A 288,358-nucleotide genomic window follows, 5' to 3' on the forward strand; every position below is an offset into this window, starting at 1 on the left:
ACCAAAGTTATTATAGTGTATCTTGTTGTAACCATGAATGTCCTAAATTAATTTCATGATAATGCAACAAAACATTTTTCTCAAAACTACAAATTAGCCTCATGGTGGGATTACCAACGTCCTTAAGATTCATCCTCAGGGCACCATGAATAGATGTTCAAACTATCATGACAATTCAATCAAAAATTCTTTAAATATTTCATTGTGAACTGACCAAACTGACTGACAAGTTTCAATAAAAACTTGCATGTACCTTCATGATTGTTTGTCTGTTTTTGGTCCTTCCTGTCTCTGCTCAGATCCCTTAAGGTTTTATCAGAAAAACTTGCAGATTGTAAGAGCAGACATTCATTCATCCATCTATTCATTATGTCCTGCTTGTTCCAGATAGTTTGGGGTGGCTATTGCTTATCCCTGCTGACATGGACAAGAGTTGGGGAACACTCTGAACAGATTGGCGGTCTATAGATAGGTCCATCTTCACCTGCCCACTCTAATGATGTTAACCACAAGAAACAGAAGATACATGGAATTCACTCTCAGCCTTTACAAAAAGTTTGTTTTCCAGGAGGCAGTGTAGTACCTGGCAGATGTGGGCTCGGTCTTCCTATTGGTCTCTAGAAAAGATGAGGATGTTCTTTAAATAAACAAACAAGAAGGCAAAATCCCAATTTAGAAAACCTGTCCTTGTGTTAAATGTTGGGAAGTACAAGAGAATAATTAGTAGGTCTTATGTGAAGAGGCAGTTCTGTATTTTTTTACGAAGCACCGGCAAGAACTCACTGTCTAACCTGGTTGAAAAAACTCCAGTGAAAGAAAAGAGTAATGGAAGAATTCATCTGTAGAGCGTCTACATAAAGCTGCTTGCAAACTGTTCATTGCTTATGATGTGAATCAGTCTGTGGTTATTGCTCTACTGAAAATTGTGGCTCATAATTTGCATAATAATCATCATGTGCTAAAATATGCAATCAGTGTCTGTAGCACAGACGTCAATGTAATGATCAATAATCATTGTCATCATAGAGGTATTAAGCATGACAATTGATCAATATTGTAATCATCACATAAACTTTGATGGCTCTTCATCACACCTATATTAGGATCAAGGGGAAATTCTTAATTGTACGGTTTTTAAGATGTGGTGTTTTGTAAAGAGGGTAACCCCACACCAACCGAATCCACACTTGAACATTCACATCTTATAAACCCCAGTAATTCCTCAGACCTTTCAGTAGAGCTGGTCATGAAATTAAAGGTCGATAAAAGGGCTCAATTGTGCTTAAATGTCATTCACATCTCTGTGCACTGCACCAGTGGCATTATCATTAGCTTTGGGGCAAAGCAATAAGTCTGCACACTGTGTGGTCAGGTTTTACTGTAAACCTTTAACATTTAAGTCCTACAGGGATTCAATAAGAGAGCTTAATACTTTATGCAACATTTTTATGTTCACATTTGAGCTAATCTAATCTGAAATTTTTAAACCATACTGCAAAACAGCCAATGTGAACAATGACTTGTTATACTTATGTACATTAAACACATAGTTTTGATTAAAGACCATCACAACATTCAGTTTACTTATACGGAGACAGGCAGCAGTATTTTGGACGAGCTGGAGACGGGAAAGAAAAAATTTAATTAAGACTGAAGTAGACTGCGTTGAAATCATCAAGTTTGGAGCTGATCCAAGTGTGTATTGCCTTTTCAAGGTTGTGGTGTGTAAGAAATTGTTTTATTTTAGCTAAGCGCCGTAGCTGGAAAAAAATAGTTTTGACCACAGAGTCAATCTGCTTTTTAAAATTCTAACTGTTGTCAAACTATTTATCTCTTCTTAAACTAAGTTCATGAATCAGTCAGTTTCAGCTTTTGCAATATTTGGTTTTTTTTATGATGACACCTTACTTATCAGATACAGACATTTGGCAATCTGATTCTGTTTGAAACAGTGTCACCACGAATACACAAAACTATGGTCTTTCTGATGTAAGTTGTTTTGATTATTCATGCAGTCATGCAGGTGTAGGTAGTAGGACTTTTTCCTTTTGTTCTTCCCAGTCTGTATTTTTATCTGATGTTGAAGTAAAAAAAAAAATCAAATAATGTGTTTTGATTCTTTTCGTTGTGAACTCTTAAAACATCTGTTTGTCGGGTCACACTTCCTGTTTTATTCTGTAATCTTTTTTGTAATCTCTGTGTAAGTTAAAGCTTTTTTAAGTATTTACAATGAACCAACTGCTTTAGTTGAATGTGATGCTTTGTATTTACTACTGGAAAAACTGGTTTATTTTTAAACTAGTTCTTCCTTAATGCAACATTCAACACTGTTGACTGTAGATACTGATAGTGATGGACACACCCATGGGTTTCTTTAAAAAGAGGGCAGGTTGGTGGTCATTACTCAAAGGAGCATTTCATCAGAGGAGCTTCATCTTGGTAACAGAGGTATGAGAGATGCTGTTGAAAGTTATTTTACATAGTAATAAATGCACTAAAGTTAATAAATAGAATGAGACATTTTAATGTTTTTTCTTTTGCTGTTTGTTCTTTTCTTTTTCTTTTCATTGTAATCGTATTCAGTCAGATTTCTCCAATGATAGTTTACCTGATCTGAGAAGGATTATTTTTCTGTCTTCCAGAATGAAAATGGTGAATTACCACGTGACAGTGTTCACTGCTGATCTTCTCAATGCAACAACTTTAAACAATGTCCACATTAAGCTGGTGGGCACAGACAGTGAGAGTGAACACACCTGGCTGATGGGCTTGAGAGGGGCTTCATCCTTTATCAGAGGAGCAGTAAGTTGAAACTGTCCAACTCTATTTCAATGTAAATAGTTTAGAAAGGCTCTGATAAAGGTAAACCCTCACCATGTCAGATTCATATGTGAAGCAACAGTGTAGCTCCATAACCTACAGCCAACCAAACCAACCAAAAGAAATGCAGTCAGTATATTTCATGAGTTTGATTTGGCCTGCTCTTCTACAGTCAGTAATTGGATGCCAACTATTTGGATGTTACAGCTCAGTGCTTATGTAGCACATTATCTCATTTACTTGTATAAATGATATTCTTTCAGGAGTCAAGTTTTACTGTATCCTGCAGTACCTCCCTTGGAAACCTGGTCCTCATAGAGCTAAACAAACAGTGCTTTCGACTGTTTCCAGAAGACTCTTGGTTCCCTGCCAAGGTGGATGTGAAATCTCCTGAAGGAGACACCTACACCTTTCCCATCTACCGCTGGATCACTGGCAGTGAGGTGCATCGCTTCAAAGAAGGAACAGGTTTGTGAGAATTACTTGTTTGTCATCCTGTGAAGTGACAACAGAAGACATACAGTAAAAGCCAAACAGGTCCTGGAAGCTGGACTAAAATAAGGCATATTCATGCCCATATCTTGGGATCAATGTACCAACAAACCTTCTTTTTCTTCTCTTTTTCAGCTCAGAGAGTCTTTGAAGACAATCATCATCTTGGCCGATACACACGTCAGGAGGAACTAAAGCAGCGAGCAAAGGATTATCGGTAAGAGCTCAAAGTTGTATCCATATTTGTCATTTATGTTATGCTTATATACCTTTATGTACTTAAAACTGAATGTTTCTCAGCACTATGTTTGTCTCTGTTTTTTTTTTTCTTTTTTCTAGCTGGCATGTGTATGCAGAGGGAATACCTCACTGCATTGATGCAGAAGACCCACTTTCTCTGCCTTATGAGGTCCAGTTCTCCTTCACTAAGAAAACAGAATTTGCCTACACTGCAGCCACAGGGTGAAGTCCTCAAATTGATATCAATCTATCTATCTATCTATCTATCTATCTATCTATCTATCTATCTATCTATCTATCTATCTATCTATCTATCTATCTATCTATCTATCTATCTATCTATCTAACTATCTATCTATCCATGCAATCATCCATCTAGTCATCCATCCATTTAAGCCTCTATCTATTAAGGCATCATAGTAAACTTACTCTTTGCTCTCATTTTCTAGGTTGGCAGAACTGAAACTGAAGGGACTGGCTGATCGCAAAGAGAAGTGGACTGATATGGATGAGCTCCATCAAGTGTTCTGGTGCAAACGGACTTGCATATCAGGTAATGTACTATCAACTATCATAGAATACATAATAGTATACAGTACATTCATCTGTATTCATTCAACCATTCAGCTGTATTCTGTTTTTCTATCTATTTGATTATTCTGTTCTATCATAAATCTTTTTATTCCTGAGAAAAGCACTTAGATGTTATTAAATACAGACTAGATTGAATAATTCGGCTCATTAAACGTAAAAAAATATAAGAAGAAAATTTGATTATTAAAACTTGAAGTCAAATTTAGTCTTTGCTGGTGAGAAAACTAGTATAACTGATAAATTTCATAGTTTCAAGAAAGACTTGTGAAAATTGTGTCATGTCTGTGACTTTTTATAAACAGTGTACAGTTAAACAGCGACACACCAAGATTATTTAGTCTGAAACTCAATGTTCAACTTTGTTATTTTTCCAGACTATGTCCAGGAACACTGGAAGGAAGACGCTTTTTTCAGCTACCAGTTTCTAAACGGTATCAACCCCATGATGATCCAACGTTGTACCACTCTGCCCAAAAACTTTCCTGTCACTGATGACATGGTCTTCCTCAGTGGTCAGGGTAGTTTGGCAGATGAAATGAAGGTAACTGTCTCATAACTGTGAACTAAATTAGATGTGAACTTTGTATCTAGTAGGATTAGAGATGTGTTTTGGCCCATGACTGTAATTACATGTTACATTGTAAATGTAATATCCACACTGTATACATGTGAATCAAGTCATTTCTCATCCTCCCTGCAATTTGAAACAGAAAGGCAACATATTCCTGTGTGACTACAAGCGTTTGGATGGACTGAATGCAAACACCATCAATGGGAAGAAGCAGTACTTGATGGCTCCACTCGTCCTGCTTCACAAAAGACCTGATAATACACTGATGCCGATTGCTATTCAGGTGACATTAGTTCTCTAATATAGCTGATACCTAGGCTGTAACTGACTCTGTGTATTGATTATTGATTGATTGACACTCAGAGTTCTTAGTATAGTCATATTCTATCCAATTGAATTTTATTAATAAAGGTCAAAATCACAAATTAGACTAAAGGTGCTTTACAGTCAGTAAAACAAACGACCCACAACCCACTCCTGGCTCCTGATTCAGATAAAAAGTGATCCCTCAAGTAAATATTGACATGTACTATATATCATACAGTATATAGAGTAGTACACTGCTAGAGTGCAGAATGTGGAATAGAACATAAAGCAGCATATACAGTTGTTTTAATTGTGACTGTCAGCCTGCTCCCTTCTTTCCTCTTTTTTTCTTTCTCCTGTAGTTGAAGCAGACCCCAGCAGATGACAACCCCATCTTTCTTCCCACTGATTCTGAGTACGACTGGTTGATCGCCAAGATCTTTGTCAGAAGTGCAGAGTTCAATGAGCATCAACTCAATGTTCATCTGCTGCGCACTCACCTGCTGGCTGAGGTTTTTGCAGTGTCTCTGCTGCGCAATATACCCATGGTGCATCCACTGTACAAGGTAAATGAGAAAATACTGAATTTTTTTTCAATTTGTTGATTTTTAATACTCTTCTAATCTAATAACCAAGAATGTCTCAGAAATGTTTTACACTAATCATAGTGTGTTTTCCTCTTTTCCTCAGCTCCTCATTCCTCACACTCGCTACACTCTACAGATCAACTTCTTAGCCCGTCTTACTCTGATATCCCCGACTGGAGTTTTCACACAGGTTCATACCAAAGACCAAAACACTCATTTGCCCTAAAAAATATAACTAGTATTATTAAAAATTTTTTCAATATTAAGAACACTGTTTGTCTAGGTATATTTCTTACATGTTTGACTGTCTCCTAGTTTACATCTTCTGGTGGAGAGGCTATGACCACAATCCTGAAGAGATCAATGTCCTCACTGACCTACAGATCCCTCTGTATACCAGAAGACATAGCCGACCGTGGACTGGAAGATGTGCCAAACTTCTACTACAGGGATGATGGACTCAAGCTCTGGGATATCATCCACAGGTATTATAGGATGTTTTCATTCAGCTTTATGTAATGATCATGATATTGGTGTCAAATCATAGCTATTATAGTGACATGTATTTGCCATGCTACATGTACAGACTTACACCTTGTTAATTAGAATGAATTTAAAGGCCAAGAAATACATTAAAATGAAAGTATACAAATGAGTCTCCTACTGCTAAAATCACCAAAAAAATAGAAGAAAGTGTGATGTTAACACTTACCCACATTTCTCACAGGTTTGTGCAGGGAGTACTCAGCTACTACTACAAGAAAGACACTGAGGTCCAGGATGACCCTGAGCTGCAGAAGTGGATTTCAGACATTTTTGAACATGGATTCCTTTCTCAGGCAGCCACAGGTGAGCTTTAAAGAGAATCTCAAACTTTCCAATCTGAAATTGTGCTTATTTCACATCATTCATTATTACATTATAATGCAGTCATGAATCAAACTTTGATTTAGTCACTCAGATTAGATGATGTCTTTAAGCAGTTTAATGAAATTTATCCTCTAAAATTCTCAGGAATCCCAGAGAGATTTACCACTGTGGCTGAGTTGGTCAAGTTTGTGACCATGGTGATCTTCACTGGCTCAGCGCAGCACTCAGCTGTGAATTCTGGACAGGTGAACCCTAAATTTACCTGCATCAACTGTTATACTGTTGCTGTTTTTGTGGAATGGGTTGATGAGTTGTTTCAGTCTGTTTGAAACTAGAAGAGGTTGATGAATTTGACCCTAATAAATGACTTTAAGGAATGTTAGTGAGCCTTTAGCATGAACAAGGCTAATAGTCTACAGCCAGGCTAATGACTCTGAGGCTGCACTCTGGCACAGTTGGTCCTAAATGCAACACACTCACACTGATAATATAAAAACATGCTGATCTTTAGCTTCTATAATGTTTACTGAGTCTACCGTGTTAGTATGATTACATGTGCTTATTAGCACATAATGCAAAAGGATTAAAGGTAATGTTATTGGTTTTGCATGAATTTGTTCATTAACCAAAGTACAAATAAAAATTCTAATCTAATGATGGGGCTATATATAAAATCAGAAGATCACCAAAGTTATTATAGTGTATCTTGTTGTAACCATGAATGTCCTAAATTAATTTCATGACAATGCTGCAAAACATTCTCAAAACTACAAATTAGCCTCATGGTGGGATTACCAACGTCCTTAAGATTCATCCTCAGGGCACCATGAATAGATGTTCAAACTATTATGACAATTCAATCAAAAATTCTCTAAATATTTCATTGTGAACTGACCAAACTGACCAACAGACTGACATTGTCAAGCTGCTTTGAAAAGTAAATTTTACTCTTTGGCTTGAACATTATAATTTTACCAGAAATGAAACATCAGCAGTGTATGCATCAGAACATATTAATCAGTTATTCTCACATTATTCATTTATTGCAGTATGACTTTGGTGGCTGGATGCCCAACACTCCCTCCTCTTTACAACTTCCTCCACCAACCACAAAGGGGAAATCAAGTGAAGAGACAATGCTGCAGACATTCCCTGATGTCAATGTCACAGTGCAGGGAATGGCCACTGTGTGGCTACTCAGCAAGCAGTCATCTGACTTTGTAAGTAATCAATGACTTCATAAAATAATATGTAAATCACATTTATTTAGATTATTCACCATTGTCCTTATTCAGAATAGAGGGCTAACCTGTCGTTGAAGAATCTGCTTATTCCCCAAAAGATTAGCCCTTTTTTCTGAATGAAGTCCATGGTGTATTTTATTGAAATTGTCCTGTAACTTTCTGGAAGTTTTTTATTTTTGATTTGTCATACGTGTCTTGTTCAGTAGAGCAAACTATGCTTTTGTTAGAGCATGATAGTTTCTTTTTACTTAAATGTATCATTGCTCTTATCAGGTCCCTCTTGGTCAGTATCCAGAGGACCATTTCAAAGAGGAGACTCCCTGCAAGCTGATAAAGGCTTTTCAAGGACAGCTTAAAGTCTTAAGTGCAGCCATCAAAGCCAGAAACGAGAGTCTGGAACTCCCGTACACATACATGGATCCAGCGGAGTTAGAAAACAGTGTGGCCATTTGAATATCCAGAGATGTGACCTCCTCAGCTGTTGGCCAAATTCAGTTTCATATTAACAAAAGGGATAAAATAAACACCTGCATGTTTTTTCAACTGGCATTACAGTAGAAATTAACTATTGTATATGACTGTATTGTATGTGGACTTTACTTTATTCTTTCCCATCTCAACACAAAAATGAATGAATCCATTCTATACCATCAAGTACAGTATATTGTATGTGCACTTCATGTTGTCATATTGTCTCGCTGATCCTGCCACCAGGTCAGATAGCTCTCAGATTACCCACCTGTTACCTCCCTATGTACATTATAAATTTGACTTCAACATTCTTTTAATAAAAACTTGCATGTACCTTCATGATTGTTTGTCTGTTTTTGGTCCTTCCTGTCTCTGCTCAGATCCCTTAAGGTTTTATCAGAAAAACTTGCAGATTGTAAGAGCAGACATTCATTCATCCATCTATTCATTATGTCCTGCTTGTTCCAGATAGTTTGGGGTGGCTATTGCTTATCCCTGCTGACATGGACAAGAGTTGGGGAACACTCTGGACAGATTGGCGGTCTATAGATAGGTCCATCTTCACCTGCCCACTCTAATGATGTTAACCACAAGAAACAGAAGATACATGGAATTCACTCTCAGCCTTTACAAAAAGCTTGTTTTCCAGTAGGCAGTGTAGTACCTGGCAGATGTGGGCTTGGTGTTCCTCTAGGTCTTGTGAAAAGACAAGGATGTTCTTTAAGTAGACAAACACGAAGTGATTCAAAAAGTCCAAGAGGGCATCACTCACTAAACCCTGGAAAGACATGGTACTCAGAATGTCCTGAGGTGTGTTAGGATGGTGTTTTTATGCTATCTGACTTAGCCAAGCTTAAATTTAAAAACCCAGCTAGAATAATGTTTCAGGCAAATCCCAGTTTAGAAAACCTTTCCTTGTTTCAAATGTTGGGAAGTACAAGAGAAGAATAAGTACTCCGCACCTAGCCTGAAAGATTTCCATTAAAAACAGCAATTTGAGAGGTGTACTTGATGTGGAACTGAAGAACTGAAAGTTTTTCTGACTCCTTGAAATCTAAAATTTTTTTACTCCTAAAACACCATTAAGTTCTTTTTACTCTATATATGTATTTTCAGATTTTATACTTATGTACCATTTTTAAACCATTAAGCATTTGTGATCAAGTTCTGTATTCTAAGTATGCATTTAGTTTCTTAAACATATTCACATATTAATGTAGATACAGTATATATTTTGAGATAGGCATTCACAACGTTATTAATACATTTGAAAACTAATATTACTACATTAGCTCCATAGATTTAATGTTTTATCATTACATTTAACTGGTATATGTAGTTTTATTGAAAAACCATCACATCATTCAGATTACTGACTCAAAATTTTAATGCATAAACAGATACTTTATTGTCATTGTCATTTACACAGCAGCAAATCTCAAATCTAAAATGTTTTTGCCCAAAGGAAAGACTCTGCATAACCTGACTAAACTCACACGGGTTGCCTAGTTAGAGCTCTTCTCAGGACTGTGTGAATGTTTTCCGACAGCATTTGATTAGCTTCTCCATGGTTGTTGTGTTTATTTTGTAATATTTCACCAATCAGAAATAATACACCTTTATGAGGCTGTTTTTGCTTTTCAGCATAGCTCCAGCCATCCTTAACCTTACACATTGTCGATTGTTATTTTGTTGTGATTTGTGATTTTGCGAGAAATGTTCCTTAAAGATTTTGTTGAGAGAATGGTCAGTATTATTCTTCCTAGTACAGGAATTGTTAATATTCCTTGTCTTCTATAAACACACAAAAAGTAAGACAGACATTACTTTGGGAGAATTCTGTTTCACTCTGTTAATGATTCTTCCAATAGAAATATTCAATTCTACAATTTTGCAAAATCACATGAGATCTCCAAGTCTATGTTCAATTCAGAGTGTTCCTCTGTTGTAGCCAATATACAGTTGTGTGCAAAAGTTAAAGACCACCCACAAAAATAAGCCAATGATATCATAAATGGTTATACATAGCGGTGTGCATGTTATAGTAAATCTATTTATAAGATATATTCAAAACAACTGAAAATTGTTCAAAAAAGCAATGACTGTAATGGTCAAAATTCTGGGTTTTTGGGGCGGTCTTTAACTTTTGCACAGGACTTTTATCACTCAAAGCTCTTCACGTTATGAAGTAGAAGCTTCAGTAACAGCATAATGGATGCCAAGGTATGATTTCACTAGTATTGAATTATTGTTCAGACATAGCTGTAAACCAGGGTGAATTAGGTTAGGACTCAAATGTGGAATCCAGTTCATGTGTGAAAATGATTTGTCCTGCTTTCAGAACCACTCTTTCACAATTTGAGCTCTATTAGTCCTGGCACTTTGTGTTGTATTTATTCTTATTTATTGTAGTGGACTTTTAAAATTGCTTTGTTGTGTCTGTGTGAATGTAAGCTGCTCTGCATGTGTTTTAATTGCCCCCTGGGGACTAATAAAGCCCCATGTCATAACACTGCAAATTATCGCTATACACCAACCTTTTTGGAGCCAGGCAGTGTACAAAATATGATGTTGCAAAATGAATGAATCCCTATTTGACAAAACTAACTTTTGAGTTTTATTTTATTTAAAAGTATATATCACACTGATTAAATTGTTTTTAGTTTTTGTAGTATTTGTATCCTTATGATAAAAACTTTCAATAAGATACAGATATTTCATAATCTGATTCTCTTTGAAACCACACTTAGTGTCATTATGAACACACAGTGAGTTACATTATGGGCGAAATGAGAAGTCACAGCAAAAGAAACATGAGTGTATCAGTTTTTATCCATGCAACAAACAGGACTTTTATTGCGAGGTGTCAACCAGGTGTTGCATTCAGTGACTGAGTGGTTGAAAATGACAGTATATTTTCCTAATGTTTCCTAATTGCTGAGGGGCTGGTGTTGTCTGAAGCTTTATTTTCTTTTGAGTAGTAACACAAGGAAACCACATAACAATGTTGGAGTCAAATGTGTGTGCAGGTAATCTGACTTTTTCTTTTTGCTCTTCCCAGTTTACAAGTTTCTTAATGTGTGTCTGTCTGTTCTAAGCAAGTTGATGTATGTTCCTGAATTAAGATTCTGCTCTATGCATTTGCCATGGTATAGAAATGGGTTCCTATCATGTTACAATTTATAATATAACTATCATAATATGATGAGAAATGATAATGATAAATTTGGATAAACCTTGTAGTTGAAATCTGTGTTCATCTTAGACAATGAAATAATAGTTTATGAGCCTTTGCCACCAATGACAGCAAAGGCTGCTGACCCAGGCACTCCTGGATTTCAACAATGATGCCATCATCAGCCACATCAGCAACCTGCTGTCCAGCCTTCAATCTCCTGTCCTGCCAGTCCAGTTGCAGTCTTTGCATTCTTCCGTCCAGTCTCTGCAGCTTGCCGTCCAGTCCTTACAGCCTCCTCTCCAACCAGTCCAGTTCCCATTACCAACCAGTTCAGTTGCAATCTCAGCCACTAACAATTACAATACAAAATCCAATCCAGCATCAAACCCAGTTCCTACCCTGGTAGGAAGGGTTGGTTGGCTGATACTGATGACGCTGCTCATCTTCCCCCTAGTTCTGAGCTGGTTTTCACTGGTGGGTTGACATTCAACCCCACCCTCTCTCCCAGTCTTGGTCCTGGTACTGGATGCATCGATATGCCACCACTCTAGTTCCTGGTCTCCCTGATGCATTGATGGTCAGAGTTGCCAGCACCCCCATAGTTCCTGGTCTCCAAGAGGGGTCAGCGGTCACAGCCACCGGCTGGTCTTCCTGGTCTTCCTTGTTGGTTGCTGGGCACTGCAGATGTGATTCCTATCAAAGGACTCCAAGAGGTGTAGATGGTTGGTTCCACTGAATACGCTCCTGTCACTCTTCCTGTTTCTCAGCTGCTACTGCTAATGCCACTGCACTTCCAGTTCCAGTACTGTCAGGGTCTGCTCTGGACTACCTGTTTGAGACTCTTATTTTGATACCTTTTCCTGTGTTTCCTGAGGTTATGTCTACCTGCTTTACTTTTCTCATTTTCCCTGATTGTTTCCACCTGTGGTTAATTGTCCCCTGTGTGTTTAAATACCAGCACTGTTCTTTTGTTCTCTGTCAGATCATTGTTTTGGTGATGTTTGTGCATTTGTCTTTGGTAATGTTATGTGTTTTTCCTAGTAGTTGGTTGTGTTTCCTTATTTATATGCTCCTAGTAGTTGGATGTTCACTCTACACTATCTTACAGTTTCTAGTTGTTCTTCTTCATGTCTCCTTGTAGCTGTATGTCCCTGTAGCTGCCTGGTGTGTTTCTCCTTTGTATGCTCTATTGTATGGTTAAAGTTGCTCTGACTTTAGTTTAGTGCTGGCTCCTCCTCCCAGGGTATGTATGTTTTTGGAAACATGACAGTTTCAGTTGAAAATGGTGGTTTTGTATTTAATAGTCGAATAACTGCTTTATCTTATTTTAGGGCATCATTCCAATATATATACCATTACCATGGTTGACTATTGATACTGACTGGACACACCCGTTTAAAAGGAGGATAGGTTGGTGGTCATTACTTATAAGAGCATTTCATCAAAGGAGCTTCAACTTATCAACACAGGTAATGAGATGCTTTTGAAAGTTATTTTAGGCAGGAATAAATGGATTGTAATTGACCAATAGGGTAAGACTATTTTAATGTTACTTTATTTGCCAGATACCTTTGTATAGTGGTAGTATTTAAATATTTTAGTCAGATGTATCCATTGATAGCTTAAACAATCAGTGCTGGAAGGATTATTTTTCTGTTTTCCAGAATGAAAATGGTGAATTACCACGTGACAGTGTTCACTGCTGATCTTCTCAATGCAACAACTTTAAACAATGTCCACATTAAGCTGGTGGGCACAGACAGTGAGAGTGAACACACCTGGCTGATGGGCTTGAGAGGGGCTTCATCCTTTATCAGAGGAGCAGTAAGTTTTAATTGTAAATTTCTGTTTCAATATGAAAAGTTTAGAAAGGCTCTGATAAAGGTAAACCCTCACCACCTCCGATTCATAACAGATTGTAGTGTAGCTCTATAACCTGCAGCCACAGCCAACCAAACCAATCAAACCAACCAAAAGAAATTCCCATATTGTGCATAACAAAGTTTGTACTTTATGCAGAGTCAGTATATTTCATGAGTTTGATTTGGCCTGCCCTTCTACAGTCAATAATTGCATGCAAATTATTTAGATGTTACAGCTCAGTGCTTATGTAGCACATTATCTCATTTACTTGTATAAATATTTTCATTCCTTCAGGAGTCAAGTTTTACTGTATCCTGCAGTTCCTCCCTTGGAAACTTGGTCCTCATCGAGCTAGATAAAAAGCACCTTCCACTGTTTCCAGAGGACTCTTGGTTCCCTGCCAAGGTGGAGGTGAAATCTCCTGAAGGAGACACCTACACCTTTCCCATCTACCGTTGGATCAATGACAGTGAGGTGCATCGCTTCAAAGAAGGAACAGGTTTGTGGGAATTATGTTTGCAGGTACCCTGGTTAAGGAATAAGCGGGCATAGAAAATGGATGGATGTTTGCAGGTATGTTAAATGACAGAGGACATACAGTCAGACAGGTCCTGGAAGCTGGACTAAAATAAGGCAAATTCATGCCCATATCCTGGGATCAATGTACCAACAAACCTTTTTTCTTTTTAAGCTCAGAGATTCTTTGATGACAGCCATCATCTTTGCAGATATGCACGTCAGGAGGAACTAAACCAGCGAGCAAAGGATTATCGGTAAGTGCTTGTATCCATATTTCAACTATTATGCTTATACTTTTACACTCAATTAAAACTGAATGTTGATAATTAAATATTCAGTGTTTCTCAATACTGTTTGTAGCTGGCATGTGTATGCAGAGGGAATACCTCACTGCATTGATGCAGAAGACCCACTTTCTCTGCCTTGTGAGGTCCAGTTCTCCTTCACTAAGAAAACAGAATTTTCCTATACTGGAACTACAGGGTGAAGTCCTCAAATTGATTTGTCATTTCATCCAGTCAAGCTAAGGCATCATAGTAAACTTACTCTTTGCTCTAATTTTCTAGGTTGGCAGAACTGAAACTGAAGGGACTGGCTGATCGCAAAGAGAAGTGGACTGATACGGATGATCTCAATCGAGTGTTCTGGTGCAGACAGACTTGCATATCAGGTAATGTACTATCAACTATCATAGAATACATAATAGTATACAGTACATTCATCTGTATTCATTCAACTACTCCCCCCCCCAGACTATGTCCAGGATCACTGGAAGGAAGATGCTTTTTTCGGCTACCAGTTTCTAAATGGTATCAACCCCATGATGATCCAACGTTGTACCACTCTGCCCGAAAACTTTCCTGTCACTGATGACATGGTCTTCCTCAGTGGTCAGGGTAGTTTGGCAGATGAAATGAAGGTAACTGTCTCATAACTGTGAACTAAATTAGATGTGAACTTTATCTAGTAGGATTAGAGATGTGTTTTGGCCCATGACTGTAATTACATGTTACATTGTAAATGTAATATCCACACTGTATACATGTGAATCAAGTCATTTCTCATCCTCCCTGCAATTTGAAACAGAAAGGCAACATATTCCTGTGTGACTACAAGCTTCTGGATGGACTGAATGCAAACACCATCAATGGGAAGAAGCAGTACTTGATGGCTCCGCTTGTCCTGCTTCACAAAAGACCTGATGATACACTGATGCCGATTGCTATTCAGGTGACATTAGTTCTCTAATATAACTGATACCTAGGCTGACTTTGCATATTGCTTAAGCTATTTGCCTGAGCCATTTGAAGTTCCTAGTGTAGTCATATCCTATACATTGAATTTTATTTATAAGACAAAATAGGTTGAAGGTGCTTACAGTCAGTAAAACATAAGACACCCACTGTTCATAGGCTCCTGATTCACATAAGTCAGCGGTGTCCAATCCTGGTCCTCGAGGGCCACTGTCCTGCTTGTTTTCCAACTATCCCTGCCCTATCCACTGCTGATTACATGGATCAGGTGTGTTCAGTCCATTAAAATCTGGAACATACCATCCCAGATGAGGGTGGAAGTGAGGAAGACAGTGAAATGGTATCCCCCAGCTTCTGATTGGCTGAACACACCTGATCAGCAGTGGATAGGACAGGGATAGTTGGAAAATAAACAGGACAGTGGCCCTCGAGGACTAGGATTGGACACCCCTGACATAAGAGGAACAAAGTGAATATAAAGTAAATATAGACATACTATGTAGTGCACAATGTGGAATAGAACATAAAGCAATATATAGTTTAATTGTCAGCCTGCTCCCTTCTTTTCTTTAAACATTTAAATTTAGGCGAACAAAATGATATAAGACTGAACCTGTTTTGAAATTAACCCTGAGCTCTGGTAGGAGTGACTGAGCATGAATTTAAAAGAAATTCCCATTGAGGGATCAAAGTGAAAACAAACCTGTCTTTCTCCTGTAGTTGAAGCAGACCCCAGCAGATGACAACCCCATCTTTCTTCCCACTGATTCTGAGTACGACTGGTTGATCGCCAAGATCTTTGTCAGAAGTGCAGATTTCAATGAGCATCAACTCAATGTTCATCTGCTGCGCACTCACCTGCTGGCTGAGGTTTTTGCAGTGTCTCTGCTGCGCAACATACCCATGGTGCATCCACTGTACAAGGTAAATGAGAAAATACTGAACTTACTGTATTTTATTTCAATTTGTTGATTTTTAATACTCTTCTAATCTAATAACCATGAATGTCTCAGCAATGAAATATGTGACACTGACAATAGTGTGTTTTCCTCTTTTCCTCAGCTCCTCATTCCTCACACTCGCTACACTCTACAGATCAACGTCTTAGCCCGTGTTACTCTGATATCCCCGACTGGAGTTTTCACACAGGTATGAAAAGACCAACACTCAGCTGACCTAAACAATATTATTTTCAATATTATGAACAGTGTTTGTCTCCTAATGTATTTCTTTCATATTTGACTGTCTCCTAGTTTACAGCTTCTGGTGGGGAGGCTATGACCACAATCCTGAAGAGATCAATGTCCTCACTGACCTACAGATCCCTCTGTATACCAGAAGACATAGCCGACCGTGGACTGGAAGATGTGCCAAACTTCTACTACAGGGATGATGGACTCAAGCTCTGGGATATCATCCACAGGTATTATAGGATGTTTTCATTCAGCTTTATGTGATGATGATATTGGTGCCAAATCATAGCTGTTATAGTGACATGTATTTGCCATGCTACATGTACAGACTTACACCTTGTTAATTAGAATGTTTTTAAAGGCCAAGAAATACATTAAAATGAAAGTATACAAATGAGTCTCCTACTGCTAAAATCACCAAAAAAATAGAAGAAAGTGTGATGTTAACACTTATCCACATTTCTCACAGGCTTGTGCAGGGAGTACTCAGCTACTACTACAAGAAAGACACTGAGGTCCAGGATGACCCTGAGCTGCAGAAGTGGATTTCAGACATTTTTGAACATGGATTCCTTTCTCAGGCAGCCACAGGTGGGCTTTAAAGAGAATCTCAATCTTTTCAATGATGAGTTGTGCATCATTATAGTAATGCAGTCATGAATCAAATCAAACCCAAATTACATGTCTTTAAGCAGTCTAATGAAATTTATTCTCAGGTATCCCAGAGAGATTTACCACTGTGGCTGAGTTGGTCAAGTTTGTGACCATGGTGATCTTCACTGGCTCAGCGCAGCACTCAGCTGTGAATTCTGGACAGGTGAACCCTACATTTACCTGCATCAACTGTTATACTGTTGGAAGAGGATGATGCATTCTACCTTAATAAATGACTAAGGAATGTTAGTGAGCCCTTAGCATAAACAAGGCTAATAGTCTACAGCCAGGCTAATGACTGAGACTGCACTCACTGTCCCCAAGTGCATCAGACTAATGAAAGCATGCTGATTTTCAGCCTGTATGTTTTACTGAGTCTGCCATGTTAGCATGCTTACTGGGTCATTTGCTTGTCGCCTAACATGAAGGGGCTGTTGGTAATGAAAGTTCTGGAGGCATTTGCTCATTAACCAAAGTACAAATAATTTGAGTATTAATAGAAATATATTTTTTGATCTGACAGAACTGTATATGAAGTCAGATCAAAATTATTGCATTTTTCAGTAACCATGAATGTCTGAAACAAATTTCATGACAATGCAGCACAATGTTGACATTTTTCTCAAAACTACAAAAGTTAACCTCATGGTGGTGCTCAAAGGATCACATGTGTCACTAAGATTCATTCTCAGGCCACTATGGATAATGTTCAAACTGACAATCCAATCAATTTTTAAAGTAATCTTTATCAATATTATTTTTTTTCATTTGAGAGAACTGACTTAAAAGCAGCTACATTTTACTGTTTGGCCTGAACATAATTTTATCAAATTCAATAGCAGTAATGTCTTCCCAAAAACATCTGAGTTATTCATGCATTATTTATTGCAGTATGACTATGGTGGCTGGATGCCCAACACTCCCACATCCTTACAACTTCCTCCACCAACCACAAAGGGTAAAACAAGTGAGGAGACAATGCTGCAGACATTCCCTGATGTCAATGTCACAGTGCAGGGCATGTCCACTGTGTGGCTACTCAGCAAGCAGTCATCTGACTTTGTAAGTAATAAATTACTTCATCTAAAAAAAAAACTTCTTTTATATTTAACTTGTGTAAAGTAGACTGATCATTGCAGCAAAATAAACCTTATTCAAGATAGGTATTTCTTACATGTATATTAAATTGTTATGCTTTAACATTTTAAAAAACAAAGTGAAATATGTCATTACTCTTATCAGGTCCCCCTTGGTCAGTATCCAGAGGACCATTTCAATGAGGACACTCCCTGCAAGCTGATAAAGGCTTTTCAAGGAGAGCTTAAAGCCTTAAGTGCAGCCATCAAAGCCAGAAATGAGAGTCTGGAAATCCCGTACACATACATGGATCCAGTGGAGGTAGAAAACAGTGTGGCCATTTGAATATCAAGAGATGTGACCTCCTCAGCTGTTGGCCAAATTCAGATCAAAAAGTCCACTAGATTTGCACTGATGAACTGAGATGCCTGTAACCAATACAAGTTTCATGTCTGTTCTGTGCAAGTTGTTACTAAATAAAATATTGTTGGGATTAGTTTTTTTTTTTGGTGATTTCACAAGCACTCTTTTGCATTACTAGTTGTGAACTATGTTTGCTTTTACAGATACACTGAGCCTCAGTTTAATCTGAATGTGAACCTGCTTGTTCTCAGCCACCTATTTACTGTACCTACTACCTACCAGACTGTCAGTTTCTCATTTCATGTACTTCATGTTGCAGGTAAGGATTTTTTTTTTTTTTTTTTTTTTTTTTTTTTTTTTTTAAATCCTTCGTTTCTGCTCTGAACTCTCAACCATGACAGCATTGTATTCATGGTTGTATTAGGAAAAACTTGATTGTAATAGCAGGCATTCATCAATCTATATATTATCTAATCTCTCTTCCTGCTATTTTGAGTCAGAGGTGACCTGGAGCCCTTCCCTATTTGGATGACAAGCAGGGTACATCCTTGACAGATTGGCGTCTATAGACAGGTCCACCTTCTCCTTCCGATTCTAATATAACCACCAAAACACTGGTTACATGGAAATCATGCTTTTGAGCCTTTACAAAAGTTTGTTTTCCAGGATGCAATATGTAGTACCTGGCAGTTGTGGGCTTGCTGTTCCTCTAGGTTGCCTGAAAAGATGTTTTTAAGTAGACAAACATGAAGTGATTCAAAAAAGTCCCAGAGGGCATCATTCACCAAAGCCTGGAATGACAACATACTTGGCATGCCCTAAAGGCGTGTTGAAGGGTGTTTTTGTGCTATCTTTGGAATAACTTAGTCAAGCTTAAATTTAAAAACCCAGCAGGGATAATGTCCTCTTTCCATATTTTGGAAGTAAAAAAGACAGTCCAGCATTTTTTTTTTTTTTTTTTTTTTTTTTTTCGGGAAGTAACGAACTCATTAAAATAGTTGCAGAAACTCTATTGAAAGTAATGGAAGAATTCATCTGTTGGACGTCTACATAAAGCTGCTTGTAAACTGTTGCTTATGATGTGGATCAGTCTGGTCATTGCTCTGCTACAAATTGTGGCTCACATTTTTCACAGTAATCACCATGTGCTTTAACATGAAATCAGTGTCTGATGATCAATAATCAGTCATAGATATAGAGTATGACAATTGATCAATATTGTAATCACATTTGATGGCTCTTCATTACACATATATTAGGATCAGTGGAAATTCATAATTGTATGGTTTTTAGGATGTGTTTTGTAAGGTGTTTAACCCCACACCAACCAAATCCACACTTGAAATTTCACATCTGAGCTTTATTATAAACCCCAGTAATTCCTCAGACCTTTCAGTAGAGCTGGTCATGAAATTAAAGGTCGATAAAAGGGCTCAATTGTGCTTAAATGCCATTCACATCTCTGTGCACTGCACCAGTGGCATTATCATTAGCTTTGGGGCAAAGCAATAAGTCTGCACACTGTGTGGTCAGGTTTTACTGTAAGCCTACTTGTTCCATGCAAGCAGAGAGACTGGGTTTTGTTTTGGTACTTCGAGACACATGAATGAAGAATCTGAATGGTTTTGCACATAACTTGTTGCACATCTCGGAGATGTTTCTAGCTTCTACACACTATTTTATAGATTGTAATAGAGGGATTGTAATTAGTCACATATTAGTGTAGATTATAATTTGAGATAGGCATTCACAACAATTTGAAACTAATATTACTACATTAGATCCCCATAGATCTTTTATCCTTAGTCCTTGTTGTATGTAGCCCTTTGTTTTATCATTACTTTACATTTAACTGGTATATGTAGTTTTATTAAAAAACCATCACAACATTCAGTTTACTGACTCAAAATTTTAATACGTAGACAGATACTTTGTCATTGTCATTTACAGAGCAACAAATCTCAAATCTAAAATGTTTTTGCCCAAAGGGACTCTGCATAAAGAGTAAACCAAGACGGGTTGTTTAGTTAGAGCTCTTCTCAGGACTGTGTGAATGTGTGAATGTGTGAATGTGTACCGACTGAATTTGATTAGCTTCTCCATGGTTGTTGTGTTTATTTTGTAATATTTCACCAATCAGAATACAATACACTTTTATGAGACTGTTTATACTTTTCAGCATAGCTCCAGCCACCTTCAGCCTTACACATTGGTCGGTTTTTATTTATTTTGTTGGGATTTGCAGTTTTTGGAGAGGAGTTCTTTAAAGATTTTGTTTAAAGAATCGTCTGTACTGGACCATTACTGAAAAGTTCCTAGTACAGGAACTCTTAATATTCCTTCCTAGCTACCATAAAAAGACAAGTAAGATAGACATTATTTTGGGAGAATTCAGTTTCACTATATTAGTCATTCTTCCAATAGGAATAGCCTATGTTACAATTTTGCAAACAGTTGCCAAACCACAATAAATCTCCAAGTCTATGTTCAGTTCAGTGTGTTCCTCTGTTATAGGCATCACATTAAAAGTAGAAGCTTCAGTGACAGCAGATACACAAAGCACATGTCAGGATGTGATTTCACTAGTGGAATCATGTAAGTGCTAGTACTGAATTATTGTTCTGACGTAGCTGTAAACCAGGGCGAATTAAGATAAATTACGCTATTTGGCCAAAGTCATATACACTAATATTTTAATGCAGAGAAGGTTAAGACACCAAGTAATCCAATTAATGTGTGAAAATGACTTCTCCTGCCTTCAGAATCACTCTTTACAATTTGAGCTCTATTAGTCTTGGCATTGTCATTGGAATACGCCTAAGGAATACACCTTTATTTAATATAAGGAAATAAGAATTCCATTGGTGGAAAAACCTGTTCAGGTAGTCAGCTGACTTCATTATATTGCCACATAATGTTGCTGATCCTAGACCAAACCAAATAAAGCAGCCTCAGGTCATAACACTGCAAGTGATCTCTGATCACTGACTAATCCTTTCTGAAACATAGTAACATTTTGGATTATGTCTTCTGACATGACTGTTTGAGAAATGAGAAGTTACTCATTCTTATTTAAAAGTATATATCTCACTGATTAAATTATGAATCTGTCATTTTTAGTTTTTGTAGTATCTGTATCATTATGATAAAAACTTTCAATCAGATACAGATATTTCATAATCTGATTCTCTTGGAAACCACACTTAGTGTCATTATGAACACACAGTGAGTTACATTACAGGTCAAATGACAAGGCACAACAAAAGAAACATGAGTCTATATCCCTGCAATGAATGTATTGAGTAATGAGTGTAATGTAATGCGTGTATTCTATTGGAGGTTTTTCAGGCTACAGAGAGACAAAAACATTATCAGCAGTCTTGTTAATGAATGTTAGGCTCTTAGATGAGAGAAAGCAAGTCTCTTTATTACCTGGTGCCATGTTCAGTCCAACCATGTTTTCGTTTTCTTTCGTACAACATCATTTGTCCTCTCATTAATTTTTACTTTAACTTTTCAAAGTGAAACTGACATATGTTAACATATGTTTACATCTTGCAATACACATATTATACCAGGTTGTTTCCTAATTGCTGAGGGGCTGGTGTTGTCTGAAGTTTTTCTTTGTCATGTAAAGCAGTTGTAGGAGTTTTGAGTATTAACACAAGGAAACAAAATAACAATTTTGGAATCATGTCCATGTAGGAAATTTGACTTTTTCTTTTTTTTTCTTCCCAGCTTGCAGAAACTTTTTCACAGGTTTCTATACTGGCTGGAGGGATCAGCAAGTTGTACAAAATGACAAACTGTATTGAATGAGTCTCCTTATATTTCATTGTAATACATATGTAAAGGGTGGTTGTGTTTCAAAACATGAATTATGGAGTCATCCTACTTAATGTATTGTAGTTTTGCACTGGTAAACTGAGCTGCCTTAACGTGTGTATATGTCTGTTCTGAGCCAGTTGATGTATGTAACTGCATTAAACATTTATGTGATAAAACAAAAATATTAAATACTAGTGTCTTCATTTACATTGTTTACAAAGCACTGGATTATCTCTAGATTCTCCTCCATGTATTAGTATGTAGGTGGATCTAGCTGTAGCTGTGTTTGCTTTAGTATTTACAATGAACTGTTGAAGTTGAATGTGATTGTTTTGTATTTAGTACTGAACAAACTTCAAATTAGTTCCACCTTTAGGCATCATTCCAACAACATACATCACCTCTGTTGACTGTTGATACTGATACTGATGGGACACACCCATGTGTTTGTTTAAAAAGAGGGCAGGGCAGTAATGCCCACCAGGGCATTACTCAAAGGACCTTTACATCAAAGGAGCTTCATCTTATTAACAGAGGTATGAGAGTTGCCTTTGAAAATTATTTTATGCCGTTATCAATGGACTGTAATTGATTAATAGGATAAGACAATTTTGATGTTTTTTTTTTCATTTGCCAGATACCTTTTCATTGTGATAGTATTTTAAAATTGCATTCAGTCAGATTTATCCATTGATAGCTTAAACAATCAGTGCTGGAAGGATTATTTTTCTGTTTTCCAGAATGAAAATGGTGAATTACCACGTGACAGTGTTCACTGCTGATCTTCTCAATGCAACAACTTTAAATAATGTCCACATTAAGCTGGTGGGCACAGACAGTGAGAGTGAACACACCTGGCTGATGGGCTTGAGAGGGGCTTCATCCTTTATCAGAGGAGCAGTAAGTTGAAACTGTTCATCTCTATTTCAATGTACATAGTTTAGAAAGGCTCTGATAAAGGTAAACCCTCACCACCTCCGATTCATAACAGATTGTAGTGTAGCTCTATAACCTGCAGCCAACCAAACCAATCAAACCAACCAAAAGAAATTCCCATATTGTGCATAACAAAGTTTGTACTTTATGCAGAGTCAGTATATTTCATTGTTTGATTTGGCCTGCCCTTCTACAGTCAATAATTGCATGCAAATTATTTAGATGTTACAGCTCAGTGCTTATGATACACATTTTATCATTTACTTGTATAAATGTTTTCATTCCTTCAGGAGTCAAGTTTTACTGTATCCTGCAGTTCCTCCCTTGGAAACTTGGTCCTCATAGAGCTAGATAAAAAGCCCCTTCGACTGTTTCCAGAAGACTCTTGGTTCCCTGCCAAGGTGGAGGTGAAATCTCCTGAAGGAGACACCTACACCTTTCCCATCTACCGCTGGATCAATGACAGTGAGGTGCATCGCTTCAAAGAAGGAACAGGTTTGTGAGAATTACGCTACTTGTTTGTCAAATGACAACAGAAGACATACAGTCAAAGAAAAACAGCACCTGGAAGATGGACAATAATGAGGTCAATTCATGCCCATATCTTGGGATCAATGTACCAACAAACCTTCTTTTTCTTCTCTTTTTCAGCTCAGAGAGTCTTTGAAGACAATCATCATCTTGGCAGATACACACGTCAGGAGGAACTAAAGCAGCGAGCAAAGGATTATCGGTGAGTACTCAGAGCTTCTACCATTATCTGTCAAATATATCATACTCATATAGTTTAAATTAAAACTGAAGACATGCTGATAGTTAATCAATTAACATTTCTCATTGTGAGGAGTGATATGCTTTTTTTTTCGAGGTGCAGATTTGTATTAAAATGTATTATTCTATAACATATTTGCTCTTGCAAATTCATTGTTTATTTTATCTTATATATTTGGCATATTTGTTATTGTTATTTTTTCTTTCTTATGCTTATTCTTGTGCTCTTATTTCTTTATGTGTATGTTAACTGAGGTCACGGGCAAATTGAAAATATTTGCCAAGTATATTATGCTTGGGTTCTCTACGTTATACTGTTAAAAATGTTCCGTGTTCCTCACTGCTATGTTCTTTTCCTTTTTGTAGCTGGCATGTATATGCAGAGGGAATACCCCACTGCATTGATGCAGAAGACCCACTTTCTCTGCCTCGTGAGGTCCAGTTCTCCTTCACTAAGAAAACAGAATTTTCCTATACTAGAACTACAGGGTGAAGTCCTCAAATTCTGTCAGATATATAAGTATCTATCTATCTATTTATCTATCTAACCACCCATCCATCCTTTAAATCTCTTTAAGGCAAGGCAAGGCAAGTTTATTTATATAGCACAATTCATACACAGAGTAATTCAAAGTGCTTTACAGAAATAAAAGACAGGTTAAAAATACATAAGCAAGAATAAAAAATAAAAAGGCATGCCACCACTTTGTCACCATATTTGCCCCTTATGATATCGACTATCGGACCACGCTGACCCATATTTGTGGGTCCCCTACTTTCAGTTTGTCCCATCCCTGATGGACTAAAAGTACGTCAACACAAACTATCTGCAGAGACGATCCTGAGTCCCGGACTCTTACGTCTAGGATCAAGTAGACTACAGCTGTTTAGACCCGTATTCTAAGGATAACACTAAAGCGCCAGGGTTCCTAACCCCTGAGTCCCTGACCCAACTGGCTTTAGATCGAAGGTTCCCAACCTAATCAACTTAGAGTACTGACCGTGAGTCCGATTGTCTCCCCCAACTGGACAAAAGTAGTGACAAGACAGTTTTAGAAAAGAAAAAAATAAATAATAATAAAAAGTTAAAAATTAATATTAAAGGAAACTGAGTGCAGATAGATCGGTTTGGACAAAGCACTGTCAGGGCTAGTCTGGTCATATGTTTAAGCCTCTATCTATTAAGGCATCATAGTAAACTTACTCTTTGCTCTAATTTTCTAGGTTGGCAGAACTGAAACTGAAGGGACTGGCTGATCGCAAAGAGAAGTGGACTGATATGAATGAGCTCCATCAAGTGTTCTGGTGCAGACAGACTTGCATATCAGGTAATGTACAATCCAATATCATGAAATACATAATAATATACAGTACATTCATCTGTATTCATTCAACCACTCAGCTGTATTCTGTTTTTCTACATTAAACATTAGAAATATTTTTATTGCTAAGAAAAGCACTTAGATTTAACTGAATGCAGAATAGATTGAATAGTCGTCTTACCTCGGTTCTGAAAAAAATATAAGAAGGAAATGGAAATGTATTAAAACCTGGAAGTTTTGCTGGTGAGAAAACAAGCGCAACTATAGTCAATTTCAAGAAAGACTTGTGAAAAGTGTTTCATATTTGACTCTTTTTATATGCAGTGTACAGTTAAAAACAGTGACACACCAACATTATCTAGTCTTAAACTCAATAAAGTTCAACCTTGTTTTTTGTTTCAGACTATGTCCAGGATCACTGGAAGGAAGATGCTTTTTTCGGATACCAGTTTCTAAACGGTGTCAACCCCATGATGATCCAACGTTGTACCACTCTGCCCAGAAACTTTCCTGTCACTGATGACATGGTCTTCCTCAGTGGTCAGGGTAGTCTGACAGATGAAATGAAGGTAACTGTCTCATAACTGTGAACTAAATTAGATGTGAACTTTGTATCTAGTAGGATTAGAGATGTGTTTTGGCCCATGACTGTAATTACATGTTACATTGTAAATGTAATATCCACACTGTATACATGTGAATCAAGTCATTTCTCATCCTCACTGCAATTTGAAACAGAAACGCAACATATTCCTGTGTGACTACAAGCTTTTGGATGGACTGAAGGCAAACACCATCAATGGGAAGAAGCAGTACTTGATGGCTCCGCTTGTCCTGCTTCACAAAAGACCTGATAATACACTGATGCCGATTGCTATTCAGGTGAGATTAGTACTCTAATATAGCTACCTCTGGCAGAACTGATTCAGTAGAAGTGTAAAATTTCCATTGTGAAAAGATAAACCTCCCAAGCAGAACAAACCTTTGTCTTTCTCCTGTAGTTGAAGCAGACCCCAGCAGATGACAACCCCATCTTTCTTCCCACTGATTCTGAGTACGACTGGTTGATCGCCAAGATCTTTGTCAGAAGTGCAGATTTCAATGAGCATCAAATGAATGTTCATCTGCTGCTCACTCACCTGCTGGCTGAGGTTTTTGCAGTGTCTCTGCTGCGCAACATACCCATGGTGCATCCACTGTACAAGGTAAAACATATTCTTTGAATTTGTTGATATGTGTATTCTCTGAATTTGATGAAGCAGAATTTAGCATTTATATACAGTATTTCATGCTGACAATATCTTTTCCTCAGCTCCTCATACCTCACATGCGCTACACACTACAGATTAACGTTTTAGCTCGACGTAATCTAATATCCAAGACTGGATCTTTCACAAAGGTATGAAAAGACTAACACTCATTCTTCTTCTTCTTCTTGTTATTATTATTATGAATGCACCCACAAGCAGGCACAATCGAGTGTCTTCATGTGCCGGTCCCAAGTCTAGGTAAATGCAAAGAGTTGTGTCAGGAAGGGCATCTGACGTAAAATGTAAGCCAAATCAAACGAATCACAAATATGACTTCCATACCAGATCGGTCGTGGCCCGGGTTAACAATGACCACCACCGGTGCTGTTGACCTACAGGGTGCCAGTGGAAATTGGACTACTGTTGCTCAAAAGAGAGGAGGAAGGCGTGTTCATAGGCAAAGAGAGAAGAGGAAGGGCAGGAATGTAGGACTTAGAGTAGGGACTTTAAATGTAGGGACTTTGTCAGGGAAAACTTGAAAGTTTGGTATGCAGGACAGGAATGCAGAAGGACAGATGGTGGTAGACCTTGCAAAAAGGATGGAAATGGCTGTAGTGAACACATTTTTCCAGAAAGGGGAGGAGCATAGGGTAACATATAAGAGTGGAGGCAGGAGCACACAAGTTGATTACATGTTGTGCAGATGTTTCAACCTGAAAGAGATCAGTGACTGCAAAGTAGTGGCTGGGGAGAGTGTAGCCAGACAGCATAGGATGATGGTGTGTAGAATGACTCTGGTGGTGAGGAAGATGAAGAGGGCAAGGGCAGAGCAGAGGACCAAGTGGTGGAAGTTGGAAAAGGAAGAGTGTTGTGTGGCTTTCAGGGAGGAGCTGAAACAGGCTCTGGGAGGTCAGGAGGTTCTTCCAGATGACTGGACAGCTACAGCTAAAGTGATCAGGGAGAAAGCTAGGAGGGTACTTTGTGTGTCATCTGGAAGAAGAAAGCAGATAAGGAGACTTGGTGGTGGTGATCATGGAGTCATCCTACTTAACGTATTATAGTTTTGCACTCGTAAACTGAGCTGCCTTAACGTGTGTATGTCTGTTCTGAGCCAGTTGATGTGTGCAACTGCATTAAATGTTTATGTGATAAAACAAAAATATTAAATACTAGTGTCTTCATTTACATTGTTTACAAAGCACTGGATTATCTCTGTTCTCCTCCATGTATTAGTATGTAGGTGGAGCTAGCTGTAGCTGTGTTTGCTTTAGTATTTACAATGAACTGTTTAAGTTGAATGTGATTGTTTTTTATTTAGTACTGAACAAACTGGTTTATTTTCAAATTGTCCAGGAATGAATGAGGAATGAGGAAGTTCAGGAGTGTGTTAAGAAGAAAAGGTTAGCTAAGAAGAAGTGGGACATTGAGAGGGCAGAAGAGAACAGACAGGAGTACAGGGAGATGCAGCGTAAGGTGAAGGTAGAGGTGGCAAAAGCCAAACAAAGGGCGTATGGGGATTTGTATGATAGGTTGGACTCTAAGGAGGGAGCGGTGGATTTGTACAGGTTGGCGAGGCAGAGAGACAGAGATGGGAAGGATGTACAGCAGGTTAGGGTGATCAAGGACAGGGATGGAAACGTTTTGACAGGTGCCGCAAGTGTGATGGAAAGATGGAAGGAATACTTTGAAGAGTTGATGAATGAGGAAAATGTTAGAGAGCACAGAGTAGAAGAGGTGACTGTTGTGGAGCAAGAAATAGCAGATCAGTAAGGATGAAGTGAGGAAGGCATTGAAGAGGATGAAGAGTGGAAAGTCAGTTGGTCCTGACGACAAACCAGTGGAGGTATGGAAGTGTTTAGGAGAGGTGGCAGTAGAGTTTTTGACTGGGCTTCTTAACAAGATCTTGGAGAGTGAGAAGATGCCTGAGGAATGGAGAAGAAGTGTACTAGTGCCCATCTTTAAGAACAAGGGAGACGTGCGGAGTTGTGGAAACTACAGAGGAATAAAGCTGATGAGTCATACAATAAAGTTATGGGAAAGAGTAGTGGAGGCTAGGCTGAGGTCAGAAGTGAGTATTTGTGAGCAGCAGTATGGTTTTATGCCAAGACAGAGCACCACAGATGCAATATTTGCTTTGAGAATGCTGATGGAAAAGTACAGAGAAGGCCAGAAGGAGCTGCATTGTGTCTTTGTAGATTTGGAAAAAGCGTATGACAGGGTGCTGAGAGAGGAGCTGTGGTTTTGTATGAGGAAGTCTGGAGTGGAAGAGAAGTATGTTCGAGTGGTGCAGTACATGTATGAGAGCTGTAAGACAGTGGTGAGGTTTGCTGTAGGGGTGACAGACGAGTTCAAGGTGGAGGTGGGACTGCACCAAGGATTGGCTTTGAGCCCCTTTGTGTTTGCTGTGGTGATGGACAGGCTGACAGATGAGGTTAGACAAGAATCTCTGTGGACCATGATGTTTGCAGATGACACTGTCATCTGTAGTGAAAGCAGGGAGCAGGTGGAGGAAAATTTAGAGAGGTGGAGACTTGCTTTGGAGAGGAGAGGAATGAAGGTTAGCCGCAGTAAAACACAGTACATGTGTAAATATTAGGTTACAGGGAGTAGAGGTGAAGAAGTTGGAGGATTCTAAGCACCTAGGGTCAACAGTCCAGAGCAACGGAGAGGGTGTAAAAGAAGTGAAGAGATGTGTGGAAGCAGGTTGGAACAAGTGGAGGAAAGTGTCAGTTGGGATGTGTGACAAAAGATTGTCAGCAAGAATGAAAGGAAAAGTGGACAAGACAGTGGTGAGAGCAGCAATGTTGTCTGGTTTAGAGACAGTGGCACTGAGAAAAAGACAGGAGGCAGAGCTGGAGGTAGCAGAGCTGAAGATGTTGAGGTTCTCTCTGGGAGTGACGAGGATGGATAGGATCAGGAATGAGTACATCAGAGGGACAGCTCATGTTAGACGTTTTGGAGAAAAAGCCAGGGAAGCCAAATTGAGGTGGTTTGGACATGTCCAGAGGAGGGACAGTGAATACATTGGTAAAAGGGTGCTGAGGTTAGAGCTGCCAGGAAGGAGGGGAGGAGAGGAAGACCAAAGAGGAGGTTCTTGGATGTAGTGAAGGAGGACATGAGGATAGTTGGTGTGGGTGAGGAGGATGCAGAGGATAGGGTTAAATGGAGGCAGATGATTCGCTGTGGCGACCTCTGAAGGGAGCAGCTAAAAGGAAAAGAAGAAGATTATTATTATTATTATCATCATCATTGTTGTTGTTTTTGTTATTGTTATTTTCAACATTTTGAACAGTGTTTGTCTCCGAATATATTTCTAACATGTTTGACTGTCTCCTAGTTTACAGCTTCTGGTGGAGAGGCTATGACCACAATCCTGAAGAGATCAATGTCCTCACTGACCTACAGATCCCTCTGTATACCAGAAGACATAGCCGACCGTGGACTGGAAGATGTGCCAAACTTCTACTACAGGGATGATGGACTCAAGCTCTGGGATATCATCCACAGGTATTATAGGATGTTTTCATTCAGCTTTATGTGATGATCATGATATTGGTGTCAAATCATAGCTGTTGTAGTGACATGTATTTGCCATGCTACATGTACAGACTTACACCTTGTTAATTAGAATTTATTTAAAGGCCAAGAAATACATTATAATGAAAGTATACAAATGAGTCTCCTACTGCTAAAATCACCAAAAAAAAGTGTTAACACTTACCCACATTTCTCACAGGTTTGTGCAGGGAGTACTCAGCTACTACTACAAGAAAGACACTGAGGTCCAGGATGACCCTGAGCTGCAGAAGTGGATTTCAGACATTTTTGAACATGGATTCCTTTCTCAGGCAGCCACAGGTGGGCTTTAAAGAGAATCTCAATCTTTTCAATGATGAATTGTGCATCATTATTGTAATGCAGTCATGAATCAAATCAAACCCAAATTAAATGTCTTTAAGCAGTCTAATGAAATTTATTCTCAGGAATCCCAGAGAGATTTACCACTGTGGCTGAGTTGGTCAAGTTTGTGACCATGGTGATCTTCACTGGCTCAGCGCAGCACACAGCTGTGAATTCTGGACAGGTGAACCCTAAATTTACCTGCATCAACTGTTATACTGTTGCTGTTTTTGTGGAATGGGTTGATGAGTTGTTTCAGTCTGTTTGAAACTAGAAGAGGTTGATGAATTTGACCCTAATAAATGACTTTAAGGAATGTTAGTGAGCCTTTAGCATGAACAAGGCTAATAGTCTACAGCCAGGCTAATGACTCTGAGGCTGCACTCTGGCACAGCTGTGCTTGGTCCTAAATGCAACACACTCACACTGATAATATAAAAAGAATTTTGTCATAAACCAAATTCCACAAATATTTATATTAATATTTTATTGTGAACTGACCAAACTGACATTGTCAAGCTGCTTTGAAAAGTATATTTTACTCTTTGGCCTGAACATTATAATTTTACCAGAAATGAAACATCAGCAGTGTATGCATCAGAACATATTAATCAGTCATTTACACATTATTAATTTATTGCAGTATGACTATGGTGGCTGGATGCCCAACACTCCTACATCCTTACAACTTCCTCCACCAACCACAAAGGGGAAAACAAGTAAGGAGACAATGCTGCAGACATTCCCTGATGTCAATGTCACAGTGCAGGGCATGTCCGTCCTGTGGCTACTCAGCAAGCAGTCATCTGACTTTGTAAGTAATCAATGACTTGATGAAAAATGACATAGGAGTAAATCAGATTTGTATTAACATTCTGTGAAATAGGCTGATCATTACAACAAAATTACATTATTTGAGTTACTCATTTCTCACACCTGTACACTAAATTGCTATATTTGATAAACGCTTTAAAAAGCATAAAATCTTAAAAGACACTTAAATGTATCATTGCTCTTATAAGGTGCCTCTTGGTCAGTATCCAGAGGACCATTTCAGTGAGGACACTCCCTGCAAGCTGATAAAGGCTTTTCAAGAAGAGCTTAAAGTCTTAAGTGCAGCCATCAAAGCCAGAAACGAGAGTCTGGAACTCCCGTACACATACATGGATCCAGCGGAGGTAGAAAACAGCGTGGCCATTTGAATATCCAGAGATGTGATAACAGTGTGTGTAGAAAGTATTGCATGTGACTGTATTGTATGTAGGTTATTATTTTATGTTTTTCTCTCTCAAAACATTAATGAATGAATCCACACTACACCATAAAGTAGGCTATACTGTATGTGCACTATACATGTTTTGTTTGCTGTTAACAGATACGCTGAGCCTCATTTTAATCTGAACGTAAACCTGCTGGTTCTGGGCCATTGATTTACTATACCTGCCACTTACCAGTCTGTCATGTTGTTTGTGTCTCACTTCATATGCTTCATGCTGCAGATGTATAATCTTGACACCATGTCTGATTGTCTACCTGTTACCTACCTACTTGCAGTATAAACCTGGTCATCATTCTTTTAATAAAAGCCTCTGCTCTGAACCCTCAGCAACAACAGCATTATAATCATAGTTGTATTAGATAAACATCCAGATTGTACAGGTTGTAATAGCAGACGTGTATCTATCCATCGATCCCTAATCTACTGGTTGCTCCTGCTATCTGGGGTCGGGGGGCAGGTAATTGTAGGAGGCCTGGAGCTTATCCCTGTTGGCAGTGGGCAAAAGATGGGGTACACCCTGAACGGATCACCTGTCTATAGATATTCATTATAATGGAATTTATTGTAAAAGCTTGAACAGCTGAGTCAGCCAGCTAAGTGTGGTTCAGACAGACTGTGTGAGATATTGCCTTTTGAATTTTTAAAGCCGTCATGCTAAATTTTTTAGGCAACTTTAAGACTATTCCTAGATTTATACTGAAAAGTTCAAAAGAGTTTCTAATAGCAATTCAACTCCACGTCTAATGGCTGGTTATCTTTCTAGTTTCACTTTTTGGTTTTGACTAAAGCATCATTTGATCATAGTTTTAATGACGCTTATTATATCAATCATTAGTATTTAACAGACTCCACCATATGTAGTACTACACATATTTTGATGTCAGAAAACCCAGCTACTTACACAAAACACAGTATCAACAAAATTAATTGCAAAATATTGATGGTTTTTCATCTAGTTGAATTTCTTTAGTCTTTCGTCTGTTCAGCCTTTTGGCACCATATACTTGTTTACTTTACTGCTGTGCAAATGCAAGGATGTATTTGTGTGGTAAATATGTGTATAGTTCCGGTTAGCACAAAGACTGTAAACAATGGGAAATGTCACAGCAAGAAAACAAATAGTTGTGTTTTTCAAAATACTGAATTATTCCTTTGAATGACGTTTTTTTTTTTCAGATTACTAGCTTCTTCTTATAGCAAACAATGTAATTTACACAACATATTAAATATTTTCCAAGAGATGAGGTAAGAGTCTAATTGTTTATCAGCCATCTAAAACTGTGTTTCTTTTGATTGCTTGAATGTTCCCTAGTTTGCAGCTTATGGTAGAGAAGGTGTGATAGTGTGCCGACAATGACTCACAGCTCCACCTAAATATCAAATAGCATTGCTTAGCATGAACCAGAGTCGGTGCCAAATTTCTGTAAAGGACGACTGGCTTTGAGATATGATCCTATGGTGCTATGGGGCGCGTTAGAAAGTCTTCCCAGTAACTCTCAGCAGTGAACAGACAAGTTCTGTGGGCTGCAGCTGGCACACAGTGTAGCAGGGACTGGCTGTACTCACTTCACCTTCCCAGAAGAAAATGTTTAGAAAGTCTTTAAGAGAGAAAAAAGAATCTACTGTAAGCAGTAGGCTACAATAAACAAACAGCCGTTAAAAACAGGAAGGAACTCAGAAATTGTTTTTAAATAAAAAGCCAAGAGTCTGTGCTGGACTTGTGATTGTTTACAAAGGCTTCTTGCACATTATCCCTCGTGTTTCTATGTTTTCCATGCTGCTGTGCAGGGAACAGCAAGGAGAAGCTCCAAGAGTAGTCTAGTCTAGTCAAACTGTATTGGTATTTTTAATTGCTATGTGACATGAATGGTACTGATGGATGTCAAAGTAATAGAGCAACACAGAAGAGCCGAGTCTAAAATTTGATGTGCACTCTCCTGATGTTATTGTTGTAAATACATGAATTTCAGTTTGTAAAGGGAATGTTTGGCCTCAATTAAACCACTGAAGCTTAGATTTGCCAAGGCTTTGAATTGATAAAGTGAACATACTGTAGTTGAGTTAAGTTGAACAGTATGCTCGTATAGATTTCTTTGTCCCTATGCCAGCTCTTCCGTGGTGCACATGTACTACCATGCAATGATAATGTGACTTTGTCTGAGGTTCTGTGCAAGTTTGACTTTCACATTGTAATGAAAAGAAAATAATCCAAAGGCTGTCAGGGAGGTAGAAAACATTAAATATTCCAAAGCTTCTCTGTCGAAAGATGCTTTTCTTAGCCCAACACTGAGTGAATCTGCGTGACAACACAGTACATCCAATTGGCAGGCTATTTTGGTAGCACCATTAGGGGGCAAACAGACAGCAGAATATGCACATCCAAAAACCTATACAAGTGGTGCATTTTTCCAAGCAGAATAAAGCAGAAATCAGTCAGAATGGCTGCATGCTGTGCTGATAGCTCCCAGTAATTTTAAATAGTAAATGTATTTCACAGTATCTGATGAGGATCTTTGTTGGACCCAAACATCACACGTATGTGTTAACTGACAGACTGGGTGCTATCAGTACAGCATGATAATATTTTGTCTGACTTCACCCGTAGTGATGGCAGAAAAAGACAGACAATTTTCAGATAACATTGACTTTGTAGACAGATTATTGTTGATCATTCACCTGATTCATGCCTAGTCCTTGTGCATGAGGAAGGACATCACTGTTATTTAGCTCTGTGAACACACACACTGTAATTTAACTCTCCTCTTATTACATTTATTGATGACCTACTAGAAGTGATCAGAGGCCTGATTTTCCTCTGGGGAAGGTCTTGTGCTTTGCCTCAGCCGGAGGTTTCATACTTTGTTCTACATGATCTATCTATTTCATTGTGTCATTGTGTGCTTCATCACTACATGTGTGTTATTTGTGTGCGATTATGAGAAAAGAGTGAAGAAATGTCTGCATTTTCTATTCTTCTATAAGTGACTGGGAAACCACAGAGAGGACAACACATATACAGGGAAATAAACTCATTTAGTTCGCTGGTGCCGCTGCCCTCTGGATTTCTTTCTGTGGTGGTTTATCTTAATAAACGGACTGTTTGCTTGCCCTTTTTGTCCCAAATAAGCTGCCCTCAGGCAAAATAAAGATTTTTTTTATTTTTAAAAAATTTTTTTTTAGGTATTTCATCACAGATCATCTGTCTGGAGACTGATCTAATATTGAAACTGCAGACCTTATTTGAGCAAACAAAAATTTGATTCATTTTTTTTTTGTGTTTGCTGTGTGTGTATATAAGATTGAAAGAATGGGAGAGAGAGGTTAACTTCAGAGGTCAGCAAACTCTTTTCCATTGGCCAACAGTATGAAATCACACTCCACATTTCACCACAGCTGCATCTGGAGAAATTTCTTAATTAAATTCAGTACTGCAAGCCCATCAAATATTTCTAATGCTTTTGTGATATAGATTGAGGTATCCTGAAAACTGACAGGATGATTGTAAAGAACCACTCCCGACTGCTTTATTGCACTTACAGTTTAAGGGCTGTGTTTACATCTAAGTAGTTAGTTTGACCCAGTTACATTAAAAGCAAGTATCATTTATCAATATATGTGAAGAATAAATATTGGGTTTCTTGTGTTTCTCATTTATAATTAGTGACTGAAAAGTAAGTTTGAGGCTTCCTATTCGATGTAATTGGAAATGTGATAGCCTTCAAACAAATGAGCGCTCCATGGCTGTGGTATAAATGAAGAACAATGTGTCTATGAACCTCTGTGAGGAATATGAAATGTAAAATCAAAACATGTTCTTCTGCCTTTTACCAGTATCTAGATTGGTGGTGGCCTGTGCTTCCTCATCACCTATTTGGCCTACGTGTCATTTGAAAAAGCACTTTTTTCTTTTACACGGAAGGATTTTGTTATTACATTTATCAAATACTCTGTTCTCCGTAGCATCATTTTCACCTTTAATTTCTCACAAAATTATTCAACATTTTCAAATTAATTCAGATGACCTAATCCTTTAATCTTTTAATTTGCATCAAATGTAGCAGGGTCTTCTGTTGCATATGTATACAACGTTTTGAATAGAGATGTTCAGGATTTGGCATTTTCTGATACTGACTGAATGAATTATTCTGGTTTCAAAAAAGAAATAATGAATTTCAAAGCTGATTAATATTCTAATTATAATTATGCCAAATAAAGCATACTAGCCTGTAAAGAGTAAACAAACTGATTAGAGAAAGAAAGTTTGTGAACTACAGCAGTAATTGGATTTTGTTATCAAACTGCTTCTGTATAAATCGAGCCCTACCACAATAAATTAAGAAAAACATTTTGTTTTGATCATTTACCTCCCCTTTTTTTAACTATGGCCAGAATTTGTTACTGTAGCATCAATTGGCCGTCCTCCTCCTCTTCTTCTTCTCTTTCACTGAAGATTTGCCATGTTTGCTGTTGATTACCCTATGCTTGTATGCCTGCATACAAACAGTAGCCTACAATGCAAAAGATAATAAGGCAACTCATCAAAACATGTTCACCAGCACCACTAGTAGTTAAAAAGAGTTCTCTTCTCTTCTTTGAAGAGAAGGTTGATTTCAGCCTTTCTACTAAGCAATCTGTTGCTGTCAGCTGCTTGAAAAAAAAAGTCATAATTTCATAAAATATCAGCCAAATGTATTTTATTTACATATTGGTCTAGATAAATATGAATTTGGTGAATGCACCCATGCATACAGAAAACCATTAAGTTCCAGCCGATGCCCTTCATTATCACAGCATACAATATGCAACTATGAGCTTTGCAAGTTACAGAGAGCAATATAGCATAACACATGAAAATACGCATTTTGTGCAATTTAAAGACAACCTTGCACGGCACAAGGTTTCCATCTGTATACATGTTCTTTAATTAAAAGTTGAAATACCAACCATTTTGAAATCCAATTAATATTCACGTACGAAATTACATAACATATAAACCACGCAACAAATGGGATGGTTGATTTTGAATATGTACACACAACTACATTTACAATAATACAATTTGTGAAAGCCTAAAAAGTTGTTGGTATCGTTGTCTTTATAAACTGCACTTAATATAACAAAACACACACTGATCAATAGAAAGTAACTGTTGTTTTGCAAGTGTCAAAAATCATACACTGATTCTGTTTGACACATTTCAAGTACCTGAAAGACGTGATCGCAGTATGTTTAACTTTAGGAGGCTTCAATGAAAGACCAAGGTAGAAAAGCTGCTAAATATTGAAACTCTCTTCTACCAAACAGATCTTTGAAATACTGTAACGACAAAAGCTGCACTGTTTCAGTCAAAACTGCTATAGAACTTTAACAAAGTCAGCTGAGACCAAGAAAAGCAAGGCTAAACAGACTCTTAGGGTCCTTGTGTCTACATCAGATTTGAAAAAATTTTGATTAGACAGAAATGATGACAAATACAATTTGTCTTTTATACTCTTTTATCCCTGACCCTCAAATAAATGTTCATCACCTCTGACATTTTGCCTTTCAAAACAAAAAGCACCTTTGTCCATGTTTTAACATTGAACAAAGAAAAACCACTGGCTTAAAAATATAAGCAAGGAAATAAAAATAAAAGCATGGAAAAATCAGATTCCTATGTAAAGCAACAAACCTCTCTCCAGGAAAATTCAAAGTGAATGTGGGACTCTCAGTGGTGTGGCTGGAAGGCTGCCAGGGCTATGTTAGGTGGATGACATTTCCATGTTAAGTAGAGACATGCCGGTTTCAGAGTAACAAGCTGATGGAGTGAGTGGGAGGCTGAGAAGACAAGGGTGTGTGGCTGGGATACGCCCATGAGACTCGGTTCAGTTGTTTTATTCATGGACAGTTGAGAAGAGAAACCTGCTGTTCTGCAGATGCACTATTTTTTGGATTATTGTTCTCAGAATGATTGGGAGGGTTGGATGAAGGACCAGAGAGAGAGCCCAGGCAGATTGAGGGGTGTCACAACAGAGTCAGTTCTCTTTGAGATGATTTTCCCTCATATTTTATTTCTGCCTTTCACTGTTCTGTCACTCAGAGTCTCCTCAGGTTGTGCTCCTCTGTGCAGGAGCCTTTCCTCAGGGTGATGTCATCCACAGCCATCTCTCCGCTCCTGCCTCGCCCACGCTCCCCCTTCAGGATCACCTGGTGAAGAACAGCACAGAGTGCACAGTAAGGCACAGCCACAGCCACAATTGTCACATACCACTGCAAACATTTCTCTTCACTACTCTCAAAAATGTGTGTAGAAATGGTCATTTAAAAATCCGGTCCTTGATGCATGAGTGAATTTGTTGTTTACTGTTATACTTACACTTTCCAGGCCTGTGCCCCATAAAGTGATTTGGGTATGTCTCCAGCCATTTCCACCTGTCCGACCCCAGACTGCTGGGCTGTACTGCTTTTCCTTCTTCACAAACACTTGCAGCATCCCCACATGGTGGCCTGCCAGCTTGTGCCGGAATGACAGGCATAGATTCCCATCATTCCAGGGAGGGGTGAGTGGAAGGACCAGCCGTGCCCCTCTCCCAGTTCTCTTGTTTCCTACGTCAGGAATGGTGAGGTACCGTCCTCCTGGAGATGGAAGAGATAGAACATAATGTCACTTAATGAAAAGAAAGAAAACAATAAAAGCTATAAGAACCATGAAAATGCTACACCTTTGCTAGATGCACTGCAGTTGTTGACACCACCTACAGTATATTACTGTATCCTTGAAAATCACTTCATAATCCACTAATAAAACTAATATTTACATAAAGTAACATACATAAAGTAATGTTTTCTGTGATATTGTACTTCTAAATTCAGTACATATAATTGTTTTTTTTTTTTTTTTTTTTTTTTTTTTTTGCAGTAGCAGCACAGCAAAACATATGACATTTTAACATTTGCATTTTGTAAATGACCTGACTATGAACAGTTTTTCTTTGGAAATACTTTATCTAGTACTTTGATTCTACTTCAGAAACGCTCCACATGCAAAGCGCTGATGTCAACATCTATAGATTGTCCTGAGTAAATAGAAGAATATTTTAGAAAAGTCATGCTGTAATTGAGTTTTCCAAAATGCACTTTTTAAACAGGATCGCAGGTCTTTTGACAACACTGTATATTTATTCTTGACATCCAACTGTTGAAGTGATGCAATGAGAGATGAAAAAATACTGCAACTGACCCATTTAAGTTTCCTCACATTAATATATAGCCAGTTGCCAGTGGCAATCTTTTTTTTTTCATTAATTTATGCATTAGTGATAGTAGATTGTAGCTAAAGAACTTTAAAAATTTAAAGGTGAAATTGCTTCTGGGTAAAAGCTGATTAATTTTGATGTATTTTGCTTATTTAGCAGATCTGTGTCTGGCTGGTGTTAACCGCAGGGGTGCAATAAGTATGAGTAGGACACAGAGGCTTTCTGCATGAGTTATGAGCTTTCTCTTCAAATCTGTGCCAATCGTTTAAGAGCCATGACTGTTTGCCAGTGGCTGTCTGTCAGAAGAGCATAAAGTGAACAGTAAATACTTACATGTTTCACAGCACAATAGACACACTGGAAGCAATGTATAGATGGACACATACATATTAAGTGGAATTAGTCTTTGTCAGGACTTAACTTATGCTTTACTGTACATCATTTTATGAGGTCAGGGTAAAAAAAAAATCTTTATTTTTATTCACACTAATGAGCGTACACAAACTTGCCCTTAGTATGAATGTCTGGAAACACACTAACTGCAGGACTAAGCCATTTGGCAGTGGAAGCCAAATGTAGTTAGTGTGGTTTAAACAGTGCCTGTACACTGCAGTGTTTATTCTTCTAGACTGTGTCTACTGAGTCCACTTAACATAATTCACCACAATGTCTCTTCATCTGAATCCCTAGAAAAACAATATTGTGTTCCCATTTAATGTGAGCCACAGGTATCACTGGCAGGTCGGATAATCCACTTCTCATTTGCATTGCTTTGTAGAGCAAAGTGCTAATCTGCAGAAAAGACAAACTACTTCCCTCAAGTTATTTTCATCTTGACCTGTAATTGAGCAGAACAAAACTGAGCCGCTTCGATTGTCTGAAAGTGTGTTTGGGTGTGTGAGTCAGTAGAGCCATGAACCTATTCTCATTTCCATTTACTGACTATAAAGTAAACACTTTTTGATTTGAGTGTGTGAGTGAGAACAGTTGACCCCCCGCTCTTCAATTACCTGATGGATCAGGTGTCGTCTCCCAGTGCAGGTCTCCGTCTTTGTCCCTGATCCAACCACAAAGACCATCATCAAAGGAGCAGCTCAGATACCCTGACTCTGAAGATAATAAAACACATTTTTCAGACACACATGTGCAAAAAAGGTTTCAGTCTACACCCTGAATGCTTCACAGGAGCCCTGCTGTGTGCCTCTAGCTTCACCAGGAGCAAAAGGACTGTCGAAGCTCCTTCTGATGAACACAATCATAAGTGTAAAACATCAGTTGTAATGTTGTAATCTGAGAAGTGAGTTGCTGTACTGAGGAAAAAAAATAAGTGGAAATGGGCCTGCATAAATCATAAGAGGAAACGCATCCATTTAAGAAATCACAAATATTGTATCAGTTACATTAACTGCTGATATCGTATGTTACTGAATGTACTTCTACACATTTAGCTTATTGTATGCCCTACACCATAATAAAATGCATTATGATTACAGCAGAAAGTAAGAATATTCAATGATGAGTGATGATTTGTTTTCCTATGTTTTGCCTAAACAATAACATTTGGGGAACACAGGCAAAACAGTAATATCCGTGAACTGCTCCACAAATTGGTTCAAAGATAAGAAAAACATTCATCAGTTTTTCCTTGAAATACGGTTTCCAAAAAAACACTTCCAAGTTCATTTTCTGAACCAATAAAACTCCTTTTCTCTTGTCATTGAATAGCAAATGATGCTCAGTGTAACAAAATAAACAAGAAGTGAAGTGAAGAAGTGATTGGGCAATTTAATCTGCATACCACTGACATCAATAAATCCCATCAAGCAAATATGACAGATACAATTCTGTCTATTCACAAAAAAAAATCGTCTTTTATGTTGTTGTGGGAACTTTGTATTGAGTACTATAAAGCTTATGGGCAGAGCACTGATGTACTTCCAAATGATCAATTAATCACTGCAGCAGTCAAGCAATCAAGCAGGCATAATGTGAAAAGTGGAAAAGTCTGGCAGTACACTCTGGACTGTGAGCCATTATTTAAATGGATATGGCCAGATGTCATGTGTCACGTCCTGGTGAAAGGCCTATCAAAACACATCTGGTCACTCTAATATCTTTTCCTCTGCGGCAGCACCGCAGGAGTTGATTTTTGGTTTCTCATTTTGGCCCATAGAAAATGTGGCTCATTTGTCATCATTTGAGCTCTGTGGTATATGAGCAGGGATGTTGCTGATTGTCTTTGTCAAACATGTCGTGCTTACCTGGGTCATCCTTGGCTTCATCTGCCGTGTTGCCGAGCTCAATGTCAAAGTCGATGCCAAGGATGTTGTTTTGGCCGTGGTTCCTAGGGACTGAGGAAAGAGGGGAGACACACAGGTTTAGATAAAGGATTAACAAAGGTATTATACTTTCTCACTGGCATCGCTGCTCGTGGCTATTGTGTGGCTTTGTTTCATTATTCTACAAGGACTTGACAAGGATGGATAAATGTCACGGTTTGGTGCCAGCACATCCAGAGTTTAGCACAATATATTTAGCACACTATATCGATTACCGCAGAGACCAGAATACCTGAGAAAATATGTGCTGAAACACCAGAAGACAAATGTGAGTCATAACAGGCAAAAGGGCGATGGTTTATCCGAAACAACATCAGGGCACATGTTGCAGCTACACAAACCTTGAGTTACACACACACTTACTGTACACACACACGCACACACACACACACACACACACACACACACACATACATACAGTACACAGTCCTGAAATAGCCTTTCTTTCTGTAGTGCAGTCTCATTTCCAAAAAGGTCAACTGACAAATGAAGTTGGCAGTTTTTTTGTAGTGAAAGATGCTCTGACCCTTTGATATAATTAGACCAAATACCCTTACTGGTTTCAAAATGCCTTAATCAGGAACTTGTTCTTGTGTCACATATATATAAAATAAAGGCAAACATCTTCATTTTAATATTTATTGCATGTTCACATGAGACAGGTCAGTGGAAGTTTATAAAACAAATAACTGATAAAACTAATCTCACATTCCTACACTATGACTGTGCTGTAACCTGCACTTGACCACCAGTCCCCCAGAGTTCCTGACAACTGGCCCCTCCAGTCAGCCTGAGCACTGAAAGGGCTAATCCCCATGCTGGGTCACACACCCTGACAGGCTGTGATGTAGTCTGCCAGTCGTAGGAATCTGAGAGCAGGAAGGTCACACTTACGCCAGGCTTCTCAACAATTTTGAGCATCCAGGTCTCTCTGTGTATGACTGTGCGTTTAAGGGACATGAGCCAGTCGTCCCGCCCAAGAAATTCTGCATCATAGAGTGCATATAAAAAGTGAATATGGTGAAATGCCAGTTAAAGGAGCAGTAATTTGAACAGTGACAATGTGACTACAAGTGAAATATAGCTGTGTTTGGCTCTCTAGTCTATAGGGCATTAACACTGCATAACTACTAAATTTCTGAAAAACAAACTATGTAGTTTAATATGTTATATAAAACTAGTATACTCATATTTTGTAATTTAAAAGGCTATTTAAAAAATATTAATTAGAGTTTGGTGATGAATTACTTTATGTGTGTCACATTGATTGTACTGTATATAAAAATACTGGGGACCAGCAGTATTATGAAATAGATTTCTAGACATGTAAACATGACATGTAAATGGAGTTTTGATCCTGTTGATTTTATATGATCCACGGGTGTCAAATCCATATGTCACTTAGATATAGTCAGTGGTTTATCCAGGGTTGTTGTTGTTTTAGGTATCAGCAGAAATGTCCAATAGCTCAAAACCTTAGAAAATGAAATATAAACTCTCTGCATGGTAGTACCACTTGGGGGAGGTTTGTAATTTGAGGAAAGTGACCTTTTAAAACACTTCATACTATTTGTTGCTTCACGGACCACCTTTGTTATTTCACCTTTTGACTTTGTCTGGCTTATTCCAACAAAATATTCTGGTGGTCAATAAAAGCTGCTCAAGGGGGACTTCCTACATTCTGCCAAAAATATTTCACAAACACAGTCATAACCAATCAATAAAACACTTGCTTTCTTTGTCTTTTATAGGCTTAGAAACAAATTCACTATATTTAATCATTTCCTTTTTTTTTCATTTGCAATTTGACTAATTTTTCCTTTGGTCACATCCATATCACAGTCACTGGACAGAAGTCTAAAATGCCAGCTTTTATGGATTTCAGAAAAACAGTCTACTTTTTATTTTAATGTATATAATTTTTGGCAAAATGCCAAGATTGGTGAAAGGGTTTAACTCTTCAACCTTCACATCATATAGAGGAGTATTTGCTTCTTTAAAGATTTCATGCTTATTTACTTTTGTAGCTCACACTTAGATGAGAAATGTGATTTTATTTTCATGATGCTAATCAGTGGGTGAGTGAAATATTTAGAGGGATCTATTGGTTATTGGAATATAGTATTTATAAATATGTTATAATTAGTATGTAATATCCAGGAAATACCAAGCCTTACATTTTATTAATCTTGGAATGAGCCTTTTAAATCTACATAAGGAGCAGGTCTTCTTTCACAGAGGCAGCCATGTTGCGCTGCCATGTTTCTACATTAGCCCACAATAGACAAACAAAACACTGGCTCTAGACAAGGAATCACATTTTGTTTTAAAAGTGACAGCCACTGTACCCTCTCATGCCTGGAAATGTGGGGACAGTTCAGAAAGTTGCATTTTGTAATCCCACCACTAGATGCTGCTAAATCTTTCGCATTTTACACTTTGCACCTTTAAATTTGTCAATTATTGAACAAATTTGCCATTTCCTTCCTTCTTTAAAAATAGTTATTCCTTTAACCTTTCCTGCACTAAAACTAAGAAACGGTTGGAGGTACAATGTTTTTACTAGTGATGATGGTGTTGTTGGTACAGATCCAGACTGAGAGAAAACTATAAAGCTTTGAAATGACTCCAATTACAGTACACACATGCACTTGATGCACAGCTGAGGTGTTCTGCATGCCGTAAGCCTGCTATTCAAATGATTCCTATTTCCGTCTAATTATTTGAATAATCACTCAGCAGTGTCTTTCCTCCCTCGCTCTCTCATCTTATTCAAACCATCATCTGGAAGCTCTGATTTCTGGAAGTGCTCTGCTGTGGTGCTACCTATTAGATTGATGTCTCCCTCAAGCAGTGCAGACAGGTGTTAAAGTAATCTTCTCTCCTCTTTCCTTTTTCTAATTATATGATGCCATCTGGCTAGGTGAGTAGGAACCACAGTATCTCACCTCTTATCCCATACTTCGCAGTGGCATCTCACCACATATTTCTATGTCAAAGGAACTTAATATTAGGTTTTCGTAAACAGAGAGTTTTGCTGTGCCTACAAGTGAGTATGAAACCACAAATGAGCAGGAAGACTCCTCTGTGTATGTTCAGTTACAGTTTTTGGTGCAGTTTTTGCTGTTAGTGCATCTGCACTAGCCATTTGAGTACATGTATCACACAGCTTTAATACGCTCAAAACCACAGGAAGGTGAGCTCTACAACTTTAAACCAAGTCTCCTGGTTCTGTATCCATATGGCTGTATATCATGAAATGCAAATTCATTAAAGCAGAACATATATCTGAGGAGGTCCTGGCTAATCTGTTTAGAACTGAAGGTAAATGAAGGCAATGTATTTTTTAGCCAACTTTTCTCAAAATGGCATAAATCATGCATTTGTTGGAGAATATTTTGAGAAGAACGTACTGTAGCAGATGATTGCTATGATTACCTTCTTTGTTGAAGCACAAAGAAACAATCTCAACCACCTCTCATTGTGAATCCATTTCTGCACCTCAGCACTCAAGCTAAAATTAAGATAGATTATGCCTTTTGACTGTAACTTGGGTCAAATATTCATGCTTGGCTTGCAGAGTGTTATTTGTGGACAAGCAACAGTTTGGCCGACCAGCGGATTGTGTTTTTTATCTGAAGGATAATTACATTGAGAGGAAAGTATTCTTCCTTTAAAAGCATTCCACAGTAACTAGTGGGACTAAATTGCCATCTTATAAAAGCAGGCATTACAGTATTTTCTCATAGTCTACATATGACACTGTGTTATATATTATTCTTGAGTTACACATTTATCATCTTAAACTCTGATTGATGTATTGATCTGCTGTGGACACGCTGAATGGGAGCAAAAAAAAATAACCTCTGATTGATTGATTGATTGTCTATGTATTGTATTGAAAAAAACAACAGTAATAATATACAATGATCCTATAGCTTAATGTTGACTCTAATATCAGTAATGACTGATTTCAATCCTTTTCACGTGTTTATAGTATAAATCATCTTTCATTGGCCAAATGTTGCTACTTAAATCTGTCATGTCGGTAGTCGTCAGATAAAATGTGTACACATGGGAGCCAATTGCTTGGATCAGTTGCATCCACATATTCATGTGTTTAGATACAAAATCTATATCTATAATATACATCATCTATCAGGTAAACATCCCCTTCTGATTCCCCAGAATGTGTCAAGTTTCAGAATAAATGCAGTGTTTCATGATTCAGATGATGAAATATGTAAATTCGCACCAGTTTGGATTGCAGAGACTTGTCAGTGAGTTGATGAAGATGAATGGTGGGACAAATTAGGGCCTTTTAAAGTTAAAGTCTGTGACCCAAAAATAAACAAACGTTTCACCACACATCATCAAACATCAAAACACAGACTGACACAAACACAGAAAGTGCTAATGTGTTACTGTGGCAAGTTATATTTTCTGGGCTGTTAAATCTGCTTTAATTAGCATCAATATGAATGATATATACTGTATTTGCATGTGTGTAATGTAAAAGGTGTCACTTGTAGTGATGAACCCATTTAGAATCATTACTTGACTCTGGAGTGACAAAGCATTTAGTAGCTAAAGAGTGACCTATTTCCCTCTGGGATAGGTTTACACCAAATACGGCCTAAAAATGAAGTGAGTATTCAATTTATATTCACCAGGTGGCCAGAAACAGGACTCCAAACTAATGATAATACTGCTCTGTGCCTTCTGGTTTTGTGAAAAGGCACCTGTTTGTGATATTATATCACTGTTTGCAGCTTGTTGCACTGGGTCCAAGTGGCCAAAAAGATTTATTCAACCCACAAAACGCTGATATACCAACTCAAACTAATTTTGGGTGAATAAACCTCCAGTATTTGTGTGTGCTAAAGCTGTGTAAATGATATCTTTTTTGCAAACAGGTAAGAATGGTACCCAATGTATAACAATAAAACTAAAAACAATAAAATACATATCTAGTACTTACTATGTACATCCCCTCTTTGTTTGGTGACCTCGTTCTGTATGGTATTGTCTACAGGAGTGGCTGGTGGTGGTGTTGGGGGCCGTCCGGTGGGAGCAACTGGCCTTGGCGGGATGTATGGCTTGCGTGTGGGTACTGGTGGCTTCCTGGTGGGGACGAAGGGCTTCCGGGTTGGAAGTGATGGTTTTCGTGGTGGTGGGGTGACCCTCTTTGGAGGCAGAGGTGTTTTGGTCATGGTTGTCATAGTCGTCGTGGCAGCAGTTGATTTTGGGATAATGGGGAAGATTTTCTTTGGAGTCACTGGTGGGCGGATGGTGGTGGTCCTCTTCTGATCCAAGTCAGGGATGTGGTTGTGATGATTTGGTGGCAGTTTTCCTGGTCTTGGGGGGTCAATAATCACCTTAGGAATAGCTGAAATGATAAGAGAATGCAGATGGAGCAATGAAATATGAGCAATTAAGAGTTAATGAGGCATAGAATTGCAGACTAACTGCAATGATTATCCTGACTTTTGCAGAGGAGGGCTTTCTTCCATCTACTGAGGCTACTTCTGATATCCATTAACTAAATGTTAGCATCCTGTAATAAATCGATTGTCTCAAATTTTAGTGAAGCAAATACTCACACTTGCAAAACAAACAAACAAAAAAACAGCAATTCTGGACATATTTTCCACAGTGGGACTTATATGACATTTGACGTGTCTTCACACACTGAGCCACAAAGGCAGCGTGCTCTAAAATGAATTTCTGCTATTGTGAAATCAATATCGCTTTCTGGTAGTTGCTTTTTATCCATTCCTGTGCTTATTCTGATTAGTAATTCTTTGTGTGCTCATAGCCAGAGGCCTCGGAGCATCAGGCTAAAACTGCTCTGTGTGTGTGGAATAATCTCTTCAAACAGGCTGCTGTGCCCTGGAGATCACCTTTGCTGTGCTGATGTCATCAAAGTTACACCTCCTTTTCTTTTGTTCCTTCTCACATTCTTCACATCAGGAGCAGAGACAGAGAATGTGTGTGTGTGTGTGGGGGGGGGGGGGGGGGGGGGGGGGGGTGTATTGCAGTACTGGGGGCCTTCATAAGGGTTTCATGAGTGAGGAATGAGAGTGGACAAAGGCAAGTAGCTTGAACTCAGTTATTGCATTCTCAGGTTGCAGGCAACTTTGATATGTGATACATAAATAGGATATTGCAACTTGACTCCCAGAGCACTTGCGGTTCACGCCCCTTGGGCAGGCAACAGGGTGAAATATTCACAATGCACTACACCAAGAGGCATCCTCTCTCTTCTATGGACTGTTACACCAGTTGTGTTCTTTTAGATGATTAAATCACCATGAAGAATAAATGACTTCTTGTCATCTGAGCTGATGTAAAAACTGCAGACGCAGAGAGTAACGAACTGTGTGTCAGCAGCAGGATGAGACAAACTACCATAAATAGAAATATTTCACATTGGATGATGACTCTTTTTTAGGTTGATTAAAATAGCCAGATGTCAAAAAAGGCATCAAGACTGTGTCTGTGCACATGTGATAAGAGAGCAGGGTGATTTAAGTAATAAGTGAGTGGGAGTAAAAGAGTAAGTGGGCATTACAAAGAATAGAATATCAGTCCCAGCTCTGTGGTTGCAAGGCTATTCCTCCCTCTTTCTTGCTTTTCTTACTTTTTTTTTTTTTTTTTTAAAAACACAGGCAAAGAAAACAAAAATGTGAGGCCCCTTTCCTTTTTGCAAAAGTAACACAGGGGCCAGGGTTTTGTTCTCAATTCTTACGTTTGCAGTCGTGGCCCATCCCCCTGTAGCCGTCTTTGCATTTGCACTTGTATGAGCCTGGCGTGTTGTAGCAGGTGGCAAAGCTGCTGCATTGGCTCTGACCTAAAGAGCACTCATCCACATCTGAAAGATAAAGGCAACATAACAACATGCAGCTACTGGGTGGAAGAGCAAAATACTTCAGACAAAACACCAGAAGGCTAATTGCTTCACATCCACTTCAAGGAGGCCTCAAAGTTTATGTCCTAGGAACCATTAAAGCTTTTAAGAGATATTGCTATGAATACTAGAGCAAACTTTTTATTATTATGGGAGAAAAAAAAAAACTTCCCTGTGATACAGAGCTGCAAGGACTTTAGGAGCTCCTGGCACCAAATCATTCAACTATCACCTTTTTGTTGAATGTTTGTTATAAAAAAAAATAAATATATGGATTGCTTGAACAAGAGTCAAGGTAATGTGAATTTGTGTAAATTACTAATTCCAAACACAAAAAGACAGTTCACACACCTACTTCAATGGGATTTTTTTCCTTTATTTTCTTCAATTTGACACACATTAACACAGGGGTGAAATATGTACAGTTATATGATGTGCAGTAATCCTTCAGTTTCAGTCCTTTCAACTTTTCAACAACAATAATTAGCAATCAACATATTAACAAAAGGTGTGCCAAGTGCTCACAGTAATCAAAGGCATCCGCAGGTTTGCCTCACAAGGGTCCTTAAAACATTACACCCCACACCTGTGCTATTGTGTATCAGTTTCAAATAAAGGAAACAACTCATTAATTCGGGTGTAGGGATTGAAATGTTTTTTGTGCTTTTTATGTTGATTTTAGTTAAGTGCCCCTGATTTGTCTTTTGTTGAATGTGATGGTTTTTGTTTTTTTGTTGTTTTTTAACAGTATTTTTACCTGTAAAACAACATGTTACTTGAAAATGTTATTTGAGGTTACTAGATTACTATTATTATTGCATTAATCTATCATATTCTATAAGCTATTTATATGTGGAACTATAAAGTTTTATAAAATTCAAAATCTTAAATCTTGTACTTGATTAAACAATCACTTTCCACCATTGGTTCTAATGGTGCCAACTATCCAAAAGCAAAGACATTAAATAAAAATATATTATTTTGATCTTATTGTTAAATAACAATAATAAAAAAGTGAAAACAATACCTACAAGACAAAACATCTCAGTACCTTTATCTGCAAAAATCTCATTGCAAAGACTTTGTGACAGTACCTATGCATTGGTATTTCCCATTGACGTATTGCAGGTCAAACCCATCATGGCATTTGCAGATGTAGCTACCAAAGGTGTTGATGCATTTCCTGAACCTGGGACACACTGCTAACCCTGTTGCACACTCATCGACATCTGCAAAAAAAAAAAAAAAAAAAAAAAGATGAATTAACATATAATATAGCCAAAAGGCATTCAAAATAACAGAATGCAATGAAAAACTTCAAGATTAGTTGAATTTGAGCCAAGACTAAACAAACATTTCTGTTCATACCAAAGAACTACTTTTACCTCCCCTGGTTAGTATTCATTTATGAACAAAGCACATTATGAATTCTGTTCTGTGAGCAGATTACAATGCACACTACCTTGTTTCATTATTTAAAGACCTAGTCTAATGTCTCTGTTGATCACCTTTGCAGACATGTGGACATTAATATTTAGACACCAAGAGGCTCAAAGCATTTGCTTTAAAATCATTAATTTATTTGCTGCATAATGCAGCTGAGGCACTGTAGTGCTCCAGGGACTGTTGTTTAAAAGGACCTTACAAACACAGACACCTGGAGCAAGTGGGAAAACAAGCAAGTGCACTAAATGTGCAGAACTCCCTCGTCCCCTTAATAACTACTACTGAGGTTCTCATCAGCAAGGCACTTAATCCCTAACCGCTCCAGTCAAGCTGCTTAATGGACAAGCGCTGGAGACTGCAGCTGCATTATTCAAAGACAGACAGGAGATGGGTGAAATATTATGTTTTACAAAGCACACACAAGTGTACATAAATATAGTTACCATACCACTTCAGCAACAATGTAAAAACATCAATACACTTAGTCATTAATCAGACGGATTTGTTGCAATTCTGTCACAGTGAAAAACAAGTCAATGACTTCTTCTTGTAATTCATAAGACATCCCTCTTAAGGGTTTCCTGGCCTAATCAAAGTTCAGTAAAAAAATACAGTAGCAGATTCACGGTTTCTCAAAATAGCTATCATAAATGAAATGATGAACAGCATACCTTAAGTCATATATGTGAGGTATTATAACACTTCTTTCTCTTTTTTTTGTGGCATTTGAAATATATTTCTTTTTATATGTTCATGCATCTTCACTGCCTGTACTTGTGAGTATGGTACTAAATTATTCTTATTACAATAATCTATTTATAAATTATAAAATATATTAGATTAATATTAATTTCACAATGATTACTACTGATTTGAGTACATTTAGATACATACAATAAAGTGCAGGGCTTTAAAAAAAAAGAATGAAGTCCACTTGGCTGTTCCTTCTCTGAGCATACAGGCCATTAGTCATTTGATCACTTGAGTACTGCTCTTAAAGGTTACTCTAAGGAACGTTCACATTAAATTCCCATTCAACAAAACTGCCCTGTACTTTGTTCTAAAAGAGGACATGATGTCATAACTCTAAAGTGGGAAATGAAAATATATCAATCAGAGCAATTACAAGCTCTAAACAATGTGTGAGAACTATACCACGATTCGTAGTCACAGTGTGATTATGTACGAAATACACTGATTTAAAGATGGAATTTCCTCACCCATCTTCCTGGTCAAATCTGAATAACGGTGAAAATGAATGCTTAAATTGATCCTTTGTGGAGGCTTCCATAGTAGTGACTAGGATGGGGAACGATTTTTCATAGGCCCGAAATGTAATTTGAAATATGTTGCTTGACATAAACATATTCAGAGAAAAATTTATTTCTTTTCTCCTACTATGAGTTTGGCCTTAGTGTAATTCTGTTAATTTTGATATAAACTGGGTCCAGGTCACCTTCAGCTTTAAATTTCACAAGTTAAAACAGCTCAGCATTTTTGCAAATGTCCCCATGAAAGTTTCTGGTTACTAGAAGGAACACGCTTCCATAAATATGATTAGAAACTCTAAATAAAACTTCCCATAAAACCTGCCCTTCATTTGGAAACATTCCATTAAACTGTCGTCAAACCTGTAGCAGACAACCTTTCTTTCCCCTCCACCATCATTCTTCGTGATTGATGTCCTCTTTTAGAAATCCGCCCCCCCATTAGCCAGCCCACAGTTAAGTGAAACTGTATGGCAGTCTACCAGCAACAGCCTGTATTTAAACCTGACACAGGTTAACTACCTCAACTGGATCCCTTCATCTGTTAGTTACCCATCTGAGGAGCTGAGTCAGTTTAAAGTGGTAATGAAAGAAGGAGGAGGGTATATGAGGACGTTCCCTCCCTTTCTGCTGAGAAAACTGGGGGAGGTACAGGAATAATGTCAGCAGTTGGTTGACAAGGAATATTAAATTGCTGGGCTTCTTGATTAAAACAAAAAAAGACATTTTGGTAAATATTTTGGATTCATTACAGCTTTGCCTGCTAAGAGGCTTTGTTTCCCAAATTGCAATATTGCTGCCAAGTTTTCTTTCTTGCTCTGCCAAAACAGCTGCATTCGATTATCACTCAGGCACATTAAAAGCTGAAAAGAGCACATAAAAGATCGTTCTCATTGGTGATGCTTTACATGAATTGCTTATGGAAAGGAGTGGTTAACACGAAGGCTCGGTTTTCAGGCCTGTGGGGATATATAAAGAATGGGACATACCCACACAGGTTCTTCCATCTGGGGCCAGCTGTAGTCCTGGTGACGGACACTGACATCTGACCTCTCCTTTCAGCACCTCACACCCGTACTGGCAGTTGGCCATGCCACAAGTGCGAGCATCTGATGGACACAAAGGAAACACAACACATATCAACACATGTGGGTGCCACAAGGCATTGCAAAGGGTATACTGCTCTCACACTCACCCACGCTTTGTCTCTTTCTCACACAGACACTCACGCTTTGTCATTATCCTCCAGCCAATGTGTAAGAGCCAGACCACTCGCCTTCCCTTTCTGATATTAGCCAGTTTGACCCTGGGGTGCGGACAACAGAACAGCACACAATCTGCCATTATGAGATTCTTGTGCTGCACAGTGTCTCTGTGCTCCCGATCTGCACTGGCCCACTCAATCCTCCCTCACTAACTTTTATCCTTCCCTACACTTGGAGACTGATAATCCATCTCCACCCTATAGCAGCACCAGTGTGCGGTGCCTCTGTTGTGGAGCCACACTAGGCAGATCAAGACCCTCCAAAATAATAAAATAATGAAGCAGACTTTGTCCAGCTTACTGTGATAACTTCAGACTCTTAAAAAGGAAATTAAAAAGCGAGTCCCATGCTGCTGCAGCTGCTACTTGAGCTGCTGTGGGCACCCTTGTGTACAGTTTGATGACTGAGGCAGGCCAGGCTGATTAAATGCTACAATGATTTATTGATCAAAGCAGTAGCAGGGGAGAGAAGAAGATTGGCAAGGTGTTTAACACTATCATGCTATCATCACACAACAACATTTGGAATTATTTGAAGTGCCCCAAGTTGTGGGCAGTTCAGACTTTGAGGGAGGGGGGAATTTTCTTCTGATATAAAGGAACTAATTAAAATGAGGTGCTGGGAGTCACGCCATCCTTGAGTGGAAGTCTGAGGAGAAATTAGTTATCAGGTGGGAAACAGAATTTACAGGGAGGCATGTACAGGCAATCAACACCTAGTCTGTGAATACCTCAGGGCAGCCATTAAAAACTGTACATTTACCAGAAGGGTCTACAGTTTGTGTTTCTTTCATATTTTTCAGTTTTTTAGCCCTCTTAGGGCTCTTCACAGGGTTATCTCAGACTGTAAAGCTGCTATAATGATGCAGATCGACATGGAGCTTTAATCAAAACAACCTATCAGAGGATTGTGAGCCAGCTGTCAAAGGTACTCACACAAGTGGGAAAATGTATTATATAATAGTGAGCATATGCCATAAGCATTTCCTTGTGAAGGTTACACAGATGAATACATTTGTAGTGGGGTAAAGAAAGGCTTCACAGTTGCATATCCAGCCCATAAAGCAGAAGACAAATTATAAAGGAGAAGCAGATGAGGGAGAAAATAGAGCTGGAATGGAAAAATCCATATTTCAGGCAGGTGGGTACAATCACAGATGTGTGTGTACATGTGTGTGTGTGTGTGTTTATCAGAGACAGACTCACTTCCACAGGTTCCATCAGGCATCAGCATGTAGCCATTTAGACAGTAGCATTTGTAACTCCCATAGGTGTTCATGCACCTGTGTTTACAGGGCCGCGGCTTCAGACCGCACTCATTCAGGTCTGCAGACAGACAGAGGAGGAATAAGTGGACTGAAGGACAGAGAGACACGCCCTCCTACACAGAGGGGAAATTAGTCCGAGGGCAAAGATGAAAAGGTCAGTCATGTCAACCTCACTCATCCAAATATGTGTTGCTCCTGAGGTTTCTGTTTCTCTGCCTGTGTGTTAATGTGTGTGTTATGAAGGGGTAGGGATCTCTTCAAGGAAGTGAAGTGTTGTCATGCTGTAACAGGCCTGCGTCACCCCCCCTTTGGTGATTTAAGAGGAAGCCAGTGTCAGTCAACCCAACCATTACCTGCACATGATAAAAGATGCTATTATTACCCTCTGACTCACGATGACTTCATGAGGTCGTAACTGTACCATTCAGCACTCTTTAATAAATGTATAGAAATTTAGCATTTGTATGCATGCAGAAAGCAGATAAATCTCACCCATGAAAATCTTATTAAAAAATAATACTGCCTTACTTTGGAGCAGGAAAAGCTCCTGGGAGGAAGGAATATGCCCTGAGCTCAACACCTGTCAAATGCTTATGCAAATTGAGATCATTATAACTTTCTCATAGCAGACATTTTGACTAGCCAAACACAGGTGTGACTAACAACATTTTTTAAGATCTGTATTACCTTTATGCATTTCAGTCCTAGACCTCTGTTGCTGTGCATGATAAATGGCACAGAGCCACCATTAAAGTTATTTGTTAAACCTATGTAATTGTACCATAAGAAGTCAAAGTGTCCTCTGTGCAAAGGGTTTGTGTTATCTTACTGTGGATTATACCAAACACTTGAAAACTTAAGAAATGGAAATGAAATAAAGTGACGTTCACGAAACCGAAACTGTGGCAAACAAACAAGCAAGGGATTTATAGATCTACAGACTCGACAGGTCACATGAAAGGCAAAGGTGTAATTAATGACATTCACTTTAGGTTTTAGAGTCGGGGCCTGACGCATTTAGCATATTCTCTCACTGTGACACTTAAATGTGAGAAAGATCTCCTGGGCTTGATTTGTAGAAATGTGGAAACATGTCGGTGGCAAAACTGAAGCCAAATCAGCTTATGGAGTCAGGACTGTGTTGCATTACTGTCAGAGTGCTCCAGCCTCTTTACTTTTCCTTGCTTAATGGTGATGTCTGCTACAGCCTCCTATAGAAATGTGCATTCATTTCACTTTAAGAAAATATTTTTAGCAGTCTTAACAAACTACTAACATTAATAAATGAAGCTTTATCAAGAAAAAATGGTCTGCTTTCCAGATGCACATCGTTCTTACCAGAATATGCTAATCATGCTACCATTAGCTGTGCCGGAACGAAATTAATTATTCTTATTAATGCAGTTGAAAATCTTTGTTGACCATTTGTACAAACTCAGTGTACACAGCTCAATACTTCATTTAAGTGGATTGTTGTTTCTTTGCATGTACTTTTAGAAAGAGAAGGATTATAAAGTAGCCAGGAGTTCTGCTGTCTCTACTGACACAGGAGGGACGATTTTTTCATTTGAGGTTGAGGTCTTTTTCCTCCTAAAGCAATTTTTAAGATTGAGCTTTCCCATAAAGAAAATAGCACCACTTCTCTTGCAGAGCAGGATTAGGACTATATGGTAAGCCATGTTCATATTGAATCACTTATTTACAGCTCTTGTTAACAGCTCTTTTCAAACAGATGTCTCAAAACACTATTTCTAAATGCTTTTAGCAATATTTCTTAAAATAACAGTATCTCTACTTTAGTAGAATATATTCAGTGATTTTAATGGAAGCACAGTAATGGGTTCTGAGAGAAAACATCATTTTTACAATCTTTTTTTAAAGACAAAATACCTAAATTGTATTGAAAAGACTGACTGTAAAAAAGTTTCATGTTCTGCTATCAGGAAGCTTTTATCTACTGAAATTTCCTTGACTTGAAACTTGTCCAGCTCATTTTACTAGACTGTTGTAATTAAATGTCGAAAATTGAATAAAGGTTCACTTTCATCTTTGTTTCAGTATATTCACTATAGGAAGGTCCAATTATTCTTCACATCCTATTATGCATCATTTCGAATGAACTGAGTAGGTAGGGCTTAATGACCTATGGATTTTGCGAGTCTGAATTGAGTCGCGTATTTGTAGGGCCTATATATGTATCACCAAATATATTTCTCCTGCCTGCACACAAATGTGGGGTCCGCTGGGAGTTCCAGGCCCAAAAGAGGAAAAGCCAACAAGAAACTACACTGGAATGATGACACAGACTCCAAGAAATATAAATAACTTCAACTATGAATACCCCCTTCATCAGAAATAGACTGTATCTCACTGTACAGCACATGAAGGGTTGTTTTCATCTTGGCCGGCTGCTTTGTAAATGGTGCCGTGTTTAGCTCTGTGGATTCTCTGAATGCCACATACCTCCTACATTTAATAAATACCAATGATCAAAATGGATGAATGACAGAGCAGATGCCCAGTTTGTATATCCACAGTCCCAACTTTCTATTAATGACATCTTCTGGTCTGCTAAAGCCATAAGCGATGAATTAATGTGGTTGGAATTTAGGTTGATCGTCTGCCTGTTGAACTTAAAATGCCATCAGGTATCAGTCATGTTCCATAAAGATAGATTCTTCTGGATATCTAGCAGTTGGTTTATGAAGGCAGTTGTTACATGAGTATGGTGTATAGGGCAAGATTTTCCTGAAACTTGGTGTAAGTACAATTGTCAGTTTTTGGGTTCTCTAAGCAGGCAGAAGCAGGTGCAGTGTCATGCCAAAATCCAGTGCGCACACACATACACACGCGCACACACACACACACACACACACACACACACACACACACACACACCCACACACACCCCCACACAATGGCTCTTGTTGTCTAATGGAAATTGTAGTTCCTGGGCCTGCATTGGATGTACACCCCATGAACATGGTCCTTGAGGCAGTTAACCTTTTAAAAAATCCCTTTGAAAACAACGTTTTTCAAAAAAAAAAAAAAAAAAAAAAAAAGATATCTACTTAACTCTATTCATTTTGAAAACCCTAACCCTACCTCAGTTTCCTGCAGCCTGCTTACTGGGCCTTCGTCGTCTCAGTTTTTGCTTGAGGCACAAGCACTACTTGGTTACATACAGTGGGTACGGAAAGTATTCAGACCCCTTTAAATTTTTCACTCTTTGTGTCATTGCAGCCATTTGCCAAAATCAAAAAAGTTCATTTTATTTCTCATTAATGTACACTCAGCACCCCATCTTGACAGAAAAAAACAGAAATGTAGAAATTTTTGCAAATTTATTAAAAAAGAAAAACTGAAATATCACATGGTCATAAGTATTCAGACCCTTTGCAGTGACACTCATATTTAACTCACATGCTGTCCATTTCTTCTGATCCTCCTTTTGATGGTTCTGCTCCTTCATTGGAGTCCAGCTGTGTTTAATTAAACTGATTGGACTTGATTAGGAAAGGCACGCACCTGTCTATATAAGACCTTACAGCTCACAATGCATGTCAGAGCAAATGAGAATCATGAGGTCGAAGGAACTGCCCAAGGAGCTCAGAGACAGAACTGTGGCAAGGCACAGATCTGGCCAAGGTTACAAAAGAATTTCTGCAGCACTCAAGGTTCCTTAGAGCACAATGGCCTCCATAATCCTCAAATGGAAAAAGTTTGGGACGACCAGAACTCGTCCTAGACCTGGCCATCCAGCCAAACTGAGCAATCGTGGGAGAAGAGCCTTGATGAGAGAGGTAAAGAAGAACCCAAAGATCACTGTGGCTGAGCTCCAGAGATGCAGTAGGGAGATGGGAGAAAGTTCCACAAAGTCAACTATCACTGCAGCCCTCCACCAGTCGGGGCTTTATAGCAGAGTGGCCCGATGGAAGCTTCTCCTCAGTGCAAGACACATGAAAACCCTCATAGAGTTTGCCAAAAAACACATGAAGGACTCCCAGACCATGAGAAATTAGATTCTCTGGTCTGATGAGACCAAGATTGAACTTTTTGGCATTAATTCTAAGCTGTATGTGTGGAGAAAACCAGGCACTGCTCATCACCTGCCCAATACAATCCCTACAGTGAAACATGGTGGTGGGAGCATCATGTTGTGGGGGTGTTTTTCAGCTGCAGGGACAGGACGACTGGTTGCAATTGAAGGAAAGATGAATGTGGCCAAGTACAGAGGTATCCTGGAAGAAAACCTCTTCCAGAGTGCTCAGGACCTCAGACTGGGCCGAAGGTTCACCTTTCAACAGGACAATGACCCTAAGCACACAGCTAAAATAACAAAGGAGTGGCTTCGGAACAACTCTGTGACCGTTCTTGACTGGCCCAGCCAGAGCCCTGACCGAAACCCAATTGAGCATCTCTGGAGAGACCTGAAAATGGCTGTCCACCAACGTTCACCATCCAACCTGACAGAACTGGAGAGGATCTGCAAGGAAGAATGGCAGAGGATCCCCAAATCCAGGAGTGAAAAACTTGTTGCATCATTCCCAAGAAGACTCATGGCTGTACTAGCTCAAAAGGGTGCTTCTACTCAATACTGAGCACAGGGTCTGAATACTTATGACCATGTGATATTTCAGTTTTTCTTTTTTAATAAATTTGCAAAAATTTCTACATTTCTGTTTTTTTCTGTCAAGATGGGGTGCTGAGTGTACATTAATGAGAAATAAAATGAACTTTTTTGATTTTGGCAAATGGCTGCAATGACACAAAGAGTGAAAAATTTAAAGGGGTCTGAATACTTTCCGTACCCACTGTATATCAAAAGATCATAGTTTGGGTTCCTTCGTGTTACAGGACCTTCACTGTCATAGTTCCAATTATAAATCTGGTCATGGATAAAAGAACACTTTAGCTAACACTCACGAGGGGAATGATCATGAAAAACAACATTTCACAGGAACTAAACAGCAGTCACCAGTGTTTACTGACCCATCCACCCCACCCTTCTCCTAACGTTTAACTACATCAATTTATTTCCTTCATCACCAATTTCCCTTCATTGCTCATTTCATAATTACTGCCTCTTCAGGTCGACTAACAATAACACAAAACTGTTGGTTTTTGTAAGCTGATAACACAAATGATCTATGTACTTGTTTTTTTACAGGAGGGCCGTCTCTAATATCTGCAACACTCACACCTGCACCTAGACACACATACACACACACACACACTCCCACTCTTCATTTTTTAAATTAGTAATGTCAACCCTGTTTTCTGCCTTGGCTTTCACAGTAAACAACTTGTCATTCTCATTACTGCGATTACACAAAACCATAGCAACACTGTCCATTGTCAGCATAGCAGAAAAACAGGTCTCTACTTGCCTGTTGCCCTGAAAAAAACAGCTTGAAAATGTAAATGAGGGATTATTGAAACGGTCACATTCTCAGACAGAGGCAGCTCTGTGAGCATCAGCACATGCCAGACACAAGACACAGCCAGAGCCTCCTCTATGTGGAAAAAAACAAAACAAAACACAGACAACATGACAGGACACAAAACACAAGACAGAGAACACAGAGACATTTAAAAACTGAGAGGTAACAGACAGATATGACCACCAATTGACAGTTCGACACGGCCTCAGGACTACAGAAACCTGTGTAATAGGAGAGAGAGAGAGAAGCCCTCTGGGGTTTGCACTGTATGGTAAATGAACTGCAAAGATACATCTAAAGTGATGTAAAGTGCAGTGATTTATTGGGTCAGCTCCACTGAGGTATGTTATGCTGCATTCCCGACACACCTCTATACTGACAGACAGATTAGCAGGGGCTCTTTCTTGGGGATCTGCTTGTTTCTAAAGAAGATAACACTGGTTAGAACTCAAGCCGTGAGTGCTGTGTCCATGTCGGGACAAGGGATGGAGGACCTCTTTGTTCCAGGTGCTCAAAAAAAAAAAAAAGTAAAAAATGAGAAAACAAGAAGGGGGCAGAGTGATAAAGACAGAATCACGATGGATCATTGGCACTGATAAGTTGTTTTTAGGGTAGAGAGTGAAAGAAAGGCAAAGTGGTAAAAACTGTGACATGCTTGGCATTCATGCTGGCATTTCTACTGAAAAGCTGCTCTTTGGTGGTGTCTCTTCTGCCAGAGGGGACAGAAAGCAGCAACAGAGTAGTTGAGAGTGACATTCACTCCTCCTCAGTCTGCACCAGTGCAGCACCATGCATGTTGCTGAGATGGGGAAGAAGAGAAGCTGCTGGGGGGAGGTCGATCGACAAATCTCACCCTCCATCACTACTCTCGCTGGCGGATGGTCCACGGGAAGAAAGAGAGGGATGTGACTGGCCCACATTGGTGGGGTTAAATAGTCCAGTTCTTCTTCTTTTGACAAAAGAAAATGTGTTAGAAGGAATGGAGGGAGTGGAAGGGAGGGGGTATTGAGGGTTTGATTGAGATAACGTAGTAAAGGTTGGAAAATAAAGAACAAATAGAGACAGAGACAGAGAGAGAGAGAGAGAGAGGTGAGAATGAAAAGCACCAACCAGTGGATTAGAACACCTCTGACCACACCACATTCCTGGAAAGTAAAGAAGAACATTATGCAGCAAAGAGGATTACACTTATGGGAATTGGACATGAGCTGAATATCAGAAAAAAAAAATTAGGGCACAGAAACACTAAAAATGTTTTTGCTTTGCTTCTCATCCTGTCCTCTCTTCGCTTTGCATTTCTTTATTGTAATGAGGGTGAAACAGGATCTCAGAGAATTACAGTATCTCACAGATTCAAGGCATCCCTTCTCAGTGTGTATCTGGAGGTTCAAAAGTAGTCAGAGAAAAAATCACTGCTTGACTATAAACCATCCTCTCTGTCTATGCATCTATCCATCCAGCAACCTTTCCTTCAGCAGTGAGCTAACAACATCTATTGTTAGGTGACAAGAAGATGATACAGCTACCTCTGACAGCTTTGCACGCTTCACATCATTCAAGTGTTTCCCTATTGAGGGATAGCTCTAATTTAAAGTCAGAAGGTATGCAAGCCTTCTGCATTCTTGCCAACTCTGTCTAGGAGTATAAAACTTGTTGTGGGGATGCAGCAATAAAAAAAACATCAAAATGCAGATGGTTTCTATTTGAATTATAATGAATGATTGACAACTGAGCCTGAGTTGAACTTAGAATGTAGGCAGGCAGGTTAACAGTCCATACAAAGAGCAGATAAAGAACAGATAAATTAAGTGCTTAAATATCTTTTAGAACTAAAACAGATTCAAAAACAATGAAAGTCCATCAGATTAAATTGTAAAATCTAAAGAAAACAATACATTACTTCTGTAATAGCTTTTAGAAACTTATAATTATTTTTGACATTATATAAGATACTGAAGGTTATGATTTAACTCTTTGGTAATTTTTAAAACTATACATCATGGGTAGCTAACCCCAGTCCTTAAGGGTCACTGCCCTGCTTGTTTTCCAACTATTCCCAACTGTGTTCTGCTGATTGCTTGTATCAGGTGTGTTCAGCCAATCAGAACCTGGGAGGTTATCGATAGTTGGAGCACAAGGGACGATAGTGATGATGATAGTGGAAACAGTTTCACTTCAACATAACCCCAGAGATAAATTCTGCACAACTATGGGACAGGATCTGAGACTCATGCCCATGCGATTCAATAAATGTTGGCACTATGACACAATGCGCATCATGTTGTATAATAAAACTGCTAAAACAGCCTGTGTGCAGCTATTCATAGCTTTATTTTACAACAGCCATAGTTAGAACATAACGTCCTTCTTGTATATTTGTGTTGACTTGTTAATAGAGCACATTTCTCCGAGCCTTTTCATTGACTTAGTGATGGAAGCCTGACTTGCAAGCAAACACATTGTAGGAGGAGGTATCAAAACAGAGCAGTAATTCTATAATGTTTTATATTATACCATTTTGCCTCTTCATAGACATTTGTTCGACCTTGGCATTGACTAATTGATGTACTCATCTTTTCAGCGAAAATGTGACCTAATAGTTTGTAAGTGAAAGTAAGCAGGATCAGCTCTGTCAGTTTGATTATATATCCTACTTGCATATACTGCTGTGGTAAAGGTCAAATATCACTTCATGGCCCTTTAATGACATCGTTATGAAACAGAACATACATTAAACAAATACAATTGGAGTAATTTCACGATAATTAAAAAGGAAAAAACACCGTGTGATGACATTGCATGTGGGACATTAAATGCTTGCAGCAATTTCACTGTCAAAAACGATGGAGACAGATCAACAACTATAAAGCATCTGTCTGCATCCTGATGGAATTAATTTTAGGAGAAGTACATTTTTTTTGAGTCTGTAATGTGGCTTTGCCAAGAGAAAACAGTGAACGCTCCAGACATTAGCTAATATCCTAAAGATATAGAAATAAACTTTATACTTACTTACTGGTATTAGTTTTATAGTTGGCTGACAGACAAGGGGAGAAAAGCTGCATCTGGATGTACTGCAGATGTATTACTTCTGATGTCTGAGATGTCATTCCTCTAGCAAAATCTTTTAATAGTGTCTTAACAGCAGGTCAACTACACCTAATTAAATCCACCTGCATGGAATAATCATCTTATTAAAATGATTGGATCAGCGGGGGGAGTCAAATTGTTAAACAGATTATCCCTATAATGAGTTTATTTGTGCAGCGAGAGCATGTTCATTTGTCCTCACCATGCTGTATGACAGATATAATCCTCATCAGCACCAAAGGTGAGGAACTTTTTTTAAAATGATAGGGATTATTAGTAGGGCTTATTATTCTTGACAGCTGATGTAACAATAGAAATCAGATCCATTCAACTCATACAACATTCAGGTCTTTTCTGTAGAGTAAAAAAAAAAAAAAAAAACAATGAAAGTGAAATAAACACAGAGGTGAAAATATTAGGCACAGGAAAAGTGCTGGCACAAAAACAGACATGTAGCACTTGAAATATAAATCTCTCCTAACAATACCAGTTCATAAAAGTTTGACAGCAGGAAATATGGCTTTGATTCTGTGTGTGATGAAATCAATATTGCCGTGCTTATGTTTCCTCTGTGGTTTGTTTGTGTGCCACACAATTGGTGTTACTAAGGTGTTTAACACTTAACACTTTAATCAGAAAACCTCTGGGTTCATGCATCTCTCCACACCTCCTACTTAGAACAAAGGGATGTGTATCCATTAATGAATAAAATCTCTCTTTGCACATGAAAAACACAAGGCTCACTGTTACCTTAAATATAAGATGACCAAAATTTGAGTTGTTGATTGAGACCGGAGAGGGGACTGAACAAGATACTGACCTTTGACCTAGTTTGTATTGTTCTCATTTGCATTGTTCTCAGACAAGCAGCCATTTTCCCCCATTTTCTTCAACCACTAAAGAGAATGGTCTCTGAAGAAATTGAAGTCTTAAATAATGAAAGCTGATAAGTTTTTAAAAAAATATAGTAATGATTTTCCTTCAGAAAATTCATTGAATGTGTTAAGTGAACATGCAGCAATATTTGTTACTAATGAACGTCAGATGTGTCATAATAACTCATGTTTGTAAGCTGTAAAGTGGTTGAAAAATGAAAAGTTGGAATTAAAAAAAAATTAAAATAAATAATTGTATTCAGTGTGTCATCATAATCACTTCACTTTTATCAGCATCAAGGTCAGGGAGGCAGCTCTGGGCAATGTACTTCACTCCTCAAGATAAATGTGGAGCTTCAGAGGAACAGGATATTAGAATGCTTCAAAACACTGGCCACCTAACACATCAATAGTAAACCTCAAATCAATGTTTTAACGGAGGCTGCATTTAAATGAGAAAATCTAATCTATGGCTCCTGAATAATTAAATTGGTTTCCATAGCATGCACCGGCTCCAAAACAGAATCCAAGGTCCAGCTAAATGGGCTGAAAGGGCACGTCTGCCATTCAAAGCTGAGCAAAACGGTATGCTCTGTAAAATGTCCAGTGCTGATTGGCCAAATGGGGGTACAACTGACACTTGAAAGTACAGTTTCTTCTTGAAAGGTCTTGGAATCTCATTTGTCAGATAAGTCAGTTTGAATATTTGGCAGCAATGGCTATTGTAATTGGGTATTGGACGTGGCTCCTTTTTCCTTTCTCCTTTGTTGAAGATTAAGACAAAGTAGAGCTGTCTGGCTGGGCAGACAGGAGCCAACTATAGCCTCGAAAAGCAGGATGAGTCATTTGGAGCATTCCGGAAAGGATTTCAACACTCGCCCCCACCTCATCCCCCACCTCATCCTCCCTTGTTATTAATTACACACTATCCTATTCCTGTCTTAGGGCATGAATTCCGCAAGTATTTTCAAGCTGCATGGATGCACAACAACTTATGGCTAACTAGGAAGCTTTAACGCTTTTCAACATGTCCAATCTGTCAGCGAGGAAAATGCACAAAAAAACTCAAAGATCCACACACACACACACACGCACACACACACACACACACGTACACACAAACAAACAGACTTTCAGCAGGATTGGTTGCACTAAGCTGGGCCAAGTTATCTCAGGTCAGTAATTGAGATGTTATCTTCACAGAGGATGCACTCCTGGGATCATTCAACATGGCCTCACCACTCATTTCCATTTGAGCTGAATCAGCTCTGTTTCCCCAGCTCCTCCCCCTTGCGATTAAAGCATCTCACTACTGTTGCACTGCTGGCTGGTGGCGAACCAGCTTCCATGTGATCATTAAGTTAAACTTGAACATGCTGGTGTTGTGCAGTGAAGATCTGACCACAATAAACAATGATTATCTTCCTAATGCTCTGGGCAGGGGATCTCCTTCACTTAGTTGTGAAAAATGTGCGTGTCAGCAGGCTTGTGTTTTGCTTGAGGAGCGTCTTTTGAGTCATGACATGTTCAGAGTGAACAGTTACTCTGACTCTCCCTCTCTCTTTGTGGTGTATGTTTCAGTTAAGTGTACTGAAATTATGGTATTATGGCAGGTAAAAAAAAAAAAAAAACTCACATGCAACTACAAGGTGACAGCTATGTTTTCATATTGTCTACAGCTTCCAGGTGAGACCTCACCTTGATTGCAGGTCTTGCCAGTGAAGCCGGGGTGGCACTTGCACTTACTGGGTCCCACGCAGTCTCCGTGTTTGCAGCCAGGCTGGCACACAGCTGTTCAAGGAGAATTTAGAGAGGAAGAGACAGATCATTGCAGCAATTTTCTGGCAGATTTCTTGTAGTGTACCAGATCAGGATGACAAAGCACTTAATCCTACAGCTTCTTGACTTCCACAACCCCTTGGCTGTAAATTATCCATCTACTCCACATAACAGAAATAATGTGTTTTGGTTGTTTGTTTGTCCTTGTGGGACAATGTTTTTGCACAGTCTGAATATTGAGAAAATTCTAAATATGCTAACTGATAATAAATAATTTCACACTGCATAAGATGAAATGCAAAGTTTGACCTTTCAACATCAAGAAAAATTTAGATTTTAGATTTTCTGGTTTTAAAATGCAGCTCTGATATTTACACTGGCATACAGCCACCGGTGATTACCTAGGCAAATAATAATTTCCTCTTAAGCTGAAGCTGAAAAAATCAAAGTAGCAAGAGAGCTGACCTGTTGATATTATGTAATGGACGGTTTATATTTTGTGTACAGAGACGTGGAAGTACCGTGTCTCTGTGTTTTGGTCTCAGAAAGTGGGAGTCCTGCCCTGCTTATCTGAGTATGTCTACTCAAGCTTGGTGCTAAAAATGTCTGATACATGGAGCCTCAGCCAAGTGTCACTAATTTTCATTAAAAGCTTCATTAATTCAGTCATAATACAGAGCAATCAAAGGTCTTAATTATCACTCTGGTGGGAGAGGCACTACAGTACATGTGCGTGTTTGTGTGTGTGAGCTTGGGAGAGGAAGAGAGCGAGCTTTTAGTGGCCAGAACTTCTAACCCCGGTCACTTTGCTGTGTATCTGGAAACAACCAGCCTGACTTCTTGGTAATTATAACCTCAGCTAGAAAGATTTTCTGTTATTCTTCAGGTTTGTTTGGATGACTAATAGAAGACTAATTAAAATATCAACAGATTTTAGTCACATTTGCTGAAAAGTTGGCCCAAAGGACAGAAAAAAAACCCCAAAAAGAACAAACTAATTGGTGTGAAAACAACAAAAAAAAAGAGGGACTGGGTTGGTGTGGTTTCAAATAGCAGTCAGAAGATGAAAAATGATCCAGGAGTCAGTGCTGTATGCTCATATCAACTCAAATACTACAAAACGTGTTTCTTTGGTGGTATTTTGTTGGCACTGGATGTATTTACTTTGAACTGTACAGCCTTGGTGGAAATATTCACTCAGTGAATGCTTTCTGCTTTCAATGATTTCATTGATGTTAGAAATAAGGTGAAATCTACTTTATTTTGCACATGACCCAACAATGCATACCCAAATTAAACTAGCTGTTGTCTTTACATTTTAAAGGGTTATATTGACCTTGGTGTCATTTAAAGGAAAAGCTTGAGAGTTCAATATGAAATATTATGAAATATGACTCCCTTCCCTCCATGGCTACGCCCGCTGTGTGCCCAGCGTTGTCAGGGAAATGGTACAGTAAGGCTGTGGGCCATTTAAATCCCCCCTCCCCTTCACCCGCAATACAGTGTGACATATCATTGGAAAGGGCTTGTCATTGGCTACAACATATGTCAGTCATCATTGACAAACAATGCAACTGGCTGATTTTACTGTCATTAGAAATTGTTCTCTCCCTCTGGGTGGGTTTTGTTCTGAGTCGTGACTCCCATTGGTTTTCGTACTGACTTACGCTGTAAAACGTAACAAACAAGTTTGATTGAGGGCTCATGTGAGTCACAGAAGCCTGATATATGTAGCTGCACCGTTTGTAGTGAATAAACGGTGAAATCTATCGTAAAATTAATGGGATTAAAACTTTTCATGAGGAGGACGATGATTTTATGGATTTACGTTTTTTGGACTAAAAACGTGGATGCACCATGTCCTCAGGAACACCTAATAGAACCGAATATAAAAAAAAAATAATAATACTCCTCATATTTGAAATGTATTTGTTCAGAATTAGATTACCATCTTAAAAAAATCACATTTGCACATATTCAGCTTACAGAGCAGTAGAGCTACTCCAGGAAGAACAACTTCAGCTCCTCAGGTTTCAGTCTGTAACCTTGTTCACACGGAATTAAAAGGCACAAAGGTATGATTTGAATCCTTTAGCTGGAGTAGATAACATCTCCCAACTCATTCCACTTTATTAGACTATGTAATCAAATAGAAAGAAAGTACTGAACCCTCCTGGAGACGACTGTGCTATGAGCCAGGCGTTAACACACCAAATGGTCAGAGTTCACAATTACAAATAAAAATGGCCCAGTTTGTTGAAAGAAAGGAAAAAAAGATGTACTTTTCTGGAAGCACAAGTTTATTAGACCTTGTTCTGGTCAGCAGGTAAAAGGATGCTGTTACTTAGAGGGTTGCTAAGTGGTCGGCTATGTGTTTTCTCCTACGGGGGGGGGGGGATCTGATTAGGAAGATCAGAGGCAGCCATCAACAGGCTTTACCTCTGAGGGGATTTTTGAGCCTCTGGCCTGGCAGATAGCTCAGGAAAATGACCAGTGCTGATTAACCCCAGCAAAGGACTAAAAATGGCCATGCCAGCTGGAAGGCCAAACATAGCAATGACCCTCGTTCTATGAACACCATCAAAACATGCCGCGTGATGACACACTTTCACTCTGGTTTACATCAGCCATTCCTCTGGACACCAGAAGCCTGCTACTGATATATAGTCTTTTCATTTATTGTCTATTTATGGATGTCTGATGGTAAACAGAACGGAAAGTATTATGTCTTTAATTAATATTGGAATCATTAATGTATTCTTATGCTGGTTTAATACATTACTTCAAAGCAAGATGGGAAAATCATTACATTTTTAAATAATTAGTTGCATCATCTTGCAGTCAACTAAGTAGTCATCCAAGGCTCCTTTCAATCATTATGTCATTATTGGCTAATTTTCTAGATTAATCCATTTGTGGTTTGGTGTGGGTGGCACGTGGCAGTGTGGTGGTTAGCACAGCAAGAAGGTTCAGGGTTTGAAACCCATTCAAACTGGGGTCTTCCTGTGTGGAGTTTGCATGTTCTCTCCTTTGTCGACACAGGTTTTCTCTGTGTACTCTGGCTTTCTCCCACATGCAGGTTTGGGGTTGGCTAATTGCTGTCTCTAAGTTGCCTGTATGTGTCTATGTATCAGACCTATCAGATCTATCTAGGGTGTACCCCACTTCTCTCCCAGTGTCAGAGATTGGCTCTTGCCTGGATGTGCCAGGAAAAACATTAGATGATGGGTGGACGGATAGTTTGGTATATAAAATGGCCAAAAACAGGTTGAGAATGATAAACAGGTTCCCAGAGAAAAATGATACATCTTTAAATTGCTTGATCAACAGCCACAAAAAGGATAACAGCATAAAAATCTATTATTTCTGATTGTGGAACCAAAGAATATTTTTGCCTGATAAATTACAATCGATTATCAAAACTGTTTAGTGATTAACTACCTAGTTAATCATCGATAATTGATTCAGAACTAATATGTGCATGCATACTATCCAGATGACAGAATATGTTTAATATGTTTTTCTCATTGATCCACTGGGTAATGTGACTATTTTATTGACTTCAGTTAAGTATGATATCATTGGCATTCTGAACCTGACTAATCAAGAGTTCTTATGTATGCAGATCATTTCCAACTACAGTAAATCTCAGTTTTTACTCTCTACCATCGAAATATATATTACTGATATATTAATTAAAAGACAATATGGATTTCAGCTTTGAGGGTTTCATTAGTATTCCAAGGAGCCGACCAGAGGGGCAGCTGAATATCAATAAGAACCTCAGCATAATTCATGTTAGACATGGCTTCAGGTGAAATTAGTCCTGCAGAGTGTGAGCTTTTTGCATAGATCTAAAGCCAGAGGGAAGAAGAGGGTCACTGCCAAGGGGTGTGAGGTGTTAGCGGCGTTTGGGCGGGGGGTTCGGAGTGGTCTTGGTCTATGAATACATGAGTGAGCCTAGGATTCAAATGATGCGCCCCCAGCAATACATGTCTAGCAAGATTATATCAAAGAAACACGTGGAGCTAACCTTGGGACTGGCACCTTATCCCGACTACTCTGTGAGTTAAGGCGTGGAAAGCTGCAAAACAAATAGCCAAACAAAGGTTGCAGGAACTGTTTAGTCTTTGAGAGAAAAAAAAATAAACATGATGTTAGAGGGCAGAGTCTGGTCACTTTGACAAGCAAACATTCCTGGAAAAAGAAAAGAAACACACAAACACACACACCACCTTCAGACAATCTGGAGTTCTGGAGTCACACATATTCCCAGTTGCCTCTAGGTAAGGGGCACATTTTGAGTATATTTACAATGATGTTTTAATAATTAAAATGATGTCAGACTTAAACCACAGTCTCCAGGGATGTTCTCTTATTTCTAAAGACTACACTAACTACATTTTCCTTATTACTCAGGCCTAAACTGGAGTGAATAAAGCTGTTCTCCCTCACACACTGTGAAAGTAAAATTATAATTCCCTCTTTTTCTCTCATCACTGCACTCAAAGATGAAAATACAACCACTGCTCTATCACTCAATGAGATCACAGTCCTGGTTTCTTTAATAGAAACATAAACACCGCCACTACCTGAATGTGAACAGATTGCTTTTCAGTAGGCATATGATTTTTAAATCTGCACTGTTTGAAAATGCCTTTAAAACCTGTGTCAAGTAGCTCTACACATGTATCTTTTATTTGTGTTTACTTTTACAACTCTTCTATTTATTTTTTCCCTTATTATCTCAAACATGAGGAGCAGACGTTTGCATGGGCCTTTATGGCTGAGTGATCACAAAAGAAAGCCAAGCAGACAAGGAAACTGCACAGATAATCATGATAAAGTGAATTATTTCAACTGCGGTATCACATTTCTTCTTTCATTGCTTGTTAGCTCACATTACCAATTCAAAAGTCCTGCCTTAATCCTGCCCACACCATTTGTAGAAACAAAGACGGCACTCAAGCTAAATTCTGTTCTCAATGGATTTGTAAAATCCACCAGGACCTCTTTAGAAATAACCTTCTAATGTGTGATCCATTACATTTGGATGTGAGATTCCACCCTATTCCTTTACAATGCAGAGAAAATCGATGCACATCTTTCTACCAGAGCTCTTTTAAAGTCTAAACTCTAAAAGTCTTTAAAATCAATCGAAACAAGTCTCAAGTCCTTTGGGGTACAGTAACAGACACAAAAACAAACATTAATTGCAGGCCTGTGACCAGACTCAGACTTCTGTCTCCTGCTGAAAAAGCAGAGGCACCAGATCTGAATCCACCAGCCCAGCCCTCACACCCTAAGTCTGAGCCTTGTTACATCCAGTGGGCAGAATCACTTAATGAATATGGTGTGCAAACATGATCCTTTGCTTTAACTCTTAAAGAGACTACCTGTCTTCTTGAGTTTTGAAACAAATGCAAACAATTTAGCTTATCAAAACATTCAAAAATTTGCTTCAAACAAAAATTTGGGATCAAGTTGTTGATTAGACAATTTTTTGACTTCATCAAGAGTGGAAGCGATGAAGGATATTTTATTATGATTACAGAGAACTGTATAACACTAAAAACGCACTTAGAACTGCAAATGCTGAACAAATGTCCAAATGCTTAAAGTGACAGTAAAATGTTCATGATGACATCTGGTTAGAATAAGTAGCTTGAAGTGAGGCTCTGCCTGCTGGATGGCCTGTCAGAACATTATAAGTGGCGCTTCAGTCTATTATAAATCTAAAGCTTCTCTCTCTCTTTCTCCATCTGCCTGATTTTCTCACTTGCTTCCGTCTCCTGATGTCTCTCCCCGACTCCGGCTGCAATCATCTCTAACTCCTTACTTCTAAGCCATTTCCTTTACACCTTAGATTTTCTACTTTCTTGCTACCTTATTCCTCTCTCTGTTCTTTCCCTCGCTCTTTTGGGCCTGGGAACTTTGAAAAAAAGAAATCAAGGTTGATCCATTTCTCATTCTTTTAGAGAAGTCCCATAAACCGATCGCTGAGCACCATGGCTGAGAAAACCACAATCTGGTATCAGTTTAATCTTTTCTATGGCCACAAAAACTTCCCAAGCCCTGAAATCTGTGATGGCTGCATCCTCACACATATGCAGACAAAGTTCGATGCACAAACGCATGCGCACACACACACACACATCCATGATTAGACTCTCTTTCTTCCCCAAACCTTCCACCTCCCTCCTCTAAGCTTTCAATCAGCACCTTACTCACTTGATGGAATACTGATTGTAGTCTCAAGTGAATGGACTTGCACTGGGCAGCCAGTCAGGAGTATTTAGAAGCATTAAGGCAAGCACTCACTCCTGCACTTTTGTTAGTGATTTCATTAACAGAACAGATTTTTAGAAAAAAAAAAATAAGGAAGTGGCTGCTTGATATGGTGGTTAATCTCAAAATTAACTGACACTTTTGGCTCAACCCGGAACATGTGGAACTCCAGAACAACAATGAAAACATGTACACACACTGCTGTTTGGTTGGTTGAGTAATTGATGCAACCATTACCTCCTTAATGTGGCTGTGGCTTAATTTATTTTTATAAATGCCATCTATGATGCATTATCACTGTTGATTTGTAGAGGCAAAACAATAATCACTTTGTCATGTGGAACTGTAAGTAGGCTACGGCATGTCCTGTGGCAATTTTCACCAGTGTTTGGGTTTTACTCTAAGTGAGTGAAATATGAGCACATGAATCATGTCTCGCTCCCTAGTACAAACTTCTGTGATAATAAACTCATCATCATTTATCCATCTTCATCCTTTTCCAAAACCCACATCTATTTCACCTTGAATTTTCTGAACATGGGAAGCTGTCAAGGCTGAGAGCCCAGTGCAGATGCACTGGGAGGTGGTGGGCACCGAGACAACTGGCTCCTGCCAGGATTAGTGCAGAGTCTGGCCCCATGTTCAAACAAATGGTATCAAATGATACATCTGAGCTGACTGTGTAAAACAGTCGTTCTTTTGCTGAAATGATTGCATTGCAAATTGTGTAGCTCATGTGTTAAGGCCCTGTGAAAAGGTAGGAGGTTTTTGAATAAGGCCCAGTATTTCGAAAAAGAAAGGTCTCTAATTTCTAACTGTGAAATCAACCCCCCTCAAGCTATGAGTCTAGGTCTCATAAACCAGCAGCATAACTTATTTTTCTGACTCCAAGTGTTTATGTAAAAATAAAATAATCATATTTTATTTCTAATAGACATAAAATGAGAGATGTATAAAAAGCAGATTTGTCCCACAAAGACCTTAGGTTAATCTGGCTGTGCTAAAAGGAATACAAAACGGTAGGGCCATGAACTCAACAAATATTGTTTGTATTCCTCAAAACAAAATAAAGAATGTGCAGTGCTCTCCAACATCAAGTGAAAAGATGGCACACTGCCACTTTTAGAACTGGAGTGAAAAATAGCTGCTAAACCCAGCAAATTCAGCAATCTTTTAGTTGCAGCAGCACAGACCTTTGGACCCAACAAGCAGTGTGTGACATATTTTCCCACAAAAATAGACAAGATACAATAAGCTAAACACAAGGTCAGCTATAGCATGGCATGATGAGCTTCAACACATGAAAACATCAATCAAAAAATGGTCAATTCAGCAATGGAAAAACACATTCATGGATTAATAACCATTAACAAGATGCTGTATAAAGTGGCCAGAACCAACATGCAGAGTTATGAACCTCTTCAGACCTTTTCCACTGCAGTAACTTAACAACCTGTAACCTAAAGCTTTGAATAACACAACCAAGCCTTTTGTCTCCACTGTGTTTTACAAACGGAGAGGTTTTGGATCTGGAACAACAAGAAATATCATCATATATATCATTCAGAATGGGACAGGTGCTTGGATGCAGTGTTTGGTAGATGAATGCAGTTCATCAACAAAAATGAAAAATAATTCCAAAGAGGGACTGGGAGCTTCAGAAAGAGTAAAGCTAAACTAATAAATCAAATTAGTCTCATGGAGGAAATAAAACAAGATGGTCTACACTGTGAAGAAAAGATGAGGAAGACAAGCCATGAAAAGTATAATCTTGGTCACAGTACTGAAATGGTGTTACTGTGTTGTGTTTTTTCTTACAATCCTTTATTGTAATGCGAGGATTAGCCTGACCAGTCATGATCAATAACATTCCTGTGAGAACATCCATCCATCCATTATCTATACCTGCTTATTCCTATTTTAGGATCACAGGGATCTGCTGGAGTCTTACCTTTAACATGAATTTAACATTATCTCATTATTAGTATCAAGATTTTGCTTCAGAAACAGGGGAAACAAAAGCACAACCAGCAGTTTGACTTTTAAATTTTAGGAAATATGCTTACTGGCTTTCTTGCTAAGAGATAAGAAGATTGGCTCCAATAAGGCCATAAACATATTACTGTACAAATCATATATTTACACTGTGTTTAACTAGTGCATGAATTATTGGAAGATGCATCACAAATTGCTGTTACACACCATTAGATCACTATGGCTTTCTGTTATTAGTTTATACTTAATAGATCAGCTTAAACCAAGCCCCAGGAATGGCATTAAGCTGCAAGTAGAGTGAGCTTTAGATTTTTATGCTAATTGACTGAGAGACATGAGTGGTACTGATTTTCTTAGGTAACTCTTGAAACAAATATGTATGCTTGCTAAAACATCTATTCCTTTAAGTTGCAGGTTGCTACGTTCCACGAGGGCTGTGTGTGCTAGCCCCGTCTTGATTAAACCTCAACACCAAAGCAGCAGCTACACCATCACAGGCACCAAGCCATGCAGAGGACAGGACACTTGTGGTCAGATTTGAAACCCGTGTTAGTATATTCACACCACCATTACAGGGAAGCAGCACCATTACAGTCAAAATATGTTGAAAATGTGATGTATTAATGTTTTGTATAGTTCTTGTGATGTGTGCTGTGAGACAGGGCACAATCTCTGAATCCTTTAAGTGGCATGTACACCTGACAACACCATGGATTGTGTTCACACCACACTGTTCCTGTTTTTCTTCTTCTGGCAATATTAGCCAGCTCATTTTTTCCCCATCAGTAATCTATAATCAGTCTCATATCTATTCTTGAATGTGTCCACCTGCAGCTACCGTCTCTCCCTCATTATGGCCACCTACAGTGAGAATGTAAGTCTCAGCCAGTCCAACCAGCCATTACCATCAATCTTTTCTCAAAGATTGTCCCAGGTGCGATGCTCCATTAGCTGTATGTGTTTCTGTTGTGACAACTTGCATGACTGTGTAATTGTGTGTGTGTGTGTGTGTGTGTGTGCGTGTGTGTGTGTGTGTGTGTGTGTGTGTGCGTGTGTGTGTTTCACTAAGACTTTTGTTACTGTGGTAGTTTTACAGTGTGTCTTCCATCTAATAGCATCTTTCACCCCAGCTTGAAACCTTGCAACCTTGTTAGCCCCGTTTGCCCCCAGCAGCAGCAGCAGGCGTGGTGACACTCACGCTGACAGTGACCCCAAGAGCGGCGTGTCCATCCCCAGCAGCAGTCCACCCTGCCTCCGTATCGACACAGCCCGTTGGATGAGGCCATCTGCCGTGGCCACCTGTGAAGGCATGACATAATTAGTTCACAGCCAATTAAAATGTCTTAATGAAAAGCAGGGGTCTCTTCGCTGCTGTTTGGAAGGAAGCTTCAAAACTTACACACGATTCCTTCTCCTGCTGCATAAGAACAAGACAAGATTAATGTGCACATAGGAAATTTTTGTATTATTCAAATAATTTTCATTCTTTTCATATTAAAATGTCTTTTTTTGGGGGTGGTAGGGGAGTTTTTATGTGCAAACTATAAAGCCCTTTGAAGCGACTTTGTGATTTGGGGCTAGATACAACAAAATCAGCTTGACTAATCTGTGCCAGTGTTTTTAAGTTCAGACAATAAAAGCTCTTCAATAGCTCTAAATGATCCAAATTCTGTCAACTGCACTGTATTTAAACATGCTAGACAGAAACTAGAATTGCACCACTCTAGTAAGAGCAGGGGTACAGCAATGGTATTTATCTATTAAAGGTCAGAAAACAGTGAAAAATAGCAATTAAGGTGACAGCTCACAGCTTCATCAGACTAACAGTCCAAAACACAAATTCACTTTTCAAACAAAAGCAGCAAATACTCTTATTTTGAGAAGCTGGAGCCAGGAAATGTTGTGCTTGGAAATTAAATAAAATGATAAAGTGAATTTCAAAATAGTTTGACTAATTGTTTCATCTTCATAGAAATATAAATGCTTTAAAATGCTGTAAAATATAAAGCACAATACATTTTCTCAGGGCTTTAAAAAGGCTGACTTTTCACAGCTTCTCCATAGCAGATTATCATGGAAATAAAACTGATAACACATCAAATCGCATTGCCCTGTATAATGTCAAATTGGAGACCTGTGTTGAAAGCCTGCCAGACCCAATTTGAATTTCGCCTTAGTGTGCATGAGTGCACCACTGACATTCAAATACAAGAAGACCACATCACTGTTATGTTCATTATAAATCTTGTGAAACTGATTAGCACATAGTCCTGAAAATACAATATGTTTTCTAGCTCATTTATTACTTCAACACATGTCAAAGTGTGTGGTGCTGAACTGTGTGATGAAGGAACCTATCAGACAATAACAATAATAATATCACCCCTGCTGCAGACAGAACAGGCAGGCATTAGTTTTTGTATATTTCCCAAGCACTGCAATTCCTCCAATAGAAATTACAGCCGGATGTTTTTGTTACACCATGTTCTACTCTAAACACAGCAAGAAATAGCTTCTTGGCACACAGTGCATGTGGATTACCTTTTTATCTGTACCCAGGCTCACAACATATTTATGGAGAGAATAGGGCAAAGGAATGAGTCCATTTAAGGATACTGATGAAAATCCAAGCCACATACTTTGAGAGCCTGGCTCTCAGATGTTACCTAAACTCTAGCAAATAAAAAAAACACATCTGAAGCACGGAAAGGCTAAGATTGGTGAATTTTCCTACAATAAAAAAAGAACAAACTATTTTTCTCCTTAAGGACTGAAACTGCTCTCTCATTATAATTATATGAGCTCTTGCACACATAACAGTTTTGCATAGCTCATTGAAAAAATCTAATATATCAAACCTGATTGACCTAAACTGACTATGTAGGTTAGTTTCAAAGAGGAGCTGGAAACACTTTAATTCAGTTACAAAAAAAAGAAGTTCTCCTGATGTACTTCCTTTAAACAAAAGATGCTGTCCTTTGTTTCCCGGTGATGGTTGTGGCTCAGTATTCAAGGCACATCCTTTGCCGCCATCCCTCCCTGTTAGTGTTTCTATGCCAAGATGAGGAAATGCTAATGCTTGCCCCGGCTGCCAATCACCTCAATGGAAAAAAACTCGACGGATGCTAAGTGAGAGTGGCAGATTCAGGGAAAATGTTTGTCTGCTGCCTGACAAGCATGAAGGCAGTCAGGCAGGGAAAAACTGCAAGCACCCAGTATAGGAGGAAAGGAAAGGAAAGGAAAGGAAAGGAAAGGAGAAAAAAGAGGGGAGAAAAGGAAAAGAAATCTGCGCAACTGCCCTGTTTAAATGCAAAAATTTGTTGCACATAAATCTCTTGCACAAAACACAACCGGAACCTTTGTGCCTGTGGCAAAATTTACCTAATTTGGAGGATGGTGGCATCTTTAAATACAGACCTGACACTGACATTTAAACTGGGTGACTAAAAAGTGGTTTTTATGCTAATGCTGCACACACGCTCTTGAATTTACTCATCAGTGTGCAAAATATAATTACCACCTTTGAATACATAAGCATCATTTGGGAAGCTTTTATGTTGGCCCGGGTGCACCTGCTCTTATGCAATCAAGCAGTGATGTATTCCTTTACCGATATGACATTACAATATAATCATCACACCCAATGAATTCCAGTGGAAAGCTTCACCTGTACCTGCAGATACACCATCAGGCTATACAGTTTTATGTCCACATGTTGTCTTATTTACTCACTGAGCAGTAATGTTCTTGAATAAAAGCTCAGCTCAATTGGTGGCATAGTAATTAATACCACAAACTAAGTGATCATTTTTAATGAACAAAAATAAAGGCTTGCATATTTTGACTTTTCTCATCATGTTCAGAGGGGCATGACATTTTCACCTGAGCAATTTAAAAAAAAAAAAAAATACCATAGCATAGGACCAGAGTCTGAAATCCTACAGGTTCCCAGTGGATGGTGGGTAAGAGCAATAAGTTGACAGGAACCTTGTGAGATGCAATAGGTCATGGATTCTTGAATCAAATCTTTCTCTCTAATGCTTTTCCCTGTACAGTCCTTTATATATACACACACTTACACACATAGTGCATATGGAATCACGTTTCATTTTCTCACTGCTTCTCTCGGTTGTCTTGAGACAGTTGTCTTGAGACAGTTGTCTTGCCTGTGGCAGCTGTGCACCACAAAACATTGCTCAGAAGTTGAAACTGAGGGTTTAATACAGTTCATCAGCTCAGAGTTTCACCACATCAACACTCCAGGAATGTCAAATATGTGGTCTATTTATTTTCCCATAGGCCTTGAAAATTGCAACTAATTCAATTAACAATGCTAGTTATGGTGACAGTGCACAAAGAGGAAGAGCATCTTTTCAGATATAACATGTCCCCCGTGATATTCAGCCCAATGAAAAGCTGACATATCTAGTCAACGTTGGCAGAATAACTGCATTTATTACCCTTAGGCTCTAAATAAGGGTCCTAAACTGCTCTAAACTTTGAAGGAACTCAAGCAGATAATTATTACTCTTCACACATGCCATTTAACACCTTTTCTCAAGCACAGACAACGAGACAAGATTCTTCCAGGAGAACCTGAGAAGTTGATATCCTCAATGAGAATATCTCTTTCTTTCATTCTTTCACTAACGAGCTGGCCCGTCTTCCCTGACTATAAAGAGTAGTCAGTCCATCATGCAGAAGGAGCGTGTGGTGTTGCATGAAAATTATGAACCATGAAGGTATGGTCCTCATTCAGAGCAATGCGAATTTAATCTATCTATCTATCATCAGTCCATGAACCTGTACTGAAGCATGCAAAGCATGACTCCTGAACGGATTTTCTCCCAAACCACATATGCTGATTGCTGCATCTGTAACAGCTCGGGTGAGAGAGACTTGCTCGAACCTGCAGAGCTCAGCTGAAGGCATGAGCTCGTGGAGTCATAAGGTGTCTGCTATCTTAATGAACCACCTCAGCTGCACGCATTGCCGAATCTGCACGCAGACTGCCAAGACTATCGCATTAACACACAGCACCATGCGGGATATTGACAAATATCTGAGGTAATAACTTAAGGGAGAAATCAGCTGGACTGTTAATCTATTTGTTTTAATACCAAGAAGACATATTGGAGGGTATTCGCTGAACAGCCAGAAAAATAAAAACATCTATATAATCTAATGCAATGCAGCACAATAACACTACAATTAACAGTAGTAAAGTGCAGGAATTTGTCTGTTGATTCAGTTCTGTGGCATTTTTCAGGCTATGCACTCAAATGGTGCTGGATTCAGATATATGATGGAGCAAAATCTTAGAACTAACTTACAGTATAATGAACTGCAGTGTATACAAGTTTGCACTTCATGTTTGATTAATTTGGCAAATGCTTTTGTCTACAGTTATTTCCACCTACATAAGTAGGAACAAGTCATCAACAGTTCTTAGTACATCCATTTCAAACAAATAAGAACATTTTGATTGCTGCATTGCAAGTGCTCATAGGATGAATTTTAAAAAGGAAAGTAAATACTAGGATTGCAGCTGCAATGATAGGTCACCTAACTGATTGCTGTGCTGTTTTATGCAAAAGTGCATCTGCATGTTAAAATGTGAGGATTTGCTCCTTTTTCTTGTCATATATCAGAGTAAATTCAACATTTTTTAAGCTTCTGGATGATGATTGGCTGGACGAAATAAGCAGATACAAGATATTGCCTTAGGCTCACAGAAATCATAAATGATATTTCTCAGAATATTTTAAAGTTATAACAATAAATTGATTAATTGATAGTGAAAATACTTAGTTATAGTTACAGTCAGGTGATTCTAGGTGTAGCTTGAAAAGCTGGGGTTTCTGTGACAGAAACGGACAGTGACTGGAAACATTGGTTCACGCCACCACCTACAGCCTTACAGCCTTACAAATTGCCAATTTGTAAGGCTGTAAGGCTGTAATTTGTTTAGCAATCAACTTAGACACAGTGCTAACAACAGCTAATATTAAAGGAGTTTTGCAGCTATGTTGAAGTGCATTACAGTATACACGTATCTACACTGTGCAGCAGTATCTGGCAGTAGGCAACAGTAAGACCCGATCTCACTGCAGTTCTTATTGATCTCTTTTTTTGTATGTTCACATGAATGACACATGTCAATCTCTATGGCTCAATATTATAATTACACACATATATATAAAACAAGGCAGGTTGGTATATGGCCAGTTACCTGCTACAGTTTTATTGTTCATGTAGCACTTATTTTACCACTGTTTTTAACTGATTTCCACTTAACCCTGGTGACAGTTACATTACTTATAAATGGAAAAGGTGTGTGCTGCACTTTCTAGACTTGTCACTCTATTAAAGGTCAGCTTCTTGTTAAGTAAGGTGCAATCCTTACAAATATGTGGTTCTCAATAGGCAAGACAAGCCTGTGTTAGTGGAGTCTGACTTACTGCTCGCTTGCAGAAAACACAGGCCAGGGTTAGACTGTAAATGTTCTATGACTTGTGATAAAGATGTTGACGCACTCTTTAATACTCCATTGAGATATAGTTCACTGGGATACTGAATACAGAAAAGTATAACTGTGGTGTTTAGAAATGAATACTCTTTGATGCCCATTAAAATTAATACTATGACAGTTCGTGCACTTGATCTCAACTCCTGAAAGCCCAGATGTGGGTATGACATTGCAACACTAACACAACCTGGCTCCAGTCCATAGTTTTGGATTATTACTGAGGAGGTCTGGTATGTGCTACTTGGCTGCTATTGGACTTAGCAATTTAGTGACATCACTAGGTAAGAATATCCACCACCGTGTATGTTTTGGCAAAGTCTTCTGTGATACAAGGCAGGAAACTGGCTGTTCTTGGCTCCCTGGAATAAAAAGTGGCAACAACAACTACAGCACAATGATTTTAGCCTACAGATTTACAGGTAAGCATTTGTGCATCTATGGGAAAACATAATGACCTTCCCAATGATCCCCATGAAGGACCTTTCAGGTATAGATGGATAGGCCTGTTAGGAAGGCTTTCTAAAAGGTAATAAGTAAGGGAGACTACATAACAAATTGTTTTTCTGCTTGTGCTTACTCTCAGGGGTTATTCCCTCAATGAATTAATATCGAAGCAGAGACTCACACCGAGGCAAGCTTATACCCATAAAAATTGGCAAATTATGGCCATAGTGACAAGCCACTCTATCAGTGAGGATGTTAATAATGTACAATATGCTGCTGCTAGGGTAAAGTAAATGATCATTACACAAAGGCAATGTGTGAAATAAAAGTTAAAGCCTCATACATCTCTTCAGACCACAGACTGTCACACACACATTAGGCATAGGGATTAAAAAATGGTCTAAATAAGAATAGAAAACGCTAAACTCTAATTGTTTTTGTATTACTCCCTGCCCTCTCCTGCATTCTCTCTCAAACACAGACACACCTTTACTCCTTGCTGACACCTTTGATATCCAAAACCCTCCTTCTGAAATGCTTTTGAAGAGCAGAAAACTGAAGTGAATGAGGCGAGGAGGGAATAATACTTTATACCTACACCTTCAGATGCTAACATCTTTCAACAAGCAGGTGGAATGGCAGCCAGACTGGAAGGGCTATTTTTTTTTTTTTTTTTTTTTTGAAATGCATCCACGCTATTTCAATAACAATTACCTGCATAACCTTCAAAGTTCTTCATTCATTTGAAAAACGCTGAACATAACAGAGGATTCTGCTCTGGGGCTCAGCCTGTCTGACAGAGATACATGAGGGAAAGTAAAGTACAATACTTGGCTGTATCGTCTGTTGGAGATGTAAGAAATCTGGCAGTGGGACTGTTTGTGTAACTCCTTCAGTGTTTGGATGGACTTCAGTCCAATTTTGCTCTGAGCTCTGGAAAGCCATCTCAACATGACGCACAATAAGATGGAATTTCGTTGCTTCTCCAGAGGTTTAATAGTCAAAACAAGCAAATACTTTATCAACAACAATTTGGATTTTAAATACTCGTTCCAAAGTAATAAACCATGGTTAGATCTAAATTACAACTTGTTTTTATTACGCATAGTTGTAAAAAAGTAATAATAATAAAAAAAGAAAATCACTCTTCATCCATCATGATCAACTCAGACGCACCTACAGGCAGATCGAAATCTCGGATACTTGCATTCTTTGGTGTCTAGCACGTCTCCACACCTCTGTCTTCTCTGATTCGTGTTTGAACATGAAGCACCGGGCAATGTGCTGTCACATCACTTTATAATCAGCTTGATAACTGCACACGGCGAGATTTTGAACATAAACGTGGACTCTACTAAAAAAAAAAAAAAGAAAGAAATGTGCGCACTGAGGGGCAGAGCCAAAATCGGTTAACTGCACTTGGATTATTCCAGTTTAGTTCAAAATAAAAGTTAAGATCATAGAAAACACAAAGCGAAGACTCCCACTTGAGCGCAAATAAATCCCCCACGAGCAACATGTTTTCAGATCGATCCAAACTGAGCTTCACAGTTGGAGATCTTAAAATAACGCTTTAGTTTGCGACCACTCCAACAAAGTGGTAGTTTTTACAGAAAGAGTCTATAAACGGATTGAACTGGATTCACATTGTAGGAGATTGTGAATCAAAATCAATGTTATTTCAAAAGAAATGCGTCGGTTTTCACAGACAGTGTGAACCACATGTGTTCCTTACCTGCCATCAAAGTCTGCACTTGCTCCAAAGCAGCAGCTACACACCAACAACAACTTTATCCATAATTCCATGATATAGAGAGTTGCGCGGTCACGCTGCTTGTCTTCTAATCCAAAAAAAAAAAAAAAAAAAAAAAAAAAAAAAGCACCGGCACCGGAACCGCCGAGGAAACAATTAAATGAAGAGTTTCTTTGACACAGCCTTAAGGTGCACAGAAAGAAAAGGTCTGCTGGCGTCCCTCAGACTGCTCATGTGCGATATTCAGGAGGTACGGGAGAGAAACCAGCGCGCTGCCTGGAGGTACTGACCCCGATATGTGTGTGTGTGTTTGTGTCTTTGTAAGTGTGCATGGAGAGCGGGACGCACTCTGCCGGGAAGAGAGCGCACAGCCCCTTGTCTTTCCTCTCCTCACAAGTTCAGTCAGCGGGGTCTCCAACCAACAGCACCCACTGCAGTCAAACCTTATCTCGCCTCTTTGGTATAAGGAGCGATCTAAGCAGCGCGGGTACGGAGTCAGCGGCACTTCCAGCGTAACGTCATGACCTGTACAGCCGTGAGGAAGAGGCTCCAGCTGCAGCTCCGTGCCGCGCATGCCTTGGATGTGCCTTTAATTAATTGCGTAGCCTGCTCTGCCGAGGCACGCAGGTGCATCGCCCACCCAGGTAGATTTTACGCACAAGGTAAAAACAACGCAGTGAAAATTACTGGGGCTGCTTTTGGAGAGGACAATAAGATAAGCGTCACAGAGAACAAAATGAACGGTTTGACAAAGTTTGAGAAGTGAATAAACATGCTTTTGTTAAAGCTGCGTAATTGCTGTGAATTAAAACATCAAAATACATACCAAAGATTCCAGCCTCAGATTCGGTTAATGCTTTAGTGAAAAGGGAGGCATGTCTGACTCATGATCATCACTTCATATTCATATTCACGGTGAGTTGAACTTCCTGTGTCGGACACAGTCATGAGGCCTATACCTCATTTTCAGATGTGACAGCCTTGTGCCTCCAGAATTCAAGTCAGTCGATAAAATAATTCCCCGGTAAGGACCCAGAGGAAAAGAAAAACATGTCTGTGTACCCGAACGCCATCAATTTCAGTAATGGAGAAGGAGATGAATGAGATGAAGGGTTTGATATGATTAGGCTACTGCCGCTCGTTCATACATGGCACCGTTCACTTTGTTATGCTCTGTCACCGATTTGATAATAGATCTATGCGGTGGCACAGAAGTTTCACATCTCAAGAAGCAAGTGATCGGCGGGATGCCGGTTTTGTATAATTACACTATTAATCACATTATTTCCATGAGCGAACTCCAAGACTGCGACTCCACCATGATTTATTGCATTTTAAAACAACCTATGCATTATGCAGATCAGCCAAACATATACCTCATTACCATCATTATTAGTATGCACTGATAAACTAAGACTGATATCAGGTGAAACTTTAAAGGGTCAGTTCACCCTGCCACTCTGACCTGCTGTGAATATGTCCCACTGCACTATCAGCTGTCAAGTGGTTACTGAAAAGCATAAAAATATATTTTTGTAATTTAGGTGGGGGTATTTTCAGCTAAACAGTGTCTGCGACAGCACACAAAGGTAGAAAATAAAACAGAATATAAGCGGGGATATCATAAAATGAGGTTATATAAAGGTGACAACAGATGTGACAAGCAGAATGAAAAGCATCAGGGAATAGATTACAATATTATTAGGCAAAATAACAGCAGCTGGGACCTGCTGTAGGCAACCAAGGTGGAGATGTATGAATAATAATTTGCTGTTATTCTGGATTCCTATAATTATTGCTTAAAAAAAAAAGTCAATAAAACCAGTTTTAGTGGTAATAGTGCATCTTAAATGGTAATTAGAAAAGAGCAAGCATGATATTTAACATAATGGAAAGGGCAGCACCGAAGCCCCCTGAATCCATTTCATCTCAGCTTGTACTTTAAACCAGCGTCTGTTGTAGTAACACACAAACAAGGCCAGTGTTTGTCAGAAGGGAAAATTCATACCATCAGGAGAGACCCCAAACATGGAGCATCGAACTGTTGCAGAGAAATGGCCATCAACACTGCCAGTGTAATGAAATGGAAAGCTGTTGGCCAAAAACTCCAAGCTGAGCTGAATTTTAATTACAAGCATTAACTGAAGTTAATAAAACAATGAAAGTGCCATTATTTTCCTGGTAGAGGTTTTCTGCTGAAACAAATTGTTCATTTCAGAGCTGCTTTTGAAAACCTCCACAAATGATAAAGAGTGAAAGGGTTAAAAAAAAGAAAAGAAAAGATTACAACATGATTATTTTGGTGCCAATTTAATAGATACACATAAAAACAAGCGATTAAATGACTCATGAAAACTTTTTAAAAAATGCTTTGTTTCAGATTCATGCTGTTTGGTATTCTGTGGGTCCATTAATTCAATAATAAAAATGTATTCAGCTCAGTGTGTCACTGACTCTATGCTGTCCTCAGAGAAAGGTGTCATAAAGCTGATTTTCAGGAAAGAAAACACTGTGGATGGACATAGAAATAATCTCAAAAGGCTCACTAATTTTGCCTAGACAAAGAATTTTTTTAAGTCACTTTCCAGCCCTGGGTGTTTGGATTGATTCAACGTACTTCACACCTCAATATTCTCCTGTCTCACATGCGAGCTTTAAGAAGTGCCACCTACTTAATCTCTCCTCATTTGTGTGTATATGCATTTCTGTAATGTGCACTTGTGCAAAGCCACGAGTATGAACAAGGAGTCAGACGTCTCCTTTTGAAAAAAAATTCCAGTCCTTGGACGGAGCTGTGTCTGTGGCCATTCACCTCGGGATAGATTGAGTCTGCTGACTGAATTCAGATGAGCACGATGCTGGAAAAGCCTGCATCTTGCTTGTCAATCCCTTCACTGTGAACAGGAGAACTAGCTCACCAGCTACCTCCCCAGATTTCTCAAGCAGCCTCAATACACTGTCAAAGGTGACAGCACAGAATTTTTCAGTGAAACAGATGACCAACTTCACCTGTGAGAATGAAAGCTTAAGGGTCTATAGTGTGTCTACAGTGTACAGGATTGGAAATGCAGAGCGTATCGTGTGGATTTCATCTACCAGGCTCTGAACACTGAGCCTCTAATCAAGCACACTGACCTTTCCACCAGTATTATAAAATATTCATTGGATATTACAGGTTGCATACCACATTCACATCCATTCTTTATAAGGAATAATCATGTTCCCTGTAGAACATTGACAAATGCTAAAGTTTACCTGATGTGAGTTTATATCTAATTTCTCTTACTGTAATCCTGTCTCTCTTCCTCTCTTGCAGTCCCTCACAAACACACACTGAGAAGTAGATAATAACAATTCCCTCTGATATCTTTAAGTGCAGATGAGGTTTTAGTGTTGAATTTCTCTTCTTCATAGTACCTGGTAACAGAAGGAGCTGACTGTGGAGTTCGATTAGGGAAAGCTATATGCAGGCAGGTTGCAAAATCAGCACGTGGATGTATATTATACTTAGTTCACAGTGTAGATGTGTGATTCCTGCTGCTTCTGTTTACTCTGACAGCTTGAGCACACAGTTTAGGCAAAGTCACAAATGTAACGTAGCAGTTGGTGAGAAGCTTGAGCTCTTTTACAACAACTAAGCTCCAAACAATTGAGCATAATTAACTAAGAAGGAGATTTACAAAAGGGCTTGTAGAAAATAAATAAACAGCAAATGTTGAGGGTGGATAAAAAACTTGTATGAAAAGTACCATCATGACACAGCCAAGAGACACAGAAGCTGGGTACTTTATCAAAGCCCAACTAATGCTTAAGATGCTCGGCTATAGACCGGCGCTTGCAGTCCGAATTATGGACTGGATCCTTCCAGTTGGCTAGAGTTGACTTCCAGTCCACTCTCCTGTGGTGGTCTTCCCACCAGCATGTTGTTCTTAGGTGAACAGCTTTCAGGCTCCATAGTCATCACCTGTACTGAGTACCCATGAGTCTCTGCTGCCCATGATCGGTCTAAGTCCACCAGGCCCATACACTGTTTACCTACAGTGGTACAAATAAAAAAGCAGAAAACTTGGAATCATAAAGTGAACAACCCCAGTAAAAATTATTTAACAATACACTCAAACAGGAACACCTAATTTTTTAACAATGTTAAACAATCATCACCAAACAAACCCTCAATACCCCTCAGGGTTTAATAAAGTTTATCTTATCTTAAAGATTATAACTGACTGATGGATGTTTTAGGCTGATGTAATGTTAAACATGAGTCAAACAAGCTTATTTTCCAAATGTTCAAAATCTAAAGTTGATACTGAAAAAGAAGAGACTAGAATAATAAAATGTTTGCTATCTATCTTCAAAATCACGAGTGTCCATTAACAAACCACTTTCCTGATTCGAGATGTCTTTTTAAGGAAGACAGTGTCCCCATCCATAGGGCACAATGGGTTCACTGAATGAACTGATGATTGTGAAAATGATATGAAATCATATGCTATAGCAAATGAAAACCTCTGTGAGATTTCAGATCATTATGTAGGGCAGAACTATCCACTGTCACCATCACTCATCTGTGTCTGCTGATTATGTTGATATTAGTCAGGTTTAAATTAAGCAGCATTTACCTTATTGGTTGTTATATTATGAGGTATTCCTGTTATTTTGCCCACTTCCTGTATATCTTTGCATTACCCCTCACCTTCCTCTCTTCACATTGATTATCACACTTGTCTCTTAAACGTCAAATCTGTTGTGCAGTTTATCAGTTAGACAGCAGGTGGTCCACACAGTAAATGCAAGATTAGGTCTACCTAAACGTCACAGTCACAGTGGCAGGCTCCGGAGAGGTGTGATCAAACATGGTTAGAAAATGTAAGTTAGAGAGGTTGAGCCCTGTTAACTGATAGAGAGCAGAAACCACTGTGACAGGTGGTGTCAGGTACATATGAAAGGGCTTCAGACTGACGAGGCATTGGGGAGCCTCCTCGGATATAGTGGGAAGCTTTGATAAGCCCGAGAGCTATCAGGGTGAAAAAAGTCTTCATCATAATGAAGCACCGTACAGCGAAGCTTCAGCATAGCCCCGGAGGCTTCAATCTGACAAAACACTTCCTCCTCAGTCAGACAACACTGATCTGGCAGCTGTTCACTGCAGATGTAATGTCACAATGAAGATATCTCTACATTAACATTTTCACACACAAAAGTCTAGACCTTTTGAAAAAAATACAAAGAAATCTCAGCTGGCAAGTAAAAAGTAATTGTATAGTCACATGTAAATACAGTGTGAGATGCTGGTGTCCATCACACTAGACTACATGACAAACTGAAGTCACTAAGAAAAAAAAAATGTGCATGAGAAACTTCTTTATGATGTGAATCTAAAGAGTGATGGCCAACAACAAATACTAATACAGTATCCAAAGTTATGGTCAGACATACAGAAAGCGGGTGAATGTTGTGGTGTAGGGAGGAGACTGTGGGCCGTACCTATGAGTCGCCTGTCGGGAGGGAGCTGGACAGCAGTTTGGTCTGCAAAGCGGCAGAGGATCATGTGCTCCTGAAACAAGACGGTGAGTACAGGTGTGAACAATCGTAACGCTAACAACTGGATGAGAACTGTACTGTCTCAAAACCAATCAAGCATATCAGAGATTTAAAGAATTCCACAGTGTTTTTTAAAAAATGAGCCATTAAGTGAAATAAACATGTACATACAGACAAGCATTTATCCATCTTTTTTGGATTTTCTTATCGTAACAGCCTTGGATTGGGGGGCTGAGCCATCATGCACAGCCTGAGAGGCAGTGTTTGAGTGTTTGAAGTGTTGCAATGAAATTTTATTCAGACATTCATGGTCCCCATAGGAAGAAGTGCAATGACTGTGGAGATCTCTAAACTGGCATGATGACGTGTTTGTTTTCGAAATAAAATTTATCCTCACAATTAATCAACCAACTGTCGATAAATTTGCTTCATACTGGTTCATGTTATAACTGTAATAACTTTGGAGATGCCCTGACTTTTCATCTAGTGACATTCTGAGATGAGATTTTCAATCTGCCCAGTACTTTGGTTTATGACCACATACTTGGCGAACAGGACATTCCCATTTTTCTCAGCTGTTAGCATGCTGTAGTGTGTTCAAAGTGTCAGTGGACTGAGTAACAGTGATCGACCGAATGAATTTCTCGGCTTGTGTACATCATTTGATGACCAGTTTACAGTGTGTCAGACTGACATACGACATACCATATATAAAAAAGTTAAAAAACAAAAAACCCAGACACACTTCATTTATGTAGTAAGCTTTATGTCAACAACATCATATGTTTCTTCTTTATATTAAACAATACCTGTAAACACTGCAGAAAGGTCTGATGAACCCTGGATCTGTATTTCCAACTAAAGGTCAGATGTTTCTGTCCAGTTATTAGCTCTCTATGGTTCATGGAACATGAGAGTCAGGGGAGTGGTTAGCCATCTCTAACCTGTTTCTAATTTAATCGATTCCATTCGTCACTCCACAGGGTCGACACTGAACACGAAGCCATGGACCAAGTGCTTAAAGTTAACACTGAGCACCAATATCGCACACCATTAGCCCTTTATGTCAGTGATTCACCATTTGCCAATGTGTTGTCAATTCTGTTAGGAAGGACAACTGTGGTTCTGCAGTGAAAGAATGCAATGCAGCTTTTATATCTGCAAGTGCTGAATGGGTGATTGGAAGCAGAGACCCGAGAAACACTGAGGTTCTGCTTGCTGAGCCCAAATGAATGGCAGATCCCATACGTGGTTGTTGAAAGCAAAACCACAGGGGGAGACGGGGGAGATTTAGAGCTCAGGCCTAAAGTGGCAGATAATGTGTCTGCTGATTTAAACAGGATAAAGATTTCTCCTACTCTGTGGCTACATATTTACCTTCTTATATTCCATGCAGAAAATATGACAATTTGCTCACTGGGCTTTTGGACAAAGAAACAAAAATAAAAAGTCAGAATTCACTATCACTGAGCTGTGCTTTCTCAGAGTCATGTAAATAGCACACAATCTTTTGTGCCTCTCAAGCCCCATTTGTAAAAATGTGTCTCCTCTAGTACACAAAAGAAAAGAAGTTAAAGGTGGTCTAATGTTGTGGCATGTCAACTCTTGAGGTTGCTATGACTAGGACCTGCAGCCAACTTTTGCACAGATTCTCCCCAGGGGCACTGACAGGCCTCATACATCATCATGGGATCTGCCCTCACCAGAGTACAGTGCTGTGTCTGTGCTGAGCGATAAGGGATTGAGAGCATGAAGGGTGTGAACCTCCTTCTTGTAACTGCCTGGAGAAATTTTGCTCCCAAGACAGTGATGAGCCCAGAGATCTCATTAATTTTGGTTTACTGCATTATAAAAGAAAGAAAACAAACAAAGAACAAAGAAACAAGAAAGCAATATCATAGACACAAGCTCAAAAAAAAATCTTACTGATGCCAAGTAAAATAAATTTGTGTCAATTTGGATCCATCTAAATAAGAAAAGGAGCCATCTTAGCTTTGTTATAACCTAAGTGGAGATTAAGTACTAATACACACATTGCTACATTAGAATGGGATGAACTATACAAACTAGTTTTAAAATAAATATTAGTTCTTACTTTACATTTACTCTTATGTATGTTTTACAACTAACTGACTGTTAGCATGACAACTGTGTGACTAGTTTAGGGTGAACAGTAAAAAGAGATAATATGGAATATGGTCGTTCAGACCTATGACATGATAAATACTGTTCAATGACATAATAGTAATCCTTGTATCAACTGTGATGCTACAGTACTGTGACTTTGTTGTGGTTCAGATGTTTCCAAGTTATCAATTTACATATTAGCAGATCGCTAGATAGTTGATATTTTTCCTCAGTGCAAATGAATAATGAATGAGGGATTTAATGACATTTAAAATCATACCTTGTAGGTTAGAGTCTCTTGGAACCTTTTGCTGTAAAACAGAAAAGAAGGAGGATAACCTGATGTTAGAAGTGTAATGAACAGACAAATGGCACTTATCATATGTTTACTTGGCCAGATCAGGCCAAGTATAAAGGTTTTTTTTTTTTTTTGAAAGATCACTTTGCAGACAAAACAGGTATTCATAACCAAATCTGAGGATGAACAAAACCTAATCAACTTGCATTGTCTCTAAAATAAACCTCTTTCCTGTTGGAATGAAGACCTTTTATAAAATCAAGGGTTTTGCTACTATGTGGGAACAAAGTCACTTTGTTTGGAACGGTTAAATCACTGCTGAAACTAATTAAAAATAAACATGAAAAGGTTCAGGGGTTAGGGGCCAATCAGGTTACACAGAGAAAAGTTTTAAGTTTAACTGAAACAGGACTTAATGAAATGAACTGTTGAGTTTCACAGCTCATAAAAACTGGTGAACTGCATGGAATGCCTACACCTGCAAAATACCCACATGAGTACCTGGAACACCACCTGAGGGTAAAACACTAAAATTAGCAGGACGAGGACTGACACATTCAGGTGTGTGGGGCTCTTGCACATACTGCCCTGCAGAGACACAGCTTCTTCTTGTCTTTTTTTTGTTGATCTTTTGTACTTCATGAGGAGTCAGGAGGGGTGAAGTGTCATGTTAGCAAAACTGTGTAAAAGAAAAAACTGAGTTTGTGAAAACTCCTAAATATTTATACTGTATACTGAGACTCCTCCCCAAGGCACAATTTTAGGGTCAGTAATGTCATGGACACAGTACATTGTATATTCAGGCTGTGTAAAAGTCACACATCAGATCACATGAAGCATAGTAGCATAGCCACAATACCCGCTCTTCATTCAGTATCCAGTATCATTTTGGTGAAATTAACCCAAACATTTGTTGAGTGCAGCACCAGGATCGTAAATTGCCTAGTGGTTTGCCAAACTTGTTCTTGTGGCATATGCTGCCTGAGCAGTAACTAGTTCACTCTTGGTTTTTGGTATTCTACAGCCGTGCCACGATCATTTTATATTGATGCTGTGTGCAAGTTATAAATTGCTTATCATTTCTATTTCACTTGCAGATATTGCTGTCCACAGGCACACCACCAATGATGTGCCACCCTAGTCTGAATACTTATCTGAATCATGTCTGGCAGTATTTGCTGGGTGTCAATGAGCGTGGTAGCAGAAGGCACTTTCACCTTCATCTGGGTCATTGCACCCTGGTCCAGGAATACATTTTAAACTTAATGACTCTGATTCTATTATACTCTGTTAATGCAGCAGACATGCTAATTAAGATGCAATTAGTAGAATGAAAAAGATTTGTCTTACTGTGTTGTAACAGATTGTTTAAGTAATTGCAATGAACATGATGATGGTGTTTTGATGTGCATATAACTGCATGTCACTAGCACTTGTCAGATGTTGACTGTAAGCAGCTTGCCGCTTCGATTAGTGGTATGTAACTGCTGTTTGTGCATATACATAATTGTACATGTGTAATAACAGTATGCCACTTGTCTTCTACTACCACATACCACTGGCTTATGACAATTCCTTACTGGCATACCGCTGCTGACTGTGATATGCTGTTACTCCTGGTACTAGTCCAAGAGCGTGCATTTAGGTTTACTGAAACCTACAAAGACTAGAAATCCTTCATCTGACAACTATTTCCACAACACATTCTTTCAGTTATGACAGAAGGAAGCAGGCATTGAATTACTGAGTAAATACAGAGATACCACTTAACACACAGTCACACTGGAAGTCTGTGACTTCCAGTTGCAACCCCTGAAACTACAAACAAGAACAATAAATTCTTGCATATTTATGTTCCAGAAGTGAGAAGTGATGAGAACATGAAAGAATATGCAAGAGGCCTAAGACCTAAGATGAGCTGTGACTCTGCACTGAAACCTGATTGTGACCTAAAAATTTCTAAAAATAATTTCACTGGTACTATGTGATGTCGCTAGTCATGGTTAAAATCACCCTAAAGAGAACTGTGGGCAGTGACTACATAAGAAAGAAAACTAATCGGATTTTGTAGCACCACATTCTGCATGATTTTATCAACCAAAACTGGAAGAGACCAACTTCAACCAATCAGTTCTAATGCCAAAATCAAAGCTGCAATTATGTGTCTCCAGCTTAACTTGCTAGCGATCAGTCTCTCAGTTGCTACAACAGCAACCTTACACAACAGCTTCGTTTTGTATCCTGGAACTTCCAAAAGTAGATTTAGTTACATACTACACTGTTCTTAAGCCATTACAGTACCATTCGTCAACAGAGTGCTGCTATAGCAACAGAATCAACATCATTATAGTAGAGCCTCTCTATTTTTCCTTCTCTGCCTTTGTTTGGTTCTCCCATCTCTATTCAAACAGCACAGCTTAGCTTACAGCATCACCAGGACAGAAAATTAAGTGGTTAATTCTCCATAAGGCTACATGTGATAACATAATACCAATAAGACTAGCATTACTTGTCCGTTTACAAATGGATTTTCCTGTCACTCTGTTATATTCATGACGGCCTCTGCACAGAGGGCCCTTTTGTGTTGCTCTTAGGGCATGGCTGAGATTGTAAAGGTGAGGGGCGCACCCTATTGTGCAGGCGATGTGACACTGCTGCATCATACTGTTTGATGTGATGATAAGAGATGACAGATAATCAAAAAGCAGCCACAAGAGACGTATATCATGTTTATGTGTTAGAGTGAGTAAGAATTCATGTGAAAATGAAGAGCGGGGGAGAAATCATGGAACGGAAGTACTGATCCAAGCAGGGCTTTAACGAGAAAACAACAAGGTCAGAAACAACATTTAAAAAAGCAAATATCTAGAGATGGCAAGTCAGCAATAACCTCTTGGGAAATGTGAATTTGACTGCATTCTGGATGAAGCCGTAACAACAGGGACTGATGACAAATGCAGCTCTTGCTTGGATGCAATGCTCCATCACCATGTCTGTTGCAACGCCACATCCATGGAGAGCAACCTGAAAGACATAAAGAAAGCAAATACAAAACTTAGATTCACCAATAAAATTCCTTCTTTAAAACCTTCCCTGTCCAACACCATCAACAAAGTGAGAGCACTTGAGAACATGCGCCCAATCTCATTGATTATTCTGTAATGGCTGCTGCTATTAAATATATTTATGCTTCCAAACGACTTGGGGAGTTAAAGAAAACAAAATGTATTAGCACTTTATAAGCTGAGGCACGGATGCATCAGGATTCCCACTGAGTGGGTAAACTGTGCGTGGTGATGAACACCTAGTTATACATTAGTCATGGTATGGTTATACATTGCAGTGGAAAGGAACTAAAATACCCAATATTATAGCGTGCCTGCTTTCCAGCCATTTCTCTTGCTCAGTCCATCCACAAAAATACATTATGATGCCTCAAAGGCAATGAGCTTTATATCCCAAGTACAGTGGTAAAATAGATGATTTCCTCTGATGCATACATTAGCTAAATAGATTCTCTGTTAATGGTCCAAATAAAACACGTTATCAAAAGTTTGATGAGACAATAGCACCTCAGGCTCACTCGCATTAACCCCATCGAACTCAAGCAACCACCTCAACCCTTGATTTGTGTCTTTGTTGTCACTTGGCGTCCATGAGTCTGAATCCGCTACACTGAAATGTTTTGGTAGGGGTACATTTCTCTCCCTGGAAATTGCATTTTTGCAGCAACCCTTTTGTTCACAACTGTAAAAGAAACCAAACATATATAACATGTACTTAACATGTCATTTCACAGTCTGTACTTGGAAATAAGCTTTCCCATCTACATGAAGAGCTCTTAACACAATTATTGTGCCGTTTATCAACACATAATAATTTATTCCTGTTTGAAAAGATCTGCATTGATTTAAACATAAGATCATGGAAGAAGAGTCTACACATGAAAGAATAAGCAGAAAGTGAACATTTAGAAATTGGCGTCAATTATCTGCATGGCCTTGCATGTATTTGACATCTAATTTTCTATCCTTTTATTCAGAGCATTAGGAAAAAGCCCCAAATCCTTCCAACAGTATGTTTCACACTGCTGATTAGGAGGAGTTACGATCAAAGATTGCTTGATGTTACATCCTCCACATCATGAGCAAAAATAATTAACAAAATGAACACAAACCCTCGTATCCAACTATTTAATCTTGCAAATTAGTCAAGCTTGGAATGTGTGTATTTACATATATATCCTACAATAACCCTTGCTTTATCAATTGTGAAGAATATTTTGTGTATTTAGTCACCAGTACTGATAAAGCATTGCATGTTTTGTTACTTAATTAGTGCTGTGCACAGTAATTTGTTACTTTTCTTACTTAATAAAAATGCTTAATAGGTAGAAATGTATCCACGGCTGAGTTAAGATCATCTCATAGACATACCATATGTCACACATGCCTTTACTAAGTTTTACCTCTGCAAAAATAGCTTACTAGACCAGAACATAAATTAATATGCAAACTACCAAAGACTGTGTTCTTTATTCATTTGTCTTTTAAGGAGCAGAGAGGCTGTTTAGATCTGTATCTTTCTCTCAAAATAACCACATCACAGGAGTAATGAAGCTTCCTTATTCACTCTTACTCAAATAATTACATGTCTCACTATCTGTGCTGGAGAAAGATCAAGTTCCTGTGATACAGCTAATCAATACTCTACTTAATCAACATTACACTTCACAAGTTCCATACTCTTACAGAACATATTTCAAAAACTTCAGTGGAGTTTTCAAGGTTCAGTTTCTGTTACAGCTGGGCTGTAACAAAACAAAAGATCAGCATTGGCGGTACACCTGATAAAACCATATTGGAATTAATCAATACCCATTTTACATACAGCTTAAAGCAATGCTGGCAAATTTAATTTTCTTTAAACAAACATAAAGAATCAACTGAAGGAATCAATTGGAAGCAATCAGACCCTTAAGCAGAACCAATAATGGAACTGGATCCAATAAAATCTAAATCAACTTTAAGCTCTATAGCTTTTCCAGCCTCTGAGGTCTATAGTCTCAATGTTAACTAACTAAAAATGAAGTGCGCTGTATGTAGGGTCTGTTTCTGATACTAGTCTAACACCTGGACTATGCAACTGCAGCCAGGAAGAGCAGACACTGACTAAGAATAGGGGCAGCTCTACTTAATTAGCCTGATTAAATGAACATGACTAAAAATGGGACCATGTATAATATATAACAGGATTAAAATCAGTGCGATGGTGGCTCATTCAGGTAGAAATATCTGTGTCATGCTGGAAGGAGCTTAGCCAAAGCAACAGCTGAGGCCGCATAACTGACGTATAAATCTTAAGCAGTACAGAAAAGGACAAACCTGTTTTGTGCATAAATCTCGACACTCGTGGAAAACTGTGTACATAAACCTTTTGCCTAGGTTACAAAAAATATCCACACCCACATACTGTACACAAGATTAATGTCTGTTGTTTGTTCCTTGCCAAGTGGAACAGGTCTCAGTGGAGTGACAATGCTAAACAATAGCTCTTTCTAATCATTCTAATTACAGTAGGTATATATATATATCTTTCCAGATTGGTGCCAGACTCAAAGTAAGGCTATAGCACAGGCTTTTCTCAAACTGGCCTGTGGCACATGGCAGAAAGATGAAAATCCAACATGTCAGGTGGAAGGCATTGATCTGAGACACATTAATAAAGACGATGATTTAAGAGTGATGAGGATAAAGACTCTATGGGAAAGCAAAATATTGCTTGTGGGAACAGTATTTCACAGAATCTAGAGATTTACTCTAAATTGACAGTAATTAACTGAGAAGTCAAGAGCTCTGTAGAGGTAGGTGGGAGTTTTAAATAGGACTTGTGAGGGTTTCAACTTGCATCTGGAAAGCTACTCTATGCTGTTTGAGCCGTATTAAGTACAGGGTTTGAAAGCTAGTAAAATATTTATGCCGCTGTTGCAGGTAGCTTTGCAGAATTAGACGCTTATACTAACCTTGATCTTTTAGTTTTGCAAACACAAATAGGCAGAAGTTCACTGTTGGCAGAGACGGAGGTGTTGGCCAAAACGTCTGCATAAAACTTGAAATGGCTGGCAACCATTTTTACTTCTATAATGAGCAGTGCCCAAAGATTAGGCTTTTCGTTCCAAATATGACTTACATGATGTTGGCAAATACTTTTGAAAGCAAATCAAAAGCTCTTTGGGGAACAGATTTTAGAGTAAACAAGCAAAAACAAAGACCATTCAAAAGATCCTTTAACCTTGACCTTAACTTTGTCCTTCATTTTCTGGCTATAACCACCTTCTGGTTTTCCAGTAATCAGAGCAGGGACAGTGACATACACTGCTTGACTGAAGTGCACAGCACTAAAATGGTTCTGATTAAAATCTGCACTTCAGGGAATGAAAAGCCATCTGAACTGCTCTGACAAAAATAATTGCACGTTGGCATTTTGAGTTTCTGGAAAAAGATGGGGGAATGACATGTCTCGACATGTGTGTGTGGTTGTGCTTTCCTGAAATATATAAATATTTTAAGACTAAAAATACATGGTTCAGACACCTTGCAGTAAAGTTGTCATTGTGGCAGAGCAGGAAGTCACACAATGATTATGCAGTGTTTCTCATTTTCAGTCAGCCATCAGAAATGATAAGCACTGGGTTATACTGGCTTAATAATTATTATTAATATTTTAATTTCTAAGCCAAATTGTCAAGTCATGCCTCAGTGTCAGAAAAGGTCAATGTATATATACACACGTATAAGCTTCACAAAACTAATGCCGACTGTTTTCACATAAATTATTTCCACTCAAGTTCGGATAATTACTCAGGTGTTAGGTCTGTTACAGATTTGCAGTAAAATAAATCAATAACATGCTCATATACAAACGAGATGTTGTATCCTGAGTTTAGTTTTTCATGGCATTGCTAATTCCACTGTCTCATTGCTATAATTGATTTGTTAGTAGTGTAAGTGAGAAAAGTAATTGATTTGTGAAACACGGTAATTGATTTAAACAATGATTTAAAACACAATAATCACAGTTTTCATCAAAATGCAAATCAAATCAAGACCACGGAAATTAAAGCAGTGTTACAAATTGTGATAACCTGACATTAAAATATATTTCAGCAAAGATAATATTATTATTACGGTTAATTTAAACATCTAATTTGTAAAACATGTTTTAATTTTGCATTTACTTGCAATACTTGATTTTCAATTATTCACAAATTAGGAAAATCCTCATTAGTCAAGTCAATGGATGTGTTCATACCTAGATAAAAATCTAACAATAGATGAAAAGAAAATTGTGATGAAATCACATTTTTGTAGAGCATAATGTTACTGTAGGTTCCACATGCTCACCCCAATGTGAAAGGGTCCAGTGAAGTAATCCAAATTGGCCTGAATGAAGCCAATGTTTTTCAGTCCCAGCTCAGTACAGCGACTCTGTGCCCTGACCAAGGACTCTTCTTTGTTCTCTATGAGAATGACCTTGAGAAATAAGACAGAATAAACTCACAAATCTGTAAATAACTTCTACATTTCAGTTAAGCTGAAATTGCCAAAAATGATGCTTAAATGTATATATGTAATCCACCAAGAGGGAAAACAGCCAATGAAAGCTCACAAATGAAACAATAAACACAGATTTTAATTACCAAGATGGCAGGGGGTCATCTTATATAATAATAACAGAAGAACACATTAGGAGTTCATGTTTTGTTTCGCAGGACTGAGTATGTATTTAATTATTAATGATCACTTTATTAGTAATAAATGTATTGTTTTACCTTTGTAAAAAAGGGCATATTCCTGTTTAAAGGTTAAGTCTGACCAAAATGGCATCCACACACTTCTGCACAAATACACATTTATAGACATACATTACCTGGCAATCTGGAAGAGAGTGAGCCAGCACGATTCCGACGTGGCCCTGAGAAACAGCACAAAGAAGAGGAAGAAAAAAAAAGTGAAAATGCACAGCAGGACTATGGTACACAACAAAGAGCGCATCAATAGAGTTATGATTATTGCAGCCCTTTCCAACCAAGTATTGACCCTTTAGCCACAGTGCATGTGTACACCAGTCAACAACAAAATACATCTAAAGAGGAAAAGGAACATGAAAACTAGGCTCCTAGATTTTTAATGTAGCTGTCGTCAGGTGCAATGAAAAATACACATGGAAACCTGGACTGATGGATTAGTGCATGTACCGTTCCACTGCAGAAATCCACAATGATGTATCCCGGCTTGGCTAGCTGCATAACCATGGCAACCAAGTTATTCAGCTGTTGCCGCTTCCTGACTGCACGGATATTAGACATCTTCCCTGGAAAATGGGAAAGCACAGGGTCTCATTACATCTCAACATAAAGTAGAGGAGCAACAGATTTTTACAGCCAATTAATCTGAAAACTCAAAGGAAAAACTAAACTGTCAGAGAAGAAAACTATGAAACATAAATGAGATTTCTTTATAAGTTTAAAAGGCTGGCTCCAGTGGATATTAATTTACTACAACAAACCCAACTTTAACAATGAAAAGGCGTCAAAATACTTGTTACAGTTTTCATTAATATTTTCCCTTCTTTTGCTGTCAGTGAGCAACAGCTCTCACCCCCCAAACCGCACAAATTTTGATTTACAACCAGCCATTTCAGGTAATGGTTATGGCACACAGATGAAAAGACCTCCACACACTCATCACCATGTTTCCGACCAACTGCCAACTGGGGAGTGCAAACAATCTTTCAGCATCATCAAAAGCAAGCTTTCGAGCCAAAATCGTGTGTCCTCCTTGTTTGCGGCAGAACTCTCTGCTGCTGTGCGAGCAGTATGTACTCCATTAACTCAAAGCATATTTTAGTCTCCTGCATCCTCCTCTCCCGTCTTCTAGGACGCCACATCAGCAGTGAGCCGTTGACGCTCTGTGCCAGAGACATCTCTGGTCCATAAATCTAGAGTGATGAGCGTTTCATTTACCGCTGAGTCACACCGGCCTATCGATGCAACTAGAATATCAGAAAAATATTATTCCTACACTTTCCTGCTGCTCACATGGATTTATATATGACAACGGGGAGAGGACAGAAGAGACTTTTCATTTTGGTGACAACAGGAAATGTCATTCAGCCTTCACAGTGGCTGTTATTGAGCTGAGCCCAGTTGTAGGGAGAGTACAATAAAGAAAGTGAGGGATGACTTTAAATACAGTAAAACAGCTGAAGCGTACTGACAGCACACTGGTTGTCATTTGGATTCATTTGTATGATTCAGTTTTCTAATACAGCTGAACATGTGTAGATTTTAACTGCACATTGCGATGAACAGTGTGGTAAAAAAAACTCAATACAACAGATTGGCTTTTTGTGGAAAAACATAATACACTGTAACCACAAAAAGAAACAGCACAGATCATCAGTGTAAAACACAAACTCTGATATGATACACAACACCACAGCAAACATGCAGTTATGGATTTGTTTGAGGGAAGCAGCCTCAAAAGGTTGACTGCGTACATATTAAGCAGGTGCAGAGCAACATTAGCTTACACTTGGAATTGGGCTTTAGGCAACCTGGGTAAGTTTGAGCTTTATCACTGTCACCACAACCTCCTGAGGGAAATACTGTAGATGGCTCTTCAGCTGCTAAATGCACCACAATGTTCCTATGTGATGTGTTTAGTAGGTTTGCACAGCCTTCTTTTCAAAATCAGCTGCCTGCTACATCTGGAAATAATGAGAGTGATGAGGGTAAACCAGTAATGCTGCGGTCCTGAAAATCAAAACAATGAGCTTAAAGGCACTAAAATTCTGAACAGAGCTGAGGGGAATGGCAGATATTTGTTATTTGCTATTACTTTGCTATTTTTAAATTTAATAGCAAATAGGTTCACACTATTCACACTAATAATATAAATGAGCACAGCTGAAGTGTTAATTTAAATATACTGGCATCTATAATGTGCACATGTGAACTGTGATAGTGTGTTAACTGCTTCTGAAATTTAATATTTAAAGAAACCAAAAAACTTATTTCTGAACTGCAACTGTAAACTTCTGCCACCCAAAATCTCTCATTATCCTCAGTAACTGAAGAATAGTTAGACCCGAAAACCAGTAAAAGTCCCCCCCCCCCCCAAAAAAAGAGAGGCCATGTAGAAACACCCTCGACTCTCTTTAATCAGATCTGTTCTTAACACTAACGGTTTCTCAGCACTGGAAAATCTGTGGTTGAGGCTATTTGTATGAATTTCCATTTTCTCCTCCCATATTTTGTGGCACTGAACAGGAACACCTCAAAATATATGATTCATGAGGCAAAACACACAATTAGCAGTGTCGTTTTTCTTCATTTCTTCAAGTGCAAACCCCCAATTCCTTAGTAAATAAGTATACACACAATTTCAGTGTTCAGTGCCACAAAGTGAACCACCAAACCTCAGTAAATATCCCCGTAGTGTTTTATCAAATACACAGATTCCCAAGCTTTCACTGTAAACTGATTTATTTGTTGATTTAGTTGTGGGTCAGGATGTGCAAATCTTGTCTTTTTTTGCTTCTGAGGTAAGTATTGATGTAAGGCCACATAAAAGGCTCTAGGGTATTTGTAATGCAGACTCATTCTCAAAGCTGTTAATACATAGATAGTTTAGAGATATAAGGGACTGAGGTCAATCACATGAGTTGTAACTAAACAAAAGTGCAAAAGGTGTGGATTTCTTGTATTAAAAAAGTGTATAAATTAATTTTACAGTCTGTGTATGGGAGTTTTTAGTTTAATTAAAGTGCACCGCACAGCTTAAGGTCAACCCGACAAACTACATAGGACTGAGTCACAGTGTTTTCAGATTTATTTATTTTTTTTATAATATGGATTCAAGGAAATGCATAAACATGAGAGGTCATCAAAGTTCACTCCCCTGGGTCAATGTAATTGCACCAAATTCAACTTCAGATGAACCTCATGAAGTACTGCATGTGTCAAACAGAGCTGAGGTCAAAAAGTCAAAACATTAGAGAAACAAACAGGCGGTGAAAGACCGAACATTTCCATATTGGTTTAATGGGACAAACAACATGAAATTTGTTTTATAATGTAAGGCTTTTTACTATTTCAAATGGTTAATAGACTTTAGAATCTTAAAAACACACATTTCTATAATTTTATTATCAAAATAACTGACATCAGTTTAGTAAAATAAATTCCTGCTGAACCTGCAAACCCCATTTAAGGTTTTATTTAGTCCTTTTCTTCTGCCTCCACAGAGTTCAAAGTGCAAGTTAAATATTAAATATTTAAAACTTTGGTATTTCACTGGCTGTCACTTTCGGCATAACTGAAAATTAGGTTTGTGTTAGTACCAGTGAACATTAATATTTTACTGTATTAAACTTTAAGGTGGAGACAGATACTGAATTTAAAAAAAAAAAAAAAAACTATGCTATGTCACTTTCTTTCAATAAGTAAAACATGGATCATATTCATGCTGGTACATGTGAATGTCACAGGACCATCCACCTCTCAAATTGATTTGTTATATGGTGTATTTTGTTGTAGATTAGATATAACCTTTGACTCAACCTCCTACCTCACAGACAGTTAATGAGCCCACTAGGTCATACGCATACATTGCTCTTTAGCTAAGAGGGTGACCCAGATGCGATTTGCAGGTGAGCACCTGCCACTGGGCCTTCATGAGACCTCATCTGTCTTTCAGGAGGATCTCAGCACTGAATTGAAATCTGCTTGCCAAGCAGAATGCTGATACTGGAATCTGTGAAAACCTCTTTTTTTTTTTCATCAGTTATTCCAACAATATCCACACATGCCAAATATACCATGGTTATAAGATTGTATATCAAAATCACAGCGTAACATATATACTTGGTCACCATCAAAAAGGACTGTAGAGATTCTCTATTATCCAGGTCATGGTATATCATCATCCAGCCATGTCACTAGTGTCGCTAGAAAGTTAACATTAAGTAGAGGTGTCAGACAGGACACAAATCCCAGTCTGTTAAGAATGCCTTGTGACCTGTTAGGGGTGTTTGAGGCACAAACACCTGGGAGGCGCACCAAGGATACACTGGAGGGTAACATCTTTCTGTTGTATGGGGTTCTCAGGATACCCAGAAGGAGAAAGTAAATCTTCCACAAAATGAGATGTTTCTTTTTTTCCCCAATAATTCAGCTTAGGATAGCTACTCATTTACTATCATAACCTTGACCAGGACAAATAATGCGTAAATGGAACTATCCCTGGCCTGTGGTGCATCGCGTGCATGGGATCCTTCTTTGTGACCATCTTCAGCTGCCCAACTACTGCCCTTGAAGCATAAGATACATTTAATGTACCTACAATGTCTCTACATCACACTTATAACTTTCCTATCATGAAACATCAGGAAACAGTTGTCAGTGCAGAGCTTTAAGGCAGGTCTTCTGACTAAAGGATACCTCCATACTCAATAACCAAAAGCACTGCGACATGATGCCAAACGCTAGAAGCTTAAGAATAAGCTATGACATGACTTTTACAATTAGCCTGAATGACAATAAATACAACTATGTCCTCAAAATGAGGCTCAGAAGAATAAAACCTAACACAATTCTGGCACTAAAACTTCAAAAGTTTTATCCTAAGCTCAACTCACAAGACAAAACAATCAGAGACCATGTAATTCACCGAGAACAGAGGGAGACAGGCCTATCTGCACGGTGATTTTTTTCTCATGCATTCCAACTAGATCCACTGTCTTTCAGCCACTTTATAAACAGCCACAACAATCACATATGACAGAAACTGACTGCTACTGTCATCTGGCCGGCACAAATGATCCACTAGCAAGAAGAGATGCTGACAGGTGGACATTAACTCTTCTTCTCCATCATTACTCACATTACACTGTATGTACAAGACTCAGGATGAGCTCCAATATTTAGTCTGGCATTGTTTTTTTGTTAGGAATTATGCTAAGTATATATAAAATGCAAATAAAAGTGCATAAATTATGAGTGAAGGGGTAAAAACTGAGACAACAATAAGCAATGTTATACATCTGGGCCCATGGACCATGCTATAGTAAATGAAAGACCATAAAAAAAGTTGGATTCAAAAACTCATCTCAAACAGAAGCTTTGCATCACTGAATATAATCTTCTGTTTGTGAAAGGCAAACAATGAGAACACACTGGCAAAGGAAATTACAATCACCTTACCAAGTCTTATTGAATAATAAATTTATCTTGCAACAAGGAAAAAAAAAAAAAACACGTTCACAATTTTTTTTTTAACTATTTGTTTCCAATTTCCAAGTTCAATGCAAATTTCACTTTATGAAATCTTTTATTTGTTTGATAGTAGTGCAGCAATAAATTTTAATACTAATTTCTGAAAAAACTGAAGGTAACATGTATTTTATTTTATTTACATATTCATTTTGCAATGCCAATAAGTAAAATGGCCTTTTTAGTAAATTTTCCTATAAAGTAATTACAACAATTTTTGGATTTTTAGATTTGCTCAGCACAATGGAGATGTTCCTATTATGCACTGGTGAGCTATGATTCAGTCTAAAGTGTGCATATGAAAATGTAATAATTTCCTTGTTGAGCCTTCCTTAACCTCACATTTTTGCTGTTTGGACACCTGATGGGGCTCAGGTGTTTTCTTCTGGAAACCTTTTTCTGTTTGACCTCCTTGTGAAAGCTGATAGGAGCTAAAAGCAGAACACAGACCTTTGGTGTTTATGAACAGACATAAACGTATAGCCCACTATAGACACCATCCCACTCTCAGATAACTTCTGGAATGAACCCCGAGATGACAGAACCAATAAGAGTCTTGGTATAAGAGAAATTAGTTTTCTGTTTTTCCAGCAGGTTGACTCTGCCGTGACACATCCCAGTGCTCAATGAGGAGAAAACCTGCTGTGGGTGCGTCATTGGGTGAGACTGAGGATCCATTAACCCATGTGTCCTCTACTGTTAAAAAGGCCCTACCACTGCTGCTGCTGCTGGCAGTGAGCCCTGATCTATTCCTTTTTTCCCCTGATGCTGCAAAATTGCCCACAGCCTTATCAAACAGCTCCATCACACAGATTAGAATGTAAACACACCACTGTGGCACTGGGGGACTATGTTTGGGCTTTGCAAGATCCAACAGCTACTATCTGTCAGAGGACACTCTGGTTTAAAGAGCAAACAGAAGGATGGGCTGAGATTAAGGTTCTGATTAGGTTTTAAGATCTGAGTTTTATGTTTGTTCTGACAAATTATTGCTAAATTTAATTATTACCATGCTGTGCTAAATAGAGAAAAGGTTCCATTCTCAAAATTACATCTGAAATAGAAGGGGTTGAATTTTTTTTTTTTTTTTGAGGGCAATTTTCATTTTCTCTTTTTAAAAAAGTATTACTAGAGAGTGTAACAGGGTAAATGTGTACTCTAGAAGGTTTGTTCAACTAAAGAGGATCCACAGAATTACTCAGCCTAAAAGTGTCCGGAAATCTACAGGAGGCATCTGCTGGCTCATGTTGCTGTACGTGTTTTGCTGCCGCAGCAGAAATAAATTCCTCTTGGGTGAAAAGCATCTCCAGACGTGTTTACCACAGAAATGTCCCAGACCAGAGTCATGTGTTAATGACCAAGAAATAAGGCGTCACAGGCTGTCATGTTAGTCGACAGCAAGACCGACAGGACAGCCTTAAAAACACTTATGTCACAGAGAAACACTATACAGGGTTCTAACACTACTTCAAAGATTGCGAGTAACTGACTAAAAAGTACAATATACTGAATAATGCAATCATTTTAAAATAATCAGTTCATATAATTAAATACATTAGTTTCACAAAACACTCAGAACCCTTCACTTTTTTGCATTTACTGCATTGTAGAATTAATTATGGCCCATCAATCCACACTCAATAAACCCTAATGACATTTTTTTTTAAATCAAAAACTGAAATTTCACATTTGCATATTAAGTATTCAGTCCATTAATTCAGTGCTTTGTAGAAGTTCCTTTAGCAACTACAGTTTTGAGTCTTCTGTGGTAAGACTCTAGAACCATTTAACACCTGCAATTAGACATTTTATCCCTTTTTCATGACACATCCTCTCAAGCTCTGTCAGACTGGATAGGAGGCATCTGTGATCTGTTATCTTCAGGTCTGTCCCCAGATGCTCTATGGAGTTTAAGTCTGGGCTTTGGCTGGGCTATTGAGGGACAGCCAGACTTGTTCTCAAGTCACGCCAGTGTTGTCTTGGAGTATGTGGCAGGTCATTGTCATCCCAGTCTCAGTTCGCTTAGTGCATATCAGACAGTGCTTGAAGTTCTGAGGCCACAGTTCTCTTGGGAACACTCAAAAGTTTTAGAAATGGTTTTATACCCTCTTCCTGATTTACAGCCCACCAGTTTTACTGAGGATGTCAGAGAGCAACTGGTATATAGTGTGAGTATTGGGACTTTTTTATGTATGCAAACTATGTCCAATCAATTCAAATTGCTACAGGTGCTACAGTAAATTCTGATCACATGTCAAGGACATCTAAAGCAAACAGGCTCACTAGGATAATAGATTTTATTTAATATTTACTATCAGTAGGAATCTAAAAGAATTAACACACAACAACAACATGTTTATACTCTGAGGAGGGCACAATTAATAATTTTTATGAGCTTATATCTTTTTTTACACCTCACAGCCAATTTAATAAAAACAAGCAGCACAGGTCAATAAATCAAGGAAAGACTCTGAAGGGGTCATTAATAGGAGGGACAACATGTACGCATCGCATCTGAAGGAGACAAGATTTGGCAGCTCTTCAAAGACTAAACCTTTGTTTCCAATTTCATATGTCTGTGTATGTGTCAGTATAAATGGAATATTGCAGCATGTGTACAGGCTTAGCTGTACACAGTCAGGCTCTATCTAAGCACTCCGGATATGACTGATCATATTAGCACACGGGCACACAGTACTGTATGTGTTGGTGTGTGGGAAGTGAAATATAAACAGGAAGGTGCGGTGGATCATTATCTTCTCTGTCTGACATCTTCGGTTCCTTTATTGTATCGCGTCTGAATGCCTGGACCCTGCTCAAGTAGTTATGAATGTACCCGTGTGTCGTTTCAGGCAGGATCGAGTTGACTGCCATAGCTATTCTGATGAACAATGACAGTGTTTATTATCTGGTCAGCAGCTCAGAACAATGCAGTGTGTGACATGACAACAACGGACAGGCAGATGTTGGAGTTCTCTCAAAGGTTAAAAGCCAGCACATTGGAAAACTCGAAAACTAACACTGAGGTCTATTAACACCCAAGTCCTTCAACAAGTGCCGTTACAACTGCTGAATACATTCATACACTGTTTAAGCCACAACCACTCCAGGTATGTGAATGTGCTATGCACCAACAAAAAAGCTGGAAAATGCAGCCATGACCCATGTTGCAGCTAATAACTTGAATAATGCAAATCTCTGTAGCCCCAAGTACTGTGATTTTTTTTCCATTTTCCTTTAACTAATTAAAACAAATTACACTGCCTGTCAGAACATATGCAAGACTCTGCTTTTTAAGTCAAGTATTTTTGAACATCTTCAAAATAACACATAATTAGTCAAGTTGTCTTCCCTTAGAACACAGTCTTCAATAACAAGTATTTAAGTTTTCTTTCATCAGAGGGAGACCAGAAGAGAAAACTGCCAATTGTTACATAATGGGAGTCCTTTTTTGAAATATAAAAAAATTAATAACTGTGTTTGATTAAATGATGTTATCTTTTCAGTCCTGGATTTTCTTTGTATTTATTTAATTTCTCTAGATTTATCAGAGCCCCACAGTATTAAATGCAATGTCGTTTAACATTAATAGTAGGATTCAATACATAAGTGACAAGATTCTGGCAGTAATCCATGTTTTAGTAAATGCCGAGGCTATAGTTTAACCTTGGCATGAACTACTTAAACTTATGTCTTCCCCAGAATTTAAAATGGCTTGTGGCACTAAAATGCATTGTTCTTTGTATTTGACTGTATGTGGTTCATTACAGAAATCTATGAACTAAAAGATTAAGAAATCTATGTGAAGTTTTAACCATTATTAATAAAGGAAAAGCAAAATCTCACTTCAGATTGCTTCACTGTAAATTTCCTAATAGTCTGGAGAACAATCCCAAAAGCTGCGCCACCAACTGCAACAGTGCCATGAGGTATTTAAAAAGATGTGAAGCTACAGAGCCAAACTGAGCAGTAACTAAAAATAATCTTGTTTGGTTGGCTCAAAGCAGAAAAAGAACACATTCACAATGGTGAATGCTTCAATTGTTGACATGTTGTCAGGAGAAAAATGTGTGCTTTTGCACCCGCAGTCACTGAAATTTTTCTGGGTATTTGCGTAATACTGTGATGACAAGACAATTGAAAGATAATGAAGACAAACATAAGAGGTAAAAACTTCTCACTGTGCATCCTTCAACAGCTTTGGAATGTCTGTCAAAACATGACCAGGCGTAGCTGCAGGCGAGAGGTCTGAATAATTATGGAACTCCCATGGTCTCTCTTACAGGTCACAGCACATTCCTCATTTGCCTGCATTGCTTTGTTTCAAAACGGCCACAAAGCAAAGTGAAACATCAGTTTTGCTCTTCCAAATTACATTCCTATTTCACTTAGACGTTTCATCTTATCATATCATCACATGCTTAAAATGTTTACATGAACTCTCACACTTAAAATCTTATTATGGTAAGGTTGCAATAATTTGTCCATAAACTGATTAGTTGAATGAAATACATTTTCATGGTTGATTCATCATGGCTGAGGACAGTTTCTTGGACAGGACTTGCTTGTTTGTTTCTGAATTTTGTTGTAATCTAATCCATTCAGACAAAAAACAAAAAACAAACAAAAAAAACCCCACAGAATTTAAGAGTCAATTTGTCCTTAAGAAATAAATATGTAAATTCTGGTTAATGAATAATAATAATAAATAATAATAAAAATAAATGATTTTCTTCTAATTAAAGGAAATAGTACATTTAGTACTGAACTCAACATGCAGAAATATGAAATTCAGAGACAGGAATGCAACTGAGTACAAAGTTTACAATAACAAAGTAAAAGTCAAGTTAGTGGTGCCAAAAGCAAAACCAAGGCTGGTTCAACAACACCCACTCCAATATATCCATTTTATTTCAGCATTTATCATGATAATATTGTGTATTTTGGAAAAGATGACCACACCATGACATTTTAATATTGGCCCATGGTTAGAAGACAAAGCAGTCTCTCTCCTTTGGGCTAAAATTCACTGTGCAGACAGAATGTTAACTTGGACTCTGTCTCCTGAGTGCTGTTAATTACACTGTCTGTAGTGGACATGGCAAAACAGCATCTACACTCCTCTGCTTTAAAACTTGGGGTGTTTGGAATCGATCTGTCCTGACAGTGAAGTCATGGGCAGAGAAAAACAAAATATTGTGGTTGCTCAAAGAGGTTCCACATAACCGAACTGCAGTGATCCTGAACAGCACATTCACAGCTCACAACTCAGGTAAGAAACAAATGACCCGAGGCTGCCCACAAGCTGACACATGGGTAAGCTACAGTACATCCATGGGCAAAAGACATGTTTTGCTCAGTCTGTGGACTTAGGAGGGATTTTACACTTAACATACTGTATCAGCCTGTAGTGTAAGAAAAAGTGAGTTGTTCTACCTTGCAACAAACAAAACACAACTGGCTGTGAATTGTGAAACAGTATTTTGCTTCACATGTTTTAAGATGCGACCATGAACCCAAAAAAGTCACATATAATAAGTTTCCCAAATGATCAACTGGAAAGAAGATGGAAATATGAATTACCATCCTGACCTGGGGACCATGGACAGAGCAATATGAATAGTGCATTGTGTTACTGAGGCTACTATAAGTACCCTATGGCCACATTTTAGTTTCTTGTACTAAAAACTTACCATGATATACTGATATCTCCTCCAAAACAAGTACTTGGACTTCAGTGCAAAAACAGAAATAGTAAATGAAATGGCAGAATATTTGGTTGAATAACTGTGCTGTATGCATAAGATTTTAATAAACAGAATAGACATGCTAACATTTAGTTTCTTACATGCATAATGGAGCAAAACGATTAACTCTTGCAGTCTATAATTTTTTTTTTTCTTTGGCACTGTGGTAGGTTTGGTCTAAAAAATATTTTTAATAAGGGAATAATTATTGTCTGAAAATAGTTAATAAAATATTTAAATCCAGCTGTTCCTTCTGTTATTTTTCCTGAAAACCTTCCTCCACAACTGCTCTCTCCAACTAAGTAGTGTGTTTTTATTCCATGCACACTTATACCCTTCATCTCTTGCTCTCTGTTCCCTGCTGGAGCTGTCAAAGTCAGAGAGTAAATGGCACAACGTTGGCATGTGTGGAGGGCCACGTCAATGTCTTTTGGCTTAGCACCTTTGTAAAATCTTCCAGCCAGTATGGCTTTTAGTCCTAGCCATACAATGCTAACACAAGGATAAATAAACGCTGCCTGGAATCCAGCCAGCTGGCATACCATTTGTTTTTTTTTCATAAAATGTGGGTTGTCAAAAACAGGGCCCCTCTACCGAGAGAAACAAAGGGATTCTCCCTACCAGTCTGTGCTCTAACCTTATACTGAAACAGTAGAAGTAGCAGGTGTTTGAAAGTGCAGTTTGCATAACAAATACTCTTTCTTCACAGACTGTCATCATTACTGTCTTAATGTTACTTGGATCTGACATATTACCAAGGAGTAGGAAGCATATACTTACTTCACATATGTATCTATTTCCTTATTATATCTGCACATGTCTTGCCACTGCACAAATATTCTTTTTCAGGAAACTGGGACAAGAATCAAGGGATTGCACAATGGCCACAAACTGCATGTGCCTTTAGGATAATTAGAGCAGGATTTAGATAAATCATTATTGTGTCCTACTGAGCTACCTGCATATTAGAAAAACACACAAGCTATTGTTGCTCTGCAATTCTTGAAATGTCTTCAAAACCTGGCCAGTTCTCTCTGTTACCACTTCTCACAACATATAAGGTAATAATAACAAACAGGTGCTACAGTTATTGGAATGTGAAAAGGTAGAGCTGTGGAAGCCCCTGCCTTCTGGGTGATTTATATTTATTGATAAATGTTCTGCAAAGCAGAAACAGACAAAACACACGCTGGCTCACACATACACACAACAGTTCACCCCTATGCCAATGTAAGCCAACACCAAAAGGGTGTAAAAACCATGACCGAAAGCTCCACTAACAAGATGCAGACCATAGACAACAGACACACACATGCCAAAGTCCATACACAAGCTTGTTTTCAGCCAAATTAGATGTGGGCACTGGGGGTGGTCTCTCATATAATAAAAGCACATTTCACAGTACATACTGAAACTAAATATGACACATCATCTATTACCACCTATTCACCAGCTACAGAACAAAATAAGGAGCTTCAGTAAAATCACTGTGCACAGATAGGAAGAACAAATACAAAAGTGATGCATGTAGTTATGAAAATCACAAAAATTGGAAAAAATACACCCCTTGTGTCAGAGCAATAGTTGCAGCCAAATGTTGCAGAATAAACTAAAAAGTTTAAGAGGTTAGGCATGTCATGAAACTGCAAGGAAGGCAGGAAAAGCAGGGGGCGAGACCAAAAAGTTAAACAAAAATACTGAAATAAACCAAAACAGATAAACAAAAAACAGAAGAAAATCAGACCAAAAGAGAGATAAAAAACAGCAAACAGAATGGAAAAATATAAGAATAAACATAAAAGAAACACAACTGGTTTTTGCTCAGATCCATCTCCATTGGGAGTATCCATCTCCTGTAATTAACAGTTCATGAACATGGATTTCATAGCGAGCCAAGCCACAAAGTGTGCAAATGAAATTGACAGATGTACTGAGCATCTTTCCAAATGAAATATCATGTTACTGTTTTCAACCTTGACTTGCCAATTTTGGTTAATGAATTGGTTTAAGACACTGTGGCACATAATCATTAAATCCTGAAGTATCCGATTTATTTTTCACCTCATTTTACTCAGGCAATTCAGCATAATCTTTCCACTGACCTTCTATGGATCATTGCTACCTCTTTATGTAACTTCACATTGTTTATTGCAACTGAATACCTTTATTACATTTTTTGTAGTAAAAATGGTAAGATTTGGAGATTACTAAATTTTTCCACTAAATTTTTGAGGAAATCCAACCAAGTAAAACCGTGTTTACATATTTGCCACTTTTATTGATTAGAATTTTCTCGTCCAAATATTTTATTTTCAGGTTGAACATTATATCTGCTCATCTGGATCAAAACAGTAAAACAATGTGATTTATTTTTACATAAAATATATTCTATTTGACTATATTTTCTTTAGAGAAACTATTTATCCATGAGAAACTACAGTAAAACTTTCAAAAATGTATTTTTGCACAGTTACCATATAAAGAGAATCAATGAACAGTACCAATAAATAATTGTTTTCAGTCACACCTTGTCAAAAGCATTTGTTGAGCACTTGCATGCATAAAACTGGCTGATTATTCAGTCTGACAATCCCCAAAACATTTTCATATCTCTATGATGGCAAAACAAAAAATAAATAAATAAATAGAATAAGTCAAAAAGTGTTAATAACTCAAAAGATAACAGAAAAGTTATTCCATTTAATCCGTTCCATCCCACACATACAAGATTTAAATAGACAAAGCATGTTAAATTGTGCCCCAAAGAAAAGGCCTGCAGAGAAAAGATTCAGTTTTACATTCTGCTCAGGGCTAAAAACACTAATCAGTAATTAATTATAAGTCTAGTGAAATGACGTTGGAAACACTGTAATCCAAACCCTGCTGAATGCTGGCTGAGGGTTAGGCAAATTGTTTCCCTGCTTCCCTCCCTCACTGCACTACCTCACCAGAGATTATTGTACAAAACAAAACTAAAGAGACAAATGAATATTCATGATATGACATTTGCAAGGAGCTCATCATGGAGGCAGCCAGTGGCTCAGCATTTAAATGGGCACAACTCAAACATCACTGCAAATAGTGAAACTCAGCGGTAAGCCTCCAGGGAGTCTAGATGTGTTTGAACTTGAATTGTAGAAATAAAGTGCCAATTATCCCTCTAATTGGGAGTAACAGAGCCGGTTGCCTGTTGTGCTTGGTCCCATGTTTACAGCGTATCTTTAAATCTTCAATTTAAAGGCTTTAATGAGTCCAATTAATTGAGAATGAGAGGAGTGATTTGGAAGTCACATCCTGCTGTTTGGAGCTGCAAGCCCAAGGGAATGAGGAGTTTACCAAATGCCAGAGCAGAGTACAAACAGACAGCCCATCTTACACTCAATAAAAAAATTTTTTAAGTCACATTTGTTTTATTTAAATTAACATATGCTCTCAGAGCCTTTAATGAAAAGCAGTTTACCTTTAATTACACATGTACTGCCAGCAATGAAGGTAAACAGAATATATGAAAATCCCTTTACACACCTGTAGCCATTCTACCATTGTGCTGGTTGGCCTACTGATCTCTGCGTTTCTCTGACTTTTCACTAACAGGTCAAAGTCTTCTCTTATGTCTTTGATTTTCCGTCTAGCAGTACTATGAGGTTGACAGATTTGGAGAGAAATGTCTTGATAACTATGAGACAGCGATAACATTCCTTACAGACATTCATGTCCCTCTGAAGATAAGTGTCATTACTTTGGTCCTATTCCTTGACTTTTTATTGAGGATCACCATGAGGTCAATTTTTTTTTTTAATCTGTGCACTATTTCTCCTCACAAAGTCACTAGGATTGTTATAAACTCAGTCTCACTCTAGAAGTCTAGGAATCTGCTGTCCTGCTTCAAGGATATGTCTAAAGCAGTTCAAGGTTTGTCTGACACATTTGCATCTTGAACAATTCCTACTAATCTCCCTTTGCAAGAGTCTCATACTCTATGAGACACTCTGATGTGGAACGATTCATTCATCCATCCATCGATCTTCTATACCTGCTTATTCATTAACCAGGGTCACAGGAATCTGCTGGAGCCTATCCCAGCTCTCTTTGGAGTGGAAGGCAGGGGTACACCCTGGACAGGTCACCAGTCCATCACAGGGCCACATAGAGATACACAAAGACAAACAACCACACACACTCACTCCTATGGGCAATTTAGAGTCACCAATCAACCTGACATACATGTTTTTGGACTGTGGGAGGAAACAGGAGTACCTGGAGAAAACCCACGCAAGCACAGGGAGAACATGCCAACTCCACACAGAAAGGTCGGGTTGCGAACCCTGGACCTTCTTGCTGTGAGGCAACAGTGCTAACCACTCAGCCACCATGCTGCCACAATTCATTCAGTGATTTTTTTTTTTTTTTTTAAAAATCAGTGAGTTTTTCGAGTGTTGGAAAATGGACACAAATTGCAGCTAGTGTGGCACTGCACATGAAAGAGAATTTATGTAAGTAGAACGTGTGGGGACATATGCCTCAGTGGGAAAAATCAACACACTGATCTTTTATCTAGATTGCCCTTGACGTTTGTCTTACAGAAGCCTAAGGATGGCGAGCACATTTTGACAAACGTCTATCAGACAGACTGATTATTTTTGAAAAACTGCTTTACCCTATTCCTCGACGTTGCCCTCATTTTGAACTCTCAGTGAACTCAAAAAGCACTAGTGCTTTTTGGGGGGGGGGGATCAGACAACATTATCTCTACACTAAGCTGATGTAGTAGCATGCAGGCCAACAGTTAAACAGATCTGTGACTAAAGCCTGTTGTGCATTTCTCAGCAGAGTTCCTCTGAGCCTGACAGCTGGACAGGAAAAAACAACCAGATTCCAATTCAGTTGCATGACCGAAGTGTTTTCCACAAGCTCAACTGGGAAGATAGAAGACTGAGATAAACCAAATTCAATCAAACACATTTCTAGTTGTTTCTGGAACTGAATATCCAATGGTTTTATCATTAACTTAGATTGACAAGTTAATACAAAAACAAGACATTGTAGCTGTTAAAGGATACTATCATACTTCTATATCCGTAAGATGATTAATTTATTTTAATTGATGACTACAGTCTACTGTATCTTAAAAAGAGGTTAAGCTTGCATTCAACTAAATCTTTCATTTACCACTGAACATTTATGGCCATATTGTGGATGAGGGCTGGAACACAATGAATGAAAAGGGAAATCTGCAGAAATCAGCGTCACACATCATTACACCCATCAGGCAAGGGGCTACATGCAGCATGTGAGCCACAGGTTGGAAACCTCCACTCTACACACACGATGTGGGAAATGATGCAAAAGGATAGATCTGAACTTTACACAGCCCCTAAACATGCCTACACTACGCAGAACAGCACAATGTATTAATTACTTTCAATATCCAGTGATAACAAAAAAAGATTCATTTACATTACAGAATTACAAGTACAAAATTTTAATTTTTTTTCTACTTGGGGGCAGAAGAACAAGCTGATATATTATCACCTTATAAAGTTGTTGAAATGTGTTGGCAAACAGCTGCCTAGTCAGACACCCAGCAGACATGCAACAACATTAAAATTCATATTAAGTTGTGTTTTGTCCACATGGCAAATCTGATTGGGTTTTCATGACTTCCTGGGGGAAATGTCTGGCTCTTAAGCTTGTAAATGCAGCTCCATGTTCATATGCTAAAATACGCCACAGAGCTGCTGGAGCTCCAGATCACATTGTTATTTTTAATAGAAAAATACTGATAAGAACAGCTTTAAATCTGACTACACTGTCGCATGATGTGAAGTTTGGGACAACAAAAAAAAAAATACACTTCATGTCTTTCAAACTTATTGCATGTTGAAACAGCCTTAAACTAGACTGAATGTCATTTGTAATTAGCAACATTTCTACAACTACTTTTCTCCAATAATAAGACAAAATACTCTGTGAACTACTTGAATCGCGATGTATGCTGCATAATGATACTCTTAAATAAAATATTCTCAATAAGAGAGGTAATCACCACCATACTCCCTTATGCAAAGATGGTTATTATGCACTGGTATAAAGTGCAGCTGAAAGAAACTGTATTATGTCCTTGGAGCACCCAGTTAATATCTAGTCAAAGAAAATGTAAAGGGAAATTCATAATTCTGAGCTTGAATAAAACCCAGATAATTATTAGCACCTACACTCAGTAACAGTAAGATGGCATGCCTGAGGGCAAAGCACACCTATACATACAGCTGAACTGATTTAACAGCACTGTAACATGTATAGCATCCAACTCATAGAAAGAATTAAACATAGGAGAAAAAAGGAAAAAAAAAAAAATAGAAACAGTACATATCCACCTACGTAATGAAATATTTGAAAGTTCTTATTGGATTTATAGTTTATCTTTGATGTATCTTACAGACTCCTTCCGTTCCCAAGCTAATCTGATAAATATCTGAGAGGTATCTGGAAGATAAATATGACAGATGTTTAGCTACTCATTAGACCCATGCTTAGTGTTGGAAAAAAAAACAAAAAAAAAAAACAACCAAAGCACTAAAAAGTGTGGGCCAAGACTTATGGTGTAGCTAACATTTCTATAGAGATTTAAATTAAAAAGAAGCTGATGCAGGCAAATGTTCTGTGAAGCCGCATAAGGCTGCAGTTTAGCTGAAAAGACTGTTTAAAAAAAAACAAACTGTGTTTAATGCCACATCACAACAGTCTTTTTTGCTCAAAAGATATTACTTCACAGGTCAAACCCTACACAAGCTACAGTACCATGAGCTACCAACTGACCACGTGCACCACAAACATATGGACAGCTTGATGTTATATAACATGAGAACCAGATGTTTGTTATACATATGTAACTGCAAAGATGCATCATTTAAAAACTCACTTTTAATGGATCAACCATAATTCATTTCTTGTACTGTAAGTGTACATAAGAATAGATCATAAAAAAAATGTAAAAAAAAAAAAAAATCAACAGAGTTCAATGTAGCTCTGCTCTACTCGTTTTTAGTCTCTTTCAGTTCATTGAACTGGTTTTAGTGTCCTAACTGTTCAGGTGCAGCAACAGTTAATTTTTAGCTGATCAGACATGAGCTAGTGAAGACCAAAACTGACTTAAGGGAAGTATATATATATTGGGCTTGCATTACATCCACCAAATGGCCAGACATGCAACTCCGAATGAATGTTATTGCTGTTCAGAATCTGCTGTCTGACAGAATGGGCAACTGTTCGCTAACAAGGTGAATAAATTGTTTTTGTTTTTCCAACATGTTCAGCTTGACACAAATAGCAACTTTGTTGTTGGTGGTGTATGGAAAAATCCAGCTCAGTGGAATGTGTTTTTGATCATGTACAAAGTATAACATACACAAATGAAACATACAAATACTGGATGTTTCCAAATGTTTCTTTCTAAGAGATGTTCAGAGATTTAATGAGCATTGGAACCTAAGTAAAAATATACCTGGACTCTGCAAGTTCCCAAGTCCAGTTTCCAAAAAGAGACTGCATCGTGTTCATGTTGGATAATGCATTACAGCTAGACTGACAACACAGATAACATTTCTACAAATATCCACAAGCACCTGCACCTTGTTCAGCTTTTTTATTGGCTTCATACTTTCTATAAAACCACAAGAAAAAAAAAAAAAAAAAAAAAAGAATCACACCAAACAAGTGTGGAGTGAAATCTCAATCACATCTTCGCTGCAGTTGAAGTAAGAGACAGAGACAAATGGAGCCAGTTTTCACTCCAGCAGTTCAACTTCTGTCATCCGCTTGTAACCCAAGACAAAGACATGGGAACTCCTCTCATCTCCTTGTACCAAAATAACCCTGGAGGACCTAATAGCAGCATGTCTCAAACATGACAGCTATGCAGTTTCCTCACCAGCCCTCTCTTTTTTTTTTTTATGCCTCATTGTTGTTCACCTCTTTTCCCCTGCCTTGTTTTCTCCTGATAACCCCCATGCTCTCTCACTTCTATCTCAATCTCCCACTGTCACACACCCCCTCGTTCTAGCCTGTTTTATTCACTATCTACCCTCCTCCCTCTATTAAGAGAAGCGCTGGAGACAAGATGCTGGCTGCTCCAAACAATGGCCCCTGTATTCATCCTGCTGTTTACCTGTGTGCAGACAGCCCACATCACATCTAGCAAAGCACCCTGCTACATGAGGAAGACAAAGACCTCCCATTCATAGAGACCCCTTTGTTCCTCTATACACTGTGCGTATCTGTGTATATGAGTGAATGGAAATTAGTTGGGTCAACAGGCATGAGGAATGTATAAAATAATGCACAGAGATGTTTAGTGGTCTGTTCATCTTGCATCTGTTTTGCAGAAGAAGATACAGGTCTGAAAGAAATATACAGCACGATAAGCATCATGATACGTTCTTTATTATTTTGGCCTGACACAATATTAACATATTACAAATAAAAATAACTACAACTTTAAAGTGCTTACTTCCAGCTTTTACACACTTTGGTGGTAAGGATTGAAAAAGGGTAAACGCAGACAGCTCACTGAATGTGTCTGTAAACACTCAAATTAAAGGTGAAAGCACTTTACCATCCTCGTCACTGCTCTGGACAGAACTGTATATGCACTTTTATGAATAAGATACGCCAATACATACAGTATAAATAAGACAGCTTTCAATGACTTGTGTGTGGCATATTACTTTTGCAGTTATGGAAAGATTTTTGCATACATAAGGGGAAAATGCTACAGTTTTCCCAGTAGTACTATACACGTAGGCGTGTGAGCAGCCATTTGTGTATGCTGTAAGCGCAGACAGATGGGAAAGCCCACGCACTGGGGTTCACGACAAATTGGCTGCCTTTCATCTCTGCTCCTCTTTAATTACACTATACTGAAATGCAGGGGCTACCAACCTGCCATCCTAATACTGCAGAAGGCGACATAAAAAGTGCCGTTTAACATGCAGAGTGCCGACAGAGTGGGACAGCTAAAGTTTAGTCTCTCGTCATGATTCTCACTCATAGCAGAGACGCGCAGCCCACATCATCACGAGTACTTCTGTTTAGATATCAGTAAGGGATTTTGGGAAAGACAATTATGTTGTACTGTAGAAACAGCAACTGTCTGTCCAGTGCAAGTACAGTACAGTACAGTGCAGTAAGAAAGTAGTGACAGTGCTCATTGCTTTGAGGGGAAACAACTGGGTATTTGCTATTTAAAAAGCAGATACACTGTTGTGACAGTAATGAATGCCCAAAGGCCAAAAAGATTTTTCCATTCATAAATAAAGTAATTTGTTGTCACTGACTGCGATCCTCCTCTGTGATCAATAGTTACACAAATTCTTCTGTGCGCAGTGAAAACTCTACATATAATGAGCTTCAGTTTGTCACAATTTTCCACATGAATGAAAATGAAAGGATGCAATAAGTGGATGTACAATTTTCATATTAAATATATATGTTGACCTTTACAAACCTTCTCCATTTTCTTAATAACACTGATAAACTTCAGGTGCTTTGACACATGCATGCTCACCATTTGGCATCACTACATACTCAGATGTCACCAATAAAGAGAAAAACAATGCTGGCAAAAGAAAGGGAAACAAAGAAACAGATTTCTTTTGTCTGCCTCACCAGTGCCACCTGAGGCAGCAATCAACAACCCCTTCCACTGAGCAAGTTCCACTGTGTGTGTGCCTTCTGTGTCGGCATGAATTTGAGTGTTTCTGTAGTGTTGTTTTTGCTTCTGTCATAAAACCATTGCACTTTTACCCTATAACATAAAGAGGATAACACATCGAGATACCTACTTGAAAATTCATTAGGGAGGCTCATGGGGAAACACATCCGGATAAGGCTGAATGGAAAACTCTGTGATGTGTCAGTGATATATACAATATTTTTCTTTTGGAGAAAAGCCAAGTGCCATTGAAACTCTCCAGGTCACAGTTGCACAGGAAGGTTTTATGCAAACATTTCCACATGTTTCTGGCTCTCTTGCCATATATAGTATCAATATTTGTTTTGTCTTTGACCAAGTAATAATGTGCACAAAAGAGGCAGCAGGGAGTGATGTTGAGGCATACAAAGAGCTGCAGGAGCTAAAAATGATGAGGGGAGGAGGTGTTGATACAGATAACAAGAGGTGAATATAGAGGTAGTAAAGAACAAGAAAACAGAAAAAAAAAATAAAAATTAGCTGCAAGAGCACAAAAAGGTCTGAAAGGGTAGAAGAGGAATCATGGAGGAGGCAAAAAGAAGAGCCATAAGGCAGAGATTTGACATTACCTTCAGTGGGGTTGATAGCTCCTGGTAAGCTGTCCCATGGGAGGGTCCAAGCAGGGCAAGGATGAGGAGCAAACGCTGCCTCAATGCCCTTTTCCTAGGGGAGGAACACACACGCAAATGCACGTTACCATAGTAACCCTACTGCAGCCTTGAGGTTCTGTGGTCCAAACGTTTGTAATGAAGTGATTTAAAGAGAACTGTTCTTGAACAAGACCTTTGTTCCCTCGTTCACATTGATCTGAAGTTATACCTGAGGAAACACTAAAGCTAGTGCACTTATTACTCTCTCTGGAGAGAACAAATGTTTCACCAGTACAGTAAATGCTCAAGCTGCTCAGCCAATACACTACAGAAAAATGCTGGAGAAAAGCTGTAAACTCAGGCAATCAAGGAGATCCAGCCCCTATGTAGATTTAAAAGGCTCATACAAAGATGAATAAAATGCAACATATGACAACATATTTATGAATACTTTATTCCCTTTCTGATAATCAATTGCTTTACATATTACACATTATAGCTTTAAATTCTTGTCTGATATTAGCAGCTGTTCTACGAGAGTAATGACAGGCAGGATTCGATTTTGCATTTTGGCGTCGGGGTCCCTGTTTGTTTACGTTTGGATCACAGGTTGGGTTTGTACAGCTCATTACACAGGCAGTTTGACTGACATGCTTCAGTGTGTGTTAACCGAAATGAGATAGAGGTACAGTTTATGAGCCATTTATATTGTGGCTAGTGTAGTGAGATGAACCCACTGCCTTTGATTAGCAGCAGTGAAGGATTGCGTGTCACCATGTCAAACCGCAGACCTCTCATTCTCTACATACTTGCTGTGCGACACACACAGTCATATATGAGGATGTATGCACACACACACATACAGCCACATTGGAAGAGGCATCTAAACAGCTGCACTGCAGACCTGATGGTGTCGACACGCAGCCATCCTGGTAATCCCTCTAGGCAGAGAAAGAATGGTTGCCATTGTGTGTGTGGGTGTGTGTATGTGCCTGTGTGCTCACATTCGTCTGAGTTTTAATGTCTGATTTCAACCTGCCATGAAAACTGTCATTTGCGCACATCTGTGCCCGACTAAATTTCATCCGGCAACATGGTGCATTTAAGATGCATCCCATCCTGACCACCCAGCTCACTCAGCCTCATCCGAACTCTTTAAACTGTTTTACTACTTTCTCCTTTTGCTCATTTCCCATCACTTAATATTGTTATAGACACTTAGCCAGCAGGAAATCACTGAAATATTTTTGCTGAGAGAATAGAGCAAAAAGGCCAAGAGAACACTCTGAAGAGTTTAGTCAGGGCTGAGGAGGCAGTCTCCTTTTAAACAGCTGGGCCTTCTTATCTCCTGCTGTAAAAGCTGGTTTGTGTTGAAGTGTTGCAGGGACAGAATTTGGTGTGCTATGGAGCTAAAAAAGCCATAAATGTGTGCAACTGTGTGCTTATGCCTGGCCAATGCATCCTGAGGGAACTGCATCTTAGGAGTGTGGACACATTATGCTAGTATTGTGTGCTGTCTTGTCTCTTTACACTAAGATTTTCAACCATTACTATAAACTACATGGTGTGGCTATAAAACTTTGTTTTGTTTTGGACTGCGTTCATTGTTTTTATTGCACCTGAAATGAGGAGAGGCTAAATGTGCATTGTCTGCACTATTACAAGTGGCAACAGACTAGTGAAGTGAGCATTTTATAATCCACTGGGGGCATGAAAATACACAAAAAATTCTGTTACTTCTTTAGGAAAGGTCACTTTTGTTTTAGTTTGTCTAGAATAACAAATGTACCCTCATAAAAACACCTTTGAGAAGAAAACCATGTACACAGACAAGCATCTACAACAGCCCACATAAATGTTAATCCTGTGACTGAAAGCACTTAAAATTTAAGCACTGCCAAAACGATGAAAAATTTAAAACAATTAAGAAAGTCTCCCAGAAGCCAAAACATTAACTTCGAGCTACACTCTTAAAGGCATAATCAGCAGAAAATGGGTGCATGAAATTACAGGGATAATGGTTAACAACCAGCTGTAGCCTCCAAACCCTCAATCTGTGATATGAAGGAACACTAGGAGAAAGTTTCTTGAATTTACATTGTGTATATGTGTGTGTGTGCTAAAGCAAGTATGTTTTGAGAGTATGGGGATTCAAAGCACAAGGAAAAATGGGTAAAGATAAGTAATAATTTAAGAAATGATTTACTTGAAGTTTAGTCATTGTAGGCCTGGGGCCGCCGACAAAGGGAAGCTGTGTGGTCATCTCCTGGTTTTCTTCTTGCTCCAGCAGACAAGTTGGGTTGTGTTCTGGTGATGCCCCCAGGGGGCTGGATGTGGGAACATGGGGAATGGAAAGAGTCATCCCACAGGCATTAGCTGCCTGCTGGACCCCAGGTACCTCCTGGACATGGCTGTACCAGCGCAGCAGGTGGGGGAGCTGATGCAAGGTCCTCGCAGAGTGAGTTTGGAGGGAACACTATCAAAGACAATAAAAGGAATAAAAGAGAGAAGAAAACAACAGGGAGATATTGATTAAGTCACTCATCTAACATGTAATCTTCAGTGGAGCAAGATGTTGGCTTTCATCAGAATTTGCTCATCACACTGGTGGACAGACACACATGAGTGACCTATAGGAAAAACATCAAAACAGTGGTGGCAGGTGAGGAGGGTAAGGACAGAGAGATGTGAATGAGAGAAGCAGTTTCACTATGTGTGGAAGACAGACGAAAGAGAGGAGGACAAAGAAGGGGCACTCTGCAGCATGACAAGTGGGTGGAGTGGAAAGGATCCGCCGTGGCTGCATGTGTCGTGGACAGTGATGGCCGTTAAGAGGAGACACGCTAAGCTGAGTGTGAAACTGGAAACCACTGGAGCACAGCTGACTACTAAAAGCCTCATTGTGAGAACTTCAGTTCATTCCCACAGTTGAGGAATAACTGTGAGACGGCTGAAGGGTGAAATGGAGGTTGAGACCCACTTCAGTGCCTGACAGTGCAGTATTCCTGATCAATAACAATATACTATTGAACTAAACAGCCATGATACTCTCTAGGTCTGCATTGCATTTACTTTAATTGCTCCTGCCAACTTAACTGTGCAACACACTATGTGTAATGAACATTAAGAAAATGTTTGTGAGCTTTTTACGTCATGCAGAGATTTAAGGTTAGCTTGGCAGCCCACCAGTTCTTGATCTGTTGCAGACAGAAAAGTGTTCTCAAAGTAAGGTCATTGAAATTCATTTCAACCTGCTGCATTTGAATAGAATCCCTCCCCTACTCTGTTATCACTCTTTGCCAGGTGGCTCTAGACCACCTTTGAGAGGAAAACCTATGCCAAGTCTGATTCAGTCAGTCTCCTTAACTCAAGTTTCTGTCTGGGTGGATCTGAAAGGAGCTGGGTGTACTGTCTGCTCACCCTGACCAGAGTCAAAACTGTAAGTCATGCATAATTTGACAAGTCATCATAACAAATGCTTTTTAAAGCCATTAAATACACATAAAGTGCGATTCTGTAGCCTGAATGGCACCATCTATTTGGTGACATCAGTCCTAAATCATGTACACTGCTTTTTATGTTACAAGACAAAATATAAAGCTTATACAGGGCACAAAGGTGCTAAGGTTAAAATTAAATGAGAAATTGACATTAATTCATGGATCCAAACTAGGCAATAATTTAAGGCAGTAACAAGAGCTGGTCCCAAGACACTCAAACTTAATTCCAAAAATACAAGGTTTTTACCAGGTACTGATGGACGCACGGCAGTAGCACCACATCAGTCAGAGTGAAGTATAGCCCCTCAGCAAACACATGCTCCAGCGGAGGAAGATCTGAGGTCTTCACTTTCCTGATCTCAGAGTTCTCTCTAGTGGTCAAAGGTGGAACTGAACTCACAGAGAGCTTGGCCAAAGCAGTCCTGAGCTCTAGTCCATCACAGAGCTGAGGTAACTGCTCAGGTTTAGAGTCAACGTCCACTTGTTCTTCACCTTCGGGGGACTCATTCTTTTCATTCTGCTTCTGCTCATGGAGCTTCTGCCTCCGTATTTTGTCATCATTGTGGACTCTGACAGGCTCCGCCAGCTTTCGCTCTAGAGTGAGGATGGATAGAGGCAGCTGCTGATATTGATTTGTGGGATTTTGGAGGTGTTCTTCAACAGCAGAGGGGATGCCAATTTCACACAGTCTGGTCCACTTGCTCACCTAAAAGTGAGGAAAGAAAATGACAAAAAGTTTTGAAAAGAAGAAGTCAGCTACAACGGAACATTGAAAGACACTTGTTAATCATTTGTTGTATATGTTACACTGACAGGTAGGTGAAGTTAAAGTACAGTTAAGGTAAAGATGAAATAAAACCTTGCAAAATCTTGTGAAAAAGAACACATGGCTTGAAATTTCAACAGCCAAAGAATTACTGATAATTACTGATGATTTTAAAAGGTTCTTATTTTCAAAATACTTGCTAGGACATTTCTGGTAAAGAACTTTGTAATTTTGAATCAAATTTTAAGATAAAGACAAAAGTATTCAAGTATTAAGACTGTTTGAAGTATTAATCTCCATCTTCCCTATGATTAAATAATCCTTTTTAGATTTCTCTGATGAATTTACATTTGCATATTAGTTTCCTGTCACATCAAGCATTGTATTCAATGAAAGTGAGATGTGGACACACATGAAAACACATTTCCATATATATCATCTTCATATTTATTGTATATCAGTGTGCACCTTTATGTAGTCAGAAAAGCGATGTCAACATGACAGTGCACCCAGCCACAATGAGTGACTGATGCAGTTTATTTTTTCATGTGCATCAGATGAGATTAGATAAACTTTATTCATCCCCAAAAGGAAATTCAGGATTAATTAATTTTAATGAATGAATTTGTTTCTCTGCTTCCCACTAACCTCAGCACAGGCCTTCAGACAGGTCTTCTTGAAGCCCAACAGTGCCAGCACATTATTTCTTGTAGGGTCAGCCTCTAAGGTTTTGTTGATGATATGTCTGAGGACCACTGCGAGTCCTGCCCTACACAGCCGCCCACTCTCATCCAAAACTGCAGGGAGACGGCAACCCTTCACCAGCTGAGGCAGAAACTCCATATGAGCCTCAGACACATCCAGAGACTCTGGGAGTTGACTCTCCAGTGACTGGGAGCTGCCAGGTTTGGTGGAGACCAGAAAAACTTTGAAAGACTTGCACTCGCAGTAGGACAGGAGAAACAGGACGATGGAGGTGTGCAGCGGGAGACGCGGCTCCTCATTTTGGAAACAAACTTCTAAATAAAGAGAAGGATGCTGTCGCTTTTCGTCCGTGTGCTTCATTGTAAACAGCTATGAAATAAAAACAGGAGGTTTAGGTGAACGAGTTAGTATATACTTGAAACGTATTCGTTTTGCCTTAGATAAAAAATGTATATCTAGTGCACAAATTGACATTAGAATACACTTACAATCTAAATAAAACCACGTTGTTATGCTGCACGCTTCCTAAAAACACTACCACTTCTTCTACTAGCTACGCTAATGCAACGATAGCTCCACAGCGCCATCACTTGTCTGCTATTAAAACTTATATATAAATCCTAGTAGAAATACACAGTTTTAAAATTAAAATGTCGATACAAGTATACAAAAACATACACCATAAATGTATTAAACGCAGAAGGCTAGAAGACTTAAATAAAATCGATTTCTACATAAGGTTCCTTACGTGTAGATTCCGGACATATTTAGCGGTTGCACGGGGCACGAAAGCGTCTTCTCCGCTCTTCTTTTATAGGAAATGGTTCTCAACCGTCAGTTCCTGATCCAAACGAAAACACCGGTTTAAGATACGCACTTTTTCCAGAAGGAGGGTGTGAGGTAAAACGTACTTAATCATCTGTGGACTTGGTTTAATATCTTGGTTTAATATGGCAGCTTAAGAGGAAAGGCAGATTTTGCCACAGTGCTCTGCGTATCTGGTCCGGACTGACGTTACGGGTAAAAAGGTTATACAGCAACAAATGTAACTTAACGCTAGTGTTAACGTGTGTCGTTGTTTTTGTGCATAAAATAGTCGGAGTCAATGTATTAAGGACATGAGAAACTCAACCCAGCGCTGTGGGTTATTCCTGAACGACTACCTACGAAAATAATGTAAAATTACTACGAAAATAATATCATTCCAGTGCAGTAGAATACAATACAATATAACACAATACAGTACAGGTCGATCTGCAGTGTCTTTTCTTCAGAGGTTTTTATTGTCCTGTTTTTTCTCCACCCTTTTCATGTCCCATGATGTCATCTCATGTAATTATTATTTATGACTATGGTCGTCAATGCAAATGTCGAGACTATAAAAACATTTAAGTGGCAAACTGGGGCCAGGCTTCATTGAAGAGGCACAGACAGACAGTACCTACTGAATATTTAAATCCTCTTCAATGATTCATGTGGATGGGGCAATGTGTTTCTTTATATTAATGTTAACAATCCAAAGTAAATACAGCCGAATGTGAGGTTAAACAAGAATCGTCTTTATTGTTTGTGCACACAAACAAGGAATTTGATTCAGGTTCACTAAGCTATCTCTATGTACAAGAATTAAATAAAGTTAAACTTTTAAGAAATGAAGATGGTAGGGATAAAATAAAGAATAAAAACCTGAACACTACACATTAACTGTAAGAAACCTTTCATTTATAGTGTTGTAGTGACTAAATAATAAAAATATGTAGAGATTAAAAATTTAAAACACGTTTTTGGAATCAATGAAAAGTTTTTTTACGTGTCATGTGGGCACTTAATATGTAGGTATAAGTCTATTGTCAATCAAAGTTTTCTTGCCTGTGTTGTAACTACAGTTTCTGTTTAGTTTTCTATGTTGTTTCCAACTCATTCACTTGTAAACACATTTTTGTTTGATGCCACTATAACCAAAGTTTAATAAATTGGCATTATGTTATGATTCCCAGTATACACCATGGCTGGACCTGTCAGTCTGGAATTGGATCCTATCTTCCTAAAGGGTTTGAGTTATCTTCACTCCAAGAGTAAAGACTCAGCTGACAAACTTAAAGCTTTACTAGATGAGTCCCTTGCAAGAGGAAGTGACTCATCTTACCGTTCACTGCAAAAAGTAAGACGTTCTTCACATATTTATGTTGATACTGCCTGATTGTTTATTTATGCTGTGCTCATTTATGTTTATTTTCTTTCAGTTTCACTGACTTGTAATTGATGCAACTAAATGCTAAACATTTTGTATTATCATTGTGTATCTTCAGGATATAGATGTGCCCAAGGGGTCTGTGTCAAAACTGACCTTAAGTAAACAGGACTCCAAGTCCTCCTCAAGTTCCTCATCCTCCAGTAGCAGCAGTGGCAGTAGCAAATCCAGCTCAGAAAAGAGCAAGAAAGAGGGAGAGAAGAGACCGTCTGAGAAGGTACATGAGAAATGTTTCAAATAATCAGAATAAAATTAGTCTAATTCTCAGAAAGCTCTTAAATTTGATGCAATTATACATGCAAAGGTGTACCACATATCGAAGACCAATCTAAAATGGGAAAAGGGACACTCCATAATGTAATCAATAGTTTCAACATTATTTTATATCTGCAGCATGATATTGCGTTGCTGAACTCTGAAGCAAGACTGACTCGATCGATACAGTTCAGGTCAGATCTGAGTATGTGATGAGGAGATCAGTGTCCAAAGTTTTGCTTAAAGTGCAAAAAAAAACAAATGCATGCCTCCATATAAGATAGCATAAGTGTGAATAAGGTGGCTAAAATTTGATTCACGCATTGTCCAAACTAATCTTGTTCTGTCATACTGACAAACAGGTCAGGGTTGAAGTGGCTGAGGTGGACCCTCCAAAAAAGCCTCGTTTGGAGAAACAAGAGAATCGCTCTTCTCCAATTACCGTTCAAACAAGCAAAGACCTCGTGCCAAACATAGATGACTATGATGAGACCAATGCTGATGATTTTGCCATGGAAATGGGTCTGGCTTGTGTGGTTTGCAGGTACATTCAGATTATCATCGCATACTCCAGTTTCAGTTCAGTTTTTATTAAAACTGCCCAGTCTTCAATCCTAGAAAGTTCATGTTCACTTCTTTTGTTGTGTTTTAATTACAACATTTAAAGACAAATGACAGTGACCATGGGAAATCAGCTGGTTGAGTGCCAGGAGTGCCATAATCTGTACCACCAGGACTGCCACAAGCCCCAGGTGACAGACAAAGAAGTTAATGACCCACGGCTTGTGTGGTACTGTGCCCGCTGCACCAGGCAAATGAAACGCATGGTGAGGAAAATAAATTCAGTATCAACTTTGTAATTATTTGTAGCATACCACCACTGAGTACGTGACTGATGAGTGCACAGTTGTTAACATGCATGTTAACAGGACATGGTGTTTATGTTTGTTTACTAGGCCCAAAAACCTCCACAAAAGCCGTCCCCTGCATCCGCATCATCAGCGCCTGTTGTAAAAGACACACTGGTGAAAAAGACAGAGCTGAAATCCAAACCCGACACAACCAGCACCTTCCAAGCCTTCAAAAGAACAGAAGTGAAGGTATGTGTTAAATTATTGTGGCGATCACAGTGGATGAGCAGGCAAGATGGTACGTACAGTATGCCAGTCACAGGAAGGAGGGGGAATATGAGTGTCGGTCTTTTTGATGAGCAGTCATTTGTATTGTCTCAGACGTGTACCAGTGTCAGTCTCAGTTCAAGTGAAAACTAAAGTACTGTATCTAAGTTATTAGTAGCAGCAAGTAAGAGAAGTGCAATGATTGCCAATGTGCAAAAACCGCTCTGATCGGCAGAGTGCATGAGTCCCTGAAGAGTAAAATGAGCAGAGTACACATTTATTTTTAAGGATGAGACCAGTGACTGCTGACATAGTGTTCTAGTACAATACTGTATAATTTTTCCAGTGGGAAAGGATTTAAAACTTTTCAGAGTTGTTTACTTATTGGAGTTCACCATAAAGTCATTTTGACAGCAAACATATCTTCTAGTCAGTGATTTGATTATGTTAATACCAGCCACAATGGGAGTGAGAGTTTTGTAACTTCTCAGTGCAAGTATTGCTCAAGTAAGCAGGTTGAGGCATTGTCTAGCTTGCAAGTAACTCTGCTTGTGTATGAATATTGACAAATTGTATGTGCTCTACACAGTGACCTGAAGATAAATGATATGTGAGGTAAAGCCTAATCACTTTTGTATGTAGGAAACTACAGCTATTGGTGATTCCTGCTACTTGGTAAAGAATCAGACCCTGTTGACCTTACAGTCAGTTCTTTACTTTTAAGATTAAGATTAAGTTACCCTTACTAGTCCCACAAATTGGGGAAATTCCATTACCACCCAAAGTGCACACACACAGCAGTGAACACACACACCGTGAACACACACCCAGAGCAGTGATAGCTTAATAGCAAAAGGTGGTTAATGAACTTAAGTTAAAAACAAAATATGTATGTATGTTTATTACCTTGTTTTTGAAAAGTCCATTATAAATAAGACAGTAGAAATTGTAGATTGTTTTTGTGACTTTAACATATAACATTAACTGTTTATCAACCAAATTGCTTTAAAGAACTTATGTTAAGATCACACTTTCCAAACTCTAAAAGTTAGTATTAGAGTATCTGTTCAATTCGTGATGCATTGTGACAGTTGTGCTAACTGTTTTTCATTCCATGCAGGCATCCACAACATCAGCCAACCCCACCACCAGCAGCTCTTCCTCCTCAGGCAGTGGTCTTACCGGCTGGGCTGCATTTGGCGCCAAGACAAACCCTTCTCTTCCTGCCAGTTCCAAGCTGGGTTCATCGGGTCCAAGTGGCAGCAACAAGACCTTGACAACTTCCTCTGGCCAGAAACCTGTCGGGCTGTCTGGGCTTGCTGGAACCAAGTCAGCACTTGGAGTTGCAAAGGTACCCGGGGGTGGCAATGGAAACGGCTCCAGCCAAGTACCTCTGAAACCTCCTCCACCCCTAACTCTTGGTAAGCAGCCACTTAACCGTTCATCGAGTGGGGAAAACCAAGGGAAAGGGTCTGCTTCATCAGGGGCCGGCTCCCCAAGTGGCTCCCAGCCTAGTGCCGGGGGCAACGGAGGCAATAATGGAGGAGGCAACGGGAACAATGGTAATGGCTCAAAGGGTGCACCAGGAGATAAAGCACCAACATCACAAGAGTCTCAGCTTAATGCCATGAAAAGGTTACAACTGGTGAAGAAGAAGGCAGCACAAAAGAAACTTAAGAAATAAGTAGAAGTACAAACCAAGAGAAGATCTGAGGGAATAGAAAATAAAAGCTTAAACAGTGTGAAATTATTGCCAGAACATTATGTTTGTATTCCACAGGCATCTGTACATGGAGTAACACCATCTGGTCTAATACTTGAATCTTACTTGGTATAAATGCTGCTGGTCTGTTTGTGCCTCATTCTGTCCTAACACATTTAACCATTGAAAAGTGACCCATCACATTTTATCAACCAATGTCATTAAATATCCTCTTCTTAAAAACTAGTAGCAGTGACTTTGTAGCATTTGGTGTCCTTGAATACAAATCATTATATTTGGCAGGACAAATGGATCACAGAAATTATCATAGATGACATGTTTATTCATAGAGTATTTTTTAAAATACAAATGATATAGATTTCACATAAAATATACTCTGCACATATAAATCATTTCTCTTGTAACATTTGCTTCATCTGTAAATCAATTCACATATAAAATTTACTTCATTTGTAAATCAATTCACATATAAAATTTACTTCATTTGTAAATCAATTCACATATAAAATTTACTTCATTTGTAAATCAATTCACATATAAAATTTACTTCATTTGTAAATCAATTCACATATAAAATTTACTTCATTTGTAAATCAATTCACATATAAAATTTACTTCATTTGTAAATCAATTCACATATAAATTTATCCATAACTCACTTCATTATTAGTACAAACTCATCAACACTGAAGTACAAAAAGTGCTCAGCACAGTGCCCTGTTCTTTCCTATTATCTTTCTTCCTCACAGATTATTGGTCAAGTCCCATTGGGGAGCTCTTTTGTTATGATCTGAAGGCAAAGCAGATTCGGTATCAACACTTTTGGTATGAGACATAATAAGATCTAGTGTTACCTAGTGACATTCCCAAACAGAAATGTTACATGTTTTACAGTCAGGACAGTAATTTACTTTTACTTTCCCAGTTACTTTTTGATTATGTTTCAAAAATGGGAAATGCCACAGTTTGGATATGGGTCTGGTGTTCCCAATAGGTAGAGGCTTTGTATTTAGGCATAGGACATTCTGCCAAGGTAGTTGGCTGGGACATATCCCCTCTGTCCATTAGCCTCTGCTAACCACCACTCTTTATTCCCTCCCAGGTCACAAAACTGGAGGATGCGTACATGCTGGTACTCCTGTAAGGTCAGCTCCTGTTCACAGCGGGCTTGAAATGCATACACGGCATAGAACTGTGGAACAGACAAAACAGATTTAATGAGAAGCAGAAAAACGTATTGTTTTAACCCTTAAGGATGTTTGACAATTACAAATGCTAAATTCAACTGACATCAAATTCACATCGTCAGTGGTGTGTTTTATCCTGTCAATCCAGAAGAGGGCACTGTTTATAAGGTTTTTTCCCCCCCAGAGTCAGAATGTTATAAACCATCCTATTTTTTACTAGTTACAATTACTGACTTTGATCGCCATTTTATCTTTTAAAACCAGTGATTGTCTCACGTTGTGTAGAAGATCAGAGGCATATTGGGTAGTCATAGCAAGTGAAAACATGGCCACAGAGACAGCAAAGTGCCAGGATATTGAGGCTTGAGGGACAGCACATTCCTCAGTCCATTTAATTTTAATGCAAGCTAGACAGAGACACACTTTGGTTTTATTGCTACTCTATAGTAAGTTATGTGTTATAGGTGGACCCTCTTATTTTTAGGATACTCTGATGGCCCTGAAAACCTAGTTAAAATTACATGGTCTGCTGAGCTTTTGTTTAATTGTAATTATGAGGTTATTGTAATGTATGGTTCATTGTGTCCCTTGTTTGTTCATGAGTTTCTGATACTATTTGCTTTATTTCAGATTGAAAGGATGGGAGTGTTCATACACAACCACACACAGACACACACACACACACACACACACACACACAGGAACAGTCCTTAGCAAAAAAAAAAGAGCATTAATCTTTTTGACTTTAACTGTTCTCAAGATGGAAGTTCAACTGATCTGAATCAATATTTTTTAAAGCAAAGCAATATCTTAAAATGACAACCATATGGTGCCAGAACAGAAAACCACACACAAGCCACCACACACACACACACACACACACACACACACACACACACACACACCTGCTGAAACTCTGTGTCCACTGTGTCCTCTGGGTCTTCAGGGCTCTCCAGCTCCCCCTGTAGACCAGAGAGGGTTGAGCTGCTGTCAGCGGTGTTGAGGTTGAAGCTGCGCAGGCTGCTGCTGCCACTGCCTGACACAAACAGGCTGAGGTCGTCGAAGTCCTCATCCACTATGGCAGGAGGCTGCTGCTGTTGCTGCTCTTTGACCATCTGTCCTGCTCGCTGTGAGTCCCTCAGAGGGTTGTACTGTTTTAGGAAGGTGGAATAGACGTAGCCTTGTGTACCTAACAGTGACACACAGGGACAGTTTGTCAGGGAACCTGGCTTCTAGGTCACATTTAAAGGGTTGGTTCACTCAATTTACAAAATAGTGAAGCCATGCATGCGCCACTTGCAAAAAAATAAAGTATTCAGTATAATAATAATGTGTGTCAGGAAAACAGGAAAAAGAACAGAAAAAAACCACACAGCATGTCTTTTCTGAAAGAGTGCTCTCTAAATAATCGGGTAAACACTGTAAATCATTTTTCAATAACACTTACTTCCAGTTAGCACAAAAAATAAACCAGGATATTGTTTCAAAAACAGCAAGATGTTTCAGATTTTTTCTAGTTTTTTTTTTTTTTATTAAGCACCACAAGCAAAATTCCGTTCACATTATCGAATAATAAATCTCAGAAATGCACCTCAGACTATTTCCATGACTTTTCTTTTTGTTAATCACAAAGCTGCTTCCAAAAAATGGATGGGCATCACTTTGGCCAGATAAATTTGGTTTTGATAAGCAACCGGGAGTGTGTGTAGATATGAGCAAGCACAGTGTTGATATCAGCCGAAGGATAAACAACTACTTCCTGGGAATGCTTGTAATCTCAGAGGAACAGACAAGTCTGTGAAGAAAGTACTTCACACCAAGTAACATACATGCACTTTTTTCTAGAGCTCATAAAAAAGAACTTGTTATTGCAGAGTACAGAGAGACGTGCAAGAAGCATCTCCCTGTCTGTGTTTTTGAATACCCAGAGGTATTCAGAAGGGCTTTGTACTCTAAGTAACACTGCTTACAACGCACAGCAGTTTGTTCCAAGCAAGATGTTGGGATCTCAGGCGCGTCTGTGAGAGATATGGATCTGGCACGGTTGTGAGGCAACCATCTCTAGAGGCAGGCAAAGACGTACCAGCAACCATGACATCAGAGGGGCTCCCGGGACTAATTCTTGTGCGCTGAACTGTCAGTGTCAGAAAGTAAAGTTTGGTGTGCCTACAGAACCCGAGTCATCTAATGCACAGCATGTATGCATGTATTTACAAAAATATTAAAATTGAAGGAGACATGTGCTGCCATACCTGCAGATGATGTTGTGATAACTTAATTTACCTTGTAGGCTATGTCTTACTAATAGTATGCACCAGGAGTTACCACTGCCCCGAGGGCTTTGTCCTTATGCATACACACAGTCATATGCACACTTGCCTCCAGTGTGAACCAGCCAGCGGCTGCTGCTGCCTAATGGGTCTGTGTCCTCTAGCAGGGCCACCAGCTCCCCCTCCAGTAGACTGAGGTCCTGCTCCTGGCAGCCATTACACTTCCTCTTTAGCTGATACAGGCGGTTCATGGGGTATTCTGCCAGCAGCAAGGCACGCTGTTCCTCGGTTTGATGTTGCACCTCTGGCATCTAAAGGACAACACGGTGCAAAGGAGTGTTTGTTTAAATATTTGAAGTGGGTGTGGTGTGTGGGCACATGTTTTGTTGGTTATCAGTATACACAAGTATTCAAGGTAGGGTTAAAGGTAATAAGCTACTGGGGGCAGGAGTTTCAAATAGCTTGCACACACTCATATGTTCAGATGCATATTTGTATGTTTACACGTATAGATCTCCAAGCCTCATGGGACTGATATCTATGGAGATTTGGGTTGCCAAGCGGTCCAGTTAATAGCAGCCTAGAGCTGTTCTGAGTCTGCCTTTGATAAGACCTACAGCTGTCCATTTAAGGCTGGGAATTGGTTTGATACTCAGAGGAATATGTAGGACCTGGAGTCAATAAGCATTTTAAAGAATAACTCCATAGCGGCACATTTTAGTCTCTAGTTGTGAATAATCAATTCTAGATTATTTAAACTTTCTTACAGTTAATTTCTTGTCTCGCTGTCTCTCAAAGCTGACTTTGCGCTCCATTAGCTTTTGTGCGTTGTCCTTAACAAAAGTCAGATTATTCAGCTCATCCATGATGCTGTTCTGCACTTCAGCAATGTTTGACAACGGAGCCTGGAAAAGCAAATATTTCATATTCACGTTACAATAGTCCAAAATCTAAATATGATATAATAATCAATATATCAATCAAGATACTCACTGGTAACTGCTGCATTGATGGAGCACAAAATAATATTTGATCCATCAGCCCTCTGAGTAGGGTTACCAGATACACCACGCAGTTGGTCAGGATAGTATAGGCAGCCATGTTGAACCTCTGCAACTCCTCCACTAGCAAGGCATTGAGAGCTTCATAGTCCCTCCTTGCGGGACCAGGTGGGTCTTCTGACACCAGTGAAGGAGATGAAGAGGTGGTAGATGACGAGGATGAATTCGAAACAGAGGAAGAACGCTCCAGGTGGCTGCAGTAATCCAGCAATTTGTCATAACGCTTCTGAATGAGCTTCTGTGGGGCAGTGAACATGCCCTGCAGGGAAAGTAGTGGGGCCAGGACTAAATGCTCCATCTTGTCTTTCTGGAGGAAGAAGTCAGTGTGGTGGCAGAAGATAAATAGAAAGGTACCTTATTAGTCTCCTGTAGTCTCTAGTATGTATTCTGTTTTATGTGCAGTATTTTAATGTACTTCAGTGTTTTTAAATGATTTTTAAAAATTTATAAATAAACTACAGTTTGGCATTATAGTATACAACAAGGTCTAAATCACTTCCATTTTCTCAGAACAGAGTAAATGTGCAGGCAAAAAGGAGACAGTGATGTCCAGCCTACAATACAAGATTAGCAGACATAAAAGACTTCACCTATTATAGCAAAAAGCATGTAATGTGTAGTACCATTCCTAAAGTAGGAATAATTGGTGAAAATATTCTTCTTCCTGAAAGCGTCTATCACTTACAGCTGCCTTGTGTTGAGTGTAGCAGAAAGATGAACCAATTTCATTTAAAGTAAGCAGGTTATTTTTTTGCTTAAAGTATACATGCCTTTGGTGGCTACACTTATGTCTCAAAGGTCATTACTGTTTGGGGCAGCACTGTGCTGCCATAGTGAGAAGCTGCTACACAAAGAATTTTATTCAAAGGTACAGTTACATCAAAACTGGCAACAGTGCAGGCCAGAAAGGTAACTACAGGGCCTACCAGAAATGTTAGAGGCTCAGAAGAAGAGGATTAATAAAATGGACTGAAGACAGGCAGCTATGGGCAAATGAACAGATGACTCACAGTTGCGGGGTGAATTGAAGGTCATGTAGGAAGAAGACAGCAAAGCGAGGACAGGCTCAAATACATAAGATTCAGAGCAAAGGCAAGAGGGAAAGGTAGATAAGTAGAAAATAAGTTATGGCCTGAATAAAAGCATTTTTGTTGTAAAGTACAAAAAAGCTATACTTACAAAGTGCTTATACGGGTCATTTCCGTTATTGTGCAAGGAGCCATTTGTGCCATTTTTGTTTGGATCTTTGACAATATTCTCCAAGTCCTGCACATTCTGGACCGCTACAGACACCATATCCTACCAGAAACACATTACCAAAACACAGAGATGACAGAATATTAGTCTTAGTATATAGCATTTAATAGCACGGTGGAAATAATTTGATAAATATATACCTACTTGAGTGTGCTGCAGGTAACATTGCACATTTTTGACCAGCAGCCTCACAGCCTTCTCCAAACTCCTAAACAGCTTCTCCTCTCTATCAAAAACTTCGTCTCTCACCTGCAAAAGAACAGTTGAAAAATGTACCTTAAATACTGGCTAAATGCCAACTATACTTGCAAATCCCAACATCTGCACAAAAGCAGTAATATAATACAATATGCACACAGGCCAGAAAACTTCATTTCAACTGACAAGTCCACAATCTTCACAATTTTTACTCCATCATGTGGCGTGCACTCTGAAAATGTTTTTTGCCATAGTATTTTACCTGCGGTTCAACTCCAGTGAGGATCTTGATATAGCCAGCAAACCTGTCACCTTTCTTACGGATAGAATGCATGTTGAGCTTGTGTAGTTTGCCCCTTAATGTGCCTTCATCTTCCAACCTCTTATACTTCATAACTGAGAATAGATTGGAAAATCAGCTAAAATTAACAGAATTTAGGCGTAAAGAAAGGGATTGATCAGAATGGCTTAAAATTTAACTGGATAAATGAATAACAAACTTCACAGCAAATTCATGCAGTAAATTAAAAAAAGACAATAATAAAAAAAAAATCTTACCTATATCCTTGCGTCTCTTGAACTCATTGATGTTAACATTTATGATCTTGGTGGTGGTGAATGCCTCCTGTAGTGGCCTATAGTCAGGGTGGTCTTCAGGTGTGGCTTGCCACAGCTCCCCAAGCAACAATGGGTACTTCATGATCCGCTGAACGGGTTTGATGATTAGTGAACCCATGTCCAACAAGTTAGGCTTCCCTCTGTGCAAAAAAGGAACAAAAGATGTTGCTATGTATTAAACAATGATCAACATAAACTGTGATGACTGTGGTATATAAAGATATATATATATATAGAGAGAGTATATTTAATGCTATTTTTTATGACATTGTACTTACTCTTGGTCATAGATTTTCCTGCAATTATAAAGATAAAAGAAAAACAGTCACCATGGTTAAAAATTACAAGCAGTATAATTTAACTGATATGACTGATATTTGACCATGACTTGACTTACTTTAGTGCTAATACGCATGTGGTGAAATGTTGCTTTATGTCTTCTTCTTTCTCATAGGATTTGAGTGACATGTTGGCATCATCATGATGATAACAGTAAATCTTATATACATCTTCTAAAGCTGCCTTCGCCTGGATGAATACTTCGCCTTCAAATAAAAATAGGACATGAGATCTTGTCTAAAATGAGCCAGGATAGTTAATATTAGAAATAATTAATATTACCTATGACGATTCCTTCTGGATCAGGGTCGGCCATGGCCTCATGCAGTCTGTGAAGGAGCGCTGCAGATACCTCACACACAGTCTCCATGTTGGTGAACAGCCGATCAACATCAACAACCTAACAGAATATAAGGGAACTATGAGTTTTAAAATAGTTTGTTTTTAGTAACTTAGTTTGACTAAGCAAAGTGATGAAATAGGACCTAACTAATACTTCATTATTAGGTTAGAGTTTGGTTAAGGTCAGGGTTAGATTTATATTGTAAAGTTCGTCAAACTGTACTAAATAGGTAAGTGACACACAGCAGAGCGCTAGTTAAGCTTTGTCTAAGAAAAGCAGTTAAAAAACATACCTGCATGTTTCGCAGAGGCTGGACCACCTCTCTGATGCACAGCTCCAGGTCCGTGAGGTAGTCCTTCTCGGTCTGAACAAGCTCCTGAATGACCTTTGCTCTGCGATTCATCTTTCTCAAGCGGACCTCCTCTGGGTCCAGTACAGGAGAGTGGATTGTGGACAGGTCATGTGGTGTCATTTTCTCTGAGGGGAAAAAAAAATAATAATAAAAATTTTCATTAGTTTTGAGGTGGCCAGTTGTGTTCTTGAAGAGCAATCACTGCACCTGGCAGGTTGAATAAGTTTAGCAGAAGTTATACAAGGTCACATAAAGCTGAACTCATTTTTGTGGCACATGCAATGCACATTTGCTGGTAAACACCCAGGTCCTGAAGGCTGTGCATGCTGAGAATCATACATCTCTTCTAACACATCTGCTCAATGCCTAAGCAGCCATCAGTAGTTTGCGGAGATCTAATTATTTTGACTCAAATGCCAAAAGGCCTCACTTAACATGCCAGTCAGGCTCACTTCTCCTTTTTTATGGCTTTGCTACCTAATCACTCTGTGGCTGCTCTGTGCTTTGCATGGCAGGCAGGAATGTCTACTCAGGGAAGAGGGATGCTTCCTTGCTGATCGACACCATGCACCACTTCCTCCTCTGGGGGGAGAGAATGATAACCAGAGAGAACTGAAGGGAGAGACACCAAGGGCTGCATGGTCTGTGTCAGATTACGGAAATAATCGTGCGGCTGTAATGCTATGGCCTGCTCAGACATTCCATCTTTTCCTGCTAGGAATGCAGTTTTGCTCGTCTGTGTGCATGTGTGCATGTGTGTGTAGGTGTGTGTAAACTCATACCTATATAAGCAAGGACACACACTGACTTGTACTGATTCACATTCATGCATACAGGAAGTTTATCAAGATATTCAGCTTAGTGTACAAAATAACAGGACTAAAGCACTAAAAGAATACAATACATATTTATGACATTGGGTTATGATTAGTCCAGTTATGAGATCTTCTTAATTGCAGAATTGAATTTTTGCGTGGGTCTAATGAAGCACTGGAGTAAATCCATTTAAAATATATTTCTACTTTTGACTGTGGATTAACATTATCAGCAATTCTAGCCTGAACACGAGAGACACAATTTTACTGATGGAAATGCTATGAAAACTATGCATGTACAAGTATCTACAATGATTTACAATGTGCAAAGAGATCTCAGAATATCTGAAAACCTCCATCTTTGTGAAAAGTCTCCTTACTAAGAGATCAGGTGAAGAATCTTAATGGCTCACTGACCATGAGTACATTCTTTTCATGTAGCTTGACAAGGTATCATTAAGATAAATAAACAGATTTCCTTAAAAATAGATAGGACTTTTTTTTATATATAAAATATGTCACTTGACACATTTTTTACAAAATTTTTTCCCTGCATTGGCCTTGGCAGCATCTTTCTGCACTAATATATTTACAATGTTGCAGAAATAAAATGTTAAAACCTCAGCAGCAGATTGCAAACTGTGCTGACTTGTCTTTTTGCCTGCATTATGTTTGATGAGGTATGGTTTCTGACACAGGGGTTCCCATGAAAGTGGATACAGGTCTTTTCACTGCTCAGACCACTGAAAGGGATCCAACAGACAGCCCAAAGAGGAGAATACAAGGCATGGTGTATCATGTATCACCACCAAGAACAATGATACGATAGACTTTGCTACACAGCAATGTGCACGATGGCATGAGAATACTGATATACTAAATATATTTTGGATAAAGTATGCTTAATTCGAATAAAATCAAAGTAATCTATGAAATATCACTAAATTCACAAAAAAATGTTTCCACTAAAATAAAAGTTTTACATTCATATTTAGGTATGTTTTATGTTTTATATCAAATTTTAAAAATGGCACAAAATATTTAATGTCAAAAAGTCTATTGTACTTCTATCTTTGTGAGAGCACTCATTGACAATGTATTTTCTAGACCGGTAGCGTAACCTTAATCACCACAACTAAATGCCTTACCCTAGCACTAACCTAAACCTGACTCACTCAAACATGCACGCACGAACACGCACACACACGCACACACACACACACACACACACACACACACACACACACACATGCGTTATCAGCAGTCGCTCTGTTTAGCTGACACTCTCTGTCTTTCTGTTTTCTCGACCAACCTACATCATGGCTGGCAAGGTCATTCAAAAAAAACCCAAAAAAACGCAGCTGTGTTTTCAGTAAACCAATCACCCATCCCTGTTTGACTTTAGCCTCACACGTGACAAGCAGTATTACATATTTACAGTGGTATTACCATTGCAAATATTGACATTGACTTGACTTGAGTGATGACTTCACTGAAAGGGGAAGCATGTGAGCTGATGCTAGACAGTCAGTTCTCATCTGCTTGTCAGACAGGTTGGTTGAGCCACAGATCCATGGCAACGTGACATCAATATGTCTAATTATTTACAGTAACTAAATGTAATAGTTCTGACAATGATTTACCAGCACACAACTCACATGAAAGGGCAGTAATATACCACGTGCTGATCTATATATTAGCAGCTAATCTTTGTATTTATCCATTGATCACGTTCGAAGCAATTTGAACAGAACTTTTTCCACACTTTGTGTGTGGGTGTGTTTGTGAAAACTGTTTAATCAGTACAACACCTGGTGAGAAGTAGTTTTTACTTTGCCATTTTAAACAAGGTGCCATTGGTCAATTTGTGATGAGTATTATTCTTTTGAATGGAAACAGGGGAACAAGTGGCACAGGAAAGCCTGCATACTTTGGCTAATCTTTAATAGTAACCCCCTGCTGACACAGTGATGTCAGTCATTTTGCCTGAAGTGCAGCATTCCCAGTCACTGACTGCACTCAAAGGACAGGTGAAGCCAGTTTTGCTGTAACGTGGACATGTATTATGGTGAAACAATTGTGTCAGCAAATCATGAGGCAACATACAGCTTCATTAATGATTTGACTTCCCAATTCATGTTCCCTTTGAAACTGCTGTTTACTATTCAGGTCGAACAGAGCCAAAATGTTTGATTAAAGGTCAAAACAATTTGAAACAAGACACTGTATTGTCAAGTGTCTGTAATATCTTTGAAACGTGGAAATGAAAAATAAGAATAAATAGATACATATTTAATAAGTCCTTCACTGTGTGACACTGGTGTCTAGGTCTTGTTTACGAGCTGCTCTGGAACACTTCTAAAGCCACTCCTCTGTGCATGAGTTTGGAGAACAGTTTGCATATGTGGCTTCGTCCCTCTGGGAGTATCTCCTGCTCAACACATAGTAACACAACAGGTGCCCAGTATCCAGAGCCATAAAGCAGTGCATACCTGATGTGTGTGTGTGTTTTTGTGAGTGTGTTGATTCTTTTGCCTTCAAGTATTATGTATATAGATCTATATATGAGCTCTGACAGTCCATTTGTAGTGGACATATTCCACTAAAAGTTCTCTTAGTCAATGTGCTATGAACAAGGTAGTAAAGAGTTGACAGACTTTCAGAGTTTCAGTCATGTGCTAAAGTGTTGCCATAGTTTTAATTCCTGGGGAGGTCATTAATGGCTGTACCTTTAAGTTTAGCGCTGTACTCCGTCTTGTCAGACTGACTCCTCCTCACCAGTGTCCCGAGGTTGATGTCACCTTTGGCCATGTCATCAGCCACAATAGTGTCCGTCTTCCTCCTTTCCAGGTAACGCAGGAACACGGGCCGGTTCCTCCTCTTTATTACTTTCTCCTTCTCTTTCTCCTTATCTTTCTCACTCCCACTGGCCTCCTTGGGATCCATGGTGAGGCCGTCAGCTCTCCTGTGCTTCTAGACTGGTCAAGGAGAAAAGAAGGGGAAGAGAGAGGGACAGGAAGAGGGAGAGAGAAACAGAGAGAGCCTGGGAAGTGCAACAGGTGCACTATACACTGTGCACTGACTGCCTGCTCTGCACAGGTAATGTAGCTCCTCCTTGTGTCTACCTGTAATGAGAGCTATGTGGCCACACCTCTTACTGCTGTGCAATGCTTCTTTACTTTAGAGCATTATATCTATACGAGGAGAGATCAGGACATCCCGTTGCTCTCTTACTAAAACCAAATGTCCTCAAAATAATAAGAATGTGACATTTAAATGTGTCAAATGTTGACAAGGAAGCATTTACATGAATGACTAGAGTGCTATGGAGTGTGTTCTATTCACAAAATAGTGAATAAATGAATTTCCAAATAAAAATCATGTCTACAGCATACCCTGCAAATCCTGCAACACTGCAAGCTTTAAGTGGCTGAGCTAATAATGGATTCTGGAGTGTATGAACATATGAGTGTATGTTGACAAACAGAATGGACATTGTCAGTGAGTAAAAATCACATTTTATTTGTACATTTTGGATAATCTTTATATTGTTATACACAAGTTTTTGTTTCCTTATAAAAATAGTGCTTTTGGCTATAGTAGTAAGTTATAAATTAGCACTCATAAATCAGGTTAGACAGGTGCCACTATGAATTCTGGTCATAGCAACCAGATACTGTGAGTACTCATCAGAACAATGGATGTGTGTATTTCTTCCCCAATGAATCACATGAAGGCTCCCATTGTGTTTTCAGATCACCATGCAGTGTGCTCACTGCACACTTGTATTAGACTAGAGGGACATGCGTAGCTCACAGTTGTATGTCAGTGGGTCATTAGCACATCATCATTTATGTGTGTATTTGGGAAAAACTTCAATATAAAACGATTCAAGATTAATGTATTGCCTCTGTTACACAAATTAAATCACCTTCAGGTATACCAGACTTCAGTGTTAGCAATCATGTTATGAAGTGCACTTGTTAAACAATATACTGAACAATTCTCTTTATAAACTTGCAAGTGAGTAAATGATGTTATCTCTTGTGTGCTTTCAGCATGTCACTATTAATTGTTTTTCTCTGAAGGAGCTTATATAAGATCACATCACTCAGGGTGTGTTTTTCTTACCTGTTCACAGAGAGAAGTACAGAAGTTAGAAGTGATTAAATACTTGAAATTTCATGAGTGGCCCTTCAATAATCTTACTTCTTGCTACAACAGCACAGCACTACTGTTGCAGGTTTATGGCATAAAATCTAAACAATTCAATGAAATTGGTCAAAAAACTCCTAAAGCACAAAGTAATTTGGTCTGACAGATTTTGTTACAGAAAAATCAAAGCTTTTTGCAACAGAATCAAAGGCAAACATGTAGTTTAAGGTTTTAATAACTCAGCGTTTTATGGCTGCCAATCATTTGTTTGAACAAAGACAAACTTATACAGCAGTATAAAAGGCAGATCAAGGTGCCTGGAGTGGGTGTTTGTCTATGGCACAATGCATATGGACTTTGATCTTATGATGTATTGTGGTGATTACCACCATCAAACCCACTGACTTCAAGTGGGAATAACAAAATCAGGGGAACATTAAAGCAAAAGTAACAGACACCTTTCTTGGAGGTCTTGATATCATCCAAGCCTTAATGTGCATTAGCATAACTGGACACAAAATGTCACAGTATATCTCATCCTCTTTGTTTTAGTAGTATCCTAATAGCCTATAGAATAATCTGATCTCATTTATTAGCAGTACTACATTCAATGCAGTTATTTAAAAAAACTTTTTCTTGTTTATAGTTGTGTCAGAAATATCCACACAATTTTAAGAGAAAAAAGTCAATAATTGTAAAGTCAGTCAAAGTTTTTCATGCAGGTTATATCCTACTGAGACCCAGCTATTTATTTATGTCCTCTGCAGTCTCTATTTTGTCTCAGTATGAAAAAGTAGTTCCCCATATCCCACCCAAACACATGAGATATCATTGGGAAGACCAGGATGTCCTCTATTGAACACACCAGGACTTAGTAGTGTATCCCATATGAGTCAAAAGATATAGACCAAAAACAAATGTCCACTCTATAGGACATAAATGAATAGGCTGGGTCTCAGAAGGATATTACAGTACACCTGTGCTACCTAAGGATGATTTAGAAATGGCAGAAGATGAGCTAGGTGGCAGCACTAGAATCACAAGCATGCAGTAGAAGAATCGTCAAGTTAATATGAAAAATTAACTTCCACTTGCAATGATTTTATGAGCAAAATGAAAGTGCAACATGAGAGTACCTGGTGAGCACTTTTGTATACTGCAGAGGTGTGGTGACACTATATGCATTAAACATAAACCTATAAAACAGGCTGTCTATGTTTTGGTGACTACTCTGTACATTTATCTAGCTAGGTCGATACTGCTAATTGTCTGGCCAGATGTTCTAAAATTGAATGTAGGCTACACTTTGCAGATTTATGAGGATTCATGCTAATATTAATATAATAATAAACTTAAGCAAGTCTATCTGGGAGTTGGATTTTTATAAAATGACTTATAGAAAAACCGCGTTGTCTGAGTCTGAACCTTGTCGTTTCCACCGTGACGTTTATTTTGAAAACCTGTGACCGGAAGTGCCTGGTCGTCTCTGGCGGGATGTGGCGGAGGTGGAGGACGGGAAGCAGGAACCGATGAGAGGACACGAGTGTCTGTAATGAGACCGATGAAGCTCCGCTACTCGCTCGGCTGCTGGGTGACACTTTTCGGCTCATTTTCCGCTTCTCGAAACAAAGTCGTGACACAAGCAGCAGCTGTACCCCACCTGTGTTGTTTCAGAAAAACGATGCACTATCAAACGGAGGAGAGAGGACACCCAAATTCTCCTGACTACCGGATTTATTTTAGTAAGTTCGTTCTCGCCATTATTAAAGACACTATGCAGTTCATGGTCCAGCGGTCTCATATTAAGGCGCAGTGAACGAAAGGTAACGTCAGTTCTTCCACTGTGACCTTCAGGTCAAGGGAAACGTCGGAGGTTTGAGCTGAAAGCCCCGAGGTTTGGTTAAAAAGAAAAGACGTGGTTTTACTTCGTGTTGGGCAGTGAGGTGGACATATAAGTTAGACATATTTACACAGAAACCCCCAGGAAAGAGAGAAATAAGTATTTCCCCCTTCAAGAGTGCTAACGTTAAAATACACATATCAAAATGATGTCAGCCAACAAACAGATTGCCCAGCGGCCCCAAAAGCCCCATGTTTACTCCATATGTCCACTCCGCATATGGGTCTGTGTAATTTGATTAATCACATTAACGTTAGATGTTTGCAATACATGGTGGACAAGATCAACTATAGGGCAGCACATTGGCTTGGTGGTTAGCACTGTTGCCTCACAGCAACAAGGTTCCTGGTTATAAACCCATCAGGGGCCTTTCTGTGTGGAGTTTGCATGTTCTCCCTGTGCTTGCCTGGGTTTCCTCCAGGTACTCTGGTTTCCTCCCACAGTCCAAAAACATGTATGTTAGGTTGATTGGTGACTCTAAATTGCCCATAGGAGTGAGTGTGAGTGTGAGAGGTTGTTTGTCTCTATGTGGCCCTGTGATGGACTGGTGACCTGTCCAGGGTGTACCCCTGCCTTTCACCCAAAGAAAGCTGGGATAGGCTCCAGCAGATCCCTGTGACCCCGGTTAGGAATAAGAGAGTATAGATAATGGATGGAATATCAGCTATAACTATTTGTGGGATCCAATTTAAGACTATATATTTTTTGCTTATATTGTGGTTTGCTGTGAAGTGTTTCACCACATTGCTTTGTGCCAAATAATAACCACAGTAAACAGTGGCTGCACTAAACAATATTTTCATTATCAATATAACTGAGATTTATTTTCTTTAATAATCGACAGACAGACCTTAGTCTATAAAGTGTAGTGAGAAGACTAGTGAGAAAAGGCCTGTCTTTGTGCTTGTGGTCCAAATTCAATTTTTTTCCTCTTAAGACATTAATCTTGTCATGATAGCTATGTAGCTGAACATTAGTATATAAAATATCACAATATTGAATGTTGCAATGGTATTTCGCTTGCTTTAATTTCCAGGTGATTTTTATAGCAGTTGAATATTCTTCTGGGATTTCATTGGCCCAAGTGATTTTATGGGCAGGTTTTGTTTTGTGTTTTTACTCTACTCTTTCTTTTCTTAGAAACCTCTGAAGGGAAATACATTTCACCTTTCCATGACATTCCACTTAGAGCGGAAATAGAACAGGTAATGCTTTTGATAGAGGAGGTTTTAGTTTCTGTTTGATAAATGCAACAGAATGACTTGCTCTTATGACTTTTTTAGCTAATAGATAAACTGCATACACCTAATAACCAAACCAGCCAATTCACATTGTTTTTTTTTTTGTTTTTTTTGCCAACAGGACAATGATGTGCCAGCTAAAAAGCCCAAGAAGAATGAGAGTGAGGTATTGTCAGACTTACATATTTTATTTCAACCCTACAAGCATTTACTATATATACAGTACTAGTCAAAAGTTTGGACACACTTTAGTGTATCTTTCGTCTTTACTTTCAGGTACTCTTTAACATGGTTGTGGAGGTACCTCGATGGTCAAATGCTAAAATGGAGGTAAGTTTAGATACAGTATAGCCATGTTCATAACCATATGTAGGTATAAATAAATTTTAATGTATAAATACACCAATAAATAATGTGATTATTACTTCTACTACTTTCAGAATCTCTACTACTAATAATCTACTAATATAGATGGATAAAGTATAGATAGATGGATAGAGGAGCAAATTGTGGTGTTACAATAGCAAAGCAAATTTATATGTACATGCAAAGACTATAAGTAATAAGAATAAGAAAAAAGTCCTATTACTTATGTATAATGTAGTAAAGGCTGTCTGACATTGAAATTAACACTGCGGGTATACATGAACTGGTTTGTCAACTTTCATTCAATTATGTTCCATTACACAGTTCCATGAATGTATTTCTAGTTGTTGTTTGTTTTGTAAATTAGACAGCATGGAGGTGATCTGAGGTTGTTTAAGTTATTGTTCGATAAGCCCATAAGTTGACAATATCAGTTGTAAGCGACTTTGCACAACTACGTGTAACTTCAAGAAATTAAATGTCTCACATACTGGTTACCATGCCTGTACCCTAAAGCTACTGTTATTCAGCATGAACATGAAGATGTAATTGCTTACGTATGTACACATTAATAAATGCTTCAATTTCTAGATTGCAACAAAGGAGCCTCTGAATCCAATCAAACAAGATGTAAAGAAAGGCAAGCTTCGATATGTCGCCAACATATTTCCCCATAAAGGCTACATTTGGAACTATGGGGCAATCCCACAGGTGAGAGAAAGCCACAGTTTAAAGGCTCTGGGTTAAATCACAGCTTAGGCATTATGGCCTGAATGGCTGAAAAGTAATATTTAAATAGTGTTTTTGTCATAAAATTGATTTCTTTTGAACTGTGTCTTCAAAACAGACATGGGAGGACCCAAATCACACAGACAAAGAGACAAGATGTTGTGGTGATAATGATCCCATTGACGTTTGTGACATTGGGACCCAGGTAAGATTGCTTAAAAAACTACATTATTATAGAATGTTTTCTATTCGCTTTGTGTACACTTTTCAATGATAACCTTTGGTATTGTTTGTTTGATTAACTGTTTATTTAGAATTTCCTGGTCTTTTCTTCAGGTGTGTTTTCCAGGTCAGGTGATCCAGGTTAAAGTACTCGGCATCTTGGCCATGATTGATGAGGGAGAAATGGACTGGAAGGTCATTGCTATCAATGCTAAGGACCCAGATGCCAAAAACCTAAATAGTGCGTGTTCCTTGACCCACATCACAAAAACTGCTTTACACTGATCTATCCTCTACCTAGAAGTAATTAGTGCAGGAAGTGTGGCATGATTATAAGTTATGAAAATTAGGATTTTATCTGGAATATGCAACTCAGTCGAGTACATATATAATACCTTATAATAAGATAAGAGCTGTTGAAAGAAGTAATGTAAATCTTTTTATGATTAGCTGCCCAACCAGTCTCCATAACTGTCTTGACGTATCAGCATTTAGCCACTTACTATGAATAATGTGATAATGCACCTTATTCTGTCCAGGTAATGTTTAAGTGATGTAATGTGGAAAGAAATACTGTATTTATAGATACAACACAGAAATCCCTCGAGTTGCTTGGCAGCTAAAACAGTAACTTCAGACTAGCTCTCTGTAGTTAAAGCACTACAACATGTCCTGTGGAGTTTTATCAACATTGTTTTGTTTACATTCAATATTTCGCTCCAAAACACATTGTGTGTGTCCTGAAAGCCTAACACACATGCTGAATGCATTTGAAGGACTAATTTCATGTGTTTTCTTCAGGTATAGATGATGTTTTTAAAAGCCGGCCTGGTCATTTAGAGGCTACTGTCGACTGGTTTAGGAAATACAAGGTGCCTGATGGAAAGCCTGAGAACCAATTTGGATTCAATGGACAATTCAAAGACAAGGTATTGAAAGCTTTGTAATACTACATGCATTGCATAGATAACACAGTACATGATAGTTTATGTACTAAGGCCTGCAGTTCATTGCGGTTTTAGCGGCTCAAATGGACTGTATTGTATACTTCAGTGATGTTCTTAGTCCTTTTTTTAGGACTTTGCAGTTGAGGTCATTAAGTCCACCCATGAGCACTGGAGGGCACTAATGCAAAAGCAGATAAATAGTGGAGGGATTGAATGGTAAGTTGTTAGAGATAAGGCCTCTGCAGTGTGTAGAGGTACAAATGTAAGTGGCTATTTAAGTGCCATCATTTTTATTTTGTCTTTGTTCAGCAAAAATGTCTCTTGCTGTGAGAGCCCTTTCAAGTTCAGTGCTGATGAGGCCAGAGATGTCGTCCAGTTGGTGAGAACTTTCATATGCTGTTGATTTTGGCTAACACAAATAGGTTTATGGTACATACAATACTTATAAAACTGTATTAGACTTAGGCCTGGTAATTCTCCTGTATGTCTTGTGCCTCCTCAGGCCCCTGCATTTGGTGGTGCATATCCATTATCTCCAGAAGGTAAGTAAATAATCATTGACTAAATATGGGTTAACACTAAATATGGGTTGTTTGTTGTCTCAAACAACCCATATTTAATATATATATATATATTTTTTATTTCTTTCAAAATCTTTTTTTGCATAGTGGACAAGTGGCATTTTGTCTGAGGCCCCAAAGACCCCAAATATGGGACCTGATGAAACTTACCGTATGAAGCACCACTAAAATGTTTGTATGCAGCTGGATTTATTTTTTATAAGGACGTATTTTCAGCTGTATGAAGTGGAATCCGTGTTTCCCATCGAAAAATTGTTGGAAAAAAAAAAAAACAATGTTAGCCAGTGAAGATCTGTGCTTCCCTAATGTTGAGTAAAGAAAACAAGTGAGATGTGTTTTTTCGGAGTCATGTTGTACAACAGATTGATTTATTGTTGATAACACCAATTATAATTTAGAGGTTTACCACAAAAATAATATCTACTCAGTTGGCATTATGCTGTATATGTATTCATTGTTTTATGGCTGATGTAATGCTAATATGCTGTTGAAGCTGTAATTGGTTTGTACTTGCAACCACAAACACGATACAATTTGTTTGTAAGAAATAAACATTTTCCTCTTGTTTGGGTGAATAATAAAAAGAAATCCTGAACATGGGAAGATTGTTTTCCAGTTTGGTTCATAATTTAACTATTAAAAACACAACATGGACATTAACACAAGTTATTTAGTAATAATTTGGAGAAACAAATCAGAGTGCTTTAAATAAATATAAATTTTATTAAAAAAAAAAAAACCCACATCTCAACATCAGGAATGATATAATAAACAGCTTTCAAATAAACTGCAATTAGTACATTACAATACTTACAGTATTAATACCCATCCTTAATTCATTTTTTTTGTAGCATAGCAAACTTCAGGAGAACTAGGGAAGCCTTAAAAAATAAAATGACAGGCGAAATGTTGCACATTTTTTTGTAGCTTTAGTGTCTAACTGAAAAACAAATGTGTGCATCAACTGCTAGCTTAGCCTTTGAGCTGAGCACATACAGTTAAGCGCAGAAACTCATTCAAGTAATGTTGACTCACTCAGAAACACTCACTACATTTTCAAGTATGGCTATGCTTTTTAACTCACTAAATCCCAGACACCTCGGCTTTCTTAACCACAACCTGCTACTGAAGCTGGGTTCTGTACAGTGAAGTTCAACATTTTTTATGTAGATTTACAACACAGTTAAAAAGCTAGGACTTTTAATGTCTGAACTGACAGAATGCTATATCTGTAAACATTGCTGTGACAGTGAGTGTGATATTTACAAAGACTTCCTGGATAATCTGACCATGATCACAATCATGATCATAACCTGAAAGAGCCGAAAGGATGTTTTAAGATACGATGAGGATTCCTGATAGAGTTGTGGGTAAATTTGATAGAACAAGAAAGAAGCACCAATATTGTCATGAAAGAAAGAGTTGTATTCCTGCAATACAAATTCTCGGTATGTACAATGTGACATAATTTATTTTTTAAACACATTTACAATCTGTTTAAATAAAACATTTTGCAATTCTTATCACATTTTTCTCCTGAAAAAGAAATGAAGTGCTTTCAGAAAATGTTGAAGAATGGGATGAATTGTTACCATACATTATACATCACATGAATTAAATCAAATAGATGGGGGGGGACATAGTTGCTTAGTGGTTATAAATACATTTAATTGTACTCAGCTATGTTAATCACTGGCTTGGTCTTGCTTTATAGCAAAAGCAAATTCATTGCTTTTAGCATATTTTCCCTTTACTTAACTCAGTGCATATATTTTCAAATTGCTTTTAGAAAATTAACACCATTCTGCTACTGAAAATATTTGTAAAGAATGGTAGGAAAGTGTTTTTTCTGTGTTAAGTATAGTAGACAAGAATTGTATTGGGATTCAGGATGCAATGGCAAGTCCCTGAATGAGCAACAGACAAGTTTAATACAGGTGATTAAGATGTCGACAAAATTAGGTGAAAATGTCCCTGATTTTACAGTAATATCAAACATTCAAGTTCAAGTAATACTTTCTAGCAGATCTGTAAGAAAGTAGGAAATGAACTTTTATGCCTTTTGGTGGCCTGAAGCTTAACTGTTATTAACATTTTGAAAGTAATATACAAAGGAAGAGAGAAAATATGTTTGAATCCTATTGCCAAACTAGTTTTGAGGTATATGACAGGTTTGCACTGTACATTATTTAAAAGCCTTCTCACTGCCCAAAGAGTCTCACATTTTATGTTTCTAGTAGGTTAAGTAGCACCTTATGAAATAAAATCAGTTGAAGCCCAAAGAAATACAATGAAATAGGCTTTTACACTCAAAATCTATAACAGTGATTCCAAAAAGGGAAATTAATTTACTGTACAAATCTCGCCTGTTTATCTTACAGTTAGATTACAATAATTAAAGACCCCACAGCAAGCCAGCTGCCCTCTGAAACTGACACTGAGTTTACCCTGTTTTATGTTCCTCAGTGTACCAAAAGCACATTTACTAAGCACCACAGACATAAAACTACATGTAATATTCACAATCCAGGCTTGTTCAATACACCTACGATAATGAACGCTAAAAACAGTCTCTAAGACTTGGAAAAAACAAACTTAACACAAACCTGTAGTTTTTCTTCCTCAAAATGTTAAAAATGCACCAATAGAATGGCTCAATTTACAGTATAAAGAACATAGGAAAGTGAAAAAAGCACCAATGAAATGATAGTTTCATAATTCTTCTTTTTCATGAAGTCAAAAACAGTTTCATAGATTGTTTAAACAATTATAAATTGATTCAATTCATTTCAGTGATGCATAGAAATGAATTACAGCCAATGTAGAGATACTGTATAACCACAATTTATGATTTAAATGTATTACCAAAACATTTAACTCTCATTATCAAAAAGTGCTCAAAAAACACTGACTTCCTAAAGCTATAATGATGCTGAAAATTTGACAGTGCGTTAATATTTTCAAAGTCCTGTTGACAGCAGTCATTGAGTTTCACTCGTGGAGGGTGTTACGGTTATAGTGTGAAGGCATTTGAATTAAAGTAAATGGTAATAAGCACACACTTTAGCACCATGAATGTTTTATCATTTAAAGAGTCAGTGTTTTATGCCAAGATTATATCTCCAAAATTGTGTAAGAAAAATAAAGCCACCAAAAATGAAAATTTGTTTGTTAAAAATAGGTCCTTATGAATCAGACTAAGAGCACCAGAGATTTTGACAGCGTGAATCTTTCAAAGGTTGGCAGATAAAAATAAATATGTCCATAGAAGGGTCAACTACTAAAGCTTGATTTTTAAATAAGTGAAGCACCTGATGCAAAACGTGATGTATATCTCATCTGATCTGAGGTTCCACTGCTGCTAATCTTACATATAGGAAGGAGTGTTTAGAGATGAGGCCAGCGGTGCATGTGGTCTTTGTCGTCAGTAAAGTACCTTCACTTTTTTTCTTCGAGTGTTTTCTACACAAATCGACTATAAGGCCCTGTGACCTTGGTGAAGGCGTATGGAGATGTACTCACATAGGTGTTTGTTGTGCATGACACAGACCCCTCCATTAGTGCGTGGATGAAACGCTTGTAAGGAGGCTCCCCAGTGGTTTCTGATGACTCTGGATGCTCACGCTTCACCCCCCTCTTGGTGCCCTTGCTAGGTGTTGTCTCACCACCATTCCTTTCTGCATCCTCCTCCTTCTCTCGAGCCTTCTCTGCCATCTTGGCCTCCCACAGTGCCAAACCATGCTTGGCCTCATTCAGATTTTTATGCTGGTAGAAAACCAAGGAGATGCGTGTTGGGTGGGTGCGGTCTGGATTTTTAATGGCTGTTGTGGCATGGAGCTCCCGTTTTGCACACTCAATGAGGACAGAGCCATGGCTAGGTGCTACAGCCACACCACCAATGTCAGGGTCCAGGAAATTGTGCTCATTGTCCGACCATATTTCGGGCTTTTGTGGGGTTGTGGGTGTCTGTGGGGTTCCAGGTTCTTGCTTAATGCCAGAGCCCATGAGACTCCCATTAGGTAGACTTAACCCCAGCTGTGTTTCAGGGTTTAAACACCCAACACTTAACTGAGAAGGAAGCATCTGTGGACCAGGCATTCCCATCTCTGTCTTGATTTGCATATGGAAAGGATCTTGGCCTGGAGTTAAGATTTGAGAATTCCCAGAGAGGTATGGATTTGGGTATCCTCCCAAATGATTACCTTTGCTCACAGGAGATGTATAGTCTAGACCTCCAAGGGATGAGGGTGCTCTTGAGAGGGCGTCCACAAACTGTGATTCTGAGGCTCCATTAGGACCATAAGGGGCATAAGGTCTCATGGGGTGGACCGGCCTCATGCTGCAGGCACTGTAACCATTGACCTGTAAACCTGGCTGACCATATCTTGAGGGATAATTCACCTCGTAACGCTGATGTACACCAAACTGTGTCTCTGAATGAAGAACTGGTGCCTGTTGCCGATATATATCCAAATGCTTTGGACTTGATTCATAAAAGCGATGGTTGTCAAGGGGCATTCCTCCATTACACTGATAACCTGGATGTGGTGGATTTGATCCATTAATGTAAGAGTTTGTTGCACGCAGTGGGGAGGGATAAGAGCTGGTTGGTGTTGGTGGTTGAGGGGCATACATGCTGCCTGGCTTGGAATTGTCTGAAAAAGACCCAGGGTGGTTGGGGAACCTGGGGTAGTTGGTGGAATTTGTTGATCCTGAATAATGTGGAAGAATACTCTGGTGCTGTTTTTGCTGTAGTTGCTGAGGATGGACCCCAGGGGGTGGTGTTGGCAGACCTGTCTGGAGGTTTGCTCCTATAGCACCTGGATGCAGGCCTAGAAAGCAAAGATCCCAAATGATAAATCCTCAAATAGCAGCAAAAAAAAAAAAAAAAAAGTTTTAAATCATATCATATTTTGTCAGCTCTCTTCAGTATTAACATTTTGGTAAAGTATCCTGACAAACAGACAAACTTTTTAAGCTGCAGTTTTTAAATAGCAGACTAAATGTTACCTGCCAAAGAAGTATTATTCTCATAAGTGCCAGCTTTTGACTTCGCCAGGAGAGCCTTCTCTGCTTTATCATTAGAGCTGTCCAGCATGGCATTCTTGTTGGCAGCTGCCTTCTTAGCATCCAGCTTCTTCTGCCGGCAAGACTTGGCTGGCTCTGCAAGCATGCGTACCTGGTGACGGAAGGCATTTAGAACTTGTATGGCGCCTGACTTCATTTTCTCTTGCTGACCATCCTCACTTCCAAATTCGTCAGTTTTGGAAGGCTTATAAAGAGGCAGAACATGGAGCTGCTCATCTTCAGGTATCTTTCCAATTTCTCGGTTATCTTCTCTTGTTAATGTACACACCTGAAAAACAACAAGCGTTAATGTTTTTTTTTTGTTAGGCATGTCACTGACATTAGATAAAAAGTCTACTTTTTTATATTTGCAATTATTTCTTCTAAAGCTTTGCTTCAATTCAGTGTGTAGCTGAATGTGCAGTTTGACTTTATGTATCTATTCTATCCTGAAAAAAAAACCTTTCCCTGGCTCTGCTTACCACAGTGCTGCCTCCCTGCATGTTGTGAAGGTCTCTGTGAGCATGGGCACAGAAATCCAAGCAAGCAGTAACCCCAGAGAAGGGACGCCCGTCCTTGAGCCCCAAACGACAATCTGTTGCCCTGTGTTCATGTTCCACCTACGTCCAGGATCAAGAGGTAAATCATTAAATATTTTGAGCTTCTGGAAGTCACTCAACAATATAGATGGGAAATTTTTACAAAACTACTTTATCATTTAGATTTCCAAAATACCTGTTCACATTATAAAGTTCACCCTATTATTAATAATGAGTTCTTGCAAGCAAGCAACATTAATCATGTTATTAACTGATATTTTAGTCTGTATATTTTAATTAGAATAAATTAGATGTAAATTCAGAAAGACAAGCAGTCTATACAATGTATAATGTATATATATTCACCTGATTTCCATAGGCTTCAGGTGCCATAGTTTTATACAAAGGAGCCAGTGTGGTTGCTAGATTTTGAAAGTTGTTCTCCAGTTTCTCTTCCTGAAAGACAGAAAATTCCAATAGTAAATTGCTTTAAATAGTTTTATATCTTAATGTAACCACAAAGCCACAATTAGTACAGTGGTATGATAACGTGTTGGCCCCCTTCCTGATTTCTTATTTTTTTGCATGTTTGTCACACTTTAATATTTCAGATCATCAAACAAATTTAAATATTAGTCAAAGATAACACAAGTAAACACATCATGCAGTTTTTAAATGAAGGTTTTTATTATTAAGGGAAAACAAAATCCAAAACTACATGGCCCTGTGTGAAAAAGTGTTTGCCCCCTAAACCTAATAACTGGTTGGGCCACCCTTAGCAGCAACAACTGCAATCAAGCGTTTGCCATAACCTGCAATGAGTCTGTTACGGCACTGTGGAGGAATTTTGGCCCACTCATCTTTCCAACACTTTTTCACACCACTGTATATATATATTTTAAATTTACATGAAATACCTCTTTCGCATCATCTACTAATAGCTTGAATTTTCTTGGTATTTTGCTCCTGGCAAACTTGCAGCCATTGTAGTACATGCTCCAGGAACAGCCAAAAGAAAAAGATGCTCCACAGGCATCAGGATCTAAACCCTGGCATGCACAGGTTCTCCTGAAGGAGGATAAAAATGAAAATGTCTCATTGTTGCCCACAATTATTCAGTAATAGCCACAACAGATGAGTGAGAATTAAACACTTAATCTAAATGCATACAAAATACAAGCCAGGAACCAAACATTGTTAGTTTTATTTCCACTGTGCTTGTAGATACATCTATTTGATGGTAGTACATGATATGCTTAAATGAGCCAACTCTGCTCCATAAGGCAATGTTTTTTATAATAAAGACATTCACTGTGATTATCTTTAACTTACGTGTTTAGTTAAAAAGTACTACAGCTCACTAGGATTTAAATTTTATGGTGTTGTGACTTACTCTTCATTGAGAGCACAGCGTCTCTGGGTGAGGGCTCCATGCTTCGTTAGAGTTTCACTTAGCTCGAGGTAGAGGCGGTCAGCCAGGCTGGGCAGGATGCCCTCCCAGACCAGGATTACTACAATAATGCAGGCTGTCTCACATGTGTGACCAGTACGTTCCCGCACCAACACCAGTAGCTTTTCTTCTATGCTGGATCGACGAATTACCTGAAACATAACAGGTGTAGGTATTTGTCCACATGCAAATATTTAAATCATATATATTGACAGCTGATATATCCACTTCTCAAATGGATGACAAAAATGGTTCTCACCCATTTGGCAATTGGACACCCTTGTGTACTTTTTCCTTCTTTGCCGGTGTATATTACTTTCTCGATCCTTAGGGCACGACCAGTGAAACCAGACCTTCAAAGTAGCACAGAGTCGATTATAATAGTGCACAGTGCTTATGTTTATAGTAATTTTCAAAGAGGTTAAATTTGTGGTTAACCTTTTCTCCATTTTTTCACGGATACCAGCAACAGTAGGCGCTGACCCCAAATGAGTGTAGTATGGGCCTTCATCCTTCTCACAGATTTGTTCTAAATATTATGAAGGAACATACATTAATATTTATACACCAACTGATCAGTAATGTTTCACAATCAAGATGGCAAGACTCACCAACACAATGGCAGGATGCAATATCATATTGTGTTTTCATGGGGGTATCCAGTAGATTCTTTATAGGAGTATCCAACAGCTTCATAGGCGAGTCCATAAAGCTTTGTAGGAGATGTTCTTTCTTAGGGGTGGAATCAGGTGGTCTTTTTAGTGCTACAGTAGCTCCACTGACTCCACTCAGATCAGTGTTGGTTGACAGGACTGTGACGGGCCCAGAAGATTCCACTTTGACTTTATTTGATGAATTGATGACAATGGATTTCTTTTCAAATATGGGTGAAAGCTGGTACTGTGTCAGACTTTGTTCCATTGAGGCCAAGATGCTTCCCTGCCTCTTGCTTTGCTCACACAGGGACTGTTGATTCTCCTGCTTGACTTGCATCTGTAACTGCTGTTCCTGCTGCTGTGAACCAGGAAATGCAAATCTAGGACCATTTTCTGTTTTCACAGCTCTCAGGCAATGTTTGGGGTCACTAGTGCTCTGAGGGGACTGTGGAGGGCCGTGACGCTCCTGCTTTTGTAACAGGTGCATACGCAGGGCTGCATGCCTTTGAAAATCTCCAGGTCCTTGAGGTAGTCGAGGTCCCCTTTGGAACTGAGTGCATGATGTCTTCAGCTGCTGTTCAGCTTTAGGATACATCTGTATTGATACCTGTTGGTTTAACGCACCTTGTGGTAAGTGAGGTTGTGGCTGTGTAGAGGTCTGGGGAAAGTCCGTGTGGTTGGGCTGGTGGCAGTGGTTGTTAGGCTGCTGTGGTTGAACTTGCTTATGGTTGCTTCCACCTGAGTTTGATGGATACTGCCTTTGATGTTGTTGTAGTTGCTGCATTTCTGTTGTATTACTGTAACTGAACTGTTCACTGTGCTGGATATGTTGGGCGTTGGATTGAGCAGAATTGTTTCTGAGAGGCTGGTTGGGTTGAAGCTGCTGCTGGCCTGGCTGAGGCTGACTGTGGGGTCTGTAATTTGGAGACTTAAGTTGCTGCCTTTCAAATTGTGCTGGGTGTGACAGTGGACGTGAAAGATGGCAGTGCTGTTGCTGCTGTTCTTGTCTTGCTAAAAACCCAGGTGACAGTATTTCCTGCAGATCAGGATCTTCACATAAGTGCTCTGACTGCATCTGTGTGGGGTAGTGACTGTCTGCCTGCTGATTTTGTGTCAAGTTACACTGCTCAGGCATTTTCTGCTGCATTTGAGGTACATTAGAATTTGATTGCTGCCACTCAGGGGCACTGTTGTGCTGGGCTGGAGCACAGTGCATTTGAGCTGGGAGACAGTCCTGCTGCTGTTGCTGGAAGCTGTTAGATCCCTGGCTGCTATCTGTGAAACCTCCCTGTTTCATGAATCTTTGCTGTGGGTTTGGCTCCAACATCTTGCCGTGAGGGTTACCTGTCTGTTGTTCTAACTGAGACTTAGCAGGGAAGCCTCTCCATATGTCCTGCTCTTGTGCTTGAGATGATGGGCCACTTGCTGTTTTCTGCTGGGAATGCGAAGTGCTCAGCTCTATCCAGCCTCTCTGGTGTGGAGTTATGGTGGCTCTCTGCTGAGTTGTGTTCTCTGGCCCATTTTGTAACTTAGCACAATGTGGCTGTTGGACAGTGGGCCTCATGTGTCCCTTCTTGTCAGCTTCACATAGGTTCCCAACATTTTGTTTAAACTTCTGGGGTTGAATCCCATACTGATGGCCTCTGTTAGTGCCAGTTTGCTTTTGTGGACCAGTCCCAGGTTCCTCATTTTGCCCCAGCTTCTGAAAGGGTCCATATCCACCTGCCTCTGCTGCCTGTAGAGGAGCATTGCACTCCAAAAGAGAGTTTTGATTAAACTCCTGGTTTGTTTTTGCATATATATCTTGGGCATTTGTGTCCTTTGAATAACACTGTGAGCCATTTTGATGCTGTGCACTAGTCGTAGTATTTGTAGTTTGGATCATGCCAGGCAGATGACCTAGAGACAGGTCCTGACCAGAGTAAGATGGTGGCTGCTGATGATGCTGGTGTTCTGCTCCAAAATTGCTGGAGAGTCCATTTACTACATAGTTGTAATTGTTACCTCCTTCAGCACTGCCAGATGCCCCAGGCTGCGAGTCTGGCATCTGAGCTGAACTGGGCAATCCTGAGGTTAAAGAGGGGGGTTGAGCACCTTCACTGGACATCTTATTTGCCAGTGAACCATTGACAGCATCTAATTGTGACCCAGATGTTTGTGGTGCGATTGATACTTGCTCAGGGTAATACTGAGACAATGTTTTCTCTAACAAATCACCTGGAGTGCTTTCAATAGTTGAGGGGGGTGATACAGCACCATTTGGAATTGAAACATGTTTATTTCTTGTCAGATAAAAAATATCTCCATTAGGAAAATGACTGTTCTTCTTGTCTAACCTAATCTCTGCCTGTGGGGTATTGCATTCAAAACCTGTTGCTGTTGCCAGCTCAGAGAAGTTGTCCAACAAAGCAGACCTCATGTCTTCATTTCCTTTAATCTCAGAATCAGCTTTAAGTTTCTTAGGCTGGTGGACAAGTAAGGACTGTTCAGTGAGTGCATTCTTCAGCTCCCCATTCACCAGTTCTCCATTCATCATGTAGGTTCCTTGATCGAATAGCCCTTGCACTGAGGCAGGGCTGTTGCAGTTCTCTGTGTGCCTCTTCATGGTGCTGGAATCTTTGCTGGACTTGAAATGGTTCCAGTTCGTGTCCCCAGTGATCTGTAGCGCATCTCCCTCTGAAGACGGGCCTCCATTCTGTAGTTTATGGGAGATGCTGCGAGATGTGCCGAATTGCGCTAATATCAGACTTTCTTCCGTGTCATGTCTGGCCTGTTCTGTTTCCATCTGGCCTGTTTAGAGTCCATCCACAGGGCTGCCCTCTGTGCGTCCTGCAAGAGGGAGATAAATCATTCTTTAAGCAGAGTTATGGTTTCACCATAATAGTAATACAGTAGTATTATGTAAATCAAACTGGTATGCCAAAGAAATTATACTTTGTTCACATCCAGGCCAGTTTACACTGAGGATCCAGACACAATTGAATACAGTTAAATTTTCTATGCCAAAGAAATAGGATATACTTTTGATTTGCATCTAGGGCCTCAACTGAGTGAGTGAGTTATTTTTAGGAAGCCCTCGCTTTTTACTGTTGTTACAGTAACTTTACAGATTTCTCTGCTATAAAACACACTCTGCTCTCACAACATGTTTAAACTAGTGGTCATGCACTATATGTTTCAGCTGGTGCCTTGTTTGTTTTTCCGTTATGTATTTGGATAATAAATCTAAAAATACCAGAATAGGTCAAATGCTTGCTGTCAACTAAGCACCTGCTCTTCAGGTTAAAAAAAGTAGAAAGTAATTGAAACTGCTAATAATGCCTTAGTGCTGTTTCGAAACAACCCTTGTGGTTGCAAAAATGCCCGTCAACCAGTTTGTTCCATAAAATCAGGTGAAACTTTGTGTATCCACCCGCATCACACCATAAGTATTAGTAAACACTAACAACTGTTTTAAATAGAAACACCATGAAAGTGCCATAAGACGAAAATGAAAAAAATTAAATTTCAGGGGAGGGGCCCAATTTAAATTACACATAAACCATTTGGGGTGGGTGTACTTGCAACATTTCTTTGCACGGGTTTCATCTCTGTAATGCTGTACCACATGTAGGAGGTAAACCACTGTCAACATGGAAACCAGCAACTTCTGGTTTCTGCTCAGACATTTGATCAACCAGTGGCATATGTGTATTATATAGTATAGTATTTATAAACTTTGTGTCTTAAAGTTAATGTAAAGTTTTGAGTAAATATAGCTTTTTCTGCCTGAGCATTAAATATAACAATTTACAGCAAATGGCACATGAACACTATTTCTGCATGAAAACAATAGACAACTAAAGTTCAAAGAGCATTCCAGTAGATGCCTAATAAATAAACGTGAAACTAGCTCTACATTTGTATAATTTGGGGCCTGTATATATAGTAAAAAGGAATGTAAAGTATTAAGGACGTAAGAAAAAATATTTCTAAACAGCCTTAAGCAGCAAGCTAAGCTTATGATTTCCTTTTGCTTTCTCTGCACTCTCTTCTTAGCCAAAAGCAATTAGATTCTAGTGATTCCAGTAGAAAATTGATTTCTCTCTGCTGCCCTCCGTTATTAATGCACATCACATCCACAACATCTGCAAAACAATTGCAGCACGCAGGCACAAAGAGCTGCAGTCTAATCCATCATAATTATGAGCAACTCTCTTGCAGATGGTAAAGGAATGGCAGCTGATGAGCACCAAGAGGAACCCAGCTTCAGTGTTAAAATAGAGGACAGTTTCAGTTACCCTTCTGTAGAAATGTTCAGCACACCAGTGTTAGAAAAAATATTCATCAGTCCAATTGAGGTTCTACTAAGTCATAAACCTTTTTATGGATTTTAAGGAATAATATCTTATGTAAGGAAATTAATATAAATGTGACTGATTTTTGTTTTTAGAATTTTAAGTCAGCTGAACACCATGTGCATAAAAAGTAAATAATATCTTTGGAGTTCAGAGTGAAGCCTCAGTCACAACTGCCAGCTGCTGAGGTCGAGTTCAGAAAAATATGCTATACAACCTTTGAAAACATAATTGGATCCAGCTTTAGATTTCACAAAAGCCCTCCTGTTAATGTAAACCTACCATAGGCTTACCATAGGCACTGACTGATGTTTGTGGGGAGAAAGGGAAGGGGAAAAAAAAAACTAAATATATGAGGGACTATGGCATGTTTCATTTGGCATAAGCATACTCCAACATTGGTCTGATTATCACATCTGGAACCAGTTATAGCATGCTTGTGATTCTGGCATGAGAGCTGTTGTCTTCAAAAGAATATCATATATTAATCATGATACACCATTTCATTCAAATGTGCATGACTAAGATTCAGTTGCTTTTACAGTTCATGGAAACTATTTTATGGGTGTGTAATATAAAGAGATTTAATATATTCAATTAGATATATTAAAATAATTTTATGTCTGAGGTCACTGTTAAATGGGCTGATTTGCACAAGCTTATTTGAAGGTCTTAAAACGCACACCTGCAAACCCATCTGACATGAAGTTTCGGTGATAATTTATTTTTCATTCGAAAACGTATTTAAACTGCTTTTCAAATGGTTTTCACTTCATAAGGTAATTCAAAACTTCAGTATAACATGCACTTTCAGAACTGCTTATCAGGTTCTTTTTTTTTTTTTTAAATCACACTCTTCAACCTGATCATATAATTCATGAATGAGGCAAAAAAAGGCACTTTGCTGCAATTGTGGCCTGGTCGAACGTCTGGACCAAGACAATCTACACAGGAAAATTACCAGTCAATATCTACCCAAACACGCTAGCTAGTGTAGAACATAATGATCTCCTTCTCTGTGTCAATCACCCCACCAGGACATTAGCAGCCCTCCAGACCCCCAAAGTTAGAGTGCTAAATCTCTCACTAATGAGCCAGGCTGTTATAATGGTGTCTGGAAGCTCCCACTGTTGTCTTAACAGCTGTCTGTTAGCAGGTGGCTAGCAGGTCTCTGGTCAGTGGCTGGGGAAAACAGCCTCTGTGTTGGATGAAGAGTAGGCATTTTGCCCTCAACATTTATATTGTTTTTTTTTTTAAGTACTTTATTAGCTTGAGGAGAGTTAATATTTGCTCTTACATAAGGCTTTTTTTTGCAAGGATTTTATAAAAAATAAAAAAATAATTTGTAAACCTTAAGAAAATTGCCATCATAAAGATTCCACATATAGTTTCTGTGGAAGCTGCCCTGTATTTTATTTTGTAATGGAATATGAATCTGTGGTCAAGGACTGTGCAGCTCAAAAAAAAAAAAAAAAAAAAAAGACTAATAAAAGACAACTATAAGCTCTACAAATAACACTATTAGCTATTAGCTCAGGCTCCAAGTTGCACAGCTAATCTCCCTTTTGCTGTTGTCAGACACAGGCGGATGTAAAGTGCCACAGCGGGATACCACCACCGCCACTGTAATCAGAAGTGACACTGAGCCTCTTTATGATTATGTCAAAGTTATTCAATTTAAAATGTGTTATTTTGACAAATGAGTACACAGAACGAAAGAGGGAGTTGTTAAATGAGCAGAGATCCGTTTGATGAATAGCAAATGGTTTTTGCATCCAGAAGGCATCTTTATTTATACGGCATGATGCTTAGATGTCTTCATCTATGGCAAATGTATTAAATTTATAATGTGCTGTTTGGAATCGCATCAGGTTCTGTGTACTGTAGCTTGTTGGACAAAATATGAAAAGAAATGAGGTGGTCATGGTCGGGCCATGCACTAACTTTAGTGCAGAGAGCAGTTTGTACAGTTCTGGCTTAATTTAACAATCTCAGTGGATATGGATGTTGTGAATTGTCCAAAAAAAATGGCAATAATTAGCAATGTCTCCCTGTTTTTGTCACTTCAACTTATATATCCATATAAAATCCCTGATCAAGAAACAACTGCACTAAATTATGTATCATATATATTTAACAATGAAATCATGCGTAAATGAACACAATTAACAAAATAAGAAATGAAAGCACTTGTTCTTTTGCAGCCCACTGTCTGCTGAGTGTGGGAACATCACCTCAACTCCCTGGTATGAGAACAAGGAGTGAATCTTACAGTTCCCACCTTTGTTGAACTCTTTCGCACATAAAGCATCTGATCCTTGAAACTGTAACAATGAGCGTGTGAATACCACTTTCCAAAGCCATGTGACTACTCCTTTGTTTTGTCTGGCTCTGAGTGCAGTCTGGTAATCAGTAACTAAGTCAAGAGGTGATCACTGGTGCTAAGCTGCTGTGAGTGCAGCTCCATTCCTACGGGACACTCCAGGCTTTACAAAGGACAGCACAGAGCTGAGCAGCTTGCCACAGTTGGATACACCCACACTGACAAGAAAAAAAAAAAAAAAAAAAAAATCTTTGCAAACCTAGAACAAAGCCGGAGATCCCAGCTGAGTGTGTATGCGTCTATACGTGTACAAACATACAAACACTCAAACACACCAATTACACCTTATTCTAAGTCCAACTTTGACTGTGCATCTTTTATGAAATTTGGAGCATTGGCTGGATTTTCATCATTATTTTGTTCTATTTTTGTTCTGGAAGCAGAGCTATAAACTGAACCAGAGGCACCATGTTAGCATGGCTTTAGTGTGGATGCCTGCTGGAAGTTATAATGCTTTGATCTATTTTGGTTTTCCTTCTAGTAGCTAATGTCCACCAGGGAAATAAGAACTGTGTTTCAGTTTATGATATGACTCAGCTTGGTTGGCTTGAACTGGATTCCCAACAAAGCTTCAGTTAGTTTTCTTTGTCTTTATACACTGTTGTTTGGTTTCCCTCCCTCTCTGACAGCCTCACCTCCAGCACTCTGCCCTGTAATTACACTTAAGGTTCCTATGTACTTCTCTCTCCCGCTCAGTCTATCATCTAGCCTCTGCAGTTATGAACCTGCACTAAGTGCTGTTGTGGAACTCTAGACCATCATTGCACATCATTGTTGTCTCTGTAGCTATGAATTTGCTGGCATTTATGGATGATCACTTGCTGTAATGGTTTGAAGCCTCAGGGCAAGGATGGACTCTTGGACACAGTGTGACAGTTGTAAAGCAATGGACAGTTTACACAAGACTAAAAAACAACAGTTAATGCTTATAACAGTTGAGCCTTTTTAACAATTAAGTGTCTTATATTTTAATATAGCTTTGCGTTCACGTGCAATGTTTATTCCTGAAATTACAAAAATACCATCTTTTGTCCATACTACAAAATATAAAATGAGCTATTATGAGGTATTGTGGATATTTGTCCCATGCTTTTGCAGTAGCATAGTTTGTTTTTTTTTTGTTTGTTTGTTTGTTTGTATTTGTTTTTTTTGTTTTTTTTCTCTTTACAAAACTAGTGTAACAGAGTTTAATGCTCTGGACTTTGCACTACCCTGGTGCTTTTGTTATTCCCAGAGAGAGCTAGGGAAATATGAGAGCTGCCATAGTAGATGCGGACTATTTTGCGTGACTTGGCAGCCATATGTGACATTCACCTCCAACGACAGCTGCTGGGAGAAGATTCAGGTCTGTGCACTCTCAGGTTGAGATGTAGACAGCTATGCTAAAGAGTGTTGCTGTTGAAAAGTAAGAGGAGGGGAGATGTAAATCAAGCACACACTTGTCAAGCCACAGCCGCTGTTTTTCAGAATAGTCCTAGGAGTAAGCCATAATCTCAAGTGTATATTTCCTTTTCTTTCCTGAAATGGGGCCATTTGCATTTTCCTGTTTAAGAGATAAAAACATTGAGCAAGCATCCAGTCCAGACACTATAAATTTTCAGGCTGTTTTGTAAAGCTAAAAGCCACATGCCATATGCAGTGGGCCATAACAGTTGACTATCAACTTTCCCAGGATGAGTGAATGGGCAATGTGTAACTAGTAACTAGTTATTTAGCTACTATGATCACAGCATTTCTACTGCTTTTATTAATTATTTTAAACACAACACATGATATTGATGCCATTGTGTTGATTTTTTCAGACTTATGTGTTTATGAAAAAACATAATGAAAAAACATTGTCTAACATTAAACATAACAAAAAGTTATATCTGTACCTTGTTGTGTTGTGCAATTAATGATCTGTAGATGTTAACTAAAGACGTCTGTTCTGGTATATTTCAACACTGAAGCAGCTGTGTTTAAATCTATTAGCTTCATTGGAGGAAACATAAAATACTGTACGATTCCTGATGCTTAAAATTTTAGAGATAAACTCTAACCCCTCACCTCCTACTCAAGCAAATATAAAGATAAATCATGTTATGGAAAAGTCCTTGTTTTGCTAATGGCTGTTTATGCTTCAGACTACATGCAGGAGCGCTATGAGTGAAACTTCATCCTTAGCAACCCATACCACTGAAATTAGGTCAGATGACTTGCATTCTGCCGTGTTTTAAATGCCCCCTATATGTGCAGAACCGGACTAGCTGCTCTGTAAACCTCATGACCTCTGACAGTATTTTCACAACTCTGCATTCCAGCAGGCTACGCAAACAACAAATTCTAATCACCTCTACACATAAGGCTGAATTGTTATGGTTGTCTTTGTGTACTATATCATACATGCTACACTTTCAAACTATATCATAGCTACCAGTTTTTTTTTATACCATATCAGAAATAACTTTCTACAAAGACAACAGTCCTCAGGCTGATATATGAACTAATGGAGGGGAGTCCACTGGAGACATTTTGGGGAAAAATTAGGGAGCGGGATGGGAAGTCTGGAAAGTCATAACACACCAAGTAATGAAGCCCAATGTGGAGTAAAGCTCTAATAGCATGTGTTGTTACTGACCATCAAATGATTGTCAGGCATAGTCAGACAGATGTTCATTCATGTTCTGTAACTTTCTGTCTTTTAGCCAAGCATCTCACACTTCTGTTTTATGTCACATGGCACATGCGTGCAGTGTGCACAGTGCACCCTCACATGGTTATTCATTCACTCTGTCTTGCTTTCTTTCTAGCATTCTGAACATATGACAGTCTCCAGCCTGGCTAAGAAACAAAAGCCCCCCTGTGTCTGCAGTCATTTCTATAATCCTTCAAATTTACATGCTAGGTGGATCACTGTTACATTTTCTTTTAAGTGCATGGATTTTTCGGCAGTGCACATGAAGAACCTTAGCCACATGTGCATGTACACACTCATAGCATTCCAGCCTGCACAGAGCAAGAAAATATCCAAACAAATTACGCATGAAAGTGAAATCCTAAACAGAACCTAGATAAAAGTAGCCCACACACCATGGCCAGTGCTCTTTGCCATTTTGCCATTTCCTCTTTTAATTTGGTACTAAAGAAAGCAGAGTTTGAACATTGGAACTGTTTAATGTTAGTATAGCTTTTATTTGTATGGATGAACTCTTCTTTTCTCGTGTTTTGTGAATCGTCCAAAGTTCATTTGGTAGAGCAATGCCAAAAATAAAAAAAACAACACAAAAACTGCATAATGTTGAAAAAACTAAAAAGTGTAAAAATGACAAGTTGTGGATTTTATGGGGTTATTTGCCAAATTTTTCTGACAGATGTGATCTTTTCATCTAACTCTAAGCAAGAAGCAAATAATTGTCAAATTATTCCTTTTCTATTTTCATGTTTGCAAATAAACTTATTTTCTTTCTTGTTTCAGATTATACGAGAAGTCACAGGTACTTGACTAAGAAATAATCTGGCTCACAACTACAATTTGTCGTTTTTGTTTTTAGTTTAGATTAAACAACTAAGATACTACATGTTGCTGAGACTCAGAAGTTCTTTTGTTACCTTTGGACAGAGCCACACTAGTTGTTTACACCTTGTTCCTGTCTAAGCTGCTGACTGTAGCCTCATATTTACCTTATAAATATTACAATGGTATCTCATCTCACGCTTGGAAACTGAGCAAACAGGCATATTTATTGGATGTTGAACTGCATAATGATTGCAAAATGATCTGAAAAGTTATAGCATTACTTTAAAGTATTGCTGTGCAATCAATCATTCCATTTTATTAATATACATATAGCTTTAGCTGTCCCTAAGTAATGGTTGATCCATCTGTCTTGTGTTCGGGATGTAAAAAGCTTCTGTTTTACATTAAGACTTGGTGATATTTTGTGGTGGTTGCGAAATAGATGCAGATAGTTGTGTAGGTTATTATCAGAAATGCAGAAGCTTTGGTTTCTGAGTTACTGACATGACTCTTAAATAACAGTAAAGGCACAAAGAGGGAACCTGTTTGTGCTCTGTACAACCTCAGGTCTAGTTTTTCTGTCAGGTAGAGCAGCGCAGTTTCCTGTGGATGCACACTGTGGCTTAATCACTAGATTCTGACGTAATAATGGCTGCATCACATGACAGCCTGAAGTAACAGATCTCTGCTTTTCTTCCTCTCCCCCAATGGCTGACCAGAAACAGTGCAGAATCAGCTTTCTGAGAAGTTGAATCCTGATGAACAAATTGCTCACTTCCTTAATTAAAAATTTAATAGGATGCAATGCATCACATCTGTTTACATCATCTAGCTATCTTTTCCAATTTTTAAAAAATCATTATTCGAAGTGCTGGGCGAGTTTTAGTCAATGTATGCATGCAAATACATATAAGTGCTATGTGCTATCTTGATTTTCTTCTTTGAATCTAAGGAAAAGATTAATAGACTACCACAAAAACATGGGACTTACAATTCTGTTTTCAATTCTAGACCACCCCCTCCATAAGAAGAAGGGATCTGTACAGTCTACATTATGTCTAATGCAAAACAGATGTGGCCGACGTGGAGATTCCCGCTACAGTCTTTGTGCTCCTGCTGCGTTCTGTCTCTTTGCCTTCTTGTTTGTCTTTTGACATCCATCCACCGATTTTCTATACCCGCTTTTTTTAATTCCAAAATATATTGTCATTGAGAAAAACAATTACTTTATTGATTTTTTCTGTTTAATTTAAAGTTTGATGATCAAAGAAAGCTGAAATACATATTAAGGGGCTGCACAAGATACAATAATGATAGAACTGGTAGATCTCCCTCAAGTTTAAAATGATAAACTAATGGAGAGAGAAAACATAAAAGATGAACTGGCAGGATAATAAAAATAAGGCATATCTAAGTGCTCACTGCCATAATTAAGATCTAATCAAAAAATGATTTATGATTGTTGTACTGGGTTTGGTAAGCTTTGTCTTTATGGAGCTCATTGGGACACATACACAAGACACATAATCAGAAGGTTTGTCTTCTGAGGACTCAAGGAGGCAGTGATTTATGACAACCTGAGGACACAGCTGGTTTTGGCATGTCTACTTTGCATGGGCGATGTTAAACTGGCTATGCTGCTCACAGTCATGTGGCACAATCCACAATGTGGCTCCTAGGCCATTAAAGAGATCCTGCCATGATCTTTGATCATATTGGATGTATATATTATATAACTAAGTTTGAGGACATCATTTGATTTTACTTTTTGATTCGCGGTCTTGAGTAACTGATGAGTCAGTGAATGAAGGTGGTTAAAGGCGAGAGGTGACATAGATGTAAATATCTCAGCAGCTTTTCCTGTAGAGAAAAAAAAAACTGCCTCTTGTACAACTTGTTTAGCGGGTATTCTGGAAAAACACACATAAAACATTGCTGCAATGTGTTACTTTTACTCATTTTCTATTCAAATCGGTCTGATCTGATGTGTTTTTCTTAATGATAAGCTCATTAAGCTCATTTTAAGTTTAATGAAAGACTACATACATAGTCAAATATTGATTTTAATTCTTTTTAAATTATAGGATTAATACTGAAACTACCCAAATGACTGCTGATAACAGGCAACTGTCATAGATGGTATCTGTTAACCATTAGCCTTCCTTCTAAATTCAAAAGTGCCTCTCCTCAGAGGCACTTATATTCGCTCAGTGTAGGATGTTTCCTAGAAGAGGTCAATCAGGCTAGTAGATGGCAGTTGAACATTACCCCACATCTGACTTCATAAACCTGTTGGTCTAGATTTTTTTTTTCCTGTTTAATCAGCACGCCTTGAGAAATAACCCCGCCCAGCTAGGAAGCACCCTGTGCAAAGCTTGCACGCACCACCTAAACCTTCTGTACCTTCAAGCTGCATTACATGGAGACTCTAATTAAGTAATAAGCTTCTCAGCGTACAAACCCGCTAATGTGCCCCACAACCCTTTACTTTTCCTTCCAAGCCGCGTGTCTCTTCTCACCAACCTTTTGTCTATGCGTCAATATATTAGACTAACTTGACAAACTGTGCGCAGAGCAAAGTTAATTTCTTTCAGAGTGCATGGTAGCCATGGTGACCATCTTAGAAGCGCTCCAAAGCCCATCTGGTCTAAACATTACCCTGCGTGCAGAATAGGTCGCTTTGCTGTGGTGTGCACATGTGCTTTATGCATTGATCCTGCCAGTAAATCAATTGTGCCACACATCCAGAAACCTACATTTGCACTTGTGCAGTTCAGCACATTTAAAAGTGCATTTCAGAAATGTTTTGAGCCATAAAACCTAAATTAGAATATAATGTTGCAAATGTAGTTTGACCAGGAAAGACATTGTAGTTGCTCTCAGCTGGAATAGTAAAGGAAGCCATTATATTTTCTTCTTTATTCATTTCCCAGCCTGTTGTAACGTTGCGTGTGGTGGGAGAACTCATACACAATTCCAACTGAAGTGCCAGTGCTGCTTCCCATGTTTCTTCAATTTATCCTCCAGCCTGTAAGCCCACAAGCACTTTTATTTAGCAAATATTTCCTTTCTGTTTGCATGATCCAAATTCAAACCAACTTCCAATTAAACAGGAAGCAGAGGTGAACAGTAAACAGAGCAAAAGGGAAACATTAATATAGGAGGGAAATTAAAACATGGCACACAACATAACAGTGGGTGAACTCTAAATGGACTCTATAGACTTCATGGTTCATTTCAGTTGCTTGAAACTATATTTATAGGTTTAACGTGAACAGAGAAAGACATTTGTTCATCTAGTTTCTTTTTTTTCTTCTGTTCATCAGACATGCCAAGCAAATATTGTAGAAGTGCCCAGATTCACTTTAAATAGAAACTATTTTCTATTTGCTCTTTGTCATCTGTAGAATGCAAATGTAAGTGATATTCTTTCCCTCATTGGTTTCCAAGCAGCCTGTCCTACGCCACTGTTGCTACGCTCCCTTTTTCTGACTGAGTGGGAGGCACATAACTCTTATTGAATAGAAATCACAAATCCTTCTGAGTGAAGGATATATTCTGTGATTCACGGCTTCAGTAAAGATGTATAAAGCCTACAATTCTTACACCTTAGTAATCTAGGTTCAGGAGAAAGCAGTGGTCAGACTCTAAGATAAAAATTAAATACTAAAACTTTCCCAATAAATAAATTAATAATTATATTGACACAGAAACAGTCTGATTGTCACCGAGCAGTCAGGCTCAGAAAGACACCAGCTGCTGCATTCTTACAGAGCGTGCACTTAGGAAACTTAATATTAAGCCTGAGCAACTCAAATCCTTCAGAAGTAGTTCATGATGTCATTCAAGTCTTTGGTAGGGTTACAATTCTAAATTACATTCAAGACCAGCTGTCTGTCTTTGTGCTCCTCCTGTAGACGACAGGGGGTCATTGGGCCTAACCTTTTCAATGGCAGCAAAACTGTTTATATCTGACAGCCATTTTAGAGGTGGGCAGACAGCCATCAGAAGCAGTTGTCTGGATCACCAGAGACCCATTTGAGATTGTATTGTCATGATAGAGCTTTACAGATTATGTGGCGGGTGTTAGCTATGGAAATTGTTTACCTAATATTGAAAGAGATTAGCCATTTTTTGCATTAGCCATTTTTTGGTGCAATTATTCCAATTTAAAAAATCCTTATTATCAGAGACTTATTTGGAACTGACATCTGTACATTTTAACATTAGAGCCTTACTAAGAATCAGACCCTAGGACAAGATTAGGTCCAGATTGTCTGTGGAATTGAACTGAATATCAGTCTTTTCAAGAGTTCCAGCATTGGTTCATTATATATAAAGTACATATAAATCATATGTATATATATATATATATATATATATATATATATATATCAAACTGCATTTGTGGAATAAACTGTCCATGCCAATTTTTTGCACATCTAGGCGGTTTTATTTACTTCATGCACTAAGGTCTGTAATGACACTCTCCAGGAAATGCAATTTTTTGCAATTTTGCTTGAATGCCCCAAAGCTCAAACTGTAAAGGGAGTTTATGAAATTTTCTTACTTGACAGAAAGGTTTAGAGCCTATTTAGTTTGATCTGTCATTGTAAAGGCCTTTACCTATGCAGGAGCTACGTGCTATCAATAGCAACAACATAAGAAAAAGCCTGCTCTCAGCCTCGCCACATTCTCGAGCACATACGCTGATGTGGCTTCAGCTTTTGATTTCTTTTCTTATTCTGAACCTCTAGTAGCGGAACTGGCAAAAACGGCTTTGAAGAAGACTGTCCAAGCGTAGGAGGAGCGGCCTGGCGAGAGGCGGGAAGAGATGCTATTCGCTTTGGGGTGGTTACGTAACATCTCGCCTCTCTCTCTCGCTGTGGAATGCCAGGATAGTGTTTGTAAACAGAGTGGCCATGTGCGTGTGCTCACGTGGAGGAAGCTTTTGAGTCACTGCCCTTGCTATCTCACCCCTGAGGTAAACCCTGACATCGATACATGCTCACAGGGCCAGCAACACTCCCTCCGGCCCTCTGCCACTCAAACAGAGCCTTATCACTTTCAATCCATAATTACGTGTCGGCCTGGCGAACATTCACGGCCTTCTGAAAAAGAAAGTCTGGAGACATATTTTGGATTCACCGTGTATCTGGTGTAGCAATTAACGATAATTTTTGTATTCAGAACTGATTAGCACATATAGCATAGATACCCATATAATCAAACTAAAATGACCAATGGCATTCTTTCAACCCTTGTCAATCAAAATGCCTCAGGGATGACTTCTTCAGCATCATCCAACAAAATTACATTTTTTGCACGTTGTTTTTAATTTGCAGCTTTTCATTTATTAGCGTGAAAATTTAGACAAGTTTGCTGTATTTGATGTTAAATTGTATGTAAATGTATGAACATGTGTGTAAATGAGTGACAGTATAGCACTCGTTCATTTGCAGAAACACCTGATTGCAATTTACTGCCTCTCCCTTGCTCTCTATAAAAAAAAGAGGGAGACAAGAGGGAAATCAATATTGCAGAAATCAATACAACACTTTGTGTTTCGCCATTTTGTCTCAAGAAAGCAGTTGAGCTATGAGGAGGCAACCAGCAGGTAGTGCATTCTAAAATGTCTAATCTACCAAAGGCCTGTTCCTCTGTCATTTGGGCAACAGCCCCTGGGTGGAAATATGAACCCTGGAGTGGACTGACTGGGGTCAGAGGTGAGGGCTTGGGTAAAGGCTTGGGGATTGTAAGTGGGCAGCATTGTTGTAGAACGCTATGGCAACTGGACATTCTTCCCCAAGGTGATATTGTCTTTGCCTTAGGAGTAACATAAAGGGGACTTAGGGCCATGACGAAAGAGCAATCCAACCATGCAGCTTTGTCTGTTTATCTGCAGGTGTGGATAGATGAGAGAAGCCGTGTTCATGAGATTGATCTATCTGGTCCTTCCCCCACTCAGCCCCCTACAAGCCCATTAATACTCTGGTGTCTTTTTAGCTGCTGGTGTGCAGCCAAGCAGACTCATGACAACACCACCAGTAAGATCATGTGTGTATGTGTGTTTTTTTTTTTTTTTTATTTTATAATGTGGAGTTATTATGCAGTTTGCATACATTTCAACTGAACAGATTGTTCCCACCATGGCAACTATTAATAATGTTCTTTCTTTGACATGCACTGAACTGGGTTAGATGCATTCTTTAAAAACTATGCAGTAGATATAGAGTGGAATGTAATGTTGGGTGTACTCAGCTAAAAATAAGTCAAGAATTGAAAAACAGACTGTTCAGTACACTAAATACAGAACTTGTTGGCTACTTTAAGCAGTTCAAGAAAGACATTTACAGGTTATGACTTGGTCTGGTCGTTGCACAAGAGAAAACACACCCATGCACCTACCTACAGACATACAAAAGTGTGGATCACCAGATCTCACGCAGTCACTACAACTTTAAAAATACTATATGCTAAATATGCTAAAGCAGACATGTTGACATGACGCAGTCAATGACCAGACTTGCCATATCAAAACATACTCATGGCATTTCATCACAGGAGGGACCTCATCATTGTTGGTTCAAAAGTTTCCTGACATTTCACTAACAGTAAAAAATTGGATTTTCTTCCACAATAACCAAGAAGTGTCAGTAGTAGTGTTTGTAGTATAATAGCTACATGCTCTGCAGGAAACCATGCAAATGAAACATTTAATGAAATGAAAGATTTGAAACAAATGCTTTTTTCTAAGGTAGAATGGAGATTTTTTTGGTTAGTGAATATTCACCTGACTGTAGTTTGACTTAACTTCCCCTTAAGCCTTTTCTTCTTTTTCCATGCCTTTCATTGTCATTATTTCTTCTATAATGGTATTCACCCACGAACATATAACTTGTAACTTTAATATTGATTAAAGATGAAACTGAAGGTCTGCATTGCTCCTGTGGACAGTTAACAACACCTAATTAAAGGTGCAAGGCAATGTCTTTACTTTGCATTTTTCCTGAGGCCATGCTGTGACTACATTACGACTGCTGTTAGGAGAATACACAAGCCAGAATACACAAAGCTCAGGGAGATCACCTATTTTCTAATGGGCTATTTAAATGTTAATTTTGAAGTGGCATTTAGTGAATTCAGGAAAAAAAACTAACAAATTAGCTGTTTGCTAATTAAAATGAGACATGTCCTATAAAAAAATCTGTATTTCCATGTTTGTATAATATATTCAACTATTGCATATATATATATATAGACTCAGAATATGAAGGTGATTATCTCACTGCTATCAATCCATTATTTGTGTTTAGTTTTTATCTGTGCAGGTATTAGATCCTCATGATGTTATTCTGAACCAGCCCCTCAACTGATGACAGATCACACACAGACACATGGAGACACACATTCCTCTTTGTATTATCAGTAATCTGTTTATCTGTTTGTCAGTAAGTCTTCTTCCAAAACTACACACCAGTCTGATTGTTGTGACCTTTAACTGCTTATACTGCATTGAGCATATGCAATCTTTTCAAGTTACCATTGGTCTAAATTCAGTCAATTTAAAATGGGTTAGTTGTTGCTATAATAAGCCCTTGTTTAGCCTTTAGTTTAGAAAAGAAAAAATTGCTCCACAATTACCATTCTTGTTTCCTCAGTTAATGGTGCAGTAGGATTGAGTTTCAGTTCCTTCTGCATATTTGGACCCTGTCTGCCTTCATTACACTTTGCCACTATGGTTCTCTTTTGCGTCTCCTTGGGATTTGCCTTTGTGTCTGGTTGTCATTCAGCGCTGAAAGCAACAAATGCTGATTCACAGAGATACACAAAGCCAAAAGCTATTCTAGCTTCGCTGCTGTGCAGACACTATGCACTTACTGCTGTACACACACATCCAGGTTGGACTTTTAATCTTCCACTAAGAGCACAAACACACCGTTCACATCCAGTCATATGAAACAATGATCTACACAGGGCAACACTGCATGCATCTACACATATTTAATAATAATATAAAAAAACCTTTATGTAATAAACATTAATTACATATAAATGTTCAAAATGTCTTTCTCCTCTTTAAACAAATGCACTAATGCAAAACACACACATATATATATATATCACACCTTTAATAAAGTATACCTCCTTAAAAATCAAGGTCAAAATATTAGGTGATGAAAGGGATTATTATTAATGTATTTACATTATGCCTAAAGAAAAACTTCTGACCAAGCAGTCAAAGTGTAATATTTCATATGAAGCATTCAAAAGCAGCAAGAGCGTTGAGTGAACCCAGAACACATAGGAAAAACACAAAATGTGTCTTTCATAGTCAGCTGGCAACAAAAAAAAAAAAAAAGAAAAAGAAAATCGTCAGCCATGTTGGAGTAGCTATATGTAATATCCCCTCCTTATTATGTTGGCTCTTGCTTTTACGGTGGGGGCATTTGCTACACCTCACCTGACACAAAACCCTCCAAAAAATCTGCCCAAGGTTAAAGGGAAAAGGGGTAAGCAGTACATTAGCCCACTGAACAAATTCTCACCTCCTTTTTACGTCCCTCCACTTTGTAGAAATTCCAACAAACCGTCTGGATCTCCTCTTTAACCAATCCTAAAGGGCAGCCATCTTGCCTCCTTCTGTTCTATGAAACAGACTATCCTCCACATCAATATTCATGGAAACCAGTCTGACGTCGGCTCTCATCATCAGGAGAAGCCCGGGTGCCGCTGTTTGCCGGCCTGAGAGGCACACTCATGTGTGATTCTGGGGTAAAACAGCAGATGACAAAATGTTGTGGCTCAGAGGGAAAGAACCTTTCTTTTCTGGTAAACTCAAGTAATCACCAAACCACTTTCCTGCTGAGTCCCTCGCACACAAAGAGACAGGTTTTCTTTGCTCCCTCTGCTCCCTCCTCTTTTTTCTTCTTTCCTCAGCCGCTCACAATAGTGAACACTATGACTATGGCTGCCCTGAAGCACTGGACTGGATTCAATGAGCAGGGCAGGACTCCACTCTCTGTGCACTTTATGTTGAATATTGCACTGGTCTCAACTGTCTGACTGTGGCAGAAGAGAAGATGCCTCCACCCCCTTCCTTTTCTCAAACAGGAAGCCAAGTGACTCAGGGTTTTCCCCTCCCTTTTCACTCTGTCTATCATGATTTCCTTCTTTCATCTTTCTTTTTCCTGTCATAGGTTACAGAAGTTCCCTTTTGGTGTAATAGGACTACTTTTGGAGTTTATTAGTGCAACGATCAGATGTTGCCGGTTTGGAGTGTGTTCCTTTCCAGCTGCTGTGTCTTATTTTGGCATACCTCGGCTGGCTGGCTGGCTGGCTGGCTGGCTGGCTCATTTTTAGAATGGGGTGTAAGACAACTCTGCACAAAGGCAGCATAGTTGGCTTCATGTGCCTGCCAAGATCGACCTCCTGTTGACACCGGCCACGTGGGATCAAGAGATAGAGAGAGGGCACGTGTGTGTGTGTGAGAGATAGGTGCTTTGGAGACAACTTCAGCCCAGTTTAAATAACATCAGTTATGAAAGTTGTGCTTTTTGTTGTGGGTCTTCATTTATGTGTAACTGTGAATATAAGATTTATTTCACAAAATACACAAAATAAACATATTCTCACAAATAGTCCCAAAGATGCCATCAGCGAATGTACAGTATGTTTCTAGGGAAAAAAGTATATTAGTTTTTGTTTGAAAACAACTGTTTTCATTTCTTTACAACTTGCATAATAGTCAGTGGCACCTCTGTTCACATTACTATTTAATTCCTTCTTTACTTTCCAAGACCATGTGGGTTTTGTCAGAAAATAATCTGCTTTTTGCTCAGTATAGGCTTAAAGGACGACCCCCGCCTCTTTCCCAGCAGCCCTTGCCTAGCTGCAGTGACATTTGTTGACTCAATAGTTTCAAGCTCAGAGCAGAAAAGGAGATTTGTTTTTACACAGAATGGGGGAGGGGAAGAGCCAGCGAGAGGAAGGAGTCGCTCGAGCTGCCACACATATCCTGCAAAGACAAAATAGACCCTTTCACCTCAAGTCCGACTTTCTTTCTGTTGCTACAGATGAATGTTAAAAATGCTTTTAACCTTGTTATACACAGCAACCAAGGTAATCTGTCATTGTTGCTACTTGTGGGAATAGTTGACAACCTGTCCAAAATATCAGGCACACATACTCTTTTCATGAATAGTGTTGAGATTCCAGATAAAAGGTGTCATTGAGCCCACATTTACATCTGTACTGCTCATGAAGAATATGATGTACTGTATAAAAGCGCCTGTTATCTTTGATACACATGTACTGCAGTATTCTTCCTTTAATAAGCACTCTACTGTTGTGTCATGTAAAACGCTTATTTTATTTGAGGAGTTACAGTTGGTACAGTGTTGTTCTAGTTGATAGCAGATATTTCTGAAAGTTTCCAGGAGACTGCTGACAGTGCTGTGTTAATATGAACTGCAGCTTATCCAGTTAATGGTTAGGGAGAACATGTGATTACACAGTTTGAATCCCCAGATGAGGTGTGAAAATCTGCTGAATCAAAATGCCTTTCCTCTCTCAGCTGCCAACAAAGCACACCTGAGAAAAGCAGGAAAAGCTACAACTGCACCAGTGAAGTGTCCCGGTGATCAACACAGGAAAAGTCTAACATTTAAAACACACATCAAAGTTTTTTTTTTTTGTTTTTTTTTTACCAAATTAGGCTCTCCATTTGGTCAGATGCATTGACGCTGAAAATATAACTGATACAGCTGCTCTAGCAATAAAGACGATGTTCTCTGAATGACTTTGTTTGGTTGCTCTTTAAATCTGCAGCCACACTGCTGTAATCATTAGCGATCGTGTTGTGTGCAACTTAAAATGGCTCCATTGACTTTTTCCATACGTGTTGTCAGCAATCAGGCGGTAGAGCTCCGAGCTTACCCTGAAAGCTACTGTAACTTGTTAATCAGGGATTATCTTGTCATTCTACTCACCTTTCAAAGGAATGGAGGCATGTGTCGTCACCTCATCTATAAACACAGAGCTGTGGCCTCATTCTGACCCAGGGTCATCAAAATTTAGGCACACTTGTCACTTGACTGATTTCACACCTAAAGATTAGAGCACTAGTGAGGGATTTAACTGTTTTTTTTCTTGTGCTGTTGTTGATTTATGCCAAACAAAACAAAGGCAGGGCCCTGCTAGCTCCTCAGGTCAAAGACCTGGGCCCCTTTGGTCTTAAGCAGTGTGTTTGTGTGTGTGCGTGTGTGTGTGTGTGTGTGTGTGTGTCACATGACCAGGCTGTTTTTTCTTTCTCTCTTTCATGTAAAACTGCTGCAGAGTATGAGTTCACATTTTTAAACAGGGTGGTGAAATGAGGCATTCCCTTTTTTCAGTTTCTATTGAGAAATTCTACTGATCTGCAGTTTAATGTTGAAATCCAGCATTTCAGAGATCTGAACTGAGATAAACTATCTGAACTGTTAAGTCAGTTATGTAAAACAGCTGCCTCTTTGTAAACACGTGAAAGCTTGATACAAAATTTGGAGTTTTTTGTAACCCTGAAATGTTTTCATCAATTCAACACAATACTATGGTTGTGGTTTTAGAGGGTATTAGTTTAAATTGAAAAACAAATAACAAAGCAATTGCTTTTCTCTGCAAAATGTAAAAAGACAGTTCTTTTTACAGAGAAACAACATGATTGATCTTCTGTGGTTTGATATCTCGCCTTTAGGGTATGTTCTCATGAACAAACAGATTTGAAAATGCAACTTTTTTTTTTTTGTTTTTCATTTTGACTTTTACCCACAACACCACTAAAAACAGATCCTTCTGTAACCCTCGCCAAAATCATTTATTTAACCTTAGTTTGGACAGAATAACACATATGATTATCATGTGATATAAAGAACAATGTGACTTGCACATATCCATTTGAAGAGAATTAGTTCTTTTTGTTATAGAATGACCCAAACAACTGTAATGTAAATGTGAACTTCACCATATGTCAACATTGTTTCCAAATGTACCCACATCACTGACAAGTGACCTGACCTGAAAAGGCTTGTTTTTATATGTGGTGTGAATTACTTGGTCCTAAATAAGAGGGAGGTTGTTGTGTGGTAAAAACATTGATTTACAGCTTTCTTTATATTGGCCTTAAAGTGGGAGAAAACTGTCACATCTGATGGTGAAAAAGCTACTACAGCTCATCATGAGGCTGAGAAAATCTGCACTTCTAGTCATTGCTAACGATATTAGCACAAATCTCACCTGGGACAATCTAAACACACAAACACAAACTCTTTATGTAGGGTAATAACTTGGTATCCTCTGCTTGTGCCCAATACACAAGCAACTAACCACAGGAGTCCCACCTAACAAGATGTCAGCCACTGCTGCCCCTCCTTCTGTAGTTATCTTAAAAGACAAGAGAGAGTCGTTACTGTGGGTCTCACATAGTATAATTGTTTAAGGCACAGCCAGAGGTCTGAGGTACAGTGGTGGAGACACTGGTTTTCATAAAGACATGAAGACTAACTGGAAAATGCAGCCTTATTGAACTCCAAAAGCCACCAAATTTGAACATTTTTGTGCTGTTCTACCCTATTTCACATGTCCTGCACATTTGTAATTGCAGGACCTTTGTCCTGCTTTACAATGTCTCTCTGTCTGCCGTGTGTATGCCGTCTAACAATTGACAGAGTTCCTCCCTGGTCACAGCAGGGTTAGACAAGGCCAATCATGGCCTGCTGCTGTTCCCGTGGTGATCAACTGCTTGTGAGAGCCTTAAGAGCTGGTTCCCGCATTCAGGCTGCAGGTGCTTCCATCTTTCCCTTACACACTATCTCCACAGGCACAACCCTCTATTAAGAGCGGGGAACCATTTTTTACCTGCTGTGTGATGTAAGCATCTCACCCACTTCTCCAAGCCTTCATCCTAGAGGAAACTCATCACCTGACCAGTTTTGTTTTTAATGCAGATTGAAGCATGTAATAGTTTTCTCAAGTCAAAACAGTTAAGACAGCAAAACATCTGTCTGCAGTGATCACTTTATTAAAGATCATATGTTTTATGCATATTAATCAACAGGAAGTGCAGCAGGAATTTTTTCTATCCATTGTAAATAGATTTGGGTAGATTGTTCCTCACATTCACTGTTCCCGGACTGTGCGGGATTTGACAGACTGCATCATCTTAAAGCTCTGAAGCCCCACTGTTTCTTAAGCACATGATCCGCTGTTTGACATGGAGCAGATGATGACCCCTGCTGGTGGAGCATGATGACCTACAATGCAGCTGATCCTCTTTTAAAGACACTATATTTTAGTTTGAGCAGGCTTGCAGTTTCATTGACACTCAAAAGTTGATAGCAATTTGTGAAACCTCTTTGTACTCTCCATGTCCATGCTTTTCAGTAACTCTTCCTACAGTCCAGAAAAGTAGGTGTTTTAAATTCTTATTTTATTGCAGTCTAGGTCTTCTAGGGTTATGAGTCAAGAGATGAGGGCAACCATAGGATTATTTTGCAGAGGCACAAAGTTATTCTTCCAAAAGAGATGCTATTTGTGTCTGGTTAAAGACAGAAAACATACTGGAGACCTTTTGTGCGCAGACAGCTGGTACTTGACATTTGTGACTGTTGAAGTCACATCACACCACAGCAGCCATGAATGGTCCCCACACTGTCTGAACAACATCCTGATTCACCATCCTCCTACAGGCGGCTTCTGGTTTTGCCCCCACCTGCCCTCCAACTGTCCCTGCAGCAAAAGGTCTGCCATAGCAGAGTGTTTCATGTCCCATTACGCTCCTGCCTGAGTCTGTGTTTGTGAACTGAACAGTAAGACAGCACTAATGCAAAGTACTAAAAAGAGAACTGATGGAAGAAGCATTCAGATCCAGCTTACATTAGGTAGCAAATACTGCATTTATAGTATTCAAAATATAAAATATCATTCAAGCCCCATGGCATTGTTATGTTTTTATATATTATATAATATATGTACACAGTATAATGCATGTATACAATCTTATTCTTAAATGTAGTAAAACTAGCTATTGCCGCCAAATAAGGGAATATCTTTTTGAATGATATTCATCCCTACAGTACAGTTCAGAGACTTGCAGATTTCTATTGGCTTGTACTTCAAGACTTTATGCTATTTTTTTTTCCTTTCAATTTGTCAACCATTAATAATACAGTAGGTGTCCTACATCAATTGTATGTCAAAATCCAATATTTTTACTTATTGTCACACAGGAATACTGGTTTTTAAATGAGTAAACAATAAATGTGTGCACCTAGCTTAGGGCCTACAAGGTAAGATAATAAACAATGCACTTGCTCAAGACTGTTGCTCAACTTGTTCGTCAGGCTGGAATGATATACAACCAGTCACTTAAGGCGCCTGCAGCTTGTGGTTTAGCAACAGCCACACAGCTGCCCAGCAGCAGCTGCCTGCTTCTTGCTTATCTATGCATTGGCAGTTGAGACAGTCCTTTTAGATAGCATAGACATGAAATCATCCCTTCACTTGCTGTGGGCTTGGTTCAGCATGATGAGCACCCGGCGCAACAGCTGCCTCCAGCCATGTTGTCTATCACCAGACAAACCTCCCTTCCTCTGAACTGCTGAACCATAATTAAACCTGATGGGAAATAAAAAACAGATAAGAAAGGCAAAGCCATGATGTTACTCCTAAAACAGAGCTGTATGTGAGGATGGTGGAGATTAGGCTCAGATTAAGTAGAATTCATCCAGACGAGGAAAGAGTGTGGCATTAAGGTAATTAAGGTGATGTTTTGCGAAAAGATGTGCTTGTGACAGAACGTATGTGGCGTAACAGCTGCGCTATGACACATAAGCCCCCCCCCCCCCCCCCCCCCCCCCCTCACAGCCTATCACTGATTGTGGCAAGTCCTTGGCTGTGACCTTGCTCTCTCTCTCTGCCCACGCTGTTGTGAGCAGGAGATGGTTGACGATCAATTTCAGCTGCGCGTGTGCTGCGGAGGAAGGCAGCATATGGTTAGACATGATTTACGCACAAACATGAGCGCTTCCTGATATGCTCCCCTCCTCCTCAACATACAAACAAGCACTTACATAAATTATCATGTTTTGTGCTGCTACGGATATGGTGAATCAGTAATGTTGGTTGCAGGACTGTGATTTAGAAAAGAAAGCATGAATAGAGAAGTGGAGAAGATGCAGCCTAGAATATAAAATAAACTTTAAAAAAATGCAAATGGGGAAAAGCTTTGTCTTTTTAAAAATATGTTAGAGTTCAAGTGTTCTAGATCTCATGTCCACATGTACATTTAAACAAGGTTTTCCTCTACACAGTGACCAGTCACAGACTTGTTCCTAATGAGAAGTTAATATAAGTTAATGTTTTTCAGTCAAGTTTTTCAGTTTAGATTTCTTTGAGTTTTTCTAGTGTTTCTGTGTTGACCTGTGGTGGAAGGATAGTAACAGAAACAGGGAATTTTACACTAAAAGACTACAACATTGGCATTTACCCACTTGGCTTATCTAACTTTGATTTGCAGAAGCCTCATGTTAACTTCAGTAAACCTTGGTTGATTTCATCACCCATCACATCACTTCTGAAGTGAAGGGATTAGTATAAACAGAAGGCATGATTACAGCAAGCAAAAGCTGTGTACAGTATACACTGACATGTGAGATTTGGAAAAATTGAAGCTCAAGTACAGTTGAGATTTTATGCTTCTGGTTTTCACTATCAGTGATCTCCATTGACCTTTGATTCATCATCTTGCCTTCAACCCTATTTACCCCTGTTTCTTCAGCCCCTATTCATCATTCCAAATGTCATGTCAATAAAGTAATTTGCATATGTATGTACCATGAAAAAAAAAAAAGTAAAATATCTGTTTTTTAATACTGCATAGGGGTCATAAATCCTTCAGGTGTGTTGGTACAAATCTGCCACATGGAACAAGCCGGGAGGATGTTTGAATCAGTGTGATGTGCTCTAGCCTTTGACCTTCAGTCACAATCCTGCTGCAGCAGAGGTTCAAGATGACTCATAGATTATCGAGTGCTGAATGTTTGGAGAGCCGTGATGCTTTGTAGTTCTCTGATGTGTCTGTGATAAAAGCATAGTCTGGACGAGCTGGACCTCCCTTACAGAGAGGTCAAGCAAACAGGGATTTGAGCTGCAAACACAATCAGCTATATTCTGCCCAAGGTTGCAGCATATTAGAAACTGGTAAAAAAAAAAAACAAACACAAAAAAAACTCATAATAAGGAAATCAGAACACAAACACTTTTGTCTAGATTAACCAAAAAGAGGGAGAGCATAATTTACTTAACACATAGGCAAGAAGACATGAAATGAACTTCATCTCTAATATCACCTCAATTACATACAAAACCTTTTGCCTTCAGGGAGCTGATTCAAACTACTGTACCTGTTTCTACAGATATTGACAAGATACCATATATTTAAAGTGCATTTGTTTTTTAAAACTTGTATATGCAACAGCAAAGCGAGTGAGAGAGCAGCTTAATTAAATCCAGTATGCCCATTCCTGCCTCTTGGAATACATTGTAACAATATTTTTTTATTCGAGGCAACCTGGTCTATATGAGTTTGCGTGCTAATGAAATAAGCTTGGCCATCCCCAAGGCAATGGCATTGGTCTCATTAGGGATCTCTATTCATGAAAGTAGTTAAAAAGGAAAATCACTGAATTGGATTGTAAAATGCCTCATCAAAGAGGTGTGTCTCTGCTCTTTCCTTCTCAGATAAAAAAATGTGTAAAAGTTTCCCCTTTATGGGGAAGGTGGTATTTGCACGGAAGAGTCAGTTCTTTTCTTGTGTTTCTGTTTTTGTATTTATTACTGAGTCACAATGAATCTCTAAAAAGTGGATTTAATGTTCTAATAGCCCCAGTTTCATATGCTGGACATATTCCAGTGAATGTAGAAATCATTAGGGCCATTCTGAGTTACAGACCACAAACTATAAATTATTTGTTTCAAGAGTTGGAACATCCTTCTTAGCTAATCCTTTACATTATATTTACATCTGATCTTGTGTGATTAGGGTGAATTTAATGAAAAGTATTTAAAGAATGGCTTTTATTTGGATTCATCTCATCCTTCATGCATCTATATATAGAATTCTTGAGTATATTTACTTTTCACAACCATATTTACTTAATACTAATGATTTTACCAATTTGTCATTAATATAAATGCATTTCTCTGTTACTGTGATTTTTCTCACCACTCAAATATTTTAGTAATAATCCTTTAACATCTACAGCTACAGTAAATATCAGTAGAAATTCTAGATGTAAGTCCCTTTTGTCTATGGTTGTGATATATGTTACCTATATACATTAAATATCCACTAGAGGGCAATGTGTCCAACGCATTCAATCTGATGTCACAGGTTTCATAAGGGCGACAAACCCACACAAAGAGAAATGACAAAGAGTCAGTTATTACACCATGTGCATATTAGAAGAGTGAAGCAGCCCCAAATCTGATCATTATCTTGATATGAAACAGTTTTTTATTCAGTTCTCCTTCAACCAGGAGGTGTGGGACATGTAATATTATTTTTCCATTTGCTCTTTGCACCTTATTATTGAGCAATTTCCAGGTAGTGTTTTCTGTGTGCACCTAGCAGTGCCCTATTGCAAATGAAATCTAATAATGTTTACAATAGGGGATTTATTAATAATCAAAATGTGACAGAAGAAGGACATTCAGGGTCAAATAAAACATTGCTCCTAATTTTTTACTTGTCTATTGTTAGCATGTATCATGACACCATTAATCAGTAGCTTTTCCTTTCATTTTATTTCTAAAAAAAAAAAAAAAAAAAGCCTCCTGCTTCCTCTTTCAGTATATCTTCCTATTTCACCCTCTCTGTGTCCCCTTTATTCCCCCTCCTGCTCCCCCACTCCACCTCCTCCCCCTGCCCCTCCTGTGGGATCATGGGAATTGTGCAAGTAGCATGGCGTTCCACGCTCTGCCTGCGGCGCTCCAGGAGGAGGCGTGCAGTAATGACCTGCTCCTCAGCTCACTCGCCATCATCGCCCTCACAATTAATTCCCGCCTTGCATTCCTCTGTGGTGGTGGTGGGGTGGGGGCTGGTGGGGGGTGGACGAGGTGGGGGGGAGTTAAAGCGTGGGCTCCCTCATTAGAGCTCCTTGTAATGTGTCTGGCAGCAGTTCCCATCCTGCCACTTCTGCCCTTCCTCTGCTGCTACCATGTTTGTTTTACGGATGCCTCCCTCTATGCCTTTCTGCCTCACAGAATGACTGACACCGAGTGTAAAAGTGTGCCTGGTCTGTGTTTTTATCCATCAGGGCTCTAGGAATTACATGACTCCATCCATGACATGGGAGGAAATTTAGTTATTTCAGGTCCATCTGACTGACGTAGGAACATTTACACATCAAACACAATTCATGGAAATATCCACTGCACTGTCACTTTATAATGCTTTCAGAAACAGGTGATGATGCTTAGAGTGGCTGATGACACCAAACTTGGGCTAAACATTGAGCTTCATTGAGCTATCGATCTCAACTCTGAACTTGACTACTGATATTTTCCTCTTTTTTTTACCATGGTCTGCTTCCCACAGTCATCAACCTGTGTATTTTCCAGGTTATAAGTGTGAAAAGTTATTTTACATTTCATATAATGTAGAGTAGGGCCAGATGGAAAAAAAAAAAAGATTCATCACAGTATTTATATGAATGAGCCAATAACTACTTTTGGCATAACATAACAAAGAGGCATTATCTCTGGCTACAAGGTGTGAGGCTGTGAAAGCTGAGTGCATAGATTCTTTATTATTCAGTCTGTCCCCGCTGGGTAGCTAATACTAGCTAACAGCTGTCTGCAGATATCAGACTTGTCAACAGTGGATTAGTGATCAGAATATCAGTTCGGCTCTGTGCTCAAAGTGATGATTTAAATGGATGTCTGTACTTCATGAAGGATCTTCTAGTGACAGTCCAGGCTTATAGGATAATATTTATTTATTAAAATATACACAACGATCACACCCTTGTAAGTTGTGCAGTTTTTTGCTTTGGGGGGGTTTTTTGCTATTCTTAATTGCTTTGCACATGTAGGTCTAATTGCGTCCTTGGTCTAAAGTTTGCTCAGCAGAAAATATGTTTACAATTTAGCCTCTAATGTACACTTTAAACATTTTATATTGATGGAAAACTGTTGCTCAGTTGTCAGATGTGAAAGAAACTTAACCAGGATAAATTCTGAAAAGCGTCAGTATTTTCGATTTAAATTTGAGTAAACCAAATCATCAGTGTCGCTCCATAATTGATGGATGTGTAAATCAGCAGCCACTCGAAAACAAATTCACTGTATCCACTCAAAAAGTGATGATACATTTTAAACAAAAGACATTACATAACACTAAGGTCACCACTGACCAGTAGACCACAGTCGCCATGTGACCTCGACTAACTGTGCTGTAGACGATTTACTTTATTTTTCCTATGAACATTTTGGGGTAATGACAAACACTATAAATACAAACTGATTATGTCCTACATATATATTTTTTATTGCATTTTATAGCTGTGTGCCCTAATTAGGAGCCATACCGTCTGCAAAAACAATACAATAATCAATAACTATACACTAAAGTCTACATAGTATACAACAAAGTAACAGACTGACACAGTGTTCTGCTGGGACTAAATATTCTATGCTACTGCATGCTAAGGAGACTAATACAAACTGAGGCCCATTAGTCAGTTGGTAACATTTTGTTATAACTCGTGGTCCAAATTTTAATGTATTAAACAGAAGGCCTGACATATCAAAATGTCAAGCGATTGTGTTCCAAAAGTCAAGAAATTATGCCAGATTTCTGTAGTTTAAGACTGAAAAGGGGTTTAGTGTTGTACTTAAACTAGTTAAATAAGCTGGAGGAGATCTGGCTTCAGTTATGCTGTATCTTGCATCACTTATAAAGTACCTGCAGTACCATGGTACCTGGCAGGAACCATTTAAAAGTACTATGAATACACACATAGGCAGCCCTTTTAAAGTAACACAATCAAAGTCACTGACTTTTCCGCACTGTGTCACAAATACTTGGGTGAATTGTGCTCTGTGTTACCGCAACACGGAGCTCATTCACTTCCCAGTTGTTCGAGCCTGTTTTGCCCTATTACATTGATTTTCGCACTGCCATTGTGCAGCAGACAGATTCAGCATCAGCTATTGTGGACTTTGTCAAAGCCAAGGCTGTGGCTCAGAGGTTGAGTCAACACACAGATAAATAGAGGCTAGTTCTGCTTGACAGTTCTGCTAAAGAAGTGTAAAAAGCTGTATTCATTTCACCTAATGTTGATAAAATTATCAGTGTGAAAGGTGGGTTTGATATTGTCCATGTGTATGTGCAGCACTTCTAAATTCTTACCTTGTGTAGTATTTTGTGTATCCAAACTGTCAGGTTTATCAAGAAACAGTGATGTTCAAAGGAAAAGGACAGTGATTTTCTGATGTCCTTGCCACTTTCCGCAAATCTCATACAAAGAAAGAGGAATCAAATGGATGCAAATCTGGCTATGGAGTTAGGGAACAAGACCTGGACACACCATAATTACTGATTGATAAGTTTGCCTCTCCTGACTGCCTAATTTGCATATTTCATTCTGAGCTCCATATTGGCTACATTGAGATAATGAGAATGTTTATAAATATAGCTGATGTTTGATAAAAGTAAAATCACTGCTGCAGGACAGCAATAATGCAATGGTGTAATGTCCCGATGTAAACACTTATTCCAGAAAAGCAGGCAAGGCTGAGCACAAGCACAGTGTGGTGTGAACCGCTTAAAGCTAAGTCACATCCTGAATGTGACTTATGGACTTAACCAGGCGCTTCCAAGATGTTTGTGTTTGCCCAGGCTGTTTGCTCACACGCGCACAGACGCGGACGGGCATGGCAACTGTGTTTGCACATATGGGCACAAAAAACTAAAATGTTTCCTGGTAAGTTTAAGTTTCTGTTTGCTGAACAAATAGTTTTTAAGTGCGTAGGTGCTTCAGCATATATATGTGGAAATTTAGTTAAAAATTGTTACTGCGTGAAGACTCTGGACGCTAAATTTGTGGCTTAAACAAGGTTAAATGAATAGATCTGAAATATAACATGGCTTATCTAACTCTAATCAGTTCCTTTTTGAATAAAGATATTTGGTTTACAGGGGTCACACAACAGCAGCGTTTGAGAAACCCTCAACAAGGGCAGGCAATCTTTGTGCCACGTTCAGTGACGCTAATTTGTTGCAGTGACAGCTGGATAACAGCAACCGCAATGAGAAAACCTTCAGTACTGTTTGATGTTCATTTCCAACATGACATTTTATAGACATCTAACTTTGCCTCCACAACACAGTCCTTTTTATTGTCTCTGGTCAGTTTAATAGCTTCTGACGTCGAAGAAGGATCATTATTGTCTTAGTGTTTACATTCATGTAGCAGCACAGCGCTGTGACAGGTTAGAGCAAATATTGATTGCGGGCTGTACAGTAGCTTCTAATTCCAACTGATAACTTCTGTCGCCTGCAAACCTACTGTTCTTTTTATCATGTCTACAAACCAGATAATCAGGACAGAAAATGTGCACCTGAACCAACCAGACATCTCCTCCCCGTTTGCAAAACTTTTCACATAGTTAAATCTATTTCTGGACGAGTTGAGGGCCAAGGAAATGAAACACACATCAGTAGGAGCCCTTTAATGTACATGATGTCCTCTTTTGGGACCTCTCTCAACCTTATGAACTGAAATCCTTCTTCATGACTCACGGATTTGGATCAACCATTAATAAACAAAACCTTAGCCTTTTGTTTGCACTGATAACAGCATCTGTAATGACACACAGCAGGCTCAAACAAACTCTACAGAGTGAACGTACGTTCCATTGTTGTTTTAAGGGGGGGAGCGGCTCTTTTACCATTGTACCGTTTAGCCTTACAGTGCTTACAAATATTGGGAGATCTTGCAAAAGGTTTGTGAGATAATCCAGTCAATCAGGAAAAAAATTCGCCACTGTGTTCCAAAAGGGCCTCCATATCACGCAGACCTGAACTGTGTGTCAAAAACACTGGCTGTCTCATTCATTCCAATGGGTTGAACTGGTATTATGCAGCTGAGACAGGCACCACAGTAGGCGCTGACAAAACAAGAGGACGTTATGTTCAGGGAGAAAAAAATTTGATCTGATTTTTGCATTGCCAAACATATTTATGCAAGCAGGCAGTTCTGGTGGTTTTCTTTGTGTTTCTGATGTTGGATAGAACTGTTGTGAGCATTAGACAACAGCTGTGTTTGGCAATTTAATAAGACTTCAACATATTAATGTGTAATTAAAACTTGACTTCCAGGATGGTATTGTCTGGAACACAAAATAATGGCATCTCATGGCATCACATACTGATGCTACTGGACAAAACCTGACAAAGCATCAGAATTTGAGGCTAAAGTTACTTGTCAGAAACAAAGTGTTTTCCAGGACTACAGTTCATTAGGGATTGCAACAGAAACTGCACATCTTTAGGTTTAGGTGCAAAAAAGATGTAGTTTGCCAAAAGTATATGAAGTGAACAAAAACATCTTCAAATTCTACTTGCGCACTTAAGTATTACTGTTAAGTTATTACCCTTATTAGTCCCACAACGGGGAAATTCCATTACCACCCAAAGTGCACACACACACACAGAGCAGTGGGAAGCCAGTGCTGCAGCATCCGGGGAGCAGTTGGGGGTCCAGTGCCTTGCTCAAGGGACTCACCTCAATCGTGGTATTGAAGGTGGACACGGTGCTGGCTATTCACTCCATCCCACCGACAATTCCCGCCGGACATGAGACTCGAACCTGCAAGTCCGACTCCCTATCCATTAGGCCACGAATGCCCCAATTCAATGCAATAGTACTACTCAGGTAAGATTTTGGAGGCAGGACTTGAAGTATTGCTATATTATTGCTATTTCTACTTTACTAAACTAAATACTTTGTCCACCATTGCTGTATTCTGCACAGACAAAAGCAGCCGATTACCTTGTATAAATAATTTAATTTATGGAACATAGAAGTTTGAGCCTTTTTTGAGTTTGCTGGAGATGCAAAACTTAAAGAGAGCACACAGGCCAACCATGCACAAAAATCATACAGAGCGGTGGATTTATCCATAGAGGGAACGTAAATCTCACATTTGCTGGTGTGCAAAATGCTGAAAGAAAATACAGTCAGAACCAGAAATAATAATACTAGAACTCTCCAGTGTCTTTCCTTCTGTCTGACAAAGTTTTTAAAGCAGATACATCTACGGGAATATGACTGTGAAACATCATTCATGTAGCCTGCATGCAGACACTTTCTATCCACATACTACTCAAGGTTTCGAAGTGATTATGTGTAGGGACTGTCATCTGTACGAGACTGTGCGCCAGGAGTCGGCTTTCTTTCAGCAAAGCTACTAACTGGATAATTAAGGGGGCTCTATACACTCCAATTAGCAGGCGATGGCTATGGGAGGATGGATCGCTTGACTGTATCCGAAAGAAGCGGTGTAAAACCTGGTGATGCACATAAAATCACAGGAAAAGCTAATGTGTGTGAAGTAAGGGCACCATACATTACAGCCTGCAGGAGGAAATGAGGCAGGTTCCAAAATAAATATTGCCAAGGTTGCTGCTGCACTGTGGCGCATCATTGCCAAACCTATAATCTCATACGGGTTATTTTCCCAAGTTCTCTCCCTCTCTTTTTCTCTTTCCCTCTTTCTATCCTTCTCTCTCCTCACTCTATTCCTGCCTGTGTCTTTCTCTCCGTGCTTTAAAGGCCTCAGAGGAATGCTGTTTACCATAACAATCTGTGTGAGACACCTCCAGGAGACACAGTGAGGCACCCCTCCCTTTCCTGGTCAGATTTTTATTTTCATAATTCCACCGAGAAACAAATGGGACTCTGTTGCAGTTTTCTTTGTTTCCATACCAAAGGCTATACATTCTACTAGTGTGGGGCATCTGAGGGTGAGGTGTAGCGTAACCTATATCCACAACTTATCACCTGGTATATCAAGGCTGTCTGTGTGGTGAAGTTTGTTTTGCAGAGAAGCAAGGTGAATGTGCCCATGTCCCTTCGTTGTCTTCCTCCTGACACATGTGACGACAGCTCTCACATCCAGCTGACTGGGATGAATCAATAGATTAACGCCATCACCCCTCAAACACCCATGTCATATGACTTCACTCTTTCATGATTCTATTTCCATGGATTAAATGCAGGGTACATTTAAGTCTGGGCTCATGGTTATTAATTACTCCTCCAAGTTCAGCTAAAATCCCAGGAAAACAGGGGGAGGAGTAGACGCACAGGGAGAAATACCGGAGCACGCAGACATGAACAAAGAGCTGCCAGGAGGGTTCATGCCTCCCACTGCTAGACCCACATACTGCCGTGGCTCTGCCGACGGAGGTTAGGACCACCTAGGCAGATTTCCCCTGGGGGCTATTATCGGCCAAAAGATAAAATGATTTTCAGACAGAGGAGCTTCCACACACACATGTACAGGGTCTGTAGCGAGGATACCGAGGATGGTTCAAGGATGGATTTTTATTTTTTGTTAAATGTAACCATGAATCGTATTTCATGTCTGAGAACAAAAGTTCTGATTTAACATTGTTTGCACAAATGTCAAGACAAATTTATTCATGAACTCCTCTTTGCAAAACATATTTGTCAAACGTGCTTATTGTAGTGTCAAAAGGACATGCTTTTACTTTGGTGTGAAAAGGATACCACCAAAATGATCAAAACCAGACAGAACCAAACAATTCACATCAACTGGATGAATATTGTAGACTGAAAGTTGGGATGAAGCATGGAAATATATCCATACATACAAAAAATCTGTTTACTTGTTATGATCTTAACTTCACCGTGTACCATCATTGGTGTAACTGGGAAAAAGCTGTTAAACAGCCACTGTAGAGCTCAAAGTGTTATTTTTATTGAGAGAGATGAAGAAAAGATGCAGGAAGAGATGAAGGCTGTGCTCCTTATGTGAGGCTATAGCTTAAAACTGACAGCGGAGTGTGGGGTGTCCACAGACTGATGATACTAAGCTTTTCTGCTCCAAACCTGAACCAACTATTTACTATCTCTTTAAACGCCCACTTCTGTTGACATGTCTACGCCTATTGAATACATGCCCAAGTTTCACTGCTGCTTTGGAGCGTCAGTGACAACTACCTGTTGCACCCCTGAAGTCTTTCCAAGCCCAAGTTGTTGGTAAAAAGTGAATAAAGAGTACTATATCTTTTGTATTTTGCATTCATAGACTTCCCTTTACCATTTCTGTACATGGTTGTTTTGTACTGTAGGATCTTGGAAGAATATCAAAGAACAAAGATATTTCAAGAAAGAATTTGTTAATAAACCACATGTGACTCTAACACATAATCTAAAAAGATATTTACATATTCACTCACACCTCATTGCAGTTAAAGCAGAAGTCATCTTCACTATCCTACATATTGCCAACTCTAAGTAAATTCATCAAAGTGTAGCCTTTAGCAGCCTATAGGCTTGTGTCACACCGCTCACCTGGAAGGGCTGTATTACTTAGAAATGTGTCAGTGTGGCTGTCACTTTGTTTACTCACACTTAAACCTGTCTTAAAGCAGAACCAATGCGGGTTGTTTATTTGTCTGTCACATGATCTCATTGAAGTGATATGTCACATTGAGCTGAAACGATTAATCGACTTACTGATTAGTTGACTTGACAACAGGTCTGGTAATAGATATAATCGCTTTAAGCAGAAATTCCAATAATCCACTGGTTCCAGTCGCAATTGTGAATATTTGAAGTTTTTTTTTTTTATAGGTTTCTGTGACAGTGAATTGCACAACTTTTGGGTTTTGCAAACAAGTAATTTGAAGACACTGTTTGGGGCTTTTGAAATGAACTTTTTTTTCCTGTTTTCTTTTCACCAGACTGATCAATAATAAAAATAATTGTTGCTGCAGCCTCAAAGATGAAAGATGGTACCACTTTCTAACAAGTCACAATTTATTATGAGTTCATAATTAGTAACTAATGGTTTTATTGATGGTTAGTAAATAATTTACCCATGCTTTAGAACTAAGCAGAAAGTCATTATTTAAAGCAACTTTGGGAAAAATCATTTTGACTAAGGCTGCAGGTGATCTGGTTGCCAAAGTCCATTCACCACTTAAAACTCCAGATTTGATGGATTTAAATCCTTTATTAATGACTTATTAGCATGTATGGCTACAGGTGTTTCTTAGTTCTTATGGGGAAAAAGAGACACTCATGAGCATTTATAACCACATTATTACCAAACAGAAAGGATTAAGCTGAGAACCCAAAAATGTGCCAGGTTAATCAATAAACTGATATATTGATCAAGACAAGATGATTTATTAACCCTTAATCAACCTTTTAGGAGGAATGCCTTAAGTCATATAACGGCTATACTACACTCCTGTGGCAAAAGTGGTATAAATGTAATAAAAGTATGTGTAATAAAAGCCTCAGGATACTGCATACTTCTCTAACTTCTCTCTGTGTCATTAATTAATAATAAGCCTGCGTAAAAAGTTACAGAGGTGATGACCCCATGATGATTTACACCCTGAAGCTTAAAGCCAAAGGCTGGTGTGAGATAAAAATAATAATCCTATATTGGAGTCATAATTTCATTTTGATCCAAAGTTTATAAGCCTCAACATGAATTAACGTACAGAGTCACGCACGGATACCCGTGGAATAAATGTGCCACTCGTGCCACGGTGTTGTCAGCCTGTGGGAGCTGTAGGTATGGGTGGCCAGCAGGCGGGATTTATAACGGTGATGAATCCCGGCGGTCTTAGTAATTATAGCTGTTGCTGGACGAAGAGAAGGAGAGGAGGGAGGGGGGGCAAAACAACCCGGCGGAGGCATTTTATCTTAATCACAGCTCAGCTCCATTCAAATTAATTTGACAAGTTTCCCCAATCCTTATTAAAACACGCGTCTGCCAAAATGACAACCCCCTCATCCTCCTCTCTAAATACCTCGCCATGAAACAAATATGTTAAAAACCTATTTAAGAAGAAAGAAAGAAAGAAAGAAAGAAAGAAAAAGAGTAAACAATGTAAGGGTGCAAGACGCAGATTTTTCTCGTAGATATTTTATTTTTTTCTCCCTGTAGGGCGCCCTGAGCCATCCATCCCTCCCACCTCCCGAGTGTTTCTATAGTAATTTCCAGCCAATGATCAGTAGGTGTCCACATCCGTGCTTCCTCACCTCAGCACCAATCAGCCACACACAGCGACAGGAGACACGGACTGAGCAGAGACCAGGCAGACACACAATACAGCCTCCGGATCAAGAGGAGAGGAAACACCTAACCCCCCTTCTGCCGTTTTCCCCTTTCTTTTTTTTCCTACCACACCTTTTGGCTTATTTATGTACTTCCCAACCTTTTTTTTCTAACGTGATAAGAAAGTCGATAAAAAAAATGGTCCTTTTGTTTTGAGCGCTCTGAACACACACACACACACACACTCTCTCTCTCTCTCTCGCCCTGCTCTCCTCCGGCAGCCTATGTCTGTGCGTCTTCTCGCATCTTTGCATTATTTCTCCCCACATATCGCTTGGCAGTGATGTGCAGTTCCACGGTCGCAGGCTGGTAGCATCTTGGGAGCTCTTCTCAACAGGAACCTGGTAGGTGATGCTCTCTCTCCCGCTCTCTGTCTGCGAGGGTCTATGTGTCCATATTTTCCCGTCCACTTGCATGCGTTTTGCCCCCCCCCCCCCCTATTCCTGTCCTGATTTGTGTCCGTGTGACTGCCAAGTGATCCACGCAATGTCAGATTAATTTTTATGGGGTTTTATTTGCACTATTGCGCCGCACTCCCGTCTTCGGATTATCTATGCATGACCTTTGATCTGAATGTCTACCACAGACCAGTGAGTGTAATTAATGGCATCGTGCTGCAGTGGTGGCACAATGGTTAGTCATCGGACGTGGCTTTTTTTTTTTTTTACTTTTCTTTCTTCAGTCTCCTCGCACTCTCCACCTTTCTCTCTCTCTCTCTCTCTCTCTCACTCTCACTCCCCCTCTCCCTCTCTCTCTCCACTCCTTCCTCTGGTCCTCTCGCCAGCTTCAAGTATTGAACATTTCTGTCTCTCTAAACTTTGTTTACAGGCTGAAAATCAATGTCCGTGACTTGATTGCCTTTGGGCTGCGTATTTCGCTCCAGGGGTGAATTGATTAAGTAATAATGACCCTGAGGAGGGCTGATCATTAAGCCAAGGAGGTTTTGTTTACTGGGAGCTGCGGGTTGTTTTGGACATTGACATCGACATTGAACCTCCAGCTCGGACACTTTTTTTTTCTCTCATATGTGCCATCAAACTTGAACAAAATAATATTTATAATAATAGTTTTGTTTAGTTTTTTAAAAAATGCTGTTGGGTATTTTTGTGCATGTTGAGAATTCAAGAGTGCGTGAAAAAAAGTCTTTAGCCATAGTGACAGCATTGAGCCTGTATTGTTTGAATCATTTCAGGTTAACAATATTTACCTGCTAGGGCATGTTTGTAAAGGGGATGCACTTCTGTATTCAGAGGTCTTTAATAATGCCACCCAGTATACCATCACTCCAGTACCATGTGTGCATATTTATTTATCTTTTTTTTTTTTTTTTTTTTTGAGACAGCTGCTGGATAGCACCATGGAAGTGATTTGAAATGCTTTAGTGTTCCAGCAATGGATCAGCTTTGGCAATTAAGAGAGAAAGCCTAGAAAAAGGTAATGGAAGTAGGGGAAGATGTGTCTAATGGGCTTTTATCTGTGGAAACCAAATCCAGACAGGCTGTTGGAGAGAGTGAGAGAGGAAATAGAGCCCACCACCATCACCACCCACCCCCACACCCTACACACGTACACCTATGCACACACACGCACACACACACACACACACACACATATACACATCTCATCCCCAGGCAGCTGACACTGTAGTTGGTCTGGTCCATGATCTGGATGTAAATTCATCAGTGGTTATCTGTGCTGTCATTGAGTAAATGTAATAGAGCTGGCTATGAATGAATACCAGGTGCTCTTAAGAGACCGGACAGAGTCATGTTTGACATGGAAGGACCGCCTCTGCTATTTGGATGAAATGAAAAAAAAAAAAAAGAAAAGATTTAACTGTGCTCCTCCTGGCAACTAAAGAAGATTATTTTTAAGAGCTTACAGTATATTGCAGGCTTAAGGTAAAAATCTGTGTTTGTTGCTTCTGCAGTCATAATTTGAATTCTGGTGAGGCTCTCGTCTAACTTTTCGAATTAGTCATATTTGGAGTGATATAAAATTGTTACGTTTTGATGAAATGTGCCCATGTGTATTGAAATGTATTTATTCAGTCTGTGAAGTAACTGATTGTGGACTTTCCTGAAAATATGTAAGAATTTCTTGACAAGACATCTAAAAAAATGTTGTGGCTTTTTTTTTTTTTTTTTTGAAGCATGCTAATTCTTTATCCTATTATAATATAATGGCGTGGTCTGTGACAGCTATCACATTATTGTCACCAGATGAAGATCAGTTCTAACTATTTCTGTTGGTTTCATTATAAAGTGTTGGGGTGTAAACAATGTGCCAGATGATTCTTCAAATGTTATCTTCAGAGAATAGTTGAAGCAGTGAAATGAAATCTGACTAGCATGAAAACATTTGCCTCTTTAATGTTTAACTGTTGTTTTTTTTGTTTTTTTGTTTGTTTGTTTGTTTGCTTTTAGCACCGGAGAAGATAAACCAGGATGGTAACACACTGTTCGTAACCAGCTTCAGTTCAACAAAGGCCACTGTAACCTCACTCTCTTCTCCCAAACATTGACAACCATTTCTCAGCCATGTCTAACATAAACAATGCGCTTTGCATTGAAAACGGACAGAACGCAGATGTGTCTCTCTTACAAAAGGATAACCTTCAGGATGGTGGATTAAGCCAGCTCTTGGATTATAATGCAGAAATGGAAAGGTACAGGTCTTTTGCAAACTTTTATAAAACCAATGGGGCATTTCCACAGACTGCTAAGATTGCCCGCATCACAACTCCCATTTTTCCCAGTGCTAGAATTGGCATGTCCCCTTGGAACTGCGATAACGCCATGCTCTGGGGAAGGAAATCAGCGGCAATAAACCCTAATAGGACCAGCATGCATAGAAATGACTCCCAGAGGCCAGGGAAGCCTGGCGTACCGCCAGAGACGCTGCAAATGGCAAATAATAATTTCCTCTCTACTTTATCCCCTGAACACTGCAGACCTTTAGCAGGAGAATGCATGAACAAGCTGAAATGCGGTGCTGCTGAAGCAGAGATAATGAATCTCCCAGAACGCGTTGGAACTTTTTCCGCTATTCCGGCTTTAGGGGGCATCTCATTACCTCCCGGGGTCATCGTCATGACAGCCCTTCACTCCCCCGCAGCCTCAGCAGCCGTTACAGACAGTGCGTTTCAAATTGCCAATCTGGCAGACTGCCCACAGAATAATTCCTCAGCATCCAGTGGAAACCCAGCGAAGAAGAAAAGGAAAAGGTGTGGGGTCTGTGCACCATGCAGGCGGCTAATCAACTGTGGTGTCTGCAGCAGTTGTCGGAACCGCAAAACGGGCCACCAGATCTGCAAATTTAGGAAATGTGAGGAGCTGAAGAAGAAGCCAGGCTCATCGCTGGAGGTGAGAACCGGAGCTCTGCTTCCCCTTCTTTTGTTATTATCCCCTTGCACTCCAAAGCATTAACCTTTTCATCCAGTCACGTTTTAAGCCCTTGAAAATTGTTTCCATGCCCACCCATGCCTGAACATCCCCCCGGCTTCTCAAATCTGCCTACCCGCCTAGCCTAATTGGCAGTAATTAGGGGTGTTTGTGCGGAGCGCAAGCTGAGCTTGGCTCAGACACCCCTAATTGCTGCCAGTCAGGCTGGGGCTGGAACGCATCCGAACAACCCCGATCTTGGCTGAGCTCCAAGCAGGGCTGGGAAATGGTTTTCAGCAGAGAGCCATTCCTCTCTGCACCCGGTCATTTTAACCAATTATGGAAACCGTCTCTGGATGGAGAGAATCAATATCCCACAAAGCCTCAGCCTCTGACCACCAAGAGATGGCGAGAGTGATGGCAGGGCTGCTGATGGCGTTTCTCAAAACATCCCCCAACTTGTGTGGGGAGGGGAGTGAAGCACCCAGATACATCCTCTCTGATCCCACATGAGTTGATTGTGCATATATAGTGGGGTTGAGATGAAATCATTTTATATTTGTGTCATTATGTCCAATTATGAATCAATTTAAGGTACGATGCACATCAGGAAGGGTGCAGAGGCAGAAAAAAATCTGCCTCAAGAGAAAAACATTAAGCGCTGGCTTAATTGACAAGTAGCAAGAGGCTTCATTAGGACAAAATCAGAGAACACAGTTGTTTTTTAAAGATTCATTTTAATTGATTTATTTACTGGCTGACATTTGGTTATCAAGAGCAACAGCCGAATATGAATGTTAAGTTGCAAGTGCGGGTTTTCTTTATTCTAAGAGTTCGAACTGGCTGACTGCCTTAACATTAGCCTGCATGGATGAGTCACCAACAAATGCAACCTGAGGGCCAGATGATTTGCTCATTAATTAAGTGATTACATAGAGAGGAAAAAGAGGCTAATTATAAAGTATTACCTAATCTACTTATAGAAAAACACCATGTATGGATTGCTTTGTTCCCTATGATTTCCAGTCATCAGTTTTTCTTCTTGTATAAATTCATGATTTTTTTGTGTTTGCTATGTTTCAAAGTATATTGAGATTGCACCTGATTGCAAATGTTAAAGCTTGTTCTTGTCAAAGTGACATAACAGATGTATGGAGGTTTTCCATTAAATCAGTCCTGGTTTGACAGCATACCCCCCACAGCTAATATCTGTGATTAAGAAATTTGTAATTTCTTATCATTTTGAGTCCCAAGCATCAAAAGCTTTGCCACTTGGCACTAAAGCACAAATGAAGAGACTAAATTAGGTATATTTTTTATGTCTTTAACCCTAAACAGTGAGTCTGTCATTGAAAAACACATGCTGTGTAGATGAGCATTGCACTTTATTTGTCTTATTCTAAATTTAGGCTAATTAATCCCAAGGTTTTGTGAAAGGCTACATTTAGGGAAGCCAGCTATGCACAGCTAAAAAAAAATCATCATCTTGACAAGTAGTAGCAAGAATACTGAGATTATTTCAAGCTGTTTCTCCTTAATAATCAATATTTCCTAAAATGAGTGTTTGTTGAAACAACAAGGCAGGCTACAGTTCAAGAAAATTCTAACTTAATTTCTCAAAACTTTCTGAAACAATATCATTTGCCTAAAAACGAGATTAATTCAATTTGGTGCAGCCATAAAACCATGGATTTATGTGTTTAAATGTTTCATGTTACTATAGTTTATGTTGAATGATGGAAGCTGCAGTACAGAAAACTGACACTTCTTCAAGGCAGTTATGGCAAAAACAGGGCTTGGGAGTATAACTACAGGGGGTCAGTGATTGGTTATGGGTTAGACCTGCACACAGGAGCTCATTTAATGTTTACTCCATATATCAGGTGTCCTTAACAGGTGTCCAGGAAGCCAGCTTCACATTTATAATGCATGGGTAGGCTCACTTTTGGAAAACAAGCATTTACAATAATGGTTAGAATTACTATGTGTGTGAAAAAACCTCAAACAAATCCACACTTGTTTTTAAAAAGCAGTTCAGTGATTCATATTATGGACTTCTCCAGCAGTAATTGTTATTTTTGACTCTGTATCTGTAATTATAGGTACACCTTCTGCTGCGGAAATCAGTCTGAGTTTAAAGCTGTCTCAGGGGTGTGACTTTGTGCACTTGCTTTTACAAACTTACGGACATTAATAGGGAGGATTTTTTTTTAATAGTGCTGATGGTGCTAATGGTTGCTCACAGTTCAGTGGGATTGGAGTGTGAGGAATCAGCTGCTGAAGTGAGTTTAGAAGGAGCCAATACATGCAAATTCACATGCAAACATGCGCACTGTGTCTCTCACTCTCACACATAGACAAAGATGAACGCAAACATTCATATGCACACTCTAACTAGATACAAACAAACGCACACACCAAACATGAGGCGAATGTACCTTATGCCTTGGAAGAGACGATAAACTAATGGCAGCCAGTTAGATTTGGCTGTCAGTATTTTCCACATGGGAATCACCCTGAACTAATTATATCTTAAGCAGCGGTGGAAAATGCAAATCAGAATTTTACTCACACCCCTGAAATCGGAGAGCCAATTTAATCTAATACCCCCTTTAATTTAGCGCGCTAATGCAGGGCCCTAGAGAATTGCCCTGTGTCACTGCTGTGCTGTTCTGCAGCAGATTTTGCTCTCTCTCTCTCTCTCTCTCTGTCTCTGTGCTGCTCTCAGGCACGAGGATGGATTAGTCTGGCAGAGGAATCTCATCTAACCTAACATTTCCCGAGCAGTTACCTTTGCATAGCTTGAGCTCCAATGGCTCAAAGGTCCCTCATTAACTTTCAAATGCAATAATGCTTATATGTGGCCAAGCTGTGTTTTCACCTCTGTTTACCTCACCTGTTTACCTTAACTTTACTTTTGTTTCTGTCAAGAGCCACCTGAAAAGGGCTTTAGAATTCACTTAAATTGTGCAAAGGTAAACGTTATGCTTTTCATATTGTGTTGCTCAATACATTGACACTGTGGCACTAATGCTCAGTGTTAGGTCACCCATGTGTCCTAACTTTGTTATAAGGCATTGTTTCCCAAACCTTTTGGCTTCTCCTTCAAAGGAAGCACAACATCACAGGTTATGGCACTGGCATGGATATGATTTGTGAGTAATGACCGTTATCAGGGTGTTTGATTTGACATAAATGTCTTTCACAAAAAAAAAGGAAACATTAGAGTGTAATAAACTAAAATAAACATGCATTAGTTTAGCAGAAATACAACTTCTTTCCTCTGTGCTATACTTTAAATCATCTCATGACCCTTCAAATTTATCTCACAAACTCCAGTGGGTCCTGACCCTTAAGTTAGGAACCAGTGTCCTAAACAGTCCATCTGTTCTGTTCAGCACCCATTGGCTCAGTACTGTCCTGCTTTAAAATAATTATTGACGGAAAACAACATGTCCTGTAGCACCATGTTAATGACTTTTGAGGTCTTTTCATAAGTTTAGAAATCAGTTTATCTCGTTTATACAGGTTCTGAGTTGTAATGACTATACTGAGTTTTCAGATTTAAATCAAAATCAAACAAACTGAAAATGACACACAACAAACAACACTGTAACATATTAATTCACTGAGTCAAACCAGAACTGTGATAAAAGTATTTCTGTGAAGAAAGATTTCCATCCACCGGATGTAAGTTCCAACTAGATTTTCAAAACCTTTACACCATATGGATTTGAGCTATGCACTGTTTTTTATATTCACACTTTGTGAATGGCTCTCTGTACTGCTACTCTGACTTTTCATCAGGAGTCTGAGGCCTACAGTTATAGCAGCTGCCAAAAAACGCCCTGCTTCACTATAGATGTTGACAGATACATTCTCATAATCACAGGATATCAAGTACCAGTTCGCTGGCTTGTTGACTATATGGACAGGAACGGTTTTTCTGTATTTACCCTTTATAATATTCCAAAGAAAATGCAGAATCCTTAAAACCACAGCACTGAGAGAGGTGTTTATTTGATTAGTTTGCATAGTGTAGAAAGTGTAGAAAAGGCAGGAAAAGAGCAAAACAACATCCAGCAGAACAGATTCCTCCTTTTAATTAGCCGGTGTCAAAGGCCATCATCAAGTCATGTGCAGGAAAACAGCATCCCAGAGTAAAGATGCGCTCTTTCCCTCTCTCTCTGTTCTTTGTACAGTGTTGATATGACTACATAAAATGGGTGAGATGAAAAGGTGGCATGGCTGCCTAGAAACCTTTGCTATTGTGTTAAAAGACAAGGCCTAAAATGGTAGGAAGCAGGACCTTGAGGAAAATAGCTTTTGGATTCAGCACCTTAATGAGAGCACGGGAGCCAAATAAGCAACAGCAGCCAGGTCTAATTTGTTTTAGGTGTGCTCAGAATAGATAAGGACAAATCTGTGGCCTTCACCCCCCTCCCCCGAACCTTTGCCTCCCTGGAGATAACACTGAGTGCTCCCAGCCAATCTCTGTGGGCAAAGGAGAGGGGGTAAAGAAATAAAAAACAGCAGAGAAGGAAAAGCCTGAGGGACAGACGGCCTTTAGATCTGCAGATCTCTAACTTACTGGATTTATTCAAGCTTTAAAACTGCAGATTAATTTGGTCGCAGTGGTCTGGGGGAGTGTGAAAAAAAGAAAAACAAGGCGGCTACGCATCTCAAGCGAAAGGGCATCCTTAAGCTCCTGTCAAGACAATAGGATTTTGCCATCTGAACCATGATGCAAACCGCTTAATTATACACATCTTCACTGCAATCTGCCCTCAGCTACTTAAGAGTATGGTCCCCCTTATTCATTGTCATACCTTTTTCCCCTAGATTGGTTGTGCTGTGCAGAGTTTCTGTCATCTTCGATTTTTACAGAGTAGCTGTCCTCCTTTGGCCTTTAGTGTGCTTGGGAAGGCACAAGTGTACGGCACTGTTAAAGAATTCATCGTTTTTGCTGTTGCCACCAATTAAGAGCAAAGCATAATCGGAGGCATCCAGACAATGCCCTTACATTATGTGGTCTGTCGCCTCCTCTGCCCCCGTTTGATTTAACATTCCTGGTTCATTGGTGAAAGAGAACTCATTGTCATTGTCTTTATTATAGTGCGAGGAGAGAGAGTGAGAGAGAGTGGGATGGGGGGTAGGAAAGCAGCCCAGTGGAAGGTGGACAGCGTAAAAGAGCAGGTGCTGGAGGACGTTAATGTGTGGCACTTTAAATTTTAAACAGATGGGAATAAATTATTGATGCTGACTCTGGCTGAGAAGTTAAAAGGTATCTCATCATTACTGACTGAGAGCCTGTGTGAAAAAGTGTGAGAGAAAAGTCTTCTGTAAATCCGTCAGGCGATTGTAATGAGCGGAGAGCGTCACACCAAAGGTGGTTTTTGTTGTCTAGAACAATTATGAGCTCTTCACTAATTTAGATTTAAATTTTGTTTAGTAAGACTGGTTAACATTAACTGTCAGATTACACAAGTTGTAACATGTATTCACCATTTTCAATCAGCCAGGCAAATTCTTCTAGTTCCCCATTTGTTCATTAACTGCAGTCATTACTCCAATGTATTGCTAAACACTGGAAATTCTTGCAGAAAAACAAAAATCTGTTTTTAGCCATTCTACACATAGGGCTCAGAACGTACACAGTTCACCTGGATGTGTAATGATAGAGTCATTTTTAGTGGCCATTATAAATAGCTTTAGCTCATTCTTGTGATAGGAGATGTGGCAATGTTTTCTAGGAGTTTGTCCCAGTGGTCATACATGGAGGTTCAAAAAAATCCAAAAAAAAAAACAAATAAAAAACATCCACTTTAAAGACATTTGTTCACCGTAACCATCATTCATAAAAGATGCATCTCTAAAACAATTGACAGCTTATGACAATCTCCACAAAAATGCAGCTTTTTGTGTGTGACATATATATAAAGGTCAATAAAGGTCAATAAACTCCTATTATTCATGTGCAGTTAGATAGACAATACAGGAACAAACCAGGAAGAGGCAAAAAAAAATTGTCTTTGGCAGGAATCACTTTCATTCATATCATTATATTTCACATTCAGACATTCAGACAGAAGGGAACATCATCTAATATTTCCTACCACATTTTTGGTCACTGATTCAGAATTTGATCAACTTATAAAACGTTAATGTATTAATCCACAATCTACAATCATGTTCAAGTTAAAAGGAATGGATTTATACAGTATAATAATTACACCTGAGGTGGTGATTGTCTGCTCCATATGGTGACTATCAGTGTTCACCTTCATTTTTACTGTTTGCTTCCCTGTCTCACTTTTTCTCACTCTCAAACATTGATCTATTTGACAGACCCCTAACTTACAGTTTTATTAGTTTTATTATTGATTTCTAACCTTTTTCTTCCAAGTCAAACCTCAAACCTTTCCTTGCTGTTCTGGTTAAACAGTTCTTGTTGACCAATATGAGGACCCAGGTACCCAGGTATTCTTTTTTATCCATAAGCAGACCAAACACAAATCAACATAATAAAAATATGTTTTTCTGAAGTATTCTAAAAAAGGTGTCCTTTTTTACTAATTTCTTTCTGGCCTGCTTACAGATCTGGCAAAACATCTTTCACTGTAGCCTGCTGGAAAATCTCAGTAATTCCAGAAATCAAAGTGCTAACAGTTTGAACTATTCAACCCATTATTTTCAGTGTCTGTAGCTTACCAGTCAATGCGGAATGGTTTCCAAAGCATAGGCAATGATTTTGTCCTTTCCAACACAGTTTTGAAACTTGTTGGAACTAGGTAATCAGTCACAATAGAACTGTATGTGTCTGATTTTATCATCATCAGTCCATGATGATGCAGTTATACTCAGGATTCAGGACTGATTAAAATTATTCTTTGCCTCTGCATATGTTTAAAGCATAACTAGCATAACTCTGCCATTCAAACTTTGAGGATCAGCTGCCAAAAGTAATTCACATTCTCGAGTTAGGCTGTCAGACAGATCTTATGAAAAGTAGAATGTGAATCCGGTTGTTCCTTGGATCGCATGTGATTAATTAAACTAAATTAGGTGTATAATTAGCTATATTCAGGTGTGTAATTACTGGTTTTCATGCATAGATTGATGTGCTCAACTGAAAAGAGAGGACTGCATTTACAAGCGGTATGGATGTAAAGAGCACTGCAGAATATCAACGATTGCTGTCTTGTGTCACTCCTTGGAATTTCAGCAACATGGCTGTCCCATTGTTTATATTGGGAACAAGCAGTGTCTCTTTTAAAGAGGTTTTTCTAAGGATGATTTGTACATGGTTGATAGGATAAAACCTGTACATTACAATACATTAAAATTAATCCTTTCATTTTTTTAACATTTAAACGTTACAATACTTTGCTGCAAACTTTGTATTCACTGTAGCAAAATAATTAAAATGTGGGGCCATAGAATTGTAGTTTTGTAGATGCACTAATGAGTCTATATCTCTAGGTTAAAAGGCAGGAAATGACAGATGGCTTTGTGCCACTCATCCAAGAAAACTGACACTGAAGTGAATTTGTGAGTGACGCCTGGTGATGGGAGAAATCGGTCAATGTGGTTTAAGCGTCTCAGTTTCTGCAAGTCAAATCCTCGCATGCTGCCACCTCCTCTATTGTGGCTCTGTGCTCATATAATGAATATTTCATGGCAAGCATCTGACACCATGCCCAGAAAGATATTTCAAGTTTTTTTTCTGATAGAAACCCTGAGGTTAGAGAGTGTCACAGAAGCGTGAAGTCAGTCTCTGGCCCCAAGGCAAAGGATAGGGGTTATGATGCACCAGCTGATGGCATCAGGTGGATATTTTCATTCCTGAGTGGAGAGGCCCTTTGTCCTCCTCGATGATAAACCATTGAGCTATTCACAGTTTGTTGTCACTCCTTGAAAGATCTTTCTGTGGTTTTCTGTTGAGCACAGAAATGATTTCAATCAACACAGGGTGCAAACTGTGTTTTGACAAACTGTGACCGGTCTCCCTGTATGATCAGTGTGTAGCTCGAATGAGTAAGCAGGGGAGAGTCCGCTTGGATTAGCCCTGTCTTAAATGCTGCCTTTAGCGTATTACATTGCCCACTGGCTTGTTTTTGTCTTGGGTCAAGTTTAACTTTCTAGTTTAACTAAAGCCTGCCCATGTATTTCCACAGTTTAGGTTGCTTTAGGTGTACTATTCATCTTATGACTCTAATTAGATTACGTTAATCGTAGTTTCGCTTTCTTTGTAGGGAGGTAGGTCTTCTGAACATGCCCAGAGAACTGACCTGACACAGTGATATTTTTTAAGTTTCTAAGTTAAATAAAGGCCAAAACCTCATACACAGCCTTGGATTTTCCAGCAGTATATATAAATGCACTGTTACAGTGGTTTCCTACCTTTTTAGCTTGTGGTTTCTTAGACATAATACCTTTCTGAAGATACAAGTAAAAGCCTCTGTGAACCTAATGGAGTGAATGTTGTACAGATCTGCATGTCAAGCAAGTTGACTAGTTGATTTATCGAGTGTCACAACAAAGGTAGAGTATCTATCTAATGGATTTATCTAATGATACTAAAACATAGTGTTTTTGTTTTCCAAATTCAAACTTTACTTTAAATTATATCTTTAATGTTACTTAACGTAAACCCATGTGAGTCTCCTGGATGATGTTATGTTATGGCCACGAGTTTAAATGAATTTAACTTTGTTTCTGTCACGTTAGCCTTGAAGGTGGTTGTAAATACTACATTACCAATGGGTGTCATTTGATTTTGCTGTTATATTATATAACTGATATTCTAAATACCAGATATCTTGAGTTTAAGGCCCATCCAAGCAGCATGGAAAAGCTTCAACTGTCAGTCTCCCAACATTGTCTATGAAGAAAATGAATTGGGTTTTTTTTTTTGTCCACAACCGAAATAGCTCCCACTAGTGTGGTGGTCTGACCCAGAGGTTAGAAACCTTTGACCTTTTTACTGAGTGAAGTGAATATTTTGAAATAATTCTATAATGTACATGAGTCAAAACAAAATAAGTTATAGCTTCTTCAGAAGTAGCATAAGTACAAGCAGGTGAAAAGCACAAAACTAAAATCATTATTACTCACTTATTTGGAGGAACAGATTGAATGACTCAAGTCTCCATCACCTGAGCGCAATTAATGATTTAACTTTAGCTCTGTTTATTTTCTTATCCTACCCTAAATATTTTGTTTATTTACAGTAAATATACAGAGCTCTTTATATAGACCTTGTGAGTTTAAGGGCTCCCACACAGATGCTGAAAAATCTGCTGAAAACAAGAAGGCCTGCTCCTACTTTGCATTTCAATTTAACATTTCAGAGAACTGGCAGCATGTTGCCTCGCTTAGCCCTCGCTTCGTTACACCCACATGGCTTCTCGCCGTTCTTGCTGACATCTTCTACTGTTCAAAGGGCTGCAACTTGGCTGAGAAATCGGGGATTTCCATACCAGATCCCTCAGGTATCTACACACTGAAACGTGTGTCCTCATCTTCCCTCCTCCCTCGCACCCATCCCACAACGCCTGCCCTTCTCCCTGCTCGCACTGCTCTGATTTCCCGTCTCGGCGCTCAATTGACCTCACCGCTGCATCTCTTTGTTTTGTTTTCCTGAAATCTCAGCAGTACCTGAAAGCTTTTCAGCTGTAGGGTTTGCTCCCAGAGGAGCGTTAACTTTGTACCAGGCCTGTGTAAAATTGCTTTACTTGGACAAGGGTACTTAGGTGAAGCTAATTGAAATGGAGGCTGGCACTGTTGTACTTAGTAGCAGGTAGGTGATCCCAGCGGCAGACAGCAGCCTCTGACCCAAGGGTGCTACCTCAGTTTGTTCCTATGAGAGTCGTCTTAGGCTCAGTCTGTGTGGGCAGGGATTTTCCATGCATGATAAATGGAAGAGGCATGGCGTCTGAGCGCTGCTTAAGCAACAGAAAGTCACTCCCTTTTTAACCCAGATATTTCACACTGGATAGGACATAGTGTGAGATTATAGTCTGTGTTATAGAGTGAATAGTTACTGAATGAGTTAGGTTATTGAGAATGTGTAATCCCTCGAAGGAAAACTGGATCTTACAACCACTGTTACCTATTTGGATGAATTACTTGTTACATTACATTACTGGTTAGAAAAATTACTGAGTATAAGTATTAGTTATTCATATAAGCAATTTTTAATGGTAATGGGTTTAAATATTAAATACTATTAATTTGCTTTGTCATATACATTATGAAGGAAACAAGATTGCTGCCTGGATTATTGTAATGGCAAGATTTTTCCCCAAGGTCAAGAGTGAATATTGAAGGGAATATAAAATAAATATAATCAACATATTGTATTCAGTATGATCATTTTGCCTCGAAAATGAATTGAATAAATATTGAGTTCAATTGGTTTTGTACATTAATAAACACTTAAGAAATGCCCCTCTAGCTGCAAACACCTAAAGTGCTTTGTGTTATAAACAGTTAAATGTTTGTGTATTGCTAAAAAAATTCTAGATAGGGGATCTTAAAGGGGAGTGTTAACAATATATGTGCGTTTATCAACAAAACCCAGTTATGGCTTCTCATAGTGATGTTTGTATTCTTGTACTACCTATGAATACTGATTATTTATTTATTATATATATTATCACAGAGAAAGACATCTGATAATATTAACCTTAGTGCTGAATACCTGCATGGTGTACAGGTGCCCGATTGGGCTGGTAGTTCATATACATAATTTTAATACATCCCCCAGAATTCTGTTGCATATCTTACCTGTTTCTCGCCCCATGTTATTTCAACTGCTGCTGTTCAGTAGAAATCTAGTGGTGTGCTCTCTCTCTGTGGTCTCAGAAGTATTTTGCTCCTCAGGCCACACCCCACTTAGTGATGTCACTGGCTCGGCAGGTGTTTTGCTGCTGGCACCTGATGGAAAACATCTGCTCTGACAGCTCCGATTAGCGCTGTGTCCGGAGGAGAGCAGCAGATTATGGTTCAGCTGTTCCTGTGTTCCTGTGTGGATTTTTACCTTTTTAGGTATTTTGCTGTTTGAGTTACTATCAACATACAGTCCCTTTCTCGTGAAGTGACATATTGCAGTGCTGCCCCAGTTATCCTGGGCCTGTTCCATTTCACTGTCCACTCAATGGCTCCCTGGTTGTTTGATAAAAAAGTGTATTTTCTGAAGCTACTGAGGCTTGGCTGCTCTCACAGCAAATCCACTCCTATAGAGGGCTAGTAAAATATACGTCCTACAGGAATACTGCACTGTAATTACATTCCTCCATTAGCATACGGAGGCTTGGAGTCACACTGCACTCAGCCTCCAGCAGCACTTTGCCATATGGTCTGTCTGCACTTCTCAGGCGATATTTGGCAAGACTCTCGCAGAAGGTCAAATATCAAGTCAGAGGACTGTGCCAGAATTGCATCTATGCTAATTGCTCTATCTCTCTTTCTCCACTCACGCATCCATCTCATGCTCCTCTGCTTCCCTCTCACTCCCTTCCCCCCACCCCTCTCTTCCTCTCTCAGTGAAGTAAGTAATCTGCTTTAGGATGTTTCTGAGATGGAGATGGATTTGTTTATTCTGCGTTGCCCCTCAGCGTAATCTCCTCCCTGTGACCACCCTGCCTCTCCCAGGCGCGGCTCTTAAGCACACCATCATACCTTCCCCCACCGCCCTGAGTCCAGACGTGCCAAGTCAGCAAAAACCTCCCAAATTCTTCATTACTCACAAACATCTGCAACACACTTAGCTTGATTTGCTTGAATGGACGCCTGGTGTGAGGCTGGACATTGAATTAAAGGTTGTAGCTGTATTTGAGTGTTGGAATGCAATCAGGACCCTGGTGTACTTGAGTTCTTTGTGTGCATTAGTGCTGTGAGCACACTCAAGTGGGAAGGTTATTTGAATACATGTGCCATTTAGAGGAAAAAATAGCTGAATAGCTTATGGTATTTTGTTTAATTTGCTAATATCTTAGACTTAGAGCTCTCAGTGGAAAATCAAATAAGCTAATATTCTGTGCGGAATACAATATGAGGAGAGAAATTGCAGGTAAATGTCTGCAAGGGTTGACACTTTTCTGAAAATTCAGCATCAACAGGCCAAAGATATTTGAGCTTTACTGAATCTTTAAAGGAGTAAAACACATATGTAGAAATTTTAACAGCTTAAGACAATCAACTGAATATTTTATTTTAAATCGTTATAAAATTAAGGTTGTTTCTACTTGTAGTTGAACACAGCTCTAATTTGAGTCATTGTGAAAAATGGATGGTGTGGTATAGGAGAACAATGAGTTATGTGACCTCTGTGTACTTAAACACTACAAGAATTGAAGTGCAGGCTGCTGCCCAGTGATTAGGTGCTTCTAAGCAATAAAAATACCATACATATTTGGCCAAACTGCAAGAAAAGTCAGTCAAATTGGCTTCGGCATTCAAAAAAAAAAAAAAAAAACAGCTTTCAGTTTTATTTCATTTTATATCAAAATGGGATTATTGCTTTAACTCATTTACTGCATAGATCCAACAGTGATTTGATCTACACTTCAAGGTGTCTTTTGGGGCTCAAAGGTTGATAGTTTTAAGATTCAGAATATTATTATCAGATTCGAAAAGTCAATAGTGTAGTAACTAGTATTATTACCATAAACATTTAACATCCAATGTAACCTAAATTCAACAATGTGATATTGACATAAATGTGCCAATGTTAGCTCAAAAACTGAAAAACCTTAATGATATAAAATATCATATATAAGTATATATATGAGTAGTTACAACTGCCTTACAATAATGACTTAGATTTAACAGGGCATTGTCCAGCACAGCATACCTTAGATGTAACTTGCATTGTAATACCACTGTAGTAAAAAATGTAAATGACCTGTCCAATGACCATTTATGTTTGCAAAGCTTTCATCTTAAAAACACTTTGGAACATTTTTGGCTGTAAAAATCTAAACCAAAAAGCAAAAGAATGTTTTAATCACACTATATATTCAGTTTACTTATTTATTTATTGTCCCAGAATTCATTATTTTTTCAATATTCAGGTAATATTCACTATAATATTGAACTTAAGCTTGTGCACAGAGCAGCGAGTGTTTGCATTACGCTGTTGTGATGCAGGACTGGGGGCAGTGGTGTGTGGATGACTAGACCAGCAGTCTGTCCGTGATAGCGGCCTTGGAGAGGTACTTTTTATAAATGGCATTGGGTGGCTCGAATATTGGCTACAAGCTTCAAGATGAGATTTCAACCCCCACCAACCAGTGCTGGTAACGGTACAGATGATGGATTGCTATACTGTCCAGGTTTGAGCTTGGCAACGCCCCAATATTCCTGCAGAATAAAGTGACAGGCAATATATAGCACATCAGTTAAGGCTGACTGCACCACTGAAACTTTTTCCCGATCTTTTTTAGACCTGAAAATCGGCCCTGAATTTTCATCTGGATCTTAAAGTCCACCTTCTTTGAGTCTGAAACATGCTCTTTCCTGTTTTGTCTGCCTCAATACAAACTTTCATTAGAAGATAATCTAAGTAATTTCTTAGCATGTCGTCAATTTATTAACTTTTCAGAGCGAGGTGGTTCTGAGGTGTGGGATTTTTGGGGGGGGCAGGGAAGATGCAAAGGTTTTATGGCAAACAAAGAACAGATTGGCTGAACTGAGTCTGCATATAAATTTCGCTTGCAGTCTTGATGTTAAAAGTGTTTGTAATTATGTTTTAAAACATAATCACTGTCCAGGGCAAATAGAGCGGCGTGAAGTTTGTGTGCGCACGTCAAGACAGAAGGGGTGACAGTATTTATTTGTATATGTTTTGTTTGCAGCCTGTCAGAGCAACATCCGAAGAATTGCGGTTATGAAAAGTGGCCCGGTTCCCGGTCTGTAAGTTAATAAATAATGGGTATTGTCAGGGTAATGTATGGGCCATGTGTTATAATGAGCATTCAGAAACACATCAGCACGCTCGCACAGGCTGTGCCCAGTGCCACTGTCTCTCCCTGAGATTCCTCCCTTTCCTTTCTTTTCCTTTTCTTTCTTTCCCCCATATCTGTCTCTTCTATCTGCTCCATCTCTACTCTGATTTTTCTACCACTACACATATTTTCCAAGATACTTTCTCATCTCTAACATATTTTTTTTTTTATCTCAGAGTCAGAGAAGATTCTTGAGAATTCCTAGACAGAAAAAGAGAGGGGAGTTTGCAGTTGGCTGGAAAAAAAAAATCCACCCGTAATTATGGTGAATTAAAAGTTTTATGATATTGTGCATGCCTCTGTGTGTGTGTGTGTGTGTGTGTATGTTTGTGTGTGTGCACCTTGAGTGTGTGTTATGGAGGGAGGGGAGAGGGGGCCTCTGTGACAAAGCTGGCTGGGAGCATAGAGCTGAGGGTTAGTGCCAGACATGTCTCAAGAGAAACCAGGGCACATTTGCAATCACCCCGAGTTCAAAAGGGTAATTTATTCACAGTCTGTGGTTAAAGTAGGGCTGCTCAGAATGCCAGTGGGATTGTGCCGGGAAGCCGAGTACTAGAGACACATTATTTTCATTTTTCTTGTTTTTTTTTTCTTCCTCTCTCTCTTTCTTTCTCTCTCTCTCACTCGCTTTTTCCCTCATCGTCCTCTTCATCGCCTGTTGTTGTTTCTGCGAGCCCTGTGTGGCGTCTTTTAACACACGCCAGCAAGCATATTTCACTTTTACACTCATCCACATTGACGTCCCAGCGCTGATTGAATTTTGAGGCGCTGCAGCGTCTGCCATTATCATCCTCATCGTCTTGAGTGGTTTATCTCTGGCCCCAGCTCAGTGTGACGCCAAGGCTGCAGGGGAGAGGAGGGGCAGGGCAGGGGTGGGCTGGGGGTTGAGGACTGTTCATGTGGTATTATTATTTATGTGGATAGATATAGGAAGGAATTGCCTTAACCTGGATCATCAAGATTGTGGTTGAAGGTTTATGCTGCATGCACATGTCCCTCACAGGCGTTAGAGCTGCCGTTACAGACTGTTTTTGCCCAGTTGGTGTGTATATCTTATTCCCTACGCTGTACTAGCCAGCGACATTTTTCTACCACCTCGTCTCAATCAGTCGACGACGTGGCATCCCCATTAACTGCACCTGCCAAGTTCAGTTAGGATCACAGGGTGTCATGGCTGCCCAGAGATCTCATACTGGCTCACCAGAATCAGCAGAGAATTATTCCACCACATGTCAGTTTTACTGTGTTGTTATCACTGAAAGCCACCGGCAGACACTTAAAAAACACCGCTCACTGTGGTGGTGTGGTGGGGTTAATTTAAGGTCTGGAGAAATCTCTTCCTCCTCCTTCAGTCAGTTCAATACTCGGTCGTGTGCATTCATTGCCAGAGCGGGAAATTGTCTTTTCCTCTGTGTGTCGTTGTAGCCAGGTTGTTATGTATGCTCTGCTGCAGAGGCAGTGATGTTGACGTGAGGCTGAGCTGCTGCCACAGTGTCTTGATTTGAGGTGAAACCTTGGTGTTGCTCCCGTGTCCCTGGTGTTACACTATCAACCCTTACCTCCCACCCCCACCTTTCTTCTGTATTTCCTCCTTTCTTTATGCCTGTCTCTCCGTCTCTCTGTGATGTTTTTTTCTTTTTTTTTTTTGTATTCTTGTGTCTTTTCTCCCTCACTCTCCCTTGGCCGTTGATGGAGTGATTTTGAAGGCACATGCAGGTGGGGGAGCAGGCAATGCGGAGCTGTGCTAATTGAGCCTTCTTTGTGCCTGGTCACTGCAGTGTGCTGAGGCGAGGAGGCCCGGGAGTGAATCCAAGCAGCACTCAAGAGTCCCACTGGATCGATAACGCGGGAACTTAACAAAACAGAGACATGCCGAGTGCCCAGATCAGGGTCATTATTGTCTCTGGCGTGCCGCACTTCCACCAGGGACTGATCAATGTGAGAATATGGATCAAGATAAACATTCTCACTTCCCCTTTCTCTCCTATTTGCCATTGTGTTTTAGACCAAGAGAGCAGAGCTTATGCCTGAAAAAGCCCCTGCAGATGTAGCACATACAATGCAGATGTCTCATACAATGCAGATGTGCACACAACTTCTAAAAGATTTGAAGTATACAGTACATGTTCATTGTGCTCTCTTGGTTCTGATTTGAAAATGATTTTGTTGGCCGGTGGCTTGTTAGCAATTGTTCAGTGTCCACATTTATTTCAAACTAATCACTGTGCTAATTCACAATAACTTTATTGAAGTTGATTATTCTTTTATGACATTATTCTTAGATTAAAACCAGACATTTATTATAGAAAACATAATGAATGTTTGATTTAAGATGGAATAGTCCCAAGTACTTAAAGCTTTCACCGGTGAGAAGAATGAGAAAGACCACAAGAAAAACTACCAAGAACTGTGAAGTACACATTTCATCCATGTATTGCTCAGGGACATGTTTATGTGGTTTTATTCTGGTGTCTTAGATTTATTCTGCCGCACATATTAAACCTATTGTAACTATGCATATGATCACATCAAGCCCTTTGGAATTTATCAATAAGAAATGTTTTTTTCCAGTGTTTGCTGAAGCTTCATGACGTAGCTACAGCATCATTACTACTGGCCTGTCACCTTTGTTTCATGCCACTCAGCCATCCTTTTTTGTTTTCCTCTTCTATGCAAAAAAAAAAAAAAACCCAGAATGACATTAAAACATATTTATAAAAAGCATAATTGCTTCCAAAAATGATAAAATACAATTAATGGAGCTACAGTGACATGACGACGGGGCAGGCGTCAGCGCATTGCAATTAGGCAAAAAAGACAAAGCATCAGATCTGTGAGAGTCTTGACCCTTCAAAACATGTGTTTCATTTCATCCATTTCTTTAAATTGGTGATGATGGCATCCTGCTGTTATGGGCCCCTCCATTACTCACAGGATAATAGTAATTGCTTAATGCGGTGAAAAAAAGAGGTAAATGGTTGCTACTCAAATAGCAAGGAATGTACTGTACAAATCCAGAATTAGTTTGGTGATGAGTCAGTACCTGTCTGTGTGCAGATGACCATTACAGACCTAGGGTAGGCGTTATCCCTATATTGAAATAACTTCATCTACTGCTTTATACATAATTGAACACTTGCGAATGTCAACCTTACAATCAATGCAACTAGGGGCCAAGTGGAGAGTTGTGTTTTTTTTTTTTTGGAGATAATCAGTATAATAAAGACAGATGATAGCAATATATAAGGCATTTAAAGACCTTCTTTTCTTTGATTTATTCATATTACAGCCATCTTAAGCCCAGCTGAGGCACCTATAGCACCAATGTAATCCTGTGTCCTAGAAACTATATGTATATAAAACTAAGCAAATAGGTTTAGAAAGAAATTGGAACTAGATTACCCATCCATCCATCCATTATTGCCACTGCTTCTTTAGAGAGCTGCAGGGGGTGTGGCCATACCCAATTTACTTGGACACAAGGTGGGATGCAAGGGACTACATTTTTATTAATAAAATGAAGAAATTTTCAAGTAACAAATATACAGTATTGATACTCCCAAACCATCCATTCTTGTACTACAGTATCCACTTGTAGTGACTACTGAATTGCTGATTGTTTTTTATTTCATGGTTATTCTGTGCACCCACATTACTAAGTTAAGTTAGGGAACATGGTAATTCAGAAATTATTCACAGTGTGAGTTTTTTTTTTTTTTTTTGCATTTAACCAAATCCACAGTCTTTCCTTAACTTTTACCAAGGCCCTTTTTGTTCCCTAAACACAATGAGACTGTTGATGTGAACCCTGCTCGCTGGTGTGACAGTTGTGCACTTTGAATAGCTACCATTAGCCCCAGCCCCGTCCTGGCAACTCAGCTGCCAGTAATAAATGTAGAGCTTGATTCATTCAAAAAATAAAAATGTTGCCAGTGTAATATAGTATAAAAATATATTTTCTAGAAGAAGGTGTTACACCAGTCATACCTGAAAAACGCCTTTCCTTCAAACACCTCCCTATTGCTTTTGATAGCATCACTGGCAAAATTCAAATTTGAGAGATAAAAATGTTTTCCACACACTTTTGACCATGAGAGAGGTGTGAGCAGCAATTGTTGTGGTTGTTATGCAACTTTTACATTTTCAAAAAGTTCCAACTCAAATGTGAATAAAGTGAACTGTGTTGTTACTGTTAAATGTACTGGAAAAACAAGTACTATGTTAAACATAAAAGTATCACAGCTTCAATAGATTCTGCTCACACACTGGACAGTAGGATACTAAGAGTGAGCAGAATGGATATAATCAATATTGCAAAATTTATGAGAATATTTTGATAATATTCCTAGATCATGTATATACATTAGTACATATGATTATATGTAAAAGAACCAAACTGATGCTAATTTTAGTCTCCAATGTGATTTGAGAGTGGTTTTGTATTAATATTAAAAACCAATCCTACTGTGCCTTGTAAATACTGTTTACATGTGGCACATAAATGGTATAAGCCTGAATGTATGAGCCTGTGTGGTGCTAAAGAACTCATCAGTATGCCTTTAAGGAGCCACAGATGACACTTGGTATTAAAATGTCAAATTGCCCTCCACTCAGACTAAAGTGATTTTAGTTGTGATTATGCACCATTTCCCCCTGTCAACAGAAAAAAATCAAAAAAATGTGCTAATTGGTCATGGGGATTGGTGGAAGACTTCAGTATTTTGTGTCTCTGACTTCCAAATGAGTTTCGGAAAGCAGGGGCTGCCACTCTGGCGTAGAGGTTTTGGGGAGAAGGAGGAGGGGCAGCTGCTGGCGCGGGCTCAAATTGAAATGATGCACTGTTCCCCCTCACTGCGGCTAGAGCTCACAGTAATTAAATGCCTCATTGTTGCTTCTTGGGAATTTGTATTGAATATTTCATCCAGCGTAATGATTATTTGGGTGTGGGTGGGATGTGGATGTAATCACCTTGGCTGGCTCTTTGATGAAATACTTGGTTTGGTGGTTGTGCTTTATAGCCATTTTAAGTGCCCTTTTGGGTTTTTACTTTACTTAATTTCCATGTTATGTCAAACTGCTGCTCCAAAATGGTCCTGTAATTTCTGAAAATGTATATTTGCACACATATACATGAAATGATAGTAAATTGACCTTAAAACCTGTAAATGAAAATACGTCCTTCACATTTTGTCTCCCGCAGAGGACGCCAGTCAACAATGGTGAAGCTTTCCGGTGGTTCTTTTAGAGAGGCGAGCCATGGTCGCCCCATCCAACAGCGAGAGGGCAGGTGGGACTCTTGACTCTCTGCCAGGAGCACTTGATGGGTTCACAGAACCCAGAACACCCAACACATTTGGAGAGGATGAGAAAAGTGGACAGACAAAAAGATAAATGAAAACATAATGGTGTTGTTTTAACTCTGTAATTTCCTTTTCTGTGTAATTATTGTACCTTTTGACAGTATCATAATGTATATTTTTGGTGTCTATGAATGTGTTTTCAGTGTCGTGGCTGTAGGTTTACAGCCAATCCTATGTAATGGACTCAAACAGACAATCATACAATCACACTGAATCCGTCAAACAGAAGAGGCCACAAGGATTGACAATATAACAAAACACACTTTAATCTGGAGCAATAATCTATTCTGTTGATTATTCTTCAACTTTTTCTTTCTGTTGACTCTTCAATTGTTTTATCAAACAGTATCATCAAGTTTTGTCCTTTATTTCAACCTAAAACCATCATTTTAAATGCCAGCTGGAAATGTGATGCATCTCACTGAGAGCAGCGACATGAAGGATGGCAGCAGTGCTTCTGTGATGGGCTCGTTGATGTGTTTCCTCATTTGAGTGGACTCACTACAGAACAGGGCACATTGTCTTGTGTGGTGAGTCGCACTTTTTAAAAATCTAATTCGGCATCATTTGTTTGTGCCAGCACCAGACGTTTATGAGTCTAAGATTGTTGTCTGGAGGTCACATTCTTAATGAGGAGCTGAGTACATATGTTTTTACCAAACTACGTGAGTCATATAACCTTGTTTTTCTTCCCATTTGGATCACTAAAGATTGTTGACTGTCTAAAAGGGAAGGGGAAAATGCCAATAAATGAACTGTAGGTTGTTTTTTTTTTTTTAAAGATTCAGATTTAGAAATGACTAAAGTACACTATTCATATTTGACATATCAGATATTGTTCTGGAGCTAAGGGATACTTTGGACATTTCTCCTGCAGAGCAAATGACTGTCCTTTCTCCTGCAATGTAACATTAACACATTCCAAAAACAAAAATTATTCAATAAGTTACTCATTGTCTTAAACCCTATTGTTGCATGTGTAAATGTGTTTTGGTTTTAAAGATTACTATGAATTTGTATATTGTTGTTGTGATGCTTTTATGTGTTAAAATAAAAAATGACTTCAGTAAAAGACATCTTGACAGAAAATGTTTGATGAGGAAAAATCTGCAAAGATAAAGAGAGAATTAAATAGACCAATGTAAAGCAGAAAATCAGCGATCACCTGATAAAAAACATTTTCCTACTTTTTTTTCTCCTGCAAAGCATCAACAGAAATAACAACCAGGAGGAGATGGTAGCAGTATTGGTTGCCTCCCTAGTCACGTATTCCCTAGAATACTAAAATGTTGCATGGAGAAGAGTGGTTCCCAGAGGCAGCAGACTTTAAAGGACTAGTGAAATCCCATGTGGTTTGTCATGCTGGAATGCACTTGGGGGAGGGAGGGACATGGGGAAGCAAGAGAATGGAAGAAGGCGAGTGGGGAGGTGAAGCGAGACAGGCTCCTGAGATAGCTTGAGCAGCTGAGCAATTGCCGGGTCTTCGGGTGAAAGGGGTAAGAGGTGAGAGTTACGGAAACAGGGGATGACGTTAGGAGAGAAAGGGAGGACAGTGGCACATTTACTGGCTGGCAGAGGTTGACTTAGCATGCTTGCCATCAGCCAAATTGAGCTACTGAATAGTTAGGGCCAACCAGGGAGATGACTTGCAGTGCTCTGTAGTGGAAGCATCGGCGGCAGCGTGGAATCTGAGGTGCCCAGTCGCCCTCGCTGGTCATCAGAGGTTGATAACATTCATCAGGGGTGCGCTGGCTCTCTCACTCCCTGGCCAGTGAGATTAAATAACATCAGAGACAGCTCTCTCTAATCCTTCCCCCCAACCTCCCACTCAGTGCTCGGGAACTGTGATTTATAGTCCTCAGGCCCCAGTGGTAATGTTCAGTTTCCTGCTTTAGACAGGGAGAGGCAGAGACGGAGGTAGCAAAAGCACATTAGCAGGTGGTGGGAATATATGAAAAGTCCTCAGTCCTTATGAGTGTACAAGTTTAAGCCTCCGAAATAATTTTAACAGTCTCACAGATTTTGGTTTTTGAGTGTAAACTCTCGCAAACATCCAATGGAGATGACACTTCGTTACCGTTCTCAGCCAAACCAACTACTTTTAAGCTGCATGTTACTCTAAGAATTTTCAAAGGAACAGGTCAATATTTTCTGTTAAAAGAGAAGATTTATATCCCGCCTATGCACGTGAGTATGGAGCAAGATCAATGGCAGCAATTACCTAAGCATAGATTAGTGAGGATGGAAGAACAGGCAACCTGGCTGAAGATGACTAATACACAACAACAACAAACAGTCATGATTGTTCATTCTGTACAGAAAGAGTAGCGTGAAAACAATGTGTGGTGTTAGAGGGGATTATTTGACTTAACATCCATCAGCCTGTTACTTCTGTGTGGCGTATCCACTGGTGTCCTTACAACAAATGCCACATTGTGTATATATGAAGACCATTTATTTAACTTTAAATGCTGTGTTTGTGTCTGAAGTCATTCAAAGCGGATGCATCAATTTACATTTTGGCATTTTGGTTGAAGGATGTTTTGAATGTCAGTCTCTTCAAAAATAATCCATTTGGCCTGTGCTTCAGATGGCGAGTTCATTTTCTGCATTAAGAAAGTATCAACAGGTTTTGATGGACACTCTCAATCAACATGTAATTGCAGCAGGATGTGGACCTCACGGCATCATATAACACTATAATTTCACAAAACCATCAGTGCTGGCCTCATTAGAGGCATCACAAGGTAAATACATTCTACACCTTTGAGTATTGTGAAAAGAACCAGATGTCCTTACAAAAAAAGAAGACAAAATTGTCTGGTTTATATTCACTGACAGCGTCTTAAAGGATCATGTTGATTTATTATAACTTGGGTCTTATTGTCACAGCTTTGGCTGTCATTTCTGTTGGTTATAATTACATTGTGCTCACTAAGTTAATTGCTGAGATCTTGGAGTGTGGCCACGTTTCTGCAAGAACATCTGATTGGGCAAGAAACCCAGTCAGACAATCAGACAGGTGGTGAATAGCTAATTGGTCATATTACCAAAATCCATTTTACTTGGAGATAAAAACCAAAATGTGTGAAATAATAACTTGTTGCACTGTAAATCTGTGTTCCTAAACAATTACAGTAAGTACAGTCCAATAGATCAAAGTTAACCCTAACCCTAACAACAGACAGTTTGATTTATGTTTTCACATTTTTGACACATTCCCAGACAACAACAAATAATTGGAGATTTACTGAGTGTTACCTTGTTGATTGGATCAATTGCCTAAATTACAAAAATAACACCTAAATTGCAATAATCCATCCATCCATTAACTATACCTGCTTATTTCTATTTGATCTGCTGGATCTGCTGGAGCCTATCCCAGCTCTGTTTGGGTGAAAGGCAGGGGTACACCCTGGACAGGTCACCAGTCCATCACAGGGCCACATAGAGACAAACAACCCCACACACTCACACCCACTCCTATGGACAATTTAGAGTCACCAATCAACCTGACATACATGTTTGTAGAAACTCTATAGTGCAACATGGCTACCTCCAGCGAAGGAGACCTGAGACCTGTAGATTTAAAGTCTCATTCTGAAATTAAGAAGATGTAACAGTTGGCATTTTCCAGTGATTGAACATTATTGACAGCATAATTATAAATACTATATTCCACTTCTACTAATAGATTGCTCAAAAAATTACACATTGAACATTTAATTTAGATTTTCCTAATGCCGTTGAAATGTCACTGCTGCTCTCTAGGATGCTCTAAAAGAGAGCTATAACACTATAATAAGTCTCCCAGTAAATACAAATAACAAGCCCTGTACCCATAATATGGGTAGTAACCCACAAATGATGACATAAAATGACTTTTTGGATAAAATGATCTTTAATGATCTGTATGTCATCACAGCCTCACTACAAATGTGTCACAGGACAGGCTGGTAACAGAAAACACAGGTCTCTTTCTTTCTTTGCACTTCATAACAATCCTCTGACGATCTTTGTGCAAAAGTTAAAAAAAAAAAAAAGTTCAATATCAGCTGTCACTCAGATAAATACTAAGATGAATACAGATTCCTGTGCCTCTAGGTGCCAGGGGTTAGTGGGCCAGTCAGATGTGTTTACCCTCTCTGTGTCCTCCACAGAAATGCAGAATCTCTGTGATAATCTCTTTAGGGATTTTGGCAGAGAAAGCTCTTTCACTCCACTGGCATATTTCTTGGCACTGAGTACAGGAAAAATTCACACACCTTCTTGTGAAGAAACCTTAATAAAATTACCACAGTGCTGAAGGAATATTAAATAACCCTTCTCTTTAATGAAAACAAAGTGGATGCATGATATTTGAGATATTAACCCCATCTGAAGACATTTTTATGTTATTTTGATGACCGCTTGAATAAGCTACATTTTTGCGCAATAAATCCCCATATCTCCTTTCCATCTCCTGCTACTTTATGTATACTTGCAGATACTCATCGTGCACATACTTAAAACCCTTACACAACGCACATCACACTTTCCCACAGAGTCACTCGCACACAGAGAGGACAGAGAATGAGACCGAGAGAGAACGGCATGTAGAGCCTCCATCCTTCCCTCTCTCCCCTCCCTCCCTAGCTTGTCTTTCATTATTTATTTACTGTCTGCAGTTTTTCCATCGCACGCATATTGATGCAGAGAAAGCAGGGTGTGAGTGCGTGTCAGAATCATTTCCTGACGAGGGAGACAAGGTGGAAGTAATCAGCAGAGCGCTGATGCAATATGACAGCCCCTAGAACCGCTGGTACACAGTTAAGAGCAGGAGGGAGGAGAAAAACATCTCCCTACTGAAGGAAGCAGCAAGATTTGCACAAGCGACATTTGGGTGAAAAGTAGATTTACAAAGTTCTGAAAGTTTGGGGGAAGAAAATCACATTCTAGGACTGTTTTGTCTGAGATCATCTCTGAATTTTTCTCCTAAAATGTAAAAACATAAAGCATAAAGACAGTGTATGGGCTTTTAAAAATAGCTATATTTCTATTAGGTCATTCAACAATATCTATTAGCTCAAGAGTTTTTTAAATGTAGGAATTACCCAAAGGCAGCATTAATAAAAGTACTGATGTTTTGCTCCTTCTTCAGTCAAATATGTTTGTGTATAACCTTTGGAATATTGTTTTATATAATTCTGTGGGGATCTGAATGTGAAAAAGAGTACACAAGAGTACACAGGGTCTGCAGAGAAGCCACTAATCTTGTCTGTCTTCCTTTCTCTCTCTCTCTCTGTCTCTCTCTGAGCCAGGTATAGATTGATTAGTTATCCTGCAGCCATCACCGAGCACAGCGAGACAGCCAAGCATGCCAACTCTTCCCCCCGTTTCTCCTTGTGTAACACACTTGTATGTATCTCCCTCACACATCTGTACATCTCAGTCTCATACTTTTCTATCTCTGTCTCTGTCATCACCTTTGTCTGTCTCTTACAAACATACAAGCACCTTGACACACACACTCACACACAGACACACGCAACATATTACAGGTTACACACATGCCACACAGATGCCATGACAGACACAACCTTTCTAGGCGTTCTAATTGAGGAATGTGGATTATGGTGCATTTAGGGTCTCCCTGTCTCTCTTCCTTACGTGTTGACCCAGGAAAGCAAATGGCTGAACCCAGTGCTCAAACACACACACACACACACACACACACAAAAACTAATTCAAACCTATACAGAGAAGTGTGAGCGTGCTGATTGAATGATTGACTGATTGGGGCAGCAGGTTTCATGATAGCTGGCGACATTTCTCCACATCATGTCAGTGCCACTGGCAACTAGAGTCTAAGCGTGATCTCTGAGGAACTATAAGGAATCAAAGTAAGTAGGGCTGGAATCCGGGTTGGTGTCCATGCAACAGTCTTAACAGATCTAAAATACCAGGAAATATCCTTCTCTCTCACCTCTTTTATATTTTACATTCACATACAGAAAATTTGCAATGGGAAAATACTTCTAGTTATTTTTTTAATCAAAATAAGTCAAAACTGTTGATATTAAACATCTCTGCAAATGATATGGTTACATGGATATATTTAATGTTAGCATATCTACAGAAAGTAAAGAATCTGGGTATCTTATTTAACTTTGTACAATAGGAGTAGCTCATTAAACACACCAGATCCAGACAATCTAGTAACTAACATAGTTTCAGTAGTTGTGTTAGAGAAACTTAAGCATGTGGTAAAAGGTAAGAAAAGACTGTTGCCTTCATTAAAGATACAAATACAAAACCTGACCTGAAGCATGAGCCAAGGCACACTGACTTACCAACAAGTCCATCCATCCATCCATTTTCTATACCTGTTTATTCCTTAACCAGGGTCACGGGGATCTGCTGGAGCCTATCCCAGCTCTCTTTGGGTGAAAGGCAGTTGGACCCCCTTGACAGGTCACTAGTCTTACCTACAAGTCCTCCAACTTAAACAAGAATGTACATCTGCCTCTAACTTAGAACTCAAACTAACTCATGTCTGATATATTTATAATTCTTCAAAAAATGAGTTTGTTTTTCCAAGGATATTCAAGTATCATAATATTGCAGTACTTTATATAAAGCATACATGTTATGTCCATTTCTACTTTTCCCTGATGCATCTTTCCCTACTTATCTCCCTGTACACCAAACCCCATGACTAAATATTTAGTCAAATAAATAAATGTTATATTCAGAACTTTAATGGACTGAATGACACAGCACAGCTGTGCTGTATGCAAAATGATGCATAAAAGGTTTTAGAAGCCAATGAAGAAGCATGTCATCAAGATAAAAGGAAATGACCAATGTACTCTATCTTTAAAGAGACTTTCAGTCACTCAAGATATTAGTCATCCTTCAATTTATCCATGTCCAACCATCAAACCCTTTATCAATCATCTGTCCACCCATCTATGACCTATCTGCTGCACTAACCCACCCATGCATCCACCAGTTGACACCAAGTCTAGCCAAGTGATACAGTAAACCTTTTAATTCATTTCAAGAAATCCAATATAGCAGTTGGCTTTGTTGCCATCACTGATCCCACTGAAACACCGTACTGTGGTGACTCCTTAAGCATGTTGACGACTGAAATAGGCTGAATGTTGGAAAGAGAAGATGGAGGAGAGAGGAGACTGGACAGGGAGGGTTTAAGTGTCACGTCCCATTGGGGTCAGAAGATGGTGGCTACATTTACTAAAGTAAACAGCCCAGAGGAGCAGAGTACTTCAACTGTCGCTGTGGATTACTCCATTATCACATCCACCAGTCTCGCAGTGTCTTATTCCAACCACTCACTATTGAAAATTCATACAACAGAACGATGGGTACTATAAAAAGTTAAATTGCAGGAAGGTTCATAAGTTGAAAGAGGTGTGTAGGTCTGAGACAGGTTTGTTGAATGTGATTCTTGGTAATTTGATAAAACAGAAGGTCACGTGTTATGTTGATATACAAAGACACATTAGAACATTTCTCAAAAAAATATTTATTATTTCACAATGCACTGCAGAATGGTTATTCAATACTCGTGTATGATTTATATGTGCAGACGAAGCAACAATGTACGTACTGTATGTGCTGACATTGCATATTTTCTGATTTATTTGGAATGGCACCATTTAGTGCTAATGGAAAACCTACCCTATATGGGGATGTGTGGTAAAATGTGATGGTGCAAATTGACAAGCCAAGCTGCAGAGGTTAAAGAGGTGCAGTAAAGGACGTGAAACATATTCCAAACCAATCAGCTAAATTATAAGGATTCAAAGACACTGAACCCCAAGTTGCCCATGGTGGCTGTTCTACCAGTGTATGAGTAGGTGAGTGAATGGGTGAATGGACAAATAGTGTAAAAGCTCTTTGAGTTCACTTGAGTGTAGAAAAATGCTATACAAGTATAAAACCAAGACCAAATGACATCAGCGCATTCGTAGCATGAATTCAGCATTTTCTGGTAAAAATCATTTTCTGAAACAAGCTGCATACGCTAAGTTTCTATCCAAAGGAAATCAGTTGATTTATCACTTAGTCTCTAAACAACAGAAAATGATCAACAACACATCCATCAAATTTGTTTGTTTATAGAACTGTTATTTTTAATTATTAGCCCAAAATAAAACCCCTAAATTTTCCTCAAGGGTTATGCAGCAGTTTCACACTAAAGAAGCACTTAAGAAGTGTTGGCAGTTACTATAGATAAATGATTTAAATTTGTGAAAGCGTTCTGGTTTTTGTTGCATGTCAGACCCTTTCTCTACTGCCAAATAAAACTAAAATACATTAAGGTAACTGTCAGAATACTAATAATTGTCTGTAAATTGATTAATCTAATCAACTAATCAATTCATCATGTAGATGTTTACATTGCATAAATATTTGATATCCTTTAGCATTTAAAATGAAATACGAGATAAAGTAAAATTACAGTTCCTTTTAAATTTCAGCAAGAAATTTGGGACTGTAGCTCTGAAGCGAGAGGCTGGAGGAGGACTTAGCCTCACACTCTTTCCCTGCAGCAAAAGTGAATGCCAAGGCATTTATAATACCACTGTGGTTTAGCTAGGCAGCGAATACAACATGGGAAATGGCACAAAAGACATATCCAGGGTAAAGAGCCATCCCTAGAGAGAAGAGTGACACCAAGAAGTCCCTCTTCTCCTTCTCAGCAGTGTGATTAATAACCCCTGTGCCCCATAATCTCTCCATCATCTATCTATGTAAATGCCCCCGGACCTGCAGCGGCAACACACTTTGACTGATGGCTGCTCCACAGCAGTAAGCCTGTGTGTGTTTGTGTGTGTGTAACTGAGTGTGTATGTGCACATTTTTGCATATATATGCAAAGATGTGCGTGTATGTGTGTGAGGTTTTTGTGAGAGGGAAGTAAGAGATGAGGAAAGTCACATGCCTCTGTTTTGTCAGTAAGGCCTCACAGACACACTTACTGTTTTTGTCTGTTACAAACATAAAGATGGCCGAGTACACAAGAACAAAGCACAGGGGAGGTTATAATTTACCCACACCCATAAGAAGTATATATGGTATATAAGTAATTGTTTTATAGTCTCTCATTTTATCCTATTAGCCACTGTTCCACTGCAATGGCAGTTTTAATAAACAGGCTGAATGGTATTAAAGCACCATTTTAAATATTACATCAATTGCTAATCCTTGGATTTTTTTTTCTTTCATTGAAAGCGTCTTTCGGTGAAAAGCGGTTTTCATGGTTTTAAGTCACTGGGAGCGTCAGCACTGGCATTGTTCCCATGTTTGCCCAAGTATTGACAGTAGGCAACAATGTGAGTTGTTTTTTCACGCAGAGGTGTCTAAATATGACGGGAAGCCCGAGAATGTAATACCGCCTGCACTTTCACATCTTTTCTTTTGGGGCAGAGAGATATTCAAGTTTTTTGCAGGATGCATAGGACGGGTGCAGCCGCTGCCTCCAGTAACTTTGCGTTCATGGGTGAGAAGACGAGAAAGCAACAAAGAGAGTGAAAAATAAGAGCTCATCAATGGGAGCAAGTTCAGAGGAAAAGAGTAAAGTCTTAATTGACTTAATATTTTCTTTGTGATTTTTGTGAGCTATGTATGATGTCACTGCACATGCAATAGCATGCAATACATAATCTGAAGTACTACTGCAAGTCATAACTAACAAGCCTGACACACAGAAGCACAGAGCTTATTTGCCACAGTCTACTGGTCCAATGTCACATCCCAGCCCAATGTCAAACACCCAATTTTCAGCAAAGTTGCTTTACTTCATCTGAATGGAAGGCATGTTTCTTTTTTTTGTATCTCCCCTCCCACCTTTATGTTATGCATGATGCACAGAGAAAATTCTAAATAGATAGGCAAGACAGTTTTTTTTGTCTTTTTCTGGTAACAGCTGTTTGTTATGTCATTATGCATGAAACTGGTACTTGGTGACACCATCCCGTCACAGTATTGATTGTCTAGATTTAGTTGGCTGGATATAAGGTTTTTTGTTTAGTGCAGGATACACTGCTGGACCTTGAGGAATGATAAAGGCTCTTGACCCCAGTCTCTAGCTGCTTGTTCTTTAGCAGCTAAAAAACAAAGAGATTAAAAATAAGTACTCTAAAGTTAAATATATTCAATAGAGTAAAACTAGTCAACACAGATATTACCTTAACTGCATTTTTTTAAGAGTGATGAAATTATCATACAACAGTTTTAGCAATAGAAACCCTCTGTACCTGTTACTATTATTACAGTGCTAGTGAAATTAAAGGTCAACACTGTTTGGATTAAATATATGTATTAAATAAGGTTTTAAAAATATATCATTGAATTTAAAGGGCATTTTCTATATTAACAGTATTATTTAACACTCTCCATACAGAGACCTAACAATGAACTGCCTCCACTCATATAGATACTGTGTATCCTAAAGTAGTTGGCCTGGGTTGTAGACCTCCATTTTTGTTCAAAGACAACTAAAAACAAATCAGCAATGTGAGACAAGTTTCTTCATTAAGAAACCACAGACCCGAATACTTTTTAAAAAATGTTGCCCCTAAAGCATCAATAGACCATAGATTTTAACATGTATAGTCAACTGCAAATGTGAGAGGGAGGTTTGTGTAGTTTGAGGTGCTGGCAGGCTGTAAATGCAAAAAACATGCAGAACAACCAGTGAGGTACTTTGGCCGGAGTTGATATAAGGGTGAAAAACAGCATTTATGATTTTGCATCTATATTTGTGTCTGTGCTTCCTAAACAGTTGTCCTGAGTGGGGGATGGTGAGTACTGGTCTAGACAAGCAAGATGTTTTGTGTTTTTTTAACCATGATGCCCCTCGGCCAGTTTTGGCCACAAAGACAGATAACAAGAGAGTTATGAAAAGGTCAAGGAGGACCATTGTCTTAACGCACAAACTGACAACTTCTGAGGACAGAAGAGAAAAATCAGGAAGGAAATCCATTTCAGATACAGCAGCCTCCAACTGCACTGAATGTGGGATTGTGTTCATATTTCAATGGCAATTAAATACAGTATATTTATACAATATTTAGTTTTCTCTGGTGCATCTCTACTAATGTATGAAAAATACACAGCATATAAATTAAAATAAAAGAACAGCGGTTTGTGTGTCCTGCATGAGCAACTGATCTTTGGTGACTATTAGGGCACAAGTGTAAATTCTGTTGAGACCGTTTTGCTTATGTCATTAGTTTCTCATCACAATGATTTATTCTCCAACCTCTAGGATGTGTGATAAAAACAGAATTTCTGGGCTTGGTCTTTGTGGTGGATTTCTGGTTTTTAATGCCGAGAGTAAGCTTGATCTGATTCACAAATCATCAAGCCATCACAATCCTGTAATTGATAATTACAGTTGACTGATTGTTGGATAATTACAATGCAGCTGAAATGAAAACAGACACTTATTGATTAGATGCTATCGAGATGCTGTTTGGAGATCCATTGCCATTCACGATGCCAATCCAGCCAGTTTATTTGTAAATCTTATATTCTAAACATATCTTTGCTACTAAATATTATTTTGAATAATGACAAACTTTTTAAAAAGTGTATGAACTCTAAAATCTGCCTTTTCATTGTATATAATTTCTGCAGATTCTATACAGTTGCAGAATTGAGTTGAATTTGTTTTTGGCTGTGGAAAGAAGATTAAACTAATCCCCAACAGCAGCAATTAAATTAAACATTTAGAGTTGATCTATTCACATACAGTGCAGTGGTAAATCACCAGGGTACCTTCAGCAAATCAGAAAATCAGGACATCCTGTCACTTATGCAGCCATAAGCCAATCAGTGCAGTTCTTCTTATGGCTTTCTACATGAGGAAAAAAAAAAAACATGCCTACAAGCCTCCTGAAGTGGTCGTTTTCAAAGCTTTCATTGGCACTGAACGTGATGATGATTGCCATGATTTAAATGTGAGATAAACTGACTCACTCTGGTTTTTCTTATGTGTTTACAAATGATCTTCAATTACGAAGTCTCACATGAGAGGAAAGGGGAAGATAAGTGTCTACAAACTAAGCCAACTTTCCTAAAAACACTGCCTCAACTGAATATCTCAGTATCCAGAGGATAGTCAGCACCCAACCCACACTCCAAAGCACCTTTTTCAGTGAGCTGCCCTCACACGGCTCTTCAGAGGGAAGACATGTGGTTAATAATTAAGGCTGTGGCTGGAGGCACAGGGAGGCTAAACTTCCTCTAACAAGTGGCTCTCTGACAGCGCAGACATATGGCTCTCGCTTCTCCATATTCTCCTCAGCCCTCCAGACTTGTGCATTTCACACACGTCCAAGGCGGGGGTGAGAAACCTCCATCCTGAGTGCCAAAGAACAATAAATCAAATTCCTAATGGTTGGCAACAGCCGGATAATTATAAGTGTGGCTGCGTGGCACGAAAGGGAATTTTCTCCTTCAGATTGAGTTAAGTATTTAGCCTGATTTTTTGCCAGTGCTCCGAATTTTTAGCCCACTGGGCCATACATGTTTTTACATTTGGAACTGAGACCTCCCAAATGTAGAAATTTAACATTATTGGTTATGTTTTTAAGCTCTGAAATGATAAACAGTTTGTTATTGCATTGTTTGCTGCTTGATCCAAAGAATTTCACCAATTTTGTTTAAAAATGGATCATTACAATGTAAATATCATCACTACATTCTGTAATTACCTTAATATGTAAGTGAGTAAGCTTTTCTGATCCTTTAAGTACTGGTATGTAACAACTGAACCTGTGAACTAAAGCAAGATCCAAACCATAGACTGTAAAAAAAAGGACTCGCATCACCACTTCTGAAACCTGAAAGCTGAAACTAAAATATTGAACATCCAGGCTGCCATCTTGCTTTTGTGACGCATTTTGCATTCATCAGAAATACACACGTTTTTATAACTAAAAGGAACTTACCAGAAAAATGAACACAAATCACCTTGATAATATCTACTTGAAATGAAGAAAGTCAGCTTTGAGAAGAATTGCTTTGATTTGTACTCATTTTAATGTTTCCCATCTAACAACACGGACCGTAACCAGCCACCAGGGGGAGATCAATTTATGGTGGCTTCCCTTCTGGAGGGCTGTCAGGTCGTCCATCTTTTTATACAGTCTGTGGATTAAACTTATTAGTGTCATGTCATACATGTCATAGTACATAGTATAGATGAGGTAGGGTTGCCAGTTTTTTTTTTTTTTTTTTTGTCCTTTACACTGTGATGATACTATTTTAAAGCGACAACAAATTTTGCAAAATGATAAAGAAAGCCATATAAATTTATTGCTTTTGGGGGCAAACTGGGGAGACGAACTGTCATTTTAAGCAACCGTTGCCTTTCCTGCTTCCTTCCCCTCGTTCTGCTGGGTGGGGGAAAGGGGGTGGGGGGAAATCTTGTTTTGATGCTGGCACTGTCAGGGGGCTAGCCAGAGAGGATAGTAAACACTGCCTTTGCAGAACATTTAAAATCAATCCTTCAGCCACAGGCCTCGAAACCCCACTCGCTTCTCTCTCTCCCTCTCTCTCTCTTTTTTCCCGAGCCTTTCTTCTTCTTTTTCTCTCTCCTCTCCCTGTAATGTGTCTGCTGCTCTCTGAGAATAGAGGCAGCACTTAAAAGCCAGGCGTTGGGGCTGAGTTTTGTGACAACAGCTCTGGCTTTTATTACCATGCTGAGATGTGACCAGCACCCACCGTCACCATCAACCCCAACCGTCACACATATAAAATTTTCACACACACACACACACACACACACACACACACACACACACACACATATCTACACATCTAAAAAATATCTCCCTCTCTCTGTTTCTCTCTCTGACACACACATACACACACACACTTACACACACATCTTCCTGATGAGCAAATAATCATGTCATTAGCGCGTGTGCATTCAAAGCACTGGCTCATTTGCCAGGATCCAAGCCGTTACCTTTGCTCATGATTGGCCAGAAGATTAGCTGAAAATCATTTTGTTTCCAGCGTTATTGCTTGATTAAGTCACCATTTACCAACCAAAAGAAGCAGTCAACAAATCAGGTGACCACTGATGCTGGAGTGGAATATTGATGAATATGTTGTTATGCAATTCTGTTGCAACTTTTATTTTGTTTCCATATGTATTATCTGGAAATACCAGCAAGCCCAAAATAGATCACCTCATCTGTGTCTCTGTGAGTGCCATTAGACGGCTGAGGCGCACTGTGGTGTTGAGCAGCTGGTAGAGACCATGTGAAAGCTGACCCCAGGGAGGGTAATGTGAACCCTGATCCACACAAACAGCACTCTCGCTCTGTGCAGGCCACACTGAGGATTGTGTGTGTCACTCTTCACCGGTGACGGGTTTCAAGAGGCCAGTTACATTTTGGATCCAGTTTTAAAAAGGCAAAAATACCCATATTCTTTAAGTTCTGTGGTCAGAGAAATCTTTCATCAAATCCTTTATTCACATTCTCTGTTTAGTTAGTCTCTTTAGCCTATCTAAGTACTACAGATACCAGCAAAGATGAAACGACTAATGGTTCTTGCAACGTGTGACAACAACGTTGCTGTAAACAAAATAAATATAATATTTGTGAAAGGGTATTCACGACAAATGGGGCGTGATACGTTCTTTGTTTAAATATCATCCAACAAGGTACAGTAAGCACTTGTGATATTATTAAGTACATGGTGCATCAAAACATCAGTGATTTACTTAACTAATGTTCCCTGAATGATCAAGCAGAATCTATATTATTTTTATTGTCTAATTTCTACTTTGGTTTCTATGGTTTCTGCAGTTGGGAAGCAAATGCAGGGATTTGAAAGGATTTGGGTTCAGTACTGAGTACTGGAACTGGATTCAGGTTTGATCAAATGCTATGGAAATTTGCTTTGAAATTGATGAAGAACAATAGAAATTAAATTGAAGACTCAAAGCACAAATGTTTTTACTTTTACTTTCATGTAATCTCACTATCTAAATAACATTTGCTCTTAATTCTAGGGCAGCGTAAAAAAATAATCCAGTTAACAACTTTTATTTCAATGATCCAATACCAATCCTTAAAATCTGAACACCATTCTTTGTATTTGAACCTTTTATTCTGAACACCTGTGCTAAATGTTTTGTTAAGTTAGGGATGCGTGATGTGTAAAATGTCTTCTTTGTAGAAATCATATTAATAGAGCTCCAAACTGGTGACTTGAACAGACTGAACCCAGAACCTTCTTGCTGTGAGGCAACAGTGCTAACCACTTAACTACTGTGCTGCACAAGTACAAAGGTACTTAAAGCAATATGACGACTTTCCATGCTAAATAATCAACCCTCAGCTGGACAGCTGTTGCACCTCAGCTTTAATTGGAGTATAAGAAGACAAAAAAACCTCCACCAGGGCAAATGTGCACGTTTAACAGATGCAGAGTGCCTGGATGCACTGTACTTGAATTGTTGAGCTGCTCCATCTTTTAAAGATGATTTGCCTGATTGCACAGCCAACATCTCTCTCATGTTAGTCAAAGTAACAAGCTCCTTCCTCATCCTGTTAACAGGTGTTCTTTCTGTGGACAGGCTGCCCAGGGGTGTTGTGGGAATATATGAGGCCACACAAATCCCACTGCTTGATGTAACTCATAATGAATGAGTGAGCATGCGAACAAAAAACACAAATGCAGTAATGTGGGCTTCGCATTGTGTTGAGGGCTTGCCACACTGGTTACCAGTGGTACATATGTCACCATTAAGGCACAGACCACATTAGAAATAAGATGTAGAGACTGAAAAATATTCCTTGACAGTTCAATTGGTATTTCAAACATGCAGAAATTTCCTCCTGTGTCACATCTGCGATATCGACATTTTGCCATGTCCTATCTCATACCCCCAAAAAACAATGCAGCCACAAACTGACTGGCCAGTACTAAATACAAAACAGCTCTCATTAACACAAACTTCTAACATTCAGTGAAACATCTTTAGAGATCTTAATGCTGTCTTTGTTTTATAGGCAATCAATGGAGCAGTCAAAATCATTTGAGATTTTATGAAGTAAATTTTATTATAGCTTTGTCAAAATGATTACCCAAGGGTAATATGCCAATTCAATCTTTGTGTGCAGCCACCCTCAAAAAAAAAAGAAGAGATTAAAACTGCATTGGAAAGGCAATATCTCATCAATAACATATAAAATAACAAAACATCTTTTTAAGCTAATAACTGTACTGCATATAACAAAATAAAATATTTCAGAGAAAATCTAACTTTTAAACAAACTAACTTTCCAACAGTTTCATTTTATTCACAGGTTTTAGATTAAAAAGATACACTATGTGAGTTCAGTCTATAAAGTTCATATCTGAGGACATGCCCCAGTGTTTGAACTCACACGGGGCAGTGTAGTTGTACAGTACTACACAGTGCAGTGTTAAAATACACTGTAAGAGTATATCTACACAATACAGGTCTATGTATGTGCACTACTGGCATTTCAAAAACTGTTTCACAAACAGGTTAAACCAGTCATTTGAAATGACTAAACAAACTGAGAAACTGTGGCCTTAGATGACTTCAAGTTCATTTCATTGTCAACACCTGTTTATGCTGAAATCTGCACAAAGGCGATGGATCCCAAAGAGAAATGCTGTCTTCAAAAACCTCCCTGAAATATGAAATTCTTCTTCTTTTTTTCCAAGAGGAAGGCTTTGTTCATGCATGGCTTCCGTTTGCTGCACAGTGAAGAATGTTGTTACCAGGCAACAGGCATAACAATGACACAGGTGCTCTCTCTCTCTCTCTCTCTCTTGCTCTCTCTCTCTCTCTCAGTCAGGCTCGCTCGTTCATCCAGTGTTCGTGGGTTTTGCATCTTCTGCTCAATAATGTCAAATGGCACTCCTTTTAAGTTCAGCATGAATTTCGTATACTTATAAAGAGGTTGAGTATTCAGAACATCCTGCTCTGGTCTCTCCTTGTTCTTATTTAGCTATTGGCTTGTGGATGCTTTGTTTTTCTTTAAGTTTTAACAGTTTTGCCAGTGACACATGATATCAACCCCTTTCCAAATCACAGCAGATTACTTAAAAAAAATCAGTGGCTAACTGTGTAGACACAAGAAGAAAAACTGTTATCTGATGGGACTAATGAAACTAGTTGATCCTGAGGAATTCATTTTTTCATGTTTTAAAACAACAACAAAAAAAGACATTTAGGCCCAATAACAGACAAAAAAAATGCACTGATGATTTTTTATGATGTGCAGGGAATAAAAGTGGATAATCAACAAGTTCTGCAGCCATGATGATTTTATGGAAACCCAGCAGCCTGTTGTATTTGTGAAAACAGATTTTCCAAGTTTCTTTCAAAAGCCTGGAGTAATCCCAGCTCATATTTTTCTAAACACTGAATCACAAACAAAGAGGAAAGGATAGGAAGAAAAGCAAGGGCAGAACTAACAGGCTGTTATAACACCAGCCTGGCCCGATCTCCTCCTTGTCTGTCTCCTCTCTTGCTTTTCAGAGATGGCAGACGCTTTGAGCTTCGTTAAATTGTCCCTCCTGCCCCTCCCCATTCTCTCCCTCTCTGTCTTTTTCCTCTCCTCTCCCCATCTCTCGCCCTTTCTCACTCACTCTTTTCTCTGCATCCCTCCTCCTCATCCTCCTCCTCCTCCCCCGCCCTCACCACCTCAGCCAGCAGTCTTTTGCCCTTAATCAGAAGGCTGTGGCTCCCCTCGCTCCTCTGCCTCCTCCACGCATCCTCCTCATCACCCCATCTGCCCCATCCCCCTTCATTCTGTCCTTTTACCACCAGCCACCACTTCCCTCCTAACGCACTCTCTCTCTCTTTACATTTTTCCTCTCTCCTCCCACCTCCCCCTCCCACACACACACCTCCTTCTACACCCCTGCAGTTAGCGTCTGCCAAAGGCCGCTTCTGTTCATCACTCACCCATGCACTTAGCAACAAAAGATGTGTGGTAATTTCCCGGCGTGTGTGGCAGACCGCCGGCCCGGTCACACCCTGGGGGGCAATGGAAGGGAGGGGGGAGAGGAGGGGGAGGGGCTGTGGCAAGGGTCTTTGCCTCACTGCTGCTCGCAGCTGACCCCCATGTCACACATGATCGACATGTAGGAGAGTGGTGGGTTGCGGCTGCATGACTGGCAGGCCGGGGAGACGTCGGTTGAGGGGTGGAGGGTGGGTGAAAGCACTGTCAGAGTGGTGGTGTGATGTTGTGTGTCCATGAGTGTGTGTATGGAGATTGGGGGGGGGGGGGGGGGGGGGGGTTGGCTGGCGGGGGAAGGAGCAGTGCTGACGGCTGCCACCGGCCCTGGCCGCCACGGTGTGTTTGTTAAAATGACTTCCTCGTGCACCATTGTCACCAGCTCGCTGCTGCACCTGCTCTCCTCCTCCCCAGCCTCCACAGCTTCGAACTCTCTCTCTCTCTCTCACACCAGAGCTCCCTTTTACTTTCCACGAACACAGCTTTACAAATGACCATAAATTCTCTAAGCTTAGACACAAACACAACTGCACATTTGCAGAACATTTTACAGTGCGTTTCCAAAAGCAAGCACCAAAAATCTAAACAAGGGAAAGCATTCATGAACAAAGCCAAAAAGGTGATGCACACAGGCGAGCTTGCAAACACTTTTACACATGCCAAAATACTGTACAAGCAAACACACACAGTATGAAAACATGAGGCGTGTGTTTGTAAGTCAAATCCCAGCCACACAGGGGAAAGGCATATTACTGGAATTTTCAGAGTGCAACGTCCTTTTCTCAGCAATGAAAATGTGAGCGAGGAGGCGAGGGTGTATGGTGCGGGTGCGAGGACACTTCCATCCAATCTGATCAATGGCGATATTAATCTGAGCACAAGTCTGCCCCGCCGCTCTAGCATTTGATTAAAACAGGCAAGAAATATGACGTAACCAATAAATCTGTTTGTCAAAATGGCACGTGGCTTGAGAGGAAAGGAAATACTGGCGCAGATAAGGTGCCATGAAGGAGAGGAGAGGAGGTAGACTGACAGGGAGAGATGGCGGGAGTGACCCCCTCAGCATTTCCACTGCATGAACAAGGCACTCAAGTTGAACCAAATCTTCACCTGCTTACCTTCCACTTCACTTCAACCCAACTTACCTTACCTCCTGCTCCGTGGCTCTATTCCTCTCTCCCTTTCTCTGTTTCTTCCTCTACCTGTCTCTATCGCTCACCCTCTCCCAGCAGCACCCATGGATAACAGAATAATCCTCCTATCCTATACCGGGAGCCTGAATGTGTGTGTCTGTACAGTTTGGGGCCTCTACAGCTCATTGCTGGAAATAACTCCAGAGAACAAGATTTGGCTGCAATGTGCATACTGTACATGTACAAAAACATGCCAACCTGCCAACACTGTTAAGAACATTTCATGCATTAACACATGGGTTCAGCATCATTGAGACAACAAAAAGTATATATATATATTTTTGGTTGTTAAACTTTGTTCTTATGTAAAATATAGGGAGAAAATGTGTTTTCTGTAGAAGACACTGTATTTTCCTAATTTTTTGGACAGCTATTATGCTACCTCTTGCAGGCTGGACAACAAAGCATCCCAGTCAAAAGAATATTTAATACAGCATGCTTCTTCTAATACACTAGTGGTTTGTCCAAGGTGTAACCTGGCTCCCTCAGCCAGTGTCAACTGGGACTGGCCGCAGATTGACAGATTGATTAGAATAAGCTGTACAGATAGTGGATGGATGGATGGATGGATGGATGGATGGATGGATGGATGGATGGATGGATGGATGGATGGATTTCTTCTAGTGGTCATGGGAATTACTGTATGATGCTTGTGTGGTTGCATTGCAGAACCTCAACCAGTGGAGCAGGAAAAGTAACACAAAAGATGCCTGTTTTTTTTGTTTGTTTTGTCCCGACTGGTCATTTTCTAAAATTTCTGTTGTGCCTAAACATAGCCAAACTTTACCCAGAGGACAAAAGTTATTCCATTCATTAAATTCTTCGCCATGCACTTTTGATGCAGTGGCACTTTAGCTCAGGGGTCAGATTAAACTGCCACACCCTTCCTGCTCTTACACAGAAAATATGGATTTAGGGAGATTTATTAAATCCAATCCCCTACAAAGTCCCATGAAACTTTTCCATTTTTTTTTTCTGTTCTCTCATATATTTACGTTTGACCTGACACTGGCACAGGCTGCAATGTCTGCATTAATAAAAATAAAACTTGTGCTGCTTCTCATGCTCCATTCAAGCCTATAGTCGCTAAAAAAAAGCGAGATGCTGTTGTGCTCTTTTTAAATGTGTGTTTTCTCATTTAGGAAATTTAGAGAAATCACAGCTAAGGCAGGATTGATTTATACAATGAAACAGAAGAAGACAGCAGATTCTCCACAAGATTAGTTTGCAGAGGTAGCAAAATCAGTGAGGGTGGAGAAAGCATCTGTGCAGTCTTAACTTCTTCAAGAAGCTTAGAATGATGGACTCCCTTTATGACTGGAGGATGAACAGCTTCACTGTTGTTCTGGCCTGCCAAGAAATACACACAGTAGTACTGTAATTGTACAACCAAGAAGAAAGAAAAGGGAAAAGTCAGTCTGGATTTTCTCAAGGACTCATGCATTTTTACAAATTAGGTACAGTAGAGGTAAGTGGAAATGTTATTTGCTGTTTTTCCAGATGTTTTAACACCTTATTAGGCACAAATAACATTTATTTGTCTTCTAATATGAAAACAAGGTAATTATTTTCATTATCCTGAAAATATTCTCAAAACCATCTTTTACACATGCCAAAATACTGTACAAGCAAACACACACACATAATTTGTACCAGAGGATAACATCTGTTGATCTCTCACATAAAACCAAACTCCTTTATAGGAGAAAAGTTATCTTATTATTTTTTATTATCTATTTTTAAATCTGTTGTGGGGCAGCACGATGGTTTAGTGGTAAACACTGTTGCCTCATTGAACATGGGCCTTTCTGTGTGGAGTTTGCATGTTCTCCCTGTGCTTGCGTGGGTTTTCTCCAGGTACTCTGGTTTCCTCCCACAGTCCAAAAACATGTATGTCAGGTTGATTGGTGACTCTAAATTGCCCATAGGAGTGAGTGTGAGTGTGTGTGGTTGTTTGTCTCTATGTGGCCCTGTGATGGACTGGTGACCTGTCCAGGGTGTACCCCTGCCTTCCACCCAAAGAGAGCTGGGATAGGCTCCAGCAGATTCCTGTGACCCTAAATAGAATAAGCAGGTACAGATAATAGATAAAAATATTAAATCTGTTGTTATCATCAGTTTTGAGCTAGATAGATGAAAACTGGGAACAACTACTCACTACACAAGTATTTTTGATATTCAGACCAGTTAAAAAAGAAACTGCCTTTAAACATCTCCAAATCCTCCACACCACACTATATATTTTGTATTTAACATGCAGAAATATGATTGTGGCTCTACAAGTAGAAAGCTCTAATTGGAGAGATTTAAAGGTGTAATGTGCAAAATATAGAGTGAGCTATTAGCATAAATGGAATATTGTATTCATAAATGTGTGTGTGTTGTTAGTGTGTAATCAATGGAAAATACCATCTACTGTGTTTTCATAATCTTAGAATGAGCCTTTTAAATCTACATAAGGAGTGGGTAAGGCAGCACGGTGACTTGGTGTGTGTTGCGTGGGTGTGCACAACTCTTCAGTCGATATGGGAAGGAATGGGGGTGAAACTCCAAACATTTCTAACATCAGATTCCATAAAGGTGTGCCTGATCATTTGGGTAAACCAACGATTTAACATTTACACCTACTGTCTACAGTCTTTTTTGTATAACTGAGAGCAAAACTATGACTGTCTTCCAGCAGAGGTCATCACAAAACATGCATCACTCGCCAAATATTGAAACAATATCATCTCCCCTCTCTTTTTATCATGACCAGCTTTTCACTTTCCCCATATTGGAAGAAGCATCTCTGAACAAGATTACCTGAGACTTTGCTGATGCGTTGGCACATGTGTCCCAGTAATATCCCAACCTGAGCAATATAGTTCACACATGTTCTCATTCTAAAAACAAACAACAACAAAAAAAAACAATGTCACTCCTCAGTGAACAATACAGTGTTAGCCACCTTAGAACACACAAGCTGTGAATATCTGTGTTCCTGCGGTTGCTGCTGTTTGTGATACATTATGGTGTTTTAGTGTAATATACTGAGCACATTTTGGACCAAAGGTAGGAGAGAAATCGTGGTTGTGTAGGTGAGGCTTTTAATTAAGTTGAGGTGGGGATGACTCATATGCAGGCCACCTCTAAATGTCACTCCTTCAGTACTGGCTTTGTGCTGGTGACCGTGGACACTGTCTTGACAGACGAACATTGTGAGAAGCAAACTTGTTTATGTGCTTATTTTTCATTTATGTTAGGCCTAATCAGTGTTGTAAAGCATATAATTAAAAGATGTAAATAAAATGACATTTAAAAGACTTGACAACTTTAATAAAGCATGTTGTCCTGTGAAGACCTTCATGTCAAGTGGCTGCTCTCATTTAGCAGCGTTCACTATCGTTTTGGGAGGACAAATAAAGCTTTGTTTGCCTATCTGACTAGCCATGGATCACCGCCATCTGTGTGCAACTCTGCCATGAGTGGTCCCCATCACTGAATGTCTCTCACAATGAGAGGGGCGCAAAGCAGAGAAGAGGATGGGATGAAGGGATTAAGACGGATAGAGAAGAATGACAGAGGTGGGAGATATGAATTGTGAGACCACGCAGCAGAAAAAGGAGAAAAGGTGGTGGAGGAGAACAGACCGAAACATCATGTGACCTCTACTTTAACTCAGTGCAGGGGGAGTCAGGCAGACAAAAGAACACAACACAATACAGATAAAACTCAGTGGCAGAGGGTGCGGATGAGGAAATGGATTTTTTTTTTTTTTTAGGTCAAGCTAAACCTTCAAACATCAAGGTGCCTGGTATAAATAACCCATCTACCAAGAGAGATGTGCGGCGAGGAGACAGAGAGAGGGGTGGGGGGTGGTCAGTTTTTGACATCACCTTCGTCAATATACCGCTGTGTGGTCAGAAGAGAGTGGGAAGGGAAAAACATTCATGGTGTTAACAAAACACTGTATACAGCTGAAAACAGGACTGAGGTGAAGCCTCAATGTGAAATGTGTAACCTCCAGATGTTGTTCCAGAAATTCAAAAATCCTGATTCAAAATCGCATTGACTTTTGTCATAGCTCATACTACTGAACTCCAGTCCTTCAATATAAACTCACTCAGCTGTAGTACTCTGATTGGTGTGTACTCATTGTATTGGTGTTTTATGTTTCTCTTTGCATTTAACAAACAACACTTTCTACAAGTTTAAGATAATTGTAAACAACCTCATCTTGACAAACAAAGGTTTACTGAGTATGAGGTATGCAGCTAGGATAGACATGTCTAAGACACTAAACATTACAATATGCAGTTGGAAAGGGGACATAAGAAGAGAGCATAGGTGGATATCATAGACAATACAGAAAGATATATAAAAACTGTACTGCCTGAAAAATATTCATGGCACCTGTAGTTTTTTGGATGCAAATAAATTAATAATTTAACTATAAAAAGCAGAGCTGCTATACAAAAAAGTTAAAGTTTTTATTTTAATTATTGGAACTGTGATAACTTGCTGTAAAGTCCTCTCTTAAAGCTTCAACTTATTTCAACAAGGCTGTTTACTCTATATTTTTATATTGTGAGAAAAGAAGAGGAGAAAGTGAAGTGACACAGAACAGGAAGTGAGAAAGTCTGCATCAAAAAATGCAAGACTTTTCCCAAAGAGACTGGAGTTCAATTCCAGTGTGAAACTTCGTGGATTTATTCATTTGTTGCTATAACTGTAATGAGGAAGGATGTTCTAACCCAACCTAAACAAGTGCGCCCAAACGTAATGAAATCATGACAGTCCCACAATCTTATTCACAACAGTTTCCATGATGACAGAGGTCTGTTAAACTCGCTGACGTAAAGAGCCGGTAAGTTTGCTGGTGCAATCTAGTGGTTGTTTATGTTGTTTGAGTTCTTTCTATTCCACCTGCAGATGTTGGAGGAGATGCTCCTATGGGTGTGCACACAGAAGGCATGGTACACACACTGTGACCGCTACCAGAACTCAAATCAAATCATATGGTACAAAGCGACCGTGCCCAAGTCCATCTGAACCACTGTATCTTTCCCTGGCCCACTTGAAGAGATGGGCCTGGTCTATTTTCTCTTTGAATGCCCACTAAAAAGAATGTCATTTTCTACACTGGCACTGAACTTTGGCACTGGGCACAAAAAACTATTAGGCCTGTTTGCTTTCAGAAATTCATAAACTAGTGGATGTGCTAGTGGATGCCTAGATGTGACATCCATATTTTGAGTCTCTATGATTTTTACACTTATTCAATTGTGCGTTTATTATCTTAATGCCTTGTCTCCTAGCATGCAGTTTCAGTTCCATTTCAGAGGAGGATGAGGAGGGCAGAACCATATCAGGGCCCTCTTGCTAATTGAGCACAACACTGGACCCCAAGGTCTGCCCCACTGATGCCTTCTTAATCCATTGCTGTTTAACGCTGGCTGTGCTTGAGTAATTAAGCAGATAATCTTCAATTAAACTGAGCTCGACCCCACAACCCCCAACCCCCGTCCTAAGACAGATGGGCCATGGAGCACACAGCTCCTCATCCCCAAGATAAATCGTCCACTCCCCTGCCATGCAGCCCGGGTGCTGCCATGCTTTATGGCAAGTGTGTGTGCCATTAGAATTTTTTACCCACTGGACTTATAGCCATGCTGACACATTTTTGGCTCTCGCTTGCTGTGTATACAGTTTGGCTATAAATTAATATACATTGTTTACAGTATGTTTTTAAGATTATTATTATTATTACTATGATTATTATTAATTATTTATTTATTTTTAAAAATACAAAGTTCAACACTTAGAAAGTCTTTAATGTATTTATTATGTCATGTTTTGGAGGACTCTAAAATTGATGAGTTATATTCTTATTTTCAATTAATTATTATTTTAAGTATTCTCATTGAGATCATAATTTCTTAATTAAGAGATTTCTACAAGAATAAATATACTGTAAGTGTGCAAGTGAAATAGTAAGTACACTTCAGATGCAATGACAGTTTTTAGTTGCAAATTTTCTAAAACTCATTAAATTAGTGCATAGTCGCTGAAGTCAATTCTTCCAAGCTGAGTTTGGGGCACTGCTAATTTTAAAATGTCCTATGACAATGACATTGCAAGAACTGTATTTTTATGCTACCAGAGAGCAGAGGACATGATACAGCTCTTACAGATAAATAAATAAATTATAGATAACATACTGCATGCAACTCACTTGTGTCAGTTATGGAGGGTCACTCCATGTTTTTTACAGTATATGACACAATGGTGAGTGAGGAATTTATCTCCTGTGATAAAACACAGTGCACTATAGTACCCACTCTCATCAGTCTAAGGTGGAGAGAGGGGCATGCATGCATACCATATCCATCACAATGAAGCACATAATACTAGACTGCACAATGGTCTGCACAATGGTCTTCTGATTAGCAAAAGGGAAACGAGTTATTCCAATTAAAAAAAAAAAATATATATATATATATATATACATAAATATGTGTACTTTACAAATATAATGTTGTATAAGTACACAGAGAATAACAGAAGACCAAGAATTGATCCTTGTGGGACACATTTATTAAGAAAGTATTCATCATCAAAAGTGCCACACACTGTCCAGGCCATTAACAGTACGCATCATGCAGCTGTAGTTGCACTGTGACATGAAAAATTTGACCGTTGACTGTTTCAGCGGTTTGTGAAATTGAACAGTAGTTATGCAGGTTACTGGGATTACCACCAGTATGTAATGAATTTGCCTGCAGCACTCTCCAGATTTGGGGGGATTGGACTACATATAAATGACATATCATGTATTTGGGTGCTGAGGTAGAAAAGACAAGGATTTAAATTTGCTTTCACCTCAGATTTTGGATTTAAACTAACAGTTTACTATTAACCCCAGTTTGGCTTACAGGCCTCAGAAAACTATGAATATATGATGAAAGACCTGCAGAGAAATGCTAGCAAGGCAGTGGTAGCCAGCTGTTTTCAAAAACATATGACCAGATGAAATACAGTGATTAATAAATGACTCATATTTGATTTATTCATTATGAAATAATTAGATTCTTGTGGATAGAGGCTTGTGATATATTTCCAGAAGTATTTGCATTGGAGAACAAGTAATAGCTAGATTTGGCTTTAATAATATGACTGATGCAGTGATTCTGCTGGTGCGTAAATTTCTGACAGTGAGCCAGATGCTATTAAATCTTAATTAGATGTTTTTTAATTAACAAAACATTTATTCTGAAATACACATAGGTAAATTAGATCATGTACTTAAGTCTACCTAAAACTCATACTTTAGACAAAAACCTTAAAAAACTTTAAAAAGTGATAATCCATTAATACCTGGTTATTATTGTTGTGCTTACAACTTAAGCCTACTCTATATTAAGCGGGGGCAATATTCTAATGTCATATTAAGAAGAGTGTTTTGGGGCTTGACCTTCACAAAAAAAAAATCACAGGATAGTAATTAAAAAAAGTGTAATAGATGGAAAGCAGTGACAGGAGACCTCTAGTGGCTCAAGTAATCAGGTGATGCAGTACATACTTTAATAGATGCAAAGTCCACATCATTACTAAAGTAGGTTGTTGCGTCAGAAAATACAAAAACCTCAGAGAGAAATCTGCGGTCTGAAACCTGTTTTTAATTCTTTACTCCACAACCTTAAGTGTGTTTATTACTGTAACCATATTATCAATGAACCATAGGGAAATACTTAAATTAAACCATATTTTTCTGCACCAAATGAAGCTGTTGTGCTTAAACGTAACTGAACTGTGACGGGTCCATAACCAGAATTGTGTGTTCATGATTGCATCAGTGACAACAACGGTCCAGTATACCTCCGGTAGTCATATGGATAGTATTATTGTTACTAGTAGTGTTTTTTGTACAAAACCCAAGCTGTGTGAGAAAGGGGAAAATGTCTTATCAAGCCTAACTGACCCAGACAGTACTTTAATTCATCCATTACCTATACCATTTACCCTGTAGAGGGTTGCTGGAGCCAATCCCAAATGACATTGGGAGAGTACACCCTGGAGAGGTCGCCGGTATAGCAAACAAACATCACACCTACGGGCAATTTAGAGCCAACAAATAACCTAACATGCATCTCTTCAGACTGTGGGAGGAAGCCTGGAGAAAACCCACATAGACAGTGGAGTACATGCAGAAAGGCCTCAGTTGGTCCCAGGCTTGAACCCAGATAGTGCTAACCAAAGCACATTCGTGCTGCCGCAAACAGTACTTGTTATTAGGAAACCTTAATTGTTGATTTCAGCCTCCCTCATGAGATGGATATACTTTAAGCTTTTGTGGGTATCTGTGTTTAAACACTGGGGAAGAAAACAGTTTGTATCTTTGAAAAATTACAAGAGGCAACAACAAAAAGAAAATCAATAAAATATGTCAGCAGGGTAGAGTTAAAATGAGATCATAAATGATATTAAATACACCCTTATTCAATGAATCTAAAATAAGCCTCAGAATTCCCCTCACCATAAGCATGTACATTGAAGATGCCTTATGGGACCTCAGTGTCATTTTGGCCCCATGCTAACGATCTTCACAACCTTATCAGTGTTACTAACACTTGCACATAACCCACTCTGCCTCTTCCCCTCTGTCTCCCCCCGTCTTCTCTAACCACTCCTGTTTCCACAGCGATAATTAAGCCATCAAAGTGCGCAAACCATGCCCATCCTCCGTCTCAAAGGTGAGAATGCGAACCCACATGTCAAGTGGAGCGCAGCCACCCGTGTGTCTCTTTAAAGGGGAAAGCACAAGGGACAGGGTATGTGTGTGTGTGCGTGTGTGTGTGTGTGTGTAGAGGGCTGTCACCACAGCAGCTGCAATCGGCTGGTAGACAACACAGAGTGACGTTAGGTGGATGTCTGATACCTGCTGCCACACCATACTAGAGATTCACAGAAACCTTTTGTCTTTCGCCTTGTTTCTTCAGCACTGTTTGATGAAAAAAGAAGAGTTAAATGGGTAAAACACAGAATGATTGTGTCTTAGTAGTGTAACTTCTGCTTTCCATTACAGGCACAAACACACACCCACTTACAGATTTTCTTGCAAAACTGTATATAATCATTCAGTGATTACTCAAGAATTCAGTGCCTCCCAGAAGGTATTTTGTTTACTTCCTTGAACAACATCCTACTTCACCTATATCTATATTTAGATTGAGTTTCCTAAAATGTCTATTTACAAAATCAGCAGGATTCATCCTCTGTAGACCATGAATGTCAGTTCAAAATTAGCTTGGAAATGTCCAACAGTTTACCAAGTGGTGCACCAACCACCAAACAAAGGGAAAGCAAGGTAAATACGGTTTACAGACTTATTGATTGACATGACATGTATGTAATGTATGATGTATGTAACGTAATGAACTAAAATATTATAAGTTTGTTATATTCCATAATAAAACCTTTAAAAGACCATTGATTATGTGAAAGACAAACCACTGGCATGTGGTTGTGTGAATCTATGGTTGCTGATAAGTGAAACAGTTTCCTCTGCCATCCAAAATATTGCTTGGTCAAAAGTTGATTTAGCAGCTTGCACTACTGGAAGAAAAGGGTTTATGAGCCACATTCATCTACAGTCCATGTGGAAAAAAACAGCTGAGAGAAACCATGAAAATGCAGGCAGTAAGTCAACACTTGACAAGAAAAGCTAATTTAGCATAAAGCTCTGCAGATAACAACGTTTACTTTGAATTGATTATCCACTATGTTGCTATCAAAAGGAAAGTTCCAGCATTACCGTCAACTGTCTAAATCTCAGTCTTCCTCAAGATGTTCATCATCCTCACAAGAACATCACCTGTACCTGTGACAGTGACCTGTGGCCTTAAAATGCTTAGACAATGTAAATATTAAAAAGGCAGGACAAAGTTCATACAACAATGTCACTGACACAAACTAGACTAAAATAGTAGTTTTTGTAACAAAACTAGACTAATAGTCTAAACCAGATCAATATCAGGTGCCAAAATCAACTCTGATTGTAAGTGTATTTTCACCAATGAGATGCACACACTGGAGTGGAGTTAAACTAGTCGCCTTTTCTGACACTGAGCACTGTGTTTTGTCTTGCCATGTGTGCCAGCTCCTTTTACATGGTTTGTTTGTGGATTCAGGGAACAGGTGCACAGGTGCAGATGCACAGCTCAGAACAGTAGGAGCAGACCTAAAAACTTAGTTGGCATGTTCCCAGATTGGTAAACTTAGGGACCATATGCAGATAGACATGACACTAACACTGACCTCAAAACCAATGTAAAGTCTTCAAGTACATTATTATCCAAAAATAAAATGTACTTGGTCAAGTTTGTAAAAATACTGTAAAAATATGACATAGGAGATAAATAAATAAACAAATGGTATTACATCAAGCCTTCTCAAGATTAGACCTGAATCACTTTTGGTGATGATGAAAAATGAAGCTTCCAAGAGCAGATCTGCTTTTTCAAACCTGCAAAACTAAATTATCAAACACAAGCCGAGATGAACAAACCTAAAAGTATAAATCTCAACTCAGAAGCATGTCTTCTTTTGACTGCATTTCTAAAAGGATGGATTGGACAAAATAATGTCACTGCTCAGTAACTCTGCACATGGAAAATATGTTTAACTTCAGTGAAGTCAAAGCCTCATGCAAAGGCTTATGCACACAAGACACTCACAAACACAAAACACAAACACACATGCACACACACACACACACACATTTTGTGGTGGATTGCAGTGGACTCCTGTTCTTTAGCAGCTGGTTGTGTCCCCTCATGTTACTGACAGCTCCTAATGGTGGTGAGAGACCTTGTGTAATTAGGGGACCGTACGCCTGCCATGACGTCTGTCTTTCAGAAGCCAAGTCTCCCTGATGTTTTCCTACACTGCCACCCCTCCCCATCCCCCCACCCACACACAGGCCCACACACACATACGCACCACCACTCATTTTTCTCCTCACTGCCCCCTCAGTGGCTGCCGTCTGCTCTCCCTGGCGCAGTGCCCCCGGTGGCAGCACGTGCGTGGTGTATCCCTGTGTACCAGTACCTGGGGGAGGTAATTAACGAAATGAGCAGCACGAGGGAGGGGGGGCCTAGTGTGTGTGCATGTGGAAGTCATATCCATGTAGTGTATCTGATTACGCAAACTTAGCAATGGCCCATCAGGACCCCCACATACTAATCAGGGGAAGAGTTTAGATTTGCCTCAATTCAGACTCTTTCTGACCATCCAGTACTTTTTTTGTCCTTCAATCCCTCAATTTCTTTTTCAGCCTGTTCTGCACTCATCTTGTCATCTGTTTTCCTTTGCATTTCTGTACATAAATGTAGGGCTGGTGATTCCTTTCAGAAACTCTTGTAGTAAATTATAGGGGTCCTGTAAATATAATAATAAATCGTCTGCGTAAAGACTGATTTTCTGTTGAAAGTTAAACTTATATTCCTTTAATCTGATTGTTCTATCATATAGCTGCTCCTAATGGTTTAATAAAAATGGCCAAGAGTGATTTTGGGAGTTAGCATCCTTGTCTGGTTCCCCTTTCAGAAGCATTTTTTGCTATGTTTCTTGAGTTTCTCTTTTCACCCTGATGGCAATGAATTAATTAAATGTTTTGACAACATAAAGAAAAAAATCTATCACCTGTCGCAGCAACTCAACTCAACTCACCAACCAACGTTAATGAATCCCAAACGCCTTCAACCCTTCAAAATTACACATGCATTACATTTAAGTATCTCTTAATAATTCCATCCTTAGTGCTGGTATCAAGTGGCATCATCCAAGATTAGGTAATGCCTGAGTCAAGAAGAGCCTGGAATGGCAGAGAGAGAATAAGAAACTAGTAATTATTCTCACCTTATGGGTGTTCGCTGTCAGGGCAGTGGGCTTCTGATGCTTTACATGAAAAAGGGGAAAGAGATGAGGACCATTTGTGAATGACTGGAATTACGCACATTTCCAAGCTAATATGTCAAGATCAGAAGCAGATACTGAGATACCTGAGTAACACAACAAAGTATAAATATTAATGATCACATAAAGAAACTTCAGGTAGACGAGTCTTAATATGACCTATCGCTATGTTATCATTTGTCTTCAGATTGCATACATCACCATGATAATCTTTGAAAAATTAAGGTCATTGGAGTGATTAATTTTTCGCTGTGGTGATGATGATGTGGTGATAATAGCCCAGGTCTGTGGTCTTCAGTCAGTGGCCAGTGGTCCTGAAGGAGAGAGATATAACCTTTGTCTCAGGGACGACAGATATACGAGCCAGGCAAGTGCCAAGGATTATACACCGAGGTCTTCGCCAGGAGATGGGGGGGGGGGGGGGGGGGCTGTGACCGTAGAATAATTTCAGCCTCTCTCCCTCCCTTGAGACCACACGCTGTCTGAGCCAACCAACACCATCCCTCCACCCCCACTTCGCCTCCTCCTCTTCCTACTTTCCTTTCCCCCTCCTTCCCTCCACCTCTCCCGCCAATCCCTTAACTGCCTGCCGATGCCGGATGTCTCTTCTTCTCCCCCTCAATGTAGTGGGTAGAGAGGTGGGGAGGTGGTGATGGGGGTTGTAGGTGGTGGAGGGGAGAGAGGCAGAAACTAGAGTCAGGTTCCTGTGCTGCCGCAACTAAGTGCTGCAGCAAATCATCCCCGCATTAGGAATATGGGCAATTAGCACTGTGGCACATCCCTCCAGACACGCTTGTGCCTAGACACACGCACACATGTACAAACCAAAAATATCACTCTCCACATCAACATTCAGATGAAAAAAATTCTACCTGTCTGCATCTGTAGTATATTTATGTGAGGAATATATGGGCCTTTGTGAAAAATTATATATGATTCATAACAGTTTTGTTGTTTTGAGGTATTTGTAAATTATATGTAACACAAAGCAAAAATAAACACTGGATCTTCAGTTTTCAATGGTATTTCACTTCCACGCTAACATCAAAATAGCCTTTAAATCAGGAACTTCAATTCTCCATAAGCCTGCAGATCATTTTTGATAAACGTCCCTAAACAATAAATCCATCTTCAGCATTAGGGTGTACAGAGGAGGATCCAGAGCAGAAGTTACCGTTCCACCTTAAGAAAGGTACCTTAAAAGATTATCTCGGTTATTTCACCGCCACTGAGCCGGCACTAATAGTCCAAGGCAGATATTGAAGAGCAGCGCAGGGCCGCAGAGATCTATTAGAAATTCCCATCTACGCGCCTCATACATATTGATTTCTGACACCAAGCAGCAATGAAAGGCCCAGGGGAATAATATATTTAGCAGGGTTTGCAGTGAGGAGGTCACAGAGTGCATAAAGATTAGCTGCACAGACCCCTGACAGGACGAAGTGTGAGCCCAAATTGTAGACAGATAGGCACGCACTTATGCCCCCACCCAGACACGCACCTAAACATGCACACACACACACACATACACACACACATATAGATAGATGCTGTATATGCACACAGACATTGTATATACTCCCACATTTCAATGGAAAGCTTTTGTGCAGCTCCATGATGTTGGAACAGGGGAAACTGGGACTGAAGTTGTTGATTAAAAACTAACAAGAAAAACACATGCTTAGCATCAAACCTCCACCACGAAAAATATGCATATTATATTCCCATAATGCAACCTTTTGTCTATTTGCGAGAAAGAATGCATTGTTAATTGATTCAGAGTGATCTTATGCTGCTGATGAACAAGGGTTACCAGTCAATGGAGTTTACTAATGTTTCTGCTGAAATGCACACAGCGAGTTCAGACAAGTGCTGAGCTTACATATACAAGGAATGGACACAAAAACAGAAACACCTGCACAGTGTAATTTCACCACTACTACAAACATGTAATTTATACCGCCTTCATTTCAGTGTTGTCACACCATTCAGTGAGCACACTCACTTGTTATCATAGCCATAAATATGGTTCAGGGTGCCCTCCTGTACCTCCCAAGAGATCAGGAGTTTGTTACCATTGATAGATGTGCACCTGTGGTACGAAGGTCACCTTGGTTCACCCACTGCTCAATCTATAGTGCAATATAGCCTGTTTGCCATTTTGTAGCAGCGTAATTCCAGCCACTATCCAGTGAATTCAAATGTAATGTAAAACAGTAGTATACATGGCATGTACACTAACAAAGGGTCTATAGAAGTTACTGGTGATGCAAAGTGACAATGATCAGTGAGTGAACTATTCAGTGTACATTTCGTAGGGAGGAGTCAATAAATTAATGAATGGGAGACATTTTAGACGCAACACTGGACTTTCCTAAAGGTGTGGTGTTTGATACTAGTATGAAACATATTTTGTGTCCATGAGAACTTTAACCTTGTATGATTTTTTCCCAAATGTAATCAAGAAGCTTTATTGTGACCTAACAATGTCCATAAAGTAGGAACACTCCATATTTATTTCTGTACCCACAACAGCAAAGGTGTATGGAATGAAAACAGCCTACTGAACCTCTTATTGGGTGGGTAGGGACCTACTCAGTCATAACTATGTGACATTTGGCCATTGAATAGCATGATAATATCCAAAGTGGGTGTTTCAGCAGTGACGCTCCACTCACAGGTGAGTGTACTATTATCAAGCTCAGACATGACATCCAGTATGTATAATTATTATCATAATCTGATAATAATTATAAATAACAGGCTGCTGAACCTGTGAACCTTATAGATATTGGTTGTACACGTATTTTTGTTGTGAAGTGAATGTGACTGTTTGGGGTAGCAACAAGTTTAATGTACTACTAAACTGAAGATAGTAAACAATGAACATCTCAGCTAAATGAAACATGAGGTGTTTTCCTTGCTTCTGCATATTGCCTGCCTTTACACAAGGATGCACTGGCTTAGCCAAAAAAGTGAACAAATAATGCATTTAGTGACTACAAATCTTTGAATTGAACAATAATTTGAATTAGCAAACTGAGAAATTATTTGTTCCTTATCTACAAAAAAATAATCCAATTCAATAAACCATAACTTTGTCTTAATGTAATTTTTTTTTTTTTAACGCTGGATGCAAGTGAATTGAATCATCTCTATAGTTATTTTGTTGGTGATGGTGTTGTGTCATGGATGGATTAGTGAACTGCCTAATGGGCACTGGCCCAGGGGCTGCAGGGGTCAGGGGGCCCCTCGAGAGCCTCAGTGTGAACTGATGGTTAACATGCTTTTTTGGAGAGGGTCCACTGTCTTGTAATCCATCCATGTCCTGCTGTTTATGTCTACACCACCCTGTATGTGCACAACTTTGTCTGCTATCTCCACTTCCATCTAACATTTTGCAGTGTTTGCTGCAGTCCTGTGATGCTGGAGTGGAGGTGGTATTGTTTGGGTGACCGAAGTGAATCTGTGATGAGCTTGTACAGGTGAAAGGGTAATTACTTCAAAGGGGATCAGGCTGCCAAAAGCGAGGCTGCGACCAGTGCGAGGGAGGGCTTGACTCCTCCGCGAGAGCACTTAACACCGCCTCCCCATCCATCCTCCACACCCCTCCCTACTCTCACCTAGCTACTAGCTCCTGCTTTCCCAATGCCATTGCCATTATTGCCTCTTCTGTTTTTTTTTTTTTTTCCAGTTCTGCTCTCCCCTCCTCTTTCCTTCCCTGCTTCAAAGCACCACTCGGCACCCTCTTCAGAAATTACAATCACTCAGGGTTTTGGCAATTTGACCAAATGCAGGGCCTGTATGTAAGAAATGGAAAGGGGAGGAGGTGGCTATAACTACAGGGTGAGCACTGGGGTAGGGGGGGACTGGAATTACCAATTCAGTGGGTGAAGCACTGTACGACAGTAGTTAAATTGTGGATATAAAATTGGGATTGAAAAGTGCCCCAAAGATTCTCAACACCATGACAGTTAATGCTGCCCAAGTTTGCTCTGACAACTGCCTAAACCAAATTGTATATTTTTGCCAAAACTACTCAGTTTTTGGGTGAAAAACACTGAGTGGTTTGTAAGAATAAGCTTCTTTAAACATCGCATTCATCTTTCAGTCAGAGCGAGTGTATGATTATTGTTAGGTCGTTCAGAGGAAGTGAGTAGGCAGAGGAAAAACATTTTTTTTCTTGCTGATGACATTTGCTCATTTCAAGGAAGAAATACAAAACAAAGCTAGAAGTGATTTGATACACAGCCTCACTAGGTTACTAATCAGTTGAATTTCCACAAGATGAGACAGAAAGAGTGTTTTTGAATTTGAAGCTAAATGTTGATTTTGCGCCGTTAAAAACAGAAGTTGTAATTTACAGTACCATGGGTCATAAATTCCTTGAGCTAAACTCATCTTCAGTGCCAGCTGAAACACTAGAGAGAGTATTCAGAGAGCACTGCCTTCTTTAAGGAAAATACCTGATTTCTCACTCCATCATGGCTGAATAGTGGCTGACAGTCCATTTCAGTTGTTTTATTTATTTTTTTTTATCTCACTTTGGTAAAGAATATAACCTACTTCTCAGTATACTTGTTTCTACTGATGATTGAGGAAAAAAGATCACAGAAATTCTTGCAACTCTCAATTAAACCGATGCACACTTGGAATAAAAATACCTGAAATTCTGTTCCTGTAGACCCTACACTCGTCTGAAATCACCAAGCAAATACACCAAGTAAATACATTTCTGTCACTTGTCATTACCTGTCAAGGCAGGGTATCACAGCCTGATGAGGGTAACCATCGTACCTGGATGACAGGGCTCATAGTTCGGATGACATGAAAAACAAGCACGAGCTAATCCTAATGCTAAGCAGTGAATATGATGAATCACAATCATTCTTCGTGCCGTGATGAATGGCAATGATGCTAACTAGGACCATTCATCAAGCCACCATCAGTTATCCTAAGGTGGCTTAATGTTTCACTCACACACACCTCAGAGAGCGGACAGTCATCCCTCATCACAGTCGACTGGGAGAGCTCAACACACACATTTCAATCTTGTCTTGTCATCTTCCCCTCAGGCGTGCACACCCTCCCTCAAAATCAGGATTTTTATCAGCCCTAGTAAAGCTTGGACCCTGGACAGCATTGATGATGCAGATTTTTATGGCCTAGAGAAACATAAAAATCAGTTCAGTTGAGAGGGCAGGCTCTGTTTATTTATGTGTGCGCTTGCTGTGTATTTTTGGTAGGAGCTGTGATGAGGGTGGCCAAGACGAGACTGAAGAGGTATCTGCAATGACAGGAGGTCTTTCAGTGTGTTGGTTACAGTAAATTAGCATTCAAGCTGCACTGCGCATTTAGCACTTTGCGATTGGGTTCAGCAGAGGCCTCGCCCAGACTGTCCCTGGGGGAACCATCGGCAGCAGTACAGCAGCACGATGGGCGGGACCAAGCTGTCAAAATTAGATAATAAAGCACCGCAGCCCTGGCGGTGAAATGCGTGTGAGAGGGCATCCATCTTGCAAACGTGTTGCTGAAGAGGATGCTGCTAAATGACAGTGAGTGTTTGTGTGTGAGTGAGTGTGTGTGTGTGTGTGTGTGTGTGTGTGTGTGTGTGTGTGAGGGTGTGTGTGTGTGTGTGTGTGCATGTCTTTCTGTGGTTGTGCAGCCAAGTTTTTTTTCCTGATACCTCTGCTGTGAGGACATTCTGGCAAAGTGAGCACATTTTGGCTGGCTATAACAACTTAATGGGCTAAGGTCAGAATTGAGCTTGGGTTAAGGTTAGGGTAAGGGTTGGGGTAGGTGAGCAAAGAAGGTAAAGAAATGGAGGAAAGAGATGAAATGTCAGCGGGGCACTTAACCTTTCCCTAATAATGTGTGGCTTGCTGAACCAGCAGAGTCCCTGATGTTTTATCAATACTCCTAATGAATGTGCGGCTGCCATATTTTTGACAGTACTTATACAATATGGCTGAGTATTGCAATCAATAACATCTGAATTCATATTCTGTATCGCTACCCCTTTAAAATATGTATACACTTCACCACTTCAGCAGCTGCAGCAAGGTTGAAAGATAAACTTGGTTATATTCTGTATTATTCTTCCTGTCAACAAATCCCATAAAAAGACCAAAACCAATAATGAATTGATCCTACAAACAGCTGGATATCTTAATCCTCTGTGACGCAGAGCTCCATTGTGGTCAAAAGACTATTAAAAACACATCAATGAACCACACTGTTGCAGAGTTTAGTATGACACAAGGTATTTTGTTTTGAACCAGTCACACATACTACTACCATGACGCTATCCTGTGGAGTTCTGACCACTACTAATGCTACGGAGCAATGTTTTTTACGGGTGGGTCTTTATTAAGTCTCAAACATACACAGAATATGATTTGGTGACAAACACTGAATTTAAATAATTAAACCTCCACAATGCACCTTTAAATTAGAAACTAGCCATCTGATCTCAGCCTAAGAATTTGATCAAGTAATACAAACATTGAGTATTTGACCATTTTTACTCCATCCATCCATCCATCTTCTATACCCGCTTTTTTCCTGAAAGCCAGGGTCACAGGGATCTGCTGGAGCCTATCCCAGCTCTCTCTCGGGTGAAAGGCAGGGGTACACCCTGGACTGGTCACCAGTCCATCGCAGCCATATTTACTCACAAAACATAAATAAAATAGTTCCCATCAAGTGTTTAAGTAACATTTGCTGAAAATGAAAATGCCTGTATGTTTAAGGAAATTGAAGAGCCTTTTTAAAAGTCACAATGAAATCAGAAAGTATTGAGACAAGCTAATTCATTGTTAGTTTTGGAATAATATAGTAATAAATGTTAAAATTATAGTTATTACAAAAATGTATCCTTTAAATGGGCATTAAGCAGTAGCATTTTTATCAACTCAGTTATTTGATCTACCAGAATCTTTATGTTCGGAAGAGAGTGAACCATCTCCAGTATTAAAACCTTCCAGATTTTACCCTTTTGTCTACATAGTCCTTCCTAGTAAATGCTTTAGGAAAGTTGGTATGAGTCCATTTGTCCAAATATGAGGTAGTACTAATACGCCTCTTTAAATTTCTTTCTCTGTATAAATAGAACCTGTCTTTATAGTCCTTCATGTGTATCGAGCCCAAAGAGACACTTTACAAATAGGGATATCTTTCATTTAATAATCCGTCGTTCATTCTCCTTGGTGTACATTGTGCTTGCCATTGTGAGTGGCACTGCTGCTTCTTGATTAATGGCTTTTTCAGAGAGGTGCTGCTAATGGCTCTTTAATTGCTCTGACTTCCTTTCCAAGCTTCCAGGATTTCTGCTCCTTCTCCCCACACGGCGAGACACAGGCAGTTTTTTGTTTTGTATGGGGGAAAATTGTTTTCATGGACTGGTGTCTTATACGGTATATGTGCACTTATATGATGGTCATATTGCACAGCTTTTGAATCACGCAATCTGCATATTCAGGGAAGAACCAAATACTGCACAGGAAAATGGTTCAAAAATCACACAGTACAATGTTCTCGCACTACAACAAAACACACAGGCATGTATGTCCACCTGTATACACACTGAACTGATTCTGCCTCTAGGCACTAAGAACGCACCGTGTTTAGAGGGGAATATGCAGCAGGTCCTTTGTTGTGTTTTTCACAGCAAAGTTTATCTTATCTGGAAGTCCATAGCTGTCATAAAGTAGAGAGCAGGGAGAAGCATAGCAGGGCATGGCGGCAATCTATCACCAGCGCACAGGCCCAAAACATAGAGCTAAATCCAACAATAAAACTAACTATTACAAACATTTACTGGTTTTGAAAATACACTATAACCAAAAACATCCAGCTTGCATCATGCAGACTGGGACATATCACAGACACAACAGAAGAAAATTATAGAAAACATCAGGGAAGGGAGCAAATATGCTTCATTCAACATGCTAATCTACCCACAGAAGTGAGATTCACCCTCCTCTTGTGATATTGATTGCCATGCGGAGAGATATTGGAAATCATTTTTCTAGAGGCTTGAGGTACCAGGTGTATACAACCGCTGCAAACAAGCTCGGTGAGTGATCAGACATGTGAAGGTCTTCATCATAATCTGTACAAGAGTAATTAATGCGGTTCAATATTCCAAGTTTATGAACAACATCTCTAACTCATCCAGACAATTTAGTTCTGCTAATCACTTTCCCTAATCCCTAAGTCTTTACCCTTTACAACACACTTTTACATTTAATTATAAAGAAAAATGAAAATGTGTTTGAATATAAGAAGAGAGCATGCGCAGGTGCATAATTTAAAAATTTCTCTACCTGTGAATGCATGTATATGCATTGGCTTGCACACTCATAAATTGTGTAACTACATTATAAAGACATTCTCAATCATCTAGAGTTACACTATTTCAAAAGGCTCATTAAACATTGTCACAAAGTGATCATCACTATGAGATCTTTAATCCTCACTGCTGCCGCTGAAGGACACAGGAGATCACTCAGATGTGAGTGTTGATGTGAGTGTCTGCTGCTACTGTATTACCCTAACAACACAAGTCTGTTTACATGAATTCAACCCAAGTAATTTAATGTAACATTAATGTAGAATTAACATTGTTCTGTCAATTTGTGTTGCCTTTGTGGGTTCCCTTAAGTGACACCCCCAACTCAGATCATAGTCTGTAACTATGAAGCTATAAAACTTATAAAAACTTCATGAGCACTTTTACCTTTTTCCAAAGTTTGGCCATGTGTAGTGTTGAATCCAAAATGCTTCCACGGTTACTTTTTAGATGATTTGGTGCCATGATAATCAGTGAGCAGACCCTCTCTGGGAGTATATGGCATGGACTGCTACACTTATGTAACATATGGCTAAACTTTTGGTTAGATTATTACAGTCTGAAAATTGCAGTTTTGGATGGTGGTTTGAATTTTGAATAAAAAGTGGTTAGTTTCAATATATTTGGTGTAATAATATGTTTTAAAACTGTCTTGATTTATGTATAGACCACACTGCAAGCAATCAAGAAAACTAGCACTTTGTGTGTAACCACAACCCTGCAAAATAAGAGGAGCGCGCAATAAATCCAGTACTTTTCAGTGGCCACAATACCGGTGGTCGCTCATTTCTCCATTTCCATCTTTTTTTTTTTTTTTTTTTTTTTTGTAACAAGGGAGGTTCGGGTGGGCATATCGTTAATAACGGAATAGTGATTCATCATTTAATTATGATTTGACAAATGCTCGCGCCTTCCCCATTCTCGGCATCCTCCTCCCTTTCAATTCTCCGCTCTGCCAAACTGTCACGCACTCCCCCCGTGGGATTAATTCGAGCTGTCTGTCTTTGTGAGGCTGCCGGCGCTCTCGGGGCGGCGGGTGCACGACACTGTCAATGAACAGAGAGCCTGACACTTCCAGGGAGCCGCACACAGACTCACGCTCCCCGCTCCCCTTGTTATTGTTTTCACCTTAACCCCTTCCTGCCCGCTTCCCTGCCTGAGTGCATGTGTGCGCCATCCTCCCCCTCCCAACTCCTGTCTCCTTCTCCTGCCTTCTCTCCTAGCTGTCTCTGCACCTGTCTCTCTCTTTCTTTCCCTATATATATACATATACATATATATATATATGTGTGTGTGTGTGTTTGTGTGTGTGTATATATTTTTCCCTCCCTCACCAACCAAGCCTCTAGCCTTCTCTCAACCCTTGCAGAGAGAAGGACAACAGCATCAGGAGGAAATATCACACAAAGGAAACTGTGCTTGTTGCTTCAAATACACTGTGACATTGTGAACAAAATGAAAAAAAAAAAGTTACATAAATCAGTTAAAATGTTAATCTGCATATGAGTAAAAGTTCACATACACAAATTGTAAGACTTGGTCGGAGCAGACACAGCATGCAGCAAGGATGGTAACTAAAAAAACTCAGCAGACCTGTTTAAAAGACATCAGGCGTCCTGGTGACAAGAAACGCTAATGGGTGGCCATTAAACAAGGCACTTTTGAGTTGAACTGGAGCGGCTGTGTAGCCAAATCCAGCAGGCCTTAGCCCCAGCTGGAGAGATAAGGTTTAATACCAGGCACAGGGCCCAGCCTTATCTCCCCTACTGATAGAGAGAGCACAGAGGGGAGGGGAGGACATGTGAGGGGAGAAAACAAGAGGGACAAAAACAAGTGTCTTGCAGGGACCCTGGCTGGCTGGCTGCGTGAGTTCGTCCTCCCGCCGTTGGCATAGAAACTAATCCACGTTCACATTTAGCACCTGACTCATTTTTTTTTTCACCTCTCTCTCCACGGCTGTGGTGCAGCAGGAGTTGGGGGAGGAGAGGTATCCATGAGCTTTCTCCCTATAATAATGAGGCCCATAGGAGGGGAGGGGGACAAGAGAGAACAGTGAAGGAGGAGGGTGAGCCGCCTGGCTGGTTGGCGGGCTGACACCGGTGGCCTAGAGGAGCCAGCTGTGTCTCTCTGTAGGACACAAACATCCTCACACACACCTAGATCCTCAGCGCTACTGCTTCACTACAGCCTCTCACCTGGAAGCTAGGAGATGGTATTGGAGACCGTATTGATTGACTAGGCCAAACACACATGAATTAGCTGCAGGAAATCATGAGTTGGTTTGGGCCAGTGTTTGATTTTCCCCTGTGGTTAGATTATCCTGTCATGTCTCACGTTCGCTCATTAGTACACACAGCGAGCGTGATTGTCTAAGAGCTCTGCACTTTACACTCAACTTCATTAAAAAAAGAAATATTCCATTATCTATACTCACTTAACCAGGGTCACAGGGATCTGCTGGAGCCTATCCCAGCTCTCTTTGGGTGAAAGGCAGGGGTACACCCTGGACAGGTCATCAGTCCATCACAGGGCCACATAGAGACAAACAACCTCACACACTCACACTCACTCCTATGGGCAATTTAGAGTCACCAATCAACCTGACATACATGTTTTTGGACTGTTGGAGGAAACAGGAGTACCTGGAGAAAACTCAAACAAGCACAGGGAAAACATGCAAACCCCACACAGAAAGGTCCCTGCTGGGTTTCGAACCAGGGTATATATTTTAACATGAATCCCCATGAATCCCCAGAGCTAAGTCAAGGTGTTCACATTGTTCAGGGAAACTTAATTTTCCCTGTAGCCTGAGTTCATATGACTTGTTTTTAATCATATAAATGTCTGGAAGTATTTCTGGTATGTCATGAAGAAACTGGCAGGAGAATGGAGTGACACTTGGCACTTTGTTCATTTCATCATCTTTGTTATGCAGGCATAGAAAATCAAAACATCCGAAGAAACCAGCCAAGATTTATGCATTTGAAAGACCGATGTGTAATATAGAGGGCTTGTTTATACAAGTGTTCTCAAAATAAAAGAGCAGTCTGCTCATATAACACTGTCATGACTCACGATGGACAGTTTTTAAAAAAAAAGGATCAAAATTGATGCAGAAGAAGCAGAGATATCGTCTTTTTCATTACTTGTCAAAACCAGCACCCTATATTACCCACAATGCATCTCAACCACCAGTTCAGTCAGAGATTTGGGTGTGTTATGCTAGCAGCAGCTAATATAGCCTGAAGCCAGTATAGCCTCCAGCAGAGATGAGGAGAGAGCTACAGGGGTCTGGTAAGCTCACTTCTTTCTGGCTCCACATCCCTGGATTTTTTTTCATTTTCAAACTTGTAGTCTTCAGCAAATATTTATTAGACTATCTGCAGCTCCCTCTGGAGTTGCAGAAAATGCTTTTTAAATTTTTTTTCACATATGCAGTACTACTTCCCATGACCTGTGAACAGGCTTTGTGTAAAAACAACATTCTTTAATAGTTGAATATAGTCTCAGTTTACATACATATATTCGATTCATAAACATGGGACAAAAAATTGCGTAATCACCTTTTATCAACACCGTGTCCACATTAAACCTGGTAAATTTGTAAATTTCATATTATAACAATTAACTCTCTCCAAAATGCAGTTTTTCCAAACAGGTTTCCAGTGTGTGTAAATCTCACCAGCTTGGTGCCTGTACTGTACTATCTATACAGTGGGTCAGTGCTGACAGAGATGCCAGTGTGGTGAGACTGTACTGCATCTGCTTATATGTAACTCCAATTACAGAAGTACACATAGATGTATACATAAGTACTTTGAAAATATAGCAAATGGAAGGCTATAAACATGAGAAAATATAAGTGAAGGACTCTGCTCTCATGTTGCAGTAGTGTTATCAATAACTATAAATCAACACCTACAACTTGGCCATCTACAGCATAAGTACTGTTACAAATCTCAATGTCAGCTGTTGTTTCTAAAGTGTCAGCCTGAACAGGATTTTATTCATAATAACATTTTACACATGAGATCTGAAAAACAGATGTTTTTGTTGGGACTTTGACCACAGTTGATGGCTATGATGTCCCTTAACACTGTGATCACAACTGGTCAAAATGTCCAGTAGAATGATATTGGTATAAAATGGGCATTTTAAATTAATTAGTGTAATTGAACCATCATTTAACTGTCTTTCAACACTCTTGGCACAGTGTTTTGATGGTCCTTCACAAAAACAGATTTCTCAGCGAACTTGTTAAGCTGCACTATGGTGCAAAAACAGCTTTTTGACAACAACGTTCACATAAACACAGACCAATTTCATGCTGTGCATATACAACTGCAAACACACGCACATAAACACACTGCCACAGCCTGATGGGCTTAGCAAGGTGTTTATTTTTCTTCCAGTGACGAGGGTTGCACTCTCACGTCACTCCATTTTTTTCTCCCCTCCCCAGTGGTGCAGCTCCCCCCTGTCAGTCTCTCCCCCTGACATCAGTCAATGAGCTGGAAGACGGAAAAGAGGAGAAGAGGCTGCTGGAGCGCCATCTCGCTTCCACCCCCTACTCCACCCCACTTCTCTTTCATTTGTATGTGTGTGTGTATGGTTGTATATTCACACAACAGTCTCTTAAGGCTTTAGGAGGATGCCCTACAAGAGGAGTGTGAGGTGCTTTTCCGTGGCTGTCCTTCAATTCCCCACTTACCTCTCAGCAGAAGAGCACTCTGCTTCTGTGTTTCCCATGTCACAGCCATTGTTCCTAATTAGGGATTCAGGACCCAAGCCCATTCAGTGAACACACAGCCACAATGCATCACAGTTTCATCTTGGTCTTCACCCTTTCACCTTCTCCCTTTAGTCCTAAGATGTTCTTTCCCTTTCTGCAGCAGGTAACATGGGCTGAGGTAAAAACAAGGGCATTAGTGCGGAGAGTACAGGGAAGATTTTCAGTTCAGTTGAGGGACCAACACAAAGCTGGTCTGGCTCAAGTTTGGCTAAAAATATTCAAAATAGCATTAAAAACCACAGTTCTCTTACTGAGCTGCAGGTGGATAAGGACTTTATGAATTTCTCAGGTGATGATTATAACTTACTGAAGAGATCAAATGTGTGCGCAAAAGCTTGAAGACAAACAGGTTTGTACCCATTGTGTCAATTTAATTACTTGAACTGCTTGAGAAAATTTGGTAACAAAGTGAAAGTAAAATACCATCAAGTCACTTAACTCCCAGCTGCTCTGATGTTATAGCTCAGTGACCGACAGACTCTGGTCCTAGCAGCTCACTGTGATGTCTCGCTCTGGCCTTACAATACCAGCACAAATAAACCTTTCAGAAGGTCAAATAAAGCTTTTTGTAAAAAAAAAAAAAAAAAAACACTTCAACTCATTCATACTGTCATGGCCCATCTACACTTTCTGCTACAGACTTTTTATTTTGTATGTCAGGCCACTTCACGTTTCCCCTGGTATGGTCCCCCTAGCTTTACTTTTCTGTTTTGGACACCTGACATTCTTTGGTCAGTATAGGCACCTGTCATTTCCTCCTCTTTCTTTCCAATTCCTTGAGTCTTTTACCTTTCTTGTCTGTCTTCCACTGTCGTCTCTTGTGTCATTTCACCTGTGAGTCTTCGATATTATCCCACTGTTACCTGGGCTCTGTCTGAACGCTAGTTGAATGTTAACACCTGCTGCCTTGTGGAAAGGTATTTGTTCTCCTACCATGTGTTAGGGTGGTGCTAGTGTTTTTTCACTGTTACCACAGGGTGTTGTTCACTTTACCTGTGCTCACTCCCTGGTCCTGGAATAAAAGCCTCACTTCTATTTACCCTGCCACTCTGATTGTCTGCATTCGAGGCTACACCTGTTTTTCGCTTGCACAAGACTGACCGGGTGAACCAACAGAAAACATAGACCCAGCAGGACCAAGCTGGCCCTCTCCTGCACCAGCTTCAGCAACGCAACTAAGTCTAGCTCTCCCAAACTGCTCCAGCACCATTCTCCCAGTCTGCTCCTGTCTGACTCTGCAGACTGTCCCCCTAAAAGTTAAAGGCCCATGCCATCCACCCTCTGCTCCCTTGTGATGCCATTGCTGGGAAAAACCAGGGTGAATTTTGGGCCTGGTAGGTCCCAGTCAGTGACTTTGTGACCTAGTTTTGGTAGTGCTAGGTCTCATCCTGGTTGCTGGTTGGCCTATCAGCCTGTCACCTACCTGCCATAGACCCGTGGTTGAAGGAGTGCCAGCAATCTCCTTATTGGTAAACTGGTTCCAGCACAGCTTGCTCCACTGTCTGCTTTGGCTTCTGAGATGCCAAAGTCCCAAAGGAGACATGGCCACCAGGGCACACCAGATTTGGACCTCCAGTCCATGCCTGAACCCATGTCCTCACTACAGCCACACTGACCAGACACATACAATGTATTTGTCCAGATAAAAAGTGGTTTATGGTGCAGGGCATGAAGTCCACCTTAAACTATTAATTTAACTGGATCCTCTATTTAATTGTTAGTGAAGTAAATTCATGTTTCAGCTAAATGCTAATGTCAGCATGTTATTTCATTTACTCTGATGTTTAGTAAGATATACCATAATCACCATCATAGTTCAGCTTGTTATCATGCTAATATTTACTAAGTAGCAATACAAGGTATGACTGAGGGAATGGCTTTAGTTTTGGAGATGTCTGGTTATGAACCAAAGTATTGGACAAATTTAAATTTTGACTTGAAAACAATGAAAAAGTCTTTGGATCATAATTATTATCAATTTGAGGACACAGCTGTCTGAACAACTACTGGGCACCACAAATTTATGTTGAAATATTACATCAAGTCATCCAACAGTTGTCAAAGCATTTTCTAAAACCCCACAAATGCAAACCTCATGGCAGAGCTAGAGGAAAATATATAGGGGATCAACAAAGTCAGTAGGCTTCGCAAGAGAACACACGTCACAAAATGTAATTATAGTTCACCTAGCTGTTCACTTAGATATTTCAGTCTGGACCAAAGTGAACAGTCTCTGTGGCTCTCATCATACAGGTATACACTAAATCTGTTGTCATGGCTGCCCAGACTGTGTGAGGACACCTCCAAGTGAGTGATACTTATCTTTCTTCTCTGTCAAATGATTCAATTACTTACACTCACCCAGACAGGAAATTAGGGATTTTATGTATGAAGTATTTTGCAGGGGTAGGAGGCGTGAACGGGCTTCTTAATGAAGCAAGCCTGCCTGAGTTCATAATGAAGATATCTGAGGAAGGGGAGTATTATTGCGCCCCACACACACACACACACACACGCACGCACACACACACACACACACAAATGATTTCACAATTGGGCACAGGTAGGCAAATGTCTCTGGTTTCAATATTTAGACAAAAACAGAAGTAATATGAATAGATATTTGACAATGTAAAATAAATTGCTGGACAACTACACCATTTTCAGCTGTCCATTCATCCTAATGTATACCTTAAGATGCCTCCTGATGTTTAATCACAAAGAGTGACTATGAGCTACCCAAGTGATGGAGAAAACAAGAAATACAAAATGTGTTGATGACTAAATAAGATTCAGGAAACCTCATGCTAGACACCAAAATATTTGTCCTGTTTGAAAATTAGTAAAAAAGTCCAAAGAAGGTACTTATACAGACATAAAAACTGAGTGTAGGGCTATTGAAAACCAGCATTTGTGAAAAAACAAAAGCACAACTTTTCCAAACCACAGATTTCTTAAAATCAAAACATTTAGATCCAACTGGGATCTTGTTTTTAACTACCAAACAGTACAGTGACCTCAGTCACAAGTAATACACCGATTGAACTATATCACTATGACAATAAAGTAAACAAATAATGTTGTATGTAAATACGTACAAGCAAGATCTTGGGTCATCATGATGGAAAAGCGCACAAGGATGCATGTCTACAATCTGCGCCATCAAAAGGAATGCAATAGGTCTTTGTTGCATCATGTCCCCTATCTCTCTCCTCTTTTCTGTCTCCGTCTAAACAGAAAAAAAAATTGCTTAAAACTTGATAGCACAATCCTTGAATACGTGAATGTGTTGTAGTTTAAGATGTACTGAGTGATTTCAGGGTTGCTTGCTTCCTTTGTAACATTAGAAGAGTTGCAGGAGAAAAGAAATATATATCAGTGGTGCAAATACTGAAAAACTACTCTGCAATCTATTGTAATCTCTGCAGAGACGCAGAGCTCTGCAAAGCATCATGATGTAGCTTATAATCACATGTAGAGTTACTTTAGATGAGTACATTGTTAAACTGAGCTTTGAAACTGTATGGCCTGTGTGTGTTAGTTTATGAAGACATGCAATCACACATACTATGCCAAAATGTACTGAAAAAAATAAAACTTCATAATGGTATGCTTCCATTTCCTGTAAGCTTTCCATACCAACTAAGCATGATGCATTATTTTTAAACTAGCAGTGAACATGTACTATCCACTGGTCTATAATTTGGTGTACAATAATAGTAGAAACACCTTAAATAAACAGCCATTTGGATTTGACAGTGAACGCAGCAAAGAGAAGGTGGCTATACATACAGCCCAATGCCAACAATCATTGCAGCTGATGCCATTATATTTTCCAGCATTTTTATTTATTTTTTTATTTTCACCACCACTAGTAGAAAGTAATAGCTTCATTCTAAGTGGAATATATTTATCCTTCACAAATGTCAAACCGTTGTTGTCACAGCGACATTGCTACAACAGCCATGGTGTGTGGCAAGCAATTGCCCCATGGGCAATCACACAGACACACAGGCTTGGAAACAGCCACACATGCCCACACACATACAAACACACCTGTAAACATATACCGTGCACTGCCATGTCAGCAACTGTCTTCTCTTCTCATCACATCCATACACACATCTTCCCTCCCTCACTCCTCTCCCACCCCACCCTTCCAATCCACATACAGAGCCTCCCACTAATGTTGTGGCCTGCCCGTGACAGTAATTGAGGGAAGCTGGCCGGAACAGTGTGAAGATGGGGGAGGAAAAAGGGTAGGATGGGAGGAGAGAGAGATGAGAAGAGGAAGGGAGGGGGAAACCATTCATCTGAGACCCATGGATGTGGAATGGCGTATTACAGGTCTAATGTGTAATTAGATAGATAGGGAATAAGGTCAGTGTGCTCTGGGAGAAGGAAATCACTGTCAGCACAGTGCCATCTAGTGGTGCAATGGTAAATACGATGCTTCGTCCTCAGGTGGACAGTTGTGAAAAGAACAGGGATCAAATTAGAAGTTAACAATGGTTTCACATTTGCTAGTTGAATTTCTGATTGCAGCTGTTTGTTTCCCAAACTGTATGCAGTTTAGCAGTATCATGTGCAGCACCATACAGTGTTATATTTGTTTATTTCCATCATGTGAATGTTGCACTGTTGGTTATCTGATTTAAACGATCTCAAACTGAAACTTTAACTTTTAACTCTAACCAATGATGTTCTGGTAAATTATTCTTTTTGGCTAAAAGAAAAGATCAGACATTTATTTCAGACTATTTTCTGAGGACGGAAAGCCAGAGACATGCAAACACAAGAAACAGAGGTAGACAGTGTGTCTGTGCCTGCATTCACGCTTGTGTTTACATGTTTACTATAATAATGCTGCAGTCCCTAATGAGAGATCTAGGCCTCCAATCCATGCTTCCTGATGACAGGTGTTCGGTCCAGACCTCATGGAGACAGTCAGATCACATGATAAAAAGCTGTGGAACCTGCTGGGCTAGTAGTAAACAGAGAAATTACCATCCTGGAGGCAGAGAAATATTCCCTCCCTGCATTTACAATCCCCACATAATAAATGTTTGTGCAGCTTTAAGGACTCTGCCTACAAAACTACAGATATGTGATCATAAAAGTTATTATTTGATATATATCATGGTTTACAAATGTGATGGTGTGTATCCATGGAAATTATTTATTAGTGTTTACATAGAAACTATATGTTAGTGTGCACCATACAGGCATATGTCAAGGTCTTTGTTAGTTTTATGTTTTAGTTTTGTTCAGGCATCACTACAGCAACAATATATATGAAGCACCATCATATACACTAAGTATTATTTAGCATGTTTTCCATGTCAGTAAAATGCTGTAAAATACAAATGCATGTCAGTTCATTACCTGAATAAACACGTTCTTTTGTCAGTGTAATACTGCACAATATTGCAAACTTTGTCTGACTAATTTTGTTTGTACCTTTTCACATTATACTTTCAAAATCCAGTTCTAATACACATAATGTGGGCCCATGTTCCCTGAGGGTCGTTGTCCTGTTTGTTTTCCAACTATCCCTGCCCTATCCACTGCTGATTACCTGGATCAGGTGTGTTCAGCCAATCAGAAGCTGCGAGATACAATTTCACTTCCCTTCCGTCTTCCCTCACGTCTACCCTCATCTAAGATGGTATCTTCCAGATTCTAATGGACTGAACACACCTGATCCAGGTAATCAGCAGTGGGCAGGGCAGGAATAGGTGAAAAACAAGAAGGACAGCGCCCTCGAGGACCAGGACTGGGCACCCCTTGTTTAGCTCATTGACTGTAGACGTGTTATAAAAGAGAAACAGAATAAAATCCCTTTGTTTAAAAAAAATTAAAAACTGCCAGAACGGCCAGTGACTGCACCATCTCTCCGTGGCATGAGCTTCTTTTTAATATACAACAACTTATCTTGTTCTAGATTCTGCAGTGTACTTACATACATTTCCTAGCACCAGCTTCTGAAACACATTGATCTGCTCCATTTCTCCATTCTAAACTACTGCAAATTGGGGTTTGGACTGTTGATTGACAAGACAACCAGTTTAGTCACCCTGGACTGAGTAATTGTGACTGGCATTTTAAACTGTTACTTATTAAAAATAAAAAGTCGTTAGTTGCAGTCTCACTTGTTTTAATTATCACTTACATCATTTTTATTTGAACTGTATTTGTGGTCACACACTTTATAGGCTCAATTTGAAAAGTTACTTTATCACAGCTAAATTAATCCCCCAAATTGTATTATGAGTTCTAATACACAGAAAGCATCATGAGAAAGAAAGAATAAAGTAAGAGTACAATTACTGCTAAAATTGATGCTGGACTGCAGTTGCTCTGCTGTCTAAACACTGCCGTATCAAACCGCTCAGCATATTCACATTACTTACAAAATGTGTGTGTGTGTGCGCATGTGTTTGTGCATGTGCATGTCCACACCGGCACACTCTTCTATCGTTCTATTACATGGGCCAGTGACTGCGCCATCTCTCCAGTTTCACCCCTCTGCTCTCCCAGACGTCTCATATTGCCCGGAGGGACGGTGTTGATGTGGGAGGCAGAGGGTTGGAGGGGGGGGGGGGGGCGGGTGACTACACACATTATCTGTCTGAGAGCAGCTCAAACCACACGGCCATAGCCTCTATCTCCTCTCTGCTGACTTCAACATCTAACATTTGGTCCCAATAACCTCACACTTCTTTTGTTCCCAGGGTACTTGCAATCGTTCATTTTGATAGCCAACAACTACATTATACACTGACAAAATGAGTGAAGAGGCAGTGCTGTCAAATAAAGCATCGTAGCATCTTACAGTTTGAAATAATGTTCAGTTATGGTAAATAAGATTTGAGAGTTTTAAGTGTTTTTGGATTATGTGGCAAACATTATGCATGTGGAACGCCAAGTGGTGTTTGTTAAGTTAATTTGTCTCAGAAATTTATTCAGCTGCAAATTATTTGTTTAAGTTCCCTCTTCTTTATTTTAACACATTATAATCAGTCAATAAACATACCTATATTTACAATAAAACTGTGACCATATCTGTGCAGGTGGGAAAAAAAAAACATTACAGTAGAAATCACTCAGACGTGTTTGGTTTAATTCAATAGTGCCCCCTGGTGGTAACAAAAAAACACGTCACCCACAGTAGTTCAGTGCAGTTTGCGAAGGGTAAGTCAAAGTATGCTGATGGTAAAATAGTGATCATGATTTAAATCTTAGTGATTGTCCTGTGGCATTTTATACAAATCTTTATATCTACTGGCAGAGCTCTTATCAAAAAGCAATTTGATAAAAGATACAAGCTATCACTGTAATGACATGAAACCTGAGTCACCTTACCTATACAGACAATCATAGGACTAGATATCATGTGATGTTATTACGTTCAGACTGGTAGGTTTCATTTTCAGTTCTTCTTTAAAGGACAGTAATTACAAGAAAGAAGATTACAACTATTATTCCTAACTGCTACCACATTCCGTCATCATTATAAATTGCATACTTTTATAGTCGTGACAGAGAGTTTGCAACATATTAAGAACAAATTTCTTGAATATTGTTTAGGATTATTTAACGATGCGAAATTATATTTACGTGAATAGGAAATATGGATTCATGGTGTTTGCCAGCTTCTTTTCTAAAACTTATGTGCACTTCCTGTGCGTCTGATGGTGTTTTTTGGAGTGATAGGTCCGTCAGGATCAGGCCACATTACATCTGCGCTGACTAATCGTCTCAGATCCATTCAGTAAACGCCCCCGCACCCACTTAACCAATGACAAACAGACAGGATGTCTGCCTACAGAACTTGTTTACATGTGGAACTAGATTTCTCTGAGGAAGGTGAAAATGGAAGCTTTTAATTTAAGTCTTTATAATCTATCAAATTAAAGAGCAGAGTCCCAATTTTGATGTCAAAACAAAAAACAGGGTAGAGACAACTGACCACACCCTCAGCAAAGAGCGAACAAACTTGTCCCAGAACTCATCTTTTATCAAAGCTGCACATGCTCGCTCCACACTCTGCTCTGTAAATACAACAAATACACTGGGCGTTCTGTCATACCACTAATAAAACACTACACAATCCTGAAGCATAATCGCTTGCAGATTTCCATGAATTTTCCTATTAATATCACAGATTTCATTCAGGCTGGCCCTCAGCTGAGCATAAACATACCCACACATCTCTGACTGCAGACATGAAAAGCTTTGGCTGGAACTGATCAAAGAGAAGAGCCGATCTGGTGTAATAGTATACACAAATAACTGTGGATGACTGTTGACAAAGACTGCTTTCATACCTACACCACATAACAAATTACAGCAAGCCTACAATGATAAATTGTTGAAAACTGTGTCATCTTTCAATAATTGTATTTCAGGTGTAGCATAGTTAAGCTTATTTATAATGAAAAACACACAGGTGTGAGAGACTACACTAAAAATATAGGTCCTAAAGTGCAATCGCAATGCAACAAAACTGAGTACACCTGTGAATTCTATGTTTTAAAACAAGCTGTGACAAAACATTGTTTGCAGAATTCCAAACAAACTGCTTAAAATCATGTTCAAAAAGATGAAAAAAGATGAAAACTATGACAGGTGTGCCTGTGACTGAAATCCAGAGTATTTTGAAGTTGTTGGTAGAGCAACAACAATAATAATAATATTAGTAAATAATAATAATAATAAAAGAGTGGAATCTCTCTAATAAAAGGTGTACTGGACTTTGTTGCAGCTGGTTCATGTATTTTATTATTATTCATTAATTACCCAAACTAATTGAATTCTTTACATTTTTTGATGAACAACTAATAAAACTGCATTATTAACATTTGATTGATATTGAGCAGGGGTGTAATTAGTTTTGTTGTTTAGTGCACACTGACACGGTCGAAAAAGACAGCGTTTCCACGAGGCTTTATCTTTCTATGACATTTTATAGACACTTGTTTTGCTCTGTAAGCATATTATACGATGGTGCCAGTAATCACTGTCATAATAAGGGAGAATGATGTCACCTCCATGTTAGTCACTATGTTAATCATTATCCAGCCATGGAAATACTCGAACTACATTCATTAAGCAGTAAGAGTGTGTTGTCATCCGGTCTACATCCTGGAAAAATAAACAGCTATAACTGACTATTTTAAGTTTTAGTATCTCTAGGCTAAATACAGGAGCTCGGATCAACTACATTTTAGCATGTACCCTCTGCCTGACCTCAGGCAGATGCATTTTGTCAATGCACAATAGACTTCTTGTTCCAGAAGCCTAAGTCAACCATTTAGCTACTACAAAAATTGTCAGCCTTTTGACAGTTCATTCTTTTCCCTTTCTCATTCTTTCCATGTGTCTATCTATGTCAGCATGTCTATCGAGGTGGCCCAATGGTTTGAGATAGTCATACATACTGTATGTGGGCGGTGGCTGCTCCACGTGCACGTGACTGGCACAAGAAGGAGCAGCAGAAGCCCGATCGCTCTCAGCTCCCTCCCGCCACGCTCTGCTCTCCATCTGCAGCCATGTCCCTGAGAAGCTGTGACCTTACACGCCCTGACACACTCACAAACAGCCTACTGACATCATCTGTTTGAGATGGTGTGAGAGCATGGGTGGCGCACATACTACACTCAGCAGCTTCTATCTGCTTCTGTCCTGCTCATCACAAAAAATAATAAAAATAAAGATTTTACTGTTCTAATACATTTTAGATTTCAGAGAAGAAGACATATCATTTCAAAAGAGAGAAACGCTTAAGTTCAGTTTTTTTGAACTATATTAACAGGCCTATTTTTTGCTGGAAGTGAATACACATCAATCCACCATCAAAAACATTAAGTTATGTCCCATGTCACCATCTTAGACGTGGGACATCTGAGAATTGGAGACATTTACAAAATTATAAAACCACTTCATTTGAAATAAAAGTATTATTCAGCCCTTAGACCAGATAACCTTACTATCATGCCTGACATTTGGTACCTAAATGAACACAACTGATGTGAGGAAAATGTGTATTAAAACATAAACGAATATCAGCCTCCAGTGGATATTCAATGTGTCGCTGTCATTTTGACTCAGCAGACACTGAATTTTTAAGTTGGTTTGCTATGAATTACGCAGGCATTTCTCTAAATAAATCATGTGTCAAAAAGCTAAAGCATGGGATAAATTCCCTATTTAGATTTGAACAGCCTAAATTAAAATATAATTCATACACATACACAAAACAGCACACCGTGGGTAGATAAACCAGATTTTCATTTAGAGACACCCGCCACAGAAAGAAACCAGTCTGGATAAAGGATAATTTGACAGGAGGTTTTTCAGTTTCATACAGTCTAAACCATTTAAACAGGGAGATTGCTGTCTTTCACGTCAAATTGCATTCACTATAAAACCCCCTGATCCGGTGCAGCACCCAGTGGAAATGTCTCACTTTTGCCAAAACAATAAACAATCAAACGGACAACGGTTGAACTTAAAAAGCATGCCAAGGTCAAACTGGCCTCAAAAAGGCGACACAAAGAATTTACTGATACATGAGTCCACTTCCTCTTTGGTGAATTATTTTCATCCTACAACTTTAAAATGCTTAAGAATCACAGCACACAATTGCAAATATAAATAGTTTGGCCAAATGTTCAATAATAAGTCATTTCTGTTCAGCATAGCGCGTTTAGCTCCGCTGAACTTTGCCAAGAGTGCAAAATGAGTAAAGACAAAAGAATTCAAGACTGTCTGATTGAATGAATGGATCAATTATGTCGGTATTAAAAAGTATAAAAGTATAAAACAAAACCCTCCCTGTCTGGCTGCTCCTGGAAACAGTTCTGACAAGAGGACTTCAAAGTAAAAATACCAACAAAACAAAGGCTTTATCAGCAATACGGTATACTGAATTGAGTGTGTTTAACCTAAGTCACAGTTTGTGATGTGCCTTTGATGTACAGTAATGTGCAGTCTGCAAATAGTTGAGAAAGGGCTGGATAAGGGCTGGATCGGGTCGTCTCAGGATACATGAGTCAAACTGAACCATAACAGGGAACTGCACTCAAAAGTTGTGCAATTCTGCCTTTGACGTGAAGACATTTGCAGTAGTATGCATTCATTTAATATTCTTGGACGTGTCAGAGTAGGTTACGACACAAATAACATCAGGCAAGTGCAATTAAAAATAGTACAATGCAAAGGCCAGTGTGCAAGTAGGGCAGAGCCTCTATTCTCCATGGCACAGTGAAATACCACATATTGTGTAGAACTACCTACCAGCAACAACAAGCAATCATCAAACGTGTGTTATAGAAAACGTGTTCCACAGTGGCTGCTGACCCCACCGGAAAGAGGCACAACCAAGGTGAAATATGACAGTTATGGACATTATTTTGCTAAATTAGCTTGTATATGTGTGCAGTGAAGAGGCTAAGATATAACATTTCTATGCATAGGCTACAACACTATTTAACCCTATGTACTAAATGTGTTTTACAAGCTCCATTTTGATGTGGAAAATACAGATGAAGAGTAAACAAAACTAGTACAAACCCTGAATGTTACACAAAGTTTGATGTGCCCTGTCCCTGCAAATTGTGCTACATCTATTTGCAAAATTAGAATGATTATATTTGTATAAATAGGTGACGCGCCGACAGCCAGATTCATTAGCATCGTCTGCCTGTAGCAATAAAAATGGAAGACAATAAAACCATTTAAAACAAGTAATGAAAGGGGGATTTCAAATGAACAGTCAGCATGAGGTGATTTCATTCACCAGGAATCACAGCGTAGGTATTCCCCTTCTCGGGCTGCTGAGGACTGGTTTGGATTGCAAAGCACGATTTTGTGCAAACCAAAGTGTGAATGATAAGAAATGAAAAAAACAAATAACAAAAAGTGAACTAACAAATCAGGGTAAAAGGTTTATTCAATCACCATCCGTGGCCAGATGCGGTAACATCAAAATACCGAGCACCCAACTGTTAAACTAAAGTATGTAACTGAGAGGAGGTTCTGTGAGAAACACCATATAACTCTGACAGATTACAATGATGCCCACATCACTATTGACCACTTTCCTTCAAACTAAGCTGCTAAATTTAGCAATGAAGAGGAGGACTTTCTTCCTAAAGAATTTTTCTGACCAAAGGAACGTTCCAAATGCACTGATGTCATGAAGTCAAGCCCTACAAAGTAAAACCGCCAAGTAAGACATGTGTGATGATGGCCTTGGTTGTTATTCAAAGCAAGCTCTAATTGTCCCCTACAAAGTCTCTTTTTTTACTGCGTAAAATTGCGACCTGTTTATTCTTCCATACTTTAAACAGAACATAAAAGGCATAAGCCATAACGTCTGTAATCATTCACAGTGCCCTTCTCTCTCTCTCACACACACACACACACACACATAAATACATGAACGCACAGACACACATGCGCGCACACAGAGGGGACTTCCAGACCAACACACCTCCACCCACACTCAACCTCCATCGCTACAGGCTGTGAACCCCGAGACAAACACACATTCCACACAGGTCTGCTCACATTTACACAGATAAACCGAACAATTAAGTGTATTGACATCCACCACGTTGCTGCTGACTTCAAGATACCGAATGACCAAACTGAGCTGCAACTACAGACTAGACTAGCGCCCTATCAAGTCAACACGCTGTTGATGAGATGGGAAGTCATGTGATAGTCAAAAATCATATTTGCATAATTTCATTGTTCTCACATACACTCAATTGTATTTCTATATTATGCTACATTTAACTGCTACTTTATTACATTTAATGGGCAGATGAGTCTTCAAGAATTAAATATTTGTTGTCAAAAGTGAAACAGATGGGTTTCACTGACCTTTCTGAGCGATGTTAGATCTTTTTTCACTTGACTACAGTGGCCACCAAATCCTGAAATTTTACGTTTTTTTTTTTTTGTTTGTTTCATTATCTTTTTTCTTTATTTTGTCTAGATTCAGACTCAGATTTTAATTATTATCTAATTACATGGAAGATGGCCTAATCTGCTTAAACCTTTAACTAGAAAATATAACTTTAAATGTTTTAATTTGTATGCCTGTGTGTCATCCTGAAGGCAGCATCAAAGCAGGGAAACACCATTCATATAAAAAATGAAATCAGGAACTTCTCAGCTGCCCACAGCCAAGCTGAATAATCAACATCTTAACTCATACGTCTGATCACAAGACTTTTTGCGTGTGTCATGCTTTAAAAGAGACTTGCAAAATTTGGTCCATTCCCAGGAAACTATATAAGATGAAGAGTTTGCCATGCTGATGTATGCTTTGTCTCAGTCCACTTTGGAACAGTAAAACTATAAGATAATACTAGACAGTAAGCTAGGGTGTTAACATGTTTGTCTGAAATTACCATACCATAGTACCATAGTTTAATCCAGTTTAATTAAAAAGCAACAATCACAAGGCTAAACTTCCTTAGTCTGCACCCAGTGTCATCCCTCATCCAATCTAAAAATTATGGGATATATTTTGATACAGAGGTGCAGCTGTCTGTGATACACAACCCCTCCCCTCATACCACACTCATTTCATTTACTGATCTAGTACAGGTCACAGAGCTGAGGCTTTAATTTTGTGTGCTTGTTTTTCTTCTATCATTTACTGTAGGAAGTGCACATCCTATTAGAATTTCACTATGACTTGTTAACATTGTATTATTAAGATAACCATGTAAAACGCCTACTGTTCTTACAAAATAACACACGTTAGCCGCCATAGTCCCACACACAATAGCTGCCGTTTCTTCCACGGTGGAGACAGACAGGCATTCCAGTCATTTAGTGAAAGGCCCCTATTGACATGCTGAATTTGGTCCACTACCTTCTTCATAAAATCAGCTGTCATAAACAGTGCCCTGTTATAATCTATTTTAGTCTGCTCAGCAAAACCTGACCCAATTGTATTTTTTGTTTGTTCCGGTTTTTCACAGATAACCTAAAAGAGCTGCTGTGCCGTATTTTTCAGAACTGCCTATGTTGTTTTGTATATTTCAGGTATATTCTGGCAGCTCCAGGGGCCCCCAAAGATCTCAGATTTTTAAGCCTTGGCAATCATTGCAGCATTACTCAAAACCGACTGTGCTGATGGATAGTTTTTTATCAACATCCATCAGCACAGACTCTTGCAGTTCCTATTTTCGTTTTGTTTTGCACGCTGTTTGCTCAATGTAACAGTTCTGTTTACAATCTGAGAACACCCTGTAATAGAGGTCCGGCAGCTAAATCTTGTCCCTGGACCCCCCAGTGAATTAGTCCAGCCATGACAGAGCTTTCTGTTTGTGGTTTTCATCCCTCTGCACCTACACTACACCATCTCTGCTGTTGTTTTGCAATGTGAGTAAATAATTAACAGGCCGGCAGTTCTCTTTACCGTTAGCTCTCATGCTTCACTGACTTTACAAACAAATCGATGACATTTGACAAAACAGTTTCACCCTAAGGTCACTTAGTGGCTGTTCTCTGGCTTTTGATCAAATCACATGATCTTCATCAGCTGACAAAGTGTGTTCTGTTACAATGGAACTGTAGATGGGGTGCTCCATTTTTTTAGGACCACTTTAGGGACTCTTGTTCATTTCGGATTCATGTTTAGTGGAAATAAAATGTATTACAGTGAATACAGTGGTGAATGATATGCTGTGAAGTGATCAAAGCTCAGAACTAGTCTGATGTGGGGCTGTGGTGTGTGTTGCTGCTGTTGAACTGCACTGCAGAAAGTTAGTCTTAACTTTTACTTATACTTTAACAAAGCAAATATCACCTTCATGAAGGGAGGATTTATTGCAGGACTCTAAGCTGCATTAGTTTAACATGTCACCTAACTGTACAGCACTGTTTTGCTGCAGCTTAAAGGTGGAACTTGAAATTGATCTTACTAAATATAAGAGCTGTTAAGAGCTCGTCACAACCACCACAATTTATTTGGTGATTATAGTTTTTGAGGCTGAAGTTGAAATGGAGTCTAACTGATGTATAAAGTAGCAGAAACTGTAAATACTCTTGTAAATTTGAAAAGTAGGTTACAGGTAAAATGAAAGTACAGTTAATTAAAATACTAATCACCAATGAAAAACAGTTTGATGCTGCTGAAATTCCGTTTCATGGTTCGTTTCACTCTCGGTTCTGCAGGGACACAATCCAGGGCCCATGAGCAACAACAGACGAAATAAAGCGTGGTGCTGCTGCGGTCGGAGGCGTTTGCTGCAGCGCATGCGCACGATCGCGCCACTGCAGCAACAGACGATGACGTTACTCATTCAAAAGAAGGCAAGTCCAGACACACACCGACCTACCGAGCGCTGGACGGGAGCGATCCGACCCAAGCAGCCGATGGCCCGGTCAGACTGACTAGCCGGGAACCGTTGAAGACCTCCCGCCTCTTATTCAACGACAAGCCGGGGACTATTCAACCGGCGCTCTCTGGCGTGTTTTTCAGCTGTTCCTTTTCCTCAAATACTAGGCATCACCACCAGGCTACCTGTCACGGCGCTTATCGCTGCAGATTTGCGGGCATGACAATGACTCTCGAAGATGATCTGACCAAAGCTGCAGCGAATGGAAACACAGCGGATGTGGAGGATCTTCTGAAAGCAGGAGCTGAAGTGAACGGGGTGAACTGTTTTGGATGTACCGCCTTACAGGTCAGTGTCACCAGATGCGCCTTATGGACTGATAAAAAGCCCGTTTTCGCTCGTAGTTGTCTTCCATGATTAGAGTTAATGTCACTCAGCTTTGACAAGCACCTGTTTCCGAAACAGGGTGAATTTCAAACCAGAAAATACGTGTAGCCTGTTTATTTAGACTGAAAAGCAACGCATCTCAAAATGACGCGCAGTCCCAGGAGTCTTTGTGGACTGTGCGTAAAAACCTCGAGCTGACTTTCTTATTTAAAAGAACTATCCAGTTATGCTCTTAGGTTAAAAAAAAAAAAATCTAATCAAGCAACATGAAATATAGGAGCTTTTAGATGCAACAACATAACCTGCTGAATGTTGTGAGTTTGGATATTGATCTTTATTTTAATTCTCATGTGAGGACCAAGCTAGGAAAGTAGAAATTCCTCGTCATAACAAAGCGTTCAGTTAACACAAAAATATCCCATGCATTCAAGTAGTTATCTCTAAAATAGGCTATTACAATAAAATAAGCAAAAACAGCATACGCACCACCGCTGACAAGTCAGTGTTGCCAGTTGCGCATAATCTTTTAAACCTTTTTATCTATTTATTTATTTTAAAGACTGAGGCATCTCAAAATGTGGACAAATTCCCGTAGCACAACTTCTAACTCCTAATCTACACCATACTCTCGTTTCCCTTTAGTTCAGAATAATGCGGTTAATTAGGCTACTTTTTTAAGATCAAAGAAAACGAAACTAACGAACTTTTAAAAAGCCAGTTGTTCAAGTCATATTAGATCTGCAGTGACGTCGGAACTCGTTGTCGCGCTGCATTGTTTTGGTGCGTCAGATGAGGAAAAGTACTGCTTCTCGTGGCTGATCGCGCTTCTCCCTCCACTCACAATATTAGTTCACATGAAGTAAATTGCAGTTTATGTGGGATCATATCTAACTCTTCGCTTGTGCTTTATAAAGTCGCAGTAAAAGTCTTTTATCCGGAGCGACAGCTCACTTAGGTTATGAATGGGGAGATTCTCTAGGCTGTATGGGATTTGCATATTCTCCCAAATACGCAAAAATAACCGCCGGTGATATTTGGGGAAATAATGCTTGAGAAATGATTTTATTAAATCAAGGGTCATACGGCTGCTCTTCTTCTGGACTTCGGTGCTTTTATTTTAAGCCTTTCAAATTTATTGATCTGTACATGTTTTTATAGACTGATTAAATTAGATCCTAATTCCGGTTCTATTCTTATGAAGGTGATGATGATGGGGAGCACACCGGTGGCTCAGCTGTTGTTGAAACACGGAGGGGATCCCAACGTTGCGGACAGACACACCGGGACCACCCCGCTGCACGACGCGGCCAGGACGGGCTTTCTGGACACCGTTCGGCTGTTGGTGAACTATCGGGCTGACCCGCAGGCCAGGGACAATAAAAACTGTCAGCCTATTGATTTGGCGAGGAAGAACGACCATACAAATGTGGTTGCTTTCCTGGAATCTCTTCAGTGACATTTTTTTTTTTACTGTCTAGCGTTTTGTTTTGAGGGGAGTCTGGACTCCCGACATAAGAGGCCTACATGGAGAGGCCCACAGCTCTTTTTACGCACCGGCTGCTCTTCTGTAAAATGTTTTTTTGTATTTATTTTTCTGTTTTTATGCTTAATAGGCATCATTATTTTATTTTTAACGAATTCAGGTTTATCGGCGGACACGGGATCCCTCATCCGACAATTAACATATGTGGACTATAATATTATTGTCAATTAACAATAGGCTATTTAACCAAATAACATAAAACAAATTAAAAAAAAACTTTGCACATTTGATTATTAGAGGACAAATGGGCTCACTCCCTTTTTTGTACAAAATATGTATTATGCACTTTAATAAAAATGTCTCTTAAGATGAATTTAATGTGTTATAAGATAGGAAATAGATTAGAAGCAAAGATAATATATCTCTCTTGTCTGGAGGATGGATTGACAATGTTACATAAAAAAAATAATAAACCGCAGAAAACATATAAGCCAATCAAGCCACGTTTTTCTGACTTTAGGTTTTAACCATATGCCAAACGAGCAACATGTAACCACAGGGCCTAAATTGTAGTTAGATGGTTTTGTTAAACAGGTTTCGAGTGATATTTACAAAGAGATCTGCTACAGGCTAAATGTTTCCCCTGACAGTCTACAGTAAATATTAGTCTACAGGCTCATTTTCATCTTACTAATGGAGCTCTGGCCTAAGGTGACTTGACTTTCAAATGCGTCTGTAAGACGCAATCATCTAATTATTTTTTCCCACAAGGTGAAGAAATGAACCGCTGTTTGTTTTTGTTTATTTGATTGTTTTGTGTTCATTTTTATTTAGAAGTCAGTTCAAGGAATCTTCCCATAGCTTTGACGTTAATAAGAGGTTATGTAATGCATCGCTGCTTTGCAGTAAAAATGTGAAAAAAAAAAGACTGTGGTTTATGAAATAAGATCCAGTAAGAAGCTGTACATTTTCCTCGAGTTATTAGCCTATTAAGTTTAGTTTTGGTCTGGTCGTATTTTTGCCAAAACACCAGCAAAACAGAGCAGATATACACTTTGTCTCACCAGGTATGTTTGATATCTTAACATTAGGCGTTTCTGTCATAATAAAGTCAAAGTAATGTTTTGTTTTGAATTACATAATGAAATTAAAAGCAAAGTTTATGTGAAGAGACATAAATGTGCCATTACATCATCCTTCACATTTTTTTCTAACAGTTATTTTTAACTTTTTCCAAAGCCTAGTTCTTTATAAACAATGTGCCGTTTTTTTAAAACTTGTAAATAAGATTTTTATCTCATCCAGGTTGGCTTAAATTTTCAGTGTGTTTATCGTCACTGTTGAAACATGATTACTTTTTTTCCAGCAGGAAACATTTCTGTTGTCTTTATTGAACAAATTTATGCTGCATATGTTCATAATACAAACTGCAGTACAGGAACACTTAGGTGCTGAACAGCAAAATGGTAAACTTGCTCCTCTAATATGAGTGATAACAGGAGGTCCAGTATAAAAAAAATGTGAACAATTAAATCACGACACTACATCAAACAACTGAAGTGTACAAAAATACATATAGAAACTAATACTGTTCTTGCTGAGGGATTGATTTAACAATGTGAAATGTAAATGGTTTTTGAATGTCCTGTTTAGCAGCTTGAGAGCACAGAATAGTGTGTCTGAATGCCTTGTAGTGCCAGACAGAGTTGCTCTGCAAGAGGGGAAGTTAGAAAAGAAGAGAGAAGTTGAAATACATAGGCCAGGTTGGTTAGGAAGGAGGGGACAGGGACAGGGAAGAAGTGAAAAGGGAAGGAGCAGTCAGAGATAGAACGATGACAATTATATTACAAAAGGAACTCCACCCCGCAAACATCAGAGCCCACGCAGGCACTCCAAAACCCAATCTGGACTGGGCCAGGACCCTTATGATACACACACACCTCACATGGTCCACTTATGTGAACCCCCACAGCCTATCCTGTGTGCCCTTACCCTAATAGACACATACACATCCCACCCCCAGACACTTATACGTACATTCCAGATCTATTTGTAACTAATCTTAACTTCATTACCAGGCCTCTCTGGTGCTTATAAACCCACCCCTCCCCAAATCTAGAGTTAACCCTCCCAGCCCGCAGCAAAGCTTCCAATCATCCCCCAGCCCAAGGAGGCAGGCAAACACCCCAGCATCACCAGGGCAGCACCCCTCCACCCCGAGTTGCCGATACCATCCCACAGCATACAACAGATCACCATACAACCCCAGCCACCATACCCCTTAAGCCCTAAGGCCAGTTAAGATACCATATATGTAGACTAATGTACAGTAGTTAAATTTGAAGGTGAGTTTGGGCACAAGCCAATCACTGCTGGTTGACAGTGTGTCCCATGGTTTGCCCCAACCACCCCCAAGTCCAAGAGCTGGACCCAATAAAAATGGGGACAGCACAACTCAGGATGCCACCACCCCCAAAGCAAGAGCACAGAGACAATGCATAAATTTTGCTGAAGCGTGCACAAGCGTTTAAAGGTTTTAACTTGAGTAATAATGATGTTCAGACACTACACTAAATAAGTAGAAGAAAGGCAGTACCAAAGTATTCATATGCTAAGTATGCAGAACATTTGCAACAAATTTGCTTTAGGACATTTTCTTCATTATCAATCAAGACAAGATAAAATTTATTTTGAAATGTTTTCTACCAATAATTGTGACTGGACTGTCAGAAAACCTGAAAAACTGAAGACACAGCACATGCATTAGTTTTGTTAGGTGCATTCTTGTGAATCACTGATCACAAATTCACAAGCAGGGTTCAGGTGGTTGTCCCATGTCATCATTGGTGTGCGTGGAATCAGGAATCCTTTTTCTGCACTTATTTTGGTAACATTACTGAAGACTGTGCCATTAACTGTAACAGAAAAAAACAAAACAGATTTTCCAAGTAGTTCATGTGAAAGTTGTTTCAGGGTACTCTGACCATAAAACTTAGGCGGTATGGTAAGTACATTTTTCAAAAGCTGAAGAGAAAAACAAATGACAATAATAAATATAATTAATGTAATAGTAGTGTGCTTTAATGATATTCTTCCAAAATTTAAGTGCTTCCAATAACAAGAATAGATTTTAAATAGAAATATAATGACCTACTGCAATCTCAGCAAATCATTTTCAAAACTACTGTTGCAAATGGATTCAAAGGGAATACCAGTGTAAAAACACTGTCATGTGGTTTAAGCATTTTAAAAATGTGAAATAAATATGTGCATTTCATTAATCCACATATAAAAAGTTCACTGCCACATTTGCCGAGTTAAGACAGTAATATGCTTTAGTGTGTTTTTTGTTTATGCAATGCAGCACAATAATAGTGTCTGAGTCAACCTTGCTGTCATTACTCACTTCTGGCACTTACACCTCTTGGCTATAATCACTCTCATAATCAGGAACTGTTTGGAAATGTCGTGCTTCATGTAGTTTGAATACACTTTTAGCAGAATGAAATGATAGTCGTCTCGATGGTAAACAGTCTCTCTTTCACATCTCCAATGACTTAGTGAATGGAAATGAATCATAAACTTGACAACTTACTTGCGCTGCTTTCTTTGTCTCAGCCCAGTCCATCTGACTAATCAGGGGTATTGCCGTTAGCAGGATGCTGCTGGCCTTGTTGGCGTTCTCCTTCATCATCTTCATTACGTTGTCAACGCAGACCTAGGAAAAGGAAATTAAAACAGTTGTCCTGTGATAACACTTACTTACAATGGTGCAAATTTCATTTATGTCACAGTCACTGTATATTCACCAAAAATGCATCTTGACATGCATCCTTCCTTATTTGCGGTAAGAAGAATGCACTGTGAATAACTGTATGGACTCAATAATCTCAATGGACAATTCTGCCACCAATGCATGATGAGAAGGAAGACACCATCCTGGGATATCAGGGCTGCTATTGTGTTGGCATTAGGTAAATTTTTACAATTCCATATTCAGCATGCAGTGTTTCTCTCAATTACTTTCAAGGATAAAGCTGGTGACCCAACAATGTCAATACTGGAGTCCTAAGCCTACTGAAGACATAAATCTTTGACAATGGGTTGATTATATGCACTTTCATTTCGTAAAATAGATAGATATAAAATACATTACATATGACATCAGCTGGGTATTGTAGCTTTGAGCAAAAAGACTAATAGCAATTAATAGTCAATATCATAATTATAAAACTACATATCGTATACATCACTCTTATGTTGTGATACAATTATACAGTCAAACATACAGTGTACACTAAATTAAGTTACAACATTATTTCCATCCTGTGCTCATGTTTACCTCCTTTAACCTACATTAACCCTTTGCATGAGTGCTTTGTTTTCATGTCATGCTCAATGACTATGTTCATGATTTGAAGTCGATGACTCAGTATGACTCAACCTCCTCTGGCAGGGCTTCCACCGGAGGCTGGCAAGCAAGCTGACCGGGGGTGGGGGGTAAGGCGGGGGAGGCCAGGAGGTAGTATTAGTTTGGGACAGAGCAGAAAGGGGGGGGCGGAAGGATGTGGTGAGCATTCTGCAACAGGAGGGGGAAGAGGTCAGCTGCAGGAACTCGGAAATGGAGTTGTGAGTTGGGCTGGATCAGCGACAGATAAGCCAAAATTCGCCCACATCCAGAATATCAACCACATTATCCAGAGTGTCTGACAGAGGGTAGTTCACTCGGAAGCCATAAGAAGCCACAGATACTCTAGTTTGCACATGGAGTACAGATGGCATTTACTTCTGTGGAAAAACCATCATACTAAGACATGCAGTATCTGCTCTACACACAGTCTCATTCTTAATGAAATTTTAGTGATGTGCTACCTTTAAACACTATTGAAAGTTCAAGATGGTATTTCAAGTAAATAAAACTGTGCAAAAACACAGTGTAACTTAATTTTACTGATAGAATAAATAGACTTCAGCAGGGTACATGTTTTTGTGAATATGACTGATGGCTGGCATCATTGCTGTTTTTATTGCCAAGACCAGTGATTAATGCCATGTTGTGCAATCATATCAGAGATTCTATTACCTCAGAGTTAGTGTGCAAGGCTAGACTATAATTGTTTTATTATTTAGCTTGGCACAGGTGGCACACACCTGTGCATGTTAATGACACAGCACAATTTTATATGAAGGAAAGGAAAAGCAACTATGAAAGCAACTCATTATGTGTCAAAGGCCCTAAGGGGATCCTGGACTTTACTCTGGTATGAAGACACCTGACCAAGGCTATAAAAACTGTTTAGACAATCACTTGCTGGTTTAGAGGGAATGGAGTGAAGAAATGCCTTTGAGAACTGCCTGGTAGGAGCTGTTATTCATGAAATTAGCTTTGAGAAGTCACTACTACTTCAGCAATTTCTCGGTTAGCATTTTTCACAGAGGAGGATAACATCACAATTCTTAAAGGTGCCAACAAAAAAAGAGAGAGAGAGAAAGATGTGGGGAGTGATTCAGAGGTCTGGAAGCAGCTGATGGTACAACAATAGGAAAAGCTTGTGATCACTTACTGAAGATAAAGTAGAAAACTGACCAAAGATGACCAGTTGTGACAACATGTACAATAATATACGTTAACAGTATCTACCTCCAAAGACCATGCTGATAACCTTTACCTAAATGTTGTTGAGTGGCTGCTGTACAGTGAAACAAAGATCAGGCAGGATATGGTGTCATCCAGAGCACATCGCCCAGGGCTAACACTGAGTCACAAAACAAGGGAACTAGAAACATCCAAGTTATATAAGCGGCTGTTAAGACCTTCAGCCTGCCACTCACCGCCTCCTCGTGTTCCTTCCAACAGTCGTAGTCTGTTGCCATGGCGATGCTGGCATAGCACAAGCCAGCCTCCTTGGCGAGGACCACCTCTGGCACAGTGGTCATATTGATGACATCAGCACCCCACTGGCGGAACATCAGGGTCTCTGCACGTGAGGAAAAGCGGGGGCCCTCAATGGTCAGCATAGTCCCTCGCTCATGGTACTTGATGCCCAGACTGCGTGCTACCTCCACCAAAACCTGCACCAGGATACAGAAGTAGTAACTTTCTATCTCACTTAATGAAAGATAAACAAGGAATGGTCCACATGATTTGAATAGCTTTCACTTCTGTACTGTATTTTTTTTCTTAAGGAACATCCAGATCTTTAAAATGTATCAAGAGGTAGTTTTGCTTTCAAACATTTGACTCAGTCTACAGGTACTACAGGTATTACAAGTAGTGAGATGAATCAAACAGGATATACAGTATGTACAGGTATTTATGGACTTACATCTCTGGTTCTGTTGCAGAAAGGCTCAGCCATGGGGATGTGACACACACCTGGGTGATTTTCGACCTGCCCATCATACAGTGTCTGAGCTCTCTTGGTAGTCCTGGCAAAAAGGAACAAACATGAAGCAACCCAGACAAAGTACAGATGTCACTATTGGGTCACTATTCATATAAACCAATGATTTGTTTTAATAATCTTAAAATACATGCAAATGTACAGTAGAAAAAGAGTAAATACCAGACCTTTCAACATTTTGTAAACATTCAACTTTAATTATTTATTACCAAAGACTAAGTCAACTGAACAACTCTATGAAACCTGGTGACCAGTGGTTATAATAACATATATCACATATGATCATTCTGTAATGAGGTAATCAGAAAGATTTCTCAGTAGTACCGATTCATGGCTAACTTTGGTTTTCTTTCTTAGGGTTTAACAAGCAATGAAAGGCATTGTCTCAGATATTTAAAATATGCATGTCTCCATCAGCAGTAATAAGTTGATGCCCAACCCTTTCTTTTCACTCATAATCCTGGCACTGGATAACAAAAGTCAGCACAAATATTTTCCGCGAGATGCAGCTCCACCCTGCTGAAAATTAATAACCAGTAGTGTGTGGGTGAAACGAAAACTCAGCACAATGCTTGTTTTTGCTCTAGAAATCGAGTTATCTTGGCCTGGCATTTCATTAGCAATGTCATTTCAGAATCATTGTCGCAAAGAATGGCTCTCACAGCTTATAATTATCAAATATTCAAATAATTCTTAAAATGCAAAAAGCATGTGCTATAGACAACTATTTGCTAGACACTCACTGCAAACCCTGCTACAATCGGTCACACTTTCATTGTATCAAGTACAGCTTTAGCTACAATCTTTGGGACATCACAGCACTATTCAGATTTTATTGCGAACTATATAAACACTACTCTGGCTTGTAAAAAAGATATGTCACCACAGTTATGTCACGTAAGGTTACATGTATGTTGTTTATAACATCAAATCTCTATATAATTTATGTAAACATAAGTACTTTGTTAGAAATCAGACCAGGACATGAAAAACAGATCAACTAAATGCAAGTGTTTTTAAGATGCAACCTGGCAAGAAGAGATAAATATATTGCGTTTATCAAATGCCAGAATCAATAGGATAAAACAAAGTGAAAATGAAAAGAGAATCTAAATCAAGCCTGCAAAAAAGCTTGTGATAAACAGTAAAGCTTAAAACTTGAAAAAGCCATAAACACTAACATATACAGTCATACATTTATTGGAGCAACTAAGTGTTTGGTTTAGAGTAGCCAGAAGTTATGATATAATTGTGGCTTCAATAAAGTAAGGTCTTCGGAAACAAGCTGTCACATGCTGTAGAACAAGTCTGAGCAAGTTCCAACAAGCAACTTCCTCATTTCTGGTATTCATCTCATGTCTGTGCTTGATACTGGTACTTGTGCTATTTATGAGCTTCATAGACATGGTCTGACATAGCCAAAGGCAACGTTATGATGTCATGTACAAGTGTATAGGTCAACACACGGACACTGCTGTCGGACAGCAGTTTACTGCTTATCTCAGTTTAGCCAGCTGGTAACAAATAAGTCATCCTACTTAAACAGCACCTCTCAATGCATATGCAGGTCACACCTCCTTGTATGCTACTAACAAGAATCTATCTATATGCCTTGAGGTCAATCATTGTTAAGAAAGTGTGTTTTCTCACGGAAATGACACAGAAAGATATTATCAGGTTTACTAGCAAATGTGTTTAAATCCCAGGGAAAAATTTATAATTATCTACTGCAATGTCAACCATAGAGAAAAAAAAAAATACCTGGTGTGTTCATGTATTTACTAAGCTATATCACTAGAACGCTATAAATGACTAACATGTATTTATTAAATGCCTAAATAAACACAGCAACCTGGTGAGTTTGCAATCAACCCTGTTACCTTAAACCTGCAATGACAGATATTTTTTGGCTACTTGAGCACAGCGGAAACAAGTTGTGAGCACAGCATTTAGCTATCATGACCTTTTAAGTTGAAATGGCAAACTTATTGCGTATTTACACATCCAGCATTTCCTGAGCAATGTTATCATTATCATATCATTCATTGTGAATCATGTTTGAGCAATCAGTCCTTTAGCTCTGGTTTCTGGTCCCTACAAACTCATGAGGTAAATATTCGCCTAATTAGCTGCACTGTTAAGTTCAACAAGTTGTTAACTTGGTCTCGGTAGAGTTCAATAATTTTTTAAAGGCTTTTATTCCCCCTGAGAAGTAGTCAGACTGAACCAAAATGTTAAATGAGACGTCTATCAGCTGAAGCTTATATACAGCCCCATAAAGCTGTGTGGAGCTGCAGACTGATGTCATAATTCTCCATAGGTTAATCATTAGAAGTGATCCATTTGAAAATGTCCTATTTTCATTTGATACACTATTAAAACAACAAAAAAACATTGCCAATTTAACTCATTAGACCATAACAGTAATAATATATTCAGAATTCTAAATTTATTAAAATGTTATTTTCAAAACAGTGATCAACATTTTATAATAAGATAATATATCAACTCTATATTTAGATGAACAAAAGCTCAGTGTGATATTAGCTTAGCAAATACAATGACTGAGAACAATAGGCTAAAATTTTCACAACTCAGAAAGGGAACGACTAAATAAAAAATTAAACAGCTCAGACAAATTCTTAAAAAATATCTTTGCGCCAGATGATCCATCCTCATATTGGTGGAAACTGTTTCTGTAAGTGGACTGTGACAATAACTAAATTTTTTAAATGCTGGCAAACCACTAAGCAAATTGTGACACTTGAGAGCTCAACAAACATCGAGCCGAGCTTCCCACTGAACAGGATGGTAAACAAATATTGGCTTTGACAAATGTTTCAAGCATGGTGAGTCAAGTTCCTGCGACCGGACACTCATGTTACACCATAACATGAATCCTGTCATGGGAAGAGGCTTGAATTGTTACAGATGTTCTGTATAATCACCATAGCATTAACAACCGATAATCCTTGACAGTTACTGAAAATACACAAGGAACACACAAGACAATAAAACAGTCTTAATTGAGCCATTTTGTACATAAATTTGGGAATACTAGAAACTCACCAGATATAATATCAAAATGATTATTCTGTTTTAATTTAGCAAGACACAGCTCCACAAATAATTTATCCACATCGCTGACGATACTTACTACATACTGACTTGAATATACTACATACTTTTTAGCTTTGTCCACATATATTCTACTGAGTAGTACTGACTGCCTGGAGACAGATGGATTCTGCATACATCTGAATTTTACAGTTTGGAAACAGGATCACACCGGTGGTATTCAACATACAACAGGAAGAGATTCAATCCTATGAGTAAATAATTAAAAGAATAAATACCCAAACCATAATCTCTTCCTGTGGTTATCTCTCACTCACCTGTCGATGAACTGATCTATGATGACGATATCTCCAGGCTGAATCTCCTCTCGCATTGAGCCACAGGCCGTGGTAGCCAGCACATGAGTACAGCCCGCGTCTTTCAGTGCCCAGATGTTGGCTTGGTAGTTGATATTGGATGGCATTATAGTGTGCTGTCTCCCATGCCTAAGAATGGGGAACATCAGTACCCAAGTTACCAGTATATATTGTTTATACTGATTTGAAAATGTATAGTTGGCTTTAACAAGAACAGAGTGAATGAAGTGAGATGTTTAAAGAGATTCAGACAACGCATACTGCCCAGTATTTTTGACATGTACAAAGTTTTCCACTAGATGGTGCAAAAAGATGATGCTGTACTTTTCATATTTGTTCTTACCTTGCAAGGAGCACACATTCCACATTTTTTATCTTCCCCAATATTAGAGCATCAGATGGCTGTTCAAGAAAAGCAGAATAATCAAATTATACAGAAAAACACCACTGTAAGGATCGCAAGTACAGTAGGCCAGAATGCCACTAGAACTTAGTGTCACTGACATGAAAAATTTAGATCACAAATTCAGACAAAAACACAGCTAACCTTTCCATATGGCGTATCAACATAACGCTCGGTCCTTCCCTCCAAGATATCTGGATCATCAAGGCCTGAACCACCAATTATTCCAATCTAGATTTTTTTTAAAAAATGAAAAAGTTATCAACTACAATGGAACTTATATCACTAAACCAATTCCATTTATAAACCCAATACAAAAAATACATACAAAGATGACACACAAATATCATGTCTAACATGGTGTTTTACTTATAATATAAGCAAGTTACAAAAAATGCAAAATTGCAAAAAAAAAAAAAAAAAAAAAAAAGCGAATCGGCATGGATCAAATCAGCTGATGCTGCTTATTGCTAGTACTGTTTCCAGTATTTGTGCATTTAATAGATGGGTTAAAATAACACATGAAAGATTGAGACTGTTTTATCTGCTCAGGAATACCATGTTTGTTGGTGTTGTTATTGTTTACGTTGCTGAAGATCAGGTCACATTTCATAACAGTTCAGTTCAGTGCTCCTC

At 39.2% G+C, this 288,358-nt stretch overlaps 12 protein-coding genes and 1 long non-coding RNA gene across 18 annotated transcripts in view; 8 read left to right on the forward strand and 5 right to left on the reverse strand.

The window, feature by feature from the left end:
• The first annotated feature begins 2,649 nt into the window (after positions 1 to 2,649).
• On the forward strand, positions 2,650 to 8,277 carry LOC113128151 (arachidonate 15-lipoxygenase B-like). Its single transcript, XM_026303228.2, has 14 exons — positions 2,650 to 2,802; positions 3,084 to 3,288; positions 3,448 to 3,529; positions 3,652 to 3,774; positions 4,002 to 4,105; positions 4,521 to 4,687; positions 4,857 to 5,000; positions 5,386 to 5,589; positions 5,714 to 5,800; positions 5,926 to 6,095; positions 6,338 to 6,459; positions 6,625 to 6,725; positions 7,530 to 7,700; positions 7,998 to 8,277. Exons 1-14 carry the CDS (start codon positions 2,650 to 2,652, stop codon positions 8,175 to 8,177), a joined length of 2,013 nt encoding a protein of 670 aa, XP_026159013.1. The 3' UTR covers positions 8,178 to 8,277.
• A 4,767-nt stretch (positions 8,278 to 13,044) lies between these two features.
• On the forward strand, positions 13,045 to 18,277 carry LOC113128091 (arachidonate 15-lipoxygenase B-like). The gene is made up of 14 exons (XM_026303144.1): positions 13,045 to 13,197; positions 13,531 to 13,735; positions 13,928 to 14,009; positions 14,116 to 14,238; positions 14,322 to 14,425; positions 14,508 to 14,674; positions 14,842 to 14,985; positions 15,729 to 15,932; positions 16,071 to 16,157; positions 16,262 to 16,431; positions 16,671 to 16,792; positions 16,918 to 17,018; positions 17,747 to 17,917; positions 18,098 to 18,277. The coding sequence occupies exons 1-14, from the start codon at positions 13,045 to 13,047 to the stop codon at positions 18,275 to 18,277; spliced, it is 2,013 nt and encodes a 670-aa protein (XP_026158929.1).
• Positions 18,278 to 22,870: 4,593 nt separating this feature from the next.
• On the forward strand, positions 22,871 to 31,514 carry LOC113128090 (arachidonate 15-lipoxygenase B-like). The gene is made up of 14 exons (XM_026303143.1): positions 22,871 to 23,023; positions 23,350 to 23,554; positions 23,711 to 23,792; positions 24,197 to 24,319; positions 25,055 to 25,158; positions 25,555 to 25,721; positions 25,891 to 26,034; positions 26,154 to 26,357; positions 26,465 to 26,551; positions 29,740 to 29,909; positions 30,139 to 30,260; positions 30,386 to 30,486; positions 30,946 to 31,116; positions 31,325 to 31,514. The coding sequence occupies exons 1-14, from the start codon at positions 22,871 to 22,873 to the stop codon at positions 31,502 to 31,504; spliced, it is 2,013 nt and encodes a 670-aa protein (XP_026158928.1). The 3' UTR covers positions 31,505 to 31,514.
• A 4,744-nt stretch (positions 31,515 to 36,258) lies between these two features.
• npnta (nephronectin a) lies at positions 36,259 to 82,053 on the reverse strand. 3 transcript variants are annotated; one of them, XM_026303831.1, is made up of 13 exons: positions 81,491 to 82,053; positions 73,981 to 74,081; positions 64,419 to 64,511; positions 59,609 to 59,704; positions 53,250 to 53,369; positions 51,769 to 51,888; positions 49,160 to 49,294; positions 47,907 to 48,029; positions 46,137 to 46,544; positions 41,078 to 41,167; positions 39,827 to 39,925; positions 37,937 to 38,196; positions 36,259 to 37,767 (listed from the first exon to the last, which is right to left on the reverse strand). In XM_026303831.1, exons 1-13 carry the CDS (start codon positions 81,559 to 81,561, stop codon positions 37,657 to 37,659), a joined length of 1,827 nt encoding a protein of 608 aa, XP_026159616.1. In that variant the 5' UTR covers positions 81,562 to 82,053; the 3' UTR covers positions 36,259 to 37,656. The 3 variants fall into 3 exon arrangements, with proteins under 3 accessions (XP_026159616.1, XP_026159617.1, XP_026159618.1); XM_026303832.1 differs by lacking the exon at positions 59,609 to 59,704 and having other exon boundaries at positions 81,491 to 82,051; XM_026303833.1 differs by lacking the exons at positions 53,250 to 53,369; positions 59,609 to 59,704 and having other exon boundaries at positions 81,491 to 82,049.
• Positions 82,054 to 85,182: 3,129 nt separating this feature from the next.
• gstcd (glutathione S-transferase, C-terminal domain containing) lies at positions 85,183 to 124,473 on the reverse strand. 3 transcript variants are annotated; one of them, XM_026303987.1, is made up of 12 exons: positions 124,361 to 124,473; positions 123,816 to 124,241; positions 122,649 to 123,107; positions 121,108 to 121,377; positions 118,881 to 118,974; positions 97,735 to 97,850; positions 97,407 to 97,451; positions 96,881 to 97,009; positions 92,368 to 92,501; positions 89,460 to 89,490; positions 86,996 to 87,065; positions 85,183 to 85,543 (listed from the first exon to the last, which is right to left on the reverse strand). In XM_026303987.1, the coding sequence occupies exons 2-12, from the start codon at positions 124,230 to 124,232 to the stop codon at positions 85,356 to 85,358; spliced, it is 1,953 nt and encodes a 650-aa protein (XP_026159772.1). In that variant the 5' UTR covers positions 124,233 to 124,241; positions 124,361 to 124,473; the 3' UTR covers positions 85,183 to 85,355. The 3 variants fall into 3 exon arrangements, 2 of the variants coding, with proteins under 2 accessions (XP_026159772.1, XP_026159771.1); XR_003295521.1 differs by adding an exon at positions 88,756 to 88,893 and having other exon boundaries at positions 85,472 to 85,543; positions 123,816 to 124,416; XM_026303986.1 differs by having other exon boundaries at positions 123,816 to 124,416.
• A 172-nt stretch (positions 124,474 to 124,645) lies between these two features.
• ints12 (integrator complex subunit 12) lies at positions 124,646 to 129,444 on the forward strand. The gene is made up of 7 exons (XM_026302341.1): positions 124,646 to 124,772; positions 125,870 to 126,033; positions 126,182 to 126,340; positions 126,741 to 126,922; positions 127,046 to 127,205; positions 127,335 to 127,478; positions 128,617 to 129,444. The coding sequence occupies exons 2-7, from the start codon at positions 125,878 to 125,880 to the stop codon at positions 129,178 to 129,180; spliced, it is 1,365 nt and encodes a 454-aa protein (XP_026158126.1). The 5' UTR covers positions 124,646 to 124,772; positions 125,870 to 125,877; the 3' UTR covers positions 129,181 to 129,444.
• Positions 129,445 to 129,815: 371 nt separating this feature from the next.
• arhgef38 (Rho guanine nucleotide exchange factor (GEF) 38) lies at positions 129,816 to 140,745 on the reverse strand. The gene is made up of 14 exons (XM_026302412.2): positions 140,389 to 140,745; positions 136,785 to 136,969; positions 136,432 to 136,549; positions 136,208 to 136,355; positions 136,089 to 136,106; positions 135,751 to 135,950; positions 135,455 to 135,588; positions 135,139 to 135,243; positions 134,917 to 135,036; positions 133,670 to 134,044; positions 133,444 to 133,581; positions 132,786 to 132,987; positions 131,312 to 131,595; positions 129,816 to 130,411 (listed from the first exon to the last, which is right to left on the reverse strand). The coding sequence occupies exons 1-14, from the start codon at positions 140,603 to 140,605 to the stop codon at positions 130,229 to 130,231; spliced, it is 2,427 nt and encodes an 808-aa protein (XP_026158197.1). The 5' UTR covers positions 140,606 to 140,745; the 3' UTR covers positions 129,816 to 130,228.
• Positions 129,903 to 130,514, forward strand: LOC117152679 (uncharacterized). Its single transcript, XR_004463132.1, has 2 exons — positions 129,903 to 130,044; positions 130,322 to 130,514. It is a non-coding gene; the product is annotated as an uncharacterized LOC117152679 (long non-coding RNA).
• Positions 140,746 to 143,310: 2,565 nt separating the features above from the next.
• On the forward strand, positions 143,311 to 148,149 carry ppa2 (inorganic pyrophosphatase 2). The gene is made up of 12 exons (XM_026302519.1): positions 143,311 to 143,556; positions 144,855 to 144,919; positions 145,077 to 145,121; positions 145,232 to 145,285; positions 145,913 to 146,032; positions 146,169 to 146,255; positions 146,387 to 146,513; positions 147,074 to 147,201; positions 147,350 to 147,435; positions 147,529 to 147,598; positions 147,722 to 147,761; positions 147,888 to 148,149. The coding sequence occupies exons 1-12, from the start codon at positions 143,367 to 143,369 to the stop codon at positions 147,908 to 147,910; spliced, it is 1,035 nt and encodes a 344-aa protein (XP_026158304.1). The 5' UTR covers positions 143,311 to 143,366; the 3' UTR covers positions 147,911 to 148,149.
• Positions 148,150 to 148,653: 504 nt separating this feature from the next.
• Positions 148,654 to 174,785, reverse strand: tet2 (tet methylcytosine dioxygenase 2). Its single transcript, XM_026302518.1, has 10 exons — positions 174,281 to 174,785; positions 155,468 to 158,341; positions 155,295 to 155,385; positions 155,116 to 155,209; positions 154,800 to 155,008; positions 154,324 to 154,474; positions 153,773 to 153,862; positions 153,350 to 153,487; positions 152,811 to 153,156; positions 148,654 to 152,632 (listed from the first exon to the last, which is right to left on the reverse strand). The coding sequence occupies exons 2-10, from the start codon at positions 158,295 to 158,297 to the stop codon at positions 151,263 to 151,265; spliced, it is 5,319 nt and encodes a 1,772-aa protein (XP_026158303.1). The 5' UTR covers positions 158,298 to 158,341; positions 174,281 to 174,785; the 3' UTR covers positions 148,654 to 151,262.
• Positions 174,786 to 195,697: 20,912 nt separating this feature from the next.
• On the forward strand, positions 195,698 to 275,666 carry cxxc4 (CXXC finger 4). The gene is made up of 2 exons (XM_026303120.1): positions 195,698 to 196,522; positions 275,448 to 275,666. Exons 1-2 carry the CDS (start codon positions 195,698 to 195,700, stop codon positions 275,664 to 275,666), a joined length of 1,044 nt encoding a protein of 347 aa, XP_026158905.1.
• Positions 275,585 to 278,715, forward strand: cdkn2a/b (cyclin-dependent kinase inhibitor 2A/B (p15, inhibits CDK4)). The gene is made up of 2 exons (XM_026303704.1): positions 275,585 to 275,959; positions 277,200 to 278,715. Exons 1-2 carry the CDS (start codon positions 275,831 to 275,833, stop codon positions 277,452 to 277,454), a joined length of 384 nt encoding a protein of 127 aa, XP_026159489.1. The 5' UTR covers positions 275,585 to 275,830; the 3' UTR covers positions 277,455 to 278,715.
• Positions 278,716 to 278,852: 137 nt separating this feature from the next.
• Positions 278,853 to 288,358, reverse strand: part of mtap (methylthioadenosine phosphorylase) — a 10,351-nt gene continuing 845 nt past the window's right edge. For both annotated transcript variants that reach the window (XM_026303702.2, XM_026303703.1), the window contains 7 exons: positions 287,867 to 287,953; positions 287,663 to 287,721; positions 287,281 to 287,448; positions 283,808 to 283,910; positions 283,314 to 283,553; positions 281,077 to 281,199; positions 278,853 to 280,396 (listed from right to left, as the gene is read on the reverse strand). In XM_026303702.2, the coding sequence (XP_026159487.1) occupies positions 280,361 to 280,396; positions 281,077 to 281,199; positions 283,314 to 283,553; positions 283,808 to 283,910; positions 287,281 to 287,448; positions 287,663 to 287,721; positions 287,867 to 287,953 (816 nt within the window). In that variant the 3' untranslated portion in view covers positions 278,853 to 280,360. The remainder of the gene's footprint in view (positions 280,397 to 281,076; positions 281,200 to 283,313; positions 283,554 to 283,807; positions 283,911 to 287,280; positions 287,449 to 287,662; positions 287,722 to 287,866; positions 287,954 to 288,358) is intronic.

Source organism: Mastacembelus armatus, chromosome 1, assembly GCF_900324485.2.
Source record: "Mastacembelus armatus chromosome 1, fMasArm1.2, whole genome shotgun sequence".
In the NCBI taxonomy this organism is placed as follows: Eukaryota; Metazoa; Chordata; class Actinopteri; order Synbranchiformes; family Mastacembelidae; genus Mastacembelus; species Mastacembelus armatus.

Bases quoted from the DNA above. Each gene is read 5' to 3' on its own strand.
- LOC113128090 (XM_026303143.1), top strand. From the start codon at position 22,871: ATGGTGAATTACCACGTGACAGTGTTCACTGCTGATCTTCTCAATGCA. The intron at 26,552-29,739 runs GTATGAAAAGAC...ACTGTCTCCTAG, and splicing joins AGACTGGATCTTTCACAAAG to TTTACAGCTTCTGGTGGAGA. The intron at 31,117-31,324 runs GTAAGTAATCAA...TGCTCTTATAAG, and splicing joins GCAAGCAGTCATCTGACTTT to GTGCCTCTTGGTCAGTATCC.
- ppa2 (XM_026302519.1), top strand. From the start codon at position 143,367: ATGAGACCGATGAAGCTCCGCTACTCGCTCGGCTGCTGGGTGACACTT. The intron at 143,557-144,854 runs GTAAGTTCGTTC...TTCTTTTCTTAG, and splicing joins TGACTACCGGATTTATTTTA to AAACCTCTGAAGGGAAATAC. The intron at 147,762-147,887 runs GTAAGTAAATAA...TTTTTTGCATAG, and splicing joins ATATCCATTATCTCCAGAAG to TGGACAAGTGGCATTTTGTC.
- gstcd (XM_026303987.1), bottom strand. From the start codon at position 124,232: ATGAAGCACACGGACGAAAAGCGACAGCATCCTTCTCTTTATTTAGAA. The intron at 121,378-122,648 runs GTAAAAACCTTG...TGTCTTTGATAG, and splicing joins CGTGCGTCCATCAGTACCTG to TGTTCCCTCCAAACTCACTC. The intron at 87,066-89,459 runs GTATGATTTTAA...GTCTTGTTTCAG, and splicing joins AAGAGACTCTAACCTACAAG to GAGCACATGATCCTCTGCCG.
- cdkn2a/b (XM_026303704.1), top strand. From the start codon at position 275,831: ATGACAATGACTCTCGAAGATGATCTGACCAAAGCTGCAGCGAATGGA. The intron at 275,960-277,199 runs GTCAGTGTCACC...ATTCTTATGAAG, and splicing joins TTGGATGTACCGCCTTACAG to GTGATGATGATGGGGAGCAC.
- LOC113128091 (XM_026303144.1), top strand. From the start codon at position 13,045: ATGGTGAATTACCACGTGACAGTGTTCACTGCTGATCTTCTCAATGCA. The intron at 14,239-14,321 runs GTGAAGTCCTCA...CTAATTTTCTAG, and splicing joins TCCTATACTGGAACTACAGG to GTTGGCAGAACTGAAACTGA. The intron at 14,426-14,507 runs GTAATGTACTAT...TCCCCCCCCCAG, and splicing joins CAGACAGACTTGCATATCAG to ACTATGTCCAGGATCACTGG.
- cxxc4 (XM_026303120.1), top strand. From the start codon at position 195,698: ATGTCTAACATAAACAATGCGCTTTGCATTGAAAACGGACAGAACGCA. The intron at 196,523-275,447 runs GTGAGAACCGGA...TCGGTTCTGCAG, and splicing joins AGCCAGGCTCATCGCTGGAG to GGACACAATCCAGGGCCCAT.
- npnta (XM_026303831.1), bottom strand. From the start codon at position 81,561: ATGGAATTATGGATAAAGTTGTTGTTGGTGTGTAGCTGCTGCTTTGGA. The intron at 51,889-53,249 runs GTGAGTCTGTCT...TGTGTCCATCAG, and splicing joins GCCTGATGGAACCTGTGGAA to ATGCTCGCACTTGTGGCATG. The intron at 48,030-49,159 runs GTACTGTCACAA...TTTATCTTTCAG, and splicing joins TGGGAAATACCAATGCATAG to ATGTGGATGAGTGCTCTTTA.
- ints12 (XM_026302341.1), top strand. From the start codon at position 125,878: ATGGCTGGACCTGTCAGTCTGGAATTGGATCCTATCTTCCTAAAGGGT. The intron at 126,923-127,045 runs GTACATTCAGAT...CAACATTTAAAG, and splicing joins CTGGCTTGTGTGGTTTGCAG to ACAAATGACAGTGACCATGG. The intron at 127,206-127,334 runs GTGAGGAAAATA...TTTGTTTACTAG, and splicing joins CCAGGCAAATGAAACGCATG to GCCCAAAAACCTCCACAAAA.
- arhgef38 (XM_026302412.2), bottom strand. From the start codon at position 140,605: ATGGATCCCAAGGAGGCCAGTGGGAGTGAGAAAGATAAGGAGAAAGAG. The intron at 134,045-134,916 runs GTAAGTATAGCT...TTCTTCCTCCAG, and splicing joins ATGACCCGTATAAGCACTTT to AAAGACAAGATGGAGCATTT. The intron at 132,988-133,443 runs GTAAGAAAGTTT...GTTGTCCTTTAG, and splicing joins AGCGAGACAAGAAATTAACT to ATGCCAGAGGTGCAACATCA.
- LOC113128151 (XM_026303228.2), top strand. From the start codon at position 2,650: ATGGTGAATTACCACGTGACAGTGTTCACTGCTGATCTTCTCAATGCA. The intron at 3,530-3,651 runs GTAAGAGCTCAA...TCTTTTTTCTAG, and splicing joins CAGCGAGCAAAGGATTATCG to CTGGCATGTGTATGCAGAGG. The intron at 6,096-6,337 runs GTATTATAGGAT...CATTTCTCACAG, and splicing joins CTCTGGGATATCATCCACAG to GTTTGTGCAGGGAGTACTCA.
- tet2 (XM_026302518.1), bottom strand. From the start codon at position 158,297: ATGGAAACAGAACAGGCCAGACATGACACGGAAGAAAGTCTGATATTA. The intron at 155,009-155,115 runs GTGAGAACCATT...GTTATGTTTCAG, and splicing joins GGTGTCCAATTGCCAAATGG to GTAATTCGTCGATCCAGCAT. The intron at 153,863-154,323 runs GTATTTCATGTA...TCTGTCTTTCAG, and splicing joins TAGTAGATGATGCGAAAGAG to GAAGAGAAACTGGAGAACAA.